General features: G+C 42.1%; 5 protein-coding genes across 26 annotated transcripts; 4 read left to right on the forward strand and 1 right to left on the reverse strand.

Moving 5' to 3' along the window:
* The first annotated feature begins 9,967 nt into the window (after nt 1–9,967).
* Nucleotides 9,968–116,569, forward strand: afdna (afadin, adherens junction formation factor a). Of its 20 annotated transcripts, none has more exons than XR_009784492.1 (39): nt 9,968–10,248; nt 43,592–43,787; nt 43,949–44,061; nt 44,505–44,662; nt 44,878–45,038; nt 49,045–49,202; nt 50,760–50,844; nt 51,470–51,601; nt 54,091–54,135; nt 55,082–55,176; nt 56,449–56,699; nt 60,628–60,697; nt 61,477–61,547; nt 61,677–61,744; nt 67,377–67,582; nt 69,881–69,901; nt 73,083–73,228; nt 73,361–73,455; nt 75,145–75,410; nt 75,762–75,905; nt 76,005–76,203; nt 77,049–77,155; nt 80,634–80,714; nt 90,732–90,797; nt 90,877–90,950; nt 93,104–93,222; nt 94,979–95,179; nt 95,633–95,724; nt 95,918–96,112; nt 96,321–96,471; nt 97,383–97,791; nt 99,224–99,471; nt 99,584–99,798; nt 100,328–100,507; nt 103,177–103,215; nt 105,106–105,240; nt 107,695–107,794; nt 107,878–108,025; nt 112,973–113,057. XR_009784492.1 is itself a non-coding variant. In XM_061746709.1 (39 exons), exons 1-39 carry the CDS (start codon nt 10,147–10,149, stop codon nt 114,890–114,892), a joined length of 5,889 nt encoding a protein of 1,962 aa, XP_061602693.1. In that variant the 5' UTR covers nt 9,968–10,146; the 3' UTR covers nt 114,893–116,569. The 20 variants fall into 20 exon arrangements, 19 of the variants coding, with proteins under 19 accessions (XP_061602693.1, XP_061602701.1, XP_061602702.1 ...); XM_061746709.1 differs by adding an exon at nt 114,739–116,569 and having other exon boundaries at nt 107,695–108,250; XM_061746717.1 differs by adding an exon at nt 114,739–116,569 and having other exon boundaries at nt 107,695–108,025.
* Nucleotides 116,570–117,222: 653 nt separating this feature from the next.
* On the reverse strand, nt 117,223–129,683 carry tdrd15 (tudor domain containing 15; the record flags this gene model as incomplete). Its single annotated transcript, XM_061746957.1, has 3 exons — nt 117,223–117,806; nt 124,071–129,091; nt 129,557–129,683. Coding segments are annotated over 3 exons (5,208 nt in total), but the record flags the coding sequence as incomplete, so codon positions are not given.
* Nucleotides 129,684–151,454: 21,771 nt separating this feature from the next.
* On the forward strand, nt 151,455–184,339 carry rfx6 (regulatory factor X, 6). Its single transcript, XM_061746915.1, has 19 exons — nt 151,455–151,731; nt 152,143–152,266; nt 156,092–156,153; nt 156,249–156,326; nt 157,744–157,771; nt 158,241–158,348; nt 158,528–158,605; nt 158,693–158,806; nt 160,346–160,395; nt 160,618–160,777; nt 160,855–160,999; nt 163,617–163,726; nt 163,837–163,954; nt 167,249–167,371; nt 168,542–168,748; nt 171,394–171,697; nt 171,881–172,233; nt 175,683–175,886; nt 183,535–184,339. The coding sequence occupies exons 1-19, from the start codon at nt 151,625–151,627 to the stop codon at nt 183,708–183,710; spliced, it is 2,649 nt and encodes an 882-aa protein (XP_061602899.1). The 5' UTR covers nt 151,455–151,624; the 3' UTR covers nt 183,711–184,339.
* A 75,341-nt stretch (nt 184,340–259,680) lies between these two features.
* vgll2a (vestigial-like family member 2a) lies at nt 259,681–268,967 on the forward strand. 3 transcript variants are annotated; one of them, XR_009770438.1, is made up of 5 exons: nt 259,681–259,848; nt 261,471–261,714; nt 264,183–264,680; nt 266,512–266,890; nt 267,475–268,967. XR_009770438.1 is itself a non-coding variant. In XM_061707024.1 (4 exons), the coding sequence occupies exons 1-4, from the start codon at nt 259,771–259,773 to the stop codon at nt 266,346–266,348; spliced, it is 864 nt and encodes a 287-aa protein (XP_061563008.1). In that variant the 5' UTR covers nt 259,681–259,770; the 3' UTR covers nt 266,349–268,967. The 3 variants fall into 3 exon arrangements, 2 of the variants coding, with proteins under 2 accessions (XP_061563008.1, XP_061563006.1); XM_061707024.1 differs by having other exon boundaries at nt 266,305–268,967; XM_061707022.1 differs by having other exon boundaries at nt 266,512–268,967.
* A 10,018-nt stretch (nt 268,968–278,985) lies between these two features.
* LOC133464771 (protein yippee-like 5) lies at nt 278,986–282,102 on the forward strand. Its single transcript, XM_061746958.1, is given in 3 exon segments — nt 278,986–279,022; nt 281,763–281,921; nt 281,924–282,102. Coding segments are annotated over 3 exon segments (375 nt in total).
* Nucleotides 282,103–288,358: the final 6,256 nt, after the last annotated feature.

Genomic DNA, 288,358 nt, shown 5'->3' on the forward strand with positions numbered 1-288,358 from the left:
AAAGAGAAAAAACACTTATATGAAGGGGAATTCATGTCAGCTGTGTGTGGGTGGAGTGGCTTCCTCGTGATTAATAGATGTGCACTCAACAGGATGGTGAAGCAGATGATGCAAAATCTCTGTAGCACATCATCATATGTCCTGCTTTACTGTCCTTACATAATGCAAACAGTAAGAGTGGCTAGAAAGGTAAAGCATGGAGCCGCAGCAAACTTTCAGAATACTATCAGCAGCTTCCTTTTTCCTTTTTTCTTGTTGTTATTGTCTCATTCTCTCTAGGACGCCCATAGAAATAGCATCAGGGTGAGGTCTTTTCCTCTTTTTCTGTTTTTTGTTTTTTCATTCTTCTTCTGGCTCATTCAGGATGTTTTAAAAATGAAGGCAATTTAAAAAAAAAAACAGAAAAACTGAATTAGCATAAAATACTAACATTTCCTATTACCGTAGTTCAACTGGGTGCAGTCTCACGTGTACACTTCTGCAAAGCTTTTTATAACTTTGGTATCTAAAGTCAGTGTGGTATAAATAATCCATGTATCTCACAGTTGTGTGGCAAAAGTCAAGACAAGATCCACACACACAGCCACACTTCACACCTGCAGTAAATCTTAACAAAACAAAATTCTGACCAAGCAGCAAAATGTTCATCTGCACAAAACAAAAACAATAAAAACCTGCAGTTTAAACATGGCAAAGAATGAAAAAAGATCAAATGTACTGAAATGGGCATGCCTAATAAATATAAGCTACAGGATTAATAGAGCATGTTCACACCGGCTCCACCTGACACAAGCCATTGCAGCTTGGATATGAAGATCTGAAGGGAAGCATAAAAAAGCCATTCATTAGAGTTGAAGTTTCTCAGATGGACACAAAAGCTTTTCAGACACGTGTGTCACTCGTGTGCAGCAGATTTTTTGAAAATACTCCTTAAACCTTATCATGTTATATAACATGTATTGTATTCCATTTTGCAAATACCATGACTCATTAAACAATATGCAGCTGACACATGAGCAAGTTAGAATACGACAAACAGTCGTGCAGCAAGACACCCAGACTGACAGAGACCAACTCACTAAAAAAGGCTCTGGTGTATATGTTGGGCAAACATGTACGTTACACAGATAAATGGAAAAGCTAGTTTGATTAGGAAATATGGATTCAGTCAATGACAGTAAGATAAATACACACAGATTACTTAAAAAAGGAATTTACACCACCGGACTCGATTTTCCTTTTTCTTTTTACAAACGATGCAAGTAATCATGGATTATTTATGCTGCGGGGTCACAGTATTAAAGCCAAACTCTTACAGTTTTCCCTTCTCTCAAATTTTGCACCAAAATAAAAATGAAAATAACTCATTAAGTGGAGAAAGTAGTAGTATAACAGTCAAAACAAAAAGAAAGCTTGTAAAAATGGACAAATAAATGCATTCCAAGGCCTTCGGCATTTATACTCTCACATTTGATTGTTTACTTTTGCATGCAGATGAAAGTGATAAGAAGTAGAGGGCTTTTAGTTTGACAGTCAACCTGAAGACGGAAAACAGCAAACTCTAGTGTAAGGTGGGGGAGTGAAGCTCAAAAGTGGCGTTTACTGTTTAAACACTGAAAGCTTAAGAAAGAAATTCAGCAGCTTCAGATAGAAGACACACTTGGTCTACTCAGGGCTGGCTTTGGCACTTTTAGCTCAGTTACTTGGGAAGTAGGCCAGAAGGGACCGAAATGTCACAAACTGACTATGACATGAATTCTTGCAAGTGTTTCGAGAACCGGGTCTGCTGAATGAAGTGAATGTTGTGATTTAAACCCAAGCTTGGGGAAAAAAACTGCAAATAGTTTTGCAGTATTCAGGGTAGTAGTGTAATGACGCACATGGCTACAGAGCTGGCGAAGCACGATATCTAACACACGACTGTGCTGCCCTGGATTCACTTTTAGAAGTTTGTGGTGGGGTGAGGGGGCTTCTTTTTCCTGCTCATCTAGTATTTGGCTTGGTATGTGCAGTTACTTGCTATTGCTGTGTGTTGTATATAAATTGTGTAAATAGCCCTGTCTTGTGTTGGCAGTATTGTGTACTATATTCCACTGCAGCTACTCAGAGTTCACCTGAGCTGCTTCTGTGTTTTCCTGTTAGAATCGCTGTTGTACCTCTCAGCATGTCCTGACAGATCACATACCATAGATTATAGCGCTTATGGTTTAAATTGGACATAGTATGCATTCCTTGTGATCAAAAATGTTGCATTTTCATAAGAAGTGCCTTGATTGCTCAGATTCTACCATCAGACTATAGAGAAAGAGCACATTCATGAGGTCACTGGGCCAGCCAATGCAAAACGGTGATATATAGCCAATTAATTGTCAGAATATGTGGAAAAACTGAGTTCATCTTAAAAAACAAAAGTTTAACAGCAAGAATGGAGAGATCAGCTTCTGCTTGTTACGAACTAGACTGCTTTTAACGAGGTTCTAAACAATGACATCAGAGTGGGATATTTGGTGCCAACTCTCATTTCCAGCTCCAGTTCTGGCCCAAACATGTGTGGCTGGATTTTCTGGATGTGTCATTGTTGAAAACATACAAAGTCTCAAAAGTCTTATCTATTGTAATTGGAGCTTTCCGTTCCAGTCATACGTGTTCGTCATGCACCCCTGCCCCTTGCAGAAAGTCTGTCAAAGTTAGTGCAAGCAGAAGACATTTTAAAGCCTGCAGACATCGGACTAATTACAAAACGCTTGTGAGGAGATCATCTTATAGGAGGTTTTGTTATATATTATATGTTTCTTTATAGTTCTAAAGTAGGCCTAGCTGTAAACTGTTCTGACGTATGATAAATGCAAATGTAATGTATCCTAGATTGGAAAAACCTTGATGTAAATGGTCATCTGATATCCTCTTTAAAAGTCAACCATTTAATCAAATTCTTCCAGGCGAGTGTGGATCATCTGCACGACCCTGTTCTAGAAGGTAATACATTACAGGTTTGCTATAATTTGAATTTACGGAGAATGTGTGATTTGTTCACACATTAAGATTCAGACAATTCTTACTCTCAGCTTTGCACATATCCTGCAAGGCAGCGTTTCACAGTACAGCAGATGTTTCCTGTGGTGCTGTGTGGGAGAAATTCATGTTTCTCTTGGAATATGAGCCACAGATGGTGAGAGCCGAACAGGAAAAACAGAAAGGTGTGTTGATAGATAACACTCTGAATCATGCCATCATGCAGAGAGAACTGCATTTCTGAGCTGCCTGTCAGGTCACGTGTCTTTGCTACCTGGGATCCAACTCTCTTGGGGGAAAAAGAGGATTTAGGGTGCGCCGGTAGATGTTGGTAACACTGACTCTTTTTCATACATCGGCTGGAAATCTTGTAAGCAAACTGATTACGTAGAGATACAGAGGATAGAACTCTTATCGTAAATACTTCAAACTAATTTGCTTGTCACCTGCCATAAAGAGCATAATGTTCCTTCAAAGATAAAACATTCATTAGATCAAACTTTAAGTTATTATTTTAAATTATTTTTCTTTAAGTCATGCTTATATTCAGGATGTATCATCATCATTTTTTCCACCTACAAAGTATGCAAGAATTATGCATCGACTGCAAACAAATATTAAAAATTGCATATTTTAAAGATGGTTTTCAGCAAAAAAAAAGAAAAGTGAAACGTTCAGATAAACTGGTAATATGAAATTTCTTTATTAGAATACCAAACTTATTATAATGTATTACTATAAAAGATATGCTACAGTATTTGTAGATGTAATATAAAGTGACTTCGTAATACTTTTAAAAACAGTTTGGTATTTAGCAAGAAAGAAAAAAGATGTATTTGTATTTACACCTACAATACACAAGTTCATGTGTGTCAACTGTGCAACTTTCACTGAGTTTCTGATAATTATTTGCCCCATATTATTAAAATCTTTTAAGAAACACTTATTCTGATCATCACAGAAGATTTTTTTAACCGTACTATTGCTGTTATTTCTTCTATTTTGCATATTCAGGAAGATACTAATACCTGTGTGAACTGAATCCATCTGGACCTCCTTCAGCTCCTCACACATACTCTATCCTAGGTGTCCTCTTAAACAGTTCATTTTATCCCCAGGGTTAGTTTGGGTGCTTTCATGAGGAAAAGCTGACTTCGAATTTATTTCAGAAACCCCTCTCTCCGCGAGCAATTAGTGTCTTTGCGCTCTTGACGTTAAAGCTCCCGTCTGCTATCAGTCTAAGAAGCCCCTGTGGATCAAAATCTGGGCTCCGTTTCCTTAAATCTTTCTTTTCTGAGATATTCTCTCTTGCATCACCAAGCAGGAGGGTAAAGATAATGTCAAGGTTATTTGCTTTTTTTTTTTTTTTTTTTACTGAAAAGTCTGATTAGTTGAAATTTTACTCTGTAATTTGGGAGTAAAATATGTGTTTTTTGTTAGTTAACCAAGATGGAGTACAGGAGCTGACCTAATCATCGTCCTGCTCTGTGTGCTCGCTCCACCTTCAACCATGACACTGTTAGAGGAAGAGTCTTTAAATATGTCTCTTTCTCTCTTCTTTCTTTCTCCATTATCTATGATTTCTCTTTCTTGTTTGTTTTCAGTTTGGCAGACCTGCTCTAGGGGCACTTGCGGATTGTTATTCCTCAAGTAACCAAACAGTATTTTTAATGTTGGCATCTCAGGAAAACATAGATATGATGATGCTGCACACACAAGAAAAAACGGTAAGTGGTCTGCACCCAAAGTGCTTTGCAAGGCGATGTGTGTTGTTCACCGGTTCACACAGGCGCACAGTGCTTCTCGTTACACACACACAAACAATCACGAGTTGCTTTTTCTGCAGTGTTTTGTGCTGTTGCTGCATCTATCTCACTTCACCCCCTGTATCTCGCTGACGCCGAGGAACTGTTGCATTTACAATGTGGCAGCAAAAGATCCTGACAAATCGTTCACTTATGATGACAATTTGCGAAAGCATTGACCACCACAAAGTCAAAGACTCTCACAGTCATTAGGTTTAATCCTCCATCTTCATAAACGACTGTGAAAGTGGAGGATGACTCCTCTGTGGGCTTACTATTGACCTGGACTGAAACAATCATCCATGAAGAAACCCCTTCAACTCGATTTCTTTTGTTCATTTAAAAACAAATCATATTCCACTGATACATATTTTCAGTCTTCGACTGTCTTATCTTGCTGCTTGCTGCTCCTCTTCTGAGTGTTTTTTCAGCAGGCTCACTTCCAGTAAAACTGAGGCTTGTGAACATAAATCATCTCTGTCTGCTGAAATACTTTTTAAAGGACTCTTCCATGGTTGCTTGCTTATGTAACAATGCTTTGTCTTTAGCCTTTTTTTTATTTTTAAATATTGGTCCAGCTTTGGTTGAACTTTAAGGTGTGGCAAACTGCTTAAAACAGTTTTACTGTAATGGGATAATCTATTGTAAATATTATCGCAGCTTATTTGGGAAAACCACAGATAACGGAAGACTGTTGTGTTCAGAGTCAAAGACAAAATAATTGATAAGTGCTGGGGAGGATGAGGACATGAAAGAAGCATGTGATTCTCATCTCTGACTGTATGAAATGCAAAGCAGAGTGGGATCAAAACAAGTGATCTTTGTGGCTCTTTATCACAACTTGACAGATGAAGACCGTCGCTGCTGAAGCAACATGCTGTTGTGTCCAGAAACCAGTGCCTGAGCTGGGAGCAGCAGTATGTGGGTCGGCCATTCTAGCAATCAATGCAAGTTCTGCCTGCGACGGTTGTGTGTGTGTGTCTGTGCGTATATGTGTGCGTGCACGTGTGTGGTGAAATGCACTAAGATAACATCACAGATACGGGAAGTGGCAGGGCTATCTGGTGAAGTTGGTTTCCTGTTGTGGTTTTTCACTTCTGCTGCCGATGTCAGACAAGTTCATGAGGACTCACAGAAATCAAAGTAAAACTGAAACTATACCAACATAATAAAGCAAAACCACTCCAATAACACAACCTCAATAAAAACACATAAATATGAGTTAAATAAAACCCCAAAAGAATACTATACATCTGATGAAGTTCTACAGATAGCCATGCGAGAGATCTCCCGGTGAGAGGGTCAACCTTTTAGTTTGCCAAGATCATGAAAATTTATTTATTTAATCAATAGCTAAAGAAATCAAAGATGACATTTTCCACTGATGAATATGTCTTAATTTTCTTAACTTAAATCTCCTAACTTTCAACAGTCTGGTAGATGCACTTACTTAGATCACTCTTATAAAGTATATTGTGAAGTAGCAGAAAAGTAAAGCTTACTGTGTAAGTAATTAACCCAAATAAGTGGATGTTACACACCATGTTCACTCAGTCTTTTCTTTTTTGTTTTTGTTTAAAGCAGCCTGCTACAAACACGTATCATATGAGATAAATATTAAGATTTATCTCATATTGTTTGTTGAATTTATTCCATACTGTTTGTTCTTGTTTATCTCTTTCTTCTGTCCTTCCTGTACTCCTAGATAATGGTTCTGATAAGTTTCCCCCCCCCATCACTCACAGCACGGCACTCATCCATTACCCATCAACGCCCTCGGTGACTAATGTATTTATAAGAATCCAGCGTTGCTGCTGTTCTGCACCCCGTCTGGGAGAGGAGGTGGGAGGTCCACATGTCTCACCACTCGGCTGTATCACCGCTATTTCTGTAGATGTGATCACCACTATGTTTCTGACATTTCACATGTATCTGCCTAATTATGTGCTGACCTTTCCGTCACTGACAGTTGTGTGTTAATAAAGACCTGCTGTTTGAAAGGATGGTACACACACACACACACACACACACACACACACACACACACACACACACACACACACACACACATATATATATATATATATATATATATATATATATATAGAGAGAGAGAGATAGAAAGATTTATAGATATATAATCTAATTCACCCCTTTTGCCGTTATCACCAAAAAAAAAAATAAAGAAAAGAAAAGAAAGACAGAAAAAGAGAACAGCAAGCTGAAACAATGAGAAACTGAGAAACTGAAAGGAACTGACATCATGTCCCACCCAGGAGTTTTTTCGGGCCACAGCAAGTACAAGAACTTTCCATGGTGCAAATTCTCCCAAATTCTTGTTCTTGGGGAATGCGGCGGCGGGGAGTGGTTTTGGCCTCGGCGGTGGGGAGTAGCCGCAGGGCCGGGATTCACGAGGGTTCACCAGATTGTGGCGGCACAGGACGGACCAGCTGCATCCACTCTGCTAATCACCATCTCCTGTTAAAACAGTGGCAGTGGCAGGAACTGGAGAGAGAGCTGGGGCCTGCTGGGTTCATGCGCCAGGACCCCTGAGTAGCTGAGTGGTGCTACAGGCTATTGCTGCTAATGTAAACTCACATCAACGGCATTAAAGTACCCCAGACCTCTGCTAATAAAAACCCAGCTTACACTGTATTCCTTGTACCTTGAAAGTGTAGTGTGAAGTTGTAAAACTAATTACGAAAGAGTTTCACACAAAAGGAAGCGGTTAAGTTGAGTAGAGTGACTAACAAGCTGCCGCCCCCCCCCCACACACACACCTACACACAAAACAGCTGCGATGAACAGCGTTTCTGACATGATAGAAAAAGGAGCATACTTTGTCTTCGCAGTATTTTGACCTAAGCATGTCATGCACCCAAGCAGATTATGAAATTTGCCTCCTTTTTTCCACAAGTTGACAAGTCTGCTTTCCAGAATGTTTCAAACATAACAATTCTACTGGACTGTGATGTTCATTTTACATGTTTAACACATTTTCTGCAAATGGTTATTTCAAAATGCAGGGGCACCAGCCAATGAGGGGTCACCAAACTGAACCATATATGTCATATTTTGTTATTTTCTCTATATATTTGCTGGAAGAGGGGAAAACAGGTGCAGCAGTAACCAATGATATAATAAAAATACATGAAAATAATAATAAAATAAAAATAATTGTGTTTGAGTGAGTGCCTTAACAACTTAACAACCTTAAATCAAACAGCCTACACATTAATATTTTATTAATGTGCTGTTCCCTACCTTCACATCAGCTCATTCAGTAGGTCTGTTTGATTGTTTAGTCATATGCTGTAATAGTTTTGCATGTAGTCCTCAGACAGGCTATATATGATGGAAATGATGATAGTTAACATGTGGTGTTACATTGGTACTGTATGTGAGTTGCATTCTGACTGGAGCATCAGTGTATATGGCGTTTGTAGACTCATGTCTATCTGTGGTGTTACTCTTAGTTGGTTGCTTGTCTTACATTTATTTGTAGTATGAGTGTTGAGCATGTACTTCAGCACATACGTTCATGTAAATCTATGGTCTTTATAACTGTGATTGTATGTGTTTGACTCTTTGTGCTGCCTCTTGCCCAGGTCGTCATTGTAAATGAGAAACTGCTCTCAGTTGACTTACCTGGTTAAATAAATAAAATAAAATAAAATAATAACCATAGTAAATTTCCCTTTTTTTTACCGTAAAATGTGAGAGGAGGGGGGCACTTCATGTGTGGTCACCCTGGGGCACCCGCTGAGTTAATCAGGTGTTCTGCCAATCCTTGCTATCTGCCGAGAAATGCTACTTTGTGGTTCTGCGCACGCGCACAGTCGATTTTCAAAGTTTGATTGCCACGTCCATCATTTCTTGCACGATGTAAAATTGATAATATGGGATGTTGAGTATTTGATCCTTCAAAATACACTACCCATGACATGAATTGCATTACACTTTGTGAATATTATACGATAAAGACGAAAAAAAACAAACAATTCTATCGCTTTATTTGATATTCATTCAGTCATTCACCTTTATTTAACCAGGCAGGTCATTAAGAACACATTCTTATTTACAATGACGGCCTGGCAAGAGACAAGGACCACTTGGGGGCTAGGGAGTAAAACCAGTACTCGAGTTGTAAAAAAAAATCAGGGGGGATGGTGGATTTTATCATATGGGGACAGATAATTTGTGCTGATTACAAATAATATAATATATTACAAATAATAGAACTGACCAAAACACCTGCAGAAATACTGCAGGAATGACATAGCAGCAGTTAAATGCAGCCTTCTGTAAGCTTTAAATATCCACTGGGCTTACATCAAATACATCAAAACACAAAAATAAAAAAACGTTTTCTGAACTTATCAATATGCTTCTGGTAGGATAAGTAAAATGGATCAGTGCAAAAACTCAAAATCTTAACAAGAATATTTGTCTTATTTCTAGTTAAAATGTCTCATTTTAGTAAAAAAATCTCATTACACTTAAAACAAGACTCATCACTAGAAAAAACAACAGTTTTCACCAGTTTCAAGTAGATTTTCACTTAAAATAAGTAGAAAAATCTGCCAGTGGAACAAGATTTCAAGTGAAAATTTACTTGAAACCGGTGAAAGTTGTCAAATAAGTTATTTTTCTGGTGATGACTCTAAATGTTGAAATAACAGTAAAACCACATTCATTGATGAAATGACATAAGGGATGGAAAGGGGGGATGGCAGTTTTACAGGGGGGGATGATTTTGACCGTTTTTGTTTCAGGGGGGGATGCCATCCCCCCTCAACTCGAGTACTGAGTAAAACACAGTAAAATTGAAGCTCTACAAAGGTAAAAAACCATTAGGTAGCATTTTCTGGCAAAGCAGCAGAAATTGTCAGAGCACCGGGTCTGATCAGAAGATATTAAATGTAAATCGAACATAAAATGACTTCAACCGTTTAGAGTTTCATATTAAAAATGGTTCCTAATTAACAAAAGATGACGTAATCCTCCGTAAATTGCCCGTTGTGCCTGTTAACCTTGGACGTTTTTGTGGAAAGCAGCGTCACGATTCATCATGAGTGTCGGACAGCAAGGAGTTAACCTTGCTGCGCGTCCCCGCCCGGCCCCGCCGCGGGAGCGCGCAGAGGTGCAGAGCTAGACGGCAGGTTGGTGGACGAGCTACAGACGCGGATCCCGGAGCCGGGATCAGGGAGACGAGCGGACCGACCTCTGCCTTCTCACCCTCCTCTGGACTACCATCCCCTGGACCGGGTTACCCACCGGCACATATACGCGCGGACAGACGGAGAGAGAGCTGGAGAAGCTGTCCACCATGGCGGGGAGCAGGGAGGAGGAGAGGAGGAAGCTGGCCGACATCATCAACCACTGGAACGCCAACCGGCTCGACCTGTTCGAGATCAGCCGGCCCACGGAGGTAGGAGCCCGGGGCGCGGCGGCAGGCGAGGCCGAGGATGCAAGCGGGGCCTCCGGGGGTCCGACCCGCAGCCCCCGCGTCCCTCCCCGGGTCAGCCCGGCGGGGCTGACCCGGGGAGGGACGCGGGGGCTGCGGGTAGCGGGCAGGGGGCTCCTCGGTGCTGGTGGTGCCCGGTGAAGAAAAAAACCCGGGTTATTCACTATGTAGTAAATACGCACAAAATAATGAATAATTAACCTTTTAATATAAGCGTGGTTTGGTCCTACCATAGTGGCCACATGCATTAATGGTCGTGTTTTATTCCTGCCACCCAGCTAGCGGCTAGCTGCCGCCCACAGCTGGGATCTGAGGAGTGGATCAAAGTGGACAGGTCTCTTTGTGCCAAAGCATGCTCAGTAAATGCGAGGTGTTTGTTTTTATTGACATGTATGATTGGGTGTAGGTGCAGGAGGGAGAGCCAGCACTGCTGTGGCAGGTTTTCACATGGCTAGCCAGTTAGCAGGACCATCATTGTGTGGAAACTGAAGAAATAGGTCTCTTTTGAAGACGCCGTCCTCGCATAACACTCATCTTTGTGCACATTAGAGGTCTCCAAAGCCGTGTTACACGCAGCATGTAGCCAGCATGCACCAGACAAACCCCCAGCAAAACACGGTTACTGAGGCGGACACACAGATACAGGCTTAACGCATTAGCCGGGAGCCGTGTGTGAGCCCTCACACCTGGGCGGGACTGGAACCCGCTTGCAGGGAGCTACCAGAGCCGAACAGACCTACACAGACCACCACAGACCCCACATAGAGCCACACAGACCCACACAGAACCACATACAGCCATACAGACCCGAACAGATCTACACAGACGCACACAGACCCACATACAGCCATACAGACCCACATAGAGCCGCACAGACCCACATACAGCCATACAGACCCGAACAGATCTACACAGACGCACACAGACCCGAAACAGACGCACACAGACCCGAAACAGACGCACACAGACCCGAAACAGACGCACACAGACCCGAAACAGACGCACACAGACGCAAACAGACCCACACAGACCCGAACACACGCACACAGACCCGAAACAGACGCACACAGACCCGAAACGACGCACACAGACCCGAACACACGCACACAGACCCGAAACAGACGCACACAGACCCGAAACGACGCACACAGACGCGAACAGAACCACATAGACCCGAACACAACCACATAGACCCACACAGACCCATGTCGCCCTGCATTGTCCTTACGCCACACAGGCGAGCTGGGCTCGGGTGGGTTGGTGGTCCAGCTGTAGTCGGACCACTGGAGGTGGACCTGCCGTAGTCGGACCTGGCCAAACACTGACGACCAGGGCCGTTATTAACTCGCCTCTCCAGACATGAGCTGTGGTTGTTTATTAATGACCAGTCTGGGTAAGAAGCTGCCCCCTGGTAGTGGGCAGCTAGCTTGCCGCCAGACAACAGTAGCAGGCTTGGTGAAAGTCCAGGTCCAGGCTACGGGTGGCTGTTACATCCCATAACTAGGTAATTTGGATGTATAAGCTGTGATTGTGTTAGCGTCCGTTTTTTAGGCGGACAGCCGCCTTCCCCGCCCCCACCTCGGCTTGGATAAGGGTCTAAGGGGGTCGCAGGGTCCCCTCTTCTCCTCTTGAGCCGATTAATTCATCAGGCTCAGGTCTGATGGAGCCAGCCGTTTGCCAAAGTTGTGTACAGCTCACACACAAGCTTTCTATTCACATGAGGAATCATTAACCCTGTCCAAGAGCACTCCGGTCTATAACTCTCACGGTGCAAGGGGCAGTGCCTCGGGGCTGCTGCTGAAGCATGCTCAGCCTCCAGTCCAGGGAACATGATTAAATGTAAGCAGATGCATGACCGTCCTTGTGAAGCCACACCCTGCTGTCCATATGTCATCTGGTACAGCCCCCACCCCCCCACACACACACACCCAAGCGCACAAGTGTTCTTCAAATTGTCTGCACTGCTCCTGAGTGTAACTGCGCATGAAATGTGCCATGCAAAGCAAATTTACGGTGCAGTTCAGTCTGTGATTGACATCCATTTTAGATTTGATTAGCTACACAGAATGACACTATCTGACAACTGCATGTTACATTTCTGAATTTGACCCAAAACTGCCACTGAGAGCAGTGAGATCATTCGTGTGATCAGATTAGTCATGGTTGGCTGATTAGTCTGGACCAAAGGTTCCAAACTTTTTAATCTTGCAAAACCAAACTGAATAGGTCCTGCTGTGGGACTTGTGGTGGGCTCATTATAACCCAACAGGTACTGCTATCACATGGGCACTTGCAGTAGGCAGAAATGTGGAGCTTATCTCTGCAGATTGACTAAACCCAGAGCAATGTGAAAGTTGTGGCACAATAGTCTTGCTTTGTTCAAATCTCAGAACAGCAGCAGTTTTTCTTTCTTTTTTTTTTTTTTGGTAATTCAGACTAAAAGTCTGTGGAAGAGTTGAGACTTTTACTATTCTAGTTAAAATATGTAATTTATATCAATAGGTGTTGTCCTTCAGTGTCAGATCTTTTGTAAACAATGGTCTGTTTAATGCAAATGCTGCCAGAGAAGCAGTGTTGGCTCAGGTGGGGGAGTGTTCGTCTTCAAATCAAAGGCCGGTAGTTTAGGGTAGACTACCCTTTGAATTGTACACCACAAACATCATCTTGCATCCCACTGAATTTACCGTATACTGTTACCACAAGCTGCAGTCTACATTACAGTATATGTTTGTGAACATCCCAACATGGATTTGGGGGCAGTGACATGTCTGCACAGGTAGCGTATGTTGTCGATAAACATATGGTAATTTACACAATCTGCGCAATTGCAACACTGGTGCATAGCAATGGCATGCTGAGTTAGCAGGGCTGTACAAAATGTATTCAACTCTACATCCATTATCCTATTCAGGGTCACGAGGGTGCACAATTTAAAAAATGTAAAACATCAGGGGGTAAATAGGGCTGGTGTTCATATAGACCCATCATGACCATATGATTGACATAAACAGACAAGACTGTTTTGATGCCAAGAAACAGTTGTTTTAAATGGATGTAAAAACTCAGTGACGCTGCCAACTATTTCATAATGGCCATACATTTATCAGTAAATAGCCATCTATTATCTTAAACCATTGTATGAAAATAGAAGTTGTTTTCTAAATAATAGTGAAGCCCTTAGGTGTTAACAGGTAAGATGAGTTCTGAAAAAAACTTTTATTTTGGTTACAAAATACAACCAAATTGAATATAGATAGATAAGGGAAGCGGTCATGGTATGAGTGATATAATGGCATTAGAGGTGCCCATGATCAGTAATGCAGTTGTTGGTTTAAATGGTGGGAACAAAGTGCAATGCTCAGCATTAATTGATGCAGATAGTTGTAAATCCATTGCAAAGCGCTGTTTAGCTTTGAAAGGTGTGTTCACCCCTTTTCATAATATGGAAATGTAACAATGGTTCCACCAGTTTTCTGAAGCATGTGTCATTCACACATAGATCAATTACGTTAATGAGTAATTTCCTTACTGTTGGAGTAAGATCAAACAGGGCATCAAGCATATTGGTGTGTTTATAATGTGTGAAGTCAGTTTATCTTGCTACAACATGTCATGTAATCGTGGCAATTCCTGTTTTAAGTACATGCTGGTTATGTAAAACCTAACAACGAGAAGCAGTTGTAGCATAGCATAGTGAAGCTTGTTGAACTATTGGCCAAAAAAATCCATTGTACTCAGTAAAGTTAACGGGAAACTCTACAAAAACTTTAATTAATTAACCTTGGTTCACTGTTTTCACTGCAGCCTCCCTATTCATTTGGTACTGGTACAAAACCTAATAATGGGGTGGAAAACTATGAGCCGCCCAAACTAGTACCCACTAGCCCCTTTCACACAGCCAGTTCGAGGCGGGAACGTTGCGCCTTTAAGCCGCCTCGCTGTTCTGTGTGAAAGTCACGGAGGCGGAATGGGGGGGCCAAGTGGCCCCACCAATAAGCCGGCAGCGGAGGTAGTCACAGAGCCGAAACGGGGTCTGTGTGAATGACACAGCCGGCATGCCGCTGACATGACGGTCGGACTGACGCTGTCGTCACGCCTCTGATTGCGGAACGCCGGCATGCTGTGTGAATTTACAGACGGGAGCGGCGTTATGCCGGCGTTGTATGGTTCTGTGTGAACCAACAAAGGCGGCGTATTGGCAGGACTTCTTTACACCAATATTGCGGAATCTCTGTGTGAAAGGGGCTACTGTTACTTATGTTTGTCTACCTGTTAACTTGACAGCATACGGTTTGGATATACACTGTATTGTAGGTGATACGCTAATGTTACACTGTCCACCTTTCGTAAGTTTGCCGTCACAACCTTGATGTTATATTACTTGCAAAATCCTTCAGGCATCAGTGTGTTCACGTTGTGTCAGATTCATGCAAAGATGACGCTGTTTGAAAGGGAACTAAGTTTCTACAGTAAATGTGGAACCTGCCCTTTTCCCGATAGTGAGCAGCATCCACTAGAATACTCCTAAAAGTTTGGGCGTTTCACAGCAGCAACTTGGTGTTTGGAAAGCTTTACAGGTGGAATGTGTTACAAAAGATTTTCTTGATTCACAACTTTGATATGGAAACACTGGTGAAAACCTTAGACTTAAGTGTAAACAGTTTTAGAGAGACATTCTTTTACAACATTTACAATAAATTGTACAAGACAAGTAGACGATAGACTTGGTGCACTGGACAATATCATGCACCAGAGGATGCATATTTCACATTTACAGATTGTAGTAAATAATCATTTTTAAGGATGGGTTTGTATCTGTCTTGGTAAGCAAGTAACGTTCTTTCAGAACTACATACAGTGGGGAGAACAAGTATTTGATACACTGCCGATTTTGCAGGTTTTCCCACTTGCAAAGCATGTAGAAGTCTGTAATTTTTATCATAGGTACTCTTCAACTGTGAGTGACAGAATCTAAAAAAAATCCAGAAAATCACATTGTATGATTTTTAAGTAATTAATTTGCATTTTATTGCATGACATAAGTATTTGATACATCAGAAAAACATAACTTAATATTTGGTACAGAAACCTTTGTTTGCAATTACAGAGATCAGACGTTTCCTGTAGTTCTTGACCAGGTTTGCACACACTGCCGTGTAGTTCTGGGCTGATCCCTCACCTTCCTCATGATCATTGATGCCCCACCAGGTGAGATTTTGCATGGAGCCCCAGACCGAGGGAGATTGACCGTCATCTTGAACTTCTTCCATTTTCTAATAATTGCGCCAACAGTTGTTGCCTTCTCACCAAGCTGCTTGTCTATTGTCCTGTAGCCCATCCCAGCCTTGTGCAGGTCTACAATTTTATCCCTCATGTCCTTACACAGCTCTCTGGTCTTGGCCATTGTGGAGAGGTTGGAGTTTGTTTGATTGAGTGTGTGGACAGGTGTCTTTTATACAGGTAACGAGTTCAAACAGGTGCAGTTAATACAGGTAATGAGTGGAGAACAGGAGGGCTTCTTAAAGAAGAACTAACAGGTCTGTGAGAGCCGGAAGTCTTACTGGTTGACAGGTGATCAAATACTTATGTCATGCAATAAAATGCAAATGAATTACTTAAAAATCATACAATGTGATTTTCTGGATATTTTTTTAGATTCTGTCACTCACAGTTGAAGAGTACCTATGATAAAAATTACAGACTTCTACATGCTTTGCAAGTGGGAAAATCGCAAAATCGGCAGTGTATCAAATACTTGTTCTCCCCACTGTAAGTGATGTATAACAAAATCATCCATCAGGTGGATAAGAAATTTATTATTCTGGTATTTTTCTTGGCAGGGCAGTTTTTAGCTATAGTTTGATAGTAATGTTACTTTCTCTTTAAATGTCATTTACTTCAAACAAGTGGTGAATCATGTAACCACGTTCCTATGAAGCAATGCCTGTTGTAGAGCCAAGTCTGTGTTGGATGCATTAAACTGCACCTTTTGATTTGTATGAATGAGGAAACCTCTTCACGAGACTTAAGTGCTGGCTTAAGGAATTTGTTTCACTTTTGTGTGAACAACCAGTGTGTGGCAGTTTGTAGATTACTAGTCGGGAGCATCTGACATTTGGGTCTTTTAAGATGGCAAGATTATTAGATACAAATTCTAGATGTTCAGACAACAATAAACACTTGACATACCTTTACAGAGATTTGTAGCTGAAATAATAATTAAAGCAAGATATGTCAAGCTGCTTACTGTATCTTTGGTCATAGCTTACTCATTTCCATGGGAAACGTGTCCCCAAGAAGCTAATAACCAGGCATAGTTATTGAAGTCTGACAGATGTATTTTTTTAATTGAATTTGGCCACTAAATAGTGCTGAAAATCTACTCTAAATGGACCCTTAAGCAAATATACAGCTCACACACATTCTTGACAATACTTATATGTTGGGAAAAAAATCTTTTTTTATCACAAAAATAACCTAAACCTTTTTTTTTTTTTCGTACAACTTGTTTAAACAACATTTTCCTGAGGGAAAACATGTTATTCTCACTCCTAATATTTAAGGTGGAAGGTGTTAACTAGCAGGATGTTCATATCCACCTTCTTTTTCATGAGATGTGTAACCGGGCTCACCATGACTCCGGTGGCCACTCCCTCCTTTTCCCCTGCTGCACAGGAAGCAGGAAGCCTAGCGGGAAGTGTGTGTTTTGCGGAGATAGTGCGTTTCCTGTCATTTAGGTGGAATGGCAGTGTTATTTCCTTATTTCCAGAGAGATCAGATTTTTTTATTATTATTATTCAAGTTATTTGCAAATTAAAAATCTACTGAATAAGCTATTCCACCAGTGTCCACAATACTTAGTAGGATTTAAAGAAAATATTGTTGCAACTTGTGTAGTTACTTTAATTATTACTAATGACTTTTAATTATGTGAAATTGTAGCACTTTGTGCAGCTACAGTGACTAATGTGACCTACACTGGCCGCCAAGTGAGCTACGTTAGTCATAGTCATTAGAACCCACTTGCACTCTACAAATTGGTTGTCAAGACATCCGTCATAGGTTAAAATTAGGCAGTATATATTAATTATTATTCAGCTACAGAGCATACGTCAGCCAGTCCTACTTAAGTCAAGTAAAGGTTGCAAGCCTTTAAGCCATATTCGGTGTATGCTGTGCCATTCTGTCGTTTTTTTTTGCTCATCTTGTGATGGAAAATAATCGCGTATGACTTCTGCAAAAGCTATGGCTGCTAACTGACCTACACAGTGTGTAGGATAATTTCAAAACATGACTTAGGGTTTAAAACGACCATTAACTGTATCCTGGTTTAATAACTGTAGACATTTTTGTAATGATCGGTGTTTTGGGTATTTAAACCCCCCACCCAACATACTTGTTATTAAACAAGTCTGTTGTATCTTGATGTGGGTGTGTTTTTAGTTGCTGCTTGTGACATAACGAGCCTTTTTGGCCACAGCCGATCTTCAGATTGGTGAAAATAACCTGCTAACCTCAGCTACAATGACAGCACCACGAGGCCGCACTCACATTAAGCTGCTGCTTGCTATGTGCATTTATCTCTGTTCCCATTGTTCTCCCGTCTGCTCATTGGCTGTAGCCTCCCTCCTCTCTCTGTCTGTCTCGTCCTCACCGTGTCATGTGGCTGCTAGCTCGCTGTGTCACCATGGCAATGCTGAAGCTTTGATGAGCACAGACTACGGGAGCTGAAAAGAGGCCGCACACCCATATCCTGTAGTTGTGCTGGCTGAAGGGGTCATTTCCAGTTGGTTTGCCAACCGAAGGATTCATTAATCTGCACAAATTCACTACTACTTGTTGCAGTAGTAAAGGTGTATTTTCTGTCTATCAGCTAAAGGCTAAATTATGAGTCTTAGTGAGTGTTATATTTACATTTTTTGTGCCAGTGTGCGCCCCCTGTAGATTGAACCAAAATGCTGTCCAAAAATGCCTTTTTTGGCCTTATTAACGCGTGTTTTTTCAGATTGTTGACATAGCAACCAATACGGAGCAGGATTTTAATCTGGGTAGAGTCGATTTCATGTAGATAGAAAATAACCTGCAGCTCAACAACTTTTCATAACTTTTTAGACTTCATCAGTGTGTTTATCCTTCTATAATCATTTTCAAAGTCCCTCAGTACTTTTCAGCTAACTGCTTCTTTTAATCAGCTTCTTTTGATCATATCGTGTTTAATTTTGCCTTTGGTCTTAATTCCAGCTTTAGCTATAACATATGATCTGAAAGTAGTTTTCCTCAACGGGTGCAGTTGCCGAAGCTTCTGCTCTAATCTCACACTGCTCCTCCTAACACCCTGCAGACCTGAGGTAATCCTGGTTGTGCATGTTTCCAAAAATCCATGTCCCCTTGCTCGTCTGTAGTCTGTAACTCAAGTGAGGCTGGAAATGTGTTGTATGTCACATTTCATGGCCAACCTCTAAAGGTGTGCATGCATGCATGTGGTAGCAATCAACCCAGAGAAGGATGTTACGATGTGGGGCAAAAGATCACGACCACAAGCCATACAGCCTGTCCAGCAGAGTTATGGCCCATTTCTCTAACACACATACATAACTACACTGACAAACAAGACTTGATAGATAAATCTACAATTCACTTCTACCAGGCAGACCCTGCTCCCCAGTGTTGTAGTCAGTCGTATGAAGACATCCTCATTTTTCTCAAAAGTTGAGTGGCTTGTGGTCCTGTAGCCTGTAGATGTTATTTTCTTTATTGTAGATTGTCATTTTCACTTAGACTGGATAGACTGGTTATCTATTTAAACAGCCCAGAGGGAGTGATGATGTTCATTTATTAGGACATCCCAGATCATTTAGAGATTACAATTACACTGCAGTGTTTTTCCAAACTGGTAAGTCAGTTTGGTTTATACATCTGGCAAATCAAATTGAAAATGTTGTTTTTGCAGAATGTCAGTGTCTGATCTCTCTCCATCTGCTATGTATCTGTTGTAAATGACGCAGCTGAATCGATTTTTAAAATGAAATGAAGGAAGGGGGTGGTCACACTCGATGGCCAGGATATTTAACGAGTCAGTTTATTGCCCTCATATTAGGAAGTCCACTTCAGCCTCCTTGTCTGTGAGGGAGTTATTGTGTCATGGGTGACATGTTTTGATAAACATTTGTTCTTTATCAGTAGATAAACAATACCTGCATGTCTAAGCTGGCTAATGTGTTTTCTGTTAACCAAACAAAGGCTGATTGATAGAAAAAATACTTTTAGACACAATTTGAATGTGCCCCTTATGTCACAATGATTTAAACAAAGGATAGAAACAAACAATTTTTTTTGTAAAATATCTTTACTATAACACTGAAGTCACTAGGTTTCTGTAGAGAGGTCAGCCTACTTGCACAGATTTGCAGTCTAGAGTTTTATCTACACATTTTGTTTGTGAAATTTATGAGAAATTGATTATTACTTTAATTCACAGGTTATCTAATCCCTAAATTACAATAGGTCCATCATGCAGAATCTCAGCTGTACTTTGGAGGCAGTTAATTTTCTCAAATGGGCCTTCAAAGTGTAATCAATACACGTTGAACTCCTGCCTAAAGAAGGCTCCCTTTGCAATTCCGAATGCAGCGCATCAGCATGGCCCCTATGAAGCAGTAGGTGTGTGTGGGAAGCCATTTGGGTAATGTATGGTGTTCTGGGTTTGCTATAGGTCCTGGAATTCCTGGAATTCAAATGAGAGATTTAAGAGACACATTCCAGACAAAAAGTCAGGTAATCTGAGAGACTGAGTGGAAACTGGGGAATTTCAGGGATTCCTTTAAATGGAAAGGAAGGGAAAAAATATATATGTTTGAGGAAAGTTAAGGAATATACATTTAGGCTACGGCAGGACTTTGTCTCCCTGGAATATATTTGGAAGCACCTGTGGGTCAAATCCTATTCTCTTTGGCCTCTGTTCCTGTGTCAAATACCCATTCCTTCTCTGTGATTTGCTCTCTTATCTCTTTTCTTTCTTTCCTGATTCCCGTTCTAAAACAGGCAGTGTATTGTGTGTGCTCAGCAGAGCAACCTGCCCTCAAAGCTTTGTGTGTGTGCATGTGTGTGTGTTTGTCCCAGCCAGCCTGTCAGACCATGTTAATCCCCTCAGAGGCCCTGCTCACCTCCTCCTTAATTTGCCCCCCCCCCCCCCTATTTTATATTTATTTTTTGTTCTCCCTTGGCTTTCATGGTTTTGTATTGCCCTCTTAGCCACCTGATGTGCTCTCCTACCTGTCGTCATTACCTGTTTACGTGCATGCATCAAACCCCTCACACTGACCTCACTGAATCAGACAGCAGTCAGACCAGACGAGCGCCAATAACTGACTGTCTGGCGCTACTCACTAACAGCTCCCATGGTGCTTTGCAGGAGATCAGTGTCTTAAGTCATGGTCCTAAAGGAGGGAAAACAAGAAAGAGGGGTTTGTGCAATCACTGGGAGTAACAAGGAATTAAGCCTTATGTTTGTTACAGGTTGGCAGGATATTTGTAGCCGGGCTGAGGGCAGCGGTTAAAGAGCTGCAGCCAAACTGCAGGACACTTTTTATTTGTTAATTTATTTTATTATGGTCTGAACAAACTAAGACATTGTTGTTTTTGAAATGTAGCATTACAAAACTCAGTTTCTTTGAACATTATGCAGCATTTGCAAGAGTTGCATGAGGAGAATTCATCACAAATATGTAGTAGACAGGAATACTGTACAGCTGCAGGATGTTTGATTTTGAGTTAGGTCATTGCCACTGAAGATATACATATTGTAAACTTTCTGAATTGTAGGCTGCTGAACATTTCTATCCTTATACTTTACAGTTTTTTTCTTGTTTTGAAAAGCACGAATAGGATGTTCTGAATAATGACTCCAAAAAAATAAAAAAATTCAAATCTCATGATGGTCAACACGAGTGTGGGATAACGGCTTTTTTAGGGTGTGGTTCTTTGGGATTACTGCAACTTAATTGCCATTAAGAAGGCCTCCAAACACATGCACACAAACACACAGCTTTGACAAACAACATACCGCACAAATGACATTCCACGTCTCATAAAGCTGGGACCATAAAATATTTGGAGCCGTCTGAGTGTTGAAATGCTCGCTGCTTGGGCGTCAGTCTGTGGAAAGTATCAACATAAGTGTAATGTTCTGTTGGATCAGTGGGAAATACTTGGACTAAACGTTTCACAATTCCTTCTCAAGATGTTTGTTAAAAAGAATAGCAACCTACTCGTACAGAAGTATTGTTTAAAAAATGAATGAAATGTTTAAAAACAAGTTTTTCACATATATTAAACTGCTGTGCCTAGTGTGACTTCATGACTGCTGGTACACCGATCTGTTCAAAGCTTCAACCTTTTCTGTTCAGTTGTAGTTGTTGCCTTTTTGATGGTGTCAAGCAGATCTTCACAACTTTTATAAGTTGTGACTGTCAATCAACAGCACTGAAAATGTAAACATGGAGCTTTTTTTTTTTTTTTAAGCGGCAAGATTTTGTTTCCAGAGGTCGAGGGGTACGGGGTAGATTTGCAAAATTAAATCAATGGTGTGTCAGTCGTGTCAGACTGTAGCGTAGAAGCTGCCATGCTGCTCTGAGCAGGGATGCATCAGTAAGTGTGCTAAACCCCTATTAAGTCTATCGGTTCAGATCAATAATATTTTATCAACCCCCACAGGATATTTTCATGTTGCAGTAACTAGCTGTCAATAATTTTGTCTTTTTTCATCTTTTTTGTAGCGTTTAGTTCCATGCCAAATGACTGCCGTAGTTGTGGGTTACGTCAGCACCAGCTCCTGTCAGTGTTGATCGTAACACACCTGGGCACGTTTCAAAGTTAAATTATGTCACTGCTCGAACCTGTTGCCTCATATGTCTACGTTTTCAGTAAACAAATGTTTTAGAGGGCGGGTTTAAAGCAATGCTTTGCTTTTTGATTGCATAACTTAAGATCTTCATGGTTGAAGTTGAGCAAATTCAATCTGTGAGGGTTGTGTGTTTGTCCAAACTCCCAAACTCCATTCCTCCTGTCTGCTGGTTGTTATTAACCCCCACCTCCTCAAGAAAAGCTGCACCCTTTTTCTGGTCCTGCCTCAGTTCAGCCCCACCCTTCTGATGGAGCCTGGGAGAAACTGAACAGAAACACAATAATACTTGTGGATGCCCTCAGTGTGTTGGGGAACTTCCCTTCACACTGCTCCACCCGGCCATATTTGTTGATCTTAGCTGTGCACATAAGAATGGCTTTGACAGACTCACACATTTATACTCTCAAGCATATACACACGGTACTTGAGTGCACTGGGACAGTGTGACTGGGGCAGACATTGCTGTTGTTAACCTAGACTGTGTGTGCTCTTGAATTTTTGTGAAAGTAGGGGGTTTGGGTGGATATTTATTTAAGGAAAAATGGACGTTATTCATGAGTTGTGTGTGTGATGGGGAAAAAAAACTCAAAAAAACGCAATTTGAGCCACTGTTTTCTGGCAGTTTCTTGTTAGGGAAGCGGCATCAGATGCAAATACAAAAACATTATCCTATACATTCAGAGGGAGGGTCATCGAAAATCACTGATACTAGAGAAAAGAATGGGAAATCGTCCTGTGAAGGACTGGAATATCCTGATTTAGTTAATCCTGGAAATATTTTTTTGAACGGTTTTTGTTGAAGGCCACATGATGTCATGTGCTAATTTGGATACTTGTGGTATAAGTTGTACTAGTTTCAGGATATCTGGAACTTTCATCAAGCTGTTTTTTTTTCTTTCTAATGCCAGCTGGAAGGGCAGTGTGTAGTTTCTACACTAACCATTTTTAGTGATAGTCTGATGGTGAGTCATTGAACGTCATAAATAAATGATAGAATCGATGTTGGTTAGACCTAATCAGTACAGAGCTCCCATATTATATATATATATATATATATATATATATATATATATATATATATATATATATATATATATATCTCCATAATAAAATATGTGTATATGCTTTTCTTACGACTGTCCCAGCTCTGGGTGCCTCAACTGTTGCTATAGTGACGCCAACCATTGGCACAATTACTGCCTTCACCTTCTACATCTTTTTTGTCTCTTCCATCAACCCTTGATATTTCTTCAACTTCCTGTGTTCCTTCTTCTCTCCTGTCACTGTTGGCTGGGATTTCTACATCTGTCACTACTGCTTTCTTCAGGACTTGGTTGTTGCATTTTTATATAATTGCTCCCAACAAAGCTCCAGTCTCTGCCTGCACTGCACTCCGGTTGTAGCTGGAGGAGAATGACGGGCCTTGGGGTGATGCCAGTAGGTCAGGTGGTTGAGGAAGAGAGATGATGACGATGATTTGCTATCCAGCCATGACCAGAAATGCGGCTGAAAATAATTTGCAGACTATTAATTTTTTATGTACAAAACTGAATCCTAAGCTCGCTTCTATTGTTAGAAGGAAGTTCTTATTTGATGAAATCTCTTGGAATAATCTCTGAGGTTTGCTCAGTCGAGATGTTTTGTATGATGATCTTATAAGTTCATGATTACACTAAGGCATATATTACCAGCATGTTTTGTTTGTCCACCTGACACCTGAGAAGAGGGCATGGCCTATCTAAGAGTGCCATGGCAACATGACACCAAGCCAGGGCTGTTACCATAGCATGTTGGTGTTGGGTTACAGGTACCATTTAGGGGAGTATTTTTTTGTCTTTGGAGGAGCCAGCTCTATTATGAGGTAGACAAGAACTCATGGGTTTCATAACTGCCCTTTATTATCTTGGGGAAATACTTATACATTTAGAGAACTGGTTACTAAACAGTATCTGCAAAAGTTTTGGTACTTTGAATAATACTTGCTGACTGAATATTCAAAGCTTTAAGCTAGAGTTTTGGAAATTGACTCTTCACACAACAAACTGCTGGAGCTTGTGAAGAACCTTAAATCTAATGTTTTCTTCTATTTTCTAAAACAAAATGTGTATTTTACCGAGGCGTGCTGACTGAATAATGTAAACTTTGCCCATTTTACTAAACTTTATATGAAATGTATGACCTAATTTTCTGTTGAATTTTTATGGTTTCATTTTTATGCATGGCAGATTCTTACAAAATTAAGTACTTGGATAACCTCTACGATTGTTAAATATTGCTAGAGGACTACAGATAACACTCCCCAATATAATAAGGCTTTTAAAACTAAATTACATTGCAGATAATAACTGTTGAGGTCCTGGATGTAAAGTAGTTATTCAAAAAATGGGAAATTGTGATCAGAGGTGGTGGTGAAGCAGGCTTGTCTGTTTCAGCCTGCCTGTCTTGGTGGATTTATCAGTCGGATTACTGTTTGACTTGGTCTGAGTGGACACACTGTTTTGGTCTGTTGGCCCGTCTGATAGTTTGCCACCACTTCCTCCCCCATGTATTTTACCAAAGTCACTCCACGGCTGAGCAAGTGTTGTGGGCGGACCTGCATAATTCAGCACCCCATCTCAAGTGCGTTTGTGTGTGCATGTGTGCACACTGCATTCGTAATAAGGCTTCGCTATTCCCTGCACGTTTGGATCAAAATGCCTGCTAAGGTCACATTCTTAGGCACTGCTGTTAGTGTGGGATGCATGTGTGCTACTCTATAACCCTGATCACAAGGTGCCATGTTTAACCATTCCCCCCTATACCCTTGCAGACTGTTATTGATCTGTATTATACATTCACACACACAAAAGCATGTGTGATCCCTCTGGCTGTCTCTGAAGTCGCTTGTTGTCTTTCTCCCTCTTTTCCTTTATAGTTACTGAAAATGAGAACAAAAATATCAGTAAATGGAGCAGAAGCGAATCTTTCCTCTCATTAGCCAAGTAGTTTCTGAACATTTCTTTGTTTCCACGAGAGTTAGACAAATAGGACTTCTTCCTCTTTTGCGGCTCCTATGAATTTCTATGAGATGTACTGGTATATATCTGTAAATAGTTGATTTGGGTTTGACTGATTTATTGCAAAATGGGTTGAAATGGGCCTGTAGAATAGTTTAGACAATGTCATATCCAGCCATACCCTTTTCTGTTCTGACTAAGAAATTGTCTATTTGTCCATTGTAGATAAGCAGTGTTTTAGTTTACTGTGTGCAGGCAGAACGCTCCTGGTTTGTTTGAAAGTAGGGAGCTACCTAGATACATTTCTTTTAAAATATAGCTTCCTTTTTTTAAAAAGAAAAAAAAAAAGCCAAATCTGATGGAAACCTGTTATAGTTTTCCTCCACAGGTTTCAATATAACCTAAAAATTGCCTCATAGAGTTGAGGAAATTCACATACAGCATCAGAAGTCCTTCGTTTTTGCTGTCTGCCTGGTTGGATATTTCTTCTCGGTTATTGTGCAGGCAGCAGTAATGAAAGACTGCAAAAAAATACACATGCAATAGAAAATAATGACTTGGAGTAAGTGGCCAGGAAACTTGGTCCTTTCATGTTAACAGCTTTTTGCTGGTTAAGAGAAAGGAATCACTCACTCAGGTATCAGCAGCTGGTGCACGTATTATGGAGATTAGTTTATTGTGTTTTGTGGATCTAAACAAAAAAAAAAAGAAGAAAAGCAGTGCACTAGAGTAGTGGTTCCCAGACGTTCTCTGGTCTGCTCCCCTTTTGGTTTATAAGAACATTTTGGCGCTCAATTTTAGAATAACTCCCCGTCAAAAACCTGTCCGTTATGCTCAGGGGTAATTCCTGTCCGTTATGCTCGGGGGTAATTCTACAGTCTCTTTGGGCCCTAGGCGAAAATTCAGAGGGGGCCCCTCCAACTAATGAATCAACCGTGTATAGTAAATCTGACACCACACAACACACGTTTATTTCGTCCCTGCACCTCAGTAGCACATTTTCTAAATTTCTTACCAATGAATCCTATAACTTAGCGTTGTTAGCTTGACAGTTAACTTTAACTGGACACAGCTTTGATTTGATGGCTGAAGAACAAGTTTCAAGACAGCTATTTATTTTTTTTCCATCCTGCTAACTGAGTAAACAAGTTTATTGCAGGTGTCTTTACTGTGACACTCAACATTAGCAGGACAGACTGAGCTGCTCTGAGCTACATTAGCTTATGTTTTGTCTGCAGTACTTATCACTTAATTTATTATTATTATTTTTTACTCCTCCTGTTTTTTCTTTCGTTTCTCACCGCCAGATGCCAGATGAAAAGTAGCTCAATATATAAATTTAAAAAAAATTATAAATCTAAAATAATGGATAAATATAGAACACTAATATAAATTATCTTAATATTAAACTGTCTAAATTATGCAACTTTCCTCCTGCAGCTATCCTCAAATCGTGAGTGACCACATTTATTTTCTTCTCTTCTTTGTTTATTTTCTTTGTTTTATTCGTTCGTTTCGTTTTCTTCTTATTAGTATCTTTTGTTTCTGAAGTCTGCCTTTGTTGAAAAGGATAGGCAAAATAAGCCATGAGGCTTCAGCTTATACCTTTTTGGTCAAAAAAAAAGGAAATGTGTACATATATATATTTATACCTGTGTGTATACTGTACATATACAGTGTGTATATGCAAACATCTTAAAATGTAAATGACCAAAACAAAATAAACTAAACTAAACTAAAACTAATAGCTTGTCTTTTTGATAGACCTGCTCTCATCAGGTTTGTTTACATAAGACGCAGCAAGAGGTGGAGGCGGGCCCCTTTTCTCCACCGACCGACCACCGTCATTGCAAATTCTCCTCATCGTCACAGCTATGTTGCGGTTCAAAGCATTTGCCTGGTTTGCCTGTTGGCAAGTAGCGCCTCTGATTATGCTTGCAATATCAAAGTATCATTTTTTTCATTCATTCATACTAACGTCCTCCCCTGCAATGGCTCTGCATCTCCCGTAGGGGGTTGTGCCCCCCACTTTGGGAACCACTGTACAAGCAACAATAAAACCAGTGTGGTGAGAGACGTCATCAGTGGTGTCAAGACGTGGCTCTTGATTGATAAAACAGACTGGTCTGTAGAAGGTTCTAATGTTAAAGCACCTCCAAACCAGCTCTAGTACCCGCACCTAATAAACTTCAAAAAGAGGGGCAGTGAGATGATTAATTTAAGCGCTGTTCTGGAAACTGAATGAATAACTAGCTGATTATATTCTGTCTGTCATGTTGTTCCAACAAACTTATGTGTGATTTTATTTACCATATGGTCTAAGAATATTTTTCAATACACTACCGGTCATGAATAGGAAAGTGTACCCAAACGTTTTGACTGGTAGTATAATTTATATATAGAATATTTTACTCACTGAAAATGAATTTCCATCGTGAGGTATTTGTATTTTAGTTAAAGTTAAAACATCAAATTCACGTTTAGTTTTTTTGTGTCTTAACTGAGCTGATGGATTTGTCCTAACAGTTGCTGTTTTTTAATAGTCTGAAGCTTGGGTCTTTGCTTATTTACCAGTTTTGTAAATGTTTGGTGCACATTTATTTAGATTTTCCTAAACCAAGTCCTCGTGAGTTGTTTAGAGCTACAATTTGACCATAAGTGTCAAATACTAAAAAGCCCAGGGCTTTTCTTCAAGTAGTTAAAAGATTCTTTCACTCCAATCTTTTTTGTGTTTCTACTGAGGTCTAAGGTAAAATAGCCAATTTTTAAGTTGAAGTGTGTTATTTCTCCCTAACAGTCCTCACTGGAGTGTTGAGGCCTGTGTGCCGGTGGGATCAGCTATTACAGTACCGGAAAGTGCCATGGAACGTAAACTTTAAAGCAATCAGAGACTGACAGTTTATTGCTCTCTTGTCCTGATCGGAGCCCTTTTCCCTCCGCAGCATTCCCACCCTGGCATTTTTGGAGCTGAAATCTTTCCACTGTTTAGGCCCTAGTCCCTACAGTCACAACAAAGGAGGCTCAGGAGGGGACCTCATAATGTATGTCGGCCCGTTTTACTCCACCTGTTTCAAATCTAAATCTGGATTATTTGAAAGAAGGTTTTAAGATAATGGAATACATTTAAAATGAATGAATATAATCACTGACTGATCAGCCTTTTACACTCTTGTGCTGGACAGTTTTACACACTTGCGGACAGAATTCATCGTGAATGTGATTTTATATACTGGCCTTGATTAATGTGAGTTGCTTTGGGAGGCGTTGAGGCAGTGAGTGGGTCTGGTTTGTGGTCAGGAATCATCACTAGGCTTAAATGATTTATACTCTACCTTCCCACAATGCCTTACTCTTGTCAGAATAACAGGGTGGGCTGCGTACACGAGGGTAGCAGAGGCTGGATGACTCAATACTGAGACAGAAACTCACCTGAAACAAAGAGGCTTTTCTTTGCAGCCACAGAGGAAATGTGTGCACTTAGACTTTTCATTATTTCAGGACAACAGGGCTCCATTGCCTGTCTTTGTTTTTCTTTGTGCTTCAGGTTTTTCTCCTTTTCTTTTCTTGGTCTGCAGGAAATTCTCATAAGCGACAGTCATTCCAGAGTAGTCCTGTAATGCTCATGGAATTTCAACTTTCCAAATGTAAGGTGTAACTCCAGAGCAGGACAGCGGTTTTGCATTAATCTAATTTCTTACAGACTGGGCGTTGATTGTAGGTTGATTTACTTTTGATTTCCCAGTAGGAAGTTTAAAATTTCAGTCGCTTTTTACCGCTTGCCAACAGGCATGCCAGGCAAATGCTTGCGGCCCCTGAGGTCAGACTAACTTTGAATCGTAACAAAGCAGTGACAGCCAGTGCAGTTACATGCACATCGAAATCAAACTATTGGCAACAATCTAGCTAAGGATTAAACTGGAGTTTCAGAGAAATCCAAGTATACATGCGCAAGAAGACAATTGATTATTGAGTGAGGTGCGTTCGTTGCTAGGTGGTGCCTCACACACTTTTGCATTTACGGTCTTCCGGTTGCTTCTTTTGTTGTTCGTCTTCTTCTTCCCCTGCTGTATTGATATTCTGGCTTTCGCAGTGTCGTCACTTCCAGAAGCGGGAGTCCCGGGGCAGTCAGTAGCTCGGCTAAGCGTGGGTTGTGTATACGTGCCGGAATAACTTAAATTAGGGCACAAACAGCTCGATCTCAAGAGCTTCAGTTCGGTCGACCACAGCCCGGCTAAGGTGTACACATGGCTTCTAAAAATCGGTCGGATTAAGGCAACAATACGACTTTCTGTTAGCTGTAAACGTACTGAATGAATATAATTTAAATACGGTGGTCAACCGGTGGAGAACGCTCTAAAGGGGCTCCGCCTCCACCCCTCGCTGCTTCTTGCATAAATAAACCGGCTGAGAGCAGGTCCATCAAAATGAAGAGAAGCCATCCACCTGGCAGTGAGATATGAAAATAAAAAACAGGAGGAGCAAAAAAAAAAGGTATCAGGAAAGTGGTAATTAGTGCAGATAATATATAAGCTAATTTAGCTTAGAGCAGTAACACCATACAACATAACTAATGTTGAGTGTCGCAGTAAAGACACCTGCAATCTACTTTTACTCTACGTTTACTCAGCTTTTAGGCTGAAAATACAATGGCTACAGTTTCTTGGACAAAACTTGTTCTTCAGCCATCAAAGCTGTGTCCAGTTAAACTTAACTGTCAAGCTAAGAATGCTAAGTTATAGGATTCATTGGCAAGAAATTTAGAAAATGTGCTACTATGGTGCTGTGAATTTTTGCCTGCCCAACAGACCTTACAATCACCTCTGAGCATAATAGACAGGTATTTGACGTGGAGTTGTTAATGTTTTTAAACAGATTTTGCAAATATAGAAATAAATAAAAAAAAGTATTCATAGTAATGTTGAATGTTACACAGTAAAAAAAAAAAAAAAACAAGAACCTAGAAGAACTGAACATTATTACACTGACGGAAATAATTTCCTTATAAACCAACAGGGGTCCACCAGTGATTTTAAACTATTGTCAAGCCTTACATTAGTGCAAAGATTGCATTGATGTAGGAAAATAAAATGTAACAGTGTCTCTCAAACGTTTTTCAGTGATATACCCCCCCCGGTGAACTATATTTTTTTCAGCCTAGTAAACTTAATGAGTGCAAAGCATTTTTAGTTAATTAAAAAAAAAAAGCAGTAAAACACAATTCTATATGAAATGCTGTTCTGAAAGTTTCATCTAAAAAAACTCAGATCCAACATAACATTCATCTTTTAAAGTAAGGTGTCGCTGGAGAAGCTTTCAAGCTACTGTTGACTGATTTCTGGCCAGGGAAAAAACACAACACCGTGGGCATGTTGCAACTAGTGGTTCCATCAAAACACATTTTTCAACATACTGGTGTTTTGCCAGCTGTGATTTAGCCTTCATTGGCACTTGTCCCTCTGTGTTTTTTAGCAGCGTTGCTACAGCACTTTCAATGATGTCTCCATTGTTGGCACATGCCAAGAATGGGGAAGACCTGGGGATTATTCTTAGGATACTGAGATATAATGCAAAATTCAATGAAATAGGAAATCTGGCTCATAAATGTATGTTTTTATAAAATGATTTACTATATAATTTAACTAAATTTGAACTAACACAATTTTTTTTAAGATTATTTTTCCTCAAATCTCATGTACCCCCTGGAGTATCTATAACAAACAGGTATATGAATGAAATATCTCATATGCAAGTCAGTAAACATGATGAATACGTTTGGTATTCACAATTTATGCTCTGAGTTAAAATTCATTTTTTTTTTTTCCAAACAGTTTGTGAGACATTTTATTTTAACTATTTCTTTTAAGTTTCTATCTATTATTAAGATGTAGTTACTGTAGTTATGTATGCAGATGAGACAACACTGTAGAGCACTGCCTCAACTATGAATGAACTGGAAACCATTGTGAATCAAGATCTAGAGAGGGTATCTAGCTGGGTGAAAAATAACAAACTGGTCCTGAATATCTCTAAAACAAAATGCGTTATTTTTGGCTCGAGAAGTATGCTTATTGGTGACCCACGGCTGCATCTATCAATGTCAGGAACAGCAATAGAGCAGGTCAAGAAAACAAAACTACTTGGTGTAATGTTGGATGAACTGTTGTCATGGTCTGATCACATTGATAGTACTGTGTCCAAAATGGGAAGAGGCTTAGCATTGATTAGAAAGTGCTCTTCTTATTTGTCATCCTCTATGATCAGTCAGGTAATACAGTCCTTGGTTTTCTGTCATCTGCAATACTGCTCCGTTATATGGTCTGCAGCAGCAAAGAAAGAAATACATAAATTGCAACTGGTTCAAAACAGAGCGGCTAGACTGGCACTTCACTGCTCAACACGTACAAATATAGCGGATATGCACTCCCGACTTTCCTGGTTCACAGTTGAAGCTACAACATCCTGATGTTATTTTAGAAAACATCATATTCAATCAGACACCTGAATATTTCTTCAACCAATTACTAAATACTAAAGACAGACATAACCATTACACCAGAAATGCTACCTCTGGATACCTGATACCTCCAACCCCGAGAACTAATCTACTCAAACACTCGGTTATCTATCGTTCAATAATGCCCTGGAACTCTTTACCTCCTCACATATCACATATCTATAACATTAAAAAAACGACTTAAGGCTCACCTAATGCTGCAGACCATATGACTGGGAATGTATTATTGATATTGAAATTAGTCAAATTATTATAACGATAGCAGTGACTGAAAATATATTACTAATGTATGATATTGTTCGTGCTATTATAGTGTATTAGTATAATTCTAGTGATATTAATATATGATCATATTATGCATATATAACTGATGTGTGTGCGTGGACATGTATGTGTATTATTGTTTTATTATAAGTGTAGTTACGCTACGCCAAGGCGGCAGCTAATGGGAATCCATACAATAAACAATAAGGTGTAAAACAATTTTCCAAATTGAATTAGGTATTCTTTTTGTCTGGAGTTTGCATGTTCTGATGCTTGCATGGTTTTTTCCCTTCCCCCTACAGTCCAAAAACATGTATGTTAAGTTGATTCATGACTGTAAATGGCCCCTAGGAGTGAGTTTGAGTGTGTGTGGTTGTTTTGTCTGTATGTAGCCCTGTGATGGACTGGCGACCTGTCTTGCCTTTCGCCTGCAATGAGCTGCGATAATGAGCTATACAGGGATGACCCTGTATAGGATGAAGCCTATACAGGGTTCATATATAGAAAATGTATGAATATGTTGGATAAGGATTTGAAAGATGAGCGGAAGCTTAGTCTTTTACAAAGGCGGAGATCAGTCAGTCATTCATACTTTTGGTTTTTACTGTTCTTCTGTCTATTCTTCATGTGCTTTACAGCATTACTGTTATAGATCTGGAAATGTATGCATGAATCTCCCACACCTGTAAGCTATGAATCTTTGGCGCTCTCTGAAATTATTTGCCATAACCACAATCTTGTGCTGAAATTCAAGTCCTGATTGAAGGTCTAGCTAATTATAAACGTTGTCATTCCAATCTTGAAGAATTGGATATATCAGAAAATGGTTATTACACCCCCCCCCCCTCTATTGTCACGGGAATCTACAAAAGCTTGACGGGTAATTGCTGTTTTATAATACCTGTTATTCATGGAGAGGTATGACTAAAATATTTATAGTGAGTGCTGTGATGTGAACCACACATCACATCCACACACTGCTATTAAAAGAAACTTGAAAGTAATTCTCCTGCTTCAAGGATTCTTTGTCTTCTTTACCCCTCTTCTCGCTTTTCTCTCTTGGTTTGTCAGTTGATCTGATGTCTTTGAATCCCTCTGCTGGGATGACTTTCCCCTCCCCACATCTGAGATAAAACCTCTTTTCAGCTGACGTTAAACTGAGGCTTTAGGAGGAATCCCCCCATGTTACTGCAGGTGGGGCTGCAACAATATTGACTCAGGAACTTGGCTCACTTTGTTAGGCTGATTATTTATGTTCTTGTGTGGGGAGGAGAAAGAGATGACGCACAACAGCTGGAATCTATTCTCATTCTCAAACGGGCATCATCGAGAGACTCTTTCCTCCCCTCTTCTGAAATAAATCTTAGTTTAAAAACTCAAGTATTTAGTGTGTCCATGGAAACAAGATGTTTAATGTTTATCTCTATCACCAGATTTGGTATTCGGTTGATCACAGGGTTGCAGTATCAGTACAATGAATATTATGATGGGAGTGGGGATTTGTTGTTTATATTCTATGGTGGAAAAAGGCAGTGAGAGTTTTGAGATCAGACAGGTTGGTATTTGGGGGGGCATTAAATGTCATTACAGTTGGTATTTTCACTCTTCTGCTGAAGAAAAACTACCTCCTCAAAGCCTGACTCAGTCAGAGGAGAGCCAGATCCTGCCCCAAAACGGTTTGTTTATCCAAAAACCAAATAAGCCATGGCCATTCAAAGGGAAACATTTTATTGCATTTAATTGGTTTCATATTGCATTTCCGTCTTCTCCTTTTGAGCATTTCCTCCACTGAGACCAAATCTTATAGTCAGCTGACACACCAGCTTACTGTTGCAGTCCATGTACAATATATTGAATGAATACATGCTTTAGTTCAAAGAAATAACAATAATAAAGATGACAAGCTGTTTGTAAAGGCGTAAGGAGAAGCAACGTTTATTTAACCCTACCCCTTCTCCACTAATCTGTACTTATCTTTCATTTCCTGCTGAGTTTTAAATGTATAAAAATGGATATATACACATACCATATATTAATAAATACACACAGACACACGTGCACAAACAGACATACATACACATATGTTCACATGTATGCATATTTATTTACACCTATATGAACAACTGTCTTCATCCTTGCAATCAGTAAAAATCATGCGTTTTGTGCCCCTTTTTTAAACCGATTAATGCTTGGCTTTATTTCTACATTTAATCTGTTCCACACGTTCACTTAACAAACAAAAACACAAACTTTTTAAAGTTGTACTCACCGGAGGATGTTTGAATATTAACTCCCCCTTCAGTTTATTCCCCCATCTCCACTAAAGAAAAGGTTTTGGATATTATTGAGGAGAAGGTTGTTTGCTACCATATGATGAAGTTTACATACACTCTGTACATTTCCAAAGTTGTGTCTTTTTGCAGTTTGTGAAGATATGAACTCTCCCATCTTCACAAACTGTTTCATGTCTCTTAAAAACTTCCCACCCATTGTAACAATCTGGGGGGGGGGGATTGTAACAATCCCCCCCCCCCCCTCCTTTAAAGCCAGCAATGTTGAACTGTTTGTTCTGAAACCGTACCGACAATCGAAGAGTATTTTGTGTTTACGCAAGAATTTCTATTAATGAACAGTTTTTCTAAGCTTTTGAGGAATTGTGGAAGTAAAGAAACAGGCTTGTAATTTGAGAAGTGTTTATTTCCAGTTTTAAACAGCGGTACAACCTTAGCTATTTTTATTTTATTTGGAAATGTACCAGTTAATTAGAAATGTAGGTTAATGCTTCTAAGATCTCTTGAATTATTAAACAACTTTCATATTAATATCATTGCAATAAGTAGATATTTTATATTTTAATTTGTTTACAACTCTCAACTGTTATTCTTGTCCTCTGCTGAGAGCATCATTGATTCTGAGTTGTTTTCCACTAAGTTATTATAACGATCATTTGATGGCAGTGGATCTGGGATTTTTTTTCTGCCACAGTCGGACCAACATTAACAAATATGATGTAATATTATTGTCCATGAAGTATTATGGGTAATCTCTTTGATCGGGACTATTTTTAATGATATTATTTTAATATTGTTCATATCCCCTTAATATGGATTTTATTATAGTAATAATTTACTATAGTTATTTTTTCTAATTGGTTAAGTCTCATACCATCATATACAAGACTGTAGATAATCACTGATGTCATTAATTAATATTCTGCCGACAGTATTATTCTTAATATCATTGGTAAATATATTATCAATCAATGTGCCACACTCACACGTGATTCTAGTAGGTCTACTTATTTTTGGATATAAACTCATACTATACATTGTATCAATGAGATCATCTGTCATTTTGTGCTTATTTGGGTTTAAGAGATCATGTTAAAATCTCCACAAATGAAAATAACTAAACGTTTTTGAAAACATTTCCACAAACACTTTAAATATTTCAATACTGGATCCAGGAGTTCTATGAATACAATTAAGTATTACATTTCTTCTCCTTTCTTCACACATTTTAGTAGTTATAGACTCCAATAAGTTATCTATCATCACTGTCATACTTTCTACTGCCTCATAACTCAAGTTGTCATCCACATATGCAGCCACCCCCTCCACTCTTTTTCTTCCTGTTTATACAGCTGAGTTCATACCCGTCCAATTTAAAATCAATTCCCCTGTTGGCTTTGATCCATGTTTCTGAAATATCAATCACTTGTAAATTGCTTTAAATAGTCCTTGATGGAAGTTAAATTTGCATATAGGCTCCTGCCGTTGAAATATATTATGGATAATTTGTCTTCTGATTTAACATTTTGATTAAGCTGTTCCTTTGCATAGCAGCAGCAGCAGCTGTCATTTATGTCTGAAAAGAACGATTCTCTGGATCTATGTCATTTTCTAGATCCTGCGAATTATGATTAGTAAATTTAAATGTCCTCGGCTTCAGTTTGTCTTGTGTGAAAATCATATGAATGGCATCATTATTGTGGCCAGATGTAGATGAATTAGTTCTGTTCTGTTCTTTCATAGCTGTGTGTTGTGACATTCCTCGTACGTCTATACGAAGATGGTGACCCTCAGTACCTGTCCAGATCCTCAATATTTCTGATGACAAGACTTTGGCTTGCTCGATTGTTCCATTTAATTTAAGGAAAACTTTACAATTTGTGCAAAATCGGCACAACGTTTGGTCAAGCGTCCATTTATGAAGACACTGGATCCTTTTTAGCATTCATCCTTGTCTTAGCAGTGCAATTTTGTGCTTTCTGTGAACAAATCGTTAATCCCTGTTATGTTGGGGTAGAGGGCGGCATGCTTCGATGTTGAAAGGGCCAACTTCAGTTCCCTTGCTTTGGGTGACCAGGCTTGCCCTCGTTGTTGTCTGCCATCATAGCCTAACTGTATGACCGAGGTTTAACGTGGATCCCGGTTACCATCAGGTGTTTCATCCTGGTGTACTGTTCCATCAGGAACTCTGCCCTCTGCCACGTTTTGAAGCCTGGCAGCCTTCCCCTCCTCCGCCAGGTCCAGGATAGCCTTCTGCTGCAGTTTGACAGCAGAAATCTCCTCCTCCATAAATTCCAGGGATTTTTTTGATATCATCGTCCTCGTCGGCAGTTGGTGTTTTTTTTTTTTCAGACCCATTCTGGGAAATTCCTGTTGCGTTTGCCGTTGATCTAACTTAACTTTGAAACAATGAACCTAATTTGAAATTACTTCAATTTTTTTTAGTGCAGCCGTGCTCTCAGTAACACGAAGGGACGTGATGCCAAACAGGGAAGTGACTTGTCCAGCTCAGCACCTGATGGCCTGCTCTCATGAGCCCCTTTCACACAGCCAGTTCGAGGCGGGAACGTTGCGCCTTTAAGCCGCCTCGCTGTTCTGTGTGAAAGTCACGGAGGCGGAATGGGGGGGCCAAGTGGCCCCACCAATAAGCCGGCAGCGGAGGTAGTCACAGAGCCGTCACAGAGACGAAACGGGGTCTGTGTGAATGACACAGCCGGCATGCCGCTGACATGACGGTCGGACTGACGCTGTCGTCACGCCTCTGATTGCGGAACGCCGGCATGCTGTGTGAGTTTACAGACGGGAGCGGCGTTATGCCGGCGTTGTATGGTTCTGTGTGAACCAACAAAGGCGGCGTATTGGCAGGACTTCTTTACACCAATATTGCGGAATCTCTGTGTGAAAGGGGCTATGGTCTCTAGAGCTTGAGGCCCCGTTTACACGTAGCCGGGTATTTACAAAAACGGAGGCGTTTTCATGCGTTTTGGCCGTTCGTTTACACGTAAACGCAGCTCAAAGCCCCCAAAAACGATCATTTCTGAAAACTCCGGCCAAAGTGGAGATTTTCAAAAACTCCGTTTTTGAGGAAAACGGAGATTTAAGCTTCAGAACGTCACATTATGCACCAGAAACTCACCAGCGTCATGTGTGCGACCTGTGTTTACAATTAGTTTGGCCACCGTCAATATTTTCTTGTATTTTACCTGTTTAATATTCTAAAGTCACACTTAAAAGTAACTTCCCCCCCCCGTCCAGCCTCCTGCTCATTCAAGCCTGTGAACGTGTCAGCCAGCAGCATGAAGCCTGAATTACGGTTCCGCGTTAAATCGACGGCGTAGGGTACGCGGCGACGCGCAAGGTACGTGCGCGTCGCCGCGTACCCTACGCCGTAGGCTCTGCGTTAATGTAACGCGGAACCATAAATCAGCCTTAACTGGAAGTTACACACGTGTCATTTGTTGATGTTTTTCCAGGATTCTGATTGGCTTGCATGACGTTAAGAGCGTTTTCATGCGGGTCCGTGTAAACGAGGATTTTTTTGAAAACGTAGAGAGGAAAATATCCGTTTTTGTAAATACCCGGCTACGTGTAAACGTGGCCTGAGTCTTTTTTCAAAAGCTTTGAAGTGCAGGCACGGCATCTTCCACACTGGTAGCCTTGTAAGTTAGAAATGGGGCAGCGAGGATGAAATTGCTAAGATCACTGAGCTGTAGCTGGTTTGTTGAACATTTTTGCCAAGTTGTTCCTTGAGTTGCTTGTTTTAAGGATAGATTTATCACAGAAGTGAAAGACAGGACACAAAGCTATTGAATGATTTATGCAGCTCTGTTATGTTTTAACTTGAATATCTAGAGTAGTATTGTAAACTGTAGAACCAGCCCAGACATGCAGGTCTGCTCTATCGTGGTATTTAAATGTCACACTCGAGGACCAAACGGCGGCGTCCTCGCAAAGATATGGAGCTCTGGTTAGTTTTCTTAACACCTGATAACCACACACACACACACACACACACACACACACACACACACACACACACACACACACACAGCTTTCTGTATAAGGTGGATTTAAGTAGGCTACAGAAGCCTTGCTGCTTTGACTTGTGAGAACAGTTGAAAGGCTTTGTGGAAGAATGATGAGAGCGAACGAGACATTATGGGGATCGTGAAGATAGTGATGGATACTGAAGTGATGAGTGTATGTGAAGAAATGCTTTAGACAGTCAAATGGGCTAACCTTCCGAGCTGTTTCTCTTCATATTTGTTCAGGCAAACAAAAGGAAATCCTTAGATGCTACATTGATTGTATGATTCTTAATTCTTATGATTCTTAATTCTCTAAGGCTGAAGTGTAAGCTGAACAAATATCAAATTGTAGGGAGGCTAAAATGTTCTACTTTAAACAACATTCTTCAAGCTGCTTGTGTCTTTATCAAAACCTTTCTGCAAGGTAGTTGGCTGTTTGGTTTTGTGTGTGCGACATGCGTTTTTATTTTCCTTCTTGACTAGTTTGAAATTTCCTTTATTTGTCATATGAAAGGTGATTGTTGGTTTTTCAAGGGCAGCCTGATGCTGGAACCTGGACAGCAGATGTATGTGGCGTTCTGTCCATGTAAACATAAGGGTACATGTTGTTCTGCTAAGTAGAAGAGCTGTTGTTTTCTTGTGTGGGCCATCATTCATTACATCAAACGCATACAATCCACAGGAGTTCAGTAGCAGTTTCTGACTTTGCAGTCTGTTGGTACAACAAGCAGCAAATACAGCTGAGTAGACTATAATTTGTTGCCATAAACAGAAGCTTATAGCAAAAGGATTTTTGAAAAACTTTAGCAATTTCTTATCAGAAATGGCAGATTTATGTGTCCTTATTTTCTCTATAATGATAAACATGTGATGACAAAGGCCAATCTTGCAGTTTCTTCATTTGACTTTCGTGGTGCATGAACAGTTGGAAAGTTTGCAGGGATTTCACCAGGTCACCAGTTTGGCGTGCACACGGACATTAATCTCACTGTTTTTGCAAACTAAAGAGTGATAAGTAATACGGGTTATACTAGGACATGAAAAATGTTGTTGAGTAATCAGTTAATTAGTAAAAGTGAAGTATCTTGCCATCTGAATTTAAATAAGAATTTCTCTAGGAAATATCAGAAATATCATCAATTGAAAATATCTATTTTTTCAGTATTTATCCTAAATCCAAGTGTCAGGCAGACTTTTGTAGGTAATTCATTTGTGATTATTTCCTTTTGTAGCTGGATTTGCAGCATTCCTGAACGAAGTGACATGAAAGAAACGGTAAAACCTGGAGAAATAAATATGGGATCATACCCAAAAAATGGTGTGCACTGAAAAAAGGTATGCACCGGATGAATGATACTACATTGACAATGTGTACCATTCACTTTTGATATCTCTGGAATATAAAAGGGTGTGACTAAGCATAGATGAAGAATAGAGGTTGACTGACATAAGATTTCCTGTGTCTAATGTTTTAGAAATGATGGGATGGCTGATTTATAAGTAAACTTTTTCTTTTATGTATTTACATATATTATATCTTTGCTGATGTTTTAGGCTTTTCTTCTCTCCATATAAGATGTGACAATGTAAAAATAACAAATGATGCTTACGTTTGTTTAACCCAATTATTCATTAAATAATTCCTGATATTAAATTCAATACTAAAAACAAAGATGATGTTTTGTATTTTGGGCTGCGCACAGATACTTCTCTTTAATTGGCTAGATATTTGTGGGTGTTGACTAATGCTGATACTAATTATTAAAAAAAAAAAAAAAAAGTAAATAGGAAAATGACAAACAAAAAGACTCTCTGATCACCCAACTGATTAGTTGATCGATCTCCCAGAGTATCTAAAGCAAGCATCCGCAAGGTTCCTATTTATTACTTTCCCATATGTTCAGAATATATATGTATATGTATGTATGTATGTAAACGAAACTGCAATTTCCACATTTTGTTGTTTGTTTTGCATCATTACCTACAGTATGATGTAATTTCCTTTAAGTGATTAGTAAAGTACTATAAGATTGGATTGAGTGAGCCGAGTGGAATTTAGCTTGAGTTAAACTAGATTCATGTGAGCTCTGCCAAGAACCTGCTCTGAAGCACTTTCAGTTTCAGACCATAAGCTGAGGATCTCCCATGGTCACATGTGAAAATACTTACACTGGGCTTTTCAGAAGACGGATCATTTAAAGTTTTCAATCGCAGCAATCATTGGCCTATGGGCTCCTTAACAAACATATCCACGTGAACCACCCGGTCGAGAACGCTCTTTCTCCCTTCTCCATTCAGTTACATCTGACTGATAACGGCTATGTACAGAGTTGGCCTACTTTTTGTGTGTCATAAATAGTCCTGTCTCACAAGCTCACAAGTTTAGCCTTAAGTATTACTCACCACATGCTCATGCCTTTGCCCGTGCCTTTGCCTCACACAGTGAAGAGCAGGTATAGCATGCAAAAACACTCAATACAATACAACCACTAGTTGTAGTCCTATTTTGTTGTAGTTATAGTACAACCAAGTCCTATAACTACCTCTATAATAGCTTTAGAGGTGCAAGTGGTAGTAGATCCGTTTTCCTTGAATTTTCTATTTTTTTTTTAATTTCATAGAACTGGGAGAAGCTCTCACATGTGGAGTTCATGGGTCTAAACCTGATTCTTGGATATATGGATTTGACTATGAGCCAACAGGATTATGGTCTCATACATTGATTCTTTTATATATATATATATATATATATATATATATATATATATTAGAATGGCTTTCAAGTTTTAGCCCACAAGCACAAATGTCTGCACTCAAAAAAAAATAATAAATAAATAAAAAATTCAATCCTTAATTGGCATCTATTGCTGTAACTAAATATTGCTACTGCCCCAATGATGAAATTGACCACTTTATGGGCGGACAATGTCACTTGCGACAGCTTCAGTGTAGGTCTTTTTGGAGCTTAGCAAAGTCTACAAAAGTGTTAGTATACAACTATACCTATGTCATGAATGTGAAGGTGTATCAGAGGCTCAAGAGTTGGGTCTTCTTATGATCTTAAAGCATAGTGGACTTGTGCTTTGCCACTGAACCTGAAGTACACGTGGTTGTTCTTGGTGATTGTACGTCTATTGGCCAGTGCGTTAATTATCCACTGCTAACTCTAAGCTGGGCTTTGTTTGAACCCAAGAGGACTAGTGTTTCCACGGCAACAGTTACTAACGGTTATGCAAGCTTGACAACAGCAACCCTCAATGACCCACATTCCAGCAGTAAATCACAACACACACACATTTGTGACTCCGCCCTTGCTCTCTATCGAAACTCTGCTCAATGTTTCCACTCTGCCTGACTATTTCCTGCTTTTTTTCTTATCACTTTTCCCCCCCTAATTTTGTCATGTTTCCTTAACATCTCCCCTTAACTGCAGGTGAATAAAGGTATATCTGGGTCGTATGTAGTTTGAAACTTCCATTCAAAGTGTCCTGCCCACATTCCTCACTCCTCAGCTGGAGGCGGTTGATCTGTCACCTTGGGTATCTTCTTGGCTTGTCGGGTTTCCCCTTTCAAATACTGACTTGGAGTCTTTGAAATACAAATATAGAATACTGACAAATGTAATTTTATTAATATATACCGTAGAAGTTGTCTTGAGACGCTTTCCAGAGACCCAGAACATGACCCCCCAAAGAAGATGTTGATGTTTTTGGAGGGTCAACGTTGATTATGTCGTGCAGGACTCAGTGATGACAGTTTTTTTTTCAGGGTCCCCTTATATTCTTTTCTTTAAAATAAAAAAAAAATCTATATTTTGATGATGCAACATTTTTGTGAAAAATGCCTTTTATTTATATATATTTTTTAACTATAAATAAATAAATGAAGTAATGGATGCATGTCAGTTACAGGTTCTCTATGCATACCTTCTTGAGTAAATTTTTTTTTTTTCTTAAAGTAACTTTACTTCTTGAGTAACTTTAGTTCAAAATACTTTTGGTAAATCTGAATGCTAAAACTTTTTTTTCTTTTTTTTTTAAATATGCTTCCTTTGACTTTCTTGCAAGGGATATAGGTAGAATTTTAAATTTTATTTTTTCTTCTTGGACTTCTTAGAGCGATATACTAAGTGTTTATATAGTTAATGTTTTATGAGCTCCAATTTGGTTTGGTTGTTTGCTTAAACACTGTTATGTAAGTTTAGCATCTTTTTTTTTGGTTTGGCTTCTTTTTCTCCCTAAATGTAAATGTTGGATGAGGTTTCTTTCATTTTTGATATGCAAGGAATGATGCTTTTTTTTTTTTTTTTTAAGTTCTTTCTAAAGGCAACTATGATGAAATTTAAGGCCACTCTGAGTTCAGCCTGAACATATTTGTGTGTACCGTAAGGATGACTTCAAGCCACAGGCACTCTGTCAACACAGAAGTGCACGTGGATCACATCAGGACTGCTTGTGTATGTTTGAAGTATTCTTGTTCCATAGTAGACTGAAGAAGGAAATGAGTTTCACACTGTGTGTGTGTGTGTGTGTGTGTGTGTGTGTGTGTGTGTGTGTGTGTGTGTGTGTGTGTGTGTGTGTGTGTGTGTGTGTGTGTGTGTGTGTGTGTGTGTGTGTGTGTGTGTGTGTGTGTGTGAAAGGTCTCCTTTGATGGGTAGCATGTGTAACATAGATATTACAGTTAAAGCATTGTTGATGGATTTTATTTGCTGGTCAGGTTACAAGGATTCTTGGAAAAAGCTCTCACTTGGTAGTAATTGTGGGGAAAACACATTTACTCAAAAAAAAAAGTGCTTTTAAACCAGGTAAACAAAAGTTTTTGTATCTATAGTCTTATCTGTAAATGTGCTTCCCTCTCACAACTGAAGTTTAACTTCTTTGCAACTGCAAAGAAGAGGTGTGTGTGTGTGTGTGTGTGTGTGTGTGTGTGTGTGTGTGTGTGTGTGTGTGTGTGTGTGTGTGTGTGTGTGTGTGTGTGTGTGTGTGTGTGTGTGTGTGTGTGTGTGTGTGTGTGTGTGTGTGTGTGTGTGTGTGTGTGTGAAAAGACCAGTTTTCTTTTGCTGCAGTTATCAAAAAAACCTTTTCTGAACGTTCACCTTACTGCGCTGTCCTGCAACAGTAATGACCCAGTTAGAGCCGCTGTGTGGGCTTTGCCTCAAAAATAAACATTTAGGTCAGTGAATGTTAACATCCGTGTATCAACATTTGTATCGAGTTTATAAATACCATTGTATCGAGTTCAGACTGTATTTGTGCAGGCCGCGGTTTGTGTTAACAGATGATGGACAGTCTTTCTCTCTCACTTTCTTGAAGGACCTGGAGTTCCATGGCGTGATGCGGTTTTACTTCCAGGACCGGGTCGCCGGTAACTTCGCCACAAAGTGCATCAGAGTCTCCAGTACAGCAACAACGCAGGACGTCATAGAGACGTTAGCTGAGAAGTTCAGGCCAGACATGAGGATGCTCTCCTCGCCCAAATATTCCCTGTACGAGGTCCACGTCAGCGGCGGTGAGTCCTGTAGATTTGATCAAAAACGGAACGTCAGTCGGGTTGACACACACGGCCAGGCCCAAATAATCCTTCATTTTGACTCACAGATTCCGCTCTTAGTGTGGATCTGTGTTCCTGTGAATTTTTTTTATTTTGTATTTATGTATTTATTGTTTTAGAAGAGCGCCAACTGGATCTGGACGAGAAGCCTCTTGTCGTGCAGCTGAACTGGAACAAAGATGACAGAGAGGGACGCTTCGTCCTGAAGAATGAGAACGACATCCTGCCCAAGGTCAGCTGCTCCATCTGCAGACTATGAATCAGTAGGCTTACAGGCAGCTGAATCATCTCATGGCTGTTAAAGAAAATAGTGTGCATCAAGTGCTTGTTGGCAACTGGCCACTGGCAACATACCCTGCATATTTAACTAAAATGTTCAGGTGTGGTCCCCTTAATGTTTTTGAGTAGACCCTTCTGTAATTCAGCCAAAAGAGAATAAATCCTGTTAGGAAAAGCAGATTGATAGTTTGAGTTTGTCCGCATTTATTCAGGTGTTCCAGACTGGAGGATGTCCATTAAAACTTGTCTTGTGTGTGAACAAACACTGCATCACTTTATTCCTGTTTTAACATAGTTTTAAAAGTAATGCCAAAGTTTTTATGCTTAATCTGAAATAGAAGAGTTATTCATAATTGTTCTTTTGCTAAGTAGATTTTCCCTTGTCTCCTCTGCCAGAAGACTCAGAGTAATGGTCCAGAGAAGGAGAAAGATGGAGTAATACAGAACTTCAAGAGGACTTTGTCTAAAAAAGAGAAGAAAAAAGAGAAGAAGCGGGAGAAGGAGTTTGCTCGGATCCCCGACGGAGACGAGCTGGCGCTCGGCCGCGAGGACGGGTAACAGGGACACGCTGGCATCCCTTCCATTCTGCATCTACGTTCTGCCCTCATGTCTTCCCACATCCTCTGAGATGTTTTTTTCTTTAATGCCTGTAAAAGACTGAACGGTCCAGAGGATGAGAGCATGATTTACGTTGTGACCTTTCTAATCCTTTTTCTTCTATTTCCCCCTGGTTATTCTGCCCTCCTCATTTCAATTCTTTGTGCTTTAGGGAAAATAGTCGTCTAGCAGCAGAGGTCTACAAGGACATGCCGGAGACCAGCTTCACCAGGACCATCTCAAACCCAGAGGTGGTGATGAAGAGAAGACGCCAGCAGAAACTGGAGAAGCGGATGCAGGAGTTCATGAGTGGCGATGGAAGGCCAGACTCTGGTATCTCTACCCACCTCCCTCAAATATATATTTTCAATTACAGAAAAATGTCATGTTTTTCCACAAAGTCTCCTTTGAAATAACTACTTGCTTAATTGCAGATTGGGAAATTTCAGCTAAATCCAGTCATCGTTATGATCATCTACTTGTGCAAATGCATATTTAATTCTCTGAGCTTCTATATTTGAGTGGCTGTCAGAGCATCAACTAGGCAAATGAAAGTTTGAGGAAAGTGCTGAGCTATTGAGAATTCACAGGTGCTTAGTGGCCTGTATTAATATGAATAGAAGTAGCTGTAAATCACTAAGATGTTTCCTGGAGCTGTCTGTCCAAGTTCATTACAGGACAAGTTAAGAGACTTGGCAGGGGACTTCCTCTCCAGCTGTATTCAGGAAAAAGAATGACAGATTGATTGATGGCCTTATACGTTGTTTTGATTTTTACTTGCAGAAATGATCAGAGGCAGGCATAGCAACATCAGCCCGAGTGGTAAAAATAAATGCCTAATATTTTGGAGTTCTCATTGTGCCAACATGAGTGTCTAGATCCTGTCTGTTTGCTCTTGTTCATGAGCAAATGTGACTTTTAATTTGGATTTTAGTGTGAATAAGAAGCATGCTTAGTAAGAGCATATAGAAAGTTTAAAAGGGTCATCTGTACAAATGTGGATCATTTACCATTATGGCGGATTGGATTCTTCTGCTGGCGGCGAATTCTGCTGTCGAGCGTCCTTTAAAACTGTGTTTAGGAGGATACCCGCTTAAACATCCGCAAACTGTTTCACAAAGTGGTAACAGTGGTAGAGAATATGATCCTACGGGAAGTCTTGATGCCAGTCAGGAATTGGGTTGGGCCATAAACTGCTTCCCAAATCCCCCACATAGTAATAGTTTTGGAGACGTTTCAGTGTTCCTGAAAGAAAACCTTATGTGAACCACGAAGTTACTCTGCAGAGTGATTTGAACATCTCAGTTATACAGTCTGGCAGTGCTTGAATCTGCAAGATACTCTGAATTTAAGCGTGCACATGAAGGGTTAAGTTGTTCTGCAGATGTTATCAGTGCTGGGTGCGCTCATCCAACATGCTGAGTGAAAAGGTCATAACACATGTTGATCAGTACTCAGGTTTTTGGTATAGTAGTATGGCTCCCAGGAGTGCCACGTGTTGTTGAAAAGTTTCACGCTTGACATGTTTACATGCACGCTGAAAAAGACGTAGACGTTAAGTGACTGACACAAACATGCTGACTGGTCGGCTGTGTGACTCAGGAGTGACTTAATCACTCTGCCAGACACACAGATGGAGCAGTAAACCAACTCTAAAAATGGCACTAACCACTGGCCACGTACAGGAGCCGGAGACACAACACCAGTGGGACAGGATCACTTGTGGTCGGGCAATGACGCTCCAGCAGAAAGCAGTATTTTAAATACGCTCATTTTATGTAATGCTTCTAGAAATCCTGTTTGCTTTGCCTCAGAGTCACTTGTGGGATTTGCAAAGGCTGTTATTTTCAGTTAACACTTCACCTTCACAAGTTTACATTATGTCTTCTACATTTTATGAACATTAGTCTTTATTTCTTCCACATTATATCAAAGTATCACAATCTTTTTTTTTTTATGAATATGGATTCTATTCATGGACAGGATTTCTAGGCGCAGCCAGGGGCCGGAGGGGATCCGGTTTGGGAACCTCAGGATTTCATCTCTGCTTTTTGCAGATGATGTTGTCCTGTTGGCTTCATCAGACCGGGACCTCCAGCATGTGCTGGGGCGGTTTGCGGCCGAGTGCGACGCGGCAGGGATGAGAATCAGCACCTCCAAGACCGAGGCCATGGTTCTCCACCGGGAAAGGGTGGCATGCCTTCTCCGGGTGGGTGGAGAAGTCCTGCCTCAGGTGGAGGGGTTCAAGTATCTCGGGATCTTGTTCACGAGTGAGGGAACAATGGAGCGTGAGATTGACAGGCGGATCGGTGCAGCGTCCGCAGTAATGCGGTCGATGTACTGGACCGTCGTGGTAAAGAGGGAGCTGAGTCGAAAGGCGAAGCTCTCGATTTACCGGTCAATCTACGCCCCTACCCTCACCTATGGTCATGAACTTTGGGTAGTGACCGAAAGGACAAGATCGCGGATACAAGCGGCCGAGATGAGTTTCCTCCGCAGGGTGGCTGGACGCTCCCTTAGAGATAGGGTGAGGAGTTCGGTCACCCGGGAGGAGCTCGGAGTCGAGCCGCTGCTCCTTCACATTGAGAGGAGTCAGCTGAGGTGGCTTGGGCATCTTTACCGGATGCCTCCTGGACGCCTCCCTAGGGAGGTGTTCCAGGCATGTCCCACCGGGAGGAGACCCCGGGGAAGACCCAGGACACGCTGGAGAGACTATGTCTCTCGGCTGGCCTGGGAACGCCTCGGACTCCCCCCGGAAGAGCTGGAGGAAGTGTCTGGGGAGAGGGAAGTCTGGGCATCCCTGCTGAGGCTGCTGCCCCCGCGACCCGGTAACGGATAAGCGGGAGAAGATGAGTGAGTGAGTGAGTGAGATTCTATTCAAATATATCACAGGAAAGTTGTAATCAAAGTGTAGGTGGTGACAGACTAAAATCTTGATTATCTATCATGATGCGACTAAAGTTGAATATAACTACGTAGTCATCTGGTGAGAGGAAGAGGATGGATGGAGACGGAGGACTTGCTGTGGCGACCCCTGAAGGGAGCGGCCGTCATCTGCTCGACTCTGTCAGCACATTCAGTTAAAATATTAATCAACCACATCTACAAGAGTTGTTAGGGATTTTCTTCAGTCATGATTATGATGTTGCCCACCTGACTTCATGTCCGTCCTTTTCCAGCAAAGGTTTCCAAGAATAAACAGAACATCTTAGAAATGGGTTTTTCCCCCAACTGCAAAAAAAAAAAAAAGTTAATCCCTATGTTTTTGGACCACAAATACGGGTTTTGATTGACTTGTCAAAGCATTGGCCGTTCCAGTGCACGTCTGTCTGGAGTATTAGTGGTGTATCTAGCGGTGGGCCAGCTCTGACAGATGCATCATATATAAACTTTGCTGAAAACAGGCAGCCTGAAATTGGTCCGAATCTCAAGTTTAGCATGTGTGCAAGAAAGGTATTGTCTTTCCTAGTTCGGATAAGTAGTGGCTCAGTATATTTTTCCAAATTTCATCAGAATAATTGGTCAACAATATTTAGAAAATTATTTAAAAAATGTTATGCAATCTGCATTGCATAAAATTGATCCAGTGAGTGTGTAAGTCTGTGTGCGTCATGTTCAAAGCCAGAAACCACTGTTGGGTTGACCTTCAAGACATGACGACTTGGCACGTCGCCGTGATCAATACGTGTTCATATAATCAGGAATACCATGGAAAACCCTTGAGACCCATACAGTATACGACCGCATTCATTATTGTAACCCGTGTTCTGATTGAAGGAGGAAGCGGTGTATCACATGTCCAAAAACACCACTGAGCTCTCGGGACACAAGCTCATCTCAGATGGACAGGAAGACGTTTAATGCTCAGATGAGTCCTTTCTTCAGCCGCTTTACGGACAAACGGATGGGTGTTTTAACTTGAGAGAGACCATCCAGGCTGTTATCAGTGAAAGGAGCAATATTTTGTCGGTGTCGGTGTGTCGGTTTGAGTCGGTGTCTTTCCTGCAGCAAACAGTTTTCACATCACTGCCAGTTTTTAAAGCCAGGGAGGAATTTTCATAGGTGCTAAGCTAACAGCTACTCAAAATTTGTGTCATAAGGGATCATATTTTCCTCAGTTTGAACATTTTCTACGTTTACTTTGATGTGAGACCTGGGTCGGGGGGGGGGGGGTCACAGAGGGAGGTCCACATATCTTCAAGGCTCCTTTATTTGAAATGTTGCTTTCAGACAGCTATGTTTTATGATTGACCAATTACTAGTAAGAACATGAAGAAAATGCTTTTCCTTGGTTTGATGGCGGGAGAGAATAATCACCAAAATGCTCTCGTGTTTGCAGGGGGCACTTTGAGGATATATGCCGATAGTTTGAAGCCAAACATCCCCTATAAAACCATCCTGCTCTCCACGAGAGACACAGCTGACTGTGCTGTGGTGGAGGCACTGGAAAAGTACGGGCTGGAGAAGGAGAACCCCAGAGAGTACTGCATTGCTCAGGTAACAACGCTCTTCTTTTCTTACTGCAACTTCTAGATTCTGCTGTGGATCTCAATCTGCCAATAGTGTCACTCAAAAGATATTGTCCATCCTCTTTGATAACAAAATCTGTGTTCTCGTTGAGTTGAACTAGTTTTGGTTTTCGCAGCATTGGCAGTCTTATTGAGGATCTTAGAACGGAGTGTCTAGCTGTCATTAAGTGGTTTTTCTCCAATAAATTCAACCTTCACCCTCCATTCTCATCTATTAATAGTTCTATCATTTTTTTGAGTGGCCAGAGAGAGGAAAGTTGAGGACACACACACACACACACACACACGCACACACACACACACACACACACACACACACACACACACACACACACACACACATTCTTCACCCATCTGTCAGATTGAAACAGAAGTCTGCTCGACCCACAAACTGTCAGGAGGAATGTATTTCCATTTGTTCCAGACTGACTGCCATACCTGCAGTTGGTGTGTGTGTGTGCGTGTGTGTGCGTGATGGTCAGCTTGGCTGCTTTCCCCGCAGCCTCTCACATCTGTCTCTTCTGATGGGCTTTGGTTTTGGCCATTCGTGTGAAATAACTACTGTGGTCTCAGCCAATACAGCAGAAAATCCTCCTGAGACAGATCTCTCTCCCTCGCTCTCGCTCTCTCTCTGTCTCACTGTCTCTCGCTCGCTTGCGCGCAGACACACACACACACACACACACACACACACACACACACACACACACACACACACACACACACACACACACACACACACACACACACACACACACACACACACACACACTTGCACACAGAGTGCTGGCAGATGTAAGTCCATTAGGTTAGTGAGGATTAGAAATGAGCACTGGTGAACTAGCGAGTGTTTACAAACTAGTGGGACGGCATTTACGGGGGAAGAGAATAGCAGCAGTGATTAAACTGACATGCTGAAGTGAGAGGCAGCTATAAATGTTGCAAGTTCTCAAGATAATAAAGAAAAAGCTGCAGTATACTGTATATTAACAGTATTGACAGAATCTGAAAGGGAATGTGACGTTGATCTTTGACTCAGAAGTATTAGACCCGTCATGATGGTGACATTTAAGACTGTCACAAAAATAATGTTACAGTAATTAGTTATTAACTTGTCCTTATTCACTTTTATGCCACCTTTATAGGTAATCCTTCTAATAGTTCATGATTTACCAAAAACTCAACACCACTTGTTTGGATTTGATGCAAGATCATTTTGCTTTAAGCTTTTCAAACAAAAGCTGCACATGGCGTATAAATCACGTCCACAGCAGTGGGCAGTTGTGCGGTGAGATTGCATCATCAAAGTGGCATTCACCAAATCTCCCTGATAACTATCATCATTTGTGGAAAGAAAACTGAAAATATGACTATTCCGACAGTTTAAGGTGTTTTTAAACCAGTGAATGAAGACTGAAGTCTAAGATGTCACCATATCTGCATGTTACTCGGTTACATTTAACAGTTGTTGGTATTTTCTTTAATTGCTTAGGAGACTGTTTGTTCTGTCTTCTTCTGTTTACAGCAGGATGACAAGTCAGGAAAGGAGGTGATTCTGGATGATGCAGATTGTCCACTGCAAATCTTCAGAGACTGGCCAGCTGACAGGGGTAACACACTCACTCACACTGTCACACTCAAACTCAGTGTCATTTGCCCCTCAGTTAGTGTAGTGTGCTGCAATCCCACTTTCATTGGTTTATACTGCCCCCTTCTGCTGCCTTGCAGTCATTACAGTTCCTTCTGCAACCACAGAAGAGTTGGTTATTATTGACGCAGTTTGAAATTATTTATGGTTTAGAATTTTATCCATAAAGTGCTGTTTTAGGACAGAATAGCGCTGGAGAGTGCTAAGAAAGAAGGCTCTCATATATGAGTGAGTGCACAACAAATGTACAGAATTTACAACATTCACCGTCAAGGTGAGCTGCCCCTACCAATGTTTTTTTTTCTGTGCTTTAGTCAGACGTATCGTATATGTAGAATTAAACATTTACACGTGATCGGAGCAGTTTTGCATTTTCTTTATAAAATACAAAATATGTAACTTTAAATTAAACTTTAGGTGGATTCCCAAAAGTTTTGGAGGAAAAAAAAAAAAAAGGTGATGGGTTTAGCACCTATTCTGAAAGCCACACATGGTGCTCAGTCAGTAAAAATAAGATCCAGACTGATTTATTTATTTATCTGAAGGGTGTTGAAAGTTGTTACAAAAGTCGCATCTTCATGTGTTAGGAGCTTTAGTGTTCCAGCTGAAAAAGAGACCTCCCGACTACCAGGGGAGGAAGGGAAAGAAGGTGGACCTCAGAGGGAAGGACGGCCCCCTGCCGCCTGAAAAACTGCCTTATTTGGTGGAGCTGAGTCCAGGTAGGACACGACACACACACGCACACTGATGCATGCACACACACACTGATGCCTGCACACACACACTGATACATGCACACACACACTGATACATGCACACACACACTGATGCATGCACATGCACACTGACACTGGTGTTTCTCCCTGGAGTTTTTTGAATGTTTTCACTGACAGATGCAGTCGCTGCAGTACAAACAGCTGTTTGTACTGCATGAGCTCTGTTGTTACAGCTTAGTTACAGTAAATAAGATTTAGTTTTAGCTCCAGGTTAGTCTCTTTCTCCGTTTTCTGGCAAGGCGGGTGAATCAGGTGTCATCATGTTATGATTCCCAGCTGTTCCCATCACCACTCCTGTGTTGTGGTTGCGATTGCTGCCACTGCAGTGTTGTTTTTTTCTTCAGTATGGAAAACTGCAGGTAGTCGACACTGGCAGCTGTAATAACTGGCTGCATTTCATGCGAAAGTTGCCTCCTTTTTATCTTAATTTGAGTCCCAATTTGGATGAAAACTGCAGCTTCTCTTAATGCATCATTTTCCCTAAACCTTTTCTGAAGTGGAAATCTATTGAAAAATGCACAGTTTACTACTAGTTTTTATTAATAGGTTTACCTCTCAGAGATAGAATAGTGAGAAATTTGAAGGATGTGATCCAAATGTTTTTGAAATTATATGCAGATTAAAATTTATGAAGTCCTGCTAGAGGAAATGTCCCAGCCCACGCTGGACTGTTCAAATATCAGATTTAATTATGTAAACAGACAAGTTTGGTTTTAAGCTCACGTTCTTCTCACTATTGAAAGGAAAATCCCACATTTAAATCTCCAGGTGTGTTATACATTTGTAATAGCATAATGGTTTAAGTAGGAGTGTGTTTTTTCTGTCAACATTAGCTTCACATAGTGCAAATTATACATCTGTTGTAGGTTTTTCTTTGACAGAGCGGTTCCAACAATTTGTCACTTACTAACAGACTTTTTATTAGGTTATTTGTTAGTAGTTTTTTCCCCCAAATATATTATTGTAAACAGGAAAATACAATGTCTAACTGAAATGCAAGCTCTCAGGGCAGGTTGATGGATGACGTTTTCAAAAATAAGGTAGGTTATGGTAAATATAAGTCATGGAACATCCCTGAATATTAGTTATTTTTCAGGGCGTGTCGGAGAAAACTGCCCGAGCCTCGTTAATTGTAACATGTGCTGCCCTAACAGCTTGTTTCTTTCAACTGATCCCTCACTTTTTATCTGCCTTTTTGTCTCTCATCCTCATATCTTTAACACATCAGGCCGGATGGGGAGCAAACACCCCTCAGCGCCACTCTTGGGTCTGATCTAGGAATAAACTAACACTCTTACTTTACATCACACTGGACTGCTGTTTGTAGATGACAGCAAAGACATGACATTGATTTGGTGGCTGTCCTAATAAATGCTTGCTGGGGTTGTCTGTGTGTAAGTGAACGAATGTTTGCTGTTTGTGTACTTACAGTTGTGTGAAAAAGTGTTTACCCCCTTCCTGATTTCTTATTTTTTTGCACGTTTGTCCCACTTAAATGTTTCAAATCATCAAACGAAATGTAAACATTAGACAAAGATAACATAAGTAAACACAAAATGCAGTTTTTAAATGAAGCTTTGTATTATTAAGGGTTGTCTGATATTTACATTTGTTTGATGATCTGGAACAAAAATAAGAAATCAGGAAGGGGGTAAACACTTTTTCACACAACTGTATATGGTCAATAACTATTTGCTCAAAGTAGTGGTAGCTCAAGGCCAAAAATAAATTGCTGTAGCTGGCTCAAACTCATTCTGTTAAGTGATCCCAGTATTTGATAAAAAGGAAAATATGTAGCATCTATGAAAAGCTGGAAAGTTACATATCAGCATTTACATCTGTATAACATATATTTGATTACTTCTCCATCGTTGAAGCACCCACAAAGCTGTGTAGACTCCTGGTTGGTGTTTTAAGCCTCCGGAGACCAACTCTTGGTCTTGAGTCACTAGTGTGGCCTGTGCCAGATACTGGTAGAACGACATCTGAGATTGCAACGGACTCGAGAAGAAGTCCTTTTGTTGACAGACACAAGCGGCTGTCCAAGCTGCTCGCGATTGATTTCTGGAATTCAGAATTTCAGTTGTAGAAGGTGCTTCAGCGTTGCCACCATTAAACGGCCCTTAAAAGTGTTTACATGGTGTACTTATGGAAGTGTGTGTGTGTGTGTGTGTGTGTGTTTGTCGTCCATGCAGTTAATGGGTTAACTAGGCTGCATTTTCCTTCCTTGCAACATTTTCACCCTCTGCTATGTGTCTGTTTTCTTCCCTACCTTCTTATGGCATGGTACGGTTGTGTGCGTGTGTGTGTGCGTGCGTGTGTGTGTGTGTGTGTGTGTGTGTGCGCGCGTGTGTGTGCACCTGCCTCTGGGGGTGTGTTGGGCCTGTGCATGTGTCCTTCTGCCTCCGTGCCTGCCTGCCTGCCTACTGTAGGCCGAGGGAATCACTATGCCTACTACGCCTATCGGCACCACGAAGGTAAAGCTGCACTGCATCTCCTCTTGTCTGTTGCTGGGGTCCTCGTTTTCCTCACCCTTATCAAACACAATCCCCTGTTAATGGCACATTTTTGTTGCACATTTCTTTTTATATAGTTATTTATATAGTATCCTTCTGGCACATCCATGCAAGTGCCTGCAGGATATGTAACAAACCCTCGAGTTTCTTGTGTTTCTACTGAAACAAATTAGATTTGAAATAGAAATTAGAGAGGGGGGGGGGGTTCAAAGGCATTTTCGTGGCATCACTTATTTGAAGTTTGTAATCTCAGAGAAATGCTTCTTTAATTTTCTTATTTAAAAAAAAAACAAGAAAAACTAAAATGAAAATAATCAGGTCATTAATAACTAATAACTCAGCAGCAAAGACTTAAACATGATGTTGGGACCAGATGGACAAATATGTACAAGTATAGTTTAATTACCTAAGTAGTTGAATAATGTAATCACACAGCTTGATATTATTTGTCTTTATTGATCAGCGTTTTAAGGATAGTTCCACGGCCCCTTGTTTGAATTTTCTTGACGTTAATCTGGAGTCCGAGTCGCCTTCATAGCTGCGATTGGTCATCTGGAGTTCTCACGGTGCTCGTTCATTTCCCTCCGAAGGAGCCAGCATCTGATCCTCTTCTCTTCAGTGTACTAATATGCTGCTTTGCTTTACTAAACTCTTCTCACTAATAATCAGAAACTGCTTCGCAGCCCACCAGGGATTCACATTCTGCCCCACTTCAGTAGAGCAGGTCCTAGTGCACAACAGTTGGTAATGAGTCTCTGTGTACTAGGGGACTTCTGTTCAGCCACTTCTCTGCGTAACAGTAAAGTGGCGTTAAATTTAACAGTAAATAATAGTGAATTTGATCAGTTTAAAAGCTGTGATGCAGCCACGTTGGTTGCTTAATCTGAGAACGTGTGTGTGTGTCCAGACGGGTCGGACTCGCGGGACAAGCCAAAGTTGTACCGGCTTCAACACAGCATCACTGAGGTGGGATCGGACTGCACGGACGACGGAGCCATCCAGGTAAGCTACATACAACGCTAAGTTTTATTAGCTGAATCTTTGTTTGATGATTTAAAAGAAGGTGAAACCACGTTGACTTTTATGTACTGCCACTGTATGGGGCTATCAAGCGGTGTATAAGAATGTATCTTTTAAAACTTGAGGCTCAGATTTATTTTGTGCAGAATCAGGTTTTACTTAGTTAATGTATGTCATTCATTCACTTCATTTTCTGTTGGTTTTCCAGGTCTTTGTTATATTTAATGAGTTTTGGTTAATATTGAGAATACTTGAACAGTATAAAGTGATGTTAATTTCCACTCTCTGTAAATAGATACGGCCTCTTTCATTCCTAAAGGTTTTCCCTCATCTCCTTCGTGACTGAGTCTCCTTGCTGAAGGGGGGTTCAAATTGAATTTTGTGTGCTTTTTAAAACACTTAAATACATATTAACTTCTGCTCTGTGAGCATTACTGAAAAACAACTTTTTCTTTCATTTGAATCATGCACATTGATGCACAGCAGCGGAAGCTCAAGCAGGCCAGGCATCCAGCACAGTAGGGACCTCAGTTGCCAGTAACTACGGTAACAGGATAATAGTCTGATTTAAGACAATAATTGCCGTTGATCTGGAGCCAACCAAACTTGTGTCCCTGAGGGAGAGTAATCCTGACTATTCAGGATCCACAACTGTCAACTTCAGCGGTTGCTCGTATGACAACACTGATTGGGTTTTAAAGAAGTTAGATACGGCTACAGTATTGATTGTGACATTATTATTTCGAGTATTTCTGCTAGTGATTGGATATGGATGTGAGGAAAGTTTCTCAGCTCAAATTCTGTTATCAGGCCATAAAACAATCAATAAAGTAACATTTATTTAGCTCATTGGTTACAACAGCTACATCTATTTAGTTTTACCTAGTGTTTGTAGCTAATAGCGAAGCGAACGAGGAGGCAGCGTTGTTTTCCTGGATTTGTACATTCAGCCTGTGGAGCTGAGAAAAGCGCAGCTACTTCCAAAATGCGTGAAAGCCTGCATTCTTCTGTGTTGGAGAAGAGCAAAGAGCAGCACTGAAAGTTTTGCTTTATTCAGTTTTTTGTGTGTTTTTTTTTTTATCTTTTAAAATAATTATTATAATATAATTTTCTTCCCAGATGCTTCTGTTTAACAAACCATCCTGCATGTCAGGATTTAAAGTTTCACAAGTAATCTAATCTAAGTTAATTTGCAGTTGATGAGAAGTGTGTTCAGTCGTATTCCGCTCATGCATCTGCTGCGTTTGCCTCCAGCTGCTCGGTCCAGGGATTCTACCCCACCACTGCAACCTCATGCACAGCGAAGGCATGGTGACTGTGACGCCACACGGGCCCGATGCAGACACCTTTGTTGATGGACAGCGTGTTACCGAGACAACGGTGCTGCGCTCCGGCTCCACCCTCCAGTTCGGCTCTGTGCACGTCTTTAAGTTTGTGGATCCCATGTTCGACCAGGGAATGAAGAGAGAAGCAGCTGCCATGATCAGGAGCCGGAATAAATCTGGGTGAGGAGAAGTAAAATGCTGTGTTTGTTCATTTTCCCACAATCCCCTTCCCATATCCCCTGGCATGCATGCTTTTCTTGAATATGTGAAGAAGAAAAAGAAAAAAAAAACCCAGGGTGTTGTTGTTTATGAAGGGAGGAGAGGATGAGGTTTGGAGTTGGCAGGCACAGCAAGAGATGAAGGGAAGAAAAAGAAGGGGGAGGAGGCAAGTCTCTGGTAGGACGGATGGAGAGAGTCAGGAAATGAGAGGAGAGGAAGAGCCAGAGGTCTAGGGTTATGGCAGGCAGGCTGCCCTCTAATCTGATCAGCATGGTGTTGGGTGTGGCCTCCAGCCTGCTGCAGTTTCACAATGAAAGAACATGCAAAATAGGAGGAGATGTGAGCGTGTCGGGATGACTGAAGGATAGGAGCTGTTGATTATGCACTTCTTTAACTGTGGATGACTAACACTGAAAGACAGGAAGATTGTAAGTAACAAACACGTGTGTGTGTGTGTGTGTGTGTGTGTGTGTGTTCTTCTGCATGAGTTTGTGATTTCAAATGATTCAAAACCAACATGTGAAGTAACAGTTCTTGGTTTCTCTGGTCTACCTCGCTTTGCTTGCTTTTACCTGTATCTGTAATACAACTTTGTTCAGTTATTTGAGAGTATAAACTTTTTTTGAATGTAAAAGCTCATCTTTATGAATGGCGCACAAGGAAAAGGAAGAAAACATTTGTATAGAACTGTAAAGTTTTATGGGATTTTTATACATATTTCTTGACTTTTGTCGACATTCGTCATGGATGGCAGGACGTCTGAGTGACGAGGAGCGTGTTTGTGAGGCTTGAACACCGAATGGAAGTACACAGACTTGATTTCTTAGGTCAGATCTTTTCTTTGAGCGTCTGAACGGGGACATGAAGCTCGATGCACGATATTTAACGTGTGGGCTGCAGCCGTGTCTTCACACATTCCTGTGATATTTGTTCAACTCTTCGGTGCATGTTTACATTCCAGCCTAAACCCCCATCAGGTGATTTTGATTAGCATTTAAAAGCAGGGAGGAAGAAGAAATCAGAAAGAAGACTGGGCTGTAATAAGAACCTGCAGGGTTTGAGGCCTGTGGACCCTGCTTGACCCCCCCCCCCCCCCCCCCTTTTTTTTTTTCTTCTTTTTTCTTGAAGAGATTGTTACAAATGTTATATTTAGTCCTATATTGCTCTACAATTTCTACAGGCTTTGTGTACCGTCAGTTAACATAGTACAAAACAGAAACTAAGTTACCATTGGCCTTAGATTTAAAAATGTACCGGTAATAATTTATTTTCTTGTTTGGTGCAAGGTTTAGATCGACCAATATCAATGCCATATTTATTTGCAGACTTTTTTTGAATTACTGGTGAAACAGTTTACTCAAATCTAGAGCGTTGTCATCCTGACCAATGTTCTAATCCATGTGATTTTAATTGTGGGTAATATGTGTAATGATCTGTAATAGTATAACGATCCAGGACTAGCAGATTCTCCTGTTGTGACAGAACAGACTGGAAACCAGTACTGACACAAAATTTCGATAAAAATGGAAATGCTCTTAGTTGATCTCTATTCTCAGATGAAGTTTTCATATAACAATATTGTAGTTTGCTGTTGGACGTTTTGAAGTTTAAAACCCAGTTTCTCTCTCTGGGAAGCCCTTTTGTACTTCACCATTCTGTTTTCTAGGATCAAAATATGCATTGATCTAACTAGCTGCCACCGTCCTGGCTGGCATACCTGGTTTCTCTTTGTAGTTGGAGGTGGGATTTTTATCTGAAATTAAGTGTTAATTTAGTATCTAGATAATTTCACCTTTCTTTCTGCCAAACAATTCCCTCTTTGAACTTTTTGTTGTGATTTCTTTGCCCACAAACCTTGTTTTCTTGATCCACTCTCATTATTGTTTTTCCAATAAAGAGGCCAAGTAGCAGACAGTATCAGGCAGATCGGTTTGTCTCCCTGCTCACGGAACCTAGTAAAGCCTGTAGCAGCTGAACAGCCAGAAGTTTCCTTCAGCGCTATAAAAAGATCGGGCCGTAGTGATTTACTGCCAGACATCAAAATGATTCTTTGTGGGCCTCCCATCATTTAATAAGGTGAATTTAGATATCTCTGATCCGTGCCGCGTCCTACCAAGTTGAGCACGCTTTCGGTGGTAGTGGGTCACAGTTGTCCTCTGACTTTGTTTTATGGGATTTATGGACCGGGACTTGGCACAGTCAGGATGAGGAAGCTGTCTGCCGTGGAAGCTTTGACTCTGCAGCTTGTTGGTGGCTTCGTTTTTAGAACCAGATGGCCACCACTCACTGGGACCGGTTCACAGACAAGCACGAGTAATGTGTGCTCAGGGTGCAGCCATGGGTTTCTGCTGGAGAACGGTGTAGGGAGGATATCCCAGGGATAATACTTGTATCTGCTTTTTTGAACAAAAAGTGGATCAAATAGCACTTGTAACTCTTATTTTCCACCTCTCAGCTAAGTTGAAGGGGTTGTGCATTTGCATTAACGACAGCCATTGTTTTGCACACCTTACTCTGGTGTGCATGTGGTGGTCGTAGCGCTTCCCTTTGGTTTTCTGGGCTGTTTTCCAATCTTGTGCTCTCCAGACTTGCAAGGATGCATACTTCAGTCAGTCTGCAGACCCGTCATCATGTCAAGGCCGATTACAGCCACAATCAGCAGATTGGAAGTTATTTGGCGTTGGTTTTTGGCAGTTGCACAGATGATCTTGTAGTGAATGAATGTCTGGAGCTTTAATCGGCTGCCTTTTAACTTTGTCCTTTCTGTCAGCAGTATTTAGAATTAATAAGTAGGAGATCAAAACAGACGCTAAGAGGTCTGGAATGAGGCTCGATCTGCATCAGTGTTTTGAATTTTGTTCCGGTTTCAAAAATATCTCCGTTTTGTAATTTCACTAGACAAGTTTTAGATGTTAAATGTAATTTCTGTTGTTTTCTGCTATGCTTCATAACTGAAACGAAAAACAACAAAGTAAAAACATGTGTTCTTGACTATAATATCAGTTACTGATTATCAAAGCTTCTGAGCTTAAGAGAGAAAAATGAACTATTTAAGACCAAAGAATCATGTTGTGGTGGCCTTAGTCACATGGTTGCCCTGTTGTCCAGATCACATGACGGTTGGAGACGAGATGAAGAAAAGTCCTGTAAAGTCCCAGGCAGCATCGTGGTCCAGTTTGTTAAACTTAGAGGGGGGTGTGGATTCGGTTTGGAAGAGACTGAAAGCATCTGCCGAAGTTTTATCTCCTTGATTGTGAACTAAGCTTGAAAGATATGATACATGGATGGTAAAAGTTAAAAAGAAGGTCAAAACTAGTAAAACTAAATACGTGGTTTAGATATAAATGTGGTCATGCTGCTAATGATGTACCTACTTCAGCTGCTGATGTGTGTGTGTGTGTGTGATGGAAAACTCCCCGGCTATAACAAATATAGCAAATGCTTTGTGTGTTTGTGTTGCACTGCTCATTTTGCACATTTTGTCACATGGTACTTTGAAAAAAGTACCAACATTTCTAAAAAAGCTAGACAGCTCTACCTTTTTTAGACGTGTCTTTTCTACCCTGTAAAGGTCAAGTACAGTGTGTCCCAGCTGTGACTCAGGGCTCCTGCCACGGCTTCTCTATAACTAATTAGACTGTTATGTAAGTGTGTGTGCATGAGTAGGAAGTAAACGATCTGCCGGTATATATTGAGTTGTTAATATACTGCATGTCTGATCCAGCTCTCCTCCCCGCCGATGGGAGTGTGCGGCGAGGGCAAACCCAGATAAGCAAGCGTGTCGGGGTTTGTGTGCGCGCCTGTGTGTGGATTAAATCTGAGCTCTTGTTTGCTGTGATGAGAAAGCCAGCCACATCTAAACCGCTGGATGTGTGTGTCTCTGCCGCAGCAGCGTCCCAGAAACCACCTTCGACCTTCACGGAGACATCCACAGTGGAGCTGCCCTGCCTACCAGTAAGGTAATGACGATGCTCGCATTTATTTTGTTCAAGACGGTAATGTTGCTAATGGACGAGGTTGGAGGATAAAAACCCCACTGCATGATAAAGATGTCAATCCACATATTGTTTCCCTCGGGTTCATTGCTAAATTATTTAATTTGGTTATGTGATGGTTTCGTAAAACACTGAATTGCACACAGTGAGGTTTGAGCGTTTCAGGCATCAGAAGAATAAAAGCTGGGATTAGATGGGTGATCAGTGTGGAGATGTGGCTTTACTTGAGGAGCCAGAATCTGTATGAGAAGATGGAACATTGCACATTCACAGCCTTCGCTGTTTGTTTTGTTTCTTCCTTTTTTTTTTTTTTGTTTGTTTTTAAAAAGACCACTTTATTCATGATGGTCACTACAGTGGACAGCTTCAACTGCTTGATTCTGTCAAGAAAATTAATAAACTTGAATTGACAAAAATGAGTTCAAGATGCCTGCAGTAGTGAAAACTTCTGAAACATTAATACATCTTCCATTTATCAGCAATTAATTCATGAAAGTATTACGTACATGAAGTGGTTGCTTTCATCTTTAATCTTTGCATCACATAGAAAATGTCAACCTCATGCGAAGTTTGGAACTTCAAATAGGCGATTTAGTTTGATCTTTATAGAAATCGAGTGCGCGTCAACAGACGTAGTTTGACAGAAGCCTCATGATGCCGTTATCAACGGTTTGTGTGTTTAAATCTGGCTAATCTTTAAAGTGAAATTGAGTTTTGCTGTAACTGATGGTGTGTCTCTGCAGAGCTCAGGGAAGTTGGAAATGGAGCGAGGAATGGTCAAACCCATGATCAGAGGAGAGCAGCAGGACATCAGGTCAGATGCACTTCCCTCCGTTCTTTCTCTTCTCCATCATTCACTTGATCTCCTCCCTTCCTCTGGTCTATCCTCATTCCTGGCCCGTGATTTCTTCCCACCTCATGGTATCAACTCGTCTCATCACAGGTCTCAGGACATTTCAGCAGACAGAACAGAGTTGACTCTTCCAGCCAGCATTGAGTTCAGAGACAATTGTAAGTATAACGTATCTCGCTGCGCCTCCCTCATTGTGTTTATTACACCATCAATAGCGGAAATATTGAATCCTGGAATTGCCTGTGATCACACTGAGAGTGGGACTGCAGATGCTCTTCATACCTCCTCTCACTTAGCATTTAAGATACTTGGGTCCCTGATTAATTTAGTCAGAATATAATTACCATATTGGTTTAAAACAGGCTGTCGCATAAGTATCAGTATAATATAATTGGGTTGACAAATTATGTAAAATAAGGATGCTGAAATGTCTTATACTTTATGTATTCAGCTAGTAGATGTGCAGGTAAGTGTTTCACACTTTTCTTTCATAGATAAACTAACTCCTTAATTGAACATTAATTCAAAACAAAGTAGTGACAGTACAAGTGAAAAACAGTGTCTGCCTCGTCTAAACTAAATGTGCTGCTCTAAATGTGCCCGAGCTATCTGTGTCCCGACCCTAACCTGACACAGCAGACTGTCAATACGAGTTGTTATCCAAATAAACTGAGAGGACAGAGAGGATTGATGTTCTGCGCGGCCACCTGCTCCCCAACGTCCCATCAGTACTCGCTCTCTGATAACTGTAACATCATCTTCCTGTCGTAACAGTTAGCAGGAAGATGGCTCTTCACTTTATTTCCACCAGGTTCCAGATGTCTGAGTCGTACGAGTGGGTCAGTGGAAACTCCCGCAGGCTCACGGCTCCCAGCACTTTTTTGCTGTTTGCTTTGTCTTTGTAACACTTCTGTTTATTGACTTTCATCGGGGCATTTGTGTGCCTGTGTGCGCTCAAAGTACGCCGTATATTTGGCAATGTGGGAGCTCATCTGTTTTTCCAGGCAGAGGAGGGCTTCGTCTGGTCCTACGGCGGTGGAAATCTGGACGCCCACAATGCACTGGGAGTAACCGTACGCCCTATGGGGCAGGACCGTGCGTTAGCGGTGCACAGTAGCACACATATGTGTGATCTGAGGAATATATAGCGGCGGGGTTAGAGAGCAGCTGCAACCAGTTTGGCTTCAAATACCGAACCGAGCCGGCTGAACAGAAACATTGATTCACAGGCAGGCGAGCGGTTTTTGGATTCCACGAGAGACGGCAACGTTACTCGGTATCTGAAGTTGTTAATTAATTCCAGTCAATGTGGGTCAGTTCCTGTTTGAAAAGTGTGAGGATTTTATCTATGACAGACGCACGGCTGAGGAAGTGGTGGCCTTTGTGAGGCTGCGCTTTGTGTATGTACGAGATGAAAAACCGTAAAAATGAAATGCATGATGGACGTTCAGGAAATTAACTTAAAATCGTTAATGATAATCAGTCAAACAAAACATGGAATTTCACTTGGTTATTTTCGCTCACTGTACAGTAAATAGGCAAATGACAGCTCTTATTAACATATATACATATATATTTTAAAAAAAGTGAAAGGTGCAGCAGTATGAGGTAGACAAGGTTATTGAAAGGTGCATTGTTACAGCATATGATTGTGGTTATTATTTTTAATGAATTGGTGCCGGCGTGACATTTAGGTCATTGTCCCAGAGAGTGATACTGAGAAGTTGGATAAACGTGAAAAGCTGGATAGATGTACAAACCTTTGTTTTGGAAGACGGTGGCTTTACTTCCAGAACTACAGCTGCCTCCGATATATCATCATTAAACGTGGAGACTCGACCCCATCAGCAACTTCTGAGCCTTTGGATGCAATTCAAGCTTTGATCTGTACGCTTGATTTGAGTAATCACAGTACAATTCCCACATGAAGGCCCAGTGTGTAGGATGTGTTAACTAAATACTCCCAAAAAACCCCACTGCAGTGGCAAACTTGGCCCTAAAACGGGGTTTTCCTATTATGAGTAAAGGCCAAAGTGAGGGATTATTAATATTCCCCCAATGTTGGGGCAACAGCGATGGGATTGTTTACAGAACTAAGTGGCAGCAGAAAGGAAGCGCCTACAGGAGGGTTCAGCAGCATTCAAAGACATAAAAAGAGAGAACAAGGAAGCAGTGGCTGCACTGGACAATTTAAATGTTTACAGAACCAACAACACAACAGGTTGTTGTTCACCTACTTGCCGCCGGCCCACAGCGACATCAGACCGCTGCACCATCACAGCAGAAAGCATGAAGCTGCTTTGCTCTGTTCTTCCTGCTGTCCACCTGACGTTCACCCAAGTCCGCCTTGATAAACATTGTGACTAGGGCTGGGGATCGATTCAAATGTCAAGAATCGATTCGATTCCGATTCTTAAGATTCTGAATCGATTATCAAGATTTGATTCGATTCAATTCCGATATTGATTTGGGTTAGTGTTATTAAAACTGACTTAGTGTTAGTGTTATTAAAACTTGAGCTGTTGCATGAATTATATGACTGTAGTTATGCAAAATATTACTACTAGTATTATATTGAGATTAAACAGCAAGTATTGGCAGCTAATGATGCTGTAAGGACAAATCAGCTCCCAGAATGCTGATAGAACTGCTTTCAGAAACATCTGTGGGTCAGAATTACCAAACAGATCCAGGGCAGCAAACAGAGATGAATTAAATAGGTTTTATTTTTTCCCACATTCCGTTTTTATTTGTTCCATTTTTGGTCTATTTTGGTTTTTAATTTTTGAGCATTTGGTTTTTAGCATTTTTTGCAAATGTAACCCCAAAACAGTATATAAAGTAATGAAATATAGACAATCTATGCAATTATAACCTAACACTTTAATGTTTTCATACCTTTAAACATATTTAAAGGCAAAAACATGGCACCAGTTATTGGTCCGTGTATCTTTTGGTCATTGGATTTTTCCATCATGAGTGGGAATCAAAAAACAAAAAACGATTGGTTTATTTGATTTTCCTTTTAAAACAAAAAACAAATATTGAATTACACTGCATTTTTTCTTTTTCTGTGTTAATATGATTTAACAAAGATTCAAAATACGCTTTTATTTTCGTTTTCTATTTCATATAAGAAAAATGAAATTACTAGTCAACAGGAACGAAAAAACGAACCAAAAACAACCGTTTATTCATATTCAGTGCAGTGTTTGGCGGGTGTGCTTGTGAGACCTGGGGTCCCTGGAGGTCCTGGAGAGCCAATGCCCCCGTAGCGCGAGATGTCCCCGGCGAGCTGCAGTGTTTGGCGGGCTGTCTGTGAGTGTCCTGGGGTCCCTGGAGGTCCTGGAGAGCACAAGTCCCCGTACCGGGAGCTGTCCCCGGTCCTGGCCGGGATCAGTGCAGTGTTTGGCCGGTGTGCTTGTGAGAACTGGGGTCCCTGGCGGTCCAGGAGGCAAAGGGAAAGCCCAAGTAGCCTACCCCCCGTACCGGGACGTGGTCCCGGTCTTGGCCGGGTGCAGTGCAGCGTTTGGCGGGCTGGGTGTGAGTGTCTGGGGTCTCTGGGTGCCTGGGTCCTGGTCCCGGGACTCGTGGGTCCCTGTCGGGTCCCGGGACTCGTGGGTCCCTGGGTCGGGTCCCGGGACTCGTGGGTCCCTGGGTCAGGTCCCGGGACTCGTGGGTCCCTGGGTCGGGTCCCGGGACTCGTGGGTCCCTGGGTCGGGTCCCGGGACTCGTGGGTCCCTGGGTCAGGTCCCGGGACTCGTGGGTCCCTGGGTCCTGGTCCCGGGACTCGTGGGTCCCTGGGTCGGGTCCCGGGACTCGTGGGTCCCTGGGTCGGGTCCCGGGACTCGTGGGTCCCTGGGTCAGGTCCCGGGACTCGTGGGTCCCTGGGTCGGGTCCCGGGACTCGTGGGTCCCTGGGTCGGGTCCCGGGACTCGTGGGTCCCTGGGTCGGGTCCCGGGACTCGTGGGTCCCTGGGTCAGGTCCCGGGACTCGTGGGTCCCTGGGTCCTGGTCCCGGGACTCGTGGGTCCCTGGGTCGGGTCCCGGGACTCGTGGGTCCCTGGGTCGGGTCCCGGGACTCGTGGGTCCCTGGGTCGGGTCCCGGGACTCGTGGGTCCCTGGGTCGGGTCCCGGGACTCGTGGGTCCCTGGGTCCTGGCCACTTTCGCCCGATTTTCAGACACTTTGGCCGGCTTTCGGCTTCCTTCGGGCCCGCCTCTGCGGCGCTGCTCCCCCCGTCCACCGGGGGGCCGGCAGCGCCTCCCTCTCGGTAGCGAGACCGAGTCGACCCGTCCGCCCCAGGTGTCCCCCCACGGAGCCCCGCCGCCGCCGGGCAGGCCGACCTCCGACGGTCGGCTGCCGCTCTGGCGGTGGTGGCGGTCCTCTGGAAAAAACGATGTTTCTCAAACCCTACCACGCCGCATACAGCTGAACCGGGGCCCTGATATGATGGTCACCCCCAGCTCGCGCGGACCCGCAGACGGCTGAACCGGGGCCCGAAATGCCGGTCACCCCCAGCCCGAGCGGACCCACCCGCCCGCCCAGAAAACGGTGCGTCGAGGCGGGGCGAGGTTCCGGCCGCTCCCGAGGTCTCCCCTCACGGGGCTGCCGAGACCCGAGTCCCGTTGCTGCTTTGACCTGGTGTTTACTGTTGCTATGACAACTGTAGCTACATCTGGGGGCGTAATGTCAGTACAGGGAGCCCGGGGAGCGGACACAGGCGGCTGGAGGAATCCTGGAAGCATCACAGAAAAACCGGCGTTTCTGTCTTAAAAGCCGGCCAAAGTGTCTGAAAATCGGGCGAAAGTGGCCAGGACCCAGGGACCCACGAGTCCCGGGACCAGGACCCAGGGACCCACGAGTCCCGGGACCAGGACCCAGGGACCCACGAGTCCCGGGACCTGACCCAGGGACCCACGAGTCCCGGGACCCGACCCAGGGACCCACGAGTCCCGGGACCTGACCCAGGGACCCACGAGTCCCGGGACCCGACCCAGGGACCCACGAGTCCCGGGACCTGACCCAGGGACCCACGAGTCCCGGGACCCGACCCAGGGACCCACGAGTCCCGGGACCTGACCCAGGGACCCACGAGTCCCGGGACCCGACCCAGGGACCCAGAGACCCCAGACACTCACACCCAGCCCGCCAAACGCTGCACTGCACCCGGCCAGGACCGGGACCACGTCCCGGTACGGGGGTACTTGGGCTTTCCCTTTGCCTCCTGGACCTCCAGGGACCCAGTTCTCACAAGCACACCCTCCAAACACTGCACTGAATATGAATAAACGGTTGTTTTTGGTTCGTTCTTCGTTCCTGCTTACTAGTGATTTCATTTTTCTTATATGAAATAGAAAACGAAAATAAAAGCGTATTTTGAATCTTTGTTAAATCATATTAACACAGAAAAAGAAAAAATGCAGTGTAATTCAATATTTGTTTTTTGTTTTAAAAGGAAAATCAAATAAACCAATCGTTTTTTGTTTTTTGATTCCCACTCATGATGGAAAAATCCAATGACCAAAAGATACACGGACCGTTATTCTCGTGTCCAACAAAACATTCCTTTTTTGGGGATAAACAAAAAAATAACCAAAAGTTGTAATCTAATGATGAAAAAAAAAATACATAAATAAAAGAAAAAAAATAAATAAATAATAAATAAATCAATCTTACGACATATGAATCGATTTTTAGGAATTAATATGAGAATCGATTTATAATTGGGAAATAGATTTTTTCAACACAGGCCTAATTGTGACTGCACTTGTTTTTGTTTGTCCTTGTAGCTGAAGACACCTTCCTCTCTGCCATCATCAACTACACCAACAGCTCCACGGTTCATTTCAAGCTCTCGCCCACGTACGTGCTGTACATGGCTTGCCGCTTCGTCCTGTCCCCCACGTACCGGCCTGACATGTCGCCGTCGGAGAGGACACACAAAGTCATAGCCATCGTCAACAAGATGGTGAGCATGATGGAAGGAGTGATCCAGGTTAGTAACGCTGCATTTCTCTTCTCCGTTTATCTTCATGTCGAAAGTGCTCAGCTGCCATCTGTTTGGCCGCTTCTCTCCGTGACCCTCTTTTTGTTGACGTTTGGGTGGTGTTCCATGTTGTTACGTTTTCTGTATTCTTACAAATTACATCCGTAGTTGTAAGTAGTGTGTGTCCTTGTGCATACATCCGTCTCTACAGCTCCTGTGCAGCAATCTGCTTTTGTCCTGTTGTTTCCCATCAGTGCAACATTTTTGTGGCGTCAAGTCTTCGGTGAAACTATTTAATGTACAGCAGTCTAGCGCAGGCATCACTGTTCCCCCGAGGCACCGCAGCCTTCATGTTTTCCTGAAAGGCTCCAGTTCCAAGCTCTATAGAACCTGCAGTTTTATTAGTGGAATTGAATTTTATTGCTTTAGCTCACAGCCAGTTCTTAATTTTCTTTGGTATGCGGCACCGTTATGAGTAAAAACACGCTCGGTGGGCTTGAAGACTTGATCCATTTCATTACTGCATGTAGTCAGATTTTTGTTCTATGCAATTTCCGAGAAATATCAGTAGCTGCAGAGGAATGTAGGTAGAACTACTTCAAGCAGGCTCCTGAATGACGATGGTGCATTTCGGGTCTGCGTTTCCTCTTATTCATAGTTGGATGCCTGTTCAGCTTAACACTGTGGACTGCCCACTGGTACCAGATACTGATCCAACTTCAGCTTTCAAAATATTTTTAATTCTTTTTTTGTGACTGCATAGTCTTGCCAAAGTTATGGGCAGATACTGGTTTGTAAAATTAGGCCAGTGGCAAAAATATTTTAAATGCTTATTTGCATATAAGCAGAAAGACGTTAGCTGTGATAACTGGTCACACGGCACTAGGGGTGTAACAATATATCGTGCCACAAAATTTTGCGATACAAAAACGTCACGAAACGTGTCGTGGAGGTGACAAACTGTATCGCGATATTGGGTTATTAATATTCATCTATTGTGTTGACTAGTAACGCACATCCGACCACGCGTGACGACCACGCCTCGACCTGCGCACCAAAATCTTACTCCGCTCAGAAGAAACTAGTACCATTTTGCGGTGCCGTTTCGAGCTCTGAACCTTTACTTATGTAAGGCTGGTGTAGAGTTAAGCCTTACCTTATTAAATTAAACCTTTTTGGGGTGGTGAGTAGGATAAACACGGGGACAACTTCTGCGTGAGTTCGAGTGTACTTTAATGTCCCTCAACAGTGTAGGATTTTAGAACATCAACACAGCACCTAGTGCCGTACTGTGGCGTATCACTCCGCCCAATCTAAACCAGACTAATCACTACAGATAAACTGAGTAGTGTAATTATATTCCCTGATTTATATCAGAATATAAAGAATATATTTATAAAATGATGAACCCTGAATTACCAAAATAACCTTAACAAAAATAAATCTCATCTTACACTTATAAGGTGAGCATGAATTTTTTATGATGTAAAATTGTATGTATTTATTTACTTTTATTTATTTATTTAATTTTAGTTGTTAAATTTCTGGAAAAGAAAAAAGTCAAATCATACATGAGAGAAACTATTCAGTTTGTGGCAAAATATTTGTACTTGTATGAAACTGAAGATGCATAATGTAAACCTGACATTTACTTTTAGTTCAGTTTGTGGAAAATGGTTGGGCTGGCTTTCTCTTTAAAACTTAAACAGTTATAAAGCATTACAAACTGTAACAATAGGGCAAACGCACAGTATTGTTTTGTATTTTGTGTCTTTTAAATAAAAGACAATTTTTTTCCAGTCATATGCTCCTCATTCAAGGTTGTTAAAAAAATACTGCTATAATATCGTATCGTGACCTCAATATCGTGTATCGTACCGTATTGTGAGATTAGTGTATCGTTACACCCCTACACGGCACACATCTGTAGTCAGTCACATTCTCAGGTCAACCTGCAGCCGTCTGTGATCAGGTTACCCATGATGCAAGCCGATGTCAGCTCTGGACAGATTCAAAGGTGCAACAGATCTTAAAAGCACAAAAAAATGTCTTCAAATTTTGTAAATTGAGATTGATCAAACATTTCCAGGCTCTTGTGTTATCTTTCAGTGCGCATCCATTAATTCTCTTTACCGTATTCAAGATGACATTGTGAACCATGACCACCTGTGAGCCAGTGTTTGTGTATTTGCGTGTTTGTGTGTTTGCATAGCTGTGTCCATACTGTAGCTGTTGACGTGTTTTCTCTCTGTCCTGTAAATGTGTCCTCCTCTTCCTCCTCCTCCTCTTCCTCTTCCTTCCATCCAGGAGATTCCTGAAGGGGATCAGGTAGGATATCACAACAGCACACCATGATACGGCTGCTAAAGACTCGTTTACCTTTTTCTTTTTTTTCCTTCCTTCCTTCCTCTCTCTCTCTCTTTCGTTCTCTTTGGGGTGGGCGATATGGATTATTTATAAATCAGATTAGTTTCTTCCAGTCTACAAAAAATTGTTGGTAGCAACTAAGGTATATTTTCTTATTTTTGGATAAAGCTGAAAAGCTCTAAACTGACAGCAGTCATTTAGTTTTCCACTCTAGGAAGTAAGATCTTCAGGATCAGGACCGACTGTCCTGGATTTGGAAATGTTCATGTTGTTGACAGTAGCGTCCTCAGACCCAGACTTGCTTTTCTTTTTAAAAATTATTTTTTTGCCCTTTTCCATTATCCCTTTAAATCGCAGTTTAATATCCATCCAGTTCGCTCGAACCTTCCATTGAGGTAGGAACACACATTTATGGACTATCTTCAGTTTTGTGGCTACGATGGAAAACCAAAACAAGCCAAATCGTACTTCTGTACCTCTTAGAGGGCAGATGGTTACAGATAAAGCAACAAGAAACCTTTGGTTATCTGAGTCTTCAGTACAGATTTTTCTTTATGGGGAAAAAATAATTTAGATATCTTGAATCTAAAAGTACTAAATCACATTTACAATGAAGCAGTGTATTTTAAAGGAGAGATTTCACCGGATAACTTATCAATTACAATGAAAAATGTTGTTAAATTGTTTTATCTAATATTCTGTAAATATGTTCTCACACTTGCATGTACAGGCGGTAAATCAAACAAAAATGATTAAATGTATCGCTGTAACCTATTTGACCATCATATGGCGTGAAAGCAACTTAATTTCCCATTTGAGTGGAAGAGGCCCAGCCATCAGTGTAGACGGGGACCATCAAAGGATAAAATGTGACAATCAGAGAGCAGCTTTGTGTTTTGCAATAACCTTTTTTTCCTCCAAGATCAAAATCAGACTAGAAAAGGAGCTACTAGATCTGCTCCCTACAGGGTTGAGGGGCCAAGTTGTCCGTGTCAGCTACTTGTAGGAATTAACATGTGGATTGAGAAGAAGGTGTAACGGTAAAGCTTCAACTCTAAAATTACATTGATTCTATTTTTCTTCCTTAAAGCGTTAGGTACTGTATTTTCAATTGTTCTTTCCATGTTAAATCCGGAGGTTTTATATGCTCTTTATACGAAATACAGAGGAGCCAAAAGAGGCAAATCACATGAACTTCTTAAAATTAAAAACTCATATCGCCTGACCTCATAACCTTTTTCCTCCTTTCTCCTCTCTTCTCAGCTGCTCTACTCGCTTTCTGTGACAAGCCCATCATTGTTGCTGCTGCTTTTTTTTCTCTAACAGAAATGTGAAACCAAAACGTAACAATACATCCTACCCACAGCTGGAAAACTAAGCAACAACAGCAACATCAACCTGACTAATTCCATTCAGCTTCCTGGACCTGCCTGGTACTAAAACCAAAAGCCCAAAACTGAGAAAAACCAAAGCAACCACTCTTTCCCATCGTTGTGCCATCTTTGATTCTAGCATTCATTACGTCTCGCTTCTCCTTCTCAGCAGTGTGGATGAGAGACAGGTTGCATCCCTCTGAGCTCCTCCACCTCCTCAATTGTCTGTTTGGAGTTTCATCCATCAGTGTCTCAAATGTGTCTCAAGTGTTTTGTTTTGGATGTACTCTGCTCCACCTCTCATCTTCTGGCTGTTCTGAATGAAGGATTTTTCTTTGTTTTGTTGATTTTGTGTTTTGTCTGTCGAGGCGGGGATAGATGACTGCAGGGAATGGGGTGAGCGGCGGTGGGATCAGCCAATCAGCTCCTCAGACACTGAGCTGTGTCCTCCACTGAGCAACAAAGAACATATCTTTATTGCAAACATTGTTTTTTTTTTGCTGCAAGCAGCTATTGTGTTGAAGGGTTTACTCTAAGATATTCCAGCTACTGTTGTGTGCGAGTCGGATGCATCTTTTCCTTGCATCCTTTAATGGCGGTCTGGAAAACACTCTTAATGCCATTTTAGTACCCAAAATTACTTTGGCTTGTTTCTGCTGATCGTTGGGATGGGAGACCTCGACAGCCAGATGATACTTCCTTCAAGTAAAAGATTTCTTCAAATGAAATTGAAATTGAAACTGATCAGTGGTGCTGCTAAGTTTGAATGTTATGTCTGTAGACAGTCACAACAATTATAGAGGGACGCAGTAAAGTAAAGTGATTTAGTGAGTTTGGGCTGTTGGGAGGATGGTAGGTCGGGACCAAATGATGTTAGTTTGTAAGCCCCACCCCCAAATGACATCATTTCGTCAGTACTACGTATCAATCAGGTCTGTTATAAATGGTAAAGTATCTCCACAGTACTTTTTAATTTCATGGCAAGCTTTAGATGGGCCCCAGCAAAGGTTCACTTTGTAATGAGGAAAGTTGATTTTTCCTCCTTTTCTTTATGAGTGTTGAACAGGAATCATAAATTTAAAGTATGAGACATTTACTTTAACAAAGTAACCCCCAGCTCACGTTGATGGTAACTGTCGTTGCATGACATGAAATAGAATCATTCTTTTAGCTGTTTTATGACTTTTCTGATCTGATAAATGACATGTATTAGGACACAAGCAGTTGTCTTCAATATGGGCAAAGTTAAAGCAAATCTCTGCCATCCTGTATTATTCTCCTTGTGAATAATTGTAGCCTACAGTGAAATTATGTTTTGACCATTTATTCATTTATTTTTAACCAAAAATTTGACTCGTCAGTGGGGCAGGCCTGTGTCTGATGACCTGGAGACTTGCGTTGTGTGTGTGAGAGAGGGAAACAGAGAGGTCACCTTGGTCAAAAATGGACGAATTCTCATCAAAACATTGAGGAAATCCAGAGGTGAAGACAGTATGTTGATTGCTCTGGCAGTGTGACCACTCTTCTTCATCTCCACACCTCAAGGGAGGGGTGGGCAGGGCACGAGTCTATCCCTGAAGTAACAACTGCTCCTTCTGGCTGCCACTCAAGCAGAAAAGCTGTCTACTTACTTTCTAACACCTTCGGCATCGACTGCATACTTCTGCTTTAACAGCTCTCTCTTTGTCTCTCTCCCTTGCTCTCTCTCTCTTCCTCTCTCTGTCTCTGTACCCATGCATGTCTGTACGGCTGTGATTGGTACATTGCAGAAGCAGAAGAACATCGCTGGAGCGCTGGCTTTCTGGATGGCCAACGCCTCCGAGCTGCTCAACTTCATCAAGCAGGACCGAGACTTGAGTCGCGTCACACTGGACGCTCAGGACATCCTCGCCCACCTCGTCCAGATGGCTTTTAAGTGAGTGTCAGCGTGGATGTGGGGAGGGGCAGGTGGCAGAGCCTTGAAGTTGATTAAAACCTCCGAATGTAGGACTGCTAGTGCTCGTATTACTGATGGAGATGTTTAATAAAACGTGATGTCTTGGTGCAGGTACCTGGTTCACTGTCTACAGGCTGATCTGAACAACTACATGCCTGCTTTCCTGGACGATCCGGAGGAGCATAATCCACAGAGACCCAAGATAGGTAATGAAAACGGCTAAAAACAAATAAAATGTACCGTACATTTTATTTACGTATACCTGCAGTATATAGTGTTTCTTATTATACGTTTGACCTCTAAATGTGCAGATTTCTTCTCTGCAGTCACACACCAAGCATACTTAGAATTGAGGGCGTAGATGCTCGTCCCAGGGTGGTTTGATAAATGTGGCGGCTGGAGATCACACCCATGAGTTGTCTTTCTACTTGAAGTTTAGTAGATTTATCCTCAAACCTGAATGTACTGAACTGTCCTTGGGCAGGACCCTGAACCCCCTCAGTGCTCCTGAAACACAGGGCTGCATACATGTACTATTTACCAGCTTTCTGATTTGAAGCCTGTTTGAAACTCCTTGACCTGAGAACAGAGAAAATGCAATCTTGATACTTTAGCTGCAGTGGTTGTTTAAATTCCCGTTGATGACGTTTTTTTAGAAAGAAAGAAAGAAAGAAAGAAAGAAAGAAAGAAAGAAAGAAAGAAAGAAAGAAAGAAAGAAAGAAAGAAAGAAAGAAAGAAAGAAAGAAAGAAAGAAAGAAAGAAAGAAAGAAAGAAAGAAAGAAAGAAAGAAAGAAAGAAAGAAAGAAAGAAAGAAAGAAAGAAAGAAAGAAAGAAAGAAAGAAAGAAAGAAAGAAAGAAAGAAAGAAAGAAAGAAAGAAAGAAAGAAAGAAAGAAAGAAAGAAAGAAAGAAAGAAAGAAAGAAAGAAAGAAAGAAAGAAAGAAAGAAAGAAAGAAAGAAAGAAAATTCCCGATGACGTTTTTGTGTAAAGCTGATTTATGGTTCTGCGTTAAATCGACGCACAACGTACGTGTGAGGGAAGGAAGGAATGAATGAATGAAAAAATTCCCGTTGATGACATGTTTGTGTAACAAACATGGCGGATCTGAGTCATTACAGTTTTGCAGTACAGGTGTACTAATTTAATTGTTTTTTATCAATTCAATTTAATTGGTGTAGTTTAGTAGCATTTAGTATTCTTTTAGAGCAGTGTTTTGGGGGCTCCAAAGACTGAATGTGGTGATAGATTTATAGTTACAAAGGTGGAGTTGAATTGGTATTTTTTTTATCGTCATTTTTATCGTTATCGGGATAAATGCCAGAAATTATCGTGATACATTTTTTTAGTCCAGACCGCCCATCCCTACTCGGAAGACATTGTAATCTTACACCTGGGTCCCACCGGGTGCTGCACAAACCAGTGAGTTGATGTTCTTCTAGTCGATGAGGCTAGTCCCAGCAAAGGACCATTGTGGCGTTTAGAACAGCGACTGTTTGCTTCAGTTGTTTCTTTATTTATTTTGTTTTGTTTTAGCTGCGCCAGGGCAAGTCGGGGTCAATTTACACTGAGAAGATTGAGGTGGCTGAAAGTAAGACACAATAATGGCAGGCCTAGAGAATCCAGTTAATTTGTGCCTGCTGGCTTCCGGCCGAGCTGGCGGCGCTCTGAAATGCTCCCAATGGGATGTGACATCGGGCTGAGGAATGATCAAAACGCTGACATCTGCCGTGCTGCAGAGCTGCCACCGGGGTCCGGGCTTTAAGGCCCGCTGGAGATACGAATTGTTCCGAAAAACACAAACGTGAAATAGAAACACGGATGCATTCAAAGGTTCTGATTTCTTCCGTGTAAACGGGAGAGTGTCAGGTTTGAAGACACGTGTGTTTCTCTTTCCAGAGGACGTCCTGCACACGCTGACGGGCGCCATGTCACTGTTGCGGCGGTGTCGAGTCAACGCTGCGTTGACCATCCAGCTGTTCTCGCAGCTCTTCCACTTCATCAACATGTGGTTGTTTAACAAGCTGGTGACGGATTCGGAGTCGGGGCTGTGCTGCCACTACTGGGGGGCCATCCTCCGGCAGCAGCTCAGTCACATCGAGGCCTGGGCCGAGAAGCAGGGCCTGGAGCTGGCCGCCGACTGCCACCTCAGTCGAATCGTGCAGGTAAGGGGTGGGGGGGTTGTCTTTATACTGCTGTTGCATCAGCTGCACACGGAGGGTTCACATGTGTCTGTAGCTCACAGACCACCAGAATCATCATGTCGTCCTATCTAGCTGTAGTTAAAATAGGTAAACAAAGCTTTTGCTGCTGTGCACGTTTAACATGTCTGACTAGTTTTATTAAGTTTTAGAGTTTAATTGCAGAAAGTCCTTCGTTTGTTAGAGAAGTGCAGTAAGGCACACTCTCAAAGGAAGAATTTATTATGGATATAAAGAAAATGAACCTAGTTAATGTGTCCCATTGTAATGTATCCATACAAATGTTTTGTTTGACCTGTTTTTTGCCGTGTGCAGGCAACCACCCTGCTGACCATGGACAAGTACTCCATGCAGGACGTGCAGAACATACACAACACCTGCTTCAAGCTGAACTCCCTGCAGCTGCACGCCCTCATGACCAACTACCACTGTGCCCCGGATGAGCCGTACATCCCGCCTGTGAGGCTGACAAAACATGCAAACGAATGGAAAACCTATTACAAACCACGATGAAAGCTCATCCAGTGTGTGTGTTTGTTTGTGTGTGTGTGTGTGTAGGAGTTGATAGACCACGTGGTAGCGGTGGCAGAAAACACGGCCGATGAGCTGGCGAGGAGTGATGGCAGAGAGGTGCAGCTGGAGGAAGACCCAGACCTCCAGCTGCCCTTCCTCCTCCCCGAGGACGGCTACTCCTGTGATGTGGTGCGCAACCTCCCCAATGGTCTGCAGGACTTCCTGGACCCGCTGCTGCAGAGAGGTACACAAGGACAAATACATCAATCATATTTATTTTTGTATATATTTTTATACTTCAGATTATACCAGTTTTGTTTATCAACCGCCCCTCCCCCTTCTTCTCCTTGTAAAACGCTCCTAATTCTGGGAAGTTTACTGTGGTACAACACAAAAGTCTAAAATTACCATCTGTGATTCAGAGGCTTCATGTGACAATGCAGAGAGACATGATTTTGCCCTTTTAAACTGAAATTAGTTATAATCGTCTTTGTTTTTATAGTTCAAGGACATGGGGAAAAACATATTAGTCACCTTAATTAATGTCGGTAGTAAACATCACTGTAATATTGCAGCCACACAAGTATTTTTGTTTTTGATTTAGCTTTTTAACACAACCATGTGTTTTGAGAAAGAGTGTGACGCAGAAAAACACAATTTGCCTTATAGTTGTGTCGTGAAGACGCTCTTGAGCGTAGAGAAGGTGGCGTCTGGAAGACTTTTGCAAGACCAAGATGAATTTTGGAAGTATGACAATAACGCTCAGCCACTTTCTTCTAACCTCCATCACAAAGCACCCTGCTGAATAACACCGTGAGATCACATTAGCTCGCAGTAGCATAGCCAGAAAAAAGCAGCCCACCATCATCATCATCACGGTGGTAATGTTGGTACCACTGAGGCTTCCACCAAGGCTGTCCTTTGTCCCTGATTTTGTTCATTACTTTCATGGGCAGAATATGTATTTGGTAATTTATTATAGATATATAAAAACAATTGAACTAATGAAGTAAAAGATGCCTTTAAACCCTGAATGCGCCTTTCTGACTCATTTCCATTGTGTGTACATGTTTGTGTTTCTGCCCATAGGATTCTGTCGGTTAACGCCACATCCACGCTCCCCTGGTACCTGGACCGTCCACTTCGAAGGATCAGACTGTGATAACCCCTTCTCTGCATCCGACCACTCTGACTTGGTACGACATTCACACGCAGTCCAATGCTCGTTCTCTCATGACATGGAGCCTGCTGATCCATGTAGAGTTGTGTTTGAAGCCGGTGGGGCGTCTGGGGTCTAGCTGGATTCAAGCTGGTATCACAGGGAACTCCAGAGGATGAGTACTGGGGATCCACAGGCTGTGGAGAATGAAGTGCAGAGCAGACCTGACGACTAAAGGCTCAGTTATGGTTCTGCGTCACACCAACGCAGAGCACATGCCGCAGCCGTGACGTCGTGCTGAACCCTTCAGACTTCTCCGTCTCTCCATTTGGTCGCGGTGCAGTACCCCCCGCGGCCACTAGTTAGCGATCTTTTTCTGAATGGTTTATCTGACTTTTTCCGGTCACAGTAAATCAAAGAAATAAGGACAACTATTGTGCAAAAAACAAAAACAAAAAAAATCACACATAAACGAAGAAAAGAGCCCTGGAAGTTCACTACTGATTCAAACCGGAAACCGGAAATGCTTCGCTTTCAAACGAACCAATCACAGCCCTCTCGGTCTGCGTGTGTTCGGCGTCTCCTCGACGCGTAGTTACAATTTTCAGGAGGTGCACGTCAGAGACGGCGCAGGTGACGGCGTGTCCTCTGCGTCGATCCAAACCACACGCCGTAGGCACGGCGTCATTTTGACGCAGAAGCATAACTGAGCCTTAAGACGGGACAAGCAAAGGCACGAGATCCTGGATCCACACGGTGACCGCTTAGTCATCACAGCAGAGTCACTCCAGGTCGTGGCTTTGCCGCGTCAGCGTTCAGGTTGCACTGAAATGTGCTTTGAAGGAAGGTTCCTCAGTTAAAGACATGTATCCAGCCAGTCTTTAATGACACTATCTTTCTTTTTTTTTTTAGATGGTTTGAAATGTGGGGAAATATTTGCTCTCTAATTTAGAAATAAATACATTACGTTAATTCATTTTTTCAAAAAATTTACATCTTACCCTTAAACTCTGAATACCTGAAGATCTCTTGTAGTTTTACAAATTGAAAAGTTTCTATACTTGTATTGATAATTTTCAGATTAAAATGTTAAAGTTTGATATTCTAAATATATTTAACATTTCTTAATGTTATCTACCACATAGCATAATGTATGGTATGATATTTATACACATTTGTTCTAATGTGTCAGAAAAGCTCCCTCTCTTAACTTTTTTCATTTAAAAGACTTGAAAAGTAACTTTTGGTTGATTGTTACAATCAAGATTTGTATAACAGATTCTTGTAGCTGCCATCATGTCACGTCACTTTTGAAGCATTACATTTTTCATTATTGGTCTCTTTGGAGCCAGAAGAGGGAGATGTACACTTTGCATCTCCATCAGTTTAGGCTCAGTCTCCTGCGCAGCTGCACATGCATAAGTTTAAGCTTAAAGACAATCATAGTAAATTAATTGCATAATAAAGTTTACATGGAAACTGGCTTAAGAAGCTAGAATGTGATTTTGTTGTACTCCAATATGCAAATCCTATTCTTAGCATATTGTGCTTGACTAATAAACACATTGATGGGAATTTCTGGTATATTAGAACTACATTAATTAGAATTATATTAGGATATGGGTGGCAGCTGTCGGTAATCTGAAGTAGTAGGATTGTGTGATATCCATAAGCAAAGGTTAACTGGCATCATGTTCCTCACAGCGACTCGCATGGACTGTTTCAATCTGCTCATCTCTGCATCACGCTGAGCAGTTTAGATGAAAATTACTATGAGGGTCAGGATTTGCACTTCATGTTTAATTTCCAATAGTGAAGATACAGATCTAATAAAACAAAAACAATGTACATTTCTGGTTTAAGGGGGAAAAAAATGGTTAAAACTAAACAGAAACTGAGCTGCAGACAATTTGACGACGCCACTGACATAGTCTTACTATTTTTAGGTGAGTGTGAAGCTAGGAGCTGTCGTGTGTGTGTGTGTGTGTGGTCTCCCTGTTGAAAGCAGTGATTACAGTGACTACAGAAGCAGCTATTTACTTTTCAGAAGAGATGCACCGACACACATGCTCCCGCACAATTTAATCAACACCAATCACTGGAGATTTTAGTTTGTGAGCCTAAAGCATAAAATGATAGACTTCGTTTCATTACACACACGCATACGTGCACGCTCTCAGCCACTTCCTCTGTAATTGGTCTGTTTATCCCTGCTGTACTACTTCATGACTGTAGTCTCAACATAATGCAGGCGTCTCTCACACACACACACACACACACACACACACACACACACACACACACACACACACACAGAGACACTTTGATTAATAGCGTGTTCGGGCAGACGGAGGATTTAGGCTTTGAACGCTCAGGGTTCTTTAACCAGCAACACAAGTACAGATAGGTTGTGTGTCTAAGTCAGGTTGGCGGCTTTGAAACAATACACAAGGCTATTAAAATAGGATTTTACTGATTTATACAAGGAGACTGAAGCAAACATTGATGTCTTCATCCTCATTTTCCAGTCTGGCACGAGAAAGATGAATCTTATTCGTATTAAGGGCACTGAAGGGACTCTTTACAGTGTGATCTGTGTGTGGTCATCCAGGGAGCCTCGTTGACGTAGTCAGCGGCCAAACACTTCACAGATTCATTCATTCACAGAGTTTCCCAGCTGTATCCATCATATCATCTTTGTACTAAACTAACTTGGTTAAAGTCTTGTATTCTTAACAAACCAACACACTCCACATCCATCAAACAGGCAGACATTGAATCAGCAGTAATTATCAGTGTTGTGGTTGACGAGGCTAGAAAAGTGTCATATGAATATCGTTAATTTCTCACATTCTCATATTACTTTTGACCTTTTCTGTTTACTTCTAATAACTTAAATAAAAGCCTTACATGAGCCAATAGGAGGTGAGATTTTTATGCTGCATCTTTACTCTCGGTAACTTAATTCTGGGAGTAAATCACAATTACTTACAAAATAAAACAACAAAGAAAACATCACTATAGTATACAAAAAAAACTGTACAAGTCTCACATGAGTTTATTTATTCTGCAGTGGCCTTCATGAGAATACGTATCTATGCATTTCTTTTCCTAATGTGGGAATGTCGGCAGCTCTCCCTTTCTCCATTTTTTTTTTATCCCTCTCCACCCAGTTACCCACCCCTGCTCCAATGAGCCCGTGTGTGTGTGTGTGTGTGTGTGTATGAATGTGTGTGTGTATGAATGTGTGTGAATGTGTGTGCGTCTGGGTAGCCATGATGTGGTTTTCATTCTTGACTTGATGCCAGTGACCACAGGTTCCTCTGTGGTCTTCCCCTTTCCCCTGTATCCCTCCTTCATTCCTTCCCTCCCTTTTCTCACCCCTCCCTCCCTCCCTCATACTCTCCTTGCCCTGTTTGAGGGAGACAGACTTTTGCTGTGTTTTTCTCGGGTTTTAACTCACTCCAGGCATCATCCTCATTTATAGTTTGTCTTTCCTGTCCATCTCTCTTCAGCCAATGAGGAAAGAACCGGAGGTCGTCACAGTCACCCTGAAGAAGCACAACGGCATGGGCCTCAGCATTGTGGCTGCCAAGGTAAGAAACACCACCTGGAGGTGCGCACGTGTTTTTCTGTACTAATGTTTTACAAAGGAAACCTGAACTTTGGCTGAATTGAGAACTTTACTCTGAAGAGAAACCTTTTGTTGAGAAAACATTCAGACATTATGAACACTAAATCCCAAAGTAAAAAATAACCATGAAGCTCGGAGGAAATCCAAAAATAATTTGGTTGGGTTCAAGCTGGCTGGAGAGCGGGTGCCCAGGATGTGTGAGACAGACGGACATGGAGCAGACTGTTCTTGCAGACGGGCTGCTTTCACTTCTGAGTGTGACCACAGTGCGTAGACCAAACCGTGACAGTATCAAGACGCTTCAGCGTGGCCCCCCCCAGGACAAAAACATGGTCCCTGGAGCTCGCTGTCCCGGGACCGGGTGGGATGTGGGGGTTTAGGGGTCGACAACTTCAATAAATATTTGCACAACTGAAGGAAATTTCTTCCCCCATCACTTCGTCTTTTTTTAATTTAACCTTTATTTTCTCATGTAAAAGTTTAAGAACAAATTCTCATTCTTATCACTTTGAGATGTGAAATGTCTTATTGTCGTCTACAGTGAGCCAATATTTGACGCTGCTAAATCATATACAATTATTTAGTCTTTCTGTGTTTTTTTTTATTTTCAGCTTCATAAACTTTAAGAAAAATGGCCAAAATAGAAGATTAGACAACAGATTGATGGTATTGGATCAGTGTTATATCAACCCGACTGGGTTTTAAATTCCAGACACTTTGTGAGGAGCAATCTGCAGAAAACGGGATCAAGATGAGATGAAATGAGAGGATCATGTAACAACATGCCAGATGAGCACGTTGGTGGCATCATCTGGATACAATCAATATTCTGCAACATGAGAGAGGGCAAACTGCACCCCCCCTTCCCCTCTCCTTCCTTTTTCAGTCAAAACTAACAGAAACAACATATCCCGCTAACATTTAGGACTTCCCATCTTCCTGTCCACCACTACACTCCACACAGGTGCACCTGTCTGATGAACGCCGTGGCGTGCTCGGTCGCCAGGCTGTGATGAATATTTAAAAACCTAATATTTGGACTGATTAATCAGTTGACCTCTTGTAATACATGCAATCAGAAATGTAGCCTGTGCATAGAAATGGATGCTTTCAGCGAAGGCTGCTACAATGGAAGAAGAGCAGATGACAGATTGTAATGTCTAATTGGGTATCTAAATAATGGCGGATCTATTTAGTGGCTTTAAAGCTTGTTGATTTACTTGGTCCTGTGGCATGTGGTCACGTAGAACCCACATAGTGCAGGCTGTGTATGAAGGAGCAGTGTTTTGGTTAAGTGGGGCTGCGTAGATCACGTCTGGCTGATTGGCGAGCCGAGCTCACGGCTGCTCAGGGTGGGACACCAGCAGAGCTCATTTTCTCCACTGAACTGACTTCAAAAGCTGCACAGCGGTCGGAGGGAACACGGTATTGTGAACCATGTTGGTTTAACGTCACACAGTTATTTACTTTCACACTATATTTTCTCAACCACAGAACATCCACAATGCTGTGCTTCCTGGCTGCGCGGCACATCCATCATCACCTTCTAATTTTCTGTCGGACTGTTCGAGACTCTGGTGACTGTTAAACGGTGTAAGAGATAATAATCCTGCTCCCTCTAATATTCTACCCCAGTACACACCATCCTAGATGCTGTCTCTCTTGTATTTGAAGCAATTAACGGAGCACATGAACAATCTGCGGTGCAGTAAAACCAAAGCAGGTTCACCGTGTGCACCCTCGAGCCTCACAATGGCCTGCGCAGCCTCCAGTTTAATTTCAAACGGCAACAAGAAAGATAACACAACGGGGTTCCTGTAATGACTCTTAAATGTATTTTGCAAGAACCCTGGTCTTTCACACTGGATTCTGTCATTCTGTGGTAATAACTTGCATCGATGAAATGGTGCTTTTGTGTGTTCATCTTATATGGATGCAAACTTGGCTAATCCACATTCCTGACGTGCAGCACCTCGTTTGTGAGTGAAAGGATTGAAGTGGGCCAAGAGCGGGAGTGTCGGCTCCCATTTTGACTCTTTCTGTCTTTTGAGTGGAGTGAGTTTCCTGGTGAAGTCAAAAGCTTTCCTGTGCGTGCGTGTGTGTGTGTGTGTGTGTGTGTGTGTGTGTGTGTGTAGGAAGGACATACTGAGGAAACCTCCTCACTGTTTATTTTCAAATATGTGTGGATATGTGCAAAGGAGGCAGGGGAACGAGTGTGTGTGTGGGAGGGAGGGAGAGAAGGCAGGTAAAGCAAATTTAGTTAAACAGCTGCTTGAATTCCCAGTAAACTGGGCTGAGCTCTGTCCTGTTATATAAGTGTGTGTGTGGAGAATTTGCCTTGTGGAGCTGCAGCAGCGCTCCACCTCAGTCTGATCAGCTGGCGCCCAGTACACACTTTACCTTTGGATCTCTGCCTGACTTTGCCGTACTTTGACAAACAGCCTGCAATTAGGAACAAGTGGAGGAATTTTAATGTCCTTGGGAACATTTAAGGAGAAAAGAGCTTCTTTTTTTTTTCTTTAACCACATGGACTTCATTTAATTTTTTTATTTCTGATTCTTGTTGGGTTTTTTCGCAGAGGGGGTATTTTTTTATTTATTTTTTTCTTTTCTTTGTAATTTTCATGACTTTTAGATATTGAAATGACGTCTGATTTCAGAGAACTTTTCTTCTCTTGCTCATAAGAATTCCTTTTTTGTTTTTGATCCCATGTTTCATCAGTAAATAGTTATTTTAAACCCAGACGCATAGTTGGATGGATTACTACCAGCCGGTGTAATTGGGAGGCTTCGGACGTGTCGGTTCATGTTAGCAGGTCGAAAGGCTCTCGGGGATAAAAGCAGGTGTGTGCGTCTGTGCACCGCTCCAGTCTGGACGTCAGTGGGAACTGCTCTGGACGAAGCTCTCCAGCAGCTGCAACATGTGGTTTTCTGTGGTGGGCAGAAAAGACCAGGTAACAGAACTTCTAAAATCTGCTACCTGCTGGCTAGACGGGCTCATTTTTTTAATCTACCGGTATTTATTTATGTAATTCCTGGTTGCTGTAAATGGTGTCTTTGCTGGTGCTTTTAATATTCTAAAGTAGGAAAACTGAAAGTGTGGAGACGCTTGCACAAATGTTAAAATTGTAAGTGGTGTGTGTGTTTTTTGTCTTTATGATGTGTATTTTAAAAACCGGCATCACTGAAAGACAGCTACAAGGTGTATTTATACATACGTGTTACCTGGTCTAGCGTGAAGGTCTTTATGGTTCTGGTCGCTCTTCATTGTTTGCTTTCAGGGCCGGTTAAATTAAAGTGCACACACGAGACGGATGGTAAAAAGTTTAGGTTATGTGTTCAGTAGCTTGAAGTCGCTTCGTGACATGTGGTTAATCATGTGTTCCCCAAAAAAGCCATGTTCCTTCTGTCCTTTGCTGCTTTTGAACTTTTCGTACGATATATAGATATTGTGCTTGTTGTTTTAAGCCATTAGACAGATTAGACAGACCAAACAGACCAAACTAAACAGCAGCTATGTGGAGATATTTCAGTGTCTCAAATTAAAATCTGAGAGTTTGAAAGTTTTGTTTCTTTTATCAGTAGTGATGAAAGAGTTCTGCTTTAGACTGGCTTCATCAGAGTTCCCGAAGAGCTTCTGTTTTAAAAAGGGCAGCAAAGCCAAAACAAACACTGAACCTGGAAAAAGCTCTTCATGCAAACCTGACGTTTCTGAGGGGGAGGCCGTTTGTCTCTGGAGCAAATGAATTTACTGGTATCCTACGGTCTGCACCAGCCGAACCCACGTGTGAGTGCTGCCGCGTCGTGCTCGTCGTCCCTGCTGACGGCTCCCGGCAGTAGTTGAAGGAAACCGAGGGGGGTTCCCCCCTGCAGCCCCCCTCCGTTTTTGGTATGTTTGCTCATATCAGTTGTCATAAAGGACAGAACATTCCCTCCCTCAGAGAAAAGGTATCAAGGTTTTGCAATCCTGCGCTCTCGGCCAGAGCGGTGGCAATGTTTCATTTTAATCGACCCCTCCCCCGTGTGCACTACCTCTGCAAGCACTTCACTCAGCAGCATCTAAAATGGGAAGAATAGCCGTTATTGCTTTAACAGAGATGCATCAGAGGCCGTAATGGTTCGATACTGCAAAATAATGATGTCGACTTTAACTAAATAAAGTTCTTGACAGGAAATTAATTACGATGAGCAGTTTGGGTCTGACAGCTGACTCATCTATCCTGATGAGAGGTTTGTGTAGCCATGAGGGGAAATCAAGTTCTGCTGCTCTGTTTAATAATACATTCATTCCTGAAACTACATGAGAAATTTCAACTAGATTTTACAGAAAACTAAAGTGGTCAAAGATGTAGGTAGTATCAGGACGTGACATTAGATGATGTGGAAAATGCTTTCTTTATGAAAGATATTATCTCAAAACGCAGCTCTCGGTGTGTTTGTTTTTTTGGTGCGTTTGAAGCATTAGCGGCGTGTCGGTGTGTTTGTTAGCTGCTGGAACAATAGCATGAGAGCATTCCCTCCTGTGAGGGCAGGGACAATGAGAGGATGTACCGCACACACATGCACTGGCTTTCCTGTAAAGCTGCAGGCTGGACGGGGTTTATGAGGTGTGCAGAGGAGAACATTTGTCCATCTTGGCTCTGGTTGTAAAGCCTGTGTACAGTACAATCACGTTTTGGCAAGTTTGTGTGGAAAAAGTGGGACATTTGCTGGAAAATAGATGTGGACATTGTCATGTGGCCGAAAAGTATCACTGTCAAGGCCGCAGGAGCAGAACTGGGCTGTGCAGAGATGGTTATACTCTCGGCGTTCGTTAGATGATGCACACATTCCCCAAAAGCATTTTGTTTATCAGAGAAGCTGCTGCTGCTAAAGTAAATGAATACAAATGTATTCCTGTATTAGGATTGACTTCCAGCTGATGGTGTGTGGCATTTTTGTATGTTTTGGTTCAGGTAATGAATCAGTTTTTAAAATTCCCTGTTATCCACAGCTTGGAATTTCATGCTTTCTGCATCTCTGCGTTCAGCCTCTTTACACATGGATGCTTCAAAAAAAAAAAAAAAAAAAAGAAGTGCCATCTTGAGGTCTGAAATTCCTCTCTGTGTAATTTTTAACTGACATCTTGTTAAGAAATATATTAACGACATGTTTGTCTGTTCCTCCCTTCAAGAGTTTAATCCTCCGACGCTCTGATGTCAGTTCTGGCCTGATGGCCGTAGCGTGACCCAGTCCAACACCGTTTTTGGAGCAGCACATGTCAAATATTTGTCAACATCTGCTCATTATTTCCAATGGGAAAAATGAAACGAGACTGAACTGTGGTTCAGAAAAGGAAAGCTAAAATTAGGTCAGAACCTGTGTCCTATTTGAGGTTATTCAGACTTGCAGTTCTATCGTAATGGTTTCACGGAGGAGGGACGTTTCCTGGAGGTTATTTTCAGCTCGTGTGGTGAAACAGCATTTTCCCCTCCATTACTGTAGATGCCTCTTATTATTACCACAAACATTTGCTGCTATGGAGCCTTAAAAGCTAAGAGATTATTAGACACTAGTTTGATACCTTTTGTTTCAGATGATGCAGACTGAATCTTTGCTTTTTAGTGGGAAACTATTTTAAAAAGGTTGTTGTTGTTGAGGGTGTTGGTTTCAGTGTCTCTTATCTGCTGTTTCAGGAGACGTGAAAGTGATTAGTTTATGGAGAAGTTTGTAGCTAAACCACATGCAAATATATTCATCTTTAGGAGTGCTGTCCAGTTAAAAATAAAAAAAATGTATATATTATCCTATTTATCTTTCTTTTTTCAATACAGCAACTTATCCAGGATCGTTAGTGTGGTCATCGTTTCTGAAATGTATCAGAACACTGCGTCTCTGAAGCAGCTGATCAAACTACCAGTCTCCTTATTTCCCTGATATTCTTTGTACTTTCAAAGCCTCACCTGAACCCGTGTCCTTGGTCTAGAAAATGTTTTCTGTTGGAAGCTATAACCCAGAATCTCATCAAACAAAGAGTCGAAACTCTGGACTTGATTGTTTTCATCCGATCATCCACCTTCTCAGTTCCTATTTTGACTGCTTGATACTTGCCGAAGGCATGAAATTGCATTCATAGCTCTCAACAAAATCACACACATGTGTGAGAGAAGTCTAGTTTGCTAAAATTCCTTTGGGTGTACGAGGTCATCAAATGCTGCCAGGTTGTAAATTAACTCTTATGGATTAGTGGTTTTATAACCTCGGTAGGGCTCCAGAAAGCAGGTCGACGTGCTTGAACATTGCAAGCTATAATTTTGGTGTGTGGCCAGCGTGCATTAGCAGCAGTTGCTGTCAGCTGTGCGTCGGACGGACGGACGGACGTGTGTTATTCTTTGGTGATGATGTAGATGATTCAGTGAGTCAGCTGCAGGAGATCTGAGGAGCTAGATGTCATATCTGTTAAAGTGTGCTGTCTGAAAACCATTAAACAATGTCCCTGTCATGCAAATATGAATAATATATTTTTTTAAGGTATTATACCTCCTAGTATAAGCAATTTGATCATCTACACATGCAGATCTTACAATTAATGTTGTCAAAAATAACATAAATCGGATTCCACTTGGATTGCTGAGTTAATTAGTTGGAATGTGCCTGAGCTGAAAACCGTTGGCTGAGAGGGAATAATGACCAGGGGTCCGCTTGTTCTGTGCTACTATACCGACTACTACATCACATCAGCACTGAATAACCACATGTGGTTAACGACTGGACTATGGAACATTCTCAACGTAAAGACATCTAATTGTTGTGATGGTATTATAATTTTGCGTATCAAAGGTCATGGTTGCAGTGGGAATTTTGTTTTGAAGACGCCGACTTCCTTAAGACATTTCACTGGAACAGAGGCTCTGGCGGCTTTGATTTGTTTTTCCAACTCTTTAAGGAGCTGATGTTTTCCACTAAGTAAAGTAAAGCTCCTTCATGTGTTTTTACTAGTCTTTATTTAATTAATTACTTGTCAAAACAATAAAATCCACGGATCCAGAGGAAAGACTTTATTCCTTGAGCATAACTCTGTGGGGCTGGAGAGTGCTTTCCAGACATGTGGAGTTTTTGTGTTGTGATGACAGTTTTAGTGACCAGCAGCATCTGGTTTTACTTGGAACCACACCCCAACGCCGGCGACTCGTCTCATTCCTGCCTCATACCTGCCGTCTGTCCATAAATGTTTTTACCCGCTCGTGTTAGTAGTTAACAGATGGATTTTGTTTAGTTTTTTACAGACTAGAAAGACTTTTTATGTCAACAATGTGTACAGGGAGTTATCCTGGATCATTTTATTTCCCATTAACTTTAATTGTTGATCCCGGATCATTTTCTTATTTCCACACCTGTTTACAATAGACTATGTTTGGGCTTTATGTCCACAACTCATTACTGATTGTTGCTGACTACATGGTACATTTCCTGTCAGTTTGGTCTGATTTCATCTCTCAGGTTAATGGTACAAGGGAGTCATCTTCAAATGTGCAGCATCTGTTTTCTGTAATTTAGGCTTGTCCCCTCCCAAAAAAACCCTCCCAAAAAGCAGATGTTTATGTAATAATTTTCAGTGAAACACGTCTCAGCTACTCAACCTTAACTGCCCTCTCAGTTCATTGTCTGTGGCGTGCACCGTAGGAGTCAGGCAGTTATGACGGAGGCGTGTGGTAACAGGTCCATGCCTCACCAGCGCTCGCTCTACTAAATCAGATTTGACAGACTCCAGCAAACTGAAGCTGACTGAAGCAGATGTGCTCATGCTTCTCATTTTTCTTAACTGGATGTTAGACCACTGCACACGATCAATAACGTCAAGCGTGATCAGCCCTCTTAACTCCCGACAGGTCTCCTTTAACCTGCTAAAAAGCCCTGAACAACTCCAGGGGATTCCCGCAAGCGTCTTTGGCGCCCAAAGTTCCCGTTCTGGATAAGTGAGCCGAGCGAGAGCTTCATCTAGAACAGAGGTCCTTCAGTGTCGTCTGCAACAGACATGAATGTCAAAGTGATTCATCTCTCATAACATCACCAGCAGGAAGTTCGTGCCAACGTTAAACTGGCCTCATTACATGCAGAAAGCTGCAACCCCGGGGCATGCACGTTTAAAGGTCTTGTGATCTGTTCGTACGAGAGGAGCAGACAGATTTGTAAAAATGAAGTCTCAAAGGATGGGTCTCATTTTAACTTGACTTCCAGCAGAGAAAAACATTGGCTGACATTTTCTGGCATGCAACAGTCTGCCAGTTCCTGTTTGCCGCTCCGTCCACTCCTAGAAGTGTCTCTGCACAGCTGATTAATGGGTTAATGAATGTGGTCTGTTAACGGTCAGAGCCATTAGCCTGATCACAACCCCAGTCCTCTTCTCTGCAAGATGCATCCGCACGCAGACGCACTTTCAGCCGTGTTTCAGCCGGCTCTGATGGATGGCAGCAGGCAGGAGTCTTTAATCCACTCCAGCTTTATGAGCAAGTTTATAGACACGCTGAGACTCTTCTGTGGGAATCTGAATGTTTCTTTGAATGTTTCCTGTTGTTTTTGTTTTTTAAGCTGCAAATATTTAAATCTGCTGAAAAAAACAGAAGTCACGAAGGTATTTGAGATGTTTGCAGTTTTATCAACATTGACAGTATTCTGTTTGCCCTTTTTCTCATAGAGAAAAAAAACAAGAGGGGCATTCCTCAGCTTGTTTTAAAATGCGGAAGTGTTTGAAGCGGGAATGTAAATGCAGAACAGAAGTTCTTTATTTATGTAAAAGGTTTCCAAAATATTTGCTTTGGTTTGTGGTCCTACTGTTAGAGAAACTCTGGCAATAAACATGTCAGGATGGAGAATAACGTGTGATAGATCTGAAACATGCCAGCAATTTGCTCCGCAATAAACCTTGTGCCCATTTCACAGGAAAGCCACATATAGACTCCAAAAGGCATAAACACAGAAAAACAGGGCCGTCTGTGTATATTGACACTGACAACGAGGAAGGGCTGTCTCTCTTTTTTGTTGCTGTTTTGCAACTAAAAGCTTTGGTTTCATGAAAGTCTCATGTGACGTGATAAATCTGTGGAGAGATGAGATTGTTTCAGGAGTAAATGTCAAAAACATTGAGTAGAAGTAGTAGAATTTCTGCAGGAAAATGAAAAGTAAACACCGTGGGTGTGCTTGGCTGCTTCTGGGGCTACACAGGAGCTCTGAAACGTTTTAGCTCGACATCTCTGAGCTGTGTCTTTTAGAGGTCTGGTGTTTGGGAAATGAAAGGTTTGTAATCCAGTCTGGGTCTGTCTACTGTCAGCAGTCCTGTCCAGGTGCGTCTTTTCAGTCGTGCTGGACGCAAGTTGGTGTTTCAGTCTGGACAAGGAGGATATTTGTCTGAATAAGGCAGGTCATTTCTTGATACGTTGGTAAACCTGTGTGACTGAGGACTGGGATGCTTTCATCCATCATGCAGCAAGTTCATCTCACAACGGGGAACCGTGCACACAATCTCTGACTGTATGAATTAAACTGAGCAATATAAGAAACAGTGAGGCCAAGAACAGTGTGGGAGTCCACGAGGAAATTGTAGCAAATTTGACTGAGAATGACCTTCTCAGTAATTGTTTTGAACAGAATCGTTGTTGTTGTCCATGCTTCATACCTGCTGGCTCAGACCTTTTGAGGGGGGATTGGTGGGATTTTCCAGCAACTTATTTTATAATTTTATGTCCTAACTTGATCTTGAACAGACACTTAAAGGTTTCTCTCAATAATGAAGGGGAGAAAAAAAATCCAACTATGGAAATCCAAACAAATTTTAGTTTTACCAACTTGGTTCAGACATTTATGTGCATTTCTGACTCTATGTACAAACTCTTCTTTAACCCTTGTTTAATTGAGGGTTGTGTGCATGTTGTATTGCGATATTTATATGTACAACTTTAACAGATGACATTAAAGTAATGAATATGTTTTAATGTCTCTCCAGGGTGCTGGTCAGGAGAAGCTGGGCATCTACATCAAGTCTGTGGTTAAAGGCGGAGCAGCTGATAATGTGAGCCCTGCTACAAGAAACCACGATGGAGAAACTCCCAGCTGCTTGTTACGTGACATTTGTGTTTGGGTTGTGACAGGACGGCCGTTTGGCAGCAGGTGACCAGTTGTTGAGCGTGGATGGCCGCAGCCTGGTGGGCCTTTCACAAGAGAGGTAAAAACAGTGTTGGTTGTTTCATTGTTAATACGGTTGGTGGAGGAAAGAATTCCCAACTTATGTGCATATATGCATATAAAAAATAAATCATAAAGGCAAAACAGGAAAAACAGGAAATTCCCAGCTGAGTTGTAAATTATAATTACGTTTTCATGACATCCAGTGATTAGCGAGGAACGGCAGGGAGGAACTGCTGGGGTGCACAGCGTTTTCCTTTTTATATATTTAACCACCTAGATAGTATTTATAGTACTTATGTGTTTGTCACCATAAGAGAGGGAAAGTCTGCTTCCACCCTCTTGTTCTCTTCAATTCAAATACAGAAACACTTAATTAATCCCCGAAGGAAAATGAAATACATCATGGTCGGTTAACCACGTCTCTGAGAACTGACGATTATATCATCTCCAGTTGGCATTTGTATCCACAAAAGTATTTTCCTGCATGTTTAGAGCAACCGCCGCTAGCAATGAAAGGGTGTGTGTTTGTTTGTGTGTGTGAGTGTGTGTGTGTGAGAGTGTGAGTGTGAAAACAGCAGCAACGTGTTTGATGCCACACCCAGCTCACATTAATCCAGTTATTCCTCTCCCTCTGCAGAACAGGTTCAGTGTCTGATGTGATTTTACCAACATGGGGTCAAACTGCATTTTCAAGTCATTTCATCACTTGTGTTTAGAGGCAGGTGGGAGGGGTTTAATAGTGAGGTCAGAGCTTCTGCTCGTCCTTCTCGTCCTCCAACACAACACATAACATGCTAAGATGAGTGAGCTGCAGCCTTCAATACTGCTGGGTGCATGTGTAAAAGCTGTGTCAAACATTTCCAAATGTGCCTTTAGTTCTCTGCTCAGCATCAAGTATCTAACGTTACAATCCAGGACTTGAATCCAACACAAATGCCTCATTCCCCTGAAAGAGATCTTGAACTAGTTATAGGATTTTGTGAAAGCCCTGTGCACACAACCGCGTATGAATGATGGAGAAAATAACATGTCTGTTAGACACAGAAGGATTTTACCAAAGTTATGGTGAAGTGATTATCTGGCAATCACAGATATAATCCCCCTAAGACCCCCCCCCCCCTGGTTGCTAAAAAAGGCCTTGCAGTTTGTTTCTTCCTGTTTGTGTACCAGCAGATGGAGACTCTGTGTATTTCCCATTAATGACTAACTGTACTCTACTGGTATAACGTTGAAGTGTTTGGTCAGACAAAGTCATGTCTGATGCTTTTGATGAAAAGCACTAGTTTGTTTGTTTTTTGTTGGCATGATTTTAGCTGATGTATTCAGTTTTATTAATGTAAAGGTCAGAGCTTCAGGTTTTTGACTGACCTGGATACGACAAAAAATCCAGCTCCTGCTTTAGAAAAATGCTTACCGGTACTTGCAGTGTCTGTGTGTTACATCAGAATGTCTGCTCGAGGGTACCAAACCCAACTTTGATATCTCATAAATAACTTCAGTACCATCTGTTTTGATGATATCTTAGTCCTGGATTCTTGTCACGCTGTTGAAAGCTATAAACTTGTGTTTGTTGCTGCTCTTGAGGTTTAAACAACTATAAATACAGGGATGCTCAAACACTTGTAAGAAGAGGACTTTAAAATGAAGTCGTATTAAACTGTAAAGTGAAAGCAACAGTTTAAGGACAGCATGAGTGTGTTCTGTCATCTTCCTGAGAAGAAGAGTGTGGTGACAAGGATGAAGAGAAACAATCTGTCTGCCAGTGTCTGCTGAACGGAGTAAACAAAGACATGCGCTTTGATATAAATTGTAAAATCCTGGACATGTTTTTGCAGAGCAGCTTGTCCTTTGAACAGTACGTGTCTTTATGTGAGCCATCGTGTCATCAAGCATTTGTGAGTGATACATGTGGTTTTCTTCATCACTCAACATTCAGGATCCTCTCAGACTGCCGGTCGGGACTTTACTTTAGTTCAGTTTATAAGCGGGGGTGTGGTTTACCTTCAGAATAGTGTTATCGTTTACACAGAGCACCGTGGAGCGGAGACGTTTAGATAGAAGCACTTTTAGATCAGTTATGGAGCATTAACTGTAAAACCCACATGAAAGAGTTCCCTTGAAGGGATAAGATTGGTATTCATGCTGTGTGTGTGTGTGCCTGTGTGTGTGTGTGTGTGTGTGTGTGTGTAGGGCGGCAGAGCTGATGACGAGGACGGGCTCAGTCGTTACTCTGGAGGTCGCCAAGCAGGGAGCGATTTACCACGGACTGGCGACGCTCCTCAACCAGCCGAGCCCCATGATGCCCAGAGGTGAGCACTTCCTACTCTTTCTTTATGCACTCTCAGGTTAGATTGATGTACTATTATATCTTGTTGTTTTTAATTATACTGATTTATAAACTACTCATTATTGGAATGTGATTAGAGTGATTTTTTTTTTTTTTTTTTTTTTTTTTTTTAAGCCAAAAAGAAAGTAATTATATAGCTTCTCCAGAGTTTTTTTTTTTTAATTTATTTCCATTTAACAAAAACTTTATTGAGATATTTCAGCTCTGAATAATTGTGGTTGGCATTTCTGTTGAAGAAGTTTTAAGAAGTATGTCAAATCTTTTTATTTGGCCCAACAATTTACAATCAAGGACACTAAATGGTCTTTAAATGCAGCCCCCTAAAGTCTGCTGGTTTTCATCACATAAAAGTAGCAATGAACTGACTACTGATAGTTGGACTGAGCGTTGGGTCCCACTGTTGACCGCTACCGCTAATTTGGTGTGGTGTGTGATGGAGGAGAGGCAGACTGGTCCAGACAGTACGTACTTGTCTTCTCTGCAGCACAGGAAAAACCCAAGCAGCCGTCTGAATGATATAATGAGTACTTGTAGTCATGGCCAGCTTCATGTGTCTCTGTGTCTGTTTTGTGCTTGAAAAGCTGCACATGCATACATGGCAGAAGGTTTTCAAGCCGGTCTGGCTGTGTGCTGGTCTTTGTCTGCAGGAATGTGACCCCAGACTCATTAGGAGTTCTTCTGGCAGGCTCAGTCTGTGGGTCAGGGTGACGATAGCGGGGTGTTTCTCCTAAAGTCCTTTAACCACAGCATACTGCAGAGTTGATAGGAAGTTTACACCAAGTGAGGGGATTTCTCAGGGAAAGGCGTAGATTATCACTGACTGACGACTTTAAGCTCGAGTCAACTGATACTGCATCCAAAATCAACTTAAATGCACTTAGAATACCCTCAAAGTGACCGTTGCAAACAGAGCTGCACTTTTGGGTCATTAAAGTAACAACAAGCACATTAACTATTTAAACTCTTTAAAATGATTAGCTCCTTAGAAGTTAAATCATTACAACCAGGGCTGGCGATCGATTCAAATGTCAAGAATCGATCCGATTCTTAAGATTCAGAATCAATTATCAAGATTTGATTCGATTCAGTTATTGATTTGGGTTAATGTTATTAAAACAGTTTTTTGAGCTGTTGCATGAATTATATGACACTGTAGTTATGCAACATATCAAATGATCTGATTTGAACATATTAATACTAGTATTATATTGAGATTAAACAGCAAGTATTGGCAGCTAATGATGCTGTAAGGACCAATCACCTCCCAGAATGCTGATAGAACTGCTTTCAGAAACATCGTGTGGGTCAGAATTATCAGATCCAGGGCAGCAAACAGAGGCCGTATGAAATCGCATTTATTTTTTCCCACATTCCGTTTTTATTTTTTCCATTTTCAGTCTTTTTTGGTTTTAAATTTTTGAGAATTTGGTTTTTAGCATTATATGCAAATGTAACCCCAAGACAGTATATAAAGTAATGAAATACCAAAAGTTGTAATGTAATGATAAAAAAAATCGATCTTTAGACATACAAATCGATTTTTAAGAATTAATATGAGAATCGATTTAGAATTGGAAAATCCATTTTTTTTTTCAACACAGACCTAATTACAACCCGACAGATATTTTGGATAAATGTTGGTGACCTCCTAGGAAAACACGACTGCACTCACACGCCGCAGCAGAGTCTCACTGTCACCATCTTCTCTTTCACGGCAGCGACGGACCGAGGCCGGGACAAGAACGGGAAAATGCGACCAAAGAGCGAAGGCTTCGAGTTGTACAACAACTCTGTGCAGAACGGTGCACCCGAGAGCCCGCAGCCAGGCTGGGACTCGTACCCCGAACCAAAGAAGATGAGTGGCGAAGAGCGACTTCTCAAGAACCGGGCCGACCACCGCTCCAGCCCCAACGTAGCCAGTGAGTCCTCCTGCTTACTAACCCCCCCCATGTTTATTGCTCCGTTCTGCACGGGAACACTTCTCCAACATCTGGCACAATAAAAGCAGAACAGAAATCTATAAAATTTAATTTAGTAGCTCCGATCAGTTAATTGAATGCAGAACTCAGAATTGGTGTTCATGCAGATCCCCAGTTTCCATCATTAATGTGGCATCTTCACAGTTTTTGTGGGTGTTTCTGCCTCACTGCGTCTTTAGTTTGAAGTTAAATAGGAACAAAATAAAGCTACACTAGTGTTGTTCTCACTTATTCTTACTTATAAGAACAAAGGACAAAAAAAATGCTGCATTTCCAAACACGTTCAGAAACTGTTTTGTTTCTTTTTAGTCCGACTTGTTTGTGTGTGAAAGTTTTTCCCGTGATGAAATGACCGTCTCTCTCTCTCTCTCTGTGACTGCTAATCATCAACAGATCAAGGCCAGAGTCCTGCCAGCAAATCTATGTACCCCGGAGGACCCGGCACCAAGATCACCTCCGTCTCCACCGGCAACCTGTGTGCAGATGTAAGTGACGCCCTGGTGTGGAATGTTCCAGCTGACGACATGACGGAGTGACACGAGCGCTCCAGGACTCTCACTGTCTTGAGAAGAGATGAGAAATCGTTTCCCACATATTTGCACACAGTGCTTCGCCTGTGCAGGCCTCGGAAGGTGTCTGGAACATTTTCATCTTGAAATATTCCTTTTTGTCCTCCAGGACGAGCCTTCCCCTCCCCACCCGGAGGCCTACCCCATCCCCACGCAGACCTACCCCAGGGAGTACTTCACCATCCCGGCCTCCAAGAGCCAGGACCGAGTGCTGGGTCCGGGCCAGGGGCCCCCGCAGCACTGGCAGGGCATGGAGGACAGAGAAGGCCTCCCCGTGGCCGACAACATGCACAACAGCATGCAGGTGGGGCAGCGTGAGATGCTCACTCTCAGAAATCAGTTTTCAAGCAGATCAAAACAAGTTTTGCGTCGTCGTTCATTCCTACAACTTTTTCTTACCTCATGTTACCTCATTTATCTTTTTTTTTATATTGCTCTCCTCCCCCATTTAATGTGCTTCCTTTTTCTCATTTGATCCAATGTTTTTTGTTTTTTTAATTTCTTCTTTGCAGCGGATTAATCACTCCCAAGAGGATCTGTACCCCCCACCAGGAGGCCTGAGGCCAGATGAGCGCATGCAGTCACACTACCCACAAGAATACCAGCACCGAGAGCTGGACTACCAACACAGAGAGCATGAGTACCAGCGAGGGCCTCCAGGAGGTATCAAACGAGGGGGGGGCTGAGATCACAGCGGCAAAAACAGAAGGACAAAAAAAACAAGGCAAAACAAACCCTGCACAATCTGATTGTCTTTTAACTAGATTATACAACAGCTTACTGGTTATCAGAACCCAAATGTTCCTCCAAAATATGATCAAATTTGGCATTATTGTTCTCGATTATATTATGTAACAATGAATTGCAAAACAAAAATGTGGCATTTGCCCTTAATCTGCAAAATCACAACTAATCCTGTGTGTTATTTCTTTGGGTGAAAACGTCAACCAAAGTTCAACTTCTGCCTTTTGACCTGGTATATTTAAACTAAACCAAAACAATATTGTTGAGTCCATTCAATTTTATTTATATAGTATTTATTACAACACAAGTTGTCACTCCAGGTAAAAACTCCCCTAGTGGGAGAAAAGCCTTAAGCCAAACAGTGGAGGGAAAAACTCCCCTTTTAAGAGGGAGGAAACCTTGAGCAGGACCAGGATCATAAGGGGGGATCCTCCTGCTGAAGACCAGCTGGACAGAGCAGGGAAAGAGAAAACAGACCAAATACTTGTAACCAATAACTGTGGATCGATCAATATAAAAGGTCAGATGGAAACCTTGAGCGTTTCATATCACCATCTTCACTTTTGTAAAATGCAGGAAATGGTTTTCTTCTAAAAACCTCCCATTATCAGGAAGCTCTTCCTCTTCTCGTCAGTGGAGGGCATGTACATGAACATTAGTTCAGTGTCTTTGGAAAACTGACTCAGAATTGGATTGTACTTGATCGAGTAACTCTTGATCCATATGTTGAGTTTCTCCTGCACTCTTTGTAGCGCCGCCGGTCGGGTAGAAGAGGTTACTTTATGATGGAGATTAGTGTGTACAAGTGATGTGCGTCCTTGTGTCTGCAGTTGTGAGCGGACCGGACCACTGGGCCCCGCAGCCGCAGGTCTCGTCTTCGCTGGAGTCCTCCACCTCCAGCCAGGAGCACCTGAACTTCTCCACTTCCTCTTCCTCATCAAACAAGACCCAGAACCAGAAGACCGGGCCGGGCCGGTGGAAGACTCCCAACACGCCTCACATCGTGCCGCCGCATCCGGCGCAGCCGCCGTCCCGCTCCGACCTGCCGCCTCCTCCTCCCCCGCCGCCCGCGCCCTACCCCGACACCTACGACCTCTATGACCCCCAGCCCGACCTGCCGCTACCTCCGCCTCCTAACGCCGCCGCCTCGGCTACAGCCCAGCAGGCTGCTGACCGCAAGAAGAGAGAGGAGCAGCAGCGGTGGTATGAGAAGGAGAAAGCCCGGCTGGACGAGGAGAGGTGAGGTCTTCCCCTATGTGGTCTGTTGGGGAATGCTGACATCTTTAGGCCACTTAAAGGGGACCTATTATGAAAAACAAGTTTTTTCTTGCTTTAACATATATAAAGTGGTCTCCCTTCTAGGGCTGGGGATCGATTCAAATGTCAAGATTCGATTCCGATTCTTAAGATTCAGAATCGATTATCAAGATTTGATTCGATTCGATTCAGATATTGATTTGGGTTAGTGTTATTAAAACTGTTTTTTGAGCTGTTGCATGAATTATATGACTGTAGTTATGCAAAATATTACTACTAGTATTGAGATTAAACAGCAAGTATTGGCAGCTAATGATGCTGTAAGGACCAATCAGCTCCCAGAATGCTGATATAACTGCTTTCAGAAACATGTGGGTCAGAATTACCAAACAGATCCAGGGAGGAAACAGAGACGGATGAAATCGGTTTTATTTTTTCCCACATTCCGTTTTTATTTGTTTATTTTCGGTCTATTTTAGTTTTTAATTTTTGAGCATTTGGTTTTTAGCATTTTTTGCAAATGTAACCCCAAGACAGTTTACAAAGTAATGAAATATAGACAATTTATGCAATTATAACCTAACACTTTAATGTTTTCATATCTTTAACATATTTAAAGGCAAAAACATGGCACCAGTTATTCTCGTGTCCAACAAAACATTCCTTTTTTGGGGATAAACAAAAAAATAACCAAAAGTTGTAATGAAAAAAAAAAAAATACATAAATAAAAAAAAATAAAAAATAAAAAAAATCGACATATAAATCGATTTTTAAGAATTAATGTGAGAATCGATTTAGAATTGGGAAATCGATTTTTTTCAACACAGGCCTACTCCCCTCAGCCTGCCAACTCAGAGAAGGAGGAAAGCAAACAAATTCTGCAGTGTCTGTACAGCCGCCCGGATGATCCATCCAGTGTGATGTGACTTCTACGAGCCGTTCAGATTCTGCTCCCGTCGTTACGTAACGACGGGAGCGATTTACATCGGTTGGCCTCCGATGCGTGAAACCACACCCACAACTAACTCTGGCCGGAACAACAACAACAACTCTGCCGGCCGGAGCTTCCGCCATTTATTCGTAGCGGTGTATCGCGTCATTCAGGCAGCCAATCAGCACAGAGCCTCATTATCATAGCCCCGCCCACTCAGAATCCTGCATAGAGAATGCGATTAGAGAATGGGAAGATAAAGACATGGCTCAAAGGCTGAATTTCTAATTTATTTAGCAAAAACAATCAAAAGCTTGTTTTTTAGACATTCAAGGCCTGTTTAAAATAGATATTAGATGCCATAATAGGTCCCCTTTAACACCTCAGTTAGCATTTTGGTTCATTTGTAATTTATTTGAACTGATTATAACACAGTTAACTCGCTTTAATGTGTGAAATGAATAATAATAATAATGTTCCAGGGAGAGGAAGAGGAGGGAGCAGGAGAGGAAGTTGGGCCAGATCCGCGCCAACCCTGTCATGCCCGTCCAACCCCAGAACAACGGAGGAGTGATGCCTCCTCCTCACCACCAGCCCCCTCTGACCCCGATGGCCCCGCCACAACCCTACCACCCCCCACTGCCGCAGCCGCCCATGTCCAGGCCAGAGAAGCTGGCCAGCCTGCCGCGCTCAGCAGTGCCCCCCCCTGCCAGTGCCTCCAACCCACCCGGTAATCAAAATAACAACTCAATCAAAATTGAAATATTAAAAATATTCTGTATTTTACAATTCAGGATCGGAATCTCTAAAGAATGAGTTTAATGAACGTAACAACCTCGCAGGCATGGACACGGTGATCAGGGACCTGCTTCCGCAGCAGCAGCCGCGGACCATCGAGAGGCGGGACCTTCAGTACATCACCATCAGCAAGGAGGAGCTCACGTCCAGCGACAGCTTGTCTCCAGACCCCTGGAAGAGAGACGCCCGCGAGAAAGCTGAGAAGCAGCAGCAGCTTCACATCGTTGATCTGTTGGACAAAGAGATCCAGGACCTCCAGGTAATTTAACCCAGCATTGGAACCTGCAGGCAGTAAACGTGTGATCAGCCAATTAATCACATGCAAGGAACGGAAATCATTAACCAAGTGTTCAAAATACAATAGTTGCATAGTAAAAGAGCTGTAAAATGCCCACCTGAGATTACTTTCTGTCATAGGTACACATCACCATGCAGAAATATGCTCATTCATCTTACAGAAAGATTGAGCTGGCTTTGCATTTGTACTGTAAAGTCCTTTGTCTTCACTTCATCACTACTTTAAAGGCAGAGTAGCAGAGCTAGTGTTATTTTAAGCTTCCGTGTTGTTCTAATCCAGATACGCCCCTCTGATGGCATCAGTAAAGCCTGATGTTTCCTGATTTAAACTTGATCCAATTGTGCAGGATGTATATTTTTCTCTTATACTTAGTTTTGTTTAGCTTGGAAGGAAGTAGCATGATTTATTTCTGCGGGTGCAACGTCTTACAATAAAGAATTATATACGTAGCTGGTGCAACATGGTCCTGTTAAGGTTTATTTTGTCTCAGGCCAAGCCGGAGAGAACAGCGGAGGACAATGATCGGCTCAGGAAGCTGATGCTGGAGTGGCAGTTCCAGAAAAGACTACAGGAGTCCAAACACAGTGATGAAGACGAGGAGGAAGAGGATGATGAAGACGTGGACACGATGATGATCATGCAGAGGCTGGAGGCGGAGAAGAGAGCCAGGGTGAGACGGATGCTCATGTTGGTGGGAGGGCAGTGGATAAATAACTGATCCATATTGGTATGAAGAGGTTTAAATCACGTGCACAAGCTGCTTTTGCAGGAAATTTTTTTTTTTCCAACTTCTGTTTTTCAAGCGATGTTACCCATCAGCTCACAGTTGAGAGGGGATCTGCCGTTGAACGTTCAAGGAAGGGCAAGTCACAGGAAATCAGGCTGATGGGGAGAAAAACAGAGCTGCCTCTCAAATGCTAGAAGAGGAAGATGATTTCCTGTGGGAGCACTCCCACTATTAATGTCCCACAATGTGCATCTGCAACATGCTTCTGTCATCGCTTTGCCTTGCTGAGCTGCTTAAATCTGATTGGCTGGAGGAATGGATGCGGGGGTCGGGGCAGGAAGTCGGGCAGCTGTGCTGTTGAAGCTGCTCAGAACATGTCGGGTTCAATGTTTCCTGCATACCTTTGTTTTCCCATAATCAGCTTCCCTACACTCGACACATGTACGTAGGGATCACTGATCTATAGCCAGTGACTGAGACGCGTCGTTAGAAGCTCAGTGACGGAGGACAGGAGCTTTTATAATGTGACCTTTTGTACACAAACGACTGTCGAATATATCAACACTTTTAGTTGATTTGGGTTTTTTTGATTGTTGAAAAGCTTTTTAATCCTTCAGCTGCATTATTTCTTTCCATTTTTTTGAGTTTTAGCTGGATGTGGAGGAGTTCTTCTGGTGGATTCAGCCCGTTGTGGAGTTTTGTACTCTAGTATATCGAGGACTCTTTCGAGGGGAACAGACGTCTCTTTTTCAGAAGCTAGCAATTTTGACTCGTAACAGCCAACACGTGCGCTAGGTAATCTAGAAATGTATTTCAACTGCAGAATCCTGCTGGTCACTAGGAGCTGCTGGTGGGGCCTCCCTGACCCGGGACCAGTAGATAGTCAGTGTTGCTGAGATCGTTCATGGCCCGGTTGGGAGGTTCTACAGAATATCTGGCAGTTGTGCTGAAGCTTGCAGCACTAAACATCTCTGATCGGTCTCGGTTACGTCCGTCATCTCCCGGTTAACTCCGTAGGTGACTGATGAAATCTGCTAACGTCACGTTGTTCCACAGGGAAAGTTGCTGCTGGTTTTAAACACGGCATTCAAACTCAGACATTGAGTCCAATTTTGAAAAAGCAACACAGTGAATGAATTATGTTTTTTTTTTTTTTTTTTTTTAAACAAAACAGCAAATCAAAGGAATAATTTAGTTTTTGATTGTTATACATCGGCTCTGTTTTGAAACCCACTAAAAAGCCAGCTGGGCACATGACTTTAGACACCACATTCCTCATTAGTGCGTCACCTTTCACAGGAGCTGTGTTGCCTGTAAACACTGAGCTCCGGCTGCATCCACACTAAGCTGCTCTCGTAAACACGTCTCACACAGCCGGCCGGGCTTACTGAGCACGTGCACATGACGGAAAACAGCTGAAGACTGCTGGAATTAACCTCCGCTGCAGATTACTCTACGACTTTCCTACATTACGCAGTTTCGCGGTTAGAAATAAAGATTATACAAACAAATTTGGTGGTACCGGTCCATTAAAGAAAGAAAAACCCACAATGGTTGCCAAAAGTATGAATGAATAATTTATTAAAAATGTACCTATGAAAATCAAAACCCTTTTAAGATGAAACCATATTAAGTGGACACATCCCCTTGCAATAGCAAGTCAGACAAATAATTGACCCCTTTTTTATGATTAATTTTATTAATCCAAATAGCTTTTCTGTAACGTTAGTTTGATTTTAGCGTGAATAATGACCCTGAACCAGCATCCACAGTCGGTCAAACGCAGCCAGCACTGACGCCCTCTGCATTCCCTCTTATAAGTCACAATGTCTTTAAATATGACGAGTCAGCTTTATTATAATAATAATAATAATAATACATTTGATTTATTATGCACTTTACATTACTGAAAATCTCAGTGCTACAGTTTGATAATTAAAAGGAAACAGAAATAATAAAATCTAAATAAAAAGATAAAGGGATAAAAAGTCAAGACATGGCAGAAAAGAGAAGAAAACCATTAAAAACAGCAACTAGGGGAAAAAAAAAAGCTTTAGGCTGTAGAGACACAACTGTGTGTGTGCGTACTTATTCATTTATCTATTTCTGAATCTCACAGTAGAAAAATCCTCGCTCGATATGTCAATCAGGCCAGAACCGTCATCGTGCAGCAGGTGAACACTAAATAGAGGAGGTTGGTTTGTATACATAGTATAGATTAAAAACAGCTTTTAGTCCACATAAAACACGGAAATCCATGATAATGTTTTCAATCATTATTTTTATTTATTTCTTTGTTCAATATTCCAAACAAACTCTTGTAATCAGATAATTGGAGTTGGATGTGGGGGGATCATGGAGCTCTTGACAGCAACAAAGCAGATCTGTGTTTTTTTTTGAACCCCTCAGAAATGTTTTTGCCTTACTGTATGTCCTCCCCTCCCTTTTCTAATCCCTTTTTTATTCCTCAGTTCTGCCTCCTCCCTCCTTTTTTTTCTCTTCTAAATGAATTGCTTCACCCCTTCCTCCTTCAGTTGGGGGGTTTTTCCTCCTCCTACCTTCCCGGCATCTGTCCTCCCTGTCTCACTGTTGATTTTCTTCTTCTTCTTCAGCAACAGACTGCTGTCCCAGCTATCTCTGTGCTAGACTTGGTATGTTCTTCCTGTTGATGACGAGTTTCCTGTCCCTGCCCTTACATCACTTCCTGTTTTCTGTCTGGGTTGCCCACCTGCCCTTGTTTCCTGTCAGTGTCCCCAAACCCACCGGGGCTACTGTTGTCGTGTCATGTGGGGGTCGGTTTTTAGCAGACGGCTTTAGTGCCGTTCATGGAAAGGCCGTCCTGGGAGGCTCGTTGGTGTTTGGCTGAATCTGTCCACCTCTCTGTCCACTCAAAACTACTGCTGGGGACGGCCATTTGAAGCTTCTTCCCGTGGTTTCAGCACAGCTACAGGAACCCAAATCTGATTGTTTATGGGGCTGCATAGCAGACGTTGACGTAATTCTGGACAACAGCGATGTTTTGAGTGAATATGGAGGAGATGCCTGCATGGCTGAATGCATCACAGGGCAAACGGGGAGAGGCGTGCATGCCAGTCCTGCAAGACATCACAACATTGTGGTGTCCCTGAGTCCATCCATCCATCCATCTGTGTGTGTGTGTGTGAGCTGAGCCTCCGTGTACGTCCTTTAGAGGGTCTTTTCAACCAAATCATAAAAAATAAAAAAAATCTGTGAATTGTGATTCTAGATATCCATGTCTGAGATTTCTCCCCCTGCAAACCAGTCAGTTCCAATCTGGTTAGGGCTGGGCGATATGGACCAAAAGTCATATCTTGATATTTTCTAGCTAAATGGCGATACTCGATATATATCTCGATATTTTTTCTGTGCCTTAGCATCTCTGTTAGCTTCATTTTTTTCTGAGGCAAACCCTTAAAAAAACAGTGAGTTTTAATACAAAGCCTCGTGCCAAATGTCACACAGGTACCTTTGTTAACAGAGGTCTGCACAATATCAAAATGTATAAAACAAATGAAATAAAAATAAACTGCCTGCATATATAGAATAAAAATGCTTCTTGAATAAAATAAAACAAATATCCCTTTCCTGCATAACAATTAAATTAAAATACACTGTGCAATTAATACAATGTAGACAGTAACAGGCAGACTTTTCCACTGAGGTTGACAGTTGTGCAAATAACAAAACATTTGTGCAAATCTCAAATAAAACATTCAAGTCAATTTGTCACAAAATAAGCTATATCAAAATCATTAAAAAAAAAAAAATGTAAATTTTTTTTTTTTTTTTTTTAAATCGATATAAACGATATTGTCTCGTACCATATCGTGTTTGAAAATATATCGATATATATTAAAATCTCGATATATCGCCCAGCCCTAAATCTGGTTGTTTTTTATGGTTTTCATACTTGCATCTAAGTATTGTATCGTCAGAGAAAATGTAAAAAAGAGTGTCTTCATAGATGCTTTTGATGGTAGAAAGAGCAGAAGTGCTTTTTGTAGTTTGGTTGAACTGATCCTTTACCCATCATCCACCTGGAGGGATGTGTCTTTCCTGTCATTTAGTCAGTCATGCAGCTGTTTTCAGAATGTTAAAAACGTGTTTAGGTACGTGACTATTACCCTCCAGCTCAGTGGGCCTTTTTAATGTTTCATATTCCAGTCATGAAACAAAGTCAAACAGAGCATTAGTCCCCAGGGGCGGAGCCGTCCTTGTTGCATGTGGGTGTTTGCATGTCCAGCAGTGTTTCTGCCCGTGCCGTCTGTTTGCAGTGCACACTGTTCCTCGGGAGCAGACCTCTGAAACAGATCCAGACTGTCTGACGGGGTTTTTTTTTTTTTTACACACCACGTTAATGCACATTAGTCTCCAGACCGTTAGCCCGAGCCAAGAGAACCTGTCACAGAATGATGCGAGTGATGGATGATTACTGTGGTACTAATTATTCCCGTGCTTGCGTGCGTGCCTCTCGGCACGTTGCTGTGTCTGTGCGTGTGTTTGTGTGTACACGTGTTCAGTTGCAGGACGAGGAGCGGCGGCGTAAGCAGCAGTTGGAGGAAATTCGGAAGCGGGAGGCGGAGGAGCGAGCAAAGCAGGAAGAGGAGAGGAGGTGGAGGGAGGAGGAGCGAGCCAGGAGGGAGGCGGAGGAGAAGGTCGGTCTGTCTGCAGAAATCTGCTAGCTCAGAGTTCACGTAAACCAACAAATACATACGTCTAGTTTGTCTTGGAGGTTTTTGTTTTACCATCAGGGAGTCGAGGGAAAGATCTCCTCAGGTTAGACCAATGTGGTGCTTAAAGCTCTTTTCTTTTATTCAAGTGAAAAACATCCAAGAGCATTGAAGACCTCTGGTGGTTGAGTTTTGAAAAAGCTTTCCCAGTCCCCACTTATGCCTGATGCTCTGATGCTCGGCACCAAGTTTCACCTTAAATATTATTTTATGATGATGTTCAGTCAACAATTAACAACTTTTTGAAGAAAAGGATCATATTTGGAGAAATGTAGCCATTTCTAACAAGCAATAGTCGCACACATAATCAAAAAAGATGGTATTTGTAAATCATGATCTTTAATCAAACTTTATTTTCAGGCTTTTAATCTAAGCTAAGCAGCTGATTGTAGCAATATTTAAGGTCCAGATGTGACAGTGATATCACATCTGATGTCTCAGCCCAACTCATTGGTCCAACCTTGGGATATACAGTCATTCAGGCATCGCATTAATGATCAGGCTTCAGTTTAAAGTGATGCTAAAATGAAGAAAATCCCTCCACGTGTAGTATTTGTCTTTATGATTGTTAAAGTGCAGAGTTTAAAACGTCAACACTGTAAATCCTCTGTAGGTATTTACTGTCATCACCTAACGTGTAATTGTTCCTTTCTTTGTCAAGGTTACCTGCTTAAATCTCATCCTTTCAGTTAATTAGGATCAGATGAAATGTCGCTGCAGTAAATGTGAAAGTAACGTGTTGATGTTTTAGTGTTTTAGACCGGCCGTGGGTCGGTCAGGTGTCCCCCCCCCCGGCCTCTGTGTGTTGAGTCTCATTCCTCAGCCCTTGTGTTGTTGTCCTGAGCCCCCGCTGGTTAAAAAGCATGCATGACATGGAAAAATTATCCTTTTAGGACATTTACCACGGAACTTCAGTCCATTGTTCATAGTCTTTTATGGAGATGAGATACTTGCTTATTTAAGACAGTCGAGGAGTAGCCAAAAAGTTTGGTGTGTTTTTTCTTGTAATGATGCTTTTTAATGTTTATTGTGAAGCTGTCCAGTGGCATGTCCTCACCCTGAGCCCCCCCCCCTCTGTGATGTGTTGCTGTCATGTGTTGTCGATACGCTCCCACATGAAGCACGAGTTCCCGCATCACGTCACCGTTGGTTGTCAGTGTGTCTGAACATTTCAGTTGTTTTAGTTATGTTTTCTTTTTTGTGGAAGCGTTTTGTGAGGTCTGTATTTTAGTTTTCATTTCATCCAGCATTGCTTTGGAAAGTTAAAGTTAAGGGAATGCCGCCCACCCTCCCAACATTTTCCCACCAGCCATACGCTTTACATTCACTTCATGCACACAGAGAAGCAGAGGAATCCATCCCCACCCACTCGCCGCATCGCCACCCTCAGCCCTCCATCCTGCATCCTTGCAGACGTCTAGACACTCACTCATTCGAGCCCACACACCCACTAATCCCTCCCAGGTTCTTCAGATCCCCAGCGGGCTCATTGATCCGTCCAAGCAGCTTTGATGCGTCCACATACACCTCCGTTGAAGAACTCGGCAGTCTTCCCCCCAGACAGGCCTTCGCCACATGAAACGGAGCAAATATGTGAAGATAATCTGACATCAGAAGCGTCGTGCTCGAGCACATGTGACGTGGAGCAGCTTGGGCGCAGCTCCAGACCCCGAAAAATGAAAAGCCACCAGTGTAGCTCCGTCACAGGCTCCTCCTAAAGGGTGGATGCTGGAGAGCAGGGTGGGCTGGAGACGTAGACATCCCCGCCATCCATCTCAGACCACGGACAGCCAGACCACACACTGATCCACGCGCACGTGGTCTGAGTTCACACGCACACACACTAACGAGGGGAGGGGAGACGGTGGAGGACACGGTGGTCCTAAAGCAGGTCCAGTACGGCTACGTCAGTCCCGCAGCAGCCAGAACACTGTTGTCTTTGTGCTTGTTGGTGATCTCTGTCAGCCAGTCCCAGCTATTTTACTTACTTTATTTCACTAAAGCATAAGGTTTTCTGCACAATGCAGGAAGTTAAATTCTGGGGCATCATTTAGGAAACCGTTCAATGACTTGAGCTCAGAAGCTTTTTAAAAATCAAAACAAAGTTGTCTTTTAAAAATAGATTTTACTGATTGAATAATTTCATATGAAAATAGTGGGTTTTTGTTTCCTCAATGAGGCCCCTGATGTGGGAGCAGCTTGTGTAGGCGGGACCTCGGTGGAGCGGTGGACTCGGCTGTAGCTGGTCTGGATGTGTTGGTGTTTACGGTAGAAGCAGAGGCAGCTTCACAGACGCCTGTAGTCGGGTAGCCGCTTAGCTTCCAGTGTTGCAGGCAGCCAATGAGAGCAGAGCGTACTAACAGGTTGTCCCCCCCTTAGAGGAGACAGGAGGAGGAATACTACACTCGCCTGGAGGCCGAGCGGCGGCGGCGGCAGCACGACGAGGCCGACAGAAAGCTGACGCCTGACGACCCGGCCGGTCTGTATCGGCCCCCGCTGCCCCGGGATTACCAACCCCCCGACCCCCCAAACCCTACTAACACCCCCCCACCCCCTCCACAGAGAAACACCTCCTACCTCAAAACCCAGGTCACTTCCCCCGACATGCTCTACACCGCCAAGTTTGTCTCCTACACGGGCGATGAAGACGAGGAGGAAAGCAAGGAAGCCTCCGTATACGGCAGCGGCGACGGCGGCGGCGGCCAGTCAGGTCAGGTGAAGCTCTCGGCCACGCGGAAGTCGTACGGCGACCTCCCGGCCTCCGCCTCGGCCAATTACAGCCGGCCTCAGCCGCCGCCCACTGCGCGCAAGCCCCGCCCTCTTTCTGACGGCATCTTCCTGTCTGGCTCGTACCAACCGCCAGTCAACAACTCCAACAGTACAGGCCCGCCCCTCCCCGCCAAACCCAGCTCCATCCCCCCGGGAGGCTCAAAAGGTAGAACCGGAGAGCGGAGCGAGGAGTCGGCCTCGCCGCGGCGCCCTCGTTTCCGACCCTCTCCTCCGTGGTTTAGAGCTTTTTCTCGTGTTCTGCCTTTGTTTTTCAGTAGAGAGGCGTTCTGCCCTTTCATTTCCACCAATTACCTTCTCCTTCTTTACGTGTTTCTTTTTTTTTTTGGATTGTCCGTCTTTTCACCCGTTACTTTGTCCCTTTTTTTTCTATGTGGAAATCCCTCCCTTCTCCGTGAGCCAATCAAATTGTACTTTTCGTGTTGTTTGAACACCTCCGGTCGTTATTTTTTTCCCCCTCTCCTCATCTTCCTCCAATCACCCCCCACCCTTCGATCAATACTATTGAACAGAAAAAAGCAATCGATAATCACGGCACCACTTTTTGCTGCAGATTGAGACCCATCAGAGCCAATCATAGTACTGTTGGTGTTGTCCCCCGCCGCCTACTCTGTCTGGTTGGTTGCTGCTTTGGGATGGGGATGGAGGGGGCGAGGGCGAGCCGCCCGTCTGCCCGCCCCCCCCGTCCGGCTCCGTGGCTCTGCTTAGCGGTGTTGGCTTTAAAGGGAAGAAGACACAGTATTGGCTTTTCCATTCATTGGTCACCCAAAAGTCCCAGATTCATCCACATGCAACAGTTCACACAACAGCAGTGAGTTGAGTGGAGCTCTGCTTTGTCTGAGGCCGTTTAAGCGTCTTCAAACTACTCCAACCCTATATATATATATATATATATATATATATATATATATATATATATATATATATATATATATATATATATATATATATATATATATATATATATATATATATATACATATATATATATATATATATTTTGTTCAGAAGATGTGATTCTGCAGAATTTGCCTCCATGATTTCAGCCTCCAACATTTTATCGTCTGCATCGCTTCATGTTTTAATCATGTGGTGAATGTGAAAGTAAACATTCACTCTAAAGGAGGGAAAAGATGCCAAACCAAAGTCAATCTGAAAGATCAAGACTACAAGGGATTTGTATTTCCACTAAGGAAACTATTTAGTTCGGACTAGTTTAGTGGAATTGATTATTATATTGACTATTGTGAGAATCGTGGCCCCTCCCCCCGTCTACGATTCAATCTATGCAGCTGGTGATGAAAGCCAGATAGCAAATGTGACTAAAATGGATCAGGGATTTCTTTACTGCCATCATATTTTTTAGCAAATATGGTTTGCATTAAAAAAAGAAAGGGAAAGTTTTTTTCCCCCCAATCTCAAAGTCTCACATTGAGAAGCACTGAAGTGCTGGTTAGTAGGGCGTCCTGTGTTTAAAGGTCCTCAGACAAACGGAGCGCCGGCTGCAGCACAGAACAAGTGACTGAGTACCTGAGGTCCCGGCGGAGCTTCCTCCATCACGACCCCCAAACACTCAGGGACCTCAGGGAAGCTTTGTGCCGCACGCTCACTCAAACTGGACAAATCCTCCCACTAACACCCCCCACCTCCCACCTCCCCCACGAATGTAATCTGCATGTTTCACCTCACCATCACGCACAGATCCACACGTGCACGGCGCCCGCCAGCAGCTCACGCCAGTAACCGGCTGGATGTCTATTGCTTTTTCCTGCCTGTGCGTAGCTTCCATCAGGCTGCTTTTCTTTGTTTTACCTACATGGCTTCTCTTTCATCCCCCAGAGCGCCTGTCCGTCTCAGCTCTGTCAGCGATTAATCTCCCATCCTGCCCGGCGTCGTGTGTCTCTCCTGTGTCTTTAACGCTTCTTAACGCTGCAGCTTTACTAAACCAGCACTACAACTCCCACAGGGCTTTGCGGCTGGTTCAGGCGGCCGGTCGGCACCTGAGTCTCCAGCTCGCCTGTCTGCATATGAATATTGAAATGTACCGAAACGTCGCTGGCAGCTCCCGCAGCTCCCGCAGCTCCAGTCTGATTTGAATCAAAGCCGGCTGCTTCTTAAATCCGAGATATTTCTGTGATTAGAATAAAGCCACAAGAAAAACAACGCTGGCGCCAGTTTGCCTGAGAAGGTGCACGAACTGGAGAAGCCTATAAAGGAAGAACAATACCAGGAGACAGACATTCTGACAAATTGTGTTTTTGTACAGAGAATCAAAAGCAATGAACCAGAGCAAAAGAAAACAAATTAAAAGTGAAAGAATTCATCAGGATCCAGAGCAGCAGTTTTTGTAAATCAAAATAATTTTTAGTCGTCGTGCCAGAAGTATAATTTTCAAGTCTTTTGGCTCCGAACAGGAATGTTACTGGCCTGGAATGAGGGTTGTTTCTCTGTGGTGACTCTTTTTTTTTATTGGGTTCGGGGGCTGAAGTGGGACCCAGTGTGATCCCGACCCAAACCAGCGCTTGAGCTGGTTCTAAAACCTAAAGACGGAGCTCGGGAGGTCGGGAGCTGCCGGCTGGACCAGTCTGCTCCGGTTCAGCCTGTCCCTGTGTCTGCATCTGTACCAACCACGTTCACGGGCCTGCCGTTTTACCCGGGGCTCCGAGCCGGCATGCAGGGTCTGGTTCAGGCTCCACATTCACCCTCTAGGGACCAATTAGCTAAAAGGAATGAAAAACGTTTCTAATTGGATCCTGTTTTTTTATTAAATATTGTAATTTGAAGAGTGACGAAGATTTAATCTTCCTGTTCTAACACATCAGCAACATTCTGCTATTTGATTTAGCGTGCTGCTCCTAGAGATGGAAAATACCGACATTTTTAGGGTCGTCGTTGGTATTTTTCTCCATTTTCTTCCGTCCTGAAAAGACCCGAACCAACAAAGCAGTCTTGTATTTCATAATCAAGGGTCCAAGTGTTGACGTTAATTTATAAAGAGGAAAATGACTCGAGCTGAAGTAGTTCCTCTCAGTCATGTCTGAGGCCCAGAGAAGATGTTTTAGTTGTTGTTTTCATGTTTGTATTTAATTGTTAGGGAGGTTTTTAGAGGTGGAACCTCAACACTTCTTAGCCAATAATCCTCACAGCATTTCTGTCTGTCTTGACTTTGAGGTAGGAAGAGTTTGTTTTTCTACCGTACGTATATACAAAGCTGGAGAAAATATCCAACTCATCCCTGCTCATTTGGTAGATTTGTGAACACAAGCTTGACAGCTCAACTGTGCTTAAATGTGCAGCTTGGTTATTTGCACCTCATCGATCTTTTGAAGGCAGTAGATCTGCATCGTGCCGTGACTCGCCTGCGATGATAAACATGTCAGGTACCGTGTGCCAGTGGCGCCACCAGGGGGTGGCCAGGGGTGGCCATGGCCCCCCCTACAAATTTGCTGGCCACCCCACTGGCCTCAATAAAAAAAAAAACAAAAAAAACACTTGCCAGTCACATAGATTCTATCGTCAGTTATGCGTTTCATCCCAAATCATTTGGGCCAAATGCACATCAGTCGGCATTTCTTTAAGTATTTCTGAGCCTAATAATAATTTAAAAAAAAATATATATATATATGTATGTATGTATGTATATGTATATGTATATATATATATATATATATATATATATATATATATATATATATATATATATATATATATATATATATACATACATACACAAAAACATGTTTTTTATATAATTTATATATAAAATAAATATATGATATACTAAAATATATATGATATATATTAAAAATGCATATATATATATATATATATATATATATATATATATATATATATATATATATATATATATATATATATATATACCATAGGTTTTTACCAACATGGTATTAACCATTAATATATATGCAGACAAGGTGGAAAGTAAAAAGAAAAAAAAAAAGTATTTCTGAGCCTGTATACTACAACAGTATAATAAAGTCCTGTCCACCCCAAGAATTTAATTGAATCTGGCCCCCCCTAGGAAACAGTTCTGGATGCGCCCCTGCCGTGTGCTGCGCAGAGGAGACCGTCCGGGTCCAACACCACAAGCTGCTTTTAAAAATACAAAGAGCACAAGTCAGAAATTAAAGAGCATTTGTCTGTAAAATGAAAAACCAGCTCCCTTCTTATGGATCAAGGATGCCGTCTGTTTCTAAAAGATCGTTAGCTGATACCCCGTTTAAAAAGCTCAGGGTTAAGGACCCTCGTGTTCGTGACATTAGTTCTGGCTTAAACTAGAGACTGTTGGCTGTTGGTTCTGGTCTTTTTATCTGCCGGTCTCGGAGTCGCCGAGGGCTGAACGTTGCTACAGGTGGGAGAGACACGGGCGGCATGAGACGGCCGTCTCCTGCGGGTTTAAGGTCGGGGTCAGCCGAGGGAGCGGTGGCGACCTCGGCCTCGGCCTCCACAGACCAGCGTGCTGCTTTGAATGGCCCTCTAACAGCTTCTCTTCCACGCTGTCCTTCTTCTTCACGGCTTGCTGCTTCAGTTCAGAGAGATCTGAGCCTTTCTGCCTGTCGATAACCACTTCTCTTCCTCCCTACCTCCTGCTTAGCCTGGTCTGTGGGAAATGACGTATTGGGCTGGAGAAGCTGCTGGGTCGATGCTCACCAGGAAACGCTGATCACACACCCGTTAAATCCTGCTGTCAAACTTTAAAACACCAAACGGGCTAATTAAGATTCCCTGGCCGCCGACACCCAGCAGCTTCTGTCTCAGGTGTGTTTGCTTGTCTCAAGTTAATGCGTCAACAATGCTGACTCATGTTTTGCTGCTTTGTCTGTCTGCTGTGGCCTCTGGCCGTGAACAGGAAATAGCTTGTACACTGGAAACTCGGCGGGAGTTGTAGGATCAGGAGAGGTCTACAACGACCCCAGAGACAAATGGACCAAGAGGTAATTCACTGATTCTTTCATTAGCTAAAAGTTACCGTACCGTGTCCAACTAGTCATAAGACTTCCTGTCATCAGTATGTTGTAGCAGTGAGTTCCTTCCTCACAGGATTAGTAGGTCAAGTAAGGTCTAACAATGATAAGAATAAAGTCCTGATATGGTAGATCTTTGTCACCTCAAGAATCCACTTCAGCTTTGTCAGCGGGTGGTAGCGGCATTGAAAACTTCTCCATGTTTAGGCCATTTAATTAACACTTTAAACCTGATCTTTTACTTCTGAGGATGCCGTCTTCATCATTTATCAGATGAGATTTAAAACCAAAACAAATAAATGAAAAACACATAATTATAGAGTAGTGAGCTACATCTGAGTAGAAATGCCAGAGTTGGCTCACACATGTATTTTCTCCTTCATTTGGCTCAGACAGTCAACACCATGACAGTCATGTGATGATACAACCCCCGGCAGGTGATCAGGAGCCCGTTTAACCATCATTTACTGACTGCTGCACTTGAGGTTTTAGTGAACCACAGCGATATTCAGGACTCCTCCTGAACTACATATATACCGTATTTTCCGCACTATATGGCGCACCTTAAAGCCTTCAATTTTTTCAAAAGCTGACCATGCGCCTTATAATCCGGTGCGCCTTATGTATGGATCAATATTGAGCCGCAACTTCACCCACTTCTTGAAGTGATTTTTCGTCAGATCAGCCTTCCGCATCAGTTCCGAAACAGCTTTTTTTTTCTCTTCTCCCTCTGGATATTTTTCAGCAAAGGCTCTGTGTGTATTGTTGAAATGTCTTGCGACTTTTGAGCGTTTATTGTTAGACAGTTTTTCTCCACAAATTAGGCGTACTGGTAGGCCACTCTCATCAGAGGTAAATGCAAATGAATCTGCCCAGGCATCATTGAATGATCGATTTTCTTCAGATATTTTTCTTTTCTTACATTTCTCCATACTTTGCCTTGCTGGGGTTGAAAGTCACGACGAATGGATGGCGTTTTGGCGGTTATACCGGCTTTCGCGAGTATGACGTTTATTTTGAGCGACGAAAAACAATAAAATATATTTATTATAATATGTCAAGATCACAATAATCTTCCAATTTAGAACTAAAATATTAAAGAACTAACACAAATAAAATACACTTCAATTAAATACTTAGTTGTTTTTTTTTTTGTAATTTATTTTCCCAAGCCGCAGTATAAGGATGAAAGAGCCGCATGCGGCTCCGGAGCCGCGGGTTGCCGACCCTTGGTGTAATGGATGCAGAACGTAACCCCAGCCTCTACTGTAGCGCCTTATAATGCGGTGCGCCCTATATATGGAAAAAGTTTTAAAATACGTCATTCATTCAAGGTGCGCCTTATAGTGCGGAAAATACGGTATTTGTGATCGTCATCACAGCCACTGCAGGAGTTGTTAAAGGCCCCGACATGTTTGAATTTTGATGCTTGTCGGTAAAATGTTTAAACCAAAACTCTAAAAGCAAAGAGATTTGATTATTAGAACCTGTTTTCTGGACCGAGGGCCTTGCTGCCTGGACGCTGGTTCTCCAGCACCAACAACCTCACGTTGTTCTTTACCTTAAAGCAACATCCCTCAGCCTGTTGTAGACGCTGCAGCCTGACGTGGCTCTGGTCCGAGTGTGTGACTGTGTGATTGTGTGTCCCCAGTCAAGAGCAGGAGAACACGATCCCCAGCGGCAATCCGGAGAGCCTGCCCTTCAGGGAGCGCCAGCGTCTCTTCTCTCAGGGGAAGGAGGTTTCCAACAAGGTCAAGGCTTCCCGCAAACTCATGGAGCTGGAGAACGAGCTCAACACCAAGTAGACGAGCCCTCCGTCTCCCAGCGCCGCCTGAAAGCCGCCGCCGCCACGGCCGCCTTGGGGTGTTCCTGGGAAACGAACCCCCCGTGGAGAGAGCCGGCACTAGCCCTCCCAACACTGACTGTCTCCCTGTTTCTGTCCTCAGCCGCCTCCCCTCATCTGTTTTTTTTTTTTTTAATTTCTATTTTTAACTCCTCACATAACTTGAGCATTCACTTTTTTTACGTAGCGACATCTATAGCTGAAACATTTCCTCCCCTCGTTCAAATCTGTCAGAGATATATAATGGTGAAGCACTGTACAAAGTTTTAATTATATCTAGTGAGAATTTGAGGATCACACTACAAAAGGGGGATATATTTTTCTTTGTGAAATAGTTTGCGGGGGACGGGGGACGGAGAGAGGTTTATTCTCATTTTTATTTTTTTTTAAATAGCTTAATGGAAAAAATGAACAATTTTATGCTGTTATTTGATGCTTTGTTCTGCTTCATGTTGTTTTCACACTTTTAATTCCTTTTTGCCAGCAGAAGACATCCAGACCAGTCTATTTTTATTTTACTGGGGTTTTTCTCCCATTTCTTTAATATATATATTAACTCAGTGAGTGGAAACACTGTTGTTTCATTCTGTAGCAGGAAAGAAAGCATGGTATTTCTTTTTTTTTTTTTTCTTTTCTTTGGTAATGTTTTAGAGGAACTGAAAGATTCTCCAGTAGAGGATTATTCAGTCCAGAGACGGCTCTTTAAGTGCACAGCGTTACTGTAAATACTCCGGTCCACAACTGTCTCACACTTTAACTACTGTAGAAACCTGCCAGGTAACTAAAAGAGAAGAAAACTGCAAAACTAAAGTGATTTACAGCATTTTGGTGACAAGAAACCCCAATAACCCCACGCCTTCTTCCTATCAGTGGAGTTCGAAAATTTTAAGTGTTTTTCTCAGCCAACTTTATTTTATCTTCTTTTAAAGGAACAGTCTTTTTTTTTTGCGGAGTCGTGTGAAATGAATTTGAGCGATTGTACCCTAAATTCCAGCCAGAGAAAGGAACTCGCTCTGTGTGATTGTTGGTTTTTCACGATTATTATAATAATAATAAAAGAAATAACAACTATTCTTCAAGTGCTTGTTTGCTTTACATATATTTATTTCAAACATTGTGGGAAAAAAACCATACTTCCACATATTTTAATATTGAATATGTACATGCAGACTGTTAGAAGTGGATGCCACTTTGGACCTCTTGTACGTGGTTATTCATCAGTATTTTCTGCTTTTGAGACCGGGTTCTGCTTTAACATCAGCTGTAGCTGCAGGGATCCAGATGTTTGGAACACCAGACTTGTGAAAGTACACACACGCACACACACATGCACACACACCATTTCCAGTCTCTGTGACCAAAAAGGAAAACACTTCAGTTAAGTTTGAGGCTCTCTTGGCTGCAGTTGGAGTGGCTTCATCCTGTGTGTAAACTGATCTTATTTTTCTCTCCAGGAGGTCAAACAAATTCTGTGTGGCGAGAAAAGATGCTGTTATAAATAATTGACCTGTTAGAAAAATAAACAGACTCATGCTCCTCCTTCACCCACAACTTCCTTTTAGGATTCAAAATGAACTGAATCATTTAAATGGTTTCATGTTTAGCCTTTTGTAAATCATTAATAAAAACAAATTTTTCAACAGTATGTCGTGCAAGTGTTCTTTGTCATTGCAGCTTAACACATTAGCTTGTTCATGTAAAGTACTGATTTTAGATTTGGAGCTGTAAAACCGAGCAAATGAGGTCTCTGGACTCTTGAAGTGTGATGGTCGTGTGCTCTGAGGGCTGGAGTCGGGCCCCGGGGCCTCGTGTCTGTGGAAGGGAAGAAAGTCACATGGTTCTTAAACTTAGTGCTTTATTTATTCAACATTACATAATGTTGAAAAATATGTGCAGGTACACATTTAAGAGAGAGGACAAAAAGTGATGTTAATTTTAACCTAATGCTCATTTACATGGGGTTTTTGATTATAAGCGTGTATGTTTGATAAGTGTGTGCGAGTGTGCAAATGTGGCTCTCAAAGTTAGTGCATGTTGATAATTGCACATTGTTCAAAATAACAAGTCTCTGTTGGGTCTGACTGAACAAATTCAATTAAATAATATAAAGAAAAAACTAATCCAGATTCCTCTGGTACTTTTGAAGGGGTTTGGTGGAAAAACAAGATTGTACAGTGTTTTTTTTTTTTTTTACTAACAATTCTTTATTTGCACCGTGGAGACCAACAGCAACAGATACGATTTTAAAAAGGAGCAGGGATTCAAACAACCTCAATGCAGAACTTTAAAAAAAAAAAAAAAAAGTACACGAAAAAAGTACATGAACCTGCAACCTTTGTGGGGAAGGGGATTAGGCTCATCAGCCACAGCAGGTGGTGGTTGCACTTCTGCAGGTCTCTTCTCCTGCGGGTCAGACAGGAGGGACAGCTGCTCCCGGAGGACAACGACATGAGCTTCATTTGTTACCAATCACCAGACTTCTCTGGGTGATTCTTCATGTGACTCGCCAAATCAACTCTGTGGCTAAAATCCTGGTTGCACGTCTTGCACTCGCATAAATATCTCATAGCCATCATTTTTGTCCATCGTTCCTGTAGTTTCTTGTGCTGGTCCCCTTTTTTCTGTTTTGTGCATGTTTGCAGGCCAGAGCTTCAGGAGCTGCGTGCTGACCTGCACCTTCCACCTGCCTGATGTGTGCTGCTGACGTCCCCGACCCCCCACTCTGGCCTTCGGCAGGAGGGTCCCCCCCTTATGATCCAGTTCCTGGTCCAGGTTTCTTCCCTCCTAAAGGGGAGTTTTTCTTGCCACTGTTTGGCTTAAGGTTTTTCTCTCACTATGGGAGTTTTTACCTGCCATTGTTTATGTAATAATAGATCCTAGAGACAACTTTTTTTATATTAGACGTTATATGAATAAAAGTGAATTGAATTGCACTTCTTGACCGTGTGTGTGGCTATGTGGCGTTTAAGAGTTGATAATTTAGGAAAGGTTTTTCCGCAGGTGTTGCACTGGTATGGCCGTTCGCCGGTGTGGGTCCTCGAGTGAACCAGCAGGGCGTTGCTTTGCCTGTAACCTTTTCCACATGTTTTGCAGACGTAGGGCTTCTCGCCCGTGTGGATCATTTCATGCGACTTGAGCGTTGATGATTTTCTAAACGATTTTCCGCAGGTGTTGCACAGGAACTCCTTTTCTCCAGTGTGGATCTTCATGTGATTCACTAAAATATGACTTCTACTGAACTCTTTCCCGCAAGTGATGCAAGAAAATACCTTCTCCACCGTGTGAGTGCTGGTCAGCTTTGATTTACAGATGCTGTCTGACGGGACAGTAGCGTCTCCGTGGTCACTGTGTCGTCTCATTGACTCCAGATCTGCAGTTTTACTGGAGCCTGAGCGTAAACTTTCAGTTCCTTCCTCATCTTTGTTTTGAGCTTCAGGAGAAGTGTGCAACAGCAGCTGGCCACGGTTTGGTCCTGGTTCACCATTTTCGACTTTCACATCAGCAACATTGTCCAATGAGACCTCCGCCTCTACCTGCTCCTGCTTCATCTCCTGCTTCATCCCCTGCTTCATCTCCTGCTTCATCCCCTGCTTCATCTGCTGCTGCTTCTCCTGAATGCTGGAGTCTTCCTCCAGTTCTCCTGGTTCCTCCTGGTCCGGGCTGCAGCTCCTCTCCAGGTTATCCAGGTGCTGCTCACTGAAAACCCCGTCCTCCTCCACCTTACACACATGTTCTTGTGGGAGGTCGATTCTGTGTAGTTTTATCTCCGGTTTCCAGGCGAGCTCCACCAGTCTGCGCTGACGGTCCAGCTCTTCTTCATACTCCAAGATGGTTTTTTCAAACACTGAGAATATTTCTGCAGCAGCTGCTGTTAGTCGCTGATCGATAAACTCTCTCAGGTGATTAACTTTAGACATTGTTGAAGAGGAAAAAGAAAGTAAACAACAGAACCGTCCTCCTGCTCACCGTGGTCCGTCCGCTCAAACCCTCCGCTCTTCAGCCGGGCGTTACAATCTGGAGTTCCGGTAGAACTCACGGCTCTACGGATAGTTCCTTCTCGCGGTTACAATTTAACTTTACTAATTTACCAACGAAAATAATAAGAACAAAATGGATACGTGTTTTTCAACACTGGTTTACTACTACTTCTGTTATTTAGCAGACGCTTTTATCCAAAGCGACTTACATCTGAGAAAACAACACAAGCAAGAAGGTTTAGACAGAGTTTTGTTTTTTATGACACAATGAGAGCTGACGCAATTTATATGATAAGCCTTTGATTGTTAACATCAATAAATAAATGAAAAATATTTTTAAATTCCTGTGTAGATTATTATTTGTCATAAAACATTTGTTGTTTTTATGTTGTCTTTTATTGCAATGGGCCTCAAAATAATACGTATGGTAAGTCTTTGAGACATTAAAACATTTCAACATCCAACTTGGTTTAGTTCAATGCTTCCAGTCGGTGGAATTATTATTGACGTGCACATACAGGACTCATGAGTCCGTTTGGCATTAAAAGTAAGTTAAGTCAGAGGGAAGGTAAACTTCAGATGGTACGACCAGAGGGAACACATGGAAGGAAATAAAGATAAATTATATTATATATAGCCTATATATATATATATATATATATATATATATATATACACACATACATACATACATATATATATATATATACATACATACATACACATACACGCACACACATAATAAAAACTGCAGTTCCCAACATTTGACCACTAGAGGGCATAAAGATCCCAGACTCTTTTTTTTTTGTCCAAACTTTATTGAAAAACTGCAGGCATACAGACATATTTTGACCGTGTTTCGGACGTAGCCCATTTTTTTCTCAGTGTAGATCTTTTTTTAGTTTACTTCTAAACGTCCACTGCTCTCGTGGCAGAAACCGGTTGTTAAGGGCTTAGTTTGATTAATATAATTTTTCTGAAGAATTTCTCTCTCTCTCGCTTTCTCTCTGGGTTTATTTCGGGGGTACAAAGCGCGTCAACTTTCCAGCCGTCTCATTGGTCAATGGTCAACATTAATCAACTTTCCAGCCGTCTCATTGGTCAATGGTCAACATTAATCAACTTTCCAGCCGTCTCATTGGTCAATGGTCAACATTAATCAACTTTCCAGCCGGCCGATCCGAAGGCACCTGCCTGGCGTTCAGGTCGCAGTCTCCCCTGGAGGCGTGGGTTCGAATCCCACTTCTGACAATGCTTTTGGCCCCACAATACGGTTTCACCTACAGCGGTGACATTTACATTTATGTGTCTGATGTATATCAGATGAAGACCTACAAAAAGTCTCGGAACCATCTTCTACCTCACACAGGAAGTCCTGCATTTTAATAGAATAATATTCTATTAAAACTGAAAAAAGACATATGTAATTTTTCACGAGTTTCTCGTACTTGAACGTCTCCTAGAAATTTGATCAGATTGACTCAACACTTTGTTTGTACAATCTACATACACGCTAAATTGCAAAACTGTCATGCTGACCTGCAACCCTCCCCCCGCCCCTATGATCATCCCACTGTCTGCTAGATGCCTGCGGACATCCTATATTTCTGCTTCGTTTTTGGAGGTAATTTCAAAGACTCGCCCGGAAAGAGAAATTAGCTGTAACTCAGCCATACTCTGATCAGGTCCACAACTGATGTGTATGACTGTAGTCTGAGCCTGAACACGTCTACACTGGTATATGCAGGAACGGCTGTAGCACCTGTTGGCATCAGGAAATGTCAATAACAGTTTTACACATTTATAACATGACAGCAAAAGCTTTAACAATCTGTAGCAGAAGTTTGCAATATTGACTTTTAAGGTTGCTATAATAATGATAACGTCAATTTTACATTTGTGTGCAAACATTTGGTCATTCACTCCAGAACCTCAGAAGGGTTTTGTTTTCTAAACATATTTATGTTGATTTGGTGGCTTTGATGGGGACACCAAAGGTACTTTTGTAGTGATATTGACCCAGGAATGCGGGGACACCTGGGAGCCCGATCGAGGGCCCGGTCAACGCTGCTCGCAGCTTTAATTAACTTTTATATTTATATCACCATGAAGAACTTGTTCAACAGTAAAGAGAATATATGACAAACAAAAAACAACAGATTTTCTGTTCTTGGATCATATATTTGAATTATATTTTAACAAAAACAAGCGTTTGAACATTTAAAAAAAAAAACATACTTAATGATGAAAATATCCTATTTATATGAATGTCAAGAACCAGCTGACCACATAAAGACCTACAACGACCATATTTTAACAAAAACAAGCGTTTGAACATTTAGAAAAACATACTAAATGATGAAAATATCCTATTTATATGAATGTCAAGACCACATGCACTTTGGGGCGAAAAAAAAACCAAAACAGATCAACTGGCATAATGTATCAAATTATGACAAATTAACCTATATATCAATACAACTAAGCTTAAATACAACATTTAAAGGAACAGCAGAAACTCAAAGTTGTTCAGTGGCATCTTTATGGTGATGATGTGATGCTCGTCAGAGGAGGCCGCCTCCACGTCAGGAAACCTGCTGCACAACAAATTAAAAACAAAGTGTTACAGTGCAAATCTACACATCGTTTATCTTCTGGTCCTAATTTAGTTTTTGTGCTACTGTATGGTGAAAATTGTTATGGATAGTACGTTAAGGTAATACTGCAAAACTGACATTTAAAAAAAAATTATATCTATATATACACACACACACACACACACACACACACACACACACACACACACACACACACACACACACACACACACACACACACACACACACACACACACACACACACCCCTGGTTTTTCGTGGGGGTTACGTTCCAAAAAGAATAGTGATTAGTGAAATCCCCGAAGTTATTATCTTGTTATTATACAAGACTTCAAATTGTGGAGATCAGCCCCGCCCCACCGCGACCCCGACTTATTGGATTTGAACGAGAGAAAATGAAAAATGATTATGAAAAAATATATAATTAGTACAGTAGGACAAATTGTGACTGGCACGTGTTTCCCTGCTCTTCTGAGCCGCTGCATCCTGACTCGCTCTGTAGCGTCTTTTTCTTCTAAAGCCCGCGGTGCAGGTGTTTTTTCGAGAGAAGAACATAGTTATGGGTCGTCAGTTGTTGTCGCTTTTTTCTTCTGGACAAAAAGATTCTTATAAACCGACATGCCACCATGGATTATATTTGAGACTGTAATGAACGATTCATCAAAGGGTCCCGTTTTTGAGCTGCTCGCTGAAGCTCATTGGCCGTTCTCAGCATTTTTGCTAAGCGACCAACGTTATTGACACAGGAAGTGAAGATGCAGGGAGACTATTTAGCCAATCAGAATTCAGAACACGATGCACAATGCAAATCTGTGAAGCAGCGAGACGTGAAAGGAGAACCGCGATATAGCGAGGGATTACTGTATATACATATACATATATGTATATCAGTTTACTGTCAACTCTGTTGAATCAAATAGCACGACTACAATGAATACAAAATATTAAGAAAAACAATCTGAAGATAATTTTTGTAAATAGGAAAACAGGCGAAAGAAGACAGAACAGTCCTTTAGAGCTTGCTCAATTTTTAAGGATCCGCTCTCAAAGTAACATTCACGTTAGATACCGTCTACTCTTGAGTCAGTGCTTGCACATAATGGTGTGTTTCGCTTAAACTCTAAAACATTTGGTTTCATCCAGTTAAACATAATTCAGTTAAATTTAATGAATTAAATTTTTAGAGTGCCAATTAAGCCAGCCATCTCAAATCTACTACACGCCAATAAATACAGACCAATTCAGCCCGATTCATGATGCAGTTATTTTATAATCCCATTCATCCTATTCACCCCACCCTACAGAACTCAACAGATTCCACCTTCACTGTGGGGCAATCCTCCACTCTGAGCACCCACAAGGTTAGTTAGTTAGTTAATATTTATTTCGGTCAATCACAAACATAAAAATCAACAAACAAGATAACACAGGTTTTTCCCTGGTCAACATTGTGATTATTTTGACCGAAAAGGTCTGGGCTTGAAGCATAAAGTTTATCTTGCCCACAGGGTGACAGAAATGCACACGAACCATGTGAGAAGCCAAAGAGAAGGAATAAATCAGTTAAAAACCCGACTGCAACTATGCACTAATGCTGAGGCAGATTAGGTACGCATCGATCCGATATCAGGAGGAAACATCCACAAGGTCCATCCATCCATTTCAAATCTGTATGTGAGCTATGACATTTAAATTTATTTCCCTTTGGGAATTAATAAAATATTTTTGAATTTGAAGTGAACTGAAATATATATATATATATATATATATATATATATATATTTTTTTTTTTTTTTTTTTTTTTTTTTTCCCCACTTTCTATGCCTGTTCAGTCTCCACTGATAGATTTCATCTAATTTATTAAAGCGTTGAATCCTAGTGCAGAATTGTTTCCTTTTTTTTTTCTTTCTTAAAATCAAATCAAAAACACATTTTGATTAAAAAATTATTGTTTCATTGGGAAAGAAAAGTTAAGAGTCAGGCCTGAAGTCTCCAAACAGCTCATAACCCAACGCCGGTAACAGATCAGTAAGACGTAAACCCACGGCTGCGGTGTCAATACCAGTAACGGCAGATCAGCGACAAACAGACAAATCAGAATTATTCAGGGGTGACTCGTCATCAGGTGTGGGGCCCTGCAAACTAAAAACATTCCCTAAACAAGCAATGATGCATTAGTAACTTCAGATGTAATGAAATGATCTTAGCATGAGGTGTTTTATGACCTCAAAAGATTATCTTCAAGCCTTTCTTACATCATCTTGATCAAGGTCCAGTATTGACCGACATCTTGTCCCCTGGTCCGTCAGCGGCCAACGTTTTCTACGGGGGGGGAGCTGAATGTGACAATAATCCAAATGTAAACATCTTAAACATCCAAACACTCACGTTGTAGAAGTGAGAACAGCTTCATATATTTTGTGGAACAGACGACTAATTATAATGTGTGCCTGTTCATTGACATGAAAAACTTGTCTTGAGTTTATTTTCCATCTTTTGCTCTAAATGCATGTTAAATGAAGTAAAATTGTAAGCTCATACCTGACTACATAGGTGGCATGTCCAGCATCCACCAGCTCCTTGGCAACATGGACTCCCTCTGAGAGAATGTCCACCTGCCAGTGGGAGTGAGGCACAGGCTCCCTGAAAAAGATCTGGAGGTTCTTCTGGTACAAACACTGCTGGAAGAAGACCGTGGCCTCATCGGCCCACTGGTCATCCTCACCAGCCGGTTTCACCCCTCTCAGGGCGCAGGCGTAGGTTGTTTTGGGGAGTTTACTTAGTTCCACCGGAAGCGTCTTTAGCTGGCAGAGGTCGTGAAGTGGCACGGATTCACAGTAGCCGTAATCCACAAGGTTCAGGACAACTCTGGTGTCTGCATTTACAATCTCAGCCCTGCACCACTTGTCCCCACAGGGCGATTTTAGCAGACAGCAGTTGCCTGGGACGAGGTGGGCCTCGGGGAGAGAAGGCATCTCTCCAGGCAGGTCGTCCAACATGATGGACAGTTGGTTCATGGTGAGGAACAAATCTTCGACAACAACGCAGAACTCGGAGGGAGTCGTAACTGCGGCAGCAGCACCAGAGTATGCTTTGTTCGTGTCAAGAGGGGCAAAGAAAAGCTGCGGAGGAGGGCTTGTGTCTGAGGGAGCTTCTTTTTCCGAGCACTCACTTTGGGTTTCAGCAGAAAGTGGGAGCTTCGTTTCATTTTGGTGTTGTGGGGCTTTTGTTTGCTGGAGAAGAACCAGTCCACGCATTTTTATCTCAACCATCCAGAGGTCACGAGCCTCAGAATAACGCACAAACACCAGCGTGATTTCTGTGCCGATTATTGGTTTTAGAGTTTCACACCAGGAAGTGTGAGGACCTTCTCCCTCCCCGAACCCAGGAAAGCTCATTCTGCACAAGACTGCAAGGTTTGGGAACTTTGTGAGGCCACTGCACCGTTGTTGAATAGAGCCAGCTGGGATGTCTTTTATTATTCCATGATCCACGAGGAGGACCTGGATGTTTTCTCCATCTATATCCTGTACAACAGCTCTCTGCCACGTGTTGTTCTGTACCTGGACTAAGCAATTGAGGCCTTGTTTGATATCCTCTCCAGCAATCGCATCACACTCGTTTAGATTGTCAGCTATGTGTCTTTCCAACACAGTTAGCAAGTTATTGGTCTTAGTGAGTCTGACGTAAAAACTACCATCAGTCTGGATGGACAAAATCGTTCCATTTTCTATGTCTCGGGCTCGAATCATCAGGGGCGAGAGGACGCTTGTGAAGCCTCTCTTTACTTTGACAGATGATGCTTCCTTCACCTGCGTCTTGCTTCTCGTGGGTCTTTGCCTGAGGTGTTTGTAAAGTTTGACCCTGGGTTTGGTTGGCAGCTGGACGGGTGGAGACGGGGGCGTCACATCTTCACACACGAGTGCCGACACCGATTCAACAGGCATCTCATTCTGGAAGCTTTCTGGTAAACTCTCTTCACAGGGTCTCACTTTCTCTTCTGCTTTATGTACTCTTGGAGGAGACCCGGTCTTGCTTTCAGGCATGGCATCGGGTCCACCATCTTGATCCAGAATCTCAATCTTGACATGCCACCAAATCCCATTTTGGCTAACAAAGTCAACCATGAGTGGCCTCTCCATCACAGCGTCGATGAAAGCAGCGGCACTCTTGTGAGCGCCTGAGTCCAGCAGTGAGCATGGTATACTGAATCTTGGTTGAGACTGATACTCCTTAGGTAGAAGATAGATCTTTTCCTTCCCAACAGCACCCATATTCCCATAGTCCACAAACGATACTCTGAAAGAGGAATCGTCTTTCTTGCTCTTTACAACTGAACGATACAGCCCACCATCCTCCTCGAACTCAGCCAACACCATATCATTAATCCTCAAAGATGTGGCTGTCTGCAGGGAGGCCTTGAAGACACTTGAGTTAAGATCCTCGGCCATTTTCAAGATGGCAGGCTCATCCTCTGACAACTGCAGGAAAAAGCTGCAAACGGAGTCGATATGGGACACGTAACATCTGGTCCTGGACCCTGGACAAATGTTCTTGTGGAGGAAACATGAGGGCTGGGAAACTCCCGTTACCTCTCTGGACTTTGCATCCTGGTTCCCCTTTTGTTGTTTTACCTTGGACCGTGTGCAAGCTTTTCCTGGAGCAGAGCTCTTTGCATTCTCTTTCGGCTGTTTTACTTGTGTGTTCTTGTTCATCTTTTGTGTGCGTGCAGTGGTTGAATTCTGCCCTTTGTGAGGACGCTTCCACTTTTTTGCCGGCTTGGTGCTTCCCGTGTCCTGACCTTTCTTTTTTGTCTCAACTTTGCCATCGCTGGCCAGAACAGTTGTCGGTTTATGTGAGAGACTGAGAACGAGCTCCTTTACCTTCTCATTAACGTTAGTCTCTCCATCAAACAGCTCCACATCAAATGAACCATCATCGTTCTTTCCTCGTATGACGACTTTCACCAACTTGTTAAGCACGGCGCCACTCAGCCAGTCTTTGACGTCTGCGTACAGCTCTTTGGGGACTAGACTGAGGTTGCATCTCACAGCCTGCATCGGTGTGAGCAACAAATCCACACAGTCCCTGGGAATAAACATGACTTTGTTTTTCTCCGATATTTTTGTGTTTCCATAATCCACAAAAAACACGCTGACATACAGCGGCGACGGAGCAGGCAACGCCACACCCCTGTACCATTTGCCATCAAAATATTTGGCCAAGCACAGCTTTTGTACAACAGCTCTGCCGCCGTCTTGCATCAACCTTCGGCTCTCCTCTGAGATTTTCATTTCAAGCTCTTCAATGATGTCGCTGTTTTTGTCGAGGTGGCAGTAGATCTCGCACTGACTGTTGACGTGTGTGACGTAAACTTTTTCTTGGTTCCCAGGTTCCAGATCAAATGAGGAGTACACAAAGGACTCAGGATTCACCGTTGACTGTTGCATCGTCGAAGCTGCTGCGTTTATCGCATGGCCCTGTTCTATAAGTGCATCCGTGACACGCTGCTGGGCGCTGTAGAGGTAAACAATATTGCACAGCCCTTTGTTTTTCACATTTAACTGGGAGGTGACTTGGCATTTTAAACTGCCAGTGTTGTTGAGTACAAAGTCTTTCAACACGTTACGGGCCTCAAGATTCCAGACACTGCAGTTTTGGAGATCTGAAGGTTCAATTAGGGTCTGAAAACTGCACCTGAATGCTTGTCCTTCCAAACACAAAACATGCTCCGGCAATATTCCCTGAAGATTGGGCCTTCTCACTTGGATAATAAATCCATAGTCAACTAGTAGAACTTTGACACAATCCTGCTGGTATCCCAGAATGAAGCTCCTGTACCATTTTCCACCTTGAGGATACTTGGCGACACAACACAGATCCCCAGCCTGGAGCGGGACTGTTTGAGCTTCGTAATACTGCTGAACTTCATCCATCAGTTTCTGCAAAGCTGGAGCTTTTTCTAGAGGCTGGCACCAGAAGTCGTATGGAGATGTTATTTGAGGGCAGCATACTGCAAACTCGCATCCAGGTTTGATAGTCAAAGGCCTGAAGCCAGGAGGGCCTTGGACTTTTTTTATTTCATTTCTGCACACCACCTCTTTCTCTTCACAAACCTCCCATTGCTCTTGCTTTCCTCTTACCGGTGTGTTTCCTCTCAGGCTGGACTGTCGGGGCCTATTTCTCTCTGTTGCATCCATCTCGTTTTGCACCACAGGCTCAACAGGAAAGTGCCACGCTACCTCAGGAAAGTTGAAAATCTCAGATATCCTCTTTTCACTTCCCTTCTCAAAGAGGTCAACAACAAGTTTATTTTTTCTCACCTGGAGAACATGAACTAGCAACACCTTGTTTGCCACAGCTTTTCTAAAAGAGTTACATGTGGTGCTGGGCCAGAAGTCCTCAAAAGGAAAAACATTAGCCAGACTACAACAAATCCCAAATCCTGATTTGTTGGCGAATGCCTCTGGTATGTTCTTGATCACCATGTGGGGCACTTTTGCAATGTTTCCAAAGTCAATAAAAAGGACTTCAGCTCCACATTTAAGGGGGGTTATCACTACACCCCTGTAGTAGTGCATGTCTTCCTCATAAAGGGCGCAGCACTTTGCCCCCGGCTTCGGATTCACCAGTATGTCTTCGTCCAGCTTCACTTGACTGAAGTGATCAGCCATTTTGGTCATCATTTCCCGAAACTCACAACTGCGGTTTTGTGTTGTGACCCAAAAGTGGTTGGGATGCTGTACATGTTCAACATAACCCTCAAAGACCGAGCCGGCTTGCACTTTCGCTGCTTCTAGCACTTCACCCAGTGCTTTGCTAACCGTCATCTCGTAGAATGAATAGCCATCTTCAGGCCCCGGTTCTTCAGCATCAGCAACTTGCTCAGTGAGTTGCTTATGGGTGCTTTTTGGCTGTTCCACATGCTCCTCTTCAACCCCAGTTATAGTGATACTGTACAAATAGTGATCTTCACTGAAACTATCGATCTGCACAACCAAAACTGCACCAAGCAAACCTGCTTTGAGGAAACTCAACTGCTGACTTTTCATTGCTGTACCCTGATCGATCACACTTGAGAACGAGCATGGGATTCCCATGACAGGCGCCGAATAAAAATCAGCTGGCAATCTGCGGATGTTGTTAACACTGACAGACTCAAAGAATCCGTAGTCAATGAACAAAACTCTCATTTGTTCTGGGGAGTTCTCGGGGAAAAACTGCAGAAAGCCTCTGTACCATTTCCCATCCTTTCCTTTAGCTGCAACAAGTTCACTGAGGTTCTCCTGTTCTTCGGATCTGAACTCATAAATCATAGCCAACTTCTTTGACATCTGCCGGAGACTTTCCTCCGAACTGACCATCTGACAGTAAAACTGTCCAAGGTTGGAAGCAGCAGTTACGCGCACTTTAGCTTGTATCCCGCAAGTCAATGTAGGTCCACAGACGGACAAGAAGTCTATAAAACTCTGCCGTCCGGATGATTTGAGGAAAAACTCTTGTCCTCTTGGCTTCTTGATGGGAAGGCCTATGTTGTGTGTCAGTGGCAGCTCTGTCAGCATCCCAACTAAGAAGAGGAAAGTATTTGTGTCTACATGCCTTCCGAATCCATGTCGAATGAGATCACTGCTGAAGTCAGGGGCTTCCAATAAGAGAATTTTATGAGGAAACACGGCTTGTATAAAGCATACGACATTTCTGCCTATTTGGCTTGAGAAGTACTTCTCAACTACAGAGCGAGAACTATTCGGAAACAACAGCACATTTGAAATGAAGCCACACACTATCTTTGGAGGAAGGCTGAATAGATCCTTGGAGCAGGCAGATATGTGGGTAATGTCCACACTCAAGACATTACCATGATCTATAAGGAAAACATCGAACAAATCCTCTTTTCGATTCTGAACTCTTCCTCTGAACCAGCGAGCTGAAGTCAAATCTTCCACAAGACAAAATTCTCCGATTTCCAACACAGCTTTTTTCTTTGGTATGTTCTGAATTTCTCCATGCAAGATATTGTAGTCAAGTTCACATATGGTGCGGTACTGACCCTGAAAGTGTATCAGGGTTGCTTTAGGGTTCCAGTCCAAGTGAGTTAACTTCAGGTCAACTTGCCAAAGGGCACCTGGTGAAGATCGACTTGAGTCTTGTGACCTGAAAATTAAAAGGAGGATACATTAACTGCCTTTATTCATTCATACATATCTACTACTTGTGTTCCTTTTATGATTTGCATCCACATTTTTTGCTGAAACTGAACATACTTTCATTACAGAAATCAATGGTGGTGTCAGAAATCCCTCCCTAATCACTCTGATGCCCACTACAATTCCACTGTCACCAGTTTGTAATCCTAACATGTAGTGAATACTGTTGTCACACTCAATATACCCCATCAGGCATCATGAAAGGTAGTGTACAACTGATGGTCACTATTCTAGCAATCCATACCATCAGCGTTGCTCTCAATGAATAAAACTGCTGAATATGGAAATCAGCAATAAATGATCAGTTTAACTTTATTTATAAGCTGAAATTATCTTCTTATATTTAAAATGCTTAATTTTTGTAAATAACACTGGTTTTATCAAATGAAATATGTATCCAGGTGCTATATAACAACATAACACACTGACTCTTAGTGATTACTTGCAAACCAGGTTGTGGGATTACAAAATTTCCCCAGGAGGGGGAGTAGTCTGAAAGCATTCTGACAGGCTTAATTATTTATTACAAAGTAAGGACATTTTTTATTTATTTATTTTTTTAACAGTTGTAAACATAAAAGTTCCTAGATGACGACGCCTTGCTAGCACAGTAGCAGCACATTTCAGTCATCTCCCTCATAATTTATTCTTGTAATTCATCTTATTTTTACTAAACTCATTTGAATAATCATCTTGATAATTATTAAAATTTATATATTTAATAACATTTTCTCATAGTGGGAAAATGACTGCACTGCAAAGACTGAATAACATTTCATACGTTATTTATGGTGATGCACTTTTAACACTGGTGGTTCACAACATATTTTTGCACAAGTGCAGCACAATGAAAAGACCAACATATAACAAACATCAGTGGGCTTTTTATTTTAGTTGAGAAGATATTAAAATAGGAATACACAGTAATGTTAGCTATGCCGTGGTGATCTGCCTATGTTTTATCTGTGTAAAGTCCCTTTAAAGGTATTTTATGCAACAAATCCCTGATCCCTGATCAGCTAGCAAGATTTGAAAGAGGCACCTCTAAGCCCCCCCCATTCGGTCCGAATGATATGGATTGGTCCAGGTCCAGGAAGGGAAAGAACCAATCAGATGTCTTCATTTTAAACCACGCCCCCCCGCCCTGTCCCATGCGCGCACTCGCTTACAGCTCCCCCCCCCCCCCGTGTCCACTTCCCACGGGTTCTCCTGGGCTCACAGTGTCCCAGTATAACCCCCTCCCTCCCTTCTGCCACGGAGCCCAGTATATAGATATTATGTAGTTATTTCCAGAGCAGCTCGGTCCCGCTGTGTGTGACCGGGGAGCGGGAGCCGTTAGTCCGCTGCTGCTGCTGCAGCAGCAGCAGCAGCAGCAGCAGCAGCCCGCGGGGACACGTGAACAGCCGCAGCCGTGAAAAGCCGCAGCAGCTCATGCTCGGAAGCTGTATGGGGTCCGTGGGGATGTAGGCGTCTCACGGCGAGAGCGGAGAGCGCCGGTGCACGGCAGCGCGCTTCGGTGCCGTGCACCGGCTCTGTTGCCCGCAGCTACGCCGTAGGCTACGGCGTAGCCGCCGCAGGCTACGGCGTAGGCTACGGCGTAGGCTACGGCGTAGGGTACGGCGTAGGGTACGGCGTAGGGTACGGCGTAGGGTACGGCGTAGGGTACGGCGTAGGGTACGGCGTAGGGTACGGCGTAGCCGTGGCTTTAGAGCCTGCAGCGCACGGCAGCGCGCTCCCGCTCTCCGGGATGGAGACAGGCAGGATGCACGTTTGGGTGGGCACAGCCCCCCCCGCCCCCCCTAAAACCGGCCTCGCTTACAGGTGAATGAGACATGGGGTAGTTTTGCTGTAAATGTGCTGTCCAAAATGTTTAATAATCGTATGTGCGTTCGTCTTTGTGGGGGCGTGGCTTTGGACGGAGCGCTCGTGGGTGGGGGCGGGGGGGGGCGGGGCTTAGAGGAAGCGCCACTTTCAAATCTTGCTAGCTCTAGGAAGTTGCATAGAATAACTTTAACTAGGGGTAGGTTTCAGACGCAGATAAAATAAGTTGGAAGTATTAGACATTGATGATTCATGATTTTCCCAAACTGTTCTTTTTCTGGGTCTGAAGTCAACATGGGATCTAATATCAATTAGATGGTCAATCCTCAGCAGTGCTTTAATTTTAATGATGTTCTTCTTTAAGTCTGAATAACGGATTACGCTTAAAGGTGCGGGTATGCTTCTGCGTCACACACACGCAGAGCACACGGCGCACCCGTGACGCCGTCACGAATCGTTCAGAGTTCTCCGTCTCTCCATTTGGTCGCGGTGCAGTACCCCCCGCGGCCACTAGTTAGCGATCTTTTTCTGAATGGTTTATCCGACTTTTTCCGGTCACAGTAAATCAAAGAAATAAGGACAACTATTGTGCAAAAAACAAAAACAAAAAAAATCACATATAAACGAAGAAAAAAGCCCTGGAAGTTCACTACTGATTCAAACCCGAAACCGGAAATGCTTCGCTTTCAAACGAACCAATCACAGCCCTCTCGGTCTGCGTGTGGTCGGCGTCTCCTCGACGCGTAGTTACAATTTTCGGGAGGTGCACGTCACTGACGGCGCATGTGACGGCGTGTCCTCTGCGTGTACAAAAACCACACGCCGTCAGGGCTCCAGAGTGCGACCTATTAGGTCGCATATGCGACCTAATTTATTAAGGTGCGAGTTAAAATTTAATGAGGTCGCACCGGTGCTACTTGCAAGAGGACTAGTGGGAAAAAAAAAATATATATATTTTTTTCACTCGGCTGTGTTAGTGCATTAATGGAGTGGTTGATAATACAATCTTACTTTCTGGCTCATTCCTGCGAGTCCTATTTTCCTCTCTCTCTGTCTGACTGCACCTGGTACGGTCTGCGCACGTTACGTGCGTACACGCAGCGCGCTCAAAAAGGTAAACAAAGCGCAGTATGAAGCGGTCTATAGTCGATTATTTTAAGAAGAAAGATGTGCCAGAGGCTGGTGGAGGAGGAGGAGAATGGTTAGCAGAGGGAACGACAAGAATCGGATTCTTCTTCTTCTGATGAAGAGAGTGACAGGTTGGCGAAAGACCCGGGGGAGAGTGGGGAGAAGAAAAAAAAGTACAGCTTTCAACAACAATGGCACGGTTCCCGTGGTTAAGATACGAGGGACAGGCCCAGGCCCGGTTCTACGAGGGTGCATAAGCAGTTTATGTGTTTGCTCAGCTGAAAAGACGAAAAGAAAACTGATAAATGCGCCCGCGTTAAGCCTCATTTATGGTTCCGCGTTAAATCTACGGCGTCGGGTACGCGGCGACGCGCGGCGTACGCACCGTCCCCGCGTATCCTACGCCGTAAGATCTGCGTTGGTGTAACGCGGTACCATAAATCAGTCAGTGTCCGTCACTCATTTGCGTCCAGCGCGCAGTTTCCTGCAGCAGCAAGACGCTGCTCTCTGCTGCTCCGTTAACACAAAGTAACGATGGATATTCAGAAGTGGTTCAAGCACAACCACGCAAGCAAGTTTACAGGACTGTCTCAGAAAATTAGAATATTGTGATAAAGTTCTTTTATTTTCTGTAATGCAATTAAAAAAACAAAAATGTCATACATTCTGGATTCATTACAAATCAACTGAAATATTGCAAGCCTTTTATTATTTTAATATTGCTGATTATGGCTTATAGTTTAAGATTAAGATTCCCAGAATATTCTAATTTTTTGAGATAGGATATTTGAGTTTTCTTAAACTGTAAGCCATGATCAGCAATATTAAAATATTAAAAGGCTTGCAATATTTCAGTTGATTTTTAATGAATCCAGAATGTATGACATTTTTGCATTACAGAAAATAAAGAACTTTATCATAATATTCTAATTTTCTGAGACAGTCCTGTATATTAATGGTTATATTTATTTTTGTTGCTAGATTGTCTGATGGGTGAGGTAGCCCAGACTAAATGTAGCATTTTCTTGGTTCTGCAGCGATATTGCTGCAAAAATGCACTTTACCATAAAGTCACCTTAATTAGCCTAACATTAGTTAGTACATTAACATTACTAAGCATTTATATAAATTATATTATCCAACTTTTAATTTATTAACTAACTCATCACATTAATTAGCCTAACTGTAGGCTATGTGTTTCCTATACATAATGATTGTTAATCTGTAAACAGTTAATTAATGCTTAATAATGTCACTAATGTTAGCAATGAAAAATATGGTGCTACCTAATTTGTTTTGGTGCTACTAAATGAAAAGCTAGGTGGCACCAGTGCTACCTGTGAAAAAGTTAGTCTGGAGCCCTGCACGCCGTAGACACGGCGTCGTTTTGACGCAGAAGCATAATTCAGCCTTAAAGGTGAAACATCTTGAAGCGAAAAGAAAAAGAGCTTTGAGGGTTACCCTGATATAGATGACTGGTTCTACACCCACATACTCAAGTGAAATGTCCCTTTATCTATTAGTTCAAGCTGGATATACACCAATCAAATATTAGGATAAGATATCAGTCCTGATAGACAAATATGTGGAAATAGGTTATCATGAAAAAACAAGGCCGTGGGCTGATCCATTCACTTTAGATTTGCTGCTGATGTACGATGTAAAACACAGATTTTGTTTCTATGCACAGTTTCAGCTTCAGTTTCAGCTACATTGCAGCCAAGTTTTATTTTATTCATTTAAGATTGATTCTATTTTATTTTAAATGTGAATGCTGGTGCATTCATTGGTGCTGGTTGTTAAGTTTTATAACAACTATTTTCATAGTCAATTTATCAATCAATTACTTAAAAGATTATTCGACTAACAGGATTATGAATTGCGAAATACCATAACCATTTCATTAAACTAGTTAGGTTTTAAAATTACTCTAGGACTGTTTAAGACATGTGCCAGCTAACAAGAAAACACTGATTTCTTACTGAACAACCAAAGCAGAATAAACACGGAAGAGCGCCGTTTTTTAAACAACGGAGCGTTGAAGACGGCGGTTAAGTTAGCAGACTCTTTTATTTTTACATCCATTTATTTAATAATGGATGTAAAACAGAAGCAGCAGTGGTCTACGGTACAATCCATCAACAGAGCCCGCGACGGAGCGCAGCCTCGCGTCCGAGCCCGCTCCCAGCCCGTCTCTGCGGGCAGGGGATTTTTTATTAAATAAATGGATTTATTTCGGCAATGTTTACACACTGGAAAGCCATCGTCAACGATAACCCCTTCCTCATTTTTGCGGTACCCATAATAATCCCACACAGCTGATTTTATCCTCTTTTTGGGGGGGAATAACTCTTCATCCATACTTCACTTCTGCTGCTCCGCTTCCGCTTGTGTAACTTTATTTTCGTTCCGTGCGAGTTGCGCTGATCTGTCTATGGTTCCGGGTCCCGGCGTAATCTTTGGAAAGTGACGATGTTTAGGAGTCTTCACGAATAATTAATTGTGCCGTTTAAAATCGCGGTTAATAGTGAAAACAAGTAATCGTGACATCCCTATTCACGACCTGGTTCAAAAAAATCATTTTAGTCTCAATCGTTTGATTTTACACCCAGGACAACATTGAGGGCGGTGAATTTTTTTGTACCAGGCCAGGGGAATTTATATAACACATTCAATTTATTTCTAATATTATTGTACAGTCAGCTTAGCCAATGGCTAGCCACTCTCACCTCCACATCCGTAATCGTCATGGTGCAAACAAGAGCTTTCTGAGAGTTGTATTGAATTTTGGAGAGTACTTCCTGAGATATTTAGACCTTAGTCTCGGAAAAAAGCACACCACCCGTGTTTAAAATCTTCTCTGCTCTATGTATCGGTCCAGGTGGATTTATGCTCCAATACACTTACATAGACACATGCATGCATTCACAGGTGAACACACTCCCACCAGCAATAATGATAATCCATTATTATATGTGTTGGCAACTAATTTAGTCATTCATTTTTGTCAACTCCATTGACTTTTTGTTGCAGTCCTATAACAACTAATTAACTACATTTATATGTTGTGTACTTTTTTACATTTTGTCTCAGGAAATGATTATTTAGTTTAAAAAAATAAATATTGAAGGTACATATTGTAGGCTTATTGACTTTGGTCTCTTACACTTGGTGAGGTTAACAGCTCATAAATTCAACAATGGGGTCAGATCACTGACAATACATAGACCCCAGGTATTAAAAATGAGACTAAAAACAGTATGATCAGTGTGTCTCTTGCCCAAACAGTCAAAATATCAACCAGTTAATGAAAAATAAATATGTTACATAAAGGCAAGCCTGCATCATTTATCTTAATTACATTGTTTTACTCACTTTTGATGCTCTAAGCAAAAGAAGGACTCCATGGTGGCAAAAACTGTAGCAGTCACATCTGCAAAAGACCCTGTGGGGGAAAAACATGTTATTGCTGGATGGATATATATATATATATATATATATATATATATATATATATACGCACGCACGCACGCACGGTCCACTAGGGGTCTAGCCGTACAGAGTAGATACTTTTTCTGTAACTATTCTGCCGAGGTTCTAAGCGGCTGAGTCGGCTGTATCTGACATCATCACACTACAGGCCACCGATTGGTCGGGGGGTTGGAGTCAGACGTCTGAGTCAGGAGGCGGAAATCAGCGAAAGAGCGACTCTGACGGCAGTTTCTGGTTCATTTTATTCAACAGGCAACGGCAGCACAAAAGTCTGTTTCATGGTCTAACTCTGAGGTGCAGATGTTCATAAACCTGGTGGTTGAGAAGATAATTAAAAAGGGATTTAGACGGGCGATAAGGAACGACCAGATCCACCAGGAGCTCCGTCACTTCATAGCTGCTCGCAGCTACCAGCTGACTTTTCAGCAGCGCTGAGACAAACTAAAAAAATTAAAAAGCGTCGCTGCTTGAAGCTTCTCTCACTCTCATTTTTTTAACTTGATATCAAACACAAGCTAGAGACCCAGCAACACACACATATATCATCTCCTCCATGTTCTACATCTTTAGTGTTGACAATCTAGGGGACCTGGGTCCACAGCAGAGAGTGAGGATGGGGAAACACACATCCACTGCCCTCAGCCTCAGTATGACTCTCCACAGGGCTGTGTGTTGAGCCCCCTGCTCTATTCTCTGTACACACATGACTGCAACTCTGCCCATCACAGTAACACCATTGTGAAGTTTGCTGATGATACCACAGTGGTGGGGCTCATCTCAGGAGGCGACGAGTCCTCCTACAAGGGTGAGGGGGCTGGTGTCTTTCTACAAGTGCTCCATAGAGAGCCCTCTCCCCTCACTGGAGGACTCACACAGCGGCAGCTGTATTAAAAAGGCAAAACAGATCACAAAGGACACTTCTCACCCTGGACACTCTGTTTCCACCGTTGCCCTCAGGTAGACGGTACAGAGCAATAAAAACAAGAACAAACGATTCAGAGACCGTTTTTATCCTACAGCTGTAACAAAACTCAATCTACTCAAAAACAAACTATAGACTGATATGAAGGATTGTGTGCATGTGTAGGCTATTTTTAATTATTTACTGGTTTTAATAAATTATTTGTTTTATTTTATGTTGTGTGTAAATGTTTTATATACTATAGTATTTATCTATTTATTTTTTAGCAGTGGCTGATGGCACTCCACTAATTTTGTTGTTATATAACAATGACAATAAAGATCTAATCTAATATAAAAACTGAAAATGCATCAAAATATTGTTAGTTCCTCACACACATACAACAAACAATATTTTAGTAAATTAAATGTCCTGTCCACTTAAACAGTCACCACCAAAAGTGCAAACATAACATGTATTCAAATTTTTTTTTTTACAAGCAGTAATGTAGGCAAATAAAGACTCCAATCTACGCATGTGGATTTATCTTATAGTAAACCCTCACAATGTGTGGTTATGTTTACAACTCAAATCAATAAAGTATTTAATAATTGTGGGTTTATTTTGATGACCTCAGGCAAGTGCCAACCATCTCACTTCTGCATATAAACTCATGCTAAGATGCGATGCAGTACCTTGACTGATCGATAGAGGCTGACCCGTGTTCTGCCGTTTTTTGCTGCTTTGCCAAAAAATGCTACCTAATGGTTTTTTACCTTTGTAGAGCTACAAATTTACTGTGTTTTACTCCCTAAACCACTTCCCTTTCCCCCCCAAGTGGTCCTCATCTCTTGCCAGGCCGTTATTGTAAATAAGAATGTTCTTAATGACCTGCCTGGTTAAATAAAGGCCAATGACTGAATGAATATCAAATAAAGCGATAGAATTGTTTTTTTCCCCCCTCTTTATCGTATAATGTTCACAAAGTGTAATGCAATTCATGTCATGGGTAGTGCATTTTGAAGGATCAAATACTCAACATCCCATATTATCCATTTTAGATCGTGCAAGAAATGACGCAAAAGAGAGCAAATCCCTAATCTCCTTCAAGTCTGCCCTAAAAAGCCACCTACAGGAGGCTGCTACTCGTAACTGGGAATAATCAAAGCCTCTACTGCACATCCCGCTGTTCCTTCTGATTATTGTTTCTTGTTTTTTGTTATTTGTTTTCTGCTTTTGTTTTGTATTACCTAGCTTATTCTATTTGTCTCATCACCTTTTTAGTCTCTCTCGGTGCAAAGTAACAGAAATTCCCCCCTTTTCTTTCTTTTACAATCTTCCCTACAAAGTACTGCTTCTTACCTGTATGTCATTCAATGTTATATGAGTTAAAAAAGGTCTCCAATGTAAACAAGTGTAATGCTTTCTTGGAATAATGCCTTTTAGTTGACTTTGTATCAGCGAATCTGTACTGTCATGAAACTGTACCTGATCCTATGCAATTCTTCTAATAAATTCTTCAATCAATCAAAAAAACGAAAACTTTGAAAATCGAGTGCGCATGCGCAGAACCACAAAGTAGCATTTCTTGATAGGTAGCAGAAATTGGCAGAACACGGGTCACGTGACCTGCTTCGTCCGTTACTGCTGTTCTCCAGGTAACGTATGGGTGACGTGATCATCTTACAGGCTTTTATGTTGGCATAATACATAAAAAAACAACAACCTGACCATTATATACTGTATTTATATATTGTATGTTCAGTAAAAAGTACGTGGTTTCAAAAAACTGGCATGAGTGTTAAATATCCAACCTAAAAACAAGATAATCATTCTCAACCGGAGAAAAACACGTGTTTAGTAGACAGCACGAACTGAATACACACAATGAATACATGTAAATGTATAAAATGAGTGATGGTAAGAAGTTGACAGGACTTTCCACCTGCCCAAACGTAGTTAAAGTGCCCGTGAAGACGCAGGAAGGACAAGTATGTATCTATTAACGGACCAGCTCACAATACGACATAATTCAACGATGGAGCTAGCATGAACGACCGAGCTACTTTAGTCAGGGACGTTTCAAATCCTTACATTTACAACTACCGCCTTCCTTACCCGCTTGATGAAACAGTTTGTGGGAGAAACCTGTCCGGTAGTTTGATTTGAGTGTTTTACCTGAGCAGGTTGAGTTAGCGCCGCCACAGCTGCATTCTCCTCCACAAGTCACCAAACTCTCAAAACTAACGACAGAGGAACTTCTTCAACGTGCATGCAGTTTTCTGACGGTTAAATTGATGTTTTTTCAGGGATGAAAAAAAAAAATCGCTACTTCAGTGTTCAGAGAGTTGACTTGTGTTAAAAGGTGGAATTATGATCCACTGATCTCACCAGCGACCTCTGTGGGGAAGAGGCTGCAGCAGTCAGGACCTAACTAATCACCCTACTGGTTAAACTAATCACCTTACTGGTTTAACTGGTTTAACTAATCACCTTACTGGTTTAACTAATCACCTTAATACTGGTTTAACTAATCACCTTACTGGTTTAACTAATCACCTTACTGGTTTAACTAATCACCTTAATACTGGTTTAACTAATCACCTTACTGGTTTAACTAATCACCTTAATACTGGTTTAACTAATCACCTTACTGGTTTAACTGGTTTAACTAATCACCTTACTGGTTTAACTAATCACCTTACTGGTTTAACTAATCACCTTACTGGTTTAACTAATCACCTTAATACTGGTTTAACTAATCACCTTACTGGTTTAACTGGTTTAACTAACCACCTTACTGGTTTAACTGGTTTAACTAATCACCTTACTGGTTTAACTAATCACCTTACTGGTTTAACTAATCACCTTACTGGTTTAACTAATCACCTTACTGGTTTAACTGGTTTAACTAATCACCTTACTGGTTTAACTAATCGCCTTACTGGTTTAACTAATCACCTTACTGGTTTAACTAATCGCCTTACTGGTTTAACTAATCACCTTACTGGTTTAACTAATCACCTTACTGGTTTAACTAATCACCTTACTGGTTTAACTGGTTTAACTAATCACCTTACTGGTTTAACTGGTTTAACTAATCACCTTACTGGTTTAACTAATCGCCTTACTGGTTTAACTGGTTTGACTGGTTTAACTAAGCACCTTACTGGTTTAACTAATCACCTAACTGGTTTAACTGGTTTAACTAATCACCTTACTGGTTTAACTGGTTTAACTAATCACCTTACTGGTTTAACTGGTTTAACTAATCACCTTACTGGTTTAACTGGTTTAACTAATCACCTTGCTGGTTTAACTGGTTTAACTAACCACCTTACTGGTTTAACTGGTTTAACTAATCACCTTACTGGTTTAACTGGTTTAACTAATCACCTTACTGGTTTAACTAATCACCTTACTGGTTTAACTGGTTTAACTAATCACCTTACTGGTTTAACTAATCGCCTTACTGGTTTAACTGGTTTAACTAATCACCTTACTGGTTTAACTAATCGCCTTACTGGTTTAACTGGTTTAACTAATCACCTTACTGGTTTAACTAATCACCTTACTGGTTTAACTAAGCACCTTACTGGTTTAACTAATCACCTAACTGGTTTAACTGGTTTAACTAATCACCTTACTGGTTTAACTGGTTTAACTAATCACCTTACTGGTTTAACTGGTTTAACTAATCACCTTACTGGTTTAACTAATCACCTTACTGGTTTAACTGGTTTAACTAATCACCTTACTGGTTTAACTGGTTTAACTAATCACCTTACTGGTTTAACTGGTTTAACTAATCACCTTACTGGTTTAACTAATCACCTAACTGGTTTAACTGGTTTAACTAATCACCTTACTGGTTTAACTGGTTTAACTAATCACCTTACTGGTTTAACTGGTTTAACTAATCACCTTACTGGTTTAACTGGTTTAACTAATCACCTTACTGGTTTAACTAATCACCTAACTGGTTTAACTGGTTTAACTAATCGCCTTACTGGTTTAACTGGTTTAACTAATCACCTTACTGGTTTAACTGGTTTAACTAATCACCTAACTGGTTTAACTGGTTTAACTAATCACCTTACTGGTTTAACTAATCACCTTACTGGTTTAACTAATCACCTTACTGGTTTAACTGGTTTAACTAATCACCTAACTGGTTTAACTAATCACCTTACTGGTTTAACTAATCACCTTACTGGTTTAACTGGTTTAACTAATCACCTTACTGGTTTAACTAATCACCTTACTGGTTTAACTAATCACCTTACTGGTTTAACTGGTTTAACTAATCACCTTACTGGTTTAACTGGTTTAACTAATCACCTTACTGGTTTAACTGGTTTAACTAATCACCTTACTGGTTTAACTAATCACCTAACTGGTTTAACTGGTTTAACTAATCACCTTACTGGTTTAACTGGTTTAACTAATCACCTTACTGGTTTAACTGGTTTAACTAATCACCTTACTGGTTTAACTGGTTTAACTAATCACCTTACTGGTTTAACTAATCACCTAACTGGTTTAACTGGTTTAACTAATCGCCTTACTGGTTTAACTGGTTTAACTAATCACCTTACTGGTTTAACTGGTTTAACTAATCACCTAACTGGTTTAACTGGTTTAACTAATCACCTTACTGGTTTAACTAATCACCTTACTGGTTTAACTAATCACCTTACTGGTTTAACTGGTTTAACTAATCACCTAACTGGTTTAACTAATCACCTTACTGGTTTAACTAATCACCTTACTGGTTTAACTAATCACCTAACTGGTTTAACTGGTTTAACTAATCACCTTACTGGTTTAACTGGTTTAACTAATCACCTTACTGGTTTAACTGGTTTAACTAATCACCTTACTGGTTTAACTGGTTTAACTAATCACCTTACTGGTTTAACTAATCACCTTACTGGTTTAACTGGTTTAACTAATCACCTTACTGGTTTAACTGGTTTAACTAATCACCTTACTGGTTTAACTGGTTTAACTAATCACCTTACTGGTTTAACTAATCACCTTACTGGTTTAACTAATCACCTTACTGGTTTAACTGGTTTAACTAATCACCTAACTGGTTTAACTAATCACCTTACTGGTTTAACTAATCACCTTACTGGTTTAACTAATCACCTAACTGGTTTAACTGGTTTAACTAATCACCTTACTGGTTTAACTAATCACCTTACTGGTTTAACTGGTTTAACTAATCACCTAACTGGTTTAACTAATCACCTTACTGGTTTAACTGGTTTAACTAATCACCTTACTGGTTTAACTAATCACCTTACTGGTTTAACTAATCACCTTACTACTGGTTTAACTAATCCACGTACTACTGGTTTAACTAATCCTCATACTACTGGTTTAACTAATCCACTTACTACTGGTTTAACTAATCCTCATACTACTGGTTTAACTAATCCACTTACTACTGGTTTAACTAATCCTCATACTACTGGTTTAACTAATCACCATACTACTGGTTTAACTAATCACCATACTACTGGTTTAACTAATCCTCATACTACTGGTTTAACTAATCCTCATACTGCAGCGGTCAGGCGGACAAGAAAGACACCTGGTGACGTCAGACTCTCATATCTCGCTGTAGATTAATTTTTACACTCAATATTGTCCAATCAGTCGATATTGGGCTCTCTGTGTCGCACGTCTAACTAGAAGAATATATCACAAATTAAATCAATTTCTGATGACATTACAAAATTAAAGTCCTCTACATTCTGACTGTGACTACAACTTCTGTTGTCACAATTACATTTCCCTTCACAATAACGACACCTTACAGTGCCACTAAGAAATCCTCAAAATACTCTGATAATAAATGTAAGAATTAAGGCCATTTAATATACTGTATATGGGCTGTCTTTCCTATGAAGTCCTACTGGCATTACAAGAAAATCCTATCCTAAAACCTGAATCACAGTATGCAACAGTTGCACAATATCAGGGCACTTTTGTGTGTGTGCAGTTTGGTTTTAGCTGCCTGACACGGCTGCAAAGATGCTGTTATTTCGTCTAGAGAGCCCCCTGCTCTGCTCTGTAAAACTGCTGTGCTCACAATGTTCCGGGTCACTCCTGCGTTGAAACTTGAGATGTAGTTTTGACCATTTTTTGTAAAAGATTGCAAAAGAAAATTTAATCATTCACTACGTTGAGCCATATTGCCAAGTCTTTATTTTAAAGTGTTATTTCAGTCTTACTCAGGTATTCTAGTTATCTAGCGGTTGAAATAAGTTTATACAGAGGTATTGGAATCAATACATTGATAAGCAGCTGTAAATGTACATGTCATGTGTCCTCAAAACTATCTGGATTGCTACGGTTTTAACTTTGAAAATAAGCTTTCAAATTTTGTGAGTGACATTCCAAGGTTGTGTATTTATTCAGAACCAAAATTGGTTTGTGGACACTAAGCTTTTCTTTGCAATAACAGTCTGACTTTTGTTAGGTGGTATTTCAAATGAGTTTCATTTTGGCATTCATTTTATTTGAATATTTTTATATCCTCCTGTGTGCCACCAAAGAAAACATGTAATCAGAAGTATTCTGAAGAAAAAGTGTTCTGTTGAAACAGGGAGTTATATTCATAATTACATTTTAAGGGAAGAAAACATACATATGAAAGTTTACAGTCTTTAAAATATTTTTTTGTTGAGCTAATATGTTGGGAGTGAAAACCTGAGGTGAGGTGCAGCTGTTTTGACGTGTCTGTGGAAACAAGGTCTTTATATTATTTAACATTTTGTGCGGCTTCTGGGTTGGACCACCACACATTGGAAACATGTTTTGTTGTCAAATGAATCAAGATTGCAGATTTTTTTTTTTAAATAAGCCCCTGGACCAGACGAAATAGAACCAATCAGAATGTTATTCAATTCAATTCAACTCGATTCAATTCAAAAATACTTTATCTATACCCAAATGAAAATGAATTGTTCCTGTAGTTATGATTTAAGTCTCTTTAGAGATTCATTGTAGAGGTTTGCTTTGGGTAGGAAGAATCTCCTGTAGCGGCTGAAGACACTCTGTTGCTGAATCACTGTGTTGTGAAGCAGATGCTCAAGGCTGCCCGTGACCTTCTTCATTTTATGAAGTATCCTTCTTTGCATAATCAGCTCCAGAGGCTCCAGAACAAAGCCAGCTTATTTATCAGTTTGTTCAGTTTCTTTAAGTCACTGGCTCTGATGTTCCCCCTCCAACAGATATCTGCACGTGACTGCACCTTCCACGTCGGATCAGACTAGAAGATATACAACACCCTGTTGCTGAAGGACCTAAGCTTCCTCAAGAAGTAAAGTCTGCTCTGTACTGTCTGACAAACAGCATCAGCGTTGTATCTTCAGTCCAGTCTGTTGTCCAATGAGGTATTTTTATACTCTTCCACCACATCCACTTCTTCTCCCATGATGGAAAACTATCCGACATCATTCTGGCTTTCCAAAAATCCCCAATCCTCTCTCCTGTCCTGTTCACCTTCAGGATTGAGATGATTGTTCCCAAACCAGGCCACAAACTGGTCCACCAGTTCTCTGCTCTCAGTTCTCAACAGGAGGTCCAGAGGGCAGGCTCTGTGATCACTTTTGTGTCAAGGGTTGTATCAATGCCCTACAAAAGCTTGTTTACTTTTCTGTGATCACTTTAATGACCATTGATGCAGAAATGTGTGCTAAGAATGTAAAGCAACATGTGCTGCCTGCAAGATAGCTACGAGCAAAACCATTGAAAAACACCGTATGTATGTTCTAGAAAGGCGTGAAGGAGAGCGTATGGGAACCGGGCTGCTTGCATTCCTGGCCTGTCCTCAGTCGACAATGCGTGTAGAATTCTGAAATGAAAAATGTTGGTATCCTCAATGCCGGTATGCTTGTGAAGCGCTATGAAAAGGGATGTCAACACTACAAAGCTGAAAAGTTTTACTGTCCTAGTGTTTTCTTAAATAAGTTGTTGTACTTGTCTATTTACAGGTGAAAGTAAATTATTTGAAAAGGAAGAAAGCTATAAAAGAAAAATACCAACAAATCATCAACGTTTAAGATACAAATATAACATACTATTTTAATGCTGCAAATGTTGTTTCATGATAATTTGAGGCATCTGCTATTATCCTTCTACTTTCAGAAGAGCCAAAGTGCATCTCCAAAATCTTAATACAGCGAGTGTATGTGTGCGTGTTTCCTTGTGAGAAAATTGCATGTTTAACAACCAACACTTCCATGCAACATTAATGAAACATTCAAAATAAGACAATATAAGGTGTTAACATAAACATCACTTTAAAATATATTAAAACAAAAAAATTTGTGCAAAATCAAAGTGTAGATACGGGTGAAAATGACCTTTATCATTATTATTATTATTCTTAAGTAAACTTGTCTCATTGAGCTTCAAATCAACATATAAACAGAGTTAAAAGACAAGAAACACCTTTCACAGAAAGGTGTTTCAGATTAAAAACTATCTAGATAAAGAGGAAACATGCAGTTCTGACTAAAATGTGTGTTTTTAAGCTGATGTAAAGGGCAGGCTGACTGTGGGAGGTAGGATAGCTGGATGGACAGATGGATGAGGGTTTTTTGGTTAATCATTAATAAACAGGTTTAGCTCCTTCTTCTGTAAATATGATGAATGCATTCACGGCCTCATTAGCTCTGCCTTCCCTCGGCACAGCTTTATTAGTCTGAGGTTGTTCTGTCCTCCTGGTCGCTCCGGCTCTGGCTCAGGTTTTTGTGCCCTTTTCATCCCTGTTAGTAGCTTTCAACATGTTAGACTTCATGCTGGAAATCTCCCTTGTTTCTACTTGGACTTGTGAGACAAAAGGATTAAAAAACGGTGTCTAAGGATTTTTAAGCTGGTTTGTACCCTATAAGGATCTTACGTTTTCCCAGAAGACCAGCATCACTTTTCTTTTATTTTTTCCCCCTTTTTCATGTGTACATTTAGTTGCCCTTTTTTCCCTTCCTTTCTTTTAATTTTTTTATTTTTTTAAATCATGCAGATGAAAGGCAGCTCTGAGAGTTCAGCCAGAGACGGTATATTTCTTATTCACTCTTTTACCAAAACTTTGTGTAGCTCACCAGAAGAAATGCACTCAGATTTTAGCAGACAAACACATTTTCAACAGGAGAATGACTCTGGAATCAAATCAGGTAAACCAGCAAACACAACTCCTTTAATGTGCTGTTATCATCTCACAATTGAGTTGAGAGATTTATTTTCTTAACTATATTGCAATCCATATTGTTTTTCCTTCTCTTTCTTGTCTCATTTAACTCCATAACATTTTAACTTAAGCCTTTGAAATCAAATGCATGTGAATGATGCGCCTGCTTTGAGCTCAGGTAAAAGCAGGGATGTAAATCAACCACATGGTGTCGCTAACACCTCACTGAACTGGCATCAAGGCCGCACTCACTCCCCTTGCAAAGTTGTCTGTTTCACATTCAAAGATATGCTTAAAAGATCTCTGCCCAGCTATTTCTAAACTCTGTGATATTCTTATAACTGCCAAAGCCCAGCCAGTCAATCAACTCAATGAGGTTTCCTTAAAAGAAGGCCTTGAGAATTGGGCTTTACAAAGCAACAAATGTTAACATTATTTGTTTGTTGTTTTTAAAAAAACATGGTTTTACATTTTCTAGATGTATGCCAGTGCAGCCGGGACATCAGGACAGCTTCATGTGGCCTTTACACAGTTCCAGTCTTCATGACATTGTTTGCTCACAAATTGTAATTTGCGGTAAACCTTAGCGTGCAGAGATACCAGTAATATACACTTCTCATATCTTGTTTTTAAAACAAATGACTTGAAATGTGTGCATCTTTCTATTTAATCAGATTTGCTGACTGACAAATGTATTGCTGCATAGTTAATTTTTCTGTGATATATGTGTCAAATTATTTTTTAAAAGAAGAAGCAAATTACAATAGAGAAACACACAAGAAGGAAAATCCATAAACAGTTAAACGTTATACACGTAGAGAAATATCATGAAATGTGTCTTTACACTGAGATACCATGGAAACATACAAACCCAGGTTTCTACTTTTTTGAGAGGACCAAAGCTTAACAGAAGTCCTCTGCAGATCTTTGTGTGCACCCGTTTTTCATTTTTGTTTTTTGTAAGTTAAAATCAAATGTATTATCCCCTAATTTTCACAATCTTGAGGCAGAACATTTTGCCCAGTGCACTTAAATTATTCATTTTTAGTCAGTTATGATATACAAATCAGCATTTCTTAAAATCCCTGTCACCAATGTACTTATAAGCATATTAAAGCAGTTCAGTGTTTTTGGGGAAATGACTCGATTGCAGTTGTGCGTTCCTTTTATTTATTTAATCACATTTCATTTAATCGCATGCGTTGTCATAAATTCTCACATGCTGAAGTTTAGGATTCGTCCTAAAAGGTTTTTGCTGTCCATGTAAGCTGATTACGTTGCGTAGGACAATGGTCTTTTAGTTATCAAGAGGGTAAAACGATCAACAAATGAAGACAGAGCCCGGTTTCTTTTATGGGAATAAATTGCTTTTTCATTTTTTTATTGTTGGAAAACCTTTCATTCAGTATTAGATTAGAGGGATGTTTACTTACTGCCGCTCCGATTCTTACATTTCTGCTGTTTGTCATTTTGATCAGTGTATCACAGCAGATAGTTAGTTTACTCGCTGTGTGCTGAAGTCTGGATCCTTCAGCTCGGTGAGGCCTCGCAGATGCCACGTTTTATGTACTGTACGTTTAAAGGCTTTCCTACCCCCCCCCCCCCCCCACCCCCCTTTAAATAGCTTTAAATGTTCGCCTTTATCAATCATGTGATTGGATTACATTTTTCGGCTGTCATATATATAGGATGTATGTATGTATGTATGTATATGTATGTATATGTATATATGTATATGTGTATATATATATATATATATATATATATATATATATATATATATATATATATATGACACATGTAACAAGTGTACAACTGCAGCTTCTATTATAAAAATTGACTCTTTTTTAAATTCCCTTATGTAGTTTATGTTTTAATTTAATCTTGTTATACTTCCAGATTTTTTTAAATATAAAATATTTTAAAATATCAGCTACTTGAATTATTCGTAGTTGTTTTTTTTCTTCCTTTTTTTAAATCTTTCTTCATATTCAGACTTCTTATCTCTGTGTCTACGCCTGTTGTTTAGTCTCATTGTGAAAGCTGTAAACCTCAGCATACTCCATGCTTAAACACCGTAAGTAGCTGCGTGCTGTTAGCTCTGGCAGCGTCTAATTTCATTTCTTAGCACAAAAGGTTGCCGTGTAACAATAAAAAAACCTGAGCATTTCAGAGGTGTTTTCAAATTGGTGTTACATATTTTGACTTAGCTTGTCAGATTGTTTGTCATCGCTCTGTTGGGATTTGCTGCAGTAATGATTTTAATAGCTTTTACAATTACAGTGTGACATTGAAGGTGTTTAGGTTTGTCTACTTTCTTTCTGTGCTTTAGCGTGCAAGAAGGTTCAATCATTAGAAAAATGCACTCTTTGTGACTGAGAAGAAATTGAAACATTCCCAATGAGCAAAATAAGTCTTCAAGGAATTACAGAGCAGAGCTTTGAAAAGCTGCTGCACACTTTAGTAAATAATGTCCCATTATTTGATTCTTTTCAACATTACCCACATCATGGATTTGTCTACTCTACAAGCATGCCACCAAAAAGATATATAAGTTAAGAGATAAATTAAAGCACAAATAATCTTGTCAAGGTCAGAAGAAAAAAAAACTAACAATTGCTGAGATTTAGATTTAAAAAAAGGGGGTTATACACACACTGAAAACTGAAATGAATTGACAAGGTTTTGGAGTATTTTGGAGCAAAACTTGAAGCATGTAAGATAAACAGTGGCCCTTAGTCAAACACAGACCAACACAAACCTGCAGAAGAGTTAAACTGACCCCCAACATTTCAACAGCGTTGCCACATCCAACATCAACTACAGTCCAACATCTCAATTTGTCTCTGAATAACCCTAAAAGGCTTAAGCCACACAATAAATCTATATTTATCAGCTTTTCGCTTCATTTGAACTAAATAAAGGAATGAAATATGAATGAAATGTACAAAGCGGTTGCTGGAGGATTCATATTTCATGGTGTATGTCACACTATGACAGACTGTCTGAACTTTACAACTCATCTATCTCGCTTCCTCTGATTCTTATGAAACGCCCTCACTTCTATTCTGAACGCTACCCTGTTCTTTTTAGATAATTTTGAGTTAACTTTGTTGTCAGTTCTTTATATTTCGACTGCTGGAATGCAAACAATTACCAGTCTGAGATTAAAAAAAAAAAAATCTAGTTTGTAAACAACTATTTGAGGGCCGCTGAGCCGTACCGCTGTAACGTGCTGGCTCAGGGCTCTGCTGTTGACCACTTTGAGCAGGTGAAGCAGCACAACACACACACAAGATGTCTCATTTGTTGCTGTGGCAACATGAGACAACTCCTTATCCACCTCCACTAGCCTCATCTGAGCCTCGCTGTCATTTGTGCTATTTATACTCACGGTAAAACGGTAATAACAATAAAGCTCTGCATGTACATACTGTACACACACTGTATGTTAAGAGGCGAGTGAAAGACAAAATGTAAAATGTAATTTTACAAACTAAATGAGATGAAAAATAAACAAATAGAAAAAAAGTGTAGTTCATTTAAAGAACACCACTCGTCATTAAAGTATTTTTTTCTGTATCAGAAGCAGAGGACAGCAATGAGACGGCATCATCCGAGGACGATCATGATTTGGTGGACTTAAACTCGGACCTAACCATCAAACAGGGCAACAGCTCTTCCAGGAAGACCATCACTCAGCTCATCAAGGACAAGAAGAAACAGACCCAGCTCACTCTGCAGTGGTAAAAGCACCAGCAGTATGCTCAATATTGTATTTCAGCTGCTTTGTTAATATGCGGTTTGAAGCACATTTCATCTTTTCCTTCTTTTTTGGTAGAAAACGTCTGGTATACTGACTTGTCTGATCCCAATACACATTACCACTATGTGAGGGTTCATCCCAGATGCTTCTGAGCCCAAAAAATGTTGACTCTGTTTAAATAAGTTTAACAAAAGGCAGTTAAGTTTCAAGCAGCCTGGTGAATGTAGCTCTGTGGCGTTGCACTTGTGTCCTGTTTCCAAGACAAATCTCTGACTCACGTGGTTATATCAGCTATTGCTGAACGGTGCTTCTTAATACTGTTGAAGGGATTGGGGAAGGAATATTTCAAATCTGATTTTCAATGATTTTCTCACACAATCTTTTGACAAAAATTTTTGAAAATTGAATTTCTTTTTCAGATTTTTACCCATCTTTCCTTCTCAAATACCCTGTCATAGATATTGCTTTTGTTCTCTATTACAAACACTTTTAGATATACATCCATCCATCATTGTCTGCTTTGCAGCTTCTCTCACAGCTTGTTCGTTAGGGTGCAGCACCTCCATCCAATGTGAAATATTTAGCTACAACTGACTGGGATAGTTATTTAAGATTATCACGCTACATTTGCTACCCTTTAAATTTACAAATTAAAAATCTGCAGCCTCTGAACATCCATTCCTCCATTGTCTATACCCATGTCACCCTGTTCGAGTTGCTGCCCCTTGTTTGCCTATATATTTTTAACTAAACCCTGATTTATATGTCTACTGTCTACTTCCAAGTAGACACTTATTACAACCTCACCTGTTCTCCCCAGAATCTGATTCCTGATCACAAATGTCAGGGCCATCGTTCTCTGCACAGGATTTTATTTACAGCTCATGCTTACACATGTTTCTGAGAAATGTTTTATTTGTCCTCATCAAATTACACGGGAATGACATTCTGACTGGTGGCTTGAATTTATGTTTTTGGCTGCACACCGACAGCGGCACATTCTCTAATCGCTTTTATCCTCGCTCCATGAGCAGCCAGTTATGTGTTTGTTAGTTCCTTTGTCAAATATCTGTTCACATATTTGGCTGCGTCACCTTCCAAAATCTTTTGATTTCTTACACTTGTAACCTTATCCAGTCCACGATTAGATCTTTATGAGATCAATCTCCTCGTTTCAAGACACTTTTAATAACTGAGTTTTGAATGTGAAATAGAAATGGTCTCCACTTACATCGGCTCTTTTAACTTTACCCATGACGGAAAAAACTATCTGGCCTAATCCTGGCTCTCATAAAATCCACAATCACCTCCTTTGTCTTGTTCACATTCAAGATGAGATGATGGTTCCAACACCATGCCACAAAGCACTCCACCCGTTCTCTTTGCTCAGTCTCTTGTCCATCACTAACAGACCCCACAACTGCAGAGTCATCTGAGTATTTCTGCAGATGACCAGACTCCGACTTGTACTGGAAGTCTGAGGGGTACAGCGTGATGAGGACTGGTGAAACTCCAGTCCCCTGTGGATACTACCTGTATGCTTTACTGGGGAGGTGTGTGGGGCCCATCTAACCAGGAGGATGCACCGGGGAAGACCCCGGACACGATGGAGACACAACATCTCTCAGTCGGTTTGGAAATGCCGCAGTATTCCTCCTGGAAAGGTGCAGGAAGTGGGAGTAGACAGGTCGCTCTGGCAGGAAGCGCACTTAATTCAACTAAATAAGTTAATGTTTGGATGATTTCAGTTGCTTAATGTGTACATTTCCCATAATTTATTTCAGATTATTCAAATTTTCAGGATCTCCAAGTTTTGCGATCCAAGCATTTAATTGATCATCAAGAAAAATAGATTGACTATCAGCTTCAACCTTACATGAAGTAATTGAAATAAGCTGCAGTTCAAACTCTTCATCTACGTACCTTTTAAAACCTCCGTAAAGCTGTATTTTACTCTCTGTTCTGTATATCTTATCCAAATATCATTGTATTGTCATATCTAAATGTAAACTTTACATGAATATTATAATGTACTGTCTTTAGTGGCCCTCTCATGTATTGTTTTAAAAATGTAATGAGTATTTATGTGTCCCCACAGGCTAGAGGAGAACTACATAGTGTGTGAGGGAGTGTGTTTGCCTCGATGCATCCTCTACGCTCACTATCTGGACTTCTGCAGAAAAGAGAAACTTGAGCCGGCCTGTGCTGCTACTTTTGGAAAGGTCCGTTTATCTTCTTTACTCAAATGTAAAATTGTGACACATATTTTATATATTTCTTATGTTTGATGTATTACTATATTCTTTTATTAGGGCCCGAGCACTTGCAGTGCGAAGGCCCTATTGTATTTGCAGGAATTTTTATTATTATTATTATTATTATTATTATTTTCCTGACAAAGTGAAGGCCTTTTTGCCCCCCTTAACATGCCCAAAAAGTCACCAAATTTTGCACCCTAGTCAGGCCTGGCGAAAAATTTGATATTTAAAGGTTTGCATTAATGGGCGTGGCAAAATGGCTCAACAGCGCCCCCTTGAAAACTTTGTGCCTCAAGCCCCACGATACGGTTTGACGTACATGCACGAAAATCGCTACACACCTGTATCATGGGACAACTTAAACAAAAGTCTCTTGGGGTCATGCCCGAAACCGAACAGGATGTCGGCCATTTTGAATTAGTCGTGACATTTTGGCGAAATTTATGCCATTCATTCGAAAGTTAATTCAGCCCGAACCGTAACGTGCCCCCAAGTGTGTTATACATCAAAATGTGCGTCTCCCTCCTGCGACCACACGCATTACTTTTCTCTTTCAAAAGCGTTACCGTGGCGACGCTAGACGCCAAAAAGCGCGCCCACCCTTCATCTCGTTGCTTCAGACAGAAAAAACTTTGCGCCTCAAGCCCCATAATACGGTTTGACGTACCTGAACGAAAATCGGTACACTCCTGTATCATGTCGCAACTAAAAGAAAAGTCTCTTGGCGCCATGGCCGAAACCGAACAGGAAGTCGGCCATTTTGAACATTCTGAATTAATCGCGTAATTTTGGAGCAATATATGCCATTCCTTCGAGAATTAATTCAGCCCGAACCGTATCGTAAACCCAGATGTGTTATACATCAAAATGTGCGTCTCCATCCTGCGACTACACGCATTACTTTTCTCTTTGAAAAGTGTTACCGTGGCGACGCTAGACGCCAACAAGCGCACCCCCCCTTCATCTGATTGGTCCATATTTGATAGTTCCCCAAAAGGCACCAAATTTGGCATGCAAGCCAGGCCTGGCGATAAATTTGATATTTCATGGTTTGCATTAATGGGCGTGGCAAAATGGCTGAACAGCGCCCCCCGGAAAACTTTGTGCCTCAAGCCCCATAATACGGTTTGACGTACATGCACGAAAATCGCTACACACCTGTATCATGGCACAACTTAAAGAAAAGTCTCTTGGAGCCATGGCCGAAACCGAACAGGATGTCGGCCATTTTGAATAAATTGTGTCATTTTGGCGAAATTTATGCCATTCCTTCGGCAGTTAATTCAGCCCGAACCGTAACGTGCACCCAGGTGTGTTATACATCAAAATGTGCGTCTACATCCTGCGACACCACGCATTACTTTTCTCTTTCAAAAGTGTTACCGTGGCGACGCTAGATGCCAAAAGGCGCGCCCCCCCTTCATGTGATTGGTCCATATTTGATAGTTCTCCAAAAGTCACCAAATTTTGCATGCAAGCCAGACTTGGTGATAAATTTGATATTTCATGGTTTGCATTAATGGGCGTGGCCTAACGGCTCAACAGCGCCCCCTAGAATACTTTTATCTGCCATTACTTTTGAATGGTTTGACATAGGAAGTCGTGGTTGGTGTCATGGGACTCTGTAATGAGTTCTTAAGCTTCGTTGGGCTTAATTAGTCCCGCCCCTTCTTCTGATTGGTTGTCCCGATTTTCTGCTATAACTTTGGAATGGTTTGACATAGAGAGTCCCGCTTCCTGATTCAAACGTCTGCCGGCCCCGCCCCCCGACCAATCAGTGGCGAGTAGGGTGATGACGGCCCCGCCCCCCGACCAATCAGTGGCGAGTAGGGTGATGACGGCCCCGCCCCCCGACCAATCAGCTCCCTGTAATGTGGTGACTTCAGAAATATTCCCGGCTCAGCCCGGTTACAACCTTGGCAGAATGGTTACAGAAAAAGTAATAATTTAAATACTAGGGTTTTACTAATATTTATAACTTACAAATATTTAAAAAATTAGGAAAAAAAAGTTCCAGACATTTTATCGCTATGTTGGTCTGTCCTAAGCCAGTAGGTCAAATAAAAGGAATATCTGAGACTTAGCTCAGCCAGATTATTGCGGTCTTTGCTGCCAGAGGTCGAGAGTTCAAGCCTGGCTTGATATGCCAAAAGTTTTGTCAGCAATTTTTGTGTTTTTTTTACATCAAAATGGTTGTCTCTGTCCTGTGACGACGCACATTACTTTTCTCTTTCCCCTTCTTCTGATTGGTTGTCCCGATTTTCTGCCATAACTTTTGAATTTGAGTGGAGTTTGCGCGCGCAGCTCCCGCGGGGGGAGGGGCTGATGTTCAGCGCGGCCGCCATCTTGGTCGAGGCGCCGCATTGACTGCCTGAGAACGTCGGGCGTGGCCGCCATCTTGGATCGGTATCGCTTTAACTCTAGAGCGTTCACTTCTATTGTGGAAGGAGGTGTCTGCATAAGTAAAATAACTATAACTCACTTGATTTTCAACCGATTTTCACGCGGTTTGCTTTGTTACAAACGGCAGACATGTAGCTATGATACAGGATGCTTGATGTACGTTAAATATGCAAGCTTTCATGCTAAAATACGTTCTGCAGGTAGTCACACTTCAGGTATACACACACACACACACACACACACACATATATATATATATATATATATATATATATATATATATATATATATATATATATATATATATATATATATATATATATATATATATATATATATATATATATATATATATATATATATATATATATATATATACACACACACACACACACAATATACACAATACAAAATACAGTATAGCATATTAATGAATGTATTAATATATTTGAATAACAGACATAACAAGCTTAAAAACAAAAAACATAACGGATGACAGCATACAATTGTCATAATGGAGAAAAAAAAGAAACATTTGGAAGGAGTGTGTGTGTGAGGAATTGTATATTAGTGTTATAAATTGAAATTATATAATAATGCAATCGCTATGATATATAATTTTACAATATAATACAGTCAAAAATATATGAAATGAAGCAACATACAATGCAATAATACAATATGCTATATTACTGGGTACGCTAATATGAAATAACAACATGTAATATAATATGGTATAATAGATTAATATAATATCATACATTCTGGACCATGAGATACAGCTGTCCTGTATGATCGTCGTTCATTTGAGTGATCTGATTTTTTTTTTCATGGTTTGCATTAATGGGCGTGTCCTCACGGCTCAACAGCGCCCCCTAGAATACTTTTTTCTGCCATAACTTTTGAAAGGTTTGACATAGAGAGTCGTGGGTGGTGTCATGGGACTCAGCATTGAGTCCTTGACCATAATTGGTGACAATTAGCCCAGTCCCTTTTTCTGATTGGTTGTCCCTATTTTCTGCTATAACTTTTGAATGTTTTGACATAGAGAGTCGTGGGTGGTGTCATGGGACTCTGTAATGAGTCCTTGATCTTCTTTGCCCTGAATTAGCCCCGCCCCTTCTTCTGACTGGTCGTCCCTTTTTTCTGCTATAACTTTTGAAGGGTTTGACATAGGAAGTCGTGGGTGGTGTCATTTCTGATATGCTTATGGGGGGCGGTTGACGTGAGTGCGAGGGCCCGTTCATTGCTGCTTGCAGCTTTAATTTTTAAATTATATTTTGATGCATCGCTAGCCATTTGGTCCAGTTAAGGTTCCAGCAGTTGCCTGTTTACGAGGAAGAAGTTCATATTGTCCTGAATCTGAATGCATCCTTTTCTGAATAGACAATCCGGCAGAAGTTTCCTCTTCTAACAACAAGAAGACTGGGCACCAGAGGACACTCAAAGTAAATCTTTTCAACAAAACCAAAAAATGTACTTGTTTTTTTCCCCAACTTGCAGCTTAACCTCCATTTAATATTATGATCTTGTCATTTTCCAGATATCATTACTATGGAATTGGCATCAAAGAGAGCAGTGCTTACTATCACTCTGTCTATTCTGGAAAAGGTTTAACCAGGTATCATTCAGTTGTTCATCACTTTAAAATGAATATATTTCCTCCTTAACTTCTCACATATGTTTTTCTTTTACATATAAAGTACAAATGTGTTCAAGTCAGTTATATTTTTCTATAAGTCATTACACTTCCTAAAACAGAAAAGTAAATTAGTTCATGTGATATGTTATGTGATTCATAACATGTCTTGCTGAGATGAATTATTTTTAACTATTACTTGCAGCACTCTTGCCCTTTTGATCAGCTCAGTCAGTGATCCGTCAGTGCTCCTAAGCTAGACGTAGGATAAGGGAATCCACTGAGAAAAGCTATGACACACGTCTATCCAGTCACTCATAAAATCCTGGATGACATCATACACCACCTGAACTCCACACTTGCTGCCTTGATACTCTACCAACAGGCTTTTTTTTATAAGCGTTGCACATTCTATGTCGTCAGATACTCTAGACTTTGTAAATACGTCTCTGCGTTCAGGTATATTTCCTCAGTGCCAAAAAACAGCTGTCATTAAGCCACTTTTAAAAAAGAACAGTCTAGACAGATCACTTTTGAACAGCTATAGGCCCGTATCAAACCTCCCCTTTCTTAGTAAAATCATAGAAAAAGCTGTCTTTCAACAACTTTACAACCTCTTAGCACTAAAGGACTGTTTTGATGTCTTCCAGTCAGGTTTCTGATCACATCACAGCACTGAGAAAGCTCTAGTAAAGCTCCTTCATGACATCCACTCCAATACAGATAGTGGCAACATTTCAGTCTTGGTCTTACTGGATCTCAGTGCTGCATTCAAAACGGTTGACCATAATATATCTTGATAGAACGGTTAAAGAACTGGGTGGGACTTTCTGGCACAGCACTGACCTGGTTGGAGTCCTATCTAAAAGACAGGGACTAGTTTGTGTCTTTAGATAACTGCAAATCGGAGCTAACAAAAAATAACATGTGGAGTTCCTCAAGGTTCAGTTCTGGGGCCTCTGTTGTTTAACATCTATATGCTCCAGCTTGCTTAAATACTTGAAAAAAAAAACCCCACGCAAATCTATATAACCATCTTACCAGGAGACTATAATCCAATTCAAACACTGATCAAATGCTTTGATCAAATTAAAAAGTCAATGTGCCAGAATTTTCTTCAGTTAAATTAAGACAAAAGAGAAAGCCGCATTTAGCTTTTATGCTCCTCACCCGCGGAACAAACTTCCAGAATGCATCAGTGCTGCTTAAGCTCTCAACTGGTTTTTTCTGTTTTTAAACAATGACTTTTTAATGAATTTTTAAGAATATTTTTACATAAAGCACTTTGAATTGTCTTGAACCTGAAATGTGCTCTACAAATAAACTTGCGTTGCCTAAAGGGTTAAAACATTTTTTGCTTTAAAAAAAAACCTTAAACATGTTTTCATTTTGTTCCCAGATTCTCAGGGAGCAAGCTCAAGAATGAGGTAATTGGCACTGTTGTGGACAGTAAAACAACTTCCAGAAATGAATTGTAGCACTTTAGCTTAAAATAACTATACAGTAAGAATTTAACAATTGCAATTGATTTAAACATTTTGACGATGACAGGATTCAATCCATGTCTTCATTTGTTACAGTGAAGATGGCTGGATGATGGATGTGAAATAAGTTCTGAGTGTAAAACACCTGATGCAGGCTGAAGGGGGGGCTTTATGGTTTACTGCAGAGTTTGCTACAATAAAGTTAGCCACATGCTATCGGTGCCACCCCAGACAGCAAAATATGAGTGAATCAACACTGAAATATGGTTTGTCAGAAAAATGGAATCCTGACATTTAAATTATACAAAAAGTGGTCAGCAAAAAACAGCATATATTGTCTAGTTGTTTCAACTCTTGAATAATTGCAGGGTGTTACCAAGTTCAACAGCAGCAAGCTACTTGTCTTTTTCAGGGTGGCTTCACCAGGAAATACTCTTTGAGCTCCAAAACTGGGACGTTGCTCCCAGACTTCCCCAGTGCTCAGCACCTTGTGCTGCATGAAAATATCTCCAGAGAGAAGGTTACTGATCAATCACCGTGACTATATCAATAATGTATCAGTATAATGTGTCTTTTCTGTCAAGAAAAGTAATCTTATGTGCCACAAAATGCTATGAAATAAATCGTTGAAATATTCCACTGAAAATTGTTTTTCTGTTCTAATATAACTTCTTAACAAGTCTTTTTTTTCTTTTTCAGGTGGATACTCTGATTATGATGTATAAAACACATTGTCAATGCATCCTAGACAATGCCATTAATGTCAACTTTGAGGAGGTGATGATATGTTTTTCATAAGTAATTTAATAAATACTTAAAATGTTTGGTGTGCACAGGATCTGACAACTTTTCTTTCCCTTCTAGATTCAGAATTTTCTGCTCCACTTCTGGCAGGGAATGCCTGACCACCTTCTGCCGCTGCTTGAAAACCCAGTTATCATTAACATCTTCTGTGTCTGTGACTCCATCCTCTATAAGGTTGTCAAGAAAAACTTTCTACATATGTTTTATTATAATAGATGCAAATGTTTGGAAGCTTAAGATGCCTCAAAGGCGTACTGAAAAAAGCAAAAACTAGGACAGTATATATATATATATATATATATATATATGCACATTTCACATTTGCTTATGATGAGCAAGTCCCAGAAATCATTTACATTTAACATATTCAGAACAGCCCCCCTTTTATTATTCTATCTCTGTGCATTAAAATCTCATTAACATGAAAAATCAGTAGAAATGCCGGCATAGAAAAAAAATCATATTGATTGAAATGTGCATAGATTTAAAAAAAAAAACCTTAAACACAGACCACTAAGTTAGTTAATATAATCTTATGGTTCGTGTAAACTGTTCCTGGATCAGGGTACGGAGTGTATGGGCTGCATCAGGAGAGTTTGCCTTTCTTGTCACATATCTCTGATGGCAGCAGGTAGTTTTTTTTGGCAGGAGGGACATGTTAGTGTGTTTATCTTGAGCAGCTCACATTTGACTGGCCTGATCAGAGTTGATCATTAATGCGTGGCATTTAAGAGCAGCTGAAAATTGGTCGAATGATGACATTCTTGTGTTTAAGCAGCTGAAGGTAAACCAGCAGCTATGTTCGTCAGCTCTGGGGTTGAGCAAATATGTGAGAAAGACCTCTTTTTATTGACCCAGAGATAAAGATTTTAGAAGATGTCAAAGGGAGTACTTGGAAATGTATCCTCTTCAGTCAAAATCTTTTCATTGTTTTCTGTTTTCAGTTTTTATCATTGTTTATGTTTATGTAATAATTGCTCGGGGGTCATGTTCTGGGTCTCTGGAAGGATTCTAGAGACAACTGTTGTAATAGACGCTATATGAATAAAATTGAATTGAATTGAATTGTTACAAAGCAGTAAAGTGGAACATTTTTACCCATATACAGTCTTACCTTTTGTCCCTCAGTGGCCGACTAAACACATTTATAATAAAAATCTAAATTTGAAGGTTATTTTGAAAAAGTAACACAGTGAATCAATATATATAAGGACATAATGCATGATGGTATAATCCTTACATTGTTGTTCACAACTTTTCTTGTTGCTTGAATTAATTAATTTATTATTTCAGTTTCATTGTGAAGCTGCTTTGTCAGTGAGGATTTGATGTATAATGGAATTACTTCCAAAACGCCATACTTTACATGCATGAATTTGAACATTTAAATGCAGTTCTTGCATTTTCCCTCAGAGGACTCATGTTGGAGTTAACTTTCTGGGACATCCTCTGGGAAGATTTATTTGTTTATTTTTTGGGATGTATTCCATTTGTGCATGATCTTTTTCTGTTAGACGCTCATCTGAAGTTGGGTTTTCCTAATATTAAGAACTGGTAAGGACCAGAGGATTAAAAAAAAAAGATCCCTCTCTTACATTAATACTTTTATTTTTTTATATGACTAAACATTCTGCTGTTCCTTTTCTTTCATCTATAGCTAACTAAGATGCCAGTGTGTCGTTTGTTGTAATCATGAATCTTTTATTTTCTTAGGTTTTAACAGATGTTTTGATTCCTGCCACAATGCAGGAGATGCCTGAAAGGTTTGTTGGTTACACTTCACCCCATTCAAATATTGTATTTATGTAGCACATAAAACCATTACTGACACAATCCAGGTTTGAACAACCTCTTTTTCTTTTACTTCAGCATGATAAGCATGGAGGTCACACACTAGTAATTCATCCTCAATGACCTTTGACATTACAAACATTAAATCAGTAAATCTGCATATTTCACGTTTTTTTTCTTTCTTTTTTTAACAGTCTCTTGGCAGATATAAGAAACTTTGCAAAACACTGGGAGCACTGGTTAGCCTCTTCTCTGGAAAACCTCCCAGAATGCCTTGCAGCTAAGAAGCTCCCCATTGCACGCCGCTTCGTCTCCTCCCTGAAGAGACAGACCTCGTTCTTACATTTGGCACAGGTCTGATGTTACTGCAGTTCAGTTAATATCTTATATCAAGCATTATAATCATTTGTATCATCTTTGCATCATTCCAGATCGCGCGTCCAGCACTGTTTGACCAAACTGTTGTGACCAGTATGGTTCTAGATATTGACAAAGTGGATCTTGGCAGCATCAGCTCTCAGCCCCTGCTCAGCATCATGAACACTGGAGACCAGAACCCGGACATCTACTCTGAGTGTAAGGCTACCTGACCGTTGATCTCATGCTAACATCAAAAAACAGTCATTTGATGGTGATAATGGTTATATTTTTCATAAAATACTTGTATTAGATGATTCACAAGAGCCAATCAATGTTGTTGCTGATGTAACTCTAAAAGGATGACTTTGTGAGGCCTGTTTATAGTCTTCAGTATAACCGGATTGATTTTTGTTTTCTTTCTCTCGTGAGAGGTGAGTTTATAAGAAAGAAAAAGCAGAGGATGCTTTAAACTTTGAAATTTCACTATAAGATGAAGAAAGATGAATTAAAGATTTTAATTTTAGAGTCCACAATTCACAAAGTAATAAATATAATTTATGTTACACGTATCCTCTTACGTTACTACAAATCTATTAGCTTATATGTGCTGTTTCAAGGCAGCACGCTTTAATCTGGGTGAAACAATCTTCTTAAGAAGGTCCAGGATGAAAATATCAAGTTTAGAATATTAAAAACCTCCAATTTTGGGTTGGACTAAAAAAATTAAAAAATACAGAGAAATCCCAGGAATCTACGGAGCCCCTCTGGTGACATTTGAAAAAAATAAAATAATGCGTGGCCACGCATTAATAACTCGTGGCCAAGAGTTATTAATGCGTGGCCACGCATTGATTATCTCGCCATGACAATACTCTTGCTCTTTAATATAAATAGACTTTAATTACCATTATTAATGATGAATAACCATCCCACCAAGGAAGTTGCATCCACAAAGTCCAGGCAGTAGGTTATAATGCCATCCACGAGTAAAATAATGCGTGGGCACGAGATACATAATGCGTGGCCACGCATTAATAACTCGTGGCCACGCATTGATTATCTCGTGGCCACGAGATATTAACTCGTGGCCACGAGTTATTAATGCGTGGCCACGAGTTATTAATGCGTGGCCACGTATTATTTTATTTTTTTCAAATGTCACCAGAGGGGCTCCGTAGGAATCAACCAATTATGTTTATATATTTAAAATGCACAACTTTTTACATTTCTAATATACTGAAATGGACATAAAGTTTCTAAAAAAAATACACTCACTCACTCACTCACTCTCACTCATCTTCTCCCGCTTTATCCGTTCCCGGGTCGCGGGGGCAGCAGTCTCAACAGAGATGCCCAGACTTCCCTCACCCCAGACACTTCCTCCAGCTCTTCCGGGGGGAGTCCGAGGCGTTCCCAGGCCAGCCGAGAGACATAGTCTCTCCAGCGTGTCCTGGGTCTTCCCCGGGGTCTCCTCCCGGTGGGACATGCCTGGAACACCTCCCTAGGGAGGAGGGACATGCCTGGAACACCTCCCTAGGGAGGAGGGACATGCCTGGAACACCTCCCTAGGGAAGCGTCCAGGAGGATCCGGTACAGATGCCCAAGCCACCTCAGCTGACTCCTCTCAATGTGGAGGAGTAGCGGCTCGACTCCGAGCTCCTCCCGGGTGACCGAACTCCTCACCCTATCTCTAAGGGAGCGTCCAGCCGCCCTGCGGAGAAAACTCGTCTCGGCCGCTTGTATCCGCGATCTTGTCCTTTCGGTCACTACCCAAAGTTCATGACCATAGGTGAGGGTAGGGGCGTAGATTGACCGGTAAATCGAGAGCTTCGCCTTTCGACTCAGCTCCCTCTTCACCACGACGGTCCGGTACATCGACCGCATTACTGCGGACGCTGCACCGATCCGTCTGTCAATCTCCCGCTCCATCGTTCCCTCACTCATGAACAAGATCCCGAGATACTTGAACTCCTCCACCTGAGGCAGGACTTCTCCACCCACCCGGAGAAGGCACGCCACCCTTTCCCGATGGAGAACCATGGCCTCGGTTTTGGAGGTGCTGATTCTCATCCCTGCCGTGTCGCACTCGGCCTCAAACCGCCCCAGCACATGCTGAAGGTCCCGGTCTGATGAAGCCAACAGGACAACATCATCTGCAAAAAGCAGAGATGAAATCCTGAGGTTCTCAAACCGGATCCCCTCCGGCCCCTGGCTGCGCCTAGAAATCCTGTCCATAAAAATTATGAACAGGACCGGTGACAAAGGGCAGGCCTGCCGGAGTCCAACATGCACCGGGAACAAGTCTGACTTACTGCCGGCAATGCGAACCAGACTCCTACTCCGATCATACAGAGACCGGACAGCCCTTAGTAGAGGGCCCCGGACTCCATACTCACTCAGCACCCCCCACAGAATGGCACGAGGGACACGGTCAAATGCCTTCTCCAGATCCACAAAGCACATGTAGACTGGTTGGGCAAATTCCCATGAACCCTCGAGCACCCTGCGGAGGGTGTAGAGCTGGTCCAGTGTTCCACGACCGGGACGAAAACCGCATTGTTCCTCCTGAATCCGAGGTTCAACTATCGGCCGTAATCTCCTCTCCAGTACCCTGGCATAGACTTTCCCGGGGAGGCTGAGAAGTGTGATCCTCCTGTAGTTGGAACACACTCTCCGGTCCCCCTTTTTAAAAAGAGGGACCACCACCCCGGTTTGCCGGGTTAAAAAAAAATACAATTAAATATAAAATATAAAAAAATGTAATATAAAATATTTTTTTAAAAGTACAATTGTCATGGAATACTAAAAAAACACGTCTCTTTTTCCTCTCCAGATGATTCCATCGCTGTCTTTCAGGAGCTGAAGGAGCTGCTGAGAAAAAATGCCACAGTTGAATCCTTCATCGAGTGGTTGGACTCTGTGGTTGAGCATAAAGTCATCAAGGTAACAGCTGCGTTAACTGTGCCACATCTGTGTTCACAGGTGTTTACACACATATTCTGGACAGTTTTGCATGTGAGCAGCTTCCGTCTCTCCCTCTGTGTCCTGAGCAGCCGGGTAAGCAGAGCAGTCGGTCCATGAAGAAGCGAGCCCAGAATTTCCTCCTCAGGTGGAGTTTCTTCGGTGCCAGAGTTATGCACAACCTCACACTCAACAACGCCTCCAGCTTTGGTGAGCCAATACAAAAAGATTTTTAAAGTCAGCACAAAAACAGAAACTTTGATTTATTTATTATTTATTTCTAAATGATGCCTCTTGAATCGTATATCACCAACACATCTGCCTGACTGTTGCCCAAAAACTCTGAATAAAGGAATTCTGCAGGAATTCTTTATTGAGTTTTCCAATGTTGAACAATCACACATTGTTCGTCTTCCAATCAGATGATCAGTGGTCTGCTTTCTGTTCATATTTCCCATCATGGGTCACCCGATAGATTTAATGTTGTGCTACACTTCAGGATGCAATGAAAGAACTGGAGAAAAATTCAGATAATGCTTTTTGCCCTTTAAAAAAATATGAAGTGCAGATTTCTGGATGCAAAACCACAAGGATATGTTGGAGCATGTAAAACAGCTGTGGGGAATTACAAGTAAATGCCTTTTGATCCCGACGATACAATCGCCACTATTATTCAGAGGTTGCAAGTAACGGAGTACAAATACTTTGTTACTGTAGATTTACAGTATTACATTAATAAAACAGGCTAGTTACTTTTCCAGTCTCCACAGGTGAAGACATGGCATAAAAGACGTTACTGACTAAATAACATAAGATGAGATGAGATAAGATAAGATAAGATAAGATAAGATAAGATAAGATTCGATTCGATTCTTTATCAGCTGGCCTCCGGCAGGAGGGTCCCCCCTTATGATCCAGGTCCTGCTCTAGGTTTCTTCCCTCTTAAAGGGGTGTTTGTCTTAAGGTTTTTTCCTACTAAGGAAGTTTTTACGTGCCAGTTTTTATGTAATAATTGCTCAGGAGTCATGCTCTGGGTCTCTGGAAAGATCGAGACAAATTGTGTTGTTATAGACGCTATATAAATAAAACTGAATTGAATTGAATTTGTCATTGAGCCAGCGACCAGACACAACAATATTCCAGGGAGGGTCCCACAGGCCTCCTAAGTGAGCAACGCAGCCGTGGCTCGAAGCTGGTGGAGCCTGCCAGGACCAATTTTTCTGTCCGACCAAATTTTGCTAACGTCTCTGGTTCATCTCCATGGCGACTCCAAACGGCCAGATTTGTGGTCAGTTTCTGCCAAGTCGAGCTTCCAACTTTTCAAAGGTCTTTTCCATCCCCCCAGGGAGGTCAAAAACTGCAGCTCGCCTGCGATTCTCTACAAAAATCGTGTCTAGTTTGCGATTTTGCTCACACAACGTTTGGGTGTTGGTCACACAGCTTATCTCTTCATATGGGCCAGGCAGCTCTGATTGGGCCAGAATAGCTGTCAACGTTTTCTGAATTTGTCGATATGCTAGTTGATTTTGTTCCCCTGTACCAGCAGGTCAATATAAGAATCTGATGCTTTTTGTCTGATTTTTATAGTTTTCCTGAGTTATTGAAAGATGTTTATCATCAATGGCAAAAAGGAATTTGTATTTTTTTACTGAAGTACATTTATAACTCTGTACTTCCTTAATTTCACTTGAGTAAAGAAAGTGAATCAGTACTTTAACTTTTACCTCTTTTTTCCACACAAATATCTGTCCTTCTACTTAAGTATAGAAAAGTAGTACTTTTAGCCACTATAATTTACAGTTTCACGAGCAACCCACAGAACCACCTCCTCCATCAATAGTCTCACAGATATGCACAGTACAAGAAATGTTCTCAAATGTTTTTATTCCTTCTGGAAGAGTTTGTGAAATATCTATTGGCTATATCAATATTTTTTACCCTTGGAGACAGAATATGCTTTTCATTGATGTCATTGATATTTTGTATTAGAATACGATTAAAACAAAATCCTCATCACTCTCAATTCAGGGAACGCTACATGGCTGCATTCCCCAAGAAGAATGAACTACAGTATTTACTGTAAAGAAAACTCAGTCCTCTTACATTCAATTCACATCAAATGCTCAAAAACAGGAACTTCAGGCTCACATGTACAGATGTGAAAAAGGTGCTTGCCGCAATAATACAAGAATGTTATGAGAAAAATAAAAGGTACACATTATAAACATAATAAACATTGAAAGAAATTCCTTTGATCCTCAACAGGATGCTGAAAGGACCCCCCCAAAAAACTTCCACATAGAAATAAGCCTCCATTTATCTTATCGGGTATCTGTATTTATGGTCCCTTTCAGCCAAAAAGATATGAGTGGCCAAATGAGAACTTCAAGCTTCAAAACAGCATTTGCAAATAAACAGGAGACCTCACAGTGTTTACAGCAACTTCTAATATAAAGTTGTTCATTTTAAGACACATTAGACACTCAGAGGTTTTGGTAAAACCAGCAAACACCATGTTATAGATGTGCTAAACTGAAAAGAGCATAATCCCCTGGTGAGAAATGACTAAACTGTTGTAGTAGTTGAAGTATAAAATATGTGTGACTCACACAGTTTTCTTCCCTCAGTTGTTATTAATCTATTTAATATTGACTGCTATGAACAAGCATGATTATCTCAAAGACGGATGGAGGAATTCAGTTTCCTCTTACCGGCCAGATTACTGGACAGAAGATCGTTCAAATGGCAAAAAATGCAGTTGTATAATCTTTAAGTCAAACAAATATGTAGAAGGTTATGGAAAATGTATAGTTCAAATCAAAAGATCATGCCAAATATCCAAGATAATTATTTTTAAGAGAGGAGTTACAAATTTATGATTTTCAATCGGTGTTTGTCTTGTATAATTTACAGATTCACAAAACTAACGCATCTTTGTTTTAGTATATTTGTGTGGGATTTTCTTAAGAATAATTTATTTCAAACTACTTTCTTCTGACCGTATTATTATATTTTTATTCCGGTTATAAAACCTAGTTTTGACCTTTCCCCCCCAGTAGTCACACCAAACATTTCAAGAAGCAGGGAGATGGTAACACGAGTGCTCCCCACACAGATACATGCAGGTCTAATACTAGTCGGCTACAATAGCACCATAAATTGTAATGGCCAGACTTGCTGTGATTACACAGGGTTTTATCTGTGGTTCGTGCGCTCTCTGTTCAAACACATGCCCACTGGCCCCATGAGTGTGAATAAACACCGACCATTTGGCGAGTCCTGCTCTCTGAAGTCCTGCTGAAGCTCAAATATAAACCTGAGGCTCTGCAGGTCAAACAAAGAGCAGCTTGGTCCTGAAGGTCAAACAAAAAACTGTCGCGCTGCAGCTCAGCTGGAAAGAGATAGTTAAGTTTTTTCTGGTGTTTATTTTGCAGTTTTAAGCAGCTTTAGACAGATGCAAAGTCCCAGATTAGTGGCTTCTCATTGACATTCTGATGTTGACAGGTTCCTTCCATCTGATCAGGATGCTGTTGGATGAATACATCTTACTGGCTCTGGAAACGCAGTTTAACAACGAAAAGGAACAGGACCTGCAGAACTTGTTGGACAAGTACATGAAAAATGCAGGTATCAAGCATCACGACACACTGACACAGCTGCTTGCACACATCTGGAATCAACTCAAATCAGTCTCTTTTTAGATTTACAGTTAATTAAAAGCACTTTAAAGGCTCCGTTCACACTGCGGCTCAATTCCAATTTTCTGTCCACTTTTTTTGTGACTCGTAAGGGATTTTTGAATGACCCAAAATCGGATACATATCCGATCTGTGTCTTAGCGACTGCAGTCAGAGCAGTCATGTTGCATTTCATCTGACTTTGACGTCACCACTCCTCGTTCCCTCACATCCACACATACTCTACCTCTGCACAGGAGTAGTAGCCACTGCTTTACAAAAGGCCATCCACTAACATTTGTGGGCTCCTTTTTCTCAATATCCTTCTTCCCTTCATCAGCTGGGCATCATTTTGTTGGTTCCAACCATGCACATACTTCCGACTTGCTAGACAAACGTGTGAAGCATCCATATTTAATTATGTAAGCACGACGCACAACGCAATATCGTGTTTTCCTCTGCACATGCGTGCCACTTCAGGCACGCATGTACTGTTCACACTTCAATGTGATAAAAGGTCGCATTAAAAGATAATGTGAACGACCATGCAAAAGGTTTCTTTTTAAAAATCGGATTTTGTTAATAAAAACAAAACGCATTTAGAGCATTAAGACCTGCAGTGTGAACTAAGTGTCAGTTTACGAAAACAAACAGGAGTGCAAACCAAAGTCCTTTAATTAAACAAAAGAACTACAATCCAAACAAAACTCAAAAGACCCTCACAACAAGAAAACATCACAGGAGACTAACAGTACGGACGAGCAGGGAGGAAGGGAAAGACCAGAGAAGATATACTTGCAGGACTGACAAGACAGAGGTGAACACAGTCAGGCCAGATGGGAACAAGGGAAGTCAAACAAGGACACAAACTTTCAAAATAAAACAGGAACTAGTCAAAAACCAACATCATTAGATTTTTGTTGTGAATAAACTCACTAGAGATTATCCATCTTACAAAATTGCATTGAATAAATCAAGATAATTTTGACTTTGGTTTAATTTGGATCGTTTAAACTGTATAATCAGTCCAATTAAAGCATCTACACAATTAAAACAACTTTTATGAATGTACAGCATCATGATGGAAATGACCATATGTATACATCATGATCCCTTACAGATGCCAGTAAAGCAGCATTCATGGCCTCGCCTAGTTCCTGTTTCCTAGCCAATCGTAACAAGGCTTCTGCTCCCAATGACCAACAAGTGAAGAATGAGTCCCTGGGAGAACACGCTTACATGTCTCTGTCCACCAATCAGCAGCAGGGCCTGGACGCAAAAGAGGTTCTCTACCAAGGGAACGACACCTCTGGGTTCACAGTTTCAGGTAAAGAAACACAGCTTTGCAGTGTCATGTTGAGTCACCATAAATTCAGAAACTGAATAATGGGGATGGGATTTAAAACCCTTATAATTAACATAAAATGCTGATATTTAAATGTATTGTCAAATATAAGGCACTGCACGAAACATAATTTCAGTAACAATAAAACACACTAGATTATTTTATATTATGACGTTATAACCACAGACTTTTGGTCTCTCTTCATGTCGTCCTACGTTCATCATTCTGATAAGAAACAGGCTGAAGAAAAAGAGCTCCTTTTTAGAAAGAGCCTTTGCAGCACAGATAGTGTTTGCAAAGTTACATTTGAACAAAGCACTTCTGGAAGAATATTCTTCAAGCAGACAAGGCCAGAGTGATGATGTTTGGCTTCAATGCCCAGCGTTGCGTTCGCCAGCACAAAGAATATCAGTGCAAACATCCCATACCCACCATCAAGCACAATGGTGAAGAGGTGATACATTTAGTCTGAGATCTGGCCATTGGACATGGGGTTCTTGCTGTAGTCGAGGCAGTTATGAACGGCTGTGTATACCAAAATATCAATGAGTGAGATTGAGGATATTTGTCTGCTCACAAAAATCTGGTCTAAACAACCAGTTTAGGCACAACAACTTAACCCTTCCTGCATTGCTGTCACTATAGTGTCTGTTATGGAAAAAAAAGGTTTTAATTCTGAAACTGAAGCCATGACTGATCTATTCATGAGAGAAATAATTAAGGAGTAATTCCCATCTGAAATCCCAGATTAGATTTTTTACACAGGGACAGTTGCAGAGAAATAAACTCAAAACCATTGGAAGCTGGTTTCTGGGTTGGCTGTTTAACACGGCAGAATGTCTTTGGACAGTCTCTCACAAAAGCAGATGGCTGGAACAATAACTGTCTGCTCTTATGAGAGGTCATGGAAGGGTACGAGACCACGGTACCACGTCCTGAATGCACTCTGTATTTTTCAATTTCTTTTCCCTCCTGCTGGTTAATAAATAACCCCTTAAAAGCTATAATTATTGCCATTACCGCATGAAGAGAGAGCATTTAAACGTTCTACATCACTGACGTGTATATGTCAGAAAACAACGTGCAAAAGGCACAACAACACAAAGGCACAACAACACAAAGGGCCTGATTTACTAAGATCCTAAATAAAGAGTACTAAATTGCGTGTGCACTGAAAAAGTTTGCACGTGCTGTTGTTGTGTGTTTTGCGGGTGATCAACTAAGAATGCTTGCGCAATTGATAACGGGTGCAAACCTGCAGTATTTAAATGAGGTGTTGCGTGTCTTACGGTTTGCGCCATGGAGAGTCTGGATGGAAAACAGGGTCGCAAGCGCAAAATGAAATTTGATGAGTTGGAGTTAGAGATATTAGTGGAAGAGGCAAATAAACACATTCATGAACTACAGCAAAGAAATGTAAACATTACCAAAAGAAACACAATATGGGAGAAAATCTGCGATAGAATAAATGCAGTTGGTAAGACAAAAAGAACGGCAGATGAGGTTAAAAGAAGGTGGCAAGATATAAGGCGAAGAACTAAAGAAAAAGTGGCCTTTAATAAAACTTGTGCAACCATTTTTAAAATAGCATGCAGCAGAATAAAGACTCTCTCTCTGCGTATTCTTTGATTTTGGCGATGTCGCCTCCTTGCCACAATAACAGCAGCCATCGGTACGTAATGCTGGGCAGATTAGCACCTTCCTTTCGAACGTATTAAATACAGACGCAATCACAATCCCCGCAATAACTTTCAGGCTTGGTAAATCTCATTGCGTGTGGTAAATGGACCAATTTGCATTTTCCCCTCCCAGTATTTAGCGCTTTCTGGCGGTTACGCCCCATATTGATTATTCATCAGGGCAAAAGTACTAAATGAACAGCGTGTGCTATTTTGCTCATTTGAGAGGCGCAGTCCTCTTTGCACGCTGTTAGTAGATCAGCTTGCACATTGGTTTGCGGGTGATGTCAAGTTTGCACACGTTTTTACGCACGCAAACCTTTAGTAAATCAGGCCCAAAGTCTGTTATTGCAACTCTCCTAGGAGGCTTTGCCCCCCAGTGGACAAGAAACAAAAGACTTCTGTGACTAAAGGGGTTGAAACAACAATAACTTACAAATTGAACTACAAGCACGTAAAAATCAAATTTAATCTAAGGCGTTATCATCAGAATCAAAGCTGGAAACAAACTAATGAGTTTAGTCCACTTCTGTGGTAGACTAACAGTGGTTTATACGATGCATCATGATACATCAATAGTCTTCATCATTGTCCTGCTTACACAAGGAATAACGTTTTTTTTAATGAATAAAAACGCAGCCAAAGTGGTCTAAACTTGTGCAAACATCTTCTATAATACAGTAGACCAGAAACCAGACATGTACTTCAAATCCAGGGGGGGTCGGAGGTGTTGTAGCTGTTTTGACAGTAAAAGAAGGATTTAAACACGAGAATGCGGGACATCTGAAGTTTAAGTGCCACTAGTATCTTCAGTGAAAGGGCTCATCCTCAGCTTCCTACAACTGGTCCTAAAAGATGCAGTTTTTCAGGGAAAAGTAATCTCTGTCATTCCAGATGTAATACAGGTGATAACCTTACTCCTTGTTACTCCTAATCATCCGCTGTCAGGTGCTCAGGCGGACTTCTCTCAGATCAGCGGCCCTCTCATGACACCTCCCAACTCTCCAGCGGCGTTGGTGCACAGAAGCTCCGTCATCAACCAGGGCCCCATGGCAGGGAGGCCTCTGTCCTCCACTCCTTCCTCCAACTGCTCCTCCTCATCCTCCTGCCTCTCATCCCTCAGCGTGATGGCCCAGCCTAGTGCCTGCCCTTCATACCCGGAGACCCTGTACCATTGCTTGTCTCAAACCACCTCCAATTACTTTCCATCAGCTAGTGGCTCTTCAGGTCCTAACTACCAGACTGCTCTCAGGTCAGATTCAATCATACACTAACTGTGGGCGTGTTAAGCTTGTAATACATTTATATCTTAGCTTTATTTAGTATAAGAAATTGATATTTTGGCATATAAAAGTTTATCAGATTCTTAGAATAGTAGATTAGATTAATCTGGCTCTCATCCTTTTGTCTTCCCATTATTCTATGATGTTTTCAGGTCTCAGATGCAAAATCAGTGTCTGACTCCGGTTCAGTCTCAGGCCTCCCCCGTGGCCTGCCCCTTTCCTCGGTATCCATCACTGAATGAGCAGCACCTGACTAAAAACATGTTCTACAATCATCATCCTGCAGTTAGCCACTCATCCAACAGCACTAACTGCTCCCTGACACCGTACGGCTCGGCAGTGCGACCGTCATCCAGCTACACTCCCAGTTCAGATTCAGTCCAGACTGACCAGGGGCTGGACCCACAGACCGCTGCCCACATTCTGGATTCAGCAGAGAGCTTTGGCTTCATGGGGGCTGGACTGAATCTCACCGGCGGCGGGTGTCAGGCACAGACGTACAGCGGTAAGGACTCTCAGATTATGGTATGATGTCAACATTAACATCTTAAAATGTTGCAAGATTATCTGATATCAGGAAACTTTATTTTAAATTGCAGATACAGAACCCTTATTTATCAAAGATGCCTAACTATCTGGTTTCAGTTCACAAAGATTCATTTAATTTCATTTGGAGCAAACATACTTTAAGAGTAAGAGAGATTGGGCCCATATGCATATTTTTAAAAAGGATCCTAGAAATCTTCAACTTAAAAAACACTTGAACGGCAGTTTTTCCGTGCAAAGATCTTTTTATACATTTGTTGATACGAAATGGACAAGTTTATTTCTGAATATTTAACTAGATGTATTTGATTCAAATGCAGTATATGAGTTTTTCTTTCCCCCTAAAGACTCAAACATGTCTGTGAATGTACACATATTCTGCAATCCTTGATTGTTTGATTGTAAATAAACTGAAATAACGCAAATATCAGCAGTAGTACTTACTTGTATACTATATTTGCAATCAAAGATACATTTTCATTGATTCTTAGAAGGCACACTTTTTTAATAATCATATTTTCAGGAAGTGGTTGGTTAGGACCCAGACATAGGAGAGCAGGAGGCAGGAGTTTCAAAAAGGGTGATTTATTCTCAAAAAAGCAAACCAGGGTTGAGCAGGGTTAAACAAACAAACAAACAAACAAACAAACAAACAAACAAACACAAGAGCAGAAGAAAAACCAGACCTGAAACACGGAGGGAGGAAACAGTACGGACCAACACGGAGCAAGGGGAAAACAATACCTGATATACCCAGAAGGGTTAATGAGACACAGGTGCGGACAATCAGGGCAGATGGGACACAGGGAAGTCAAGACAGAACTTAAAAACAAAGGCACAGGCTTCAAAATAAATTAAAGCTGCAAGCAGCGATGAACGGGCCCTCGCACCATTGTGCACGTTCAGGCTGCAGTGGGAGCGCTTGTATGACTTGCATGTAGATTCTTCAGGCCTGGACATTTAGCGGATGAAACCAGCCACGACTCTCTATACCAAACCATTCAAAAGTTATGGCAGAAAGTAGGAACTATCAGATATCGACCAATCACATGAAGGGGCGGCTAATTTGCAGCAATTATGTTCAAGGACTCAAAACTGAGTCCGATGACACCACCCACGACTCTCTATGTCAAACCATTCAAAAGTTATGCAAGAAAATAGGAACTATCAAGTATTGACCAATCAGAAGGAGGGGCGGGGCTAATTCAGGCCAATGAAGGTCAAGTACTCAATACCGAGTCCGATGGCACCACCCGCATGTCTTTATCACAACCAGTTCAAAAGTTATGGAAGAGAATAGGGACTATCAAATATTGACCAATCAGAGGAAGGGGCGGGCTAATTTGCACCAATTATGCTCAAGAACTCAAAACCAAGTCCGATGACACCACCCACGACTCTTTATGTAAACCCATTGAAAAGTTATGGCAGAGAATATTTTTCTAGGGGGGCCACGCCCATTAATGCAATGGCCACGCCCATTAATGCAAACCATGAAATATGCCGTCTAGCGGTAACGCTTTTGACTGAGAAAAGTAATGCGCGTTGTCATAGGATGGAGACGCACATTTTGACACCCAGGATGTATAACACACCTGGGTGCACATGACGGTTCGGGCCGCATTAATTGCCGAAGGAATGGCATAAATTGCGCCAAAATGACACGATTCATTCAAAATGGCCGACTTCGTGTTTGTTTCAGCCATGGCGCCAAGAGACTTTTCTTTAAGTTGTGACATGATACAGGTGTGTACCGATTTTCGTGCATGTACGTCAAACCGTATTGTGGGGCTTGAAGCACAAAGTTTTCTAAGGGGCGCTGTTGAGCCATTTTGCCACGCCCATTAATGTAAACCATTAAATATCACATTTTTCGCCAGGCCTGACTTGCGTGCAAAATTTGGTGACTTTTGGGGCACGTTTAGGGGGGCAAAAAGGCCCTCCTTTCGTCAGAATGATAAAGAATAAAGAATAAAGAATGAATTCCTACAGATACAATAGGGCCTTCGCACTGTAAGTGCTCGGGCCCTAACTAGGAACTATCAAAACCATAACATATAATCTTATTTATAGTCTCATCCAGCTCCCGCCTGTAAAGGGGTGTGATATATTAGGCAACAAGTGAACAGTTACTTGTTGAAGTCAGTGAAGTATGAATCGGAAACTTAAAGATGTGAGTAACTGACAAGGATCATACTGTGATGGCCAAAGAGCAAGGTCAGAGCTTTTCCACATGAACAGGTTGAAGGAGGTACTGTGAGTTTGCGCTGGGTAATACCGATCAGAGGAAAAGATAAACTCACTGATTCAAGCGTGGAGCAACGGCTGATCCACATTGTGTGTTCTCCCATGTAGCAGAAAATGCTGAACACCTTGATACTGACGCTGGTACTAAAGAAAGAAAGGAATAAAGAAAGCACCCTTTTTACAATTCTAACATTTTATGAATACTGTATGAATATACAGCATATACTCTATGGTCCATTCCAGGCCTTAAAATTGCTTAAATATAACCACAGATGAAAAATGACAATATACAGTGGCATTACTTAAAGGGGACCTATTATGGCATCTAATACCTATTTTAAAAAGGCCTTGAATGTCTTAAAAACAAGCTTTTGATTGTTTTTGCTAAATAAATTAGAAATTCAGCCTCTGAGCCATGTCTTTATCTTCCCATTCTCTAACCTCCTTCTCTATGTGGGATTCTGAGTGGCTATGATAATGAGGCACTGTGCTGATTGGCTGCCTGATGTGATGACGCAAATGGCGCGATACACCGCTACGGAAAAATGGCGGAAGCTCCGGCCGGTGGAGTTAGTTGTGGGCGTGGTTTCACGCATCGCTCCTGTCGTTACGTAACGACGGGAGCAGAATCTGAACCGCTCGTAGAAGCCACGTCACACTGGACGGCTCATCCGGGCGGCTGTACAGACACTGCAGAATTTGGTTGCTTTCTTCCTTCTCTGAGTTGGCAGGCTGAGGGGAGACCACTTTATATATGTTAAAGCAAGAAAAAACGTGTTTTTCATAATAGGTCCCCTTTAAATTCGAGAAACTAAGCCAAAATCAAGAGCCAGCATGTGGAAAAAATAAGCACATTCTATTATTTACCACCTTGTAAAACCACCATTAGGACCAATACAGTAACTTTCTGATGAGCTCCTCTTTCTGATGAGCTTCGCTGAAACGTGATTGCTATAAGGGCCAGATCAGCTCTTCATTGTCAAAATTCTTTACAGAAGACAGATGGTGTACTTCCTTCTTCATACTTTTGAACCATGCAGAGCAGACATCTGGTATTTCACATCAAAATGTTTTGAGAAGTAGTGAACTGCTGTTCTCTATGTACAAATCTCATCATGTCATGAACATGAGAACACTCAAATGGGAACCTTCTTCCTGCAGCGGGTTACTACGGCAACAACGTTTACTTGGACAGCCATCGCATGACATCACTGGTTGACCAGCACGTGTCCGTCATCAGCAGTGTGGGGAATCTCCGCCCTTTCCCTGCGACGTTCTCTGAGGTCCACGATCCACTCAACATCCTTGATGAACCTGGGAGGAAAACGACAGGAACCTTTTTCAGCGAGGCAGAAGCTGGAGCAGGTTAGTACAAGGATTTGGTGGAGTGACGGGAGCACCTCGCCTTCGTGTGCATGCTTATGTTTCTATTTTTATTTTATGTTATATATTTCTTCATTTACTTTGTTTATTTCTTAGCCACACAATACTCAAGATAACAAAAAGAAGGGCATTGGTATACGGACAAACTGACAACAACCAAAGAGTCTTGAAAACAAAGTTCAAGCTCACTGTTGTGAATGCCCAAAGATTAATGCAACGATAACCAACGCATGAATGTGTGAGCATCATGGTCTCCCTTTGGATAGCAACAATCTTGCAACGCTAGCAGAAAATGCAGGGAAATTAAACAACAAGCAGCTTAACTACGTTAGGAGGGATTAAAGTCAGGAAACAATAAACTGAAACGCAATGAAAACTGAAAGTGGGAAATGTTTGCCAGCAATTAGACTGAACGGACAGACTGGAAAGCAAGGGGGAAAGAGGCAACAGGGTATTCCTCCTGTTCTCTGTTCTGCTCTGCTCTCATTCCTGTGAGCCAGGTTGAAATAAACACAAAAAACTTGTGCCCCTAAGAAGGCCTCAGCACAGTAAAAACTTTGGCACAACTTGACTTGCTGTAAGCAGCTATGACTGACATGTCTCTGGGGTCTTCAGATGGGAACCCCGTTTAGTTGCCATCATACCTCCAGAAGGCTAAACAGTGATCCCTGAGTCACCTCCCTAATGCCAGCTCTCGCTGCTCCCCACCAACACAACAACCTCCATGGCTACCAAAGCCAAACCAGCACTGCCACCTTCACCAGACCCAGGGTCTGCTCATGCAAGCACCAGGGAGTGGCAGTGCCAGTACTCTCTCCCCTAACACCTAGCAGAAGCAAACAAACTTACCAGGCTAATCTCAGACAAAGAGATTCACAGCCACTTCCTTAAATAACCTTCCTCTTCCTAGATTTCCTCCTCAGAAGCCTAATTGGTGGACTTCATCTGACCAACTTCACTCCCTAATCTTCATGACCGAAGACACTAACTTCTATTTTTATTTTGGGCCCTGCTGACATTATTTCTCTTCATCCAAATCCACTGATTGCATCTATTGTCTCATGTGACATTTCTTTCACTATCCACCTCAAACTCCGCCCACGTACTCCCAGTTCCACTAATAATGTGACAACTGATCTGGATTGTGTGCCACGTGTACCTGCGTCGTGATGAGTTAATTTTACAGGCCGACAAGACGTGTTTTAAAATTCTGAACACATTGAGCATGATGGTCCCCATTTACAGAATTTTCAATCAATTTCTGCAGAACATAACTGAATGAAAAATAAACATGTTACATACCTATACGTTTAATGCTAATCAGACACAAATAGAATCAACAAACGCAGGACAAGTTGTTATATTTTGTGCCAGTGTGAGCTGAACACTAGTTTTGACATTAGTTGTTTGGTAGATTAAGCTGACTAAAGTTTGTCCTTGTTAGTAATTCAGGGCTCTTGGACACATAGCAGCACATCATCAGCTGTTTACCTCTTGTGAGTAATTTGCCATCCAACACTTCCAACATCCGCTGGATGATGATCAGACCTCAGCTTGTACTGTGTGACCAAGCTGTACCTGAACCCTGGGAGTTTTCAAATGTTATGTTGTTGTGGAGGACCAGCACAGTCCTTCCTGCCTGACCAGATCCACCTGCCGCTGCTCTCAGCTGTCTCTGAGACTGCTTTAACTGGCCGACACAAGGCCTGGCCATTGTGTCTGGGGTCTTTCAACATTTGGTGGAATATACCCAAAAATCCTCTGGACCGCACTTAAGTGAGATCCTCTTTGGTGTTCCTCAGGGTCAGCTGCTAGTTGCTGTTCTGCTAGTTCCGTAACCTTTTTGGACAAGTTCTCCCTTTGGACTTTGAGCCCCAGGAGGCGGTCTTCAGTGGTCTGAACTGTTGACCAAGTGTGGCCTAAATTTGGTGGGGGCAATCATGTTTGCAGTTTTCTCCCTTGGAAGGTAAATTAAGTCCAGCAAGCAAAGACTTGATTATTTACCTATTTGTCTCAAGAACTGCAGCTAGGCACTTTTGGTTTTGCAGGCTGTTGGAGTTTAAGGGTGTTTAAGAGTTGGATTATTTTTTTCGTTTTAGCGTGTCAAGCACTTTGGTCAATTGAGGTTTTTTAAATGTGTGTCCACCAAGTTGGGTCTCTCACATTTAGGCCAAAGCTGCTGAATTTGCCTCTCTATGTCTTTTTGCCTGCAAGGTTTGTTAGGTTAAAAAGTCATCACAATATTAATAACTTTAGAAAAAGACACCGGAAACTGTCAGAAATGATTTTCAATGGCCTTCTGCAGAAGTTTGGAGAGGAATCCTGAGAAGCTTTAGGCAACACGGCCCTTCTCTTAGCTCGTCAGAACTTCTCTCAACTGGCTGTCTGCAGAACTGGCGCTTTTATTAAGCAAAGGATGACAGGAATGACCATATTTGGAACAGTGAATGTATAGATGGTCAATTGACAAAAACAGGAAACAGATGGTCACACAGACATGGTATCAGATGACAGTTGAAAAGTCACACCTTATGACTTTTCAGTTAGTAAGTAACTTATCTGTGGTGTGCAGAGCAACAGACATCCTTTTAAGAAATGGTCAAGGGGGTTTTGTTGTCATGAGATGGTCTTAAACCCTTAAAGACAATGAGACGGCTGTCAGACGACCCCCCTGAGTCTCTCCAAGGAAGTTTCATGTGATGGGGGTCTTGGAACAGATGTGCCTAAAAACAATGGTCCATTTGACCAACCAGGAAGTCAGCAGTTTTAACCTCCTGCGTGGCAGGCGAGATTCCTACCACTGAACCACCAATGCATGTCATGAGAATAACAGGCAGTTTTCTAATTCTGATTCTGGCAGTTTTTACAATGATAAACTTGGATTAATCCCACATTTCCCTCCTTTTTTATCATTTTGAAACTTCAACAGTAAACAAAATAAAACACTCCAGTGTCATCGTAAACATACAGGTAATGAAAACACAGAACAGTACAAAGACAGTAATAGTCGGAATCGTAATCGTAATCTCAGCGATTATGTCAGCATGACTCAGTAATGAAAAAGTCTCTTCCATTCCTCGGACTCCTCTCCTAGTTTGTTGTCGCAAGTCAGTTTGGCTAGTCATATTCTTCAGGCTGGGCTGGCGAGTAGGCATGAGTTGATTACTTCGGCGGGCAAAGGTGGTGGTACCGCCCGACTTCCTGCACTACTCGAGCCTGGCATTTCTCTGCTAGCTTTCACTGCAACTGGTGAACGCAGTAGATCATTCAGCAGCCTTTACTGCTGCCGGTGCTGTCGGTGTCCTGATTTGGACAGCAAAAAAAAGGCCCGTCCTGACGGGTGATGACGTTTCACCACTCGACTCAGGATCCGGTTACCCAGTTTCAGCAGTTCCTGCTTTAGGAGAGGGAAGAGGAAGAAAACAGCAGCGTACAAGAAGACGATTCTCATGTACAGTTCGACTAATGGCCGTCATTCAGGCCATGGCTTTCTTGAGCCTTAACTTAACAGGCATTAGTTCACTCCAAGAATGAAATCCATATGAACAACTTCAAATGGATAGGTCCTCTCATGTTGTATCTGCAACATGTCGGAAAACTCCTACTAAAAAATTTTTTTAAAGGGTATTTAGTATTTAATCCTCATGATGTATCATATGTACCCCTACATACTCCCACTCCCTCCTGTTGAGCCATAGAAACTCCCTATGGCTCAACTTAGCCACCAGGGGGAACAGATTCCTTGGAGGCACTGGTCTTCACAGCATTATTTTGCATGCCGACAGGGGTGGGGGTTTCGTGTCATCAGACCCCCTCCTTGTTGACTTCTCCCTGGAAGAGTCAGGCTGCCAGAGTCAGGCTCCCCAGATAAGTGGCCCTCCCACTTCTTGACCTTCGCACCCTGGCAAGTCTGCAGGTCTGACGCTCTAGGGACAAGAGGTCTCCATGTCCTTCAAATCCCCCCTCCCATCACCAGATTAGAAGGGGCAAAACCTGTTAAACTCTGTCTCCCACCGTAGATTAGACTACAGAATTTCTCATTGAAAAACGTTCTTATTTCAACCCAAGTAGGTTATGATCTTATTAAAGTAACACCACACAAAAACTGTCAGTGCAGCAACTCTTCTGCAATGTAAACAGTAGTCTTCAGTGAACTTATATATATATATATATATATTGTATATAAACAATAAGTCATAGTCACAAAACATCGGACTTAAAGGAATCATTCTATCAAATAATGCCTTCTCAACTGTTGTTGAGCTCTATTTCCCCAAATCAAAAGAATTGTCAGAAAATTGTCAGAAAATTGTCTCCAGATTAATCATATAGTCTTCAGGAGATTCCTAATCTTCTGTTTGCATGCTGCAACGCAAATGCATGCTCTCTATGAAGACTCATAGAAGTCTTAAGAAAATTGTGGGATAAATTCCCATGCGTAAACTACACATAGACAAAAACCCACTAACATTAAACACAACTTCAGATCATCTGCATGTGGGTTTGTGTATCACTGCAAATGTGTGAATTACTTCTCCTCAAACTAAACTAACCAAGCTCAATTGGTGCATTTCAAATTAACTCACAACCTAAATGGTAGCAACACTGATCACAAATGTACACATTTTCAGTGTGAATAGCTAATATGCACTCAGAGTTCTTCTTTTCTAAAAAGATTGTACAACGGGTTTGTTACTCCTGCATACAATCCTTTCTGTGTAAAATATCACTGACATACAAATGACAGTAGGCTAATGAACACACCCCCTTCCACTGTATTCTAAAAATACAGCGGCGCTAATTTCATTGTACGAAACCCATCCTCTGAAGCTGTCAATCATCAGTAGTGATTTCACAACAGACAGAGTAAGGACAAATGATTGATTTGTTTTACATTTATGTCACAAACAACCCAATCATTTTATCTCATGCTCGCAAATTGCAGGAATCCCATTTCCATACAATCCAAGTCAAATACAGTGTTACAAAAGTAATCTGCAAATTAAATGGTGAATTAACCCAATTTAAACTTCTATGATTCTATGCCTTCATTCAGGCTTAGAATGATAGAACAAACTATATTTCTCCATTTCTACGTCTCCTCCAAAAGGAGAGCTCACTTCTCAGCCTGCAGCCGCTCGTAAAGCGCTGCACCCACTGCTGGAGCACGCTTTCACACACACACACATAGCGCTGTAGCCTTACACACACACACAGAGAGTCACACACAGACACAGAGCTTTCGGCTGCTATTTGTATCATTTTAACAAAAACTTCAACAGAGAGGAAATTCAACCCTCAACTCACGGACATGTAGTCTCCAAATGAGAAGACACCTCCCTCTTAGGCTTCACTAAGCCTGTCATCTCATGCAGCTCTTCGTAAACGTGCAGCCACACTGCAGCAGAACTTTTACACACACAGACACAGACACACACACACACACACAGAGACACACACAGAGAGCTGCAGCCTGTCACACAGACACAGAGTCACACCCTGCTGCAGCCCCCACTTCTCCCCAACCTCACATAGCTTTCTTTACCTTTTCATTTCTCTCCTGTTAGAACCTTGTCCCGTTTTGGACATTTAATCAGTTTTCTTTTAGTCTTAAATTAGTCCATTTACTTCTTTTTAAGTTTCGTGTATTATTATTTCGCAAGATTTGTCTCCATTTTCTTAAGTTTGAGGACGTCTCCCCATCAATTAAGCATCTTTTAGAGATTATTTAAGCATAAATTTCAGCTTAACCACGCCTCTGCTATTTTTCGTCAGTTATTTTTCTTTCCTAAGTTTCTCTCAGGACACAAGTTTCCTTTTTCAACAGTTTGGTTTTAGCCTGATCTTTAGTGAACAATTTAAATTTTTCCTCTCAATTTTGAAACCCCACATTGAACAGACATAAACATCAGACAAACATTAGACAAACATTAGACAAACATAAAACACAACCATTAAAAATCATTTCCAAATAGAAACCCCTTCTCGTAATTCTGTACTTTTAAAGTCCTCTGACATTCAAAAGCCGGTCCCCGACCGAGTTAGATGTTGGTCTTACGCACTGCTCTTTAGGCAGTATTTTTAGAGGCCCCTATGCCTCATAAAAATCAGGTCCCCGACCCGCCGCCAAAAACACCGTTTTCGCTAACCTCTTGTTAGTATACACAGAAATTTCACTCAAAAGAGGTCTCTCACCAGTCTAGTGCCCTTCCCTGGCTGGGAAATCTCGTCGTCTGGACTCTGGAACAGCGCAGATCAATCTGGGCCCCGTTCCTGAAGTCAGAACGCTGTCGACAGATTTTGATGGCCCCTTTTGATCGTACGCCATGCCAATCGTCGCAGCTCGAGAGATTCCGGGTCCTTCGGCACCAAAATGTTAGGTTAAAAAGTCATCACAATATTAATAACTTTAGAAAAAGACACCGGAAACTGTCAGAAATGATTTTCAATGGCCTTCTGCAGAAGTTTGGAGAGGAATCCTGAGAAGCTTTAGGCAACACGGCCCTTCTCTTAGCTCGTCAGAACTTCTCTCAACTGGCTGTCTGCAGAACTGGCGCTTTTATTAAGCAAAGGATGACAGGAATGACCATATTTGGAACAGTGAATGTATAGATGGTCAATTGACAAAAACAGGAAACAGATGGTCACACAGACATGGTATCAGATGACAGTTGAAAAGTCACACCTTATGACTTTTCAGTTAGTAAGTAACTTATCTGTGGTGTGCAGAGCAACAGACATCCTTTTAAGAAATGGTCAAGGGGGTTTTGTTGTCATGAGATGGTCTTAAACCCTTAAAGACAATGAGACGGCTGTCAGACGACCCCCCTGAGTCTCTCCAAGGAAGTTTCATGTGATGGGGGTCTTGGAACAGATGTGCCTAAAAACAATGGTCCATTTGACCAACCAGGAAGTCAGCAGTTTTAACCTCCTGCGTGGCAGGCGAGATTCCTACCACTGAACCACCAATGCATGTCATGAGAATAACAGGCAGTTTTCTAATTCTGATTCTGGCAGTTTTTACAATGATAAACTTGGATTAATCCCACAGGTTTATGTAGCTTATTGCACTGTGTTAAATCTACTTCCATCCAGTTATCACGTGTATACAAAGTATGTAATAGACACAACAATACAACTGCGTCAGACTTGACATTAATGATGATGTCTCATTTTGATAGATGCTGGTTGCCGTGTCTCCTCTCTTTCTTCGCACCTTGCTCTTTGCAGTCAGACAGAAGATGAGGGAAACAATCGTCCAAAAACACAGCTTAAAAAAACGCGCAAACAAACGATTAGAAGAGTGGGTGAAAGTGTAATGTCAGGAAGTAAAACAAGACAAGACAAATGGGAAAACAATTTTCAGTATTTTCATAATACAACCGGAGCCTTTTTGAAATACAAGAAAAAAAAATAAACAAGTGTAGAAATAAAAATTGAATAAAACTTGTAAGCAAAAACAAATGATGGCTGTTCATGCATCTGTATAAGTGCAGAGGTATCTTACTTTACATTTAGTTACAATTCATGTTTGAGATGAAGTTCTTTTTTTAAACATATAATCCATATAAAGATAATTTTTTGTTTTCAATGAAATAATTTTTCTCTACCATGTTTGCTTTCTCCCCAGAGCATCCCCTCCCCTCGTCTGGATCTTCTCCCTGTATGTTTGGACTTTCGTCTTCGTTCGCCTCGCAGGACGCTCTGTTGCCGCAGCAGTGCATGATGGTGTCGTCAGAGGTGCAGGACCTGGTGTCCTCGCTGCCGCCCATCAACACAGTGTTTATGGGTGCAGGAGGAGTGTAATTACAGATCTCTCCTGAGGTTCAGTTTCATCAGAGCAGGTTACGTAGTTGTATGGGATGTTTTGGGTAAAAGTGAGCGCAGAGGTTCGAGGAAGATGACTGACATGTGATAAGGACATTCAACTTTTTTCCAACAACGGAAATGTTTGCCAGGCCGACGGGAGGATCATCAAGGATCGTCACTACCTGAGAGTGAGTCCTTTACAGGTTCATAGCCCACTGAAGTTATTTTTTTATTTATGAAGAATTCATTTACTAGACTTAGATGAGTCATTTCTAACTATTTTGTATTCAGCAATTTCTCCAGCTTGAAAATTATGTCAATTTTTGGTCCCTGTTCATCCATTTTTCTTCTATGTGGAAAACAAACAAACAAACAAAAAACCATTGGGATTCAGATTCGAGTGGTTATGACTGACTGCACCGTATAACAATTAACGAGTTAACTACTGCTCTGATGTTACCTCTGCTTTGTCTGAAAGCAACAAAGTTACCTTCAATTGCCGAACTGTGACGGCAGTTATGTTTTGTGGACACATATTCCTGTGTAACTTTAAACTCAAATATTAAAAATATTCTTAGATTCAAACTATGAACTTACTTATAATTTTGAGCTGCACATTCAGTATGCTTCCAGAGAACACGGTATCACAGGCTGTTTATTATTTTACATTGTTTTCAACATTTATATCATAGTAATGCTGATATCATAATACAAATATTTGAGAATTTGAACATTATATTGCTCCGGAAAAAAACTGCAGAATAATTTACACAAAGTTTGTGATACATTTATTGGTGAAAAAAACTTAAAGACAACAAAAAACAATTATAGTAGGTAAAGGGTCAAACAGATTATATTATTTACATCTAATGAAAAGAGCTAATTTAACTCAAACAATGCCTTTTCCTAAACCCTGCTTAGTACTTTTGTAACCTGAACTTAAAGGAGCATGAGGCTCCTTTTAAGAAATGAGACTCATTAGCGCCACCCTTCGCCACGACGGCCGTCGGGGGTACTGCAGCCAACAGCGAAGCCGGCACGGGAGAACGGGGAGAACGTGCATGCAGCGTCATGTGACGTCACATCTGCAGGACAGCGCGGGAAATTCGGAGTCCGAATTGCAGCACATTTTGCAGCACACAGCCTGTTCAAGGCAAAGGAGAGATACACTAGAGGGCTCATTCTTTTGGGTTTGGAACGCTTCATCTGACATTATTACTAGAAAACTTAAAACGTATACAAATTTTTTTCATAAATCCTGCCTCAATCCTGCCTCATGCTCCTTTAACAAAATGGTAACTGAAAAATAAAGTCATTTGAACCCAGATCTACCAGGTGAAAAATCAGGCAAACAACTTGTGTCAACTCACATGCTGAAGTGTTTTGAGTGAATAATAAAACCTGTGGTTGTAGCCACTGTGATACCTCTCACTGCTACATGTGAACCTTCAGCACACTCATCTTCCTGTCCCTATACTGATCCATCATGTTTCTGTTCCACCCAACAGTGCTTTGGGCTAAAAACTAATGGTCAAATGAAAATGGCCATGGTGAGTCTGGGAAGTATAATCTTCAAATGATACTTAGTATGGTGTGACTGGTGACAATGCCTTTACTTTTGTAGAGAAGATTTCTGATCAAACTAAAAGTCATTCCATAAGATTCATGAAATTCTGAGTCTTCCTCAAATGGATGTGAACATACCAGATTTCAAGACAGTACATCCCATATCCTGAGTGAGAAGCTACATGAAACGTAAGGCTGCAGGAATCATAACACCCTTAGTTTCTGCACAAACTTCCCCGATGAGTCACTCAGCAATTGCTGAGATGGCTCCAACCTAGGTCAAGATAAGCACGTTAATGGCTTACATGGCTGCTGCCAATGAGGCTAAAACCATGAGATATTTCCAGTAATCCAGCGTCATAGTACTGCAGTTGAGGCGTCTGTACGTAAGCTGCTAATGGTGACGTCAATAAAACATGAACGTCTGCCTCCTCTTCAAGACCGCAGTCCGGACCAGATGGAACACAATAAACCATAAGATCAAAGGAAGGCGGACGCAAACAGGTTTTATGGACAGTTTATGCAACTGCATGTGAAAGTATAAAAAGTGTGATAGGTGTAATATTTAGATTTTTGTTTGAGTATGCAATTGTTGTTCTATTGGTTCATTTATTACAGTTCCAAGACAGCGTCCCACTGGGGATAAAAAGTCAAGAATATAGTTTACGTGAACGAACACCGGAAAAAGACCATGGGGTTCTTGTTCTTTCATTGGCTCTGCTTATATTAAAGGAACTTCTATAAAAAAAACTGTTTACCAAACTTTTATCCGTAAAGACAATCTGTTTCATTGGCAGTATACTCACAACTTACTCGTGAACCTTTTGAACAAGACATCAAAAGTATATTATTTTAAGCAACAATGGACGATTGTATTGCCTCCTACCCTCTGATAGCTGTAGGCTGTAGGCTCCAGCATTTACCAGTTTAAAAAAAGGATGTTAGGAGTATGGAAGAGCTTGGTACCAATACATTAAGCCCCATGTCTTCAATTCCGGTCTTCATGGGCCTGTGTCCTGCAGGTTTTAAATGTTTCTCTGTTTCAGCACACCGTGATACAAATGAGTCATTATCAGACTGGTGCCGACCTTAATGACATGCCGATGACGACTATTAATTAGAAACAGGTGTGTTAAAGCAGAAAAACCTCCAAAACGTGCAGGACACCGGCCCACGAGCACTGGAATTCAGGATCCCTGCACTAAGGTATACTTACTTTCTTAGAGATTTCTCTTTCATAGTTTCCTTCACTGCTTAGTTTTGTTGTAGGGACCCAAGTCAGCTTGTTAGGTTTCCTATTCATATATTTTATGGAAATGTTTGTTTTTTTATTTAAACAACAACAACAACAAAAAAACCCAAATGTTCTCTTATAGCATTTTTACTTTGTCCCTTAGATCCAGGCTGAAGGGGTGAAGACTCAGTCATGCTTGACAAACACTAAACTTAGAGTTGTGGTGTAGAGTCCTTACTGACAACATTTTTGTGGAACGTTATGAAACTGCTAAGAATTAAAAATGGGCTGTACTCATGCAGCACTTTTCTATTGTGTGCTACAAACACATGCTACATTCACACACACACAAACACATATTGATGCAGCACTCAGCCTCCAGACATCCATACAGGTTCCCTCTGTTGATTCTCTATCATACACATGTATAATAACACACCACAATATAACAGTGTCTTGCCCAAGGACACTTCAACACATAAACACATAGATATATGAAAAGCATGTATCACAGATAAGTCGGTGTTTCCAAATTGTCTGCAGGAGTGAGTGTGAGCATGGTTGTTTGTCTATATGCCGCCCTGGGATCTTCTGGCGACCGGCCCAGGGTTTACCCCTGCTGGGACGGACTCCAGTAGATCCATGTGAGTCTGCAAGGCAGGGGTGTCCAAAGTCGGTCTTCGAGGGTCAGTGTCCTGCAGGTTTCACAAATTACTGTATCATTAACAGACTTGTGCAGACCTTGATGACAAGTGATGATGATCCAATAATTAGAATCAGGTGTGTTGATACAGACACTGGGCCTCAAGGACCGCCCTTGGACCTCCCCTCGCTGTATAGGAAGAAATGGGTAGATAATGGAGAGATAGATGGACTTGACCAGTTAGATTCAGTTTTAAAATGCTGTGGCATAACTTTAAGAAAGCTGTGCATTAATAAACTTTTAACAGTGCTGTAGAAGAGTGGACAGCAATGTGAAAACGTTAGGCACGTGTGCAGACAACAATTACTTTAGATTGTGTCAAAGGTGGCTCCACAAGCCAATTAATCATGGGGGTAATATTTCATTCATTACTTCTGCCCTTTACCTTTGCTTTTTTTTTTTAATGGTGTAGATCAGTGGTCTTCAACTCTGGTCCTCAGGACCCCCTGTCCTGCATGTCTTAGATGTTTCCCTGCTTCAGCACAACGTGATACGAGGAGTTGTGTCATCAACAGAGATGTACAGACCTGGATGACAAGCTGATGATGACTATTAACTAGAATCAGGTGTGATGATGCAGGGCAACATCTAAAACATGCAGGACAGGGGGTCCCGAGGACCAGGGTTGAAGACCCCTGCACTAGAGTTTACACTAACTAGAGGCTTTACTAAACAGAAAGGTTTTAAGTTTGGTTTTAAAGGTGGAGGTGGTGTCTGATTAACCCAGATTGGAAGTTGGTTCCATAGTATGGAACAATGACATTGAATCCACAGTTTTGTGCAGATTTTGGCTTTTAAAGGCTGTGGTCTTAAATATTGATCAGCTGATGAACAACCCATTTCAGTTAAATTGTTGTTTTCAACAAATTGCAAGCTAATTTTTTTTCTCTTGCTCCCAGTTCTTCTTTTTGTATTTTGAAGCTATACTTAGAACCTTCGCAGACCTGGATGACCAGCTGATGACGATCATTAACTAGAATCAGGTGTGATGATGCAGGGCAACATCTAAAACATGCAGGACAGGGGGTCCCGAGGACCAGGGTTGAAGACCCCTGGTGTAGATAATGTGTACCCTTTCCACATGCGTAAATATCGGCGGTGCTTCCGGTGCAACGGCACCAGGGCCCAGACCCCGTCAGGGGCCCATGAAGGAGAGAGAGAAAAAAGAAAAACTTTTTTTTGTGGATGAAATAGTCCAATCACCTTAATAGGCACGATGACGTGACGTGAGTTTTCAGCAAGAAAGTAAACAATTGAAAAGAGATGACAAAAATAGCATAGCATCATGTTTAGCTAGCCCAAACCAAAAAGCAGCGCACAAAACAGAAAAGAAAAAAAGAGCCTGGATGATGTTAAAGCAAAAATGACAAAATTAGATAAGTTTTTTATTGCAACTGGGGAAAAAACCCGCCAGAGGATAGCTTCCCAGTTCCCTCCATAAATGAACAGCATTTTCCTCGACCGCCGGGGAGACAAGAGGAGACTGAGTGTAGCCAGTCGCAGCGTTAGCCTACATGGCGACAAAAGCCGTTCTCTGTGCGCGGTGTGCGCTTTTGTTTAGGGCAGGGGTGGGGGCAAAAAAAAATATTTGCACCGGGGCCTATCACCATGATGTAACGCCACTGACCCTTTCTCTTCTTTTCCTTTACCTGTTCTTAGACATTACGTCTGCACCAAGCACAAGCTCTGTGGCACATCAAGTCAAATAGATAATGACACTTTTTTATGTGTCATGTAGTTCACTGGAATTTGTATTTATGTAATTTCAAAACGTGGTCCACAAATAAAAGCGTCAGTATTTTAAAGATTTTTCAATACATTATTTTATCACATACCTGTGATAAAACATGTACTTAGAAAGCTTTGTGATACAGAAGTCACACAGTATGGGTCTCCAGTCTCCACTGATGTATTTATGTCGAACAGGCCACTCATATAATGTAAATTGAAGAAAAGAAAAACTGGCCTCCGTCAGACCGATATAAACAAAGGGTGGTGATGTGGCCATCCTCCCTCCTCTCATCTTGATGGGTTTTTATACCTTATCTACTCAGGGGGAAAATCCATTTCAGGTGCTCATGCAGTTACGCAGGAACAGATGGCGGCATATGTAATGATTACAGAATCGGCAAGTTAAAATACTTTAATTACTAAGTCAATAATGCCGACAACAATTGCCGGATCTTTAGTGTAAAAACAACAGAAGGCAGAAAGCAAACTTTGGGCCAATGTTTAACCACAACTTTGCATTAAAGCTGATTGGGGCAGCCTGTGTGTGTGTGTGTGTGTGTGTGTGTGTGTGTGTGTGTGTGTGTGTGTGTGTGTGTGTGTGTGTGTGTGTGTGTGTGTGTGTGTGTGTGTGTGTGTGTGTGTGTGTGTGTGTGTGTGTGTGTGTGTGTGTGTGTGTGTGTGTGATAGTGAAAGAGAGAGAGAGAGAGAGAGAAAGCACCTCAGATAGTGCTGCAGGTAAGACTTCTCTCATTCTCTCTTCTCTCATCTCTCATTAGGTCCCAGCTGTATTGCTGTAAGGAGTGACATTACTGTGGCGACAACTAGTGCCATAAAAATATATAATCTTAATGGATAAAGTCATTAATTGCATCTTTGTATTGTAGTTGTCATCTTTTGAGAGCACAAAGTTCTGCTATGAGTAGGCAAATGAAATAAAAACAATTTTTTGAAGATCCGTTTGAACATTTCAACATTAAATTGTTACTTAACATTTATTTAACATAAACGAAAAATTATTGACTTACATACGGATATTTACTTTGGTCCGAAGGTACAAAACAGAACAGTAATAGACCAGACTCAAAAACGCATTAGTAAACAGTACAATACAATAACAACTCTCTCTCTTTCTCCAACACAAACTAACACTTCACCCACATCCAACACTCATTCATGTCTTTCCAGCTGAATGGACTTCTACACTCCGGCTACACAGAAAAGATGCTGTTTATGCTGATAAAAGGTTTAATATGAAATTTAATTAGTTGTCTTACAAAGGCTTTTCACTTTCATTTGCAGAGTGAAAATATCTGTAACCTTTGACTGTATTTAATCCCTTTTTGTGTTCTTTGTGAAAAAACGGTATTTGCCACCTGGTATCACCTGCTTGCCATAACATTGATTTTTTGCTTTTCAGCTGTACAAGTCAAGGGAAGCAGCTGTTTAATGAAGCCTGATTTGTTAAAGCAGGAACATCCTTCTGATGGTGGAAACTGACATATTTAAAGAATGAAAATTATCTTTAAGACTCCTTCAAATTAGAATGTTAATGAAAGCATTTGATGCAGTGGACAATTATTATTGCGCAGCAACATCAGGAATAACATATTATTTTCAACATAAATGATTTGCTTATAAATTATTTGAATTTTGAAAGTTCTAAGTTTTACTGTATTTCTCCTGCAAATAGACACGCCTGCAAATAGCGTGTGTGTGTGTGTGTGTGTGTGTGTGTGTGTGTGTGTGTGTGTGTGTGTGTGTGTGTGTGTGTGTTTATATATATACATACATACATACATACATACTGGTACCCATAAAGTTGGAATTATTTTGTTTCCAGAAATATCTTTCTTTTTTATTCCTCTTTTTAATCTCATTAATTTCTCCATGGGTATCACTAAAATATTTTGAATTTAAATGTTATTTTCAATTATTTAATGAAAAGATTTAAAAAAAATGTTTTATCCCAACTTTATGGTATACATGTATAAAAAATATAAATCTATCCAGTTTGTAAAATATATCATGTCCACTCAGAGCCTCACTTGCATGTGCCACGGCGGTCATGAACGTGTGCTCCCTAATCGCCCCACCCACTCCACATGCAAAACTCTTAATGCAACTGCAGGAGTCACTATAGCAGCAGAGAGGGATGCTTGCTGAGCTGCATCACAGCTCAGTGTCAGCCACACACACGAACCCTTTAACACACTTCCACACACAGGAAGTCAGGATATTTCCACTGTGTTGATTTAAAGTTCTGAGTATAGTTAATAAGGGCATACACATTAGTGTTATTTTGCAGCTCCATCACCAAAACAACTGTGTCTGATATTCAAAACTTTACATTGTTGGCTGTGTCACACCACTTGAAGACTACCTTTTTTTTTTTTTGACTGTAAACTATGTGGCCTGTTTGGCTGTACTTTAACAGGATACTACGAAGGTGGAAGATTTAGCCTACATCAAAGTAATTGTTTTTCATTTTTAATTGACTTCAAATCCATTTATAAAAAAAAGAGTTATTACGGTAAGTAAAGGACATCCATTTAATCATGCTTTGTTAAAGTGCTCGAATGGCAGCTGACATGATGAGCCACCACGTCAAATCTTGATTAATCTGGATTGCACTTGAATGATCATTACTGACTTGGTTCATTACTGACTTGCACTGGCACTTTTTAATGGGCACTTTAGATGACACAGACTGACAGGACATGGAAAGGCAATCTTGATAGTCACCCTCTGTTGAAAACTTTAAGGTTATGCCAGAAACTGATGCAGTTGACAGAGCTTTCACCAAGCCATCGCTGCCACACATTTCTAGCATGAATTGTGTGTTATTTTTTAATAATAATCATGGTGTATAAAGAATTGCCTACAAATATGTATATTTCTTTTGGTTAAAATAATAGACAGTAACAAATGTCCAACCCACTTTCTCCTCTTGGAAAATGTGTATCTTACCAGATATATTCTGAAAAGAAATGTACCTTTATATTGCAAATAATCTGTGGATTTATTTCAGTAACTATCAAGGATTGATGAACTATGAAGGATGAGATATGAAAGAAAATAAATAAAATTGCTGGTATTCTCATTAATATTATCAGGTTTAAGCAAATGTGCACGGACAGAGAGATTGAGTGGTTGGTTTGACATTTTCTGAAGACACAGCAACTGAGATTATTTTAATCACTGTCACAGATTCAACTATTTGTAGAAATGGTGCACAGCCATTCCATTGGGGAATTATATATATATATATATATATATATATATATATATATATATATATATATATATATATATATATGATGACTTGTGACTCCTTTCCCTGTCGTTGAAGGACTTTGGAGAATGTACAAAGAGCAAGGAGGGGTGGGACTTCCTATAAAAAAACACCACAACTGCATCAGAATTAAGACTGGGTGGTGTTCCTGCTGCCACTTGTGGCCAGTGTTCTGCATTTGTCAAAGGTTGTGCAGCACTACACAAGCAGAAAGCAGACGCAACAAATTTTACATTTTAGGTTTGAGAGTAAGTTCTTTTAGGCATTGCCAGTGAGCCTCAAGGTGGCCAAATGTGTGTTCAACATGGATGCTGGTGTTGTGGGCTGCTTTGGTCAGGCTGTGGCTTTATTATGTAAGTGGTCAGGCAGTAAGCAGAATCAGCCACAATTAGGAAAGTTATGTCAAATCCTTGGATTTTTCTGCTGACTGGAGGGAAGAAAGTGCAACCCTCCAGTTTGCAGCCCAGACGGGAACACTCACGCATGTCAGCATCATCACTTTCCAGGTCAGCCAACATTTAGATCCAGGAACCTGTAAGTGTGATCCACAAGTCAGTGTGTCCACACAAACCGTACTACCCTTTATTTGTTTTAGTAGTCAGTGGCATCGCTTACTCGGGCAATAATGGGGATGCATGTGCCATCTACAACACCAACACACATTAGGAATCATCTGGGGAAAAAATCGGTATAAAAATAAAAAATAAAAAATAGGAATCATGTCTTGTTCTTAAAACCTGTCATAACGATTTGGAGTGCAGGGGCTGTGCAGAGCATCTACAAATAAGCTCTCGGTTTGCTTGGTGCTTCACACATCTCACAAAGAAATGTTACGAGCCGTGCTGCCTCCAACACGGAGCAGGTTGGCAACATCATGGAATTCCACATTACTGGTCCTGTAACCGCAACGCTCGTCTCTAGTGTGTGTCCAACGTTTGTGCAGTTGACATGTGGATGCAGCTGGTCACAAATAATTTCAAAGGCCGCGATAAGCATTTTTAAGTTGAGGTACAAGTCTTTTTTTTTTTTTAATTATCTTTCCTGACAGGTTTTTCTGTTATTTGCAGAAAGATAGCTCCCAATAATACTTAAATTTAAATAATAATAAAAAAAAGCCATCTAAAAGTTCATTACCTTTAAAATAGCATATATGGCTTGTTTGTGCACAGTTGTGGAGAAAAACTGTGCTGGAAGTGTATGACCATTCCCTTTGCAGCTTGTTTTCATGACAACATGTTGAATTTTGACAGGCGAAAAATAATAAGATACTAAAACCCACAATTGAAAGCTGCCTATGTGTGTACATTGCTGTGGCAACAGTAAACAGGACAGTAGCTGCAATTTGAGCTTTCGATGTAATAAGCTTTATGTGCTGTCAAACTAACGAAGAAATGTTTCTTACCACATGCTGCTACGGATGTCATGGATCCCATCATCACGCTTCTGCTGGCTTTGAACTTCTTTCTCTTAAAAGTTCAGTATGAAAAGCTTAATGCTGAAAGATTCCTTGATTTTGGGCCAGAATAGCATGTAATCCACCACAGTCGCCATAATCACTCCAGGAAAGAGGCAGAGGAGGCGTTAAGAGGAAATGTAAAAAATCCTGAATTTCTGTGATGTGCCTTTGCACGGGATTAAAACACTTCCACGACCTCTGTGTTTGCTTAATTAGGGTCGGTAATATGCGTTGGAGTTTTCACTTCACGCAAACATGCATTCGGACGGGATACAAATATTACAGATGTTGTGACATCTGCGATGGTCCTCCGCCAATCTGTGCAGCTCCGCTACTGCAAGTAATTACAATCTTGTTTCTAAATACCCATACATCAGTCTTATGTGTCTGGTTTCGGGTTCGTTAAATATTTCTGAGGCATGTTTTATGTTTTTACTGTTTCTCTGGGTGGTATGTCTACTGTGTTTAAGTTTATAAAGAAATATGTAAAATGAATGAAATAAATAAATAAATAAAAGAAAGAAATCTTCTGAAATTCAATATATGTTGTGGGTTTGTTTGCAGTGTTGGGCCACAGCCCTGTGTTGAACAAAGAAAGGCCTAAGATCAACTGTAAAGCCTGCCCACATGGTTTGAAACAAGGAAACCTTTAAAATGACTCAGAACCCCAGCAGGCTTTGCAGTTTATTGCTTTTCAGTGATAGGTGTGAAAGTGACGCCAGGGGCCTCTCATTGGGCATGTACCCCAAAACCCAGCATAGGTCAGAGTGGTCGATTTTGCAGGTTTTCCCACTTGCAAAGCATGTAGAAGTCTGTAATTTTTATCATAGGTACTCTTTAAGTACGGTATGATTTTTAAGTAATTAATTTGCATTTTATTGCATGACATAAGTATTTGATCACCTGTCAACCAGTAAGACTTCCGGCTCTCACAGACCTGTTAGTTCTTCTTTAAGAAGCCCTCCTGTTCTCCACTCATTACCTGTATTAACTGCACCTGTTTGAACTCGTTACCTGTATAAAAGACACCTGTCCACATACTCAATCAAACAAACTCCAACCTCTCCACAATGGCCAAGACCAGAGAGCTGTGTAAGGACATCAGGGATAAAATTGTAGACCTGCACAAGGCTGGCATGGGCTACAGGACAATAGGCAAGCAGCTTGGTGAGAAGGCAACAACTGTTGGTGCAATTATTAGAAAATGGAAGAAGTTCAAGATGACGGTCAATCTCCCTCGGTCTGGGGCTCCATGCAAAATCTCACCTGGTGGGGCATCAATGATCATGAGGAAGGTGAGGGATCAGCCCAGAACTACACGGCAGGACCTGGTCAATGACCTGAAGAGAGCTGGGACCACAGTCTCAAAGAAAACCATTAGTAACACACTACGCCGTCATGGATTAAAATCCTGCAGCGCACGCAAGGTCCCCCTGCTCAAGCCAGTGCATGTCAAGGCCCGTCTGAAGTTTGCCAATGACCATCTGGATGATCCAGAGGAGGAATGGGAGAAGGTCATGTGGTCTGATGAGACTAAAATAGAGCTTTTTGGTTTAAACTCCATTCGCCGTGTTTGGAGGAAGAAGGATGAGTACAACCCCAAGAACACCATCCCAACCGTGAAGCATGGAGGTGGAAACATCATTCTTTGGGGATGCTTTTCTGCAAAGGGGACAGGACGACTGCACCGTATTGAGGGGAGGATGGATGGGGCCATGTATCGCGAGATCTTGGCCAACAACCTCCTTCCCTCAGTAAGAGCATTGAAGATGGGTCGTGGCTGGGTCTTCCAGCATGACAACGACCCGAAACACACAGCCAGGGCAACTAAGGAGTGGCTCCGTAAGAAGCATTTCAAGGTCCTGGAGTGGCCTAGCCCGTCTCCAGACCTGAACCCAATAGAAAATCTTTGGAGGGAGCTGAAAGTCCATATTGCCCAGCGACAGCCCCGAAACCTGAAGGATCTGGAGAAGATCTGTATGGAGGAGTGGGCCAAAATCCCTGCTGCAGTGTGCGCAAACCTGGTCAAGAACTACAGGAAACGTCTGATCTCTGTAATTGCAAACAAAGGTTTCTGTACCAAATATTAAGTTCTGTTTTTCTGATGTATCAAATACTTATGTCATGCAATAAAATGCAAATGAATTACTTAAAAATCATACAATGTGATTTTCTGGATTTTTTTTTTTAGATTCTGTCACTCACAGTTGAAGAGTACCTATGATAAAAATTACAGACTTCTACATGCTTTGCAAGTGGGAAAACCTGCAAAATCGGCAGTGTATCAAATACTTGTTCTCCCCACTGTATAAAGAGCGGCTCCCCCTCTCTCAAACTCGCTCTCACTCTCTCACGGACTTCTCTCCTGAGCCTGTGAGCTGTGAAGGCCACAGCTCCGCATTTTAGTGTGACAAGCAACCACGAGCAACAGTCTGTCTGGCCGCAGCTGTAACGAGTGGCCCGCTTACGTAAGCAGAGGGGGGCGAACGCTGGTCTGCCATGTACAAAACCATCACTTCCATCCCTTACAAAGCGATCCATGTCAGAAGCTGTTTTTGTCTCTGGGCAGAGAAACCTATGGCGTTTTCCCACTAGTACCTACTCAGCCCGACTCGACTCGCTTCGCCTCAGTTTGGAGCTTCTCCACTAGGGGTCTAACGTGCCGAGTAGATACTTTTTCTGTAACTTTTCTGCCGAGGTTTTAGGCGGCTGAGTCGGCTGTATCTGACATCACACTACATGCCACCGATTGGTCGGGGGGTTGGAGTCAGACGTCTGAGTCAGGATGTGACATCAGAGAAAGAGCGACTCTGACGGCGGCTTCTTGTTCATTTTATTCGACCAGCGCAAAAGTGTGTTTCGTGATCCAACTCTGAGGTGCAGATGTTCATAAACCTGGTGGCTGAGGAGAGAATTAAAAAGGGATCTAGACGGGCGATAAGGAATGACCAGATCTACCAGGAGCTCTGTCACTTCATAGCTGCTCGCGGCTCCAGCTGACTTTTCAGCAGCGCCATGACAAGCATAAAAAAAACACAGCTTTGCTTGGAATCGCCTGAATTACCTCTAAACATATGCTTTATCCAAAGTGAAACCTAAAAAGGCAGAGAGGGTGTCTTTGACCCAAAACACAGCCTGGGAGCAGGTTCCACATCAGAGGAGCATGATAATCATAGAGTGTATAAAGGCAGTTGTACAAACCGTAGTAAAATGTAAACCATAGTTTAACGAAGGCTGGGTTTGAAGCCTGGTGGTGGGAGCGCCGATTGACACCATCTTGGTAGTGTCTTACTTATAAAATTGGCAAATGGGCAGAGCAAACAAGTCTGGCAATAGATTGGAACCACAAGCTAGCTATTTAAGCTAGGCTCATGCAACCCTATGATGCTAACTAATTCTAATATTATATTAAAATCTATCTATAAACAAGCATGTATGGACAATATATGCTTGTTTCAGATGTTGTTTTGGTAGCAACTGCCACAGCCTAATTTAAGGCTACACCCTAATTAAGCATACTTTGGGGGTTTAATACAATTTAGACTGATGAGCTACATGAAACACTCTCCAAGGTTGCCAAGCAACAGGTTTCGTTGAGTAAATCGTGCCCCAAGCCAAGTGAGCCCTGACCACTGTGGTCGTAAACTCAGTGGTATTTTTCTTTCATTTCCTTCCAGGTTCTCTCTCATACCCCTTTTCCACCAAACCACTTCCAGGGACGGTTCTGGGCCAGTACTGTTGTTGGTTCACAACTCGTTCAACTTGCGAAACAGTCACTGTAAACGCAAGTTACGTTGCTGCGTTTGCATTGGCGCGAAAGTTGAAGCAACAACAACGTATTTGATCCGTGTAGCATCCTCAGGGGACCATATGGCTAAAAGACAGGTCGTCTCCTCCTCAGACCACTGCTGCTTTGCTGTATCCATATTAATTCCTCGCTTATTTGAAAATGTCGCGTCTTGCTATTGCAGTTGGTCTTAATAACTCAGCCCCCTCCGCTTACGTAAGCGGTTCTTTCCTCTAGCCCAGCAAAGAGTTGGTGCTACCTTGGAACCGCTTTTTCTGGCCCGGAGCCAGTACTTTGTTAGTGGAAACAGAAAGTCCGGTTTGGTGGAGACGGGGTATCACTGTTCTGTCTGCTAACTGTTTTCATCCTCTGAAACAGTGAATATCTTTCGCTGATCAAGCGATGCACCACCGCAAGGAAAAGCATTCATTCATTCATTCATTCATTCACGTTTACAGTTGTTTTTACTGATTTGACAGTTTGACAGCATAGTCTAAATTCTTGTTACCCGTCTGGGGCAATTTAGGCCAGGTTCAAAATTACACAAGGCAACCCCCCATAGACTCACATACTGTATATTAGCAGTTTTCTTTACATCTCAGGCACTTAAGTGCAATTTCTGTGGGTTTTGGGAGGACTTGCTCATCGACCTACAAAGCAGTGACACCCTGAGACAAAATTCTGAAACATCAAACATGTTAAAAGTGTAGGCAGCACAGTGGCTTAGTGGGTAGCACTGTTACCTCACAGCAAGAAAGTTCTGGTTCGAGTCCTTGACCTGGGGGGGGGTCTTTCTGTGTGGAGTTTGCATGTTCTCCCCTTGCTTGCGAGGGTTCCCTCCGGGTACTCCAGCTTCCTCCCACAGTCCAAAAACATGCATACTAGGTTCGAAATTGCCCGTAGGTGTGATTGTGAGTATGTCTGGTTGTCTGTGTATATATGTGGCCCTGTGATAGACTGGCGACCTGTCCAGGTGAACCCCTGCCTCTCACCTGTGATGAGCCGGGATAGGCTCCAGCAGACCCCCGTGACCCTGAAAAGGATAAAGCGGGTATAGATAATGGATGGATGGATGTTAAGGGTGGGAAATCAAATTGTGTATTTTCCTGCAGCTGGTATGATCGCAAAAACTGAACAGGGATTTCTTATCAACTGCAATGTTACTGTTATTCCACAAGGGGGCATCATGAGGTTAATATTGCCTTCCAATATTAAAAAATTGTCTTTGGGATTTTCATAATTAGGGCCCGAGCACCTTCAGTGCGAAGGCCCTATTGTATCTGTAGGAATTTTTTTTTTTTTCTTTCTTTTTCTTTCTTTCTTCTGACGAAAGGAGGGCCTTTTTGCCCCCCTAAACGTGCCCAAAAAGTCACCAAATTTTGCATGCAAGTCTGGCCCGGCGAAAAATTTGATATTTAATGGTTTACATTAATGGGCGTGGCAAAATGGCTCAACAGCGCCCCCCGGAAAACTTTGTGCCTCAAGCCCCACAATACGGTTTGACGTACATGCACGAAAATCGCTACACACCTGTATCAGTACACAACTTAAAGAAAAGTCTCTTGGCGACATGGCCGAAACCGAACAGGAAGTCAGCCATTTTGAATTAATCGTGTCACTTTGGCGCAATTTATGCCATTCCTTCGGCAGTTAATACGGCCCGAACCGTAACGTGCCCCCAAGTGTGTTATACATCAAAACGTGCGTCTTCATCCTGCGACAACACGAATTACTTTTCACTTTCAAAAACGTTACCGTGGCGACGCTAGATGCCAAAAAGCGCGCCCACCCTTCATCTGGTTGGTTCAGACAGAAAAAACTTTGCGCCTCAAGCCCCATAATACGGTTTGACGTACATGAACGAAAATCGGTACACACCTGTATCATGTCGCAACTTAAAGAAAAGTCTCTTGGCGCCATGGCCGACACCGAACAGGAAGTCGGCCATTTTGAACATTCTGAATTAATCGCGTAATTTTGGAGCAATATGAGCCATTCCTTCGAGAATGAATACGGCCCGAACCGTAACGTGCACCCAGGTGTGTTATAAATCAAAATGTGCGTCTCCATCCTGCGACTACGCGCATTACTTTTCTCTTTCAAAAGTGTTACCGTGGCGACACTAGACGCCAAAAAGCGCGCCCCCCCTTCATCTGATTGGTCCATATTTGATAGTTCCCCAAAAGTCACCAAATTTTGCATGCAAGGCAGGCCTGGCGATAAATTTGATATTTCATGGTTTGTATTAATGGGCGTGGCAAAATGGCTCAACAGCACCCCCCGGAAAACTTTGTGCCTCAAGCCCCACAATACGGTTTGACGTACATGCACGAAAATCGGTAGACACCTGTATCATGTCGCAACTTAAAGAAAAGTCTCTTGGCGCCATGGCCAAAACCGAACAGGAAGTCGGCCATTTTGAATTAATTGTGTAATTTTGGTGCAATTTATGCCATTCTTTCGGCAATTAATACGGCCCGAACCGTAACGTGGACCCAGGTGTGTTATACATCAAAATGTGCGTCTTCATCTTGCGACTACGCGCATTACTTTTCTCTTTCAAAAGTGTTCCCGTGGCGACGCTAGACGCCAAAAAGCGTGCCCCCCTTCATCTGATTGGTCCATATTTGATAGTTCTCCAAAAGTCACCAAATTTTGCATGCAAGCCAGGCCTGGCGATAAATTTGATATTTCATGGTTTGCATTAATGGGCGTGGCCTAACGGCTCAACAGCGCCCCCTAGAATACTTTTCTCTGCCATAACTTTTGAAAGGTTTCACATAAAGAGTCGTGGGTGGTGTCATGGGACTCGGTATTGAGTCCTTGACCATAATTGGTGAAAATTAGCCCCGCCCCTTCTTCGGATTGGTTGTCCCGATTTTCTGCTATAACTTTTGAATGGTTTGACATAGAGAGTCGTGGGTGGTATCATCAGATTCTGTATGGAGTCCTAGGCCTTCATTGGCCTGAATTAGCCCCGCCCCTTCTTCTGATTGGTTGTCCCGATTTTCTGCTATAACTTTTGAATGGTTTGACATAGAGAGTCGTGGGTGGTGTCATCAGATTCTGTATGGAGTCCTTGACCTTCATTGGCCTGAATTAGCCCCGCCCCTTCTTCTGATTGGTTGTCCCTTTTTTCTGCTATATCTTTTGAATGGTTTGACATAGGAAGTCGTGGGTGGTGTCATTTCTGATATGCTTATGGGGGGCGGTGGCCGTGAGTGCGAGGGCCCGTTCATCGCTGCTTGCAGCTTTAATTTTATTAGTATTATTAGTATCATAACATCGTAGTCACACGTTAACTAATTTACATTAGTTAGATTTATTAATAATTAAAAACAAATTAATTAATAAAACACAATCAGCAGCTGGAAACCTATTTGTTATACCAATGTGACCACGATGTAGGCACATAAAAACACTACGTAAAAGGGAATCAGTTTGTATTATTGCTACCATTGTTGACACACACATGAATGAGGTGGTACAAGAGTGCAGTGATGGCTCCTGAAAGAAATGTCAGGGGGTACTACTGTAGGAACCATTGAGGCAATCAGCATTTGTATTTTAATATTGAGGCTCAACCCTTTTGCGTTTGTGTCTGCATCCTGTGTTCAACTCAGTTTCCCTTCGAGAAGTGACACTTCTATTTCCCCCAAGTGCATGAGAGGGTTTTCAAGCAATCATGCAATATCTGTGGCAACATCAATTTGTCGGCTGATTAAGTGTATTCATAGGGTGCATGCCTCTTTCTAAGACTGGCTTACAGACTGGTTTTGCTCTTCACCCCTGCAGAACAGAACTTGTTACCCCATTAAATTTCATTTCTTTGGAGAGACCAGATGCAGAATTATATAGTATGTATAGTGTTTTAACAACGGTGGCGCCCTGTAAAACAAAATAACACACCTACACACACTCATTCATTGTTAAATGCATTTTTTGTCAGTTACTAAATGGGTTAAAAGCGAGGAAACACTTTCTTTCAAAGTTTTGAAATTATTCCTCGTATACTGTCTGAGAGGAACTGCTAGTGAAGGTATTTTCTTTCCCTCTTTTCTTTAAAAATCCATAGAAATGTATAAAAGAATCAAACTATTCACCACTCAAGCCCACCCTGCATAGAGAGAACAAAGAACAAATACATAAAAGACTTCAGTGGCTTCTGCGTACATAAACCATCCCCTGACTTGGCTCACCTTGATTCAATCAATAAACATCACCAAGACCTATAAAGTCATGAGCTTCTTCTCAGTAGCTGCAGCGACAGGCTTCATATCAACGTTAAAAAGAATTCAACATAGTTTAAATTATGGAAGCAATTGGCTTCTCTCTGTGTTTTCTAATTTCTATCTATCAAATTTTCAAGTGGGCATTCAGAGTAGGAATTCCTTAAGATTTTTATGTTGTGAAAAAAGTTCAGACACCACAGCTGTGTCTGAAATTCTACCCTGCGTGCTATATAAGACACTACAAAGATTTCTGCCCCATAAGTGTACTCAGACAGTGTACAAAGTATCATACACTGATAGTCAAAGACATACATAATGCTAGTAGAACTAGTCACTGGGATTAGTCTTAGTACTACTGATGTCATTTCACTATAGAACTCCCCATAAAAATAGGCACAAATATACCAAATATACCAAATATACAAAACAGAAAAAAAAACATGAGCATGCCGGCATAGACATCACCCGGATTAACAATGTCTGCATCAACACTTGAGGGACAAGGACATTATTCAAATATCGGTTTTGGAATTGGCAAGTTCAGATAGTATATGGTAATCATGGTGAAAACATACACTTACCGACCAGCAAACCAGCATCAGAATGGGGAGGAAATGTGATTTAAGTGACTTTGAACGTGACATGGTTGTTGGTGTCAGACAGGCTGCTCTGAGTATTTCAGAAACTGGTGATCTACAGTACACAGCAGGTCTGTGGGTGCAAATTCCTTGTTGATGCCAGAGGTCAGAGGAGAATGGCCAGACTGGTTTGAGCTGATAGAAAGGCAACAGTAACTCTAAAAACCACTCGTTACAACCGAGGTATGCAGAAGAGCATCTCTGAACACACAACCCGTGGAACCTTGAGGCAGATGGGCTACAGCAGCAGAAGACCACACTGGGTGCCGCTCCTGTCAGCTAAGAACAGGAAACTGAGGCTACAGTTCGCCCAGGCTCACCAAGTCTCCATTTCTGCTGCAACATTTGGCTGGTAGGGTCAGAATTTGACGTCAACAACATGAAAGCATGGATCCATCCTGCCTTGTATCAACGGTTCAGACTGGTGGTGGTGGTGTAATGGTGGGGGGGATATTTTCCTGGCACACTTTGGGCCCATTAGTACCAACTGAGCATCGTGTCAACGCCACAGCCTACCTGAGTATTGGTGCTGACCATGTCCATCCCTTTATGACCACAGTGATCTTCTGATGGTAACTTCCAAGATAACGTGCAAGCGCGAATCATCTCAGACTGGTTCCTTGAACATGACAATGACTTCACTACTCAAATAACCTCCACAGTCACCAGATCTCACCATGGATGTGCAACCGACAAATCTGCAGCAACTGCGTGAGGCTATCATGTCAATATGGACCAAACTCTCTGAGGAATGTTTCCAGTACCTGGTTGAATCTATACCACGAAGGACTAAGGCAGTTCTGAAGGCAAAAAGGGGTCCAACCCGGTACTAGCAAGGTGTACCTAATAAAGTGGCCGGTGAGTGTATGTGTTAGTCCATCCATCCAGGGCCGCCGCAAGGGGTGTGCGAACCGTGCGACCGCACGGGGCCTCGCGTCCCAAGGGCCTCGCGCTATGGGCCGTTTTTTTTTTTTTTTTTGTTTTTTTTCCTTCTTTCCCTTATAAAGATCAACAGTCACATTCCATTACAGACCTAAATGTGTACTAGTCTGTGCATATCAATAAATATATGTGCAATGATGTGCTTGCTGATTGATGTCGCTGCGCAGCTGCGCGTGTCTGTTCAATACAACTGCGTCAGACCAAGCGCAGACACAAGCTGCTCTGATCGAGACGGGTGGAGTTGGAACAAACTGTCACACAATGTCGAGAGAACGAGACAGATTCAGGAAATTTCCATCAGGGAATGAAAAAAGAAAAAAACTAAAGAAAATGGAAGAGTTTAATGCCTCTCTGAAAGGCTTGTTTGATACATTTGTTACAAAAATCACCGATCCGACTGGGTCTCAAGCAGCCGCGGGGCCCCGCGTTGAGGCAAGCGGAGATGATGATGAGGCAGGGGAAGGTATCCAGTATTTTGCTAATTGGAGAGTTAAAATTGCGCATATAGACACCCGATCCGACCCGAAAAAAAAAAACAAAAATTTCGCAAGGGCCCTCCCCGGCCATTTTGCACAGGGCCTCGCAAATCTCCCAGATGGCTATGCATCCATCCATCCATTTTCTATACCCGCTTTATCCTTTGCAGGGTCACGGGGGTCTGCTGGAGCCTATCCCAGCTCATTTTCAGGTGAGAGGCAGGGATTACACCCTGGACAGGTGTCCAGTCCATCGCAGGGCCACATACACACAATCAGTCACACTCACACCTACGGGCAATTTAGAATCATCAACTAACCTAGTACACATGTTTTTGGATTGTGGGAAGAAGCCAGAGTACACGGAGGGAACCAACGCAAGCACGGGGAGAACATGCAAACTCCACACAGAAAGACCCTGCCAGGCCTGGGAGTCGAACCGGGAACCTTCTTGCTGTGAGCTGCTAACCACCAAGCCAAGTACTGCCCCGATGTGTTAGTCTTCTCTATTAATTCAATCAAAATACAATTATTACTACTCAACAGTGTTTAATACATATAGTAAAAGCACGTGACTTGGTCTTTAAAAGGGAGTTTTCATGAAAAAATAAGAGTTGGTAGATCGTGTGAAGAAAACTACCCAAGCGCTTGTGAAATGTTATGAATGCAGTTTTTATTTGAAAGATTTCTACTTTTAATTTCAGTCTCTATCAATTAGTTACTCAGAAACTAAAGGATTGGACTTTCAGGCATGTCAGATAAAAAATATAAATTGTTTACAAATGTACATTATGACCCTATTGTTGAGAGGATGAGCAAACTCCTAATAATAAATGTTCTTTTATCTTCGTCTAAATCAAATAGGCTTAGAAGGTGGTTTATTATGTACAGTTTTATTCTATTTCTACATAGTGTAGACTCTTTCATGGTAAAAACCAGCTTGCTTTCTTCCATTAGATGGCCGTCTGCTTTTTAATGAGCTTTCAAAAGATTATACTATTCATGCAGCTGAAGTCAAAGTGCTAGAGACTCTTCTTGAATAGGAAGATGTGCAGGACTGCTGACTGTTGTGACATGAGTGATAGCTGTTATCACACACACACACACACACACACACACACACACACACACACACACACACACACACACACACACACACACACACACACACACACACACACACACACACTCTCACAGAACTATATAAGTAATTCCAGGCTGCTTTCATACATTTAAAAAGATCTCTGTGGTGTACATTAGTACGTTAATGATGTCAAAACAGAAAAAAATTGCATTCTCAACAATGTCTACTATGTATTTTCAATAAAAATATGATTATATATTTCAAATTCATAATCAGCAGGACTTGATGGAAGACACTGTAATGCCTCTGGCTAGAAATAGTATCGTTGCCAGCAGTAAATATTCATTATAACAAATGCCCCTCAGACAAATAGGCATATTATTGGAGTATGGATGTACATCTTTTCAAATCTGTTTTCATAGTGGTAGTTTTTGGACCCATTTATGCCCTTTTACGTTTACATTTTCTTTTAAAAAGCACAGATGGTTAATGTCTTAAACTGAAGGACATTTTTTATAAATTACAGAACTGAATTTCTGTTTTTATTCAATCTTTTTTTCATCTTTTTTGTCCCTTTTCTCAAGTGCATTGTCCACCATTTCTCTGTGCTTTTCCTTTTCCTGGTCTGTGTTCCTCTCTGTGTTCCTCAGGTGTTTTATTTTTATCTCTTTAATCGTGTGCTGCCTGTGTCTCTTTACATACTTTCTGTTTGATTTAGAAAGATTTGCTTCCTTGCGGGCCTGACTTATTTTTTCACTTTTCACCTTTATTCTGTACTTTGAGATCACATATCTCATACTGTGCAAACTATTCATATTTGCAGGGGTTAAATAGATTTGATGTGAGGGGTAGATAGGTACGGTTGTGATGTGGCTTCTGCATACGCGTTGACACGTATGATATGTGAGGATATTGCTGATCATCGTTCATCTGTCTATCATTAGCCATCCTTCCATTTCCTAAAGCAAACGTAGCAGAATAAGCTGTAATGCACTTTCCATTCAATGAATCTCAAAGTGCTACACTTAGATCATTATTCATTCATACACATTCTCACTGGTGGTAAGCTACGTATTGTAGCCGCAGCTGCCCTGGGGCAGACTGACGGAAGCGTGGCTGCCATTCCGCGCCAAACGGCCCTTCCGACCACCACCAACATTCATACACATTCATACACATTCACACGGGGCAAGCTGGGTAAGGTGTCTTGCCCAAGGACACTACGACAGTAACTGGGATGGAGCGGGATTCGAACCGCTGACCTTCGGATCATTGGACGACCCGCTCTACCACCTGAGCCACTGCCGCCCTGGCATTGGCAGAGAAGATTTAGCAAGTTCTTTATGGTCTGCAACCCGACAAAGACCCAGTTAGGGTATCCATTCCTCCTCATGGTATCTCCTTTGGACACATTTTGCAAACTGTAAATTTGTTGTCCTTTTCAGACATTGTAAAACTCCTGCACCGGCGCGGCCGGTCACGCTCCCTCAGGGCCGCTCGGTCTGAGATGTAGGAACACCCGCGCGGGCGGGGGTTTGTTGTTGTAAACGTCATCAGATCGGCGGCTCTGAACTATTATTTTTCCGATCTCCGATCAAAGCCGATAGGGCCATTATCGGCCCGATCCCGATCGGGGGCCGATCGATCGGTGCATCTCTAATAGTGAGTAGGGGTTGATAACGGACAATAGCAGACGTTAAGTTACAAGAATAATTTTTCTTGAGGAAGGTTACTGGTACCATAATTCAAGCTATGACTGAGGCCACGTTTACACATATTACAATACACGTATTTACAAAAACGGATATTTCCCCCTCTACGTTTTAAAAATACCATAATTTACATCAGATCGTTTTCAAAATCTCTTAATTTACACAAACCCGCATAAATACGCTGTTAAGGGGTGCTATGAGCAACCAAACCTACAGGCAGCAGTGTAACGAGAAGCAAAAAGTCATGCTAGCCAATCGGAATCCTGTAAAAAAACATCAACAAATGACACGAGTAACTACAGTGACCAAACAAATTGTAAACACAGGTCGCACACATGACGCTGGTGACGTTTCTGTCTCATAATGTGACGTTCTGAAGCCTAAATGTCCATTTCCCTCTGTTTACAAGCAAACATGAAGACGGAGTTTTTGCAAATCTCCACTTTGGCCGAAGTTTTCAGAAATTATCGTTTTTGGTGACTTTGAGCTTCGTTTTCGTGCAAACGAACGGCCAAAACGCATGAAAACACCACCGTTTTTGCTACGTGTAAACGCGGCCTGAGTCTGGGTCCAGTAGAGTCCAGTAGAGTTTTGCTTGGAATGGTGCCGACATGATTGTGGCTTCCTTCTGGTGATCAACTCCAGATCCACTCCAGATCAGCTGAAGGAACTGATCACTAATCAAAACACAACACCCCTATTATACATACATTTGTTGTTTTAAATAATTTCACCTGTGGTACAAAGAAAAAATCCCTCCCCCATTACAATTGTCATGGATGTGAAATCTAGCTAAGGAGACCAAACCTGTTTTTTGAACCAACCTTGCAATACTTTTTTATTCCTTGCTCGAAGTTGGACATGGGAAACGAAAGAGACGCTACAGTGGAGCACCGGTCCAACTGAACTTTACTGGGGAAGGATCACAGTACAAACACACAGTGCAGACATCCAGAAAAAACAACAACAAAATGCGCAAGAACTCCAGTCATAACAAATGCAGAGTTACCAGGGCAACGGAACGCATACACAACAATCGTATGATATGCTAACTTATTGCATATGGATGAATACCTCAGAGCTGGCAAGTGGCCTTAATTTAAAATCACTTTCCATATTATTGGATTCACAAATATCACTCATCCTGTTGTTATCCATTAGGAAATAGTAACATTTTATGTTACTGTACATGTACATATATATGTATACATATATATGTATTGTATATATAATTTGATGGATAAAGACTGACCTAACCAGCCACGACAGGATGTAAAGACACAAATGTGTGTGCGTGCCTGTAAATGTTAATTACGCACATTTGCTCAGTGAGTATTTTTCTTAAAGATTATTTAAGAGCATAAAAGTGGACTGCTCTAAGACATAAATAAAAGACAGAGAAGTAGCATGCCTGAAGCAGTGAACTCGTGTACGATATTCAATAACTTCATCTACACTTTTTGGCAAATATTAACATTTTATTTTGTCATAAAGTGATTTACATGTGAACATTTTCAGGCATATAACCTGTTTGCATGTGAAAAAATACTGTATATAGAAATAATCATCATGAGCACAATTGATCAGATGATGATTGTGGCAGGTGGCAGGGTGATGTGGTGGTTACTCACTCCATAACACCAAGAATCCTGGTTCTTCAAGACAGTCACTCTAGGAGAGGGTGGGGGTTTTCCTGTTTCTTTCCATGGACCTGCAATTCTATTCTTGCAGCACCAAACTTTGTAATAATTTCCTACGGCAGCATTACTAATGAGGTTCTTTTAAATGAAATATTAAACAGATTTAACACAGTTCAGAGACGAACCACGGATAACTTATAATCATTCTGTTAGAAATTACAGTTCCCTGAAAAAGCAAACCCATACCTTCTCTCTTTGAACTGTCAAAATGAGTACTTTGTTGAATGTAACCAAAATATCAAATGTCCTTCACAGTAGGCTTCCCCAAGAATCTCATAATTATGGCCAGAGATTCAATATTCACTGCAAGGGGCCCTCGTGCTGTGATGCAAGTCAACAAAATGTCTCCCACAAATAAACAATGAGCCCTGGTGCTATGTCAAAAATTAATCAAATTTAATAAATCTGATGTTTTGAGTGTTTGATAAATCTTTAATGCAATAACAATATCTATGTTCTTGTCATTGCATCGTGGTACGATAAACATGTAACATACGTGGATCAGCTACCTGTCTCACTCAGTATCAAATTAGAACATTTCATAGGATTTAAATGACAAAGTTACATACAGTATTGTGAGTGTGCATGGTACTTTGTCTGGGTGTCACCAAGTGAACTGATCTTGATGAGAAACAAATGCATCTCTTGATGGAAATAAGGTTTTTAATCCTAGATATTCTTATTAGAACTAGGTAACAGTGAATGCATGCAGTAATCAAAGCTCAAAGTTGTCCAATTAAATATTATAATTTGGCATTAACAACATGAAAATATGGGTACATGCCACTTTGTGTGGCATTAAATCGGGGTGACATTATTGTCAATATTTTTTGTAGTTATATTGGTTATATACAGCATGTTAGAAGAAATATATATACATAGTAATTTGTGAAGCCATGAGTTTCAAATGTTGGACAGAATATAATATTTATATTAATTTATAAAAAGACAATGTGCAAATGCACTTTTAATGTACATAAAGTGCAGGTTGCTGATGAAGGCAGTCCATTTTATTAGGCATAAATGAAGGCAATTAGGAAAAAGTGGGTATTTGCATACTTTTCTGCTCGTACTGTATAGTGTGTCATATTGTCACAAATTTCACAAATATTGGCTTGAATACACATAATCCAATTATTCATAAAATGTTTTAACTACAAATCAAATAGTTGTGTTTTACAAGTCAAGCACCTATATAGCCATATAAAAAGGTCTTTAAATTCTTGATTGTTGTGGGACCAAGGTTCACTGTACTTTTATGTCTCAACCCTCAGGTAGACAGAAACAGGTAGCACAGCACTAGGGTGCTCCCTCTGAATGAGCCCAAAACCTAAAGGCAACACGGCTCATGAATGATTTTGTTTTAAGGCAGTTTGGGTCTGAAATAAAGCAGAATGTTTTACATGTTGTGACTCGATGGTGCTGTAACGTTTGGAGCAGTTGTTCCAAAACAGGGAGCGTTTCCCCCTAAAGATCGGTTTGTTTGGTATATGTGAACACAGCAATCGCGCTTGGATGTGACACAAAACAAGCGAGCCGAGATCGCTGGGAGAGGTGGTCACTGGTCTCGGCCCGATTCCATTCCTGACCTGGAGCGGTGCGTTTGGAGTGAGAACATAATCCACACAGCAACCGAGACAACTCACTCATAACTGTGGTTCAACCTTTGTTTTTCCCGGGGTATGGAAGAGGAAACTCCTTCCACGTTCATTTCTGACCGATGAGAGAACAGTTGGTTCATGGCATTTGTTAACAGCTTTGAACCACTACAGACAGTTGCCTTGTGAACACAAACGAAAAACAAAACAAAGATCATAATAATAATCAAAGACACTAAGAACCAAAGCACTTAATTCAGGAATGCAGTAAATTTGAAAAAAGTGATGGCTGGAAACTGGAAAGACAACTAAAACCTGGGTACTGCTGACTACCACGATTCTTGATACATTAGTGACAGTGTGGGATGCAGTCATCTAACCTTTTTAATTAAAAAAAAATTATATGCAAAAGAGGTGTTAACAGCGGAAGTCACGGGTTATTATAAACTTTAAAAACTGAAATGAGATTAGAAAAAAGCCAACGTGTCTGAAGTCTGAAAGTAACATCGGCAACGAGTTTTGGGCCTTTTCATTTCTTTAAAATGCAAACAGTTGTATGCTCCTGCTAAAATATTCCATGGATTAGCAAATATGAATTCAAAATGAGACTAATATTAAATAATATGTATTACTTCAATGTTAATTATATGTAATGTATGTCAGTACTAACTGTATTTTTTACTATACATTTATTGTTTATTTGTTTACACAAACAATTTTAAAATTGGGCAGTGTGGTTTTAATTTAGTTAATACACACAAGCAAGAAGAACTTCTTAGGAAAATCGAGTCAAACAACTATGCTTTTTTTTTATTTAGAAACACCAGTCCATCTAACATGCGTTTCCTTGGACTGTGGAAGGAAACAATATTACCAGGGAAAAAGAAAACATGTGTAGGTAGACGGAGAAAATGCAAACTATGCATAGAATAGCACAAGGATAGGATTTAAACTTGAAGCCTTTATAAACCGTGAAGTAATTCATTTAAAATCATCTTCAGCTAATCAGCATCCATGTGACGTTCACAGGATGAGAAAAAAGACTCCAATTACAGATCCTACAAGTGTGCACTGATATTTTATTTAATAATGTGGCTTGTATAATTCTAAAAGTTAGTGTTATGTTTGGTGCCTTTCTGCTAGTACACCTTTTGTGTGTGTTTGTCATGCATGCTTCGTGTGGGCCTGCATACCTGTCTGTATGTGGTTAAATAAAGGAGTATTCTCTGTTTCCATATTATTGTCTCCCACCTCTCCTTTTCTCTGACCTTCTTTTGTGAGTTGCTTGGAGACTGACAGAAAAGAAGCACGGTCCATGCCTTTATACACTTTCATCAATTCCCCTCCTCCACACATCCATCCATCCATCATCCCTCCTCTATTTCCCTTCATATGGACCCCTTTAGCCCCCCACGTCTTTGTTTCTCTTTTTCCATTTAGATATCAAGTGCGCTCCCACTGTCTTCTACTATTCACAGCACAGAGTCAATGTTGGTGGTGTCTAGGTAATAGGGTGTGCACAAAAACACACACACATATCCTTTATTCACAGCTTTTCATTGTCCCCCCTCTTATTCACACAGCATGAGACACTGGCCTTGAGATAGATACATCTTGGAGTTTCTTTACCCAGTTAAACATTGTATTTGTGCCATCTGCCCGTGTGTTCACGTGTGTTAATGTGCATGCAACAATTGCTCAGATCGAGTCTATACACCTAACTGTTTAATTGATCTTTCCCTACCCCCTGATTGAGTGGTGCCCGTCAGCGCTTGTGCACTAATACAAGCACCAGCTTTAGCTTGATTTGATTTATTCCCATTTCTTCTGTTTGTTTTGCACCTGTGTTGCAGGCATTGAATAGGAGGAATATGTCATATACCGATCTTTCTCCTTTTAACAAGCCAATTTATCAGGTGGCTCCTAGGTCCTTGGTGGACATGGGTCTTTTCATTATCCAGCCGTTTCTTTTTTTCCCACCCTATTTTATCTTTCAATTCAAAGAAAAACCTTCAACGAAAACTTAACAAACCCTTCCTTAGATAGAAAAGCTTCGCAAATGAAAAGAAAAGCATCGCTCCTTTTCTTTACAGCTGGACAATGAAAAGAGGATGATGATTAATTAAGGAGCATGAAGATAAAAAATAACAAGCCTTCTGTAATTAAGAGCATCCTGCAAGGCGCTGAGGTGACGATGAGGGTGTCTCAGGACACAAAAACATTTTCATTTCAGCATTTGAACACTCAGACAGAAGCAGGGCTGATATTCAAGACATGTTCATTAAATGCTTTGCTTTCCCATGCATAATTACCAGTTTTTGTCTTTTTGAATGGTCTGGATGACTTCTTAGCGCTGGGTTCCAGAGCTAGGTGCCCTGGTGATGGAATATATTTCTTCAACAAGTGCTGAGGACGTCTTTCTTCCCCCACTGAGCCCCTGAGGCTGACACCTGGAAACAAGAATGTGGCTGCTGCCCCCTCTGCCTTTATCCTTGAGGTCTATGCAGCTAATCAACACCAGGTTAGACAGACTGATGAAAGCAAGCAGACATTGGGTGGAGTTGCGGTAGTGTATGAATTATTAAAATGATTTGCAGTGTAATTAAAAACCCACAAAAGAGCAACCTAATTAGCCTTTTTGCTAAATTTGTTTTAGTGGATCATCCAGCCTTATTTTTCTCTATCTGCACTTGTGTCATAGTTTAGGGAGCTATTTGAATACACTTCAGTGAAAATATAATGAAAACAAAACCATCAAAAGTAATGACAATTATATGCTTTATCTTTAGATCACAGTTCTATGATTTCTATTAGAAGTTTGCTGTCTGATCACAGTGGAAAAAACGAGTAATTTTCATCTGTCAAATTTGTGCATTTAGACTTTTGTTGTAGATGTGATTGCAATTCCTTCTATTTGAGCATTTGTGACCGTGTACGGATATACAATGCATGAATGGGTATGATGCACCACACCACTAAAACCTGCGGTCCAAACAGGTCTGATCCATCTGGCCATGGAGACAAAAACTCATTAGCACTCGGATGTTTACAGCAGTTCCTTCGGGTTCTGAGGGCTGCAGGGTGACACCTCTGTGGTCTGAGCTTGGCCTTATGCATCCTGATGCCCAATAAGTTGGAATTTGGGAAGTTTGGAGACAAAGTGACTCCTCTTTGCTCTTTAACCATATTCCTCATGTTGATTGTGAGCAGTGAGCAGAGGCTGAGCAGTGAAGCCTTTGCAGTGTGCCTGCTCTAATGTTACATATGCTGTGGTTTTACTGCAGAGCTTTGCAATTTAATAGATCACACGTTATTTCCTTCGGACTTCCATCAATTTGGATGATCAATTACTCCATATAACAAGCAGTTTTGTTTGATATTCAACTGATACTTCAATAAATACATAAGTAAATATTAAATAGATGATAATGCTTGGTAAGTGGATCTCATATATATATATATATATATATATATATATATATATACACATACATATATATGAAAATAAAACAATTTCTTATCAGTTATACTGTATATATATATATATATATATATATATATATATATATATAGTTTTATTTTCAGTTATACATTTTCCATTTGACATTCATTTTTGTCGACTCTCATTTTGAAATATATTTCAGGCACTCCTCATTTTAACACATTCATTTTAAGATAATTTAATTTTGGACATGTTTTTTTTTCCCCCAATGCCACATTCACTTCCTGGCTCTCATAGATCCAATTCTGATAAGGAAATGAGAAATTAATTCACAGAAACGCTTGATGACACACATTACCCGTCATTACTGAAATTTAACACCTTAAGAAGACACATTTGGTGCTTTTGGGCATTGAGAACTTGTCTGACTGACTTGTTAGGACCCAACCATTTGAAAAGAGACAAGTCTAGCTTTTCTTATGGACATACTGTAAAAGTCCCAGTAATTCCCAGCTAGACTGAGGCCTCTCTCTATGGCAGAATAACTCAAATGCTACCATTTTACTCAGTCAGAAGACAGAGACGGATAATCTAGACATTCTTCTGAAGATCTAGATATTTTGTAATTTCCAACTGCCTCATCATAAAACATGGACACACAGCCCAAGTCACATATCCTGTTTTTAAATTCTATTTATGATAGTTTGAGGATAAGGCTGTCCTTATCAAATTTTTTGAGTTCTGCAAGATTAATAAACCACCTTTAATTCAGAATAGTTTCACTGTCTTACACCCGAAAAGAATATTCGAAATACACCAGCTTTTTTGTGAATTCAAAAAAAAGTGTGAAAAAGAAAGGGAAACTGCCATAGCATTCACTTTCTGTTTTGAAATTAGCAAATTCTGAAAGAATCAGCCACACTGCAGGTGTTGGAGGATATGGGTAATTAAGCCATACGTGATGGGCACTTGACAGCTGTCTGAGTGAAATTGTGTAATCATACTCACACATTTAAACATAAAAGGGGAAATGAAAGAGCTTTCCAATAAATGTGTGTTGAGAAAATAAAACTCACTTAAAATAACAAAAGAAGACAAGAACATACAAGCTCCTGAAAGAAAGAAATGTGTAATTAGAAATTGCCAGCCCCTGTAAATGAATAAATTAAAATGATAAAATGAGCCATCTGAAATACATTTCTTTCTCAGTCTCAAATGGGTTCCTAGAGATGCCTATGCAAAGTAATAAAATATATAAAGTTATAAGATATATAATTAAATATATGATTGCAAGGATTCCAACAAACAACTGAGCATTTCATGAATGGCCATTCTATATCAACAGTTTGCATAATTAACATTCTTTCGATAGACAAAATAATGTGAAATCTCTGAATAATACAGAATTCAGAAGATCATTTCCAGCCTTTCTGGCTTATAGCTATTCCAACTCAGCTGAATGATGTGATGAGGTCACGGCAACTCCTGTAGCAAAAGCTGCAATAATAAAAATGTTCACTGTCACCCCATCACATCAAAATTTCCAGTAAAAATAAATAACTAAACATGTTACTAATTGTACTAATTGACTGTATGTCGACACTTAGCACACAGTCATGTAAAAACTAAGTGCATCATTTTTCATTTCTTATGTATCAGAATATAAAGATTATTGACCTGGTCCTTATCAAGTTTCAAATAAGGTAAGTAAAACCTCATATAAACATGTCATTTTGTATTTTTATTTACTTAAAAATAACTTGTTAGCAGCAACCACAAGGTGCTAACAAAACACTCTTGACTATGAGCGATCGTGCCTTCAATAGAGCTAAATTATCCACATTCAGAGACACATTAAAGCAATTAAAAAGTCAGCCTTTAATCACCTGAAGAACATTTCCAGGATTAATTAATTTTTATTTTACAAAAAAGAGCCATTAGAGTTATAAGAAAAGCAGATTATCGAGAACCAACAAATCGATTATTCATAAATTCAAATGTGCTTAAATTCAGAGATTTAGTGGACCTTAAAGGGGACCTATTATGGCATCTAATACCTATTTTAAACAGGACTTGTATGTCTTAAAAACAAGCTTTTGATTGTTTTTGCTAAATAAATTAGAAATTCAGTCTCTAAGCCATGTCTTTATCTTCCCAGTCTCTAACCTCATTATCTATGCGGGATTCTGAGTGGGCGGGGCTATGATAATGAGGCACTGTTCTGATTGGCTGCCTGAATGACGCGATACACCGCTACGAAAAAATGGCGGAAGCTCCGGCCGGCGGAGTTAGTTGTGGGCGTGCTTTCACGCATCGGAGGCCAACCGATGTAAATCACATTTTGGTTACGTAACGAAAGGGAGCAGAATCTGAATGGCTCGTAGATCCACATCACACTGGATAGCTCATCCGGGCGGCTGTACAGACACTGCAGAATTTGGTTGCTTTCCTCCTTCTCTGAGTTGGCAGGCTGAGGGGAGACCACTTTATATATGTTAAAGCACGAAAAATACCTGTTTTTCAGAATAGATCCCCCTTAAAACAGAAACCAAAAAACGCTGCTGAGCAGGATCCAAAAAACAGAACATGAACATGAATCAAAAAACTATGAAAACCTGATGAGGAGAACATGGAGGGAGGAAACAGTACGGCCCAGCAGGGAGCAGGGGAAATACAAGACTAGATATACACAAAGGTTAACGAGACACAGGTGCAGACGATCAGGGCAGATGGGAAACAGGAAGGTCAGACAAGAACTCAAACACAAAGACATGGGCTTCAAAATAAAACGGGAAATGTCAAACCCTGACAGAATTTTATTTGTATAGCATCTATTACAACACTAGTTGTCTCTAGGCGCTTTCCAGAGACCCAGAACATGACCCCCCTGCAATTTTTACATAAACAAGGATAGATAAAAACTCCCCAAGTGGGAGAAAAACCTTAAGCCAAACAGTGGCAAAGAAAAACTCCCCTTTAAGAGGGAAGAAACCTTGAGCAGGACCAGGATCATAAGGGGGGATCATCCTTCTGAAGGCCAGCTGGGTAGAGCAGGAAAGGAGAAAACAGACACAATGGTAAGTTGGTGTACTACAAGGATGATTATATAAGCAGATTTATACAGTGAGGTGGTCATCTGCAGACCCCCCCACCCCCCTAGCAAGTAATACAATTTTGGATTGGATTTTGAGTTTTACGGGTAGCCAATGGAGTGAGGCTAACACTGGAGAGACGTGGTCTCTCTTGCTGATTCCTGTCAGCACTCGTGCCCAGAGCCGTCTGGGAGACTTGCGAGGCCCTGTGCGAAATGGCTGAGGGGGGGCCCTCGCGTGTGGGCGTAGTGAGCGTAGTGAGCATGCGCAAAATTTTTGGGTTTTTCGGGTCGGATCGGGTGTCTATATGCGCAATTTTAACTCTCCAATTAGCAAAATACTGGATACCTTCCCCTGCCTCATCATCATTTGGCTTGCCTCAACGTGGGGCCCCACGGCTGCTTGAGACCCGGTCGGATCGGTGATTTTTGTAACAAATTTATCAAACGAGCCTTTCAGAGAGGCATTAAACTCTTCCATTTTCTTTAGTTTTTTTCTTTTTTCATCCACTGATGGAAATTTCCTGAATCTGTCTCGTTCTCTAGACATTGTGTGACAGTTTGTTCCACACTCCACCCGTCTGGATCAGAGCAGCTTGTGTGAACGCACTTGGTCTGAAGCAGTTGTATTGAACAACAGACACGCGCATCATTGCACATATATTTATTGATATGCACAGACTAGTACACATTTAGGTCTGTAATGGAACGTGACTGTTGATATTTATAAGGGAAAAAAGGAAGAAAAAAATTTGAAAAAAAAAACACGGTTCGCACACCCCTTGCGGCGGCCCTGCTCGTGCCACTGCATTTTGGATCAGCTGGAGCCTATTCAGCAAATTACTTGGACATCCTGCTAATAACACAATGCAGTTATTTAGTCTAGAAGATACAAAAGCATTAATTTGTTTTTCTGCATCACTCTGCGAGAGGATGTTCCTGATCTTTGCGATATTACAGAGCTGGAAAAACGCTGTTTTATAAACCTGATTAACGGTTTAAAAGACAAATCTTAATCAAAATAACACAGAGGTGTCGCACAGTAGCATTGGAGCCCATTGCACCACCATCTAATCCTTTCCTACGGTGTTTGGAACCAAAAATGATAGCATCTGTTTTATTGGAATTTAGAAGCAAAAGATTTTCTTTATGTTGCTTGATGTCCCAAAGACATGCCTAAAGTTTGGCAAACGGTTCTGTTTCATCTGGCTTCATAGACAAATAGAGCTGCGTATCATCAGCATTGCAATGAAAATTAATGCCGTGATTCTGGATTATACTTCCCAATGGCTGCATGTATAAACTGAACAAGATTGGCCCGAGCACTGAACCCTGTGGAACACCAAAACAGACCCTCGACTGTTCTGAAGAAACTGGAATCTGTCAGATAAATATGATTTAAACCCACGTAGAGCTGTCCCTTTAATCCCAACAACAATATGGTCTAACCTGTGCAGTAAGATGCCATGATCTACAGTGTCAAAAGCAGCACTGAGATCCAATAGAACCAGTATGGACACTAATCCATCATCTGAGGCCATAAGAAGGGCATTCTTTTTCTTCTTTTTTTATACTTGATGTTTTTATATGTTCATATGTTTTATTCTTGTTTTATTTTGTTGTATGTTATGTAAAGCACTTTGGTTCACCTCCAGGTTGATGTAAGGTGCTATACAAAAAAAGTACATTTACACTTACATTTTACATTCTTGACTCGAACCAGTGCCGTCTCTGTGCTATCATGCATTCTGAACCCTGACTGAAAAACTTCAAATAGATCATTTCTATACAAATGGTCACATAATTGGCTTGCAAGTACTGTACCTTTTCAAGAATTTTAGATACAAATGGAAGGTTGGAAATTGGTCTATAATTAGCTAAAATGTCTGAGTCAAGAGAGGGTATTTTAGTCAGCAATTTAGTGAGTAAAGATATAAATTGTATTTTTAATGCAGTTTTTAAATATTGCACTGAATTTCTGAAATAATTATTTACACTTTAATTAAATTAAACATCTATTAATCTGTTAAAGATTTAGAATTGTTCTCGTGTCATGCCTGACTTTCCAGCTTTTTTCCCCGGACTGATCACCTGTTGCTGACCCTGTCTGTCCCTGACCTGTTCGTCTGTCTCCGTCCTGGTAATCAGTCACCTCAGCCTTCTGTCCACGAGTTCTGCCTGAGCATCTCTGGTTTCTGGACCTCTTCCCAACATGTTCTACTCGTCCAAACAACTACATTAGCTCTGGTTTTGTCTCATTCTAATGCTGTTTTTTTTTTTATTCATTAACATAAGTGTCAACATATATTGTCATGTTCTTCATCCTTTTATTTAGTTATGAGCCCATTTTTGTGAAGAAAAAAAAGTGTCAAAAACTATGATGAACCTTATTCATCAATGAAATAAACCCTTTCTGAGATTTGAGGACTAGGACTGTCTGTCCTTTACTTTTCAAATATATTTTTCCACCCTTAGACATTCACGCGTGTGTGTGTGGGGGACAGATTTCAGGGGCATTTCTAACTTGGGTACATGAGAAGAGGGCAGCCACATGACTCATGATTTATGAGAGTGCTCATAGAGCTGTCACACTGGAGGCAGGTGTCTTTCCCTCTCACATAGACACACATAAATACAGAAAAAGAGGACTCTGACCTCATCACTTAAAACTGTAAAATGGTGGTCTGGTGTCCAGCAGTAGTCTTCCTGCCAGTCATAGCATGTATGTTCACACTTACATTGGCAGGGAACGTCTTTTAATTGGTACGTTGAAACCTTAGCAAAGCTGCAAAATCACTTGCACGCAGATGTTGGCCTATTCTTTTTGTTGTTAAATATATATCTGCCAGAGCTTGTAGCATGTATTTCTTAAAATGAATTACCTTGACAAAAACATGATGTTGAACATATCCAGTAGATGCCTTAAAGTATGTTACTCTGCACATGAAAAATGGATTCACTTTATACTTTGGATAAAGGACATGGCAATGATCATGGAATCATAGAAATGAAACACACATACTTACAAGAGCCTAGGAGGGGACATATCTGATTAGTTAAAGGGATTGTCATGCTGAGCAGAATATTTATAAGTAGTTGGTCTATGTGAGTTGGAGGTGGGGTTTCATAAACAAACAAGACTGTTGGTAATTATAGAAGGGTCAGGGGAGATCCTGTAGCTCTGACGTTTGAGAAAATAAGGAACAGTAACATAACACATAACATAACATACATTACATAACATTGTTCAGCTTTTAAAAAAACGACAAAAAAAAAAACATGCAAACAAAAACCAACAATTCTTCCAGAGACCCTGTGCAATAATGCATGGATATTGTGCAATCCTACTTTCTACAATGGCAATAGTTTGTCCTCTTAACTGTGTATCTTGGCAAATGTACCAGTACTGGCAGCTATTCTATTATCATTATTACCTTCCCTTAAATGTATATACTAGATAATCCGTTAAATGACTCTTTTAATAACTGAATATAAAATTCTATTTGTGCACTGTGATGTATATATATATGTATTATATTTAATTTTATATTTCCATATTACTATCTTGCTGTTTGCATATTTAAAATAGACTATCGTCACTTAACACATGACCTCATCCAACACACAGACTCTTTTTTTCTCTTGTACATCTCTTGTTTTTCTTTTATCTTTTGTTCTTTATTTCAATTTTCCTGTATTTGTCATTTTCTGCCCTCTCCATTGCCCCACGGGGATAACTAAAGCTTTTCTGAAACTGAATCTGAATAAGTCGTTAGTCGAGGATCGAGACTGAAGGGCCAGTATGAGAGTCTGACAGTATGCCTTCAGTATTACCTTAAGTAAAAACATTGTAGCATTATGGTTATCACGGTATTGCCGTTGCAGTTTTAAAATGTCTTATTTATTAATTGAGACCAGAGCTGACAATTTGAGTCAGTGGGGATGCTTTAGGGAAACATTTTTGCATTTTATTTCCTAATCCAGTAGGTCTGCTGTAATGCCTGTTATTCCAACTTCCCTGCGTTAGGGATAACTCAGTTGCTCATTTATTTAAAGGAGCTTGAGGCCGGATTGTGGCAAGATTTATGAAAAAAATCCGTATACATTTTAAGTTTTCTAGTAATAATGTCAGATGAAGCGTTCCAAACCCAAAAGAATGAGCCCTCTAGTGTATCTCTCCTTTGCCTTGAACAGGCTGTGTGCGGCAAAATGTGCTGCAATTCGGTCCCGAATTTCCCGCGCTGGGCTGCGGATGTGACTTCACATGACGCTGCATGCACGTTCTCCCTGTTCTCCCGTGCCGGCTTCGCTGTTGGCTGCAGTACCCCCGACGGCCGTCGTGGTGAAGGGTGGCGCTAGAGAGTCTCATTTCTTAAAAGGAGCCTCAAGCTCCTTTAAACACACATCACATATCATCACTTGTTACCAGTAGTCTCTGCAACACCCAACAGCTGAAAAACACGAGAGAGCCGCAAGCCATTTACAAATGTGTAATGAGCTTGAACAATGGTGGAAAGGAAACAGATGGTGGGACAAACTAAATAATGATAATAAACCCTGAGAAAGTTAGCACTCCTCTGATCATCACTTGGAGACATAATGTGAGCGAAAGCTAGTAGGCCTATATGTTTGCTTATTAATTAGCCATATTATCTACTTTGGTAACAGGACTGTTTATTTCAGGTTGGTTTATTTCACCAATAGACAGATACATATATTGTAAGACAGCATTACCGTACTTTTGTTTTAAGTTTGTGTGTGTATGTGCATGCTCACTTGAGGCACGTGGGTGAGTATATTTATGTGTGTGGCGACCTTAAGTGTGAGAAAGTTCACTGGCAGGTCCTGAACTCCAGACAGACAGATTTAGCTTCATGTACAGTGTTATTGCAGTGAATAAAGATGGGTGCAGCTCCTCCAGCGAGAGGAGTGGCTAGGTCTTCCTTGCCAGCTGCTGTTTGGATTTATGATAGGGGTTTAATCAAAAGTGTTGCTTGTCCCTGGAATGTGACACCCCCATGTCTACAACTGGCAAGCGGCAAGTATAAACAGTTAACACTTCAAATGTGGAAAATAGCAATAAGTGGTGCTCATGCAGATCTGCACTTGCACTTCTATGTATTGCCTTCTCTGGCAGACATGCCTCCAAACCTTGCTGTCCTTCTCCACCACACTCTGTTCATCCTGGTATTTTCAGTAACCAAATAATAATGATATTTCCAGCTTTGATTTACTCAAACAGGAGGAAAAGTCCTGGTGACTCCTCTTCCTCTGAAAGCTAACTAATGTTTGCAGTGCACACCACCAGACAGAGTAAGGTTTTGTTCCTTAAAGCGACCCCTGAATGATCACAACTTTGGAAATAGTACAACAAATTATTTTAGTTTTGTTGAAGCCGGGACGTTTTAAAATCATGGTAAACTGTGATACCAGAAACAAGCCAATGCCTTCTGAGAAGCACCTGAAGCTTTTAACACAATTAAAACCTTTTTCACAGTGCTATTACCAATATACCGTTTTTTTTAAATCATGCAGTATCCCCTGACTAGTAAGTACCCCCTCACTACATGAGATTTATAAGGGTATGTTACACCAAAGTTCTGCTCACAATTAGCCCTTTTGAATCGGTCAAAAGGTCTGCAGACCTCTATAAAAGCAACGACTTTGGTAGTTTGCTGATGCAGAGGAGTCAAGTGTATGTTAACACAGACATATACAGTATATAGCTATAGTTTTATACAGCAGGGAGAAAAGCTCTTCAGTTTAAACATAGAAACTTGATTGCAATTAAGATGTTAAGATACAGTTGACAATACTGCATCTTAACAAGGTACAAGACTTCTGGAACAATGAAGAGATGAGGGCCAAGAGAAGTTGTTTAGCCTTTTCCCTGGTGCCATGTTTGGGGCATTTTAGGATAAATGCCTCATATGGACTGTCAAGCACAGTAGTAGAATTGGAATTTGGGGTTGTTTTGCTGTCACATGACTTCTCTGTTTACCAAGTCCACCATAAACTTCTCTGTACACCAAAGTATTTTAGAGGCAAGTATGAGGCCATCCACCTGACAGCTGCAGCATGGTTAAAACTAAATCATGCAACAGGACAATGTCAACAAGGATGTACATTCAAATCTACGTCAGCATGACTTAAAGATAAAATAATCAATGCTCTGAATTGCCAAGTCAAAGTCCAAATTTCATCTGGGGGGGTTCCCAAAGTCCATTATGAGTTCTTTGGTTTTGTCTACGTTGAGGAGAAGGTCATTCTCCTCACCGTAAGCAAGCATGTCCTTGATCAGACCCCTGAACCCCGACTCGTCCCCACCTTTGATCAGACCCAGGATGGTTGTGCACCTACTTGATGATGATGGTGTTGTGCCGGGTGGAGACGCAGTTGCTGCTGTACAAGGTAAAGAGTTTAGGGCTGAGACAGGAGCCCTGTGGAGACCACTGTGCTGACTGTGAGCTGAAATCTGTTGCATCCACGTTGCTGGATCTTGATGACATGTTCTTCTACAACAGAAAACACAGCCGTTCCTCATTTCCCAGTCGAATGACTAGAGCACACATGTGAAGTTAGTTTCACATTGGAGGGCCTCTCTGTTGGGATCTTCATAAGAGCTTGGTTTTCTGGTGGTGAGAAGTTATTCTAGTGTCTTGGGTTTTACTTTATTCTCTATTTCTTTCATTCTCTCCTACTAACCCCTGCATGAGATGGATGAGACAACATTTTGTCCGCTGAAGTTTGTGTTTTATATTTAGTTAGTTGTTGTTTATGTGTAGTTTAGCCATCGGAATTTATCCCAAGTGTTGTTTCACTATCTTTTAACACTTGTGTAAATAAATTCTGATTCATTTGAATGAGAGAAGTTGTTAGTGTTTATTTTATACTTATTTATCAGAACTGCTGGTTGCAAAGGTCTGTGCTCGGACTCCTTCCTTCACTATTATTTTGAGGAATAAGAACTTACCTTGAGACTGATTTTGCTGTTTAGTTATCATTTTCCTGATTATATCAGGTGGTGCCCCGTTTTGATTAATTCATTTTGATAATTCAATTTAATAAATAATCTACTTTATTAATTATTAATAATTGTCGAAGGACAATCATTAATATTTCTTTGATAACTGAACCAGCACCCCCTATGTGGCACAACAGTCTTTTCTGCATTTAGCTGGAGAAAATTCTGGCACATCCACTCATTGATTTGATGAATACAGTTACACAATGAGAGTAGGGGACTGTAGTCATGTGGTGACACTGAAAAATAGAGCTGTGTGTCATCGGCATAAGTATGGTAGGAAATGTTATGATGTTCCATAATCTGAGCTAGTGGTAGCATAAAGATGTTGAATAGAAGCGGTCCGAGAATGGACCCTTGAGGAACCCCACATGTGATCTTGGTTCTCTCAGACTCATGGTTTCCAATTGACACAATTAGAAACCATTGCAAGTAAGATTTGAACCATTGAAGCACAGTGCCGGTAAGTCCCACCCACTTTTCCAATCTGCTGAGTAGTATGCTATGATCAACTGTGTCAAATGCAGCACTGACATCCAGTAATACCAGAACAGAGGATTTGCCTGCATCATTATTCAGATTAATATTATTTAAGACTATGATGAGTACAGTCTCAGTGCTGTGATGTGGCCGAAATCCAGACTGAAATGTGTTAAAAAGATTGTTTTGCACCATAAAAGCAGGAATTTTCTGGAAAACAACCTTTTCAATGATTTTCCCCCAAAATGGCAGATTTGATATTGGCCTATAGTTACAAAGTGTTGTAGCATCAAGGCAACACAGAGATAACTGATAATAAGTGATAGAGCAATGGACAAAGTGTTAGGAGTCCTCCTCCTCTGGCTGGGAGAGCCAGCAGCACAGGTGCTGCTGATCTGCATTCAACCCCAGCTGCCACTGATCACCAGCCCAGGCTTAAAAGAAGACCTGGACCTTCACTCAGTGCTTGATTGTACTGAACCCATGCGGTAACTAAATCTGGCCTTTCAGGAAACTATCTCTAGCTTTTTCAGACCTCCAGTTTGAACCTCTGTGCCGTACTTACCTTAATCCCTCTGTTTTTTTGTCCCAAGGCTTTTTGTTCCTGTGTCTCCGTTGCCTCCCTGGACCCCTCCTCGACGCCTTCCCCTCCAAGCCATTCTCGTGGATCTCTGTGGCCCCCTCCCTGCTGCCAACTCACGGTTGACCCTTGTCACCTGGACCCCCAACCATCGCTCCCACGTTTCCTCTGCCTTCACCCCCTGGATCAACCCCTGAGTCAGTTTTTTCCCCTTCACTTTAATAAACAGCCTTCTGGCTCTTTATTTAAATCGTTTGGTCTCCTGCCTGTTTGTGGTTGGCTACCCGGGTTCACCTAAGGTTTTGGGGTCGGACCCTACAGAACAATCAAGCCAAATATGGACCCTAGCCAACCCAGACAGGCGGGTGCCCCACCCGCCACTATGCCCAAGCTCCCTGACCCCGAGGGCCTCCAAACCAGAGTCCGCGAGCATGATGCCCAGCTTGCAGGCCTAAACAGCCAGCTCACCCAGGCTTTCACACGGGTCACAGGGGAGATTTCCACTCTCCAGATCACCTCTCAGACCAACGCTGCTGCCCTGGCGACCATTGGCGCTCAGCTCGCTTCCCTGACCGAGGTCGTCTCCCGGCTTAGCGGACCTTCTGCAGCCCCTCAGCCCAGCCCCTTGGTCCCGTCTGGTCATAACCCCCCTGAACCTAGCACAGAGCCCAAACTCCCATGTCCCAAGAGTTTTTCGGGAGATTTTGCCCAGTGCAAGGGGTTTCTCGGTCAGTGCCAACTCCTGTTTACCCACCAGCCCTCACGTTATGGGTCCGACGAGGCCCGGATCGCCTTGATCATGTCCCTCCTCTCGGACAAAGCCCTCAGCTGGGCCATTGCAGCCGTCGGCCAGGATGTGTCTCTCTCCAAGGACTACGCAAGATTCCTCGCAGAGTTCAGACTGGTGTTTGATCACCCGGCTGACGGGGCGGACACGGCCAGCCGGCTACACACCCTCCAGCAGGGGACTCGCTCTGTCGCTGACTACACCTTGGACTTTCGGGTGATTGCCGCAGACAGTGGGTGGGGCGACCTGGCTCTCCGGAGCGCGTACCGGAGGGGTCTGAGTGACGCAATAAAGGATCTGATCGTTGGAAGAGACCCACCAGCTACCCTCAATGCTCTGGTCACCCTTGCTCTGCAGATGGATGCACGACTGAGAGAGAGACGCCAGGAACGTGCTCAACGCTCAGGGGCTACACCCAGAGCATACTCGGCCCGTTCCCCTATTAACCCCGATGGTGGTGGAAGTTACCCATCGGGCCCCACATTCCCTCTCTCACCTAAGCCATCATCTGGAGGAGCGTCTGATGAACCCATGGAGGTGGCCAGGTCACGCCTCCTGCCTGAGGAACGAGAGGAGCGTATGCGGGGTCGACTCTGTCTTTATTGTGGGAAGGAGGGGCACTTCATCAGAGCCTGCCCTGTCCGCCCAAAAGACCTGGCTCGCTAGCTAAGGGGATCCTGGTGAGCAAGACCACACTACCCCAACCCAAGAACCATCTTTTCCCTGCCACTCTTTCATGGGGCACCGAGTCACTCTCTGTTAGCGCCCTGGTGGATTCAGGGGCGGACGAGTGTTTGATAGACATTTCCCTAGCCCGTCAAGCTGGTATCCCACTCGTTCCCCTTGACTCCACCTGCACCGTCCAAGCCTTAGATGGCCACTCTCTAGGTAAGGTTACGCACTGCACTGCTCCTCTCACATTGACGCTTTCAGGGAATCACGTGGAGACTGCACGTTTTTTGGTGTTACATGCTCCCACTGCTCCCCTGGTGTTAGGTAGGCCCTGGTTGGAGAGACATGATCCCCACATCTCGTGGTCTGCTGGACGGATTTTGGGCTGGAGCATTGCTTGCCACGCCTACTGCCTTCGCTCTGCCCGCTCTCCGTCCAGTAGCCCTCGGCGATCGGTCTCTCCTCCAGACCTTTCTGGTGTCCCCTCTATCTATCACGATCTAGCTTCCGTGTTTAGTAAACTTCAGGCCCTTTCACTCCCCCCTCACCGCCCTTATGATTGCTCCATAGATCTCCTTCCTGGGGCAGCTCTTCCGGTTGGTCGGCTGTTTAACCTCTCTGTCCCTGAGAAGGAGACTATGCGCAATTATATCACAGAGTCCCTCGCCTCAGGCATCATAAGGCCATCATCCTCCGCGGTAGGCGCAGGCTTCTTCTTTGTGGCGAAGAAGGATGGCGGCCTGAGGCCCTGCATAGATTATCGACAACTAAACACCATCACAGTTAAGAACAGGTATCCGCTCCCCCTCTTAAGTTCCATGTTTGAACCCCTGACCCACGCCAATGTTTTCACTAAGTTGGACCTCCGCAACGCCTACCACCTAGTGCGCATTCGGGAAGGAGACGAGTGGAAGACAGCTTTCAATACCCACCTGGGGCACTTCGAATATCTCGTCATGCCTTTCGGCCTGACGAATGCCCCAGCCGTCTTCCAGGCGTTGGTGAACGACGTTCTCCGGGATATGTTGAACATTTTTGTGGTGGTCTACCTAGATGACATCCTGGTGTTCTCCAGGACTGAGGAGGAGCACCAACAACATGTCCGCCTCGTCCTTCAAAGGCTTTTGGAGAATCGCCTGTTTGTTAAGGCTGAGAAGTGTGTGTTCCACTCTGCCTCAGTGGAATTTCTGGGCCATGTTGTGGAGAAGGGTCACGTTCGTGCCGACCCCAAGAAGATCCGGGCAGTAGAGGACTGGCCTACCCCTTCTGACAAGACCCAACTCCGGCGCTTCTTGGGGTTTGCCAATTTTTATAGACGGTTTGTCCCAGGGTTCAGTCGGGTCGCCGCCCCTCTCACTGCGCTCACCTCCACCCTTCGTCCTTTTTGCTGGACCCCTGATGCAGAGTCAGCGTTTGGGACCCTGAAGGGCCTATTCACTAAGGCGCCTGTGCTCTCCCATCCTGACCCAGCACGCCAGTTCATTGTGGAGGTCGATGCGTCAGACACAGGGATTGGAGCCGTTCTCTCCCAGCGGTCGGAGGAGGATCAGAAGATCCACCCATGTGCATACCTCTCCCGGCGATTCTCCCCAGCAGAGAGGAACTATGATGTGGGTAATCGGGAGCTTCTAGCAGTTCATGCTGCGCTGGAGGAATGGCGGCATTGGCTGGAGGGGGCAAAGGAACCCTTTATTGTATGGTCTGACCACAAGAACCTAACATACGTGAGAACCGCCAAGAGACTTAACCCCCGACAAGCACGCTGGGCACTCTTCTTCAGCCGCTTCAATTTTACCCTCACCTTTCGCCCAGGCTCCAAGAATGCGAGGGCTGATGCCCTCTCCCGCCTGGAATCCGAGGAATCCACCAAAGCCCTTGCTACCCCGGACACTATTCTCCCCCCGGCCCGGGTTGTGGGTGCTGTCACCTGGGGAATCGAGACGGTGGTAAGAACGGCTCAACGCACCCAACCTGATCCTGGCAATGGACCCCGTAACCGCCTGTTTGTACCTGATGCTGTCCGGTCCCAAGTACTTCAGTGGGGTCATGCCAGTCGTTTCGTCTGCCATCCCGGTGCTCGACGTACGGCGGCTTTCATCCGCAGGCGCTTCTGGTGGCCGTCCCTTGAGGCTGACACGAGGGAGTTTGTAGCTGCCTGTGATGTCTGCTCCCGCAGTAAGGCCTCTCATCAGCCCCCAGCAGGTCTCCTACGCCCCCTCCCAGTCCCCAGTCGGCCATGGTCTCATGTGGGGGTGGATTTTGTGACTGGGCTCCCCTCATCCCAAGGTAACGATACCATACTCACCATTGTTGACCGGTTCAGTAAAGCTGTTCACCTTGTTGCCCTGCCCAAACTCCCCACAGCTGCTGAGACTGCAGAACTCCTGGTGACCCATGTCGTACGCCTCCACGGGATTCCCCAGGATATTGTCTCGGACCGTGGTCCCCAGTTCACTGCTAAGGTGTGGCAGACTTTCTGCAGTGGGATTGGGGCCACAGCCAGTCTTTCTTCGGGATACCACCCACAGACCAATGGGCAGACGGAGCGAGCTAACCAGGTTGTGGAAGCGGCCCTACGTTGCGCTACCACCAGCAACCCTGCCTCCTGGAGCAAGTACCTACCGTGGGTGGAGTATGCCATTAACACTCTGGAAAGTTCTGCTACTGGGTTGTCTCCCTTCGAATGCTCCTTAGGTTACCAACCCCCGTTGTTCCCAAGCCAGGAGCTAGAGGTGGCGGTCCCTTCCACCCAAGCTCATCTCCATCGTTGCCAGCGCATCTGGAAGACTGCACGGAGGGCCATGCTACGGGCCAACGAGCGGTCTCGGCGGACTGCTGATCGACGGAGGAGGCCAGCACCAGCCTACAGTCCGGGTCAAGAGGTGTACTTGTTGGCCCAGGACCTGCCACTTCCTGCCACCTCCCGGAAGATGGGACCCCGCTATGTTGGCCCATATACCATTGACCGCATCATCAACCCCATGGCGGTACGCCTCCATCTTCCAGCGTCCCTCAAGGTTCACCCCGTGTTTCATGTGTCACGTCTCAAACCCGTAGTCTCCAGCGTTCTCTCTGCCCCAGTTCCCCTTCCCCCCTCGCCACGGGTCCTGGAAGGGGGTGACCTGGTCTGGGATGTTAAGGAGCTCCTTGCTGTCCGTCGTCGGGGCCGGGGCTATCAATACCTGGTGGACTGGGTAGGGTATGGCCCCGAGCACCGCACCTGGGTCCCTCGCTCGTACCTGGCGGACCCCGCCCTCCTGAAGGACTTCTACCGAGCCCACCCGGATGCCATCGGACGGTCGCCCGGTGTCTCCCGTAGGAGGGGGGGTCCTGTTAGGAGTCCTCCTCCTCTGGCTGGGAGAGCCAGCAGCACAGGTGCTGCTGATCTGCATTCAACCCCAGCTGCCACTGATCACCAGCCCAGGCTTAAAAGAAGACCTGGACCTTCACTCAGTGCTTGATTGTACTGAACCCATGCGGTAACTAAATCTGGCCTTTCAGGAAACTATCTCTAGCTTTTTCAGACCTCCAGTTTGAACCTCTGTGCCGTACTTACCTTAATCCCTCTGTTTTTTTGTCCCAAGGCTTTTTGTTCCTGTGTCTCCGTTGCCTCCCTGGACCCCTCCTCGACGCCTTCCCCTCCAAGCCATTCTCGTGGATCTCTGTGGCCCCCTCCCTGCTGCCAACTCACGGTTGACCCTTGTCACCTGGACCCCCAACCATCGCTCCCACGTTTCCTCTGCCTTCACCCCCTGGATCAACCCCTGAGTCAGTTTTTTCCCCTTCACTTTAATAAACAGCCTTCTGGCTCTTTATTTAAATCGTTTGGTCTCCTGCCTGTTTGTGGTTGGCTACCCGGGTTCACCTAAGGTTTTGGGGTCGGACCCTACACAAAGAATTTCATAAAATGGAAAAAAGCACAACAAACTCTCCGTACCTGTAGACTGCTAAACAAAGACTATATTTTTTTTTATCTTGAATGCTGTCTAGTTGCATTCGAATTAGTTAGAAAATGATCAGCAAATATGTTGATCTACCAGATCCGACTTTCAGCACAGAGCAACTGCACCGAGACGAGGATTCTGGTTTAGTCAATGTGAGGTTGTTCTATGTTTTTTGATAGCAGATAAAGTAAAACACGTGGAGAAAAACCTTTAAAAAAAGAGCATTAGCTATTTATATTTACTTGGTTACCGGCCCCCCAGCCATACAGCCACACCCACATGCCGCACCCCACCACCAGCACCACCACTTGCACCACTGCATGAATTTTGAACACCCTTTCATGTTCAGAAGTGAGAACTATAAATACATCACATATCCTTTCATTTTTTTGCCGTTTTATTTATAATGCTGCTTGTTAGAAATACAGCTCTTTATCCTGTGATCATTCTGATAACAGTGAAAGTTGGGAGCGTGCATCAGTCTAAGCATGAAGATTCTCAGCATTCCCTGCAGCATGGCAGTCATGCTTCACAGTGTTTCTGCAGCTTGTTAAGAGGGGATGCCAGGCATGGTTCTACCCGTGTATATTTTCATTTAGTTTGAATGCTTGACACTCCAGGGTGGTAAACGGAGAGGCAAGGTGCATAGATGGCATACATCGCGTAGTTACTTTACACTTGTATGTGATGAAAGAAAAAATTCATTAATATATCTAATTTACATTGCTCAGAGTGGCAGCGTAGGACATATGTCTTGACCGAGGGTCTGTGATTAACACCTACACCAACACCCACATCCCCTCTTATAGTCCTGCGGTACCTGGTAATTAATATGTAATTGTAGCAAACTCCAGAATTTAGTTTAATTTATTTTTAATTTAAATTTTTTGGATCAAGAAATACTTTTTCCATTTTTACAGCAAAAAGATGATTTGAAAGAAAAATTATGCATCTGTATACTAAAAATCAGTGTTTTTGTACAAATATTGTAAGTCCGCTTTTGCATGTGACTTATGTGTCATTAGGTTCTATACATGAATGTGTTTGTTTATTGTGACCACCAAGTATGGTCACTGTGAAGGAGAGCTGTCGGTTGGGGTGGGGGGGGGCCTTGGTGGAAATTAATGGGCCCCAGCCAAGGGTAAAAAAGAAGTGACAGCTGGGCCTGTCAGCACCTCTTACAGAAGCAACAGCATAGTGGGAGGAAATGGTGCAAGGAGCAGAGTGAGGGGACGCTCAACATGAGCAGACATGTACCAAAGGCACAAACTTACACTGATCTAAGGCGATGCATATGGACTGAGTTTAACAGTTACTGTACATAGCTTTTTTATTAAAATACCAGTTTTGAATGTAAATATAATGTCACATAAAATAAAATCTTTTATTAATGTTTCTATTTTTTTTTGTTTCCCGTAGTTTTCCTCATTTACTGTCTTTTTGTTTTAGATGGGTAGTTCACTACTTCTTTCTTGTCTTCCATAAACGCAACTGATTTCAAACAATTAATCATTCCCTTCATTTGTATTTGTTGTGTTGTACTTCCTACACTTATGTTTCTGAAACACATCTCCCTGTTTTGGGGTCCTCTAACCACTCACCTACAATAAAAAATAAATAAATATATGATTCAGAATTTCTTTTAAATTCTGTTTCCTTTTTTTCTTTATTTTGTTGATAAAGGCAAATGTATCCTCTTAATAAACACAAATCCCTTAGAAAGGAAAAGGGTGTACTACTGTATGTACTTAATTGCACCAAAACTCAACTTTGAGTGGATTTATGCCTACGGTTACACAAATTCTGTCAGTTGACAGTGGCCCACTATGAATCAGTGAAACTTGATTATATACACCAAAATATGGTGTATATGAGGGATTTGAAAACCATTTCTCTTCCCATGTTTGAACACTTATGAATTACATGCAAACTACGAAACAAAACCACATGTAACCTCATTTATACATTATGCCTTAAAGTGACTACCGGAACTTAAATCCAAAGTAAACTGATAAATCTCCTCTGTTTATGTTACATGAAGATGTTAACATGCATCGATGATCAGCTGTGAGGCGCACAGTTGTCCATCACACATGAAATGAACTCTCATTCGTAAAACAGTATTGATGATCCCATCAATTAAGAACAAGTCACATGAGATTAGTTCTAAAATAACAAGGTTAGTCAATTATATACGTTTTATTATAAATAACTGCATGAAGTTGCACGTAATTGCGCAATGGAATGGAAGTTGTATATAAGTAATTGCTCGGGAGTCGTGCTCTGGGTCTTTGGTATGCACCTAGAAACAATCTGTATCATAATAAATGCTATATAAATGAAATTGAATAGAATAGAAGTTTTGGCACCACTATAAGACATTTAAAGGGAGTGTGTCTTCAGGGACCAAACTGACATGCTGGTCCTGCTGGTTTACAGTTTTAGTCAGGCACTCTTAATCAATATATATTTTCTGTAATGTATCAGTTAACGCAGGATCAAATTGCAGGAGAATAGAGCTAGCAGGAGTTTCAAACAAAGCCCTTTATTCAATTAGGAATCCAGAGAAAATACACCAGAAAATTAGGGAAAACTCAAAAACCAACCAGGTAGAAAGGCAAAATATCCATCCATCCATCCATTATCTGTACCCGCTTTATCCTTTGCAGGGTCACGGGGGTCTGCTGGAGCCTATCCCAGCTATTTTCAGGCGAGAGGCAGGGGTTACACCCTGGACAGGTCACCAGTCCATCACAGGGCCACATATAAACAGACAACCAGACACACTCACACTCACACCTATGGGCAATTTAGAATCATCAATTAACCTAGCATGCATGTTTTTTTTTTGGACTGTGGGAGGAAGCCGGAGTACCCGGAGGAAACCCACGCAAGCACGGGGAGAACATGCAAATTCCACACAGAAAGACCCTGCTGGGCCTGGGAGTCGAACCGGGGACCTTCTTGCTGTGAGGCAACAGTGCTAACCACTAAGCCACCGTGCTGCCCAAAGCAAAATATATGGGATAAAAAAACAAAACACACTACTGAGGAAGGGATAGACAAGACAATACGTACTCACAGGGACTGATAAGACATAGGTACAAACAATTAGGATCATGGGAAGTCAAGAGGGAACTAAATACACAAAAGTCACATTTCCGTTATCGCTAGATCTGGGCAAAACCAAATATCGAAAAAGAAATCCTGTAATTGAAACAGCACTAATTAAATAAAAACAAACTCCCTGATATCGAATAAACCTTTTTCCACTTCCAGGAGGTGGTTTTTCAGCCGATTTGATTATCCACTTATTCACAAAAGTGTAATGGAAACGCTTTTTGCAAATTTCCACATCTCCTGTAGCGCTGGATGTGATAAAGCCGGTGAATCTGGTGGTGAAGTCGAAAATCAAAATCTAGTCAAATCTAAATCTTGCTCAGTTTATACATGCAGCCCTTGGGAAGTATAATACAGAACCACTACATCAACTTCCATAGCTATGCTGATGATATGCAGCTGTATTTGTGTATGCCAGATGAAACAGAACTCTGCAACTTTCATTTATATATGCCTTTCAAGGAACCCAAGGTCACTTTACAATGGTTGTATATTATTAATTCACTCCATTCACACCTGGTGCTGGTAAACTACATTTGTAGCCACAGCTGCCCTGCGGCAGACTGACAGAAACGTGGCAGCCAATCCACGCCAACGGGCACTCCGACCACCACCGCAACATTCATACACATTCACACAACTGCGATGCCTCACTGGATTCAAGGAGGGTGAAGTGTCTTGCCCAAGGACACCAAAACAGATGACTGCGGTGTTCGAACCGTTAGTCCTTGAATCATTGGATTCTACCACCATCAGGTCTTTCAAATACAGCAGAGCTAGGCCATTTTGGACTTTATACACAAGTGATATCTCTTGCTGATCCCTGATGCATTTTAGATCATCTGGAGGATATTCAGTGAATTACTTCTTACTTCTTACTTCTTACTTACTAGCCTAGAAGATACAAATGCGTGAATTTGTTTTTCCGCATCACTATGGGAGCGGATGTTCCTAATCTTTGCGATATTAAGGAGATGGAAAAACGCTGTCTTACAAACCTGATTAATATACGGTTTGAATGACAAATCTTGATCAAAATAACACCAAGGTTTTGCGCAGTAGCACTGGGGGCCATAGCAATGTCATCTAATCCCTTCATACGGTGTTTGGGACCAAAAATGATAGCCTCGGTTTTTATCAGAATTTAGGAGTAAAAAGTTGGTGGACATTCAGGCTTCAATGTCCTAGAGCAGGGGTCCTCAACCCTGGTCCTCGAGGGCCGGTGTCCCTGCAGGTTTTAGATGTTTCCCTGCTTCATTGCACCATGATACAAGTGACTGTGTCATCAACAGAATTGTGCAGCCCTGGATGAAAAGCTGATGACGATGATTAATTAGAATCAGGTGTGTTAAAGTAGGGAAACATCTAAAACATGCAGGACACCGGCCCTCGAGGACCAGGGTTGAGGACCCCTGTCCTAGAGACATGCCTGAAGTTTGGCTAAAAGTTCTGTTTTATCTGGCTTCATAGATAAATACAGCTGCGTATCATCAGCATAGCAATGAAAATTGATGCCGTAATTCTGGATAATACTTCCCAATGACTGCATGTATAAATTGAACGAGTTTGGCCTGAGCACTGAACCCTGTGGGACACCATAGCAGACCCTCATCTGTTCTGAAGAAACCTTGTGTACATGAACAAACTGGAATCCGTCAGATAGATTGATAGATGATAGATAGGTTTAAATGATAGATTTAAACCAACCTAGAGCTGTCCCTTTAATCCCAACAGCATGCTGTAACCTGTGCAGTAAAATGCTGTACATGAGTGGACCCAGTCTTTCCCAAAGATGGGGTCAAGACCCACAAGTGGGGCAAGGGAGATTTTGTATGGGTCCCTAAGTCAAGCATTATTTGTTAAGTCCAATGTACTCTTGATCAAAACTTGTATGTGTAATTCACCTATCAGCAGCAGGAGGGAGCTCTGTTTTTCCCTAGTTCATGGTTTCCGATATGCAGCACACCCACTAGAAGAGTTCGCAGCCAGTCAAAAGAAATGGATGCTTGCCTCATTAAGAAAAAAAAACCTAACCAAAGAGCAGACTGACACTGACACCTGCCGAACAACAGCCCCAGAGGGAAGCCTGCATGAAATTAACCAGAACCGACCCGTCAATGTAAAAAAAAAAAAAAAAAGACCAGTTCAGCCAAAGGAAAGTAGTTAGAGTTACCAAAGCTACTTCATGTCAAAGGCTCCACAGTGATGATGGATGTGAGGAAAGTGGAACCAGTGGATGCTTTTAACTTGAGAACCCCCAAATAAGAAGATAAAAACAAGGCCAAGGCCATAGAAAGACCATGGTTATGTTAATTATTTCAAACCAAGCCAAGTTGCTCATCCCATGTGTGTTATATTCTGCGAAAAACTCTAAAACTAAAAAAACATTTGGAAACACTTCACTTAGACTTGGGAAATAAACCTCTTGATTTCTTTCAGAGGAAGGCAGCAGTTGTGGAATCTTCAGCATAGCTTCTTTGTAAAAATGGAATATTTAATGACAAAGCCCAGCTGGCATCTTGCATGGTTTCTTTTCCTGCTCTGCCCAGCTGGCCTACGGCAGGAGGGTCCCCCCTTATGATCCACGTCCTGCTCAAGGTTTATTCCCTCCTAAAGGGGAGTTTTTCCATGCCACTGTTTGGCTTAAGGTTTTTTTTTTTTTTTAAGATTCTTTTTATTGGAAGTAGTTTCGCGAAATAGAACAGTAGTACAGCAATATAACAGGAAATACTTCCCTCCTTCCTTTTTTCCCCGCTTTTCTTTATCCCTCCCACATTCCCATCCCCACAACCGCACTCACAACAAACCCATCGACAAAAAAAAAACAACCAAGTATAAAGAGGAAAAAAAAAAAAAAAAAAAAACAACAACAAACAAACAAACAAAAAAAAAACAAAAAAAAAAAACAACAAAATAAAAAATAAAAAAAAAACGAGGGGAGGGGGGGCTCAGTCAGCACATCAACCTAGAGATGTCAAAGACTCGATATGACCTAGCAGAGGTCTCCAGGTCCTCTCAAATGAATCTAAGGAACCTTTGAGGGCAAACCTAAGCTTCTCAAGACTCATGACCAGTAGAATTTCTTCCACCCACCTACTATGAGATGGAGGGTGCGAGTGTTTCCATTTAAGGAGTATAAGGCGTCTGGCTAACAGGGTGGTGAAGGCAAGGACATTCTTTAAGACTCTAGAAGTCAAAGGCTGTAGGGGGGCCCCAAACAAAGCTAAGAGCGGGTCAGGAGAGATGGTTGTGTTATATGCTGTGCTAAGAGTTTTAAAGATTTCCGACCAGAATGTGGCAAGCCTAGGACAGGACCAGAACATATGAGAATGGTCAGCTGGGGATTGTTTGCACCTGTTACAGGAGTCAGGTGCATTTGGATAAATTCGAGAAAGCCTCAAATTAGTGTAGTGAACTTTGTACACTACTTTACATTGTAGTAGGCCGTGCCTCGCACAGATTGAGGAGGAATGAACCAACCGTAATACCTGTTCCCAGTAATCCTCAGGTAACGTAACTCCAAGCTCGTTCTCCCACGAATCCTTGGGGCCCATCACTGGGTTATCAAGGGAGGAGTTGATAAGCGTGTAAATGTTAGATATTAGTTTCTTTTGTTCAGGATCAAGAGCCAGTAGTGAATCAATCAATGATTCTGGAGGACGACTGGGGAATTTGGGGTTCTGATTCTGAACAAAATGCCTTATCTGAAAAAAACGAAATAGATGGGAATTAGGCAGGTCAAATTTTTTCGAGAGCTCCGAAAAGGACATAAAAGTCCCTTGGTTGTAAAGGTCATTTAGTTTTGTTATCCCCTTGCTGAACCACGTCCGAAACGTCAAATCAGTGCAGGAGGGCGGAAATAGGTGATTATTAACAATAGGAGAGAGGTCTGAGCCCCTATGAAGGCCCAGGTTCCTCCTAAATTGATTCCAGATTCTAACAGAGTTAGTTACCACTGGATTGGGGGTAATGTTAGAGGTAGATAGAGGGAGTTGGGAGCAAACCAGGGAATGAAGAGAGACCCTTGAAGAAGCAAGTTCCATATCCACCCACAAGGGGCGCTGGTCATCTGCTGTGGCATTAATCCAATACAAGAGTTTATAAATATTACAGGACCAGTAATAGTGTAGGAAATTGGGCAAAGCCAAGCCACCAAGAGCCTTCGGGAGCTGCAGCACTGATCTTCTTATACGAGGATTTTTATTGCCCCAGAGGAAAGAACTTATTAATTGATCGAGTGTTCTAAAAAAGGACTTCTTAATAAAGACAGGGATGTGCGAAAAAAGATATAAAAACTTAGGTAAAATAACCATCTTAACCAAATTGACTCGACCAACAAGGGATAGTGGAAGACCAGACCATCTGGCAAAATCCTGTTTACATTTTTCAACTAGAGGAGAGAAGTTTCTAGGGAAAAGTTGACTCCACGAATTAGTAATATGCACTCCCAAATATTTAAATCCATCCACAGCATATTTGAAAGGGAATAGGGACGGAGGTATGTTTTTTGCCGCCGGATTTATGGGAAGAACCTCACTCTTATGGAGGTTAAGTTTATAACCTGAATAGGACCCAAATTTGTCAAAGATATCTAGAACCACCGGGAGAGAAGCAGCTGGGTTAGACACATATAAGAGGAGGTCATCGGCATACAATGACAATTTGTAAACTTTTCCAGCTCTGCTGATGCCCTCAAACCCAGCCTCCTGGCGCAGCCAGATGGCTAGAGGCTCAATAGCTAAGGCAAACAGGAGGGGGGAGAGAGGGCAGCCCTGTCTGGTTCCTCGATAAAGGGGAAATGGAACAGACTGAAGTCCATTTGTGTGGACAGAGGCAACTGGGCTGGTATAAAGCAATTTAATCCAAGATATAAATCCCGGACTGAACCCAAATTTTTGCAAAACAAAAAAGAGGTAGCTCCACTCCACCCTATCGAAGGCCTTCTCCGCGTCCAGTGAGATAACCACTTCCGGAACGCCTGAACCAGGAGCAGAGCATGTGAGCGGAGCGGAGCGTGAGCGAGCGGCGGAGCGGAGCGGCGAATTTTGAAAGGAGCGCAGAGCGGGATTTTTTTTTCTAGGATGATTCGGCTGGAGCGGGGCGTCATCCCGCTCCAGTTTCGCTCCGTTACCCCTCATATCACGGCCCCGATGCGTGTCCAAACATATCCCACCTTTCCACAAACTACCTGTTACCTTTCTTCTTTTCCAGTCCTATCTCTGAACCGTAGTTGGGAGAGCTGGTATTTTAATTCGGTCTCTGGCTCGTAACCGGCGTTAGGAGTCCGGGGAAAGTGAAGGGAAAAAAGGACGGAGGAAAAATGCTGTCCGTGCAACCTCGCACATTTATTACAAACATGTAATAAGAGCAAACAAAACGCGTGAGGGCCGACGACTGAAACTAACGGAGGACACACTGAAAAGTAACTGAACACGTGTACCGGTCTTCCACACGCGCACACCTGCATCTCCCTCTCTCTCCTCCGCTGCACCCACACGTCTCACACACACACACCCGAACACACAGTGAATGAAACATTGTTTCGGGAAAGGTTAATAAACAAAAGTGTATTAAACCAGATAATTCCATTAGGTGAAATTATTTTCTTATTTTTTCTTGTCAGTAAATATCTATTTTTTGGACTTTAAAACTATGTCGGCTCTGCGTAATTGTTCCTCTCGGCTCCGTGACTGGCTGCAAGGAACGTAACTTTGCTGAGTCTCTCTCTCTCTCTCTCTCATCCACCTCTGGTTAGATCTAAGGCTTCAGGTAAACATGTGCATTTTATATGCATGCAAACATTTTTGGAGCGGAGCGTGGAGCGCTGCGCTGCGCGGAGCGGGTTGCAGTGTTACTGGAGCGCTGAGCGGTTATGGGTGGAGCGGCATTTTGCGACTTTGAGGGCGGAGCGGAGCGGTAACAACCTTTGTGAGCGAGGAGCGGAAATTCTCGCCGCTCCACTCCGCTCACATGCTCTGACCAGGAGCACCAATGATGTTCAAGAGCCTCCTCGTGTTATGAAATGAGTGCCTACCAAGCATGAAACCAGTTTGATCGGTTGATATTATACCGGACAGGACCCGTTGTAGGCGTTGGGCTAAGATCTTTGACAGGATCTTTAAGTCAACATTCAAGAGGGAAATGGGCCTATAGCTACCACATAAAAGAGGATTCTTATCACTCTTAAGCAGAAGTGAAATAGTGGCTTCCTGCAGAGTGGGAGGCAGTCGGCCCTCAGTAAATGACTCATTGTACATCCTCTGGAGGGCGGGTGCAATGGCAGCAGAGAATAATTTAAAAAACTCAACAGTGAACCCATCAGGGCCTGGAGTTTTACCATTCTGAAGTGAAGTAATTGCTTCCTGAACCTCCCTAATGGAGATTGGGCTCCCCAGCTCGCTACCCAAATCCTCATTTATTTTAGGGAAAACAATATTGTCCAGTGGATTAACTCCGTCCCAAACACTCGGAGGACATTGGGAAGAATAGAGGTTGGAGTAGAAAGCACAAAATAACTTGTTAATTACTGTAGGGTCTGAGGTGACCTCACCTGACACAGATTCAATCTGAGGGATCAACCTGGAGAGTGTAGCTGCGCGCGCCTGATGTGCTAATAGTCTTCCCGCTTTATCCCCAGACTCAAAGAAGCGTTGTTTAGCAAGAAATATTTATTTCTGAGTTTTATTAGTGGTTAATAAATCAAATTTGGACTGAAGCTGAAGGCGTTCTTTGTAAAGAGCAGGGGTAGGAGTCACAGCATACAAGATATCGATTTTAGAAATCTCTTTGGCGATTGCCTCATAATCAGCTTTCTCTGCCTTCTTCAGGGACGAAACAAATGATATAATCTGTCCCCGCATAAACGCCTTAAAGGCCTCCCATAGAGTGCGTCTTGAGATCTCTGGAGAATCATTAGTCTCGAAAAACAAGGAGATCTGAGCGTGAAGGAATTCTTTAAAGGAAGCTTGGTTAAGCAGAGAAGAGTTAAGTCTCCACAGCCTGGAGGGAGGGACAAGACTAGGAAAGCCAATGTCCACAGATACAGGGGCGTGGTCTGAGGTAACAATACTATGGTACTCACATGATTGGACCTCTGATAAAAAATAATTATCCAAGAGAAAAAAATCTATCCGTGAATATGAATGATGAACATGTGAAAAAAAGGAGTAAACTTTGTCTAAGTGGGAGTTAGCCCTCCATGGGTCAAATAAGCCTAAACTGGTTTTGTATGTGTCAAGGACTTTGGCTGACTTAGAAAGCGCCTGAGGTCTAGATGAAGACCTGTCCAGGGAGGGGTCCTGAATTAAATTGAAATCGCCTCCAATAATTAAATAGTGATCATCAACTTTAGGGAGGGAGGAGAAAAAACTTGTAAAAAAATGATCATCATCCCATGTAGGTGCATAAACACTGGCCATAACCACAGGCGTGCCACATAACCGGCCAGAAACGATTACGAATCGACCATTGGAATCTTCAATTGAATTTGACAGTTCAAACGGAACATTTTTACCTATAAGGATCGCTGCACCTCTTGCCCTTACTGGGAATTTAGAATGAAATACATCCCTTATCCAAGGCCGCTTGATACTCTTAACATCAGAAGTCCGGAGGTGAGTTTCTTATTAAAATTATCCCCGACCCACCCCTGCGCCACGCCGGAGGTTCGCCGCAGCAGCGCGGGAGGAGCTGGCGGCGCCGCAGCTGAGAGGCCGTGAGGCAGAAGCTGCGGGCCGCCAGGCGACGGCTCCCGAGGCGGCGTGGCCAACGGAGCGACCCACCCCTGCACCCCGTCTGAGGTTTGCCGCGGCAGCGCTGGCGGTGCCGCAGCTTAGAGGCCGGGAGGCAGAAGCTGCGGGCCGCCAGGCGACGGCTCTTGGGACGGAGTCGGCGACGGAGATGGAGGCGGAGGCGGAGGCGGAGTTGGCTGGGGAGGCGGCTGCGGAGGCGCAGCCGCCAGCGGCGGCGGGTCCTGCAGAGACGGGGCCGGACCAGCGGCCAGAGCAGTGTGTCAAGGAGGAGGAGGCGGTCCTGGACGCACCAGCTCCAGAACGGGGCTGCGCCATGAAGGAAGCGGTCCCGGAGGCGCACCGGCAGCTGGCGCGGGGCCGCGTGACGGAGGAGGAGGTGGTCCTGGACGCACCGTGTGGCCCGAGGCCACCATGGGCCCGGCCCAGAGAGCGGCTTCCACGGCGGGCGGGCCGACGCCGGGGACGACCCCCCCGACCAGGAAGGCCCGGGCTTCCTCTCCCGCTCCGAGAGAGCGGGGGGGAGTAGGCTCGGCCGGACAGACCCCGGCGCGAGTTTGCGTTGGGGGTGTGTGGCAGGGTGGAGGAGCTGCAGCCACTCAGGCTGATTAGGGCACAGGTGGGCCCAATCAGCCTCTCCACCCTGCCAGCCTTCATAAGGCATAGCTGCACAGCAGCAAGGTCTCTCCTGTGAAGCTGCTGTGAAGGTGCTTGTGCACGCGTGTGATTTGGGTAAATAAAAGGGTCTGCACGAAACTCTGTGTCTCTCCATCCTGTCGGTCGGGCCCCCGTGGCACTCACACTGCTACACAGTGTATGCCTTATATAACTGTAGACTTCTCAACTGAGCTGCCTGTTCTTATCTTGATCAACAGAGTTAAGTGTATAACTCATTTCAAACACCAAATGTGGATATCTTGCAGAACTCAATCATGACAAGGAATTCACAGTCATACGTACATTTTTTTTGGGGGGGGGGTTAAGCCTCATAATTGCTTGAGCCAACCAGGTGTCTTATGTGCTCTGACAGCATGACTTGTGATGTCGCAGGCCATGTCAGGCTCCATTTCAACCTCTTCAGTACCAGTCTTTGGCAGAGATGGTAGAGTAGGAAGCCCGCTGGATACTGAGGCCAAATTGGAAGCATGCCATGTTTTCCTATAATCTAAGATGTAAGTACTTGGACCCATTTGCTGTTTGATCATGATGGGGTCGGACAATTTCCACTGTTCTTTCGGCACATGCACAGGCTTTTGTACGCAACCTCTGTCCCCTTTTGGCATCACAGTACTGTTTCATGTGCTGTTGGCGGAGGGACAATGCAACAAAAATCCTCACCAGGCATCTCCAGGGGTGGAGGAGCGACAACTTTGAGCTTTGTCTCATTTTCGGTGACACACTGCTCATGACATGCGGCATAGCAGGGTAACATTAGACTTCTTGTTCATTTTATTCGACAGGCAATGGCAGCGGAAAAGTCTATTCCATGATCCAACTCTGAGGTGCAGATGTTCCTAAACCTGGTGGCTGAGGAAAGATTAAAAAGGTATCTAGAATAATCTAGAATAAGGAACGAAAAGATCTACCAAGAGTTCTGTCACTTCATAGCTGCTCGCGGCTCCAGCTGACTTTTCAGCAGCACTGAGACAAACTAAAAAAATTAAAAAGCGTTGCTGCTTGAAGCTTCTCTCACTCTCATTTTTTAACTTCATATCAGACACAAGCCACAGACCCAGCAGCACATTTATCATCTCCTCCATGTTCTACATCTTTAGTGTTGTTGTCTTCTTCGTTTAGATCAAACAATCAAATACGTCACAGCAGCTTCACTCCAACCCTCCTACTTCTGCTCCAGGGGCTGAATTGTAGTGGAAAAGAAACCAGGCCGAGTTGAGTCGAGCCGAGTAGGTACTAGTGGAAAAGTGCCATAAATGTATTGATCTCTATATATACTGTATGTTAAGAAGGATCTGGTTAAATCCTTAAGTTGTTTGGAATCCAATACGCAGGCATTTCTTTGTCATTAATTCTGTACAAGGCTTGCTAGGATTATGTTCATGAATCCACCCACTAAATCAAGAACCCTGATCTAACCTACAATGTGTGAGAATAACATTCATTCTACAGCCTTATATACCTGCTCGACCAATACATATTTATTCTCATGACTATGTCTGAACTACACAACAGCATTCCCAGAACCTTCAAGGTGTTTTATTGGAGGTCATCCCTGCAGTTATTAATTTAAAATCAAAATAAAATAAAATGAATACATTTATATTCAGTCATGTTTTCAATTAGTTGCCCTTGCTATTCTTGGTTTAATCATTTTATTTTCAATCAAATGCTTATTAATCTTGAAAAGATTGCAAAATGGTGGGCATTCATTTTAACCAGTCCTTTGTGTAGAGATAAATACAAAATTTCTCTTCTCCTTTTTGAGGCTCTTTTTAAGAATCAAAAACCTTTGATTTGTGTCATAAACAAGCATATCATATCAGTAATGTGAATTATTGTACTATCCTTTCATTTTGAGCTGTAGAACTGTAAAGGTATAAAATGTTTGTACATTTTGGGGACATACTGTATATTTGTCAAAACATGAAAAAAAAACCAACAGCAAAAAAACAGCTGGTCTTTATCCTGTCTTATGGCGCTTTTCCACTAGAACCTACTCAGCCCGACTCGACTCGACTCGCTTCGCCTCGGTTTTGTGCTTCTCCACTAGGGGTCTAACGTGCCGAGTAGATACTTTTTCTGTAACTATTCTGCCGACGTTCTAAGCGGCTGAGTCGGCTGTATCTGACGTCATCACACTACAGACCACCCATTGGTCGGGGGTTGGAGTCAGACGTCTGAGTCAGGAGGAGGAAATCAGCGCAAGAGGGACTCGCGGCTTCTTGTTCATTTTATTCAACAGGCAATGGCAGCGCAAACGTCTGTTTGGTGATCCAACTCTGAGGTGCAGATGTTCATAAACCTAGTGGCTGAGGAGAGAATTAAAAAGGGATCCAGACGGGCGATAAGGAACGATCAGATCTACCAGGCGCTTGGTCACTTCCCAGCCGCTCACGGGTCACAGTTGACTTTTCATCAGCGCTGAGACAAACAAACAAAAAAAAAGCATTGCCGCTTGAAACTTCTTTCGCTTTCATTTTTTAACTTGACATCGAACACAAGCCACAGACCCAGCAGCACATATATATCATCTCCTCCATGTTCTACATCTTTAGTGTTGTTGTCTTCTCGGTTTAGATCACACAATCAAATACGTCACAGCAGCTTCGCTCCAACCTCCTACTTCTGCTCCAGGGGCTGAATTTTTGTGGAAAAGAAACCAGGCCGAGTTGAGTTGAGCCGAGCTGAGATGAGTAGAGCCGAGTAGGTACTAGTGGAAAAGTGCCATAAATGTATTGATCTCTATATATATGCAGAGGTGGAAAAAGTACAAAAATATTGTACTTAAGTAAAAGTACAAATTTTCTGCTTGAAAATTACTTAAGTAAAAGTAAAAAGTACCCATTAAGAAAATTACTTAAGTAAAAGTATAAAAGTACCTCAACTTAAATATAATAAAGTACAAAAAGTACATGGGTTAAAATGTACTTAAGTACAAAAGTAAAAAGTACAAAGTACAAAGTACAAAATTCAAAGTACAAAATTATTTTCAAAAGGATTGCAAAGAAATGAAGAATCCAAGAATTTGCTTACAACTCTAAATAATGGTGATATTATTCTGACCCCTTTAGTGTTTGTTTCCATTACCCCATTTTAATTTGTCCCTTTGCTCATCACTGCTGCTGTACCCCAGTGGCCCCGCTGACAGGTTCACCCCCAGCCTGTAGTATGCAGTGACAACATTAAGTAACCCCAGCTGATAAAGGATGAGACTTTTGAACTTTTAAATGCCAAAACCACCTTAGAAGGGGTGGAATCAAAGAATGGTGCGCATGGACACGCGTTGGCTGCCGCTCAAGGCTGATTTATGGTTCCGCGTTACACCAACGTACCCTACGGCGAGGCTCTGCGTCGATTTAACGCAGAACCATAATTCAGGCTTCAGTCCTCCTCGGTACTCGACGCGACGGCGGTTCCTCCGGCCTTCCGGCCCGCCTCTGCGGCGCAACTCTCCCGGGAGCTGCGGCTCCTTCTCGGTATATTCACGCGCCCCCCTTCCTTCCCGTCCGCCTCATGGTTCCGCGTTAAATCGACGCACACCTTACGCCGTAGGCTACGGCGTAGAGTGTGCGTCGCCGCGTACCCTACGCTGTAGCTCTGCGCCGGTGTAACGCGGAACCATAAATCAGCCCCCGCTGTGCTGTTCTTTAATTTGTAGCGAGTAACGACGTGTCCAATTTTAAATGTAGCGGATTAAAAGTACGATTATTTCCTTGAAAATGTAACGAAGTAAAAGTAAAAGTACAGAAAAATGAAAGTATCAATAAAAGTACAAATTCTCAAAAATCTTACTTAAGTAAAATAACGAAGTACTTGTAGTTCGTTACTTTACACCACTGTATATATATTAAGAAGAAAGGGATCTGGTTAAATCCTTAGGTTGTTTGGAATCCAATATGCAGGCATTTCTTTATCATTAATTCTGTACAAGGCTTGCTAGGATTTAGTTTATGGATCCACCCACTAAATCAAGAACCCTGATCTAACCTACAATGTGTGAGAATAACATTCATTCTACAGCCTTATATACCTGCTCGACCAATACATATTTATTCTCATGACTATGTCTGAACTACACAACAGCATTCCCAGAACCTTCAAGGTGTTTTATTGGAGGTCATCCCTGCAGTTATTAATTTAAAATCAAAATAGAATAAAATGAATAAATTTATATTCAGTCATGTTTTCAATTAGTTGCCCTTGCTATTCTTGGTATAATCATTTTATTTTCAATCACATGCTTATTAATCTTGAAAAGATTGCAAAATGGTGGGCATTCATTTTAACCAGTCCTTTGTGTAGCGATAAATAAAAAAATTCTCTTCTCCTTTTTTAAGGCTCTTTTTAAGAATCAAAAACCTTTGATTTGGGTCATAAACAAGCATATCATATCAGTAATGTGAATTATTGTACTTCCCTTTAATTTTGAGCTGTAGAACTGTATATTTGTCAAAACAAGAAAAAAACAACAGCAAAAAAACAGCTGGGGCCTTATTTATAAAAGAGTGTGCAGGATTCATACTAAAAGTGCATGTAAAGCCAAAAGCCGAAAATGGCGGGCGCAAAAAAAAATCAGGATTTATAAAACCCTGTGCACGCACACTTGCACGGAATGTTCGCTTTATAAATCACAGTCCAGCTGGAAGGTTGCGCAGGTGAATTTGCCTCATATCCCGCCCTCTACATGCCCACTTCATACCATAAATGGGCAATGCAAAGTAGTATTTGCATATGAATGAGCCTGCTGAGCATGCGCCGTGGCTTCCTGCAGCCTGTTTGGGCATGAATGAGAAGTGTCGAGCAACCGTGCCACTAAATTTCACGGAGACTGAGATTGAGATGTTGTGGATGAGGTGGAGGACAGGAAAACCACATTATTTGGTGGTCACAGTAAAAGTAAAAAAGTATATAAATAGTATAAAATAAAGCGAGTGAGTGGCAGCACGCCGTTGCTGCCCGTGAGTGCCACGGCGCATTGGGGACAGGGGGGACATGTCCCCCCCACTTTTCAAAATCATGTCTTTGTCCCCCCCACTTTTTACAGTTGCAGACACCCTGTGCGAAGACGGGACGGGAGCCCCGCTCCCCCTCCTCCCCTCCCCTCTCCCCTCAGTGCTGCTCAAGGCTGATTTATGGTTCTGCGTCACACCAACGCAGATCCTACTGTTATGTCTGGTAGTTTACCGACATACACTGTCACTTTAAAGGGAACCCTGCATATTAAGACATGTAGTCCCTAATTAGCCACAATTGTTCTCTTATACTAAAATATGTTGTTAGAAACACATAAAATAATCTAATTGCTTTAAAAATCTACAATGTTTATTACATATTTTGACCTGCGGGAGGCGCCATGTTTTACCTGCGCAATGTATTCTGGGGGCGATGACGTACGACGGAGGCTCTGGGAAGATAAGCCCCATTAGTTTAACTGGGACAGGTATCTAAAACATAGTTGAGCAGCTCTCTCCCGGCCGTGGAGGCTGACGAGGGAGCCCATAAGACGTCTCGGTTCAGGCAAACTGGATCAAAGTTCTGTGATGCACGGGAGATCTGCAAAAATGATCAATGTTGTGCGCATCTTACCAGTGCATTAGGCTCCTGCGTAGACGGCGTAGCCTGCGTAGGCTACGCCGTAGCCTGCGTAGCCGGGGCTCTACAGCCCGCAGCGCTCCGCCACCCGCTCTCCGCTCTCCGCTCTCGCTGCCGCCGCCAGGATGGAGACGCCGGTGGGCAATATGCACGTTTGAGTGGGCATAGCCCCCCCCTCTCCCCCCTAAAACCGGCCTCGGTGCTGGGTGATGACAGACCCGACGCTGAGGGGACTGGCCCGGGACTTTGACGAAACGGGAGGCGCAGATTTCGCTTCAAATAGGCAAGAACATCTTTATTTAATTTAATGACGCCAGATCTGGCTGGGGTTTTTATTGTAGCATCGGTTATCTGCTAGTTGAAACGTGTGGTCTGTTAGTCTATCTGAGTTTTATGGTGTTTTTATAGTTCATGCTGTATGGGGCTGCACTTTTTTTAAATTTTATTTTACTTTTTTGTAGGTGCGCCGTCACCTTAATGTTCAGCTGTGTTTTCATCTGTGTTTCTGGTGCGCCGTCACCTGTTTAGCTGTGTTTTCATCTGTTTCTGGGTGTCAGAACAGTGGACGGGGGTTAGCAGGTGCCACCGTGTGACGTACTACCCAGAACGTAAAAAACAATGGCGACCTACATGTTAAATTATATTTTCAAATTTTATAAAAACGAAGACATCAACAAGGTTTTTTATATCACATTGTTATAATTGATACCAACATTTATCTTTTAAGACCTACATGTCTTAATATGCAGGGTTCCTTTTAAGAACTTTCTGGTTACGACTCCCCGGTTCCGGTTTACGACAGTCTGTTTTTACATGCGTTCATGTGTGGTTCAAAAATAAATGGAGTCACGTCAACTCCGACTTGAGTTACGTGTCACGTTATCTTTTGCAACATAACATTGGCGACGAGAGATGGCTGAAGCTTGTTCCCTACCACCACCGCCTCCTTTCCTGGCCCTCCCGGGGGAACCACCGGTCCCATGGCACCGCTGGATCTCCGCGTTCGAGACGTACATCCTGGCTGCCGGCTTGACGGACGTGTCCGGCGGGAGGAAACGTGCACTGCTGCTGCACTGCTTGGGAACTGAGGGACAGCGGGTGTTCGGAACACTCGGCGACGCACCGTCATACTCCCTGGCCGTGGAGTTACTGAAAGGACATTTCGCGGCTACACAAAGCGTCATGTTCCGGCGGCGACATCAAAGGCCAGGGGAAACAGTGGCTCAGTACGTGGCGGACCTGCGGGGTTTGGCTAATTCCTGTAAGTTTGGAGGACTGCGGGACGAAATGGTCAGAGACCAACTGATTTTGCACACGAGCTGCAACAAAATAAGAGAAAGACTGTTGCTGGAAAATGATGATCTGACTTTAGTGGCAGCAATAAACCTCGCGGTTCAGGTTGAATCTGCGCTGGAGTGCGCGGCGAGCTTCTCTACTCCCCCGCCGTCACAGACACAGGCAGCGGGCGCGCTTACCTCACAGACGCCCCTCCTTCATGTGAGTGCTGACAGCGGGGAGGAGAACATCCTACTAGCCGCTCGGCCCCGCGATCACTACCAACAGCAGTGTGGAAACTGTGGCTCTTCTGCACACAACTCAAGAGCCCAGAACTGCCCTGCCCGTGGTAAAACCTGCTCCAACTGCGGAAAATTAAACCACTTCCACAAAGTCTGCAGGTCTGCCCCAGCTCGAGCCTCTCAGCCACCCACTACCACCACAGTCATCCACAACGTGAGCTCGGGACGAGCACCGTTCAAAACGTGCTCGGTAATGGTTGGAGATGTCACTCTGCCCCTCCTCCTAGACACAGGAGCCACAGTGTCTCTCCTGAACCTGGCGACTGTTACACAGTTTTTCCCCTGCGAGCCACTTGGACCACCCATCACCACCCTGCGTGGTTACGCCGACTCCAAAATTGACATTGTGGGCTCCCTTCAGCTGTCCGTAAAATACGGGGATAAGACACTGCCAGTTTTTAGGTTCAATGTTGCACGCCACAGGACCAACCTCCTGGGCCTCGACCTCTTCACCAGCCTCGGTTTCACCCTGCTGGACACCACCGGCTCAGAGATCAACGCCGTTGTCATCCCCTGCCAGCAACGGTGGCCTGCGCTGTTCAGCGGGGTGGGCTGCCTCGTGGGTTTCGCCCACCAGCCCCTGTTGGACCCGACTGTGACGCCTGTCATACAGCCCCTCCGTTGTTCTCCCCTGGCCCTCCATGATGACATCTCTGCTCAGCTGCAAGGTATGCTGGATGACGACATCATCGAGCAGGTGAACGCGTCACCCTGGATCTCCAACTTGGTGGTGGCCAGGAAAGAAGTCTGGGGGGCTGCGACTCTGCGTGGACCTTCAAGCGGTGAACAAGGCCATCATCCCGACAAATACCCCCTGCCAACCACAGGGGAGCTCACCGCCCAGTTCCACGGGTCCACCGTTTTTTCGAAACTGGACCTCCGCCAGGGTTACCTCCAGGTGCCACTACACCCCGAGAGCCGCAACCTCACCGCTTTCATCACCCACAGAGGGGTGTTCCGCTACAAACGCATGGCGTTTGGGCTAAGCTCCGCCCCCAGCTGCTTCCAGAAAATTATGGCCTCCGTCTTTGCAGGTATACCGGGTGTGGCTGTCTACCTGGATGACATTGTGGTTCACGGGGCCACGATCGAGGAACATGATGAGCGCCTGCACAGGGTGTTCAGTGCAATGGCCAAGCACCACCTCACACCTCACAATGGCGAGAAGTGTGTCTTCGCTGCCCCAGCCATTGACTTTGTTGGGTTCCGCCTCTCAGCGGGTGGCACGTACCCGCTCCACTCAAACACAGAGGCCATCCACCGTGTCCCGGAGCCAACCTCAGCCACTCAGGTGGCCTCTTTCCTGGGCATGACGGCGTATTACCTCAGTTTCTTGCCACAGTACTCTGCCACGACTGCGCCGCTGCGTAAGCTGCTGAAGCAGGACGAGCCCTGGGTCTGGACACCGGCATGTTCCGACACCGTGCGCCTACTGAAGTCCCAGCTCACCTCTGCACCGGTCCTGGCCCACTTCGACCTGGTCAGCCCCACCCTCGTCACGTGCGACGCATCTGCCCTCGCCGTCGGCGCGGTGATGTCCCAGCTGCAGGGGGGGCGTCGAGAGACTGATCGCCTTCGCCTCGCGGGCTCTCAGCCCCACAGAACAGAGGTACTCGATGGGGGAGCGGGAGGCCTTAGCGTGTCTCTGGGCTGGTGAGCGCTGGCATATGTACCTTTACGGGCGTACATTCACACTGAGGACCGACCACCAGGCCCTCACTATCCTCCTGGCAATGTCAGGCACCGGCCACAAACCGCTCCGCCTCCATCGTTGGGCTGACCGACTGCAGCAGTACAACTTCCGCCTGCAGTTCACGCCAGGCCGCGACAACGTGGTGGCTGACCTGCTGTCACGTGCGATCCCTAGCCCGCCCGCAGCCCAACCTTTGGCACCCGAACGGGACCAGGCCGAACAGGACCTCATCCAGCTCCTCCACACACCCCTCCATGAGACAGTGTCGCTGCAGGGGCTTCGGGACGCCTCCGCGGACGACCCCGTCCTGTCCACACTCTCTACCTACATCAGACAAGGCTGGCCTGGGAAGGTACCCGACGAGCTGCTTCCCTATCACAGGGTCAGGGAGTAGTGCTGGAACGACACCTGTGTCGCCCGTGGGCTCTGCACTGTGGTCCCTGGTGACCTCCGGGCGCGTGTCCTTGCTATGGCGCACGAGGGTCACCTGGGCATAGTCAGGCTCAAACAGAGGTGCCGTGATGTCGTGTGGTGGCCGGGCATCGACAGGTAAATAGAGGTCCTGGTCAGGGACTGCACTGCTTGCCTTCTTAGCGGCAAGACAAGGGCCCCGGCCCCACCCCCACCGATGCAGCCGTTAGACTGGCCGTCACAGCCCTGGGAGCACCTGCAGCTTGACATCTGTGGTGAGCTGCATGGGGTGCCGCATCATCAGAGGTTCCTCGTCGTGGTTTACGACCTCCACTCTAAGTGGCCGGAGGTGGCACCCGTGGGCTCCGTCACGGCCAGGGTGCTCGTTGACATTCTCGATTCTCTGTTCGCACGTTGGGGCTTGCCCCGGAGGATCACAACTGACAATGGGCCCCAAATGATCTCCCATGAACTGTCCTCATACCTGGCGGGGAAGGGGATTCGCCACATCCGCACAGCGTTCTACAACCCGGCGGCGAACGGGGGGGGGCGGGCGTTTAAATCAAACGCTGAAAAACGGGATCAGGGCTCATTTGGCACAAGGGTGCACACTCACCACTAGTCTCCTACAGACGCTGCTGCATTATCGGGCCACCCGACACGCCACCACAGGAGTTTCCCCAGCCTCCCTCATGCTGGGGCGGGAGCTCCAGCTGCCTCTGGATAGGCTCCGCCCAACACTGGCTCAGGTCCCAGTGCACCCGGTTCAAGCCGCAGTCGCTACCCGTCAACGTCAGATGAAGGACCGCTTCGACAGGACCCGACGGGTTAGACCACCTGCCATCGCTGTCTCGGATTGGGTCAGGATCCGACGGCCTCATCGTGGCGACAAGCTCCAGTCGTTCTGGTCAGACCCCGTCCAGGTTACCAAACGGCTTGGTCCAGCTTCATTCAGGTTAGCCGATGGCACTCGCTGGCATGCTAGCCGCCTGCGTAAGGTGCAGGCCCCACCGGCGCCCGGACTGGGTGTGCCGGCCGTTACAGCCCTGCCGGCTGCACAGTTCGATGCGGCAGCCGCCCCAGCTGTCCAAGCACAGGCCGCAGTCGAAGAGCGGCCACCGGAAATTGCTGCTGCACCCGAGGGTCGCCCAGCTCGGGCTCGCGCCAGGCCTAAACACCTGGGGGACTTTGAGACTGAGTATCACACCTAAGTTGTGTGAAGGGGGGGGAAATGTTATGTCTGGTAGTTTACCGACATACACTGTCACTTTAAGAACTTTCTGGTTACGACTCCCCGGTTCCGGTTCACGACAGTCTGTTTTTACATGCGTTCATGTGTGGTCCAAAAATAAATGGAGTAACGTCAACTCCGACTTGAGTTACGTGTCACGTTATCTTTTGCAACATAACACCTACGGCGTAGGTGCGCGTCGCCGCGTACCCTACGGCGTAGGCTCTGCTTCGTTTTAACGCGGAACCATAATTTAGGCTTACGTAAAACTCATTATATATATAAAAAAAACAGTGTCCCTTTAGGGGCTCCGTAGAGCCCCTAAACGCTCTACGGAGCCCCTCATTTGTTCTGTCCTCAGTCACTCTCCAGTTGTCGCGGTGGGTGAAGAGGAGGTTCCCGGCGTGTCCTGGCACCGCGGCTCCAGCAGCACCAGAGTCCTGACTGACGCTGTGCTTCAAACACAGAGGGACACGATCAGCGCTATTATATTATAAGTCTGATATGTGATGACATTATTAAGAGTATGACATGAATCTGGCTTCATTTCACCACCTCACCGCCTGCGTCGCCAGTTCCCCATATCTTAAATATGTTCCTACGGGAGGGTCAGGGTTAGCGTAGGGATACGCAGTTAGTTTTTTCTTTTTAAATCCCAACCTTTGCGTAAAAGGTGGCTTGCGCATCTTTCAAGCCCTGTTTTGTGCGCAAGCGAGCTTTATAAATGAGGCCCCTGGTCTTTATCCTGTCTTATGGCACTTTTCCACTAGAACCTACTCAGCCCGACTCGCCTCGCCTCGGTTTTGCGCTTCCCCACTAGGGGTCGAGGCGGATGGAGGCGTGCCGAGTAGATACTTTTTCTGTAACTATTCTGCCGAGGTTCTAAGCGGCTGAGTCGGCTGTATCTGACGTCATCACACTACGGACCACCGATTGGTCAGGGAGTTGGAGTCAGACGTCTGAGTCAGGAGGCGGAAATCAGCGCAAGAGGGACTTGCGGCTTCTTGTTCATTTTATTCAACAGGCAATGGCAGCGCAAACGTCTGTTTCGTGATCCAACTCTGAGGTGCAGATGTTCATAAACCTAGTGGCTGAGGAGAGAATTAAAAAGGGATCTAGACGGACGATAAGGAACGACCAGATCTACCAGGCGCTTGGTCACTTCCCAGCTGCTCGCGGGTCCCAGTTGACTCTTCATCAGCGCCGAGACAAACGCTTAAAGCTTCTCTCACTCTAATTTTTTAACTTGGTATCAAACACAAGCCACAGTCCTATGGAGCCAAATCAAGGCCAAAAGTTTTGCTAATTTGAAAATAAAATTTGAACCTGAAAATTCTTTTTTACAGTTTCAATTTTATTTTTTTCAGTATCAGATCTTTTTTTCAGTTTCAAATCTTTTTATTTCAGTTTCAAATCTTTTTTTCAGTTTCAAATCTTTTTTTTTTCAGTTTCACATCTTTTTTTTTTCAGTTTCACTTCTTTTTTTTTCAGTTTCAATTTTTTTTTCAGGTTCAGACTTTTGGCCCGGATCTGGCGTGGGGGGCGTGGCATCAACTGAGAGGGGCGTGGCATCATGAGTGACAGCAGAACAGAGAAGGGACGTTCCTCAGTCATTTTGCCTTCAGGAATCGTAGGTTGCAGAAGTTATCAGTAGAAGTATGATTCAACACTATATATACACTATATTCACGTGATTGGCAGTGGAAAAAACTGATATTAGTGACACATTTCTGTTTGAAAAGCTGTTTTAGACCGTACTTGGCACCAATCGCAGTATAAAAGCAATAAACTATGCCAGACTGTACAGTTCAACAGCCACACTTTAAAGTTTGACATTTCCCACTTCCACATACTACCAAGTACGGTCTAAAACAGCTTTTTAAAAAGAAATGTGTCACTAGTATCCGTTTTTTCCACTGCCAATCACGTGAATATGGTGTAAGTGTTGAATCATACTTCTACTGATATCTTCTGCAACCTACGTTTCCTGAAGGCAACATGACTGAGGATCGTCCCCCGCCTTCTCTGTTCTGCTGTCACTCATGATGCCACGCTCCTCTCAGTTGATGCCACGCGCCCCACGCCAGATCGGGGCCAAAAGTCTGAACCTGAAAAAAAAATTTGAAACTGAAAAAAAAAGAAGTGAAACTGAAAAAAAAGACGTGAAACTGAAAAAAAAAAGATTTGAAACTGAAAAAAAGATTTGAAACTGAAATAAAAAGATTTGAAACGTAAAAAAAGATCTGATACTGAAAATAATAAAATTGAAACTGTAAAAAAGAATTTTCAGGTTCAAATTTTATTTTCAAATTAGCAAAACTTTTGGCCTTGATTTGGCTCCATACAGTCCAAGCAGCACATCTACCATCTCCTCCATGTTCTACATCTTTAGTGTTTTGTCTTCTTCTTTTAGAGCACACAATCAAATACGTCACAGCAGCTTCGCTCCAACCCTCCTACTTCACATCTGGGTATTGAAAAGAAACGAGTGCAAGGTGAGTCGAGTAGAGACGAGGTGTGGCGAGTCGAGTCGGACTGAGTAGGTACAAGTATAAAAGGACCATTACAGTTAGGTAAATGAAGCTCAGATTATGAACAATACATGACATGTCACACCTTTTCTTCATTAATTTATCAAAGCCTAATCCAAAAACAGGTAGAAAAACTACAGTGAGTCCACCCTGTGATGCAGTAGCTTGTAGAACCACCTTAAGAAGTATTAACTTGGGTTGATTTGTTTTTTGTTTTTCCGTATGATTATACATTCTTTAACAGTCATGTTGAAGGGTCTCTGAGACAGGACGCCATATGTACTGCACTTTGCTCTGGAACCCATATATGTCTGTGTGTTGTGTGGAAAAAGAACAGCTGTTACTTGTATTTGCTTCGTGTGCTAAAGTAAAAAAAAAAAAAGGGCACAGTGTGCCATGACCACAACATTTTTTTCTACATTCATGACAGATCATGCACAGGAAGTACAATCATGATTAAAGATAAACTTCCTTAATTCATATAAAGATAAGACAGAAATCATCATGATGGATATGACGGCGCTATTGCTCCTTTGGTACTGAATAACATTTGAGAGGAATATTGTTGAAATTTTTCATTGTGATTTTAAATTTGATAAACAGATCAGCTCTAAACATTATGATTTCCAGCGTAGGCTCTTAAGTAAGGCTAGGATTTGCCTTTCTCTAAGGGATTGTCTTGCTCTTAGTATCTGTCGCCCGGATTGTTGCAGTCAACCAATAACTGGAATTGCTCAGTTATTGCGCCATCATTTGCAAACTGTTAAATGCAGCATCTCTCTGTCCAGTTCAGGATCCACTTTAAGATTTTATAGTGTGTTTTCAAGAGACTTAATGGTAGGGCACCAACTTACTTATTTGAGCTTTTACACCTTTACATTCCAGCCTGAGCACGGAGGTCAACTAGCCAGCTGCTGTTGTCTGTTCCAAGATCGAGACTGAAAAACAGAGGTGATAGAGCTTTTTTCTGCTTTTTCGAAATTGTAGAACAGCATGTCTTCTAAAATTACAAGTCAGACAGAGTGAAGCTGTCAAATATGGAGCTAGAACAGTCTCATAATTCGCAAATGCACACACCATTTCACAAATGCACAGGACAAAATTCACAAATGCACAGACCGATCCGCAAATCCACACACCGTTTCACAAATGCACAGGACAACATTCACAAATGCACACACCGATTCGCAAATGCACACACCGTTTCACAAATGCACAGGACAAGTTTCACAAATGCACAGAACAATTCACACGTGCGTAGGACAAGATATACAAATGTATTTTTGATGCGCACACAAATATAACCTGATTTACAAACGTTTTTTTGTCTGTGAGCTGCGCTGGATTTGCGTGTGACTTTTGAGACTCCCCTGACGTGACTCGATCCACAAATACGTTTTTTTAACACACAACCAATCAGATATCTTCCTTTGTTCCAGCCAATCATAAGAGCGCACCCCACGTGGGGGACGCAGAGCAGTGGATAAAATACGACTTACTCGTAAACCAATCAGATTAAAGGGGCGGATACAACTGCAGTTTGAACTGCGTTAGCGCCGTTCACTTAGAAAAGTGATTAATATTTCGAGTTGGTGGAATAAAGATAAATAAAAAAGATGGCAACACAGGATGGAGAGGAGATCACTGCTCTGCTTTTCTTGTGATCTCGGTAAAGAAAACAGTGCGATCGGAGATGGTTTGTTGGGCCGTTCAACCAGAGCCGTCGGGAGACTGGAGAGCTCTTAGTCCTGCCGATGCAGCAACTGATGATGAGAAACAGCGGAGATATTTATGCATTTTCTCCGTTTGGTTGGACGACGTGTTACATGGGATTGTCCCGCTGATTCAGTTCAGAACCAGACGGACCGCAGCAGAGAGCTGGCCGTCATCCTTCTACCTGACGGGGACAAGCTGCAGCGGCCAGGTGGAGCAGCACGTGCATGTCGTCAGGAGATTAATTTACCGAAATATCGGGAGCAAAGTCGGTGTCGGTCGACTGATAACCGAAGAACCTCTGTATCCAGCTCAGATGTTTGATGATCGGTGGACTAAACCCCCCACCAGCACCAGCACCGTTGCATCTTCCGACGAGCATGACTCTATCTGCACCGGAATTGTCCTGATCTGCCACCGCTGTTTTGACATATGTTTGTCTCTGTGTGGTGGCAATGTCACATCATAAATGGGAAGATAACAGCTGCTTGTTTCCGACCTCCGCATCTGGTCACTGTGGTCAGCTGGTGTCTGACCGGGACCAGCGCCACTCCCGGCCAGAGCGAGAACTGCAGGTCACGTTCTGAACAGCAATATTCGCCCCCGTCATTTAACGCGTCGACAGGCTCGTTTTCCTGACACCTGTAGTTCAAATACAGAAATATCTGCGCTTTTTCTCATCATCAGTTGCTGCATCGGCAGGGTTAAAGGCTGAAATATGGTTCTGCGTCAAAACGACGCCGTGCCTACGGCGTGTGGTTTGGATCGACGCAGACCACACGCCGTCACCTGCGCCGTCACTGACGTGCACCTCCCGAAAATTGTAACTACGCGTCGAGCGACGCAGACCACACGCAGACAGAGAGGGCTGTGATTGGTTCGCTTGGAAGCGAAGCATTTCCGGTTACCGGTTTGAAGCAGTAGTGAACTTTCAGGGCTCTTTTCTTCGTTTATATGTGACTTTTTTTGTTTTGTTTTTTTGCACAATAGTTGTCCTTATCTCTTTGATTTACTGTGACCGGAAAAAGTCGGATAAACCATTCAGGAAAAGATCGCTAACTAGCGGCCGCGGGGGGTACTGCACCGCAACGAAATGGAGTGACGGAGAAGTCCGAAGGGTTCACGACGGCGTCACGGCTGCGGCGTGTGCTCTGCGTTGGTGTGACGCAGAACCTTAATTCAGCCTTAAGAGCTCTCCAGTTTCCCGACGGCTCTGGTTGAACGGCCCAACAAACCATCTCCGATCGCACTGTTTTCTTTACCGAGATCACAAGAAAAGCAGAGCAGTGATCTCCTCTCCATCCCGTGTTGCTGTCTTGTTTATTTATCTTTATTCCACCAACTCGAAATATTAATCACTTTTCTAAGCGAACGACGCGAACGCAGTTCAAATAGCAGGTGTATCCGCCCCTTTAATCTGATTGGTTTACGAGTAAATCGCCCCCCCACGTGGGGTGCGCTCTTATGATTGGCTGAAACAAAGGAAGATATCTGATTGGTTGCAGATCCTTCCATGTTAAAAAAAACGTATTTGTGGATCGAGTCACGTCAGGAGAGTCTCAAAAGTCACACGCAAATCCAGCGCAGCTCACAGACAAAAAATGTTTGTAAATCAGGTTATATTTGTGTGCGCATCAAAAATACATTTGTATATCTTGTCCTACGCACATGTGAATTGTTCTGTGCATTTGTGAAACTTGTCCTGTGCATTTGTGAAACAGTGTGTGCATTTGTGAAACGGTCTGTGCATTTGCGAATTATGAGACTGTTCTAGCTCTATAGTCAAACCATGTTTTAATAAACTCAGATGTACCAGCAACAACAGGCAAGAAGCCTATAGAGCCAGTTTTCTCATCGTTGTATGAAGCTCTTTCTGTCAAACCATTTTATAGTACATTGTTCTTAAAAACTGATATCTCCTCAAAGCCTTTTGTTTCAATTTTAAGCATGGTACCTTTTCTTTTATTCTATATTATATGTTTTATTATTTTGGGTCTGTGGGGTTGGCATACTGGTGGGGGACTGAGGGTGTCCTCCCCCAGAAAATCTTTAAAGAAGTAGATGCCATTTCCTGCATTCTGGTTGTTGGACATCTACTTTTACCTCAGGCCTCTTTCTTGGCCTTACAAAACAGTCTAACTGTTGAAAACAAATCCATGATATATTTGTGATGTATTATATCACAATAGTTATGATAATAAATAAATGTAATGTTGATGATTAAAAAAACATAAATAAACGACGCATAAGTAAATTATTATGTCCTGTCATGCTATAACGATCAGCCAAGTGGAGCCGTCACTGCAGAGAATCAAAGGCTCATATAAAAAGCTCACAAATTGGTGAAATTCCGATAAATTCCAGCAGCAATGTCATGCAACTTCACAAATGATGTGATGAAACATCTCACTGGTTTCAGGAATCCCACGTACTTTAGTGTGGGTGTGGGGTGTGGGGCTGCAGCAGTTAGTGACACTATTAATCGAACACTCCACTACTGTAGCATAATTAACATGCCTATACACCATATTCTGAAAATTATCATCAGCATGGTTATGATATAATGAATAACATTTTCAATATGTTGACTCAGAAAGCCTTTATTTCCTCTTTAAAGTGCGTTGACTTGAGTTCAAATAGGCTGAACTGAATAAAAACTAACAACTAACACCTGAAAATAATGCTTTCATTTTTATCACATGAACTTTTCCTTAATTTAAAAAATTTAGAAACCCAACATTTAAAAAGGTAACTCAAAAGAAAAAATGCAGGCACTCTGGTGGATTGAAAAAGTAAAAAAAAAAACCTTTATTTTATCATGGGATCTAAAATACTCGTGTCGTCTTGCACCTTCCTCAGGGTGTCCTTCAGCCCCAACATAAACATAGCCTAATTTGTTTATAATGACCCATATATTCATGACACATTTACATATATGTCAGAAAGCACAGGAAAACACAGAAATGCACGTAAAATTAATTGATCCTCAAAACCTGAAGGTCTTTTGAAAAGTTTTAGGTAAAATGATGCAGACATTATCAGAATCAGAATCAGCTTTATTGGCCAAGTTTGAACATTGCCCGACAAGGAATTTGACTGTGGTTATTTCCCTCACTGTACCCAGATTTAAAAGTAGCAACAGTAAATAACAAATGTACAGTAAATAAACAATGTGGCACTTATTAACATATATACAATACAATTAAAAAAGTGAAAGGTGCAGCAGTACTGGGGTAGACATGGTAATAATTACGTAAGAACTTGAATAATGTAATGAATAATGATACATTATTATCAGGTAATCATTAATAATGATTACCTGATTTAGTAATGATGTAATTAAAAGTCCATTAAAGCAGAGGTGGAGCTGTGTCCTGTGATTGGTGGGAGGAGGCCGGCAGGCCGGGTGTGTGGAGGGGGGAGGGTGAGGAGGGGGAGGCTGCAGGGTTTACCGCGCACTGCTCGGCCAGTCGAGTGCGTAAAAAGCGCAGAGTTGGTGGCAGAGTTGTTCTGCGCTGGGATTACTCTCTCCTCTCCGTCTGATCAGATCTGCTCTCAATGAAGCTTGGTTCTTCTCCGTGATTTCTTCGCCATGAGCTGCCTGGATGTGATGTACCAAGTCTTTGGTTCCCAGCCTTATTTCAGCTCTTATAGCCCCTATCACCAGCAGGTATGGGCCACTCCAGCGGGGATTGTGTTTATGCGCTCGAGCACTTCTGTCTGCGCTGCGCTTCTTCTCTCTCCGCAAACTGCAGGATATTCAATAAAACACGTCTTTAAAGTTGATTGAAATGCCAATTTAATTCAGTTGTTTACTCAGAAAATAAAGCGTCCGGTACTTTCCCATTCAAACGTCAGTTAAATGGAGTTTAAATTAAAAAATAATAAATACATTTTTTTTTTTAAATAAGGAAAAAAAAGCTTCACTGAATCTCGGCTTTTAACGCAACGCATTGTGCAGTTTTTGTCTATTTTTTCTACATCTTAAACGAAAACAAACAAAACAAAACCCCCCCAGCTACACCACGTTTTGATCAGCACATGAGAAGTGCAGAAATGCTGAAATACTAAAGCACACGGGGAAGCTGTCTGGATCAATTGGATTTTCTTTTCTCAGTAGCCTATTATATTTTGCTCAATTTGATCAAGGTTGTTCTGGTGAAGACATAGAACAGTAAACTTTAAGTTAATTTCTTCTTAACTCATTTCCCTAACAGATTTCAAGTCAAAACGTATTTATTATATTTTGTTCAGGGTTCTCAGGGTTCTTGTTTTGTTGCATTATCCTTTTGTGACGCTTTAATGTATAACTGTTTTCTTCCTTTTCCAAATATTTAATTGATAGTTAAAATAAGGATGATTAAAAATAGCCCTACCCCTTTAAAATTTTAAGTAGATGTCTGCTTGATTAATATTGAAAGAAGCCTAAGTCTGTTTTTCTGTTAGAATAAGAAAATTTCTTTTTTTCTTTCTTTAAAAAAAGATAGAAATTTACCATCTTAGATGCCAAATAAGTATCATTAATTAAGCACCATTAAGTATCAGTAAGCACTATGTTCTACATTATATTGTACGAAAAGTGCTACAAAAATAAAGTTGGATTTGATGAATGATTTTTAAAAGTAGTTTGTGCTAAAGTTTTGCATGTGTTTGTCAGTGTAGCTTGTGGATGGCAGCTAGAGTGTAACAGATTTTAGAAAGGGCTTCTCAGACATGTTAGAGCTTCTTTTTTCTTTAGTCCTCCAACCTTTCAGTCAGCCTGCAGGTATTTTTTACATAGTGTCAAGAGTGACTGTGTCTGTCTTTTAAACAGATTGCGAACCAGCCCTCTCAGACTACAAGTCACCTTGTCAACAGTGTAGCTCTTCACACTTTATTGGCCGTATTGAATTACCAGGATCTGTTGCATTTTGTACATATGTGTGTGTGTTTGTGGTTATTTATTGCATTTAGTGGTAGTTAAAATACAGGTGACTGACCCCCTAAAAAAAGTCCAAATTAGATTCAATTTTGCTGAGAAAAAACATCAAGCTTCTGTTCAAATATGTTTGAAAACATGCAATCTAATTCATGCGTATTTAAATGCCACTAGATATCAGTTGCATCCTGAAGAATCAATTCCAGAAATGTAGATTTTTTTAATTGTAGTTTAATTGTAGTTTTTTAATAGAACTCCACGTCTTGACTTTTTATAGTCAGCGGTAAAAGAAGAAGAAAGAAAAAGGAAGTGTATCAAAGTGTGTATAGTAGTTCAACACAGTTTCAAGACATTTAATGTTGTGTCCTTTTTAGAAACTGGCATTGTATTCCAAAATGCAAAACCAGGAGAACGGCAGCCGGCTTGGCCCCCCAGGGCCTTCATCGATCAAAGAGGAGGACAAAGAGCTGCCACCAGGTGCCGAGTACCTGAGCTCTCGCTGCATCCTCTTCACTTACTTCCAAGGCGACATCAGCACTGTAGTGGATGAGCACTTCAGCCGAGCCCTCAGCCAGACAGCCGCGTACCCCACATTGAGCAGCCAGAAAGCCGTAAGAGGTGTGTGTGTTTGTGTGTGTCAATCAGTAAATGGTGTGTCTGCAGAGAATGTTTTGATAATGCTTAATTTCCCCAGTTTCATGTTATTTATTTTCTGTTGCTCCTCAACTTTGTGTTGGTTTCCTATCGTCAATGAAAAGTTGTGCAAAGAAACTTGAACTGAAGCCACATTTTTAGTTGTTTATTTCTGTATTTATTTATTCCCTTGTTTCAAAGTTTTAGGCTACCAATCAGGATCTATTAATCCAACATTTTATCACGGAAAAAAGGCAATAAGCTATGTTATACCTGCAAAAAAATGTGCTTTCTTTGCTGACTTTGCTGTTTAATTAAAAACATTTTTTTTCCAAAACTTACAATATGCCAGGAAATCAGCAATTTGTGCAAAGTCATTTTATTTGAAGTTATTTCAATGTATGCATTTATTGGAAACCTTAAAAGGGTCAAAAATCATATGGCATAATTTTACAGCCTTTGAAATATATAAATTCAAAAGGAAAATATTTCCAAGGAGATTTTTCCGTTTTTCTTCTTAAAAAAATGAAAGAAAAATCCTTTTTTAATGACCTTGCATCGATCATAGACTTTCCGCTTTGAAGACCAGGATTTCTATTTCACACTGTTATGTGTTAATTCTCTTTATATTGATTTGTTTTAACTCCATAAAAGTGACTCAGACAGACAATCGACTATTTAGGGTCCAAGGTGCAATTAAAGTGCAATTACTTTTTGGCAGGATTATTATTATTATTTGTCTCCTGCGGCCAAATTTTGCCTTTCTTTGAGGTGGTTGCCATTTTCTAAAACTCATTAAATTTGGCACGCACATCAGTTACCATAATTCATGCTCAAAGACATGGTCTCGTGTACTGTCCCTTGTGAAACTGACATATGGTTTCAGCTACACACACCAAATTTGGTAGGTGTGTTGACGTCCCCAAGACTTTTGTACATGCATTGCTGAGACACACCCTGAATCAATTTCAATTGCAGTTTCAAGTGTCTTATATCGAGTTAAATGGTCACAAATTTCCATGTTTCACCATGAAACATGAAGTCGCCTGTGAAGCAGACTGTATATGGTGGGATCTTATCCAAACTTAACAGATTTGAAGACAGTAGTGTCCTGAAGAAATTTTAACAGTAACAGTATTTAAAATCTGTCAGAGCGGCACCTAATGTTGACAGGTTTTACTAAGGTAGTTCTCCGAGATAATCAACCAAATCTCAAATTTGGCCACTACAACCTAAAGACAAGAGATGTTCTAGATTAAAAACAGCGACTTTACGTTAGAGACGAAGAAAATAACTTTGATGTCTTGCCATAATATATATATATATATATATATATATATATATATATATATATATATATATATATATATATATATATATATATATATATATATATATATATATATATATATATATATATATATATAATTTCTATACTTGATCTAATTAATATCTGTCAAGCTAAACTGTATTTTTACAGTGACAATTTGGACACTAAACACATGGCAGCTTATTTTTCAAAGACTGTACAGGCTAAGCAGAAATATTAGTGTAACCAAATCAAAAAAACAAACCAGTATTAACCAAACCACACCACCACGTACCTTACCACATCAAAGGGTTTCAGTTTTATGAAAGAAAAAATAGATTTTTGACAAATATTTTAACGTTAGCAACTTGTCCATCTCCTGCCTCAGCTCTTCAGTTCTCAGGTTAGGTTTCATGCCGGTTTCATGTTTCATTGTTCTGGCCGTTGTTGCGAAGAGAGGGGGAGGTAGGTGTCACAGCTGTGTCATGGTATGATTCATTTAACCCGCCGTAACAGTGCTTCACAGGGTCAGACGTTCTCCAAATCTCACGTAATTGATGAAAGTCAAAGGCTTGAGGTAATAATAGGATTTTATTTAACGGCAGATATCTCGCCACCTTCTGACAACACAAAGTTATGGACTCATTACCTTTACTGATAATCCCCAGCAGCCTGACCACAATCACCTTTGATTTAGTCAGCAAAGTCTCTACATCTCATACTGTAGGTGCCTCACAGAGAGATTCGCTAGATAGTAAGTTATGTTTGCAGAGCTTGGGGTGCTCTACATTTCATGCACACAAATCAGATTTAGTAAAAACTTAAAGACAGAATTTTTTTTGTGCATGGGTATGCCGAATTTCTGTCTGGCAGCTGACTGCTAAAGGTCTTATTAAATCTGTGCAATGAAAAAGGCATAATAGAAAATGTGGATTTAAAAAAAGGAAGAGTTGAAAATTACTGTATTTTGAAAGTTATTCAATGTTACAAAAAAGTAGTTTTTTGTTTATTTATTTTTTATTAAGAGTTGAGTCAACCTTCAACCACATGGATTTGAACACCTAAATGTACTAACAGCCTTTTAGTTTTGTCAGTGAGTCCTACTGAATTTTAAAAAGTGAAATTGTGGATTCTGTTTTGTCAGAGGGATCATTTCCTATGAGCCAGAGATGTTTCCCTCCATCATTCTGGAACAGCTCATACCAGCCGTCAGTTTCCTCCACGCTCGGCAGTGCTTTGTCTGCTCCCCACACAGAGCTTTCATTTGCTGGGGACCCATACTCTTCTGCCTCTCTGCACAGCCACCTCCACCAGCCCGGCTCTGACACCTGGCACCCGTCCCATCACCACCACCATCACCACCACCATCCTTATTCACTAGGGGGCGCAATAAGCTCCCAGAGCTCATCTTACCCACGTCCGGGGGTTCATGAGATGTACGGCACGGCGTTCGATCCGCGCTATAGCTCATTGCTGGTGCCATCGGTGAGGTCACACCATCGCCTGACGTCCTGCAACGCTGTGCCTGGACCCAGCGCCTCACCCTCCAACTTCGGGGGCAAAGGGGAGTCGGGAACAGGGTCAGCGTGGAGCGGTGCCTTCACGGGGACTGGAGCAGAGATTGGACTTAACATGGAGACTGGTATGTCAAAGTAACTCTTAACTGAAAGAAATAACAATAGTAAATGTGTACCCCAATATCTGTAAGCAGAACAGTGGCATCATTAGTTCTTTTTTTCAGGGAGTGCTTTACAATATGTTAAAGTCTCATCCGTTGTATGTCATCTCATTGCATCTTAGATGTGAGAAGGGCACATGCAAAAGGAAAAGCCAAAAATTCTAAATTTAGATATCCTTGGTCCATAAGTATACTGCATATGAAGGCAAGGGGATTATATGCCATGCCACCTTATAAATAAAAACATAAAATTAAACATAAAATACACATCTTTGAGAAATTGTGAGCAATTTCTGCAAAAAAAAGTGAACACTTTCTGGGCAGATATTGCAGGACAGTTGGTGCAACAAAATACAAAATAGGTTCATCTTAACATTTTACAGTTTTGACACAAATCTGGGAGACTGATTTATTATTATTATTATTATTATTATTATTATTATTATTATTATTATTATTATTATTATTATTATTATTATTATTATTATTATTATTATTATTATTATTATATTTATTTATTATTATTATAATAATACTTATTATTAGTAGTGATTTGGTAGCGAGTCCTCTTGCTGTTGCTTTTTCATTCATTCTTCTGATGAAACTCTTGACTGTTAAAATATTTATTAAGTTTTCAAGAGTAGAATTTCAAAAAAAGAAAAGTTGTACATTGCATTGATACCTACGTGGTATTCTGTTCTCAAGCAGTTCACAAGCAATTTTAGAAAAAGGCATAGTTTTTAAGCCATGTGCAGCAGTTGCTGTCAGACAGTTTCCCTCCACAAAAAAATAAATAAAAAAAATGGTAAACTCAAACCATTAAAAAATACCAGTTTCTAAATGAAGTGTTGTCTTAAAGTTTTCTTTTTCCTGGATTTAACAACATACATTTTATATTGACTTTTAGTCTAACATTTGGTTAGATTTGGCCAAAAATAACTTTTGTACAGTTTTGGCAAAATAATATGGCTTGAGCAGCTCATTGTTAGGACTTAAGGTGATCAAATTGCGGTAGCAGGACCTTCGTACAGCTGCTAATTAGTGGTAAGTAAGGTTGTTCGATGTGCTATCAAGTACCAGTGTGGAGTGTGGGAATAAATTTAGTATTCAAGGTGTCACAAGTATTTTGATAAGCTTAGGTTGTGATTTTAAAACCAGGTAAGGATGAGAGGATTTCTTGTTATGTCATGATACATAGATTTAAAGATTTAGATTTAAAGATTGCACTTTCTTATTTAAGTGACAACAATTGAATGACAGTATTTAATGTTTGACTGAAACTGAAACTCGGACCTTGAAAATTAAAGCAGCATTAGTCATAACATATGAAAACTGGAATAAAAGTGAAATATGTTTCTATGAGTTGGATTAACTTGCACAAGTGGTTTGAATCAACAAACTGTCTGTCAGTCAGCACTTTCACACCAGCTGTCAGCTTCCTTTTCTGTCGCTGTCTTGCTTTCATCCCCTCTGCCTTGGGCAGTTCCTTCTGCTTTTATCAACAAAACATTTTGGGCTTCATTGTCTAATCTCTCTTTTCTTGACTCTTCCTTTATACTTTCTTTCTTCCCCTTTTTCCTCCTCTCAGGTCTGCAGGCACAGGATAAGAGCAAGGATTTGTATTGGTTTTAGGCTTTAGAGACTGCTGAGACTTCCCTTCCTCCACTCCTGCTCTACTATATTGCTTTGGAAAAGAGAACACGAGGCAAACATTTAAAAAAGACATAAAACTAAAAACAAAAATCCAGTGATACAGAAGGTTTTTTTTGTGTAACAGCTTTTGGTCTACTTGCAGCTCTGTGCTACAGTGGACTGTGTGGCAGAAGCAGCAGCGCAGCCCTGCTGAGCTGAGATGCGACAGTGAGGATACAAAGCAAGTGTGGAACCAAAAACTGGACATGCAGACAGAAGGGAGGGAATCTGATCTGTAATGAGAAGGACAAAGTCAAGCCTCTGTGTGCTTTTGCAACAGGCAGGAACAACATTCCTGAATTGGAAAAGTTGGGGGACAAACAGAGACACATGTTGGGTTGGACTCTAAAGACAAGCACTTGAAGGACTTGGCAGGATTTACCTCAATTGAGCAACTTGGCTCAGACACTGTGTTATGGCTGGAGGAGCATTGGTGTTGGCGTTGAGAAAGCCACACAGAGAGCATCTGGCAGATGATGAAGGTGGGAGGATCCAGACACTTTGGTTTACTTGGAGTTATGTTCCAACTGGACATCACAGTACATTTTAATAACATTTACAGTTTTGGTTGGATTTTGATTGAACTGAGAAGATATTTAAGCCGCGATTGCAATTACAAACCTTATCTTTGTCCTTTTTGTAGTATGTATGCCATACTTCTAATCAGGTTTAAAAAATATTTCACTCTAGAAAAATATAAACGTTAAAGATAATTTTTTCGTTTTTTCCAAGTGGATTGTGTGAGTTACAAATGAGAAGTTTGTGCATTATTTCTGCTATACACCACTCAGTATGCTGTCAGTATTTTAAATAAAGTAGGTTGTCTGATGAGCAAGCTAAGCTAATCACTGCTCAGACATGTTCAAAAGAATAGTCAATTTTTGCCATTGTTAAATTTTCAGTATGAGCAGCTGCTATAATTGGATATTAGACTGAATCACTCATGTATTGTGTCATGTATTTCCTTTTTCTTGCAACTAGATTGTGTACTGGATGACAACACATTTGTTTTTCATTTGCAATATTCCATCTATTCATCTATTTACTTACCCTTATTCTACTTCAGGTCACAGGTCATCAGCCTTAGCAAAGAGGCCCAGACCTCCCTCTCCCCAGGCACCTCCAAGAGTTCCTCCTTAGGGATACTGGAGCTTTCCCAAGCCAGTCAAGAAATATAATCCCACCACAGTGTCCTGGGTTTTCCCAAGACACAAACGATATACCTCCCCAGGAGCCAACCTAACCTGAACCACTTCATCTGGCGACGCTGAGGAGCAGTGAGACAACTCCAAGTCCCTTCCAAATGGTGGAACTTCTCACTCTATCTTTAAGGGGGAGTCTAGACACCCTACATAGGGAAACCACTTGTACCGGCAATTTAAGCCTTTTGGTCACTACCCACAGTTCAGGACCATGGTCTGGACTGTAAATCAATCAGTAAACAGAAAGCTTATCAGTAAAAAGTTCACATTACTGAGTCCACCAGACTCACATATCAATTCCCCGCTTTTTTCTTTCCTCACCTGTGAGGAAGTCCCAAAGATACTTCAACCCCTCCACTCGAGGCTGCAACTTGTCCCACATCTGGAGAGGGCATTCCACACTTTTCCAACTAAGAACCATGGTCTGAGATATGGAAGTGCCAATTCTGCATCCTATCAAGAGTATAGAGTTGGTCCTGTGGTCCATGGCCAGGACAGAACCTTTATTGTTCCTCTTTAATCTGACTATTGACTACCATCCTCAGCACCCCTGTATAAACATTATTGGGGAGGATAAGGAGGGTGATTCCCCTGTAATAAGAACACACCCTTTAGAGACGCTTCTTAGAAAGGAAAGCACCACCCCAGTCTGCCAATCCAGAAGCACTTCCTCAAATGTCCTTGCAGTATTGCAGACGTATGCCAACCCAGACAGCACTACACTATCCAGAGCCTTGAGGAACACAGGAGTTACCAGCAGAGCCTTACCTTTTAACTATCTCAGTGACCTCAGCCCCTCAAGACTGCCTCAGTGTCCACAAAGTTAGCTTCCTTTGTGGAACATGTGATTGTGGGAAGATACTCAAAGTATTCCTTCTCTGCCAACATCACCAGTTGAGGTCAAGAGCACCCCATCCTCACTATACATGGCATTGGTGAGGCACTACCTTCGCTGGCTGAGCTGCCTGACAGTTTTCCAGAACCTTCTTCGGACCGATCTTAAGTTGCGTTCCATGGCTGCACTGAACTCCTTCTTCACCCAAGGTTTTGCCTGAGCAACCACCATGGCCACAGCCCCCTTGACTTGCTGGCCCCTGTCTCCTTTTTGGTAGTACTCCTTCAGCTTGATAATCTCCTTTACCTGGGCTCACCAACACTTGGTTCAAAGGGGGCCACCAAGGCAGATGCTAACAACTCTGGTTAGCCACCTAAACAGTGGAGACATGGAACTTGGCCCATTGGGACTCAATGTCCCTTGCCCTCCTTCTGATGCAGTTGAAGCTCGGCAGGAAGTGAGAGCTGAAGATCCTCCTCACACTTTCTGCCAGCCTTTCGCCACAAACTCTCACTATATGCTTGGGTTTTTCAGTCCAGAACATGTGACTGCATCCTCAAACTGCAGCCTAGGGTTTCCCTATGCCACATGCTCTTATGGACACCCTTATGTTTAAACATGGCATTCAAGTGTGACTAATAAAGAAGTCCAACAACAGAGCAACACTTGTGTTCAGCTAGGATATGACATTCCTTCCAGTCATACCCTTCCAGGTAAACACAGTTGTTACCCAGGTGAGTGTTGAAGTCCCTCACAAGTTCCCCTTTAGGAGGCTCCTAGCTGTGGGGCAATAAGTAATTCTCTTGGTTGACACCTCTCACAATGGGCAACTCCAGAGTGGTACAAGGTCCAGCCCCTTGAGTTCCAGAACTCATGCTGTGCATTAAGGTGAGCCCCACTATATCTGGTCGATACTTCTTAACCTCGCCCACTAGCTCAGGTTCCCTCCCCCCCATAGAGGTTCAAATACCAATCCCAAGAGTCAGTTTCCGTCATGATGCTGAGACTATGCCTCTGGCAGCTTCCACCCCAGTTGCACCCCAGTTGGGCTATTGTAGTTACAAATCATTGTCCAGTGCCATGCAAAATCTCACAATTCACATTCAAAATTCTCTGCATGGAAATCCTTGAAGTTTGATTTATATTAAATGGCAAAAATTTCTCTTCTTTTATCCTTGGCCGACATCCAATTGCAAATCAGCAAGCTGCTGCAGCTAAGAAACTCACTGCTTATAAATGCTTTTTAAAACCCGCATTTAAAATAAAACTCTTGCTTGATCATTTTTTTATTTTAATTTTAAATATACATTAACAGTTGCACAGCTTCAGAAAGATGGGAAGTAAAACAACTCTTTGGAAAACAATTAGTTTTCTCTTTGAGAAGTCAAATTTTGATGGATATATAATTTTCTGATATGAAACAGATAACATTTACATCAAGTGATCATTAATGTACAGAGCACATTGGGAACACTTTGGTATTTGACGGATATACATTTACACAATAAGCTCAGCTATTGACTCAGTAATCAAAGGGTTTAATGATTTGGCAGGAAAAAGCAGCTAACTGCTATTCACATTCAAAAAGAATAACATTGTTTTTATCTGCATTTGCATCTTAAACAGTTATTGCATTGATTGAGCCATAAGTATTATTGTGAATTATTTATGAATCATACTTTCTGTTTCAGAACAGACAGTTTTAAAACAATTTAGACCTAAACTGTATATACTGTATAAATATAAATAAACCTAAAACAGTTTATCTGGTATTTCATTTCTATCCTCTGTGGGGTACATGAATCTCCTATGGATATTTGTGTAGGACACTAATCACAAGGTTTTTGAAAATGCACTTCTATTCTGAAACTTTAATTTTGCTGCGTCTCAGCAGCCCATACCTATATGATGCATCAGGTCTTAATGGGTAAATATCTGAGATTTAGGACGTGGCTATGAGCATTTTGTAAATGATGTAATGGCAGACTTAGTCGGATTAGCCTTTAAAATAACATATAGTGGTGGTATCTTTGCAGAGTAACCACCCTTTGCCAAAGTTTTAATTTTTTTATTTTCACATTTTATTTTTATTTTTCATATTTTTTTAATAACTGTTTGTGGATTGCAGAAACTGGTCTTTGGGTTAGCAGACACCAGTCAGAAACAGAAGCAGAAACAGAAAATGATTATCAGTTCCAGTTATTGTCTTTCACTTATTATCTGTTCTCCATACATAGACGTCTCATAGTTGTTTTGAGGCTGCTTTTCAGGTCTGTTTATTTGTGCTCTATATATGCAACTGTTGTGAAACTACCTGTAAATTGTGTTTCTCTCTTTTAACGCCACAGTCTATCTTACCTAATCTGACTTTTCAATCAAGTGACAAGTGTGAATGTTGAATTTGCAAACATTAAGTGCTTAGTCTGCCCTTAAATTGAAAAGTAATCAATAATGATTGTCACCTTTAGTTTAAACCCGAAAATCAATGGTAATGTGTGACCAATGGGAAATTTCCCTTATTCAACACAGTTTTAGCATTTTATATTTTTCATACTTCAAATCAACACATCATCAGTGTTTGCTGCCAAATACTGAAAAATGTTCAGTTGCTCAGTTTTGCATGTTTTTTTCAAAAGAGGAACTATTCAGGGCTACAGCACATACAGAGATGACCAAAAAAAAAAAAAAATCAAAATAAATCAAGTTTTGGCTTATGCACTTATGTGGAATAAGAATAAAAGTATTTACGTTGACAATTAGAAATATTTTATGTGACATTTAAAACTGACCGAAGGGCTTTATTGCACAACCGCAGACTTTACCCCACCACTACGGAAGTTTAGCACATAACCTCAACTCTACACTTCAGTGCATAGTGGACTTTACCACTCTGGCCGCTCTTTCTTTTATGTTTCATTATTGTAAGGATAAAGCAGAGTCTAATTTCAAAAACAAGAGAAAAAAAAAGTAGCTGACTGTCAACACAAGAAATGTAAACTTCACACTCGTGGCTCCGGAGAAGTAGAGGAGGGTCTGATGAATGTGGGGAACGATGGCTATTTGAGGCCACTTGACTCCTTCTCTCTCCACACTCATGCAGCTGTCAACGACAACTGCTCTTTAAGTCAGTAAACACACACATGCACACATACCGTCCCACTGTGCATTGTTCAAGGCTTGCCTATGAACTTAATGAAGGGAGCGTTTAGTGTGGGCAGACTTCAGTTCAACTGGGACAACTGCTTGAGTGGAGGTAGCAGAGAACACACATGTCAAAAGTGATTTGTAAATGTGGATGTTTGTGCAGGCCTCTCTATTTTTGTGCTTATAAGTATCATGTTTTCAGATGAGGACAAAAATAAATAGATAACTAAAGAAGCAGGCATTCTTTTTATTATTCTCACTCCTTTAATTGGCTTTTGTATCTGATATTGCGAGCAGTTTTAGGTTAGAAATTAATATTTGAAATAAGAGTCATTACTAGTCTTTTTTTCTTGCTGCGAAATGCTGCCTAAGCACAATGTCAGCATGGTTTCGTGTGTCTCTGTCACAGAAAAGACCACAGAAAAATGAAGCAGTTATTTCAATATTACTTCAAATAGTTAAAATGCAGTTGTTGGTGGGGCTTTACACAGTTTTACATGGTTGCAGACAGGAATTCAACAGGTGTCAGCTGCTTATGTTTATAATTTACAATTACTGCTTCGTACGTGAGCTCTGTTTGGGCTGCCTGATAGCTTTAACCCTTAAATCATATATCAGTATAATCTGAGAAACATAACCCGACACTTAACGCCACTAGGTTTTTCATCTTTGTATACATGTATAAATTAAGGATAAATTTGTTCTGATTGCAAAACCTTTATTGCTGCATATTCCCCAAGGTAAAAGAGCTTTTTTCACCCATCCCAACTGGGAACTAGTTAAAATATTAAATTGATATATCTAACTTTTTATACATTCCATTTATGAGTGTTTTAAAGTTCCAGTGTCTAATACAAGTAAATATATTAACAGGAATTCAAACTAATAGTCAAAACCAATGCATTTCCATACTGCGGGACATCCTCCTTGTGCCTCCACCATGTTATGTCAGAGTAGCCCAGAAAGGTCATATCTAAGGCAGGTTCCAGAGTGAGCCTTCTGCTGACATCATTGTTTTGGGGTATGTGGGGGGTTTCAATCGATAACAATGTGTAATGTGTACCATATGTTACTATAACCTTTACACTGGACTTGGATTTGCATGGTTGTTTTTTTTTGCCTGTTTTACCTGTGCCTTGTAGGAGTCTGTCACATAAAAGTTCAAAAATCAAGTTCCTTAGTTACTCTCATGTCCTCTGCTGTCATTACTATGAGTCCCTAAGGCTTTGTTCACACTGCAGGTCTTAATACTTAATTCTGATTTTTTTTGTCAAGATTGATTTTTTTTTTGTGGTTTTTCACATTAGTTGTTTAGATATGTTTTATTATCAGACCTCACTGTGAACAGGCATGTCTTTTGAACTGACCCACACTATGAAGTAGATTTCATTAAAAAAACAGTCCAGAAACAGTGATATCATAGGCAGATAAGATGCAACTTAACAGTTCAGACTGAAGTCTCATTGGAAAAACTAGACATGTATCCAATTTAGTACCAGATATGAAAGTGACTCATGTCTGATGTGAAAAAACAACCATATTTTGTGTCATTTGAGCTGTTAGAAAAACTGAAAGAAAATCAGATAGTGGGGGGAAAATCGTATTGGGATTTTGCCTGCAGTGTGAACGTGGCCTTAGTAGCATATGCTGTGATGTGCACTGCAGCTCTGTGAGCGAGCTGTATATTTACTGATGTGTGACATACTGTAGTGCTGTAAAACCACAAAAAACAACTGTGACAGGAGTGTAAAGTTACTTTGGGTGCTTTTTGCCGACCGTAGGGATGGATAGGCATGGGAGACGCCGATGGATGTGTTTACTAAGAATAATCAAATATTTCTTCTCTTTCTGAAACAAATTACATTTATTTTACATTAATACATTCAGAACACCACTTTTTTTATTGCATATGTGGAACAACCCACATACAAATTGTACTTTATGTGCGTATTGCAAATGTTCCTGTTTGCTGATTGATTGATTGCAGTTGACTAAAATATCTGTAGATACAGACATTTAGTGAGCTGGTTACCTATGTTTGACTGTTTTTGAGAAAGTGCACAAAACAACTCTTCTCGATCACATTATGCTGTACACAAAATGTATTTTTATTCATCTCACATTGATCAGTTTGATTATTATCATCATGATAGCTTGGTGTAGTAGAGATGAGTTATCCCAATTTATTTATTTTTTTCTTACTTTGTTAGTTGACTTTGATAACAACCAACCTAGAACCTAAAAAATAATGTTTGTTTAAAATCCCGTAAACTGTGTGTGTGCATGTCAACCAACTCGCTACACATAGCAGCCATCTATGTCAAAATGTGATACAATTTTTGCCGTTTCTTTTCCCTTCTTTCGGGTACAAATTGTAAAACAATTGCCACGGCATGAAGCAGTGTTAATGTGAATATATTAATATAATGCCTGAAGTATTATTTTTGTCAATCTCACTGAAGTATTTGTGTATTTAATGTTTGCCTGTAAAAATAAGAGCACTGTCAGGCTCAATGATGTCTTGGCTCACTCATTTGTCCTCATGTTCTGAAAGCAGTAGCTGCAAAAATCTATGAAATGCTAGAAATGTTTCGTTATACAATTTAAGTAAAATAAAATACACTTCAAGGTAAAAAGAAAACATGCCTGTGATTCACTATTTATTGCACTGATAATTAGACATATTTTCTGTGAATTTGTATCAAAACATAAAACATCAAATCTGTCATATTTATTTCAGAAAACAAAGAAAAAGTGAAAATATTTTTAATAACAAATCTGAGACATTATTTATTTCACATTTAAAAAGTTTCATTCATACATCTGGCAAAAAACAAGGAATCATCATTCCCAAGGATGTACATCAAAGAAAAATAAATAGCTATGAAACAAAGTACAGTATATTAGCTGAACATTGAGATTTTTTATTTCTTAAAGATTCTTTTGTGGCTCTACTGGCCTTTATTTTGAAAGTGGATAGACAAAAAAACGTGGGTAGAGGGACACACAATAAAGACCAACAGGCCCAGATTCAAACCTGCAAGAGAGCAGGCTCCTGTATATGGTGCGCCTGCTCAACTCAAGTATATATATATATATATATATATATATATATATATATATATATATATATATATATATATATATATATATATATATATATATATATATATATATATATATATATATGTATACATGTTACTGGGATGATGCCATGAAGATGGCTAGTGTTGCAAATTACACCAAAAGATATGAGGGGCCGTACAAGCCATAATTCATTCTGACCCTCTCACACACATACATTCTCCTTTCACATACATATATTTTCACTTTCACATAAGTATGTTTTCATTCTTACACCTATACATTTTCACTCTCATATTCATACATTTTCACTCTCATATTTATACATTTTCATTCTCATATTCATACATTTTCACTCTCATATTCATACATTTTCACTCACACATTCATGCATTTTCACTCACACATTCATACATTTTCACTCACACATTCATACATTTTCACTCTCATATTTATATATTTTAACACACATTCATACATTTTGCTCTCACGCACAACTATAAATAATATATGTATGTAAGAGAAGAATATATGTATGTACGAGAAGAATGTATGTATGTGAGTGAAAGTATAGTTGAAACGGAAGGAGTATAGTGGAAACGTAAGGCAGGTCATTTATCGCGCTGTGATTGGCTGAGAAGCTTGAGGAGGCCAAGCAGCTAACCGTACACAAGAGCAAACCGGAGCATTACGGCGGCAGTCATTGCAATATCAGACTCGGCAACACTTTGGCAACTGGAACTCCCGGTCAAGGAAAAGGGGGTCATCTGGTACCGGGCCGCACATAGAGAAAAAATAATTTCTGTAGCATCCCCTGATGATGGATGACTCTCAAACTGATGGTTCACAATGTTTTTATTCCTTGGATGTACAATAAATACACTGCAAACACACTGTAAGAGCTATAAAGGAATAAAATAAAATAGAGTTAGTCTTTCTACATTCATATAAGTTTCATTTAACTTAAATACAGACCGACGCAGCTGCTGCTCGCTCAGTAATAACAGCTACAGGCTGATTTATGGTTCTGCGTTACAGCTACGCCGAGCCTACGGCGTAGGGTGTGCGTCGCTGCGCACCCTACGCCGTACGGCATAACATTTGCAAAGAAAACAAATCCTTATCAGAAGGTGCTTTTTGTGTCAGTTAGGCACCACTTTAGCATTCCCGACACTAGTTTAGTCTTTCAGACACACTTTTTACTGGCGTTAAACTTTTACCATTAAAGTCCGAAGCACCGGATGTTTACAAGGTCTCGGCGAGACGCCTTCAAAATAAAAGCACTAAATATCGGTCTCCTTAATAAATAAAATAAAAGCCTGGCTTTAAATAACGTTAATGAAACATAAAAACATAAAAACACATTTATAAAAATACTCATATTAAAGGTAATTTACAATTTCCATTATTTTATTTTATTTTTTCGAAAATCATTATTATTATTACTATAGAGAAAATACCACAGTTTTTAATGCTGATCTTGTCATTTTATTTCGTTTTTATCAACTACACCTTTAGATTGGGCCATGAAAATATGGTCAGACATTAAACCGGTCCGCGGTTCAGAAAAGGTTGGGGACCACTGACTTAGAGGACAGTTTTAGGCTGACATGTAATTACATAGGTACACTGGTACCTATGTACTGGTACCTGTCAGGTGGTGTAAATAATCAGTAGTGACTTGGATTTGGGTAAAAAACTTGTATCACTGCATCCAGGGCCGCCGCAAGGGGTGTGCGAACCGTGCGACCGCACGGGGCCTCGCGCCCCAAGGGGCCTCGCGCCCCAAGGGGCCTCGCGCCCCAAGGGGCCTCGCGCCCCAAGGGGCCTCGCGCCCCAAGGGGCCTCGCGCCCCAAGGGGCCTCGCGCCCCAAGGGGCCTCGCGCTATGGGCCGTTTAAAAAAAAAAAAAAATTGTTTCAAATTTTTTTTTTTTTTTTTTCGTTTTTGTTTTTCGTTTTTTCCCTTATAAATATCAACAGACACGTTCCATTACAGACCTAAATGTGTACTAGTCTGTGCATATCAATAAATATACGTGCAATGAAAGGAGAATGTATGTGTGTGAGAGTGAAAATATATGTATGTGAAAGGAGAATGTATGTGTGTGAGAGGGTCAGAATGAATTATGGCTTGTACGGCCCCTCATAAAAAGACACCACAACCATGGTCAACTGCAAGAATAGTGCATAGATGCATCAGATGCATATCAGAACTTCAGGTTTCCTAAGCACAAACCCACAACTGCGGACAATTAAATGGCATTATGAAATGATAGTAAATGCACTAAAAGCACTTATGACTTATGACTTATATATGTTTATAATATTGCATGAATGACAAATGGTGGAATGTTGATGCCTTTTTCTTGAGTAATCACTGTCATATAGGTGCAACTCTATCGGCAAGAAGGGAATGTGGAAGTAATTGAGGATGAAGTATAAAACATGAGTATGGCAACATTTTTCACAGTTCTGCATTTTTCTTTTTCGGATCCAGTACAATTGGGTATGTTCCGTATCTCTCTCGTTGGAAACAGAATTTTACAGATAAAAATAGCTAATAAAATGAATAACCCAAGGTATTTTATGTGAAGCCATATTATATAAGCCATATCATGGGGGATATTTTTTATGCATGGAGGGATAAGATAATGTTGGCTAACTGTGACAAAAATAAAAATAACGTTCTTAAGAAAATCATCAGGGCACAAGTCATGGCTGACTTTGTTTGATTTTTTCGACATGTTTAACTGCATTAGATTACCTATTCGGCTCCTTAGTGTACTTTCCTGGCGCAAATACGACACATCATTATTCAGACATGTCTTAAATATGCATTTTATGATTGATTGTCTGATGAAATTGAACTTGTTTCAGTTTTGTGAAGGGGAGGAGACAAAGTAATTTGGGGCATGTTGAAGTAAACCTGTTATTGATCAGGTTTACGTCACTGAGTCAGTTACCACCACAACTGAACCATCTTGCTCAGGGTTGAGTAATCTCTCTATGTGGAACAGAAAACGGAATTCAAATTCAACAAAGTTTACACATAACCTGCTTTCTGAAATGGACCCCTGCAATGCTGGACTCCAGAAACCACTCTGAGAAGAGGGATTAAACATGAAACAACTTTTCAGGGACCATTGCAGGTTGTTGGGCAGAACGGTGGCTTGGTGGTTAGCACTGTCGCCTCACAGCAAGAAGGTTCCCGGTTCGACTCCCTGGCCCGGCAGGGGCCTTTCTGTGTAGAGTTTGCATGTTCTCCCCATGCTTGCGTGGGTTCCCTCCGGTTACTCCGGCTTCCTCCCTCAGTCCAAAAAAAAACATGCATGCTAGGTTAATTGATTATTCTAAATTGCCCATAGGCGTGAGTATGTCTGGTTGTTTGTGTGTATGTGGCCCTGTGATGGACTGGCAACCTGTCCAGGTGAACCCCTGCCTCTCACCTGTAATGATCTGGGATAGACTCCAGCAGACCCCCGTGACCCTGCAAAGGATATAGCGGGTATACTGTAGATAATGGATGGATGGCATTGCAGGTTGTTCTTTCTTTAATTGAAGGGTACCAACACATTTGTCCATAGTTGTAACTGATGATTTTTCCTTTTTGTTCTGCAGTCAAATAAATTGAATACTTGGAGTGAAAACATATTTTTGTTTTTATATGAGATATTTCCAATCTTTTCAGACCCAAAGCCATAATGATATCTTTGGAAATCTGGTTCCTTATATCCTTGTGTTTATTACTTGGTGACCCCACATTTTTCACTTTCAAAACTACATTTGATCTCCTTTCTGGGGAAAACATAAGCTATTACGGGGAAGTATTGACTCAAAAATGAAAATGGAATCTGAGGTGTGTAAGTCAAAATTACTTTTTGAAATTTTGATTTGAAGACAAACTGGATGGGAAGTTGAATGTTAATCAAACATGTATAGCTTGTTTTTAAGATTTAGAAATTCCCATAAAGGTACTGTTACTTTGCTGTCAAAACCAAGTGCAGCTGCAGTACACTGGTTTCAGAATAGTGTTTGCAGGATGGGTGATTACACTGGTCGCCACCCATGATTTTATTTGAGATATACTAACTAAAAATGTTCTATGTTCCAGCATCTTGGCTGCATGATAAAAAAAATAAAAGAGACAAATGTTACTTATTATCTATATGCAGGCTACTTTATAAGAGAAATCTGTCACAATTTACTGAAAATTAATAAATTATGAACACTTGTTTTTAACATTATTTCCTAAATAGTTTTTTGCGTATGAATGTTGTGCAAGCTCTCTGCATGCACAGCAAAATCCACATCATGGGCAGCAGTTTCCACACTCCCACGCTCACAAGTTGTTAGTCAAAGTGCCAAAGTTCTTTCAAGGTTAAAAAAAAATTATCTGAAAAAGAGTTGTACTGAGGCGATCTCATCTCATGATGCTAGACAGAAGAAAAATCATTACAGGCTGATAAACACAAAACATCCATGGTTTTTCAAACCACAATGATGGCGTTCAAAGTAATGTACAACATTTCAGTGAATATTTGTGCCTGAGCTATGTTTGGATTTCACAAAGGGGGAGGGGATTGTCCCATGGTAAGATAGACAGAGCATATTTATATACGGTATGGTGGATGTGAGAGGGTTTATTTGCCTGCTTATTCAACTTGTTGTACCCCATGCCTCCTCAGTTATCTCAGTAAATGCACCATACACTTGAAAAAGTAATTTATTTGCTTTTTTTTTTGTTTGTTCTTCCCCCCCAAGTTCTACGCTTAACCCATTTTTGTATTTGTTGTGAAACAACAGCAACAGAGGGTCCCGGTTGTTCTTCCCCTACGCTTTATCTCATATTTCTGCTGCTGAAACTCAAAACGAATACATACTGCTTTATTCACAATAAAGCACTATGGAGAAATCTTAGATTTGTTTTTCAAATTTGATTAATTATTATTATTTGTCTCCCCATGATTGGTCCTAATCAATGTGTTGATTATGATCTCCTGTGGTGACCCCTCATAGGTCCTCGGATCATTCGGGCAAACAAAGCCCTGCCTCCACAGGTGACAGCAATTCCAGAGACTCATCAAGAAGGAGCTGCATATCCCTAACCTGGAAGCAGATTACTGAGGCCCCATGTCTGACATAATAACTTACCAGAGAGATCTTCAATGCCTACTTAAAGTAAACATCCCTCCAAAAATTAACATAAAGCATAAAACTAAATTCAAATAAGTAGGGAAAGTAGCTGGATGGGAAATATATTTGGATCTCCCTGTCAGTCATATACATCTGCTACTAAATCATTCCATCCATCCATTTTCATACTTCTGTGCTACTTTGCCTATTTCAGCTCTAATGGGAGGACGCAAGATGTTCCCATAGTATCTGAGAAATATAATCGCTCAAGTCTGTACCTCAAGACTTTGTTCATGGTTGGAAATGCCTGAAGTGTAACAAACTACAAATGTGTGTTTTTTTTTTTTTTCTCTGACCCATTCCCAAGACCAAGTTGCCCCAGTGCCCGAAACAAGGCAAGGCAAGGCAAGGCAAATTTATTTATATAGCACAATTCAACACAAGGTAATTCGAAGTGCTTTACATTGACATAAAATGCGGCAAGAGATAATAAGACAGTAAATAATTAGACATAATTAGACAGTAAATAACAAATAAGATTGAATAAGATGATAAGAAAAGAAGTAAAATAATAAAAAGCACAAGCTGTTAAAAATAAGGCCAGTCAAATCTCTCCACCATAATAAGGTATTCAAGAGACACGGAGACATTCAGGAGGCATTTTCTTTTGTTTCAATCATTGAATAGCCCTTTCATGACATTTCACACAAAATTATCTGTATTGTATCTGTATCTTTTGTCAAGCCTGAGGGACAAGCGTCTTTAAGGCAGTACACTATCATTTCAGTCCCACATTAATAATGTCACCCGCTCAGCCTACTTCCATCTACATAATATTTCACGCCTCCATCCATCCATCACACCCAACAGTACTGCTATCCTGGTCCACACTCTGGTCGCATCCCGTCTTCATTATGGTAATTCCCAGCTTTTTGGTTTACCTGACAAATCCATCCGTAAACTGCAACTTGTCCAAAACTCCGCCGCCAGAATAATTTCCAGAACCCCCTCTTCCAGTCATATAACACCTGTCCTGCAGCAGCTCCATTGGCTTCCAATCAAATACAAATATAAAATTCTTCTTCTCACCTTCAAGGCCATCAACAACCTAGCCCCACAGTCTCTTGCTGAGCTCATTCATATTAACATACCCACCCGTACTCTCAGGTCCTTCTCTTCCCTCCAACTCACCCTCCCACCCTCCCCCTGCTGGCACAAAAAGAATAAAAGAACATGCAGAGTCACAAGATTTTATTCTAAGTATTTGGAAACTGAGTGCAACAAGTGTCCAAGAATGAGCTTAGCTGAGTGTTTTCTCCTTGACAATGGGGCATGGCAGGCTGAACATAGTTTTGAACTTCTGAAATTTGAAGCGAGAAACAGCAGCAGCTATATTATTTCTATGGCCAGCTCATAAAATAAAGTAATTCAATAAGCACAACCATGTTAGACGTTGGGTGAGTTGGTTAATTGTTGGAATTCTTTATTAACGGCTTTCACTGTAGCTGCATTGTCACAGAACACCATGATTTGTTTCATGGACCACTTGGAGCCCCAGAGCGAGCATGCAACGACTATAGGGACATGCTAGTGGAGTGCTGTGTGATTTGAATTTGAGTTCTGGATATCTGGGGCTAGACATTCCCCAAAACCGACAGACAGGGCTGCATCCCCATACAGACCGAAAGTCTTTTCCTCAGAGAGAAGAACGCCCAGGTCAGAAAAAAACAAACAAACAAACTGCTTAACCATTTAGATGCAGCGAGCCAGAGATGATGAAGGGAAATCAACCACTAGGAAAGCATCCAAAATGAAGGGAGTGTGCTAGAATAATAGAGAATCTTCTAGAACAACAACAGAGGAAATGCTACAGTATTCAATAGGTTTAGTGTGAAGACGATTTGCTGAATCCAAACATTTTAAAAAGCGATCTTTCTTTTCATCTATCTAACGAGACAAAATCTTCCTGGATCACATTGGTAGAAGTCGCCTCTTTTCTTGCGCAAACTGTGAAACCATCCTTACCAATCGAGCTGAGCTCATCTCCACACGTTTCACTGGAGCCACTGGCAGAGCTTTCCTCTTCAACAAGGTTATGAATCTGCAGCACAGTGCAGCACAGGAAGACACATGGTGTGAGATGTCATCTGCAAGAACTGCAACAGCAAGCTTGGCTGGATGTACGGATTTGCCACAGAGGAAAGTCAGCGTTACAAAGAGGGACCTGTCATCCTGGAGAGGAGGCTAGTGAGAGAGAGCGAAGGGTTCGAGCATGTGCCTTCCGACAGTTCCTGAGCCCACTTGTGTTTCTGTCACGATACATCAAGTCATGCATTAAGCAGCTTTCCCTTCCACCAGCAATGGTTACACTTGCATGGACACGTATGTCCAGAACAATATCACTGGCTGGGTGTCTTTGGGAGGTTCAAACGAGAATGAATACAAGGGTGAATACTACTGCTTTTTTACCCATTTACAATCACCTGCAGTTTCAGTATGTGCCCAACAGACTGCAGGGTTGTACAGGTGTAAACATGTGGCTAGAGCAGTCGCAGCTTTATGATTTGGTGCAGTTACATATGTTCGCTTAAAGAGTGAGTAATTAAGCAACATGCAACAAAATATCCTTCTTTAGCAACTTTTTAATAAGATGTCTTTGTGGTTATTCTCTCATAAATGACCATGACATTATTACTCTTTGATAGTTGTGCCAAATGTTCCCTATGGCAGAATTATAAGACAGACTTTATGAATTAAAAAAGACAACAACAAAAAAAAAACACTTCAGTATCAGTTAATATTGTTGTGCAGGAATGCAAGGCTTTTTAAAAGTTTATTTTGACTTTTATCAACTTTTCTCCCACCTTTTTCTATGAGGAGTACTATGGCAACCAAAAGTCAAAGCAGTAGCAGGGGTGGCTGTCTCCGCACCAGCTACAGACATGCATACATTTACAGTCAGAAAAAACACATGCACCCTTCCATAAAATTAAAGCAAATGGGGGGCTGAAAAAGTATCTGATTTCAAGGGGTGCAGGCGAATGAGTGACCAGCTGGCTGAGTGTGCAGAGCTGACAGTTCCTACAATGCAGTCTAATGGCGCTTATCCACTAGTACCTACTCAGCGCGCCCCGACTCGGGCTGCCTCGTCACGCCTCGTACCGCCTCGTACCACCTCGTACCGCCTCGTACCGCCTCCACCTGCTTTGTCCTCGTTTGTTTTTCGACACCCATGTGAGAAGTGGGCGGGTTGGGGTGAAGCTGCTGTGATGTACTCGATTGCGCAACCCCTTTGTTTGTGTCGGCGCTGATGAGAAATCAGCTGGGAGCCACGAGCGGCTGAGAGTAAAACAAAGCTCCTGGTGGATCTGATCGTTCCTTATCGCCCGTCTACATCCCTTTTTAATTCTCTCATCAGCCACCAGGTTTATGAACATCTACACCTCAGAGTTGGATCACCAAACAGACGTTTGCGCTTTCTAATAAAATCGCCGCGAGTCGCTCTCGCGCTGACTCCCGCTTCCTGATTCAAACGTCTGCCGGCCCCGCCCCCCGACCGATCAATGTCGTGGAGGGTGATGACATCAGATACAGGGCCGACTCAGCACGCTCAGAACCTCAGCAGAATAGGTAAAGAAGAGGTACCTACTTGGCCAGCCTTTACCCGTCTCGGACCGTAGTGGAGAAGATGGGGGCGTGGTGAGTAGAAGGGCACTGAGTAGGTACTAGTCGAAAAGGGCATAAGTACAAAGAAGTAGTACAGACAAATCCAATCTTTGACCCAATGCTTCAGAAACCAATGCATCATGTGACCTAATGATTGATTGTTTTATATAGTCTATGGTTCACCTGAACGTTGGGAAGAAAGGCTGGAGAGACAGGGTAGACAGGCCTGGCCCAGCAGAAGCTTAAGAGGAAGAGAGAACACGGTCTTCCACACCCGAAGATCCTTGTTTTCAAGGCAATCAGGGAAGATTTAATGCTTTGTGCTGCATTTTTATTTGTATGAAAAGCGCTATACAAATAAAGATTGATTTGATTTGATTTGATCGTCTGTACCTGCGTATTCCTATTCAAGGTCACAGGAGTTTGCCCAATAGCAGCTCTCTTCAGACAGAAAGCATATACCTGGAGAGGTCGTCAGTGAAATTGAATCATGATAAAATAAAAAAGGATATTTGCACTGAATAAAAAACTATTGTCGAAGTAAATATTCTAACATATTTAAATTGTATTGCATCTGTATTGTAATTGTTCTCTTTTAAAACCTTTTTGCAGGGGATCTTGTTATAATTGAGGTTTGACTTATGCATACCTTATGCACCAAGGAAATGTCATCACAGGAGATTGTGGTTGAGGTTATAATTATTACTTATTTGCTGTAATTTTCATTCTCAAGTCTAGCAGCCATCATTGTGCTGTGATATCAGCACATCTAATGTTTTCTGGCTGTGAAAAAAAATATTTTTGTGGACTTGGTGTCAACCATTTTTTAAAAGAATTGTAATTCCTTTTTGCTTTCTTAAATTAAAATATCTAAAACACCTCTCTTCATTCCAGTACCAGTGTTGTGTCCTGACCCGTGTTTGGCCCACTAAAGTCTGCATAGCCAGCTGAGGAATGTGAATCCTGCTAATTCCCTTGAGATCCAGAACCACTTGCTACCACATTTGCTCCACATTGTATACAGATTAACAGCTCATTTATCTCATTTCTAACTCTTGAGTAAAGTAAGTGGTTCCTAGCTGCACACACAAAACATATGCATTTTAAAAAGGAGGTGATTTACTTTCAACTCTTGGTTGAAAAATCAACAGATTGAAACTTCAGAGCTATAATAGCTCTTACATGGTGTATTATATAATGATTAGAATGATTATTTGTTACCCTGATGCATCACCATGGAACTGGGTGAAACTAGGACATAGCAGATCAAATTACCTTGAACAGTATACCTCTCAAGAGTTTTGGCTTTATGGTCAAAGAAAAGCCCTTTTCCAATTAGCCTCACTGATGAGTAAAATTCCTAAAGCTATGCAGCTGTTTAGCCCCAATGCCTTGAATTGTCTTTGCATTGTGCCTGTGGAAATGCTTTAAAATTCATTATCAACTGATTAGCTGTAGTGTTGATTTTCTTTAATTAGATTTCACTGTTTATGTGTTCTTCTCAAACATTTAAGATGACGCTTATAGATTTTGATTCTTCCGATTCATAGCTAGCCAGGCATTCTTTGTCAGTGAGCCTACTTACTCAAGGTAAGTCTTGTTAGTTTTTCTCAGTGGATCCTCGGTAATTGAGATTCAAAGGGCTTGGGTTTAGGGCCCTGCGTTTTCTGGAACGTCTTTCAGATGCTCTTGTGTCAGGGTCATTCTTATATTCCCACAGCTCTGATACAGTTTCAAGCTGCATTTCATCTGAAAGGTCACATAGTTCAATATTGTCCCAGCAGAACACTTCTGCAGGCTCTCAGACTGCAGGCTTGTGGTTCCAAGAGTGTCCAAAAGTAGATTGCTGGTTGCAGAGCCTTCAGTTTTCAGATTTTAGTTCCCAGTTTGGTTCCAAGTTCAAAACATTTTCCATACATTTAAGGAATTATTTAAAAATGTCCTTTTTCATAAAGCTAATGGGACAACAGTGGTTTTTAAGTTTCAGCTGACAACTCTTTACTTATCGGTGCAGTCATGTTGGGAGACATATTCCCTGCTGTCTCGGAAAAGATATTACTCAAAATCAAATTTTTGTTTGTTTTAATCAAACAAATAACTCCATTGAGGTAGCAGGCCCGAGAGATAGCAATAGGAAAGTAAACAACAAATTAAAGCTGCAAGCAGTGATTGTTAGGTTGTGGTTTTCTAATGACCCAAGTGCAGGGGAGAGAGGGAGGCCGGGGGCAGGAGTTCTCAACAAAAAGGGTTTAATCCACAAAAAGGCAAAACACAAGGCGCTGCAGAGCAGGATAAACAAAAACCAGGAACAGGAAAAAGGGTACACACGGGCAAAGTTCCGGGGGCCGTCCTCGGGACTGGGCAGACCGGCCAGACAGCTCGGGGGGGCGTCCCCGAGGCCTAGGCCTGGGTCTTGGCGTGGGTCTTGGCGGGGGGCGTGACGGGGACTCTTGGCTGGGCTCGGGGACTTGGCTGGGCTCGGGGACTGGACGGGGCTCTGGGACAGGAGCAGACAGGATGCTGGGAGCCGGGACAGGAGCAGACAGGATGCGGGGAGCCGGAACAGGAGCAGACAGGATGCGGGGAGCCGGAACAGGAGCAGGCAGGATGCGGGGAGCCGGAACAGGAGCAGACAGGATGCGGGGAGCCGGAACAGGAGCAGACAGGATGCGGGGAGCCGGAACAGGAGCAGACAGGATGCGGGGAGCCGGAACAGGAGCAGACAGGATGCGGGGAGCCGGGACAGGAGCAGACAGGATGCAGGGAGCCGGGACAGGAGCAGACAGGATGCGGGGAGCTGGAACAGGAGCAGACAGGATGCGGGGAGCCGGCGTCGGGGGGCAGAGGATCCCTGGAGCTGCCCGAGTGGGGACCCGGGTCCGTGGCGCTGGCTGCGGGGGAGCCCGGGTCCGAGGCGCTGGCTGCGGGGGTACCCGGGTCCGAGATGCCGGCTCCGGGGGTACCCGGGTCCGGGGCGCCGGCTGCGGGGGTACCCGGGTCCGGGGCGCTGGCCCCCCCTCAAGGGACAGATCCCAGATGACCCCACAGTCCACATCCAGGGCGGGCTGGGGGGGAACACGGGTCCTCGGAGCTGGCTGAGGGGGGGCACGGGTCCTCGGAGCTGGCTGAGGGGGGTCCGGAACCATCACCGGAGGAGGAACTCGAGCAGGAGCTGAGGCGTCCAGGACCACCGCTGGAGCAGGAACAGGGGGCAATGCGTCCAGGACCACCGCTGGAGCAGGAACAGGCTGGGGCTGGCGCTGACGCCGTCGCTTCCCCTGGGGCTGAGAACCCCCAGGCCCGCCTCGAGCCTGGCAGGTTCCCAGAAAGGGGTCCCCATTTTTCTCTGCTTCTCGGCGGAAGAACTCAAAAAGAGTAATATACTCTCCCGCTGGGTCCATGTTGGTCGGTCCGTTAGGTTGTGGTTTTCTAAGGACCCAAGTGCAGGGGAGAGAGGGAGGCCGGAGGCAGGAGTTCTCAACAAAAAGGGTTTAATCCACAAAAAGGCAAAACATAAGGCGCTGCAGAGCAGGATAAACAAAAACCAGGAACAGGAAAAAGGGTACACACGGGCAAAGTTCCGGGGGCCGTCCTCGGGACTGGGCAGACCGGCGAGACAGCTCGGGGGGGCGTCCCCGAGGCCTAGGCCTGGGTCTTGGCGTGGGTCTTGGCGGGGGGCGTGATGGGGACTCTTGGCTGGGCTCGGGGACTTGGCTGGGCTCGGGGACTGGACGGGGCTCTGGGACAGGAGCAGACAGGATGCTGGGAGCCGGGACAGGAGCAGACAGGATGCGGGGAGCCGGGACAGGAGCAGACAGGATGCGGGGAGCCGGAACAGGAGCAGGCAGGATGCGGGGAGCCGGAACAGGAGCAGGCAGGATGCGGGGAGCCGGAACAGGAGCAGACAGGATGCGGGGAGCCGGAACAGGAGCAGAAAGGATGCGGGGAGCCGGAACAGGAGCAGACAGGATGCGGGGAGCCGGAACAGGAGCAGACAGGATGCGGGGAGCCGGAACAGGAGCAGACAGGATGCGGGGAGCCGGGACAGGAGCAGACAGGATGCGGGGAGCCGGGACAGGAGCAGACAGGATGCGGGGAGCTGGAACAGGAGCAGACAGGATGCGGGGAGCCGGCGTCGGGGGGCAGAGGATCCCCGGAGCTGCCCGAGTGGGGACCCGGGTCCGTGGCGCTGGCTGCGGGGGAGCCCGGGTCCGAGGCGCTGGCTGCGGGGGTACCCGGGTCCGAGATGCCGGCTCCGGGGGTACCCGGGTCCGGGGCGCCGGCTGCGGGGGTACCCGGGTCCGGGGCGCTGGCCCCCCCTAAAGGGACAGATCCCAGATGTCCCCACAGTCCACATCCAGGGCGGGCTGGGGGGGAACACGGGTCCTCGGAGCTGGCTGAGGGGGGGCACGGGTCCTCGGAGCTGGCTGGGGGGGGTCCGGAACCATCACCGGAGGAGGAACTCGAGCAGGAGCTGAGGCGTCCAGGACCATTGCTGGAGCAGGAACAGGCTGGGGCTGGCGCTGACGCCGTCGCTTCCCCTGGGGCTGAGAACCCCCAGGCCCGCCTCGAGCCTGGCAGGTTCCCAGAAAGGGGTCCCCATTTTTCTCTGCTTCTCGGCGGAAGAACTCAAAAAGAGTAATATACTCTCCCGCTGGGTCCATGTTGGTCGGTCCGTTAGGTTGTGGTTTTCTAAGGACCCAAGTGCAGGGGAGAGAGGGAGGCCGGAGGCAGGAGTTCTCAACAAAAAGGGTTTAATCCACAAAAAGGCAAAACACAAGGCGCTGCAGAGCAGGATAAACAAAAACCAGGAACAGGAAAAAACAACGAGGAGACATGGAGGAAGAACCAGTACGGACCGACAGGGAACCAAGGAATGACAAGA

The sequence above is a fragment of the Cololabis saira genome, chromosome 18 (assembly GCF_033807715.1).
Source record: "Cololabis saira isolate AMF1-May2022 chromosome 18, fColSai1.1, whole genome shotgun sequence".
NCBI lineage: Eukaryota > Metazoa > Chordata > Actinopteri > Beloniformes > Belonidae > Cololabis > Cololabis saira.

What these genes read in the sequence shown, in the direction of transcription:
- vgll2a (XM_061707022.1), top strand. Translation starts at nt 259,771, where the DNA reads ATGAGCTGCCTGGATGTGATGTACCAAGTCTTTGGTTCCCAGCCTTAT. An exon ending in ATAGCCCCTATCACCAGCAG is followed by an intron (nt 259,849 to 261,470) that starts GTATGGGCCACT and finishes TGTCCTTTTTAG; the next exon opens with AAACTGGCATTGTATTCCAA. An exon ending in TGGACTTAACATGGAGACTG is followed by an intron (nt 264,681 to 266,511) that starts GTATGTCAAAGT and finishes GTCTACTTGCAG; the next exon opens with CTCTGTGCTACAGTGGACTG.
- rfx6 (XM_061746915.1), top strand. Translation starts at nt 151,625, where the DNA reads ATGCACCGGGGAAGACCCCGGACACGATGGAGACACAACATCTCTCAG. An exon ending in GGCACCAGAGGACACTCAAA is followed by an intron (nt 156,154 to 156,248) that starts GTAAATCTTTTC and finishes GTCATTTTCCAG; the next exon opens with ATATCATTACTATGGAATTG. An exon ending in GGAGCAAGCTCAAGAATGAG is followed by an intron (nt 157,772 to 158,240) that starts GTAATTGGCACT and finishes TGTCTTTTTCAG; the next exon opens with GGTGGCTTCACCAGGAAATA.
- afdna (XM_061746709.1), top strand. Translation starts at nt 10,147, where the DNA reads ATGGCGGGGAGCAGGGAGGAGGAGAGGAGGAAGCTGGCCGACATCATC. An exon ending in TCCACAGAGACCCAAGATAG is followed by an intron (nt 73,456 to 75,144) that starts GTAATGAAAACG and finishes TTCTCTTTCCAG; the next exon opens with AGGACGTCCTGCACACGCTG. An exon ending in CCAGCGAGGGCCTCCAGGAG is followed by an intron (nt 96,472 to 97,382) that starts GTATCAAACGAG and finishes TTGTGTCTGCAG; the next exon opens with TTGTGAGCGGACCGGACCAC.